General features: G+C 44.0%; 7 protein-coding genes across 11 annotated transcripts; 3 read left to right on the top strand and 4 right to left on the bottom strand.

The window, feature by feature from the left end:
* Window positions 1-16,827: 16,827 nt before the first annotated feature.
* On the bottom strand, window positions 16,828-21,020 carry PPP1R3C (protein phosphatase 1 regulatory subunit 3C). Of its 2 annotated transcripts, none has more exons than XM_074154828.1 (2): window positions 20,976-21,020; window positions 16,828-19,645 (listed from the first exon to the last, which is right to left on the bottom strand). In XM_074154828.1, exon 2 carries the CDS (start codon window positions 19,394-19,396, stop codon window positions 18,452-18,454), a length of 945 nt encoding a protein of 314 aa, XP_074010929.1. In that variant the 5' UTR covers window positions 19,397-19,645; window positions 20,976-21,020; the 3' UTR covers window positions 16,828-18,451. The 2 variants fall into 2 exon arrangements, with proteins under 2 accessions (XP_074010929.1, XP_074010928.1); XM_074154827.1 differs by having other exon boundaries at window positions 16,828-19,397; window positions 20,976-21,014.
* Window positions 21,021-40,160: 19,140 nt separating this feature from the next.
* On the top strand, window positions 40,161-66,925 carry TNKS2 (tankyrase 2). Its single transcript, XM_074154516.1, has 27 exons — window positions 40,161-40,362; window positions 45,225-45,449; window positions 46,385-46,480; window positions 46,795-46,831; window positions 47,138-47,213; window positions 48,236-48,330; window positions 49,123-49,189; window positions 50,479-50,665; window positions 51,595-51,716; window positions 52,243-52,334; window positions 52,427-52,505; window positions 53,497-53,668; window positions 54,392-54,471; window positions 54,899-55,044; window positions 55,470-55,635; window positions 55,922-56,141; window positions 56,569-56,678; window positions 57,394-57,582; window positions 58,359-58,611; window positions 59,264-59,346; window positions 59,942-60,062; window positions 60,541-60,638; window positions 61,286-61,360; window positions 62,118-62,223; window positions 63,155-63,341; window positions 64,650-64,806; window positions 65,093-66,925. Exons 1-27 carry the CDS (start codon window positions 40,161-40,163, stop codon window positions 65,153-65,155), a joined length of 3,504 nt encoding a protein of 1,167 aa, XP_074010617.1. The 3' UTR covers window positions 65,156-66,925.
* Window positions 66,926-78,542: 11,617 nt separating this feature from the next.
* On the bottom strand, window positions 78,543-79,046 carry FGFBP3 (fibroblast growth factor binding protein 3). Its single transcript, XM_074155182.1, has one exon. The coding sequence runs from the start codon at window positions 79,044-79,046 to the stop codon at window positions 78,543-78,545; it is 504 nt and encodes a 167-aa protein (XP_074011283.1).
* Window positions 79,047-86,442: 7,396 nt separating this feature from the next.
* On the bottom strand, window positions 86,443-87,816 carry LOC141469341 (D(1)-like dopamine receptor). Its single transcript, XM_074154838.1, has one exon. The coding sequence runs from the start codon at window positions 87,814-87,816 to the stop codon at window positions 86,443-86,445; it is 1,374 nt and encodes a 457-aa protein (XP_074010939.1).
* Window positions 87,817-98,752: 10,936 nt separating this feature from the next.
* TBC1D12 (TBC1 domain family member 12) lies at window positions 98,753-137,356 on the top strand. 2 transcript variants are annotated; one of them, XM_074154587.1, is made up of 15 exons: window positions 98,981-99,472; window positions 99,566-99,780; window positions 114,489-114,612; window positions 121,487-121,543; window positions 125,983-126,098; window positions 127,523-127,605; window positions 128,898-129,015; window positions 129,346-129,452; window positions 130,095-130,175; window positions 131,401-131,495; window positions 132,213-132,284; window positions 133,627-133,755; window positions 134,077-134,186; window positions 135,161-135,419; window positions 135,654-137,356. In XM_074154587.1, the coding sequence occupies exons 1-15, from the start codon at window positions 98,981-98,983 to the stop codon at window positions 135,720-135,722; spliced, it is 2,127 nt and encodes a 708-aa protein (XP_074010688.1). In that variant the 3' UTR covers window positions 135,723-137,356. The 2 variants fall into 2 exon arrangements, with proteins under 2 accessions (XP_074010687.1, XP_074010688.1); XM_074154586.1 differs by having other exon boundaries at window positions 98,753-99,780.
* A 311-nt stretch (window positions 137,357-137,667) lies between these two features.
* Window positions 137,668-151,860, top strand: NOC3L (NOC3 like DNA replication regulator). 2 transcript variants are annotated; one of them, XM_074154994.1, is made up of 21 exons: window positions 137,668-137,704; window positions 138,735-138,942; window positions 139,316-139,442; window positions 140,143-140,300; window positions 140,412-140,468; window positions 141,436-141,566; window positions 142,197-142,358; window positions 143,132-143,225; window positions 143,435-143,610; window positions 143,820-143,948; window positions 144,185-144,316; window positions 144,697-144,777; window positions 145,129-145,229; window positions 145,688-145,760; window positions 145,835-145,898; window positions 145,986-146,057; window positions 147,007-147,188; window positions 147,402-147,530; window positions 148,162-148,259; window positions 150,028-150,112; window positions 151,304-151,860. In XM_074154994.1, the coding sequence occupies exons 1-21, from the start codon at window positions 137,696-137,698 to the stop codon at window positions 151,433-151,435; spliced, it is 2,400 nt and encodes a 799-aa protein (XP_074011095.1). In that variant the 5' UTR covers window positions 137,668-137,695; the 3' UTR covers window positions 151,436-151,860. The 2 variants fall into 2 exon arrangements, with proteins under 2 accessions (XP_074011095.1, XP_074011094.1); XM_074154993.1 differs by having other exon boundaries at window positions 137,690-137,704; window positions 138,735-138,948; window positions 151,304-151,805.
* Window positions 151,861-157,291: 5,431 nt separating this feature from the next.
* On the bottom strand, window positions 157,292-258,075 carry PLCE1 (phospholipase C epsilon 1). Of its 2 annotated transcripts, none has more exons than XM_074154991.1 (31): window positions 256,888-258,075; window positions 224,316-224,604; window positions 202,696-203,012; window positions 193,583-193,728; window positions 191,298-191,556; window positions 190,408-190,616; window positions 186,019-186,685; window positions 185,337-185,519; window positions 184,375-184,492; window positions 183,826-183,985; window positions 179,388-179,510; window positions 179,166-179,302; window positions 178,241-178,479; window positions 177,180-177,241; window positions 176,888-177,053; window positions 174,965-175,072; window positions 174,408-174,524; window positions 174,166-174,324; window positions 172,982-173,105; window positions 170,922-171,046; window positions 170,086-170,203; window positions 166,401-166,532; window positions 164,966-165,256; window positions 164,033-164,196; window positions 162,884-163,145; window positions 162,461-162,579; window positions 161,320-161,448; window positions 160,393-160,602; window positions 158,629-158,790; window positions 158,233-158,451; window positions 157,292-157,501 (listed from the first exon to the last, which is right to left on the bottom strand). In XM_074154991.1, exons 1-31 carry the CDS (start codon window positions 258,073-258,075, stop codon window positions 157,325-157,327), a joined length of 6,879 nt encoding a protein of 2,292 aa, XP_074011092.1. In that variant the 3' UTR covers window positions 157,292-157,324. The 2 variants fall into 2 exon arrangements, with proteins under 2 accessions (XP_074011092.1, XP_074011093.1); XM_074154992.1 differs by having other exon boundaries at window positions 183,850-183,985.
* Window positions 258,076-288,358: the final 30,283 nt, after the last annotated feature.

The following is a 288,358-nucleotide window of genomic DNA, read 5'->3' as shown; positions in this document are numbered from 1 at the left end:
TGCCAAAGCAGGTCCATCCAGAGCAGGTTGCACAGGAACGTGTCCAGGTGGGTTTTGAACGTCTCCAGAGATGGAGACTCCAGCACCTCTCTGGGCAGCCTCTTCCAGGGCTCTGCCACCCTCAAAGTCAAGAAGTTCCTCCTCATGATTAGATGGAACTTCTTATGTTCAAGTTTGTGCCTGTTCCCTCTTGTCCTGTCCCTGGGCACCACTGAAAAAAGACTGGCCCCATCCTCCTGACACCCTCCCTTTCAGTATTTATAGACATTGATCAGATCCCCCCTCAGCCTTCTCTTCTCCAGACTAAAAAGACCCAAGTCCCTCAGCCTTTCCTCGTAAGAGAGATGTTCTGGTCCCCTCATCATCTTTGTAGCCCTCTGCTGTCCCCTCTCCAGCAGTTCCCTGTCCTTCTTGAACTGGGGAGCCCAGAACTGGACCCAGTGCTCCAGATGGGGCCTCCCCAGGGCAGAGCAGAGGGGGAGGATGACCTCCCTCCCACCTGCCGGTCACACTCGTCCTGATGGACCCCAGGATGCCATTGGCCTTCTTGGCCACAAGGGCACGTTGCTGGCTCATGGGCACCCTGTTGTCCACCAGGAGTCCCAGGTCTTTCTCCTCAGAGCTGCTCTCCAGCAGGTCACCCCCAGCCTGTCCTGGTGCAGGGGGTTATTCCTCCCCGGGTGCAGCACCCTACACTTGCCCTCGTTGAATTTCATCAGGTTCCTCTCCGCCCAACTCTCCAGCCTGGCCAGGTCTCGCTGTACTTTCTCTGTACTTGTGTATTTTTTTTGCTGCTACTCATAAGAGGTTTGCTGATATTTTTCCCATTTTAAGAAAAGACTCTGAGCCAGTCCATTTGTACAGACTTCAGGAATCTCCTTGACGCCCTTGAGATCTGCTGCCTGTAGCCCTGCCTGCAAGATAAATGGGTCTCTGAAAGGAAGCAAAAATGGAGCTTGATTTATTTGGTCAGGGTTCGGCGTTACCCGTTAGCACAATGCAGCCCTTCTCTCCGGGGCTGACTAATACCCACATCATAAACAACACGCAGCCTCTGCAGAGCGAGCCGGGCAGCAGCAAGCCTTGACAGAGAGAGAGAAAAAGAGAGAGAAACCCTGGAAAAGCAGCTTGTGGCAGAAAAAGAGGAGCCGCAAGAGATCAGAGGGCAAAGAGAGGGAGATGAGCATAACCAGAAGCCCTTGAAAATTGCACAGGTGTTATTTAAAAGGAGAAAGAGCTTCTAAAAGGAAGGCGAGGAAGAGAAATGGAAAAAAAAAAAAAACCAAACCAAAACCAAAAACCATCAAGTTAGCAAAGGGTGGACTCAGTGAGGTGTGTACACGGGGTGTCTGCCAGGGGAGGGAGCAGGATGCAATGTTCTCCTGGCAGAGTGGGTCCAGCAGGGTTATTGCCGCAGCACTCAGGGATGAAAACGCCTGGACCGGATCCAGGAGCTGCCAAGAGGGAATAGGAGGTGCTGGATGGGAGCAGGGATTCGTTCTGCGGCCGAGCTTCCGTAAGCTCAGCAACTTGCCCAGCGTGGTCTCCGCTGCCTGCAGAAGATGGCCTCAGAGGAGTTCAGTCACCTGAAGCAAAAGCGACTCGTTTGGCTTTGGGAGAGACGGCCGGTTCCTCAGACCAGACCGGGGAGCTGGGGGGTGTTTTATTTATAGACAAATAACTCGCTTTACAATGTTTGAATTGCGATTAAAGATAAACTTTTCTCATGACTCCCGCAAAGCTCACCACAAATTTCATAGTCTTTTTGTTACAGACAGTTTGGCAAACATTTGCCAGGTTTTCCAGACATCCTGGCACAAAATTTGTTCAGCAATAATGGGAAAAGTGCTAAGAAATGGAATTGTGAAGACTGATTGCATGTGTCACCAGTAAAATTTCAAGCAAAATGACAATCTACGGCTACTTTTCCATTGCTTAATGAGATGAAGGTAAGAATGAGAGTGCCAACAGTAATTTATTTTTTGAAAAAAAATACAAATAAAATAATCCACCAGGCTGAAAGACAAATAAAAAATTTGCACGAGTGATTACTTTCTCAGAGCCAGGCACTCTGGCCACAGCTGAACATGAGAGCAAGGTATGGTCAGTGACCCGAAACCTTCACCCCGTGCCCTACAGTCAGTGGCACAGTCGGGACGTGGCCGACAACTTCTTGGCAGTAGAAACCGTGATGCTTATGGAGCATCGTGGATGCTCCAGGATGACCTGGAGCCATCCTACCCGCCACCTCCCGACAGGAGTTATATGTACTTTGAAATAATTAAAGACCATTTCATGAATGTATAGTTAATAAACAGAGAATAACGAAGGGCCTGTTTTGTGAAGGTTGAAACCCCTGTGCCCGCAGACAGTGTGTTTACACGGAGGTGCCACCATTGAACAGAGGAGACAGGTGACATTTCAGTATGATTTTACCAGACAAGTGCTGAATTGTACAGTCGGCAAGTGCCACATCCATACGGCAGCAAATTCCCTATTTCTGGGGTCTGATAGATATTTAGGTTTGTACATAAGGACATGTCAGCTATTGCTGGCGGAGTGTTTGGAGTGTGTTTTTACCCAGGTATTTAAAAACAGACTAGACACAAAACCAAGCTGTGGTGCTTTTAAGTGTTCTGACCCGAGCAGTTAGCAAGGACGGACGATGGCTCAGCCAGCCCGCAGCTCGCTGCCCTGAGAGAAAATTCAGAAAGATCCAGAATGGCACGAAGCAGCACCATGTTAAAGCAGAGGGAGATGAACCCTGTCCCTCAGAGAAAGCCCCTGTCCCTCTTCTCCCGGTTAAGAGAGCTGCTCCTGTTCCTTTTGCACCACGTGCTCATAAAAAAGCCCTGGGAGGGCAGAGCCTGTGTCCAGGGGGTGTTTGCTGGAGTACATTCTGTGGACATATTGACACAGAAACTCTTTAGTTCTGAAGGAAATGGAAGATCTGCTCTGTTTTATCCCCATAACGCTGATGCTGGGACCCTGAGCTGCCAGAACCAAGGACGCCCAGGGACAACCCCACCAATTCCAGCTGCAGAAGCTGCCAGAAACTCCTCTTAACATCAACCCTGGTCCTAAACGATGTTAAGAGCTGTCTCAGGACAGCCCAGGTTTAACTATCACATCACAGAATGATTCATTTTAATATTTATTTTTGGTTTTTAAACAGGCAGTTGTGGAGCTGATCACTCGGCCTAAAGAGGGTTCCATGCAGGAAAACCGTTTCCACGTAAGTGTATTATTCAGTTTATTTGTCTGTATTTTCATACACAATTATGCCACAACAGCAGCTCTTTAGAATACGTCACACGGAAGTTTATTGTTTCTCCAGGGATTTTGGGGCTCTTACCAATATCCAAGATCAGGTCTTCCCAGTTACGGTTGAAGGTGAATAGAAATGAGAAGGACCCTGCGCCCATCAGCCACCGTTGCAGCACTGGTTACAGTGGGGTTCTATGTTGCCTCTGTTTCCCTCTTACAAAACTGCGTATTTACCATAGGAACTGCCACGAGCTACGTTAAACAAAAGCATACTTTAGCAAAATCACTAATTTTAGAATGATCATAAATATTTATACCAGACAGAGCATAAACAGCACCTTAGAGACTACGCTCTGTTTATATAAATCCCTCTTAATTTAGAAAATATGGATTTCACAGACTGAAACAGCCATAGCCAACAAACGTATATTTGAGGAAACCGCTGTCCAGGCTCCCGCGACCCAAGCGTCCCCATCGGTACAGCATCCAGCTTCTGTCTCTGACAAAAGCTTCTCGTAGGAGTTGCCCACCGTACGCCTTTTTACAAGCGCCTGTTCATCCTGAGTTTCTAATGCTGGGAAGTTTGCTCAGACCCAGAGATTACAGCTGGAAGCGTGGATTGACCTGGAGCTGTTGAGAAACCATCGTCCTAGAACTGGTTTCTCTAAAAGTGTTTTTAAAATTTGATCTTGGCCCGGGGCCACGCAAGTCTCATTTTTCTGCCCAGAACAGATGATTATCTCTGGAAATACGTCTGCTGTCCATGGGTTATAATTGCGGTTGGAGGTTATTTTCAGTGGTTCTTGACCCAAAAAGATATAATTAACCATTAGCTCTGTACACAGGCTGGCTACACCAGAAAACCAGGCTCTTGAAAATCCTGCTGTTTCATTTGCAGTTTGCAATGGACTGTGCAGTGTTGTTACCCCACTAAAATAATTTTTTATTATCACAGAGCAGAGTGTGTGACTGTCTTTTTCTGATGGAAAGGAGAGGTTACCCACTGCCCTCATCCGTGAGCAGGTTCAGAGTCCCGGGCTATGGGAAATTAGGGGGCAGCCGAGTTCCGGAACCTGCCCCCGAGCCACCACCGGGAATGGCACCGGATTCCCCACTTATAATGAGGCCATGTTCCCCAAAACAAAAGTATTATTTATCTAACATTTCCTAGTCTGCAGCAGAAAACAGGAACCAAGGTGATCAAAAACCTTGCTAATGAGAAGTATTTTGCCAAGTTGCCATGTCCCGTTAAGATGGCCCAGCATTTCATACACTCGCGTTACTGTAGGGGGTTTTTTTCCCCAAGTTTGAGCCCAATTTCCTGAAATGAAAGTAGTTTCGTATGAAATGTCAAGAGAGGATGTGATGAACAGCAGCTGAGGCTCTGGCTGTGCAAACACCATGGCTGCCTCTAGTTTTAGTGACACGGATTGTGGGAAAGGGCAGCTCTTCTAGAAGGATTTTTAAACTTGTGCGATGGGGGCGGGGGGGGGAACAAATTTGTAACCGAGCTACAATAGAATCTGCATTTTCTCTCTCATATCCTGATATTCTGATTTCCAGATTATGTTGAACTGTCCTTGGTCGTGTTCTGTCCCTTAGTATTATAATAGTTTAACAACATCCTTAGCAGATTTACTTAGTTAACCCAAATAAACCCAAGCTCCCAAGAACATGCTGGGTTTGGTGGTTTGCTGAATCTGTGGGGTTTTTTTCCAGAATGTTTATTTTGGTGCTTTGCCCGTCTGCTAAACTTCTCTTATTACTTTTTAACTTTACTGCTCATCCGTTGCTGCTGTGTGCATAAATCGATGATGGCATCATAGGGGTTTGGCTGCAACTTTTTCTAAATATGTCTGGTTTATATGGGATAAATTCAAGTCGCTGGGTGGAATAAAGAGTTCGTCAGAGAACTGCCCAGGGAGATGTTTCTCAGGAAATGATGAGGCTGGGGCAGGGTCCTACAGAGCCTTTCTCTGAATGCTGCTGTCTCACTGCCTCTTCCTTGCTTTTCTCTGGAGAGAACAAACATTTCTCATAGCACAGCCCTTGGCCTTCACATGAATTCACTCCCTTATTGAAAGCAAAAAAACAAAACCAACCCCAGAACTCAAAAAAAAGTGCATCTGGGGTTCAAAGGAAGGGACCATGGGGGCTGTTGGACTTGTGTGCACTGAGCTTGGGGGTACCTAGGGGAACTGTTCAGAAGCGCGTAAGGGAGAACCAGGGCTCCCTCACTGTCTACAGTGATTTCAAAATTAATCACAGAATCATTTAGGTTGGAAAAGACCTTTAAAGTGATGGACTCCAACCGTAAACTGAACACTGCCGGGTCCCACTGAACTGTGTCTTGCCCAGAGAAGCTGTGGATGCCCCATCCCTGGAGATGTTCAAGGCCAGGCTGGACGGAGCCTAAAATATCATTCCTGCCTCATCACCCGATTCCACTGTATCCTCACTGCCCAGTTGTCCGGGATAAGGATGAGGTGGGGTAACCCAGATAAAGCAAAAGGCTCATGATATAAAACATACGTAAATGAGGCTGTAAGAACACACTGAGCGTGTTCACCTTTGCCATCAGCTCTCTGAAGAGAAGAGGAAGAGCTTTAACTAAAGGTAGGCGAAGCTGTGTCTGAGCTGAGCATAAATCATTTTCTGTTGTGAGCACCATAATAGAGGCATCAGCCGAAGGCAGGGCCTGCTTGATCCACAGCCAGGGTGAGTGTAGGTGCCTTTTAGATGATGTCCCATTTTTTAAATTAAAAAGAAAACGCTGTTCATTGAAAACAAAGCTGGAACATTATTTAATATGGGAGCTGTTGTGGGATCTCCTTGGAAACGTGGTAGTTGTGTCCTTATGGTACTGTCTGGTAAAGTGAATTTATGAATACATATTTAGCTATATCATCAATGCTGAACTCAGAATGACTATGCTTTGTTTCTTATTAGGGAAAACATTTTGTGGCATCTCGACCATGTTTATAACGAGGTATTTATCAGTAGAGTTTGGACAAATGCTTCAGTGTAGACTCTGTTTCCAGCCATTGTTAAAAGCTCAATAAATCTGTACATGGAAAAAACATAACTTTTCACACTGAAGAACTGCTTAAGAGCTCTGTAAAACCATGTAAAGAAATTAGCTGTATTCTTTCTGGAAAAAGCAAATACTGTAGACATTAGAGAGAGGGATTCTGCCATTTTCTCCATGAAAATGAGTTCTATCTGAGCAGAGAGAAGTTATCCCTGAATCCCCTTATCTCTTTAGCTGCTACTTCAAGCATTATCGGGGGCATGCAGTAATCTCATTACGCATCCACCTTCCTTTTGAAAGCGAAGAGAGGACCAGAGGTCAAACCACAGACCCTTTGTTGAAATCCAGTGGAAGCTTCATTGCACCGAGGTCCGGATCCAGAAAGAAAACTTTGGCATCTAAATCCTTCTGCTCCCGTAACTGCGGGCAGACGCGGCTCCAGCTTCCCTGGTTAACGTCTCCCCATTGCCCGGTTCTGGGACCGCTGGCCCCAAAGGCACCTCAGCCGTGAGAAACCCCAGCAGCTGAGCACCGACTTCCAGTGCAATTCTGTCGCAGAGAAGTGGAGGAATCCTTTACCCCCCCCAGGCAGCCGCAGGAATTGCTTGTGCCCTTTGACCAACGGCAATTTAATACAGAAATACCCAAGTGTTCACAGGACAAGCCAAGCCAGGTGAATACTTGAAACACCAGGCTGTTACCATAGATCCATTTTCTTCATTGCATGTGAGGAAGCTTTTTGTCTATGGTGCACAATGGAACACCTTGGAAAAAGTTTTCCCGAGCGTCTCCTCTCAGATCTGGAGGGAACTCATGGGCAGGACACTCTCCAAGGAGTCCTCAACATAGAAAGGACATGGTCCTGTTGGGTCCAGCGGAAGGCCACGAAGATGATCAGAGGGATGGAGCACCTCCCCTGTGAAGACAGGCTGAGAGAGCTGGGGTTGTTCAGCCTGGAGAAGAGAAGGCTCCGGGGAGACCTCACAGCAGCCTTCCAATATCTGAAGGGAGCTACAGGAGAGCCGGAGAGGGACTCTTTGTCAGGAGATGTAGTGACAGGACAAGGGGTGATGGTTTTAAATTGGAAGAGGGGAGATTTAGGTTAGATATCAGAAAGAAATCCTTCACTGTGAGGGTGGTGAGACGCTGGCCCAGGTTGCCCAGAGAAGCTGTGGCTGCCCCATCCCTGGAGGGGTTCAAGGCCAGGCTGGATGGGGCTTGGAGCAACCTGGTCTGGTGGGAGGTGTCCCTGCCCAGGGCAGGGGGGTTGGAACTCGATGATCTTTAAGGTCCCTTCCAACTCTAACCATTCTATGATTCTATGATTTTCTTTTTTTCAGTTATTGAGAGGAGGAAGGCTTGACACACACTTTCATATTGGCTCACCAGAATGGTTTCCATACGCATGTAGCCACAGCACCCCCATTCCATCCCCTCTGCCCCCCCCTCAGCATGCAAACGGTCTCTTTTGCTTAAATTAAAAACCCAGCACTTTCCTTCTGACGTGCCTTCAAAATATTGTCAGCCTTGAAGAAAATATTTGCAGAATGTCACATCCTTATGCTAAGTAAACAAATAATGAAATGTGAGTCTGTAAAACTAGAATGTCCATAAAAAAAATTACTGTCTTTATATACTGGCTGCAAAGGCTGTTCAGGGTATTACACAAAACATATTTAGGAGATAAGGAAAGATTATCCACTTGGCCTTATAAAGCAGAGGGAGGACGGCGTGTCATTGCTGTAAAATACTTCTTAGGCAAAATATGTTTTGCATTGCATTCCTTAAGCCACAAACTCAGGGTTTCTTGGTCTCACGCTGCCCCTTTACTGATTGGCCTGGTACAAAACATCCCGTAATTAGCAGGCTTTGCTGGGAAAAGCAGACCAGAGGGGGAAGGTCATGCCGGGGGGGTGTGTGTGTGTGATGTGCTGGGAGGGAGCCTGCAGCCTTCCTGTCCCCCACAACCACCTCTGGGGATGGGCCACCCCCAGCTGCACCCTTTTAAATAAGAAATTAGGAATAGTTAAAGTTTGGGAGAAATGCCTTTGACTTTAGTCAATGTTGCTAATTGCTGTAATCGCTAACAAATATACCAGGCCAATCACACAATTAACTGCTGGTTCCTTTTATGATACTGGTTTCCGGTGCTGTTTTGCTCTTGTTTCAGTGGATGCTGCTGTGTAATCCCACGGGGGACTCATTCTATAAATCTGATGGTTTTTGTTCGGGCGGCAGGTTTTAGCTCTGCAGTCAGGCTGCCCCCAGCACGGCACGAATCTGCGGTTCCTCATCGTCCCTCTGCCTCCAGCTCCGTCAGAGCAAGTAATAAGCCAGAAAGACATGAGAACTGGCAGTGATTAAAAAAGGCAGAACAACTGGGGAGAATAAGGTTTAATTGCCAGTGCCTGGATTGTGCCAGCATAATGCCATGAGCACTGACTCATCACGATAAACTGATCCTAGCTACAGTGCTGTGGTTTTTTGAGAAATGAGAAGAGCAGGTTTGACAGGGTAGAGAAATGTGAAATTGCTGGTAGCACTTGGGCGCCATCCCGGCGCTTTAATTTGCAGGATAAAGGGATGGCATCTCTCAGGCTGCTACAGAAAGCCTTCGGAATAACTCTCTGTCACACTGCGATGGTGCAGCTCGGCACAGATGACTCAGGTGCGGTGAGTTCCAGTGTGATATTGCTAATAAAGTGTTCTGCTGAATCACCTTCACCTCCTTCGCCACTGTCTTTCCTGGAGATGGAGTGTAATTACTACTGACTCACACTCGCACACGCAGCCTGCGAATTCCAGGCAGGACATAAGGTGAGCATCTATGGGAGCCAGGGGTGCACGAGGGGAAAACGCGCCTGGAGCCCAGGAAGGGGGCAAAGCACGGTGGCGGAATTACCGTGTCCCCGAGCGACACAACCGAGGGGCTACCCCGGAGAAACCTTAGCTATTCACAACCTGTTTGGGGCAGGGTGGGAAATCCAGCCAGAAATCAAAAACTGCTCCTTCTACTCCAGATACAGTCTTTGAACTAAGAATATACTTGTTAATTGTGCTTGGAACATTCAGCAGGTCTGCAAAACATGAGTGGGTGAAACGGCTTATATCAGCCAAACCTTTGGTACGGATCAGCCAGACCTTCACACCTCCATCTTCTACTCCATGCTAAATGAAATTCAAATTCCATTTGTAGCTCTGGCCCTTGCTGAATGAAAGGAATAAAACCCCTGTGAAAACAGCAAGAGATAAAAATACATGTATTTCCCAGTTATGTTTCCCATTCGGTGCAATTAGCCGAGGCTTTCGGCACTCATCTCCCCATCACTGCTCCATCTGCCCAATGTAGGAGGAAAATAGATGCTTGAGAGGCAGCAGATGCTGGCGGTGCAGGGCTCTCGGTGTCTCCTTGGAGCAGAGGGATATTTCCTTCAGCAGCATTCCCTGATCTGCCACCCTGCGTCCCCCCAGCCCTGCCTCTGGAGCTGGCAGCCTCCATGGGAAGCCCGGAGCCGGCGGATGGTGGAAAACATCCAGGGACTCTGGTCCACGTTCCGTCCTTTTGTGCCTCTTGCCAGCTTGAGAGGCAGCCACACACGTCCCGAACTCATCAAAGGATGGAGACACTTAATTTGCACCGTTATGCAGAGGGAAATCCACACTGTCCAGGCACCCCCGTGGGGTCGGGGTGTTGGGAAGCGATGCCCCTTGGGGAAACAAAAGACGCTTGAGCATAACGGGCCAGAGCCGCCGGGGCAGGACTGGCATGAACTCGAGAGGAATTTCGGTACAGACACTGCTCCCCCACGAGCGGTGTCAGGCCGAGCCTGTCCTGCAGTCACAGAACCAGCCCACCCCTAGGAACACCAAAGATCAGTTGCAGGAGGCCAGAATTTAAAATCAATTGGAAAAAAAAAAAATACATGGCAAACCCTGTGCAGATTTGTCTCTGTGAAGGAGGCGCACAAATAAACCCTTCCATATAACGCTGCGGGGGCTGCCGTGCTGCTCCGCACAAACCGGCCACTGAAGTTGCTCTGACAAAATTTTTAACTATAGATATGAAAAAAAAAGCCCACCACAGACTCAAGATTATTTTAAACCTGTGGCAAAAGTCCCTGTGGCGCCTAAACCACAGGTTACGTGCCTGTGAATTGCACTGCTCTATTTACCAAAGGCACAGTATGAAAATAAAAGTAAATTATTAGAAATTTATTCTGGTTTCTAGTCTTGCCGGAGCGGTAGTGACCCTGCCGTCTGAGAAGATCCTCCAAAAGTGTGATGAGACACCATTTTTATAAGTCCTGCTGTAATACCTGTGCCTCGAGGGCTTAAAAAACACTCAGTAAACAAGCGGAATTGGAAACCAGGCAGAGTGGTGTCTGGAAAACGTCCGTAAGCCACTTCAGAGAGCAAATACCAGAGCTGTTAATAATGCTGCATTAAGGGTGGAGAAAATGCGCTTCCCATTCTCTTTATTCTTTTTAATAAAAGATTTTTCGTTATGTACGTCAGGTCCATCCAGGGAAAATCAGGGGTTTTTTTTACTGTCTTTCGTGGAACCACTCTGCCTGCTGCCAGCCACAGGTATCAGTTAAGCTGGAACCCAGCCCCTTCCCTGCCCAAAGGGCTACGGAGAAAACCATTCTCCTCTTGGCTCCTGAAATAACACCCCAACAGGTTTCCCGGCCAGGCAACACAGCGAAACCAGGGTTTGACAGAGCTTTTCTCCACACCTTCCCTCTGCTCCGGTTGCTCCAGAGGGACTTTTGCCTCCCTCCCTCTGGGATGCTCCTGCTCCAGCTGCATCCCTGGGCTCTCCTGGCTTTATGTGTGGGCGTAAAGGCTGTTTTCCCTGTCCCTAATCTAAAAACAGAAGGGGGCAAAGATACCCCTTTCCATTTTTAATTCTGCACGTCAGCGATGCCAGGCATTAAATCCCAGCGCTGAGAAGCCTTTGAAAGGGCTCCCAAGGAGGGACCAATATAATCCCTATGGAAAAGGAAGAGGGGGCCGCATTTTGCATTTGGAATTCGCTCTGCTCTGCTCTCGCTGCCTGAAGATGATAATTAACTATAAATACACGTCTCTGCCTAATTGTTGCTTGTACTGGCATTGCTGCCATGCATCACCAGCGGCTGAGGAAGGCATTAGTACAAACTTGTGATCTGTAGGTCCTGAGGGGTCACATTTTGCCTTCTCTGGGGAGCTTTTAGCCCAGGGAAGGTGACTGATTGTTTAAAGTGACGGCACAGACCTCTCTTACCAATGACTACAGGACACCTGAACCTGCTCTTGCCCACAACATTCACCTGTAGCATTTGTACAGCATTTTATACCTAGGAAGTAGCATATTTTTCACTGGTTAGAATAAAATGCAATGTTCCAGCTGAGTGGGAACATCTCGTACCCACTCCTGCGAAGCTCCTCACCGCTCTCAGCACAGGCCCGGGTACTTCTCCAGCGGCGCCTTCACCTTACGCTTTCTCAGGAGCCAACACAAAAAGTTTGGCAGCTGGCCCCAGTGCGACGAGGATGCTGAGACAGGGACCTGTGAAACACCCCTTTTGTTTCCCTCCAGCATGGAAAAGCTTTGATTTGGAAGGGAATGAATGTCATTCGGTCATTTAGCAAATAACCACCACGTGGGCCATGCAATGAGCATCTGCTGCTGCCCTTTTCCCAGCTGCTGCTCGTGCAGCCCCCGGCACTAACCCACCGCTCCCAGGCTGCCATCAGCCCCGCAGAAGACTGACTTTAGCAGCAATACCTATCCCTAAAGCACCCTTCCCGTCTCCTGCTGGTGGTGGGGGTTCTTAGCTCCTGTCCAGAGGACCTACGAGTGGTCCTAGCTCTTCTCATCTCAGCTGCTGGGGTCTCCTTTCCACCAGCAGATTGTTCCTCTGTACTGGGATTATATACTGCCCTGGTGTCCCTCCTGAGCAAGGACAGTGACAGACCTCTGAAAGTGATGACCCACGGTCTTTCAGAAGATTGTGCCAGGTAAGGAAAGGATTCTCTTACAGCCTGATAGAAAAAAAAGAAAAAGAAGCTCTATGGCTGGGAAATGGCTTGAAAGTTAATATTTCCTGAGTTCCCAAGGCAGAGCAAAGGGTAAATGCTGTTGCAGGTGCTGAGGTGGTGATTACAGACACGGAGACCACGTGCTGGTTGTGACTGAGCACCTCTGAAGGCAAGAGGGGGGGTGGGACCCTCCCAAGGGAACGATAAAGCGGAGCAGAAAATGTGAGTTCTTCTTCCACCGCCCACCTTTGCTGGACGGAGAGGTTGAAGGGTATCAATATCCGACATATCATTGTCACCTGAACAAAAAATAATCTGTGACTGCTCCCACCCGACCCTGCAGCCCCCAGCTGTCCCTGTGCTGTGTCCCTCTGTGGGTTTTGTGGGCAGAGGAGGGGAGGACGGTGGTGGCTGTGGCTCTGCTCTGGGTCACGGATGGACCCGTCCTCCTGGGGTCGGTGGATGCGCTGTGGTGCCCAGAGCCCACCCAGAGCTCTGCGCTGGGCTGTAATATCCCTGACCTGACCCAAGGGACCTGCGGTGTGTAATTAAGCTTTTGTAATGAGCTGGGGAATAGAAGTGGGGTTTAGGCTTGTTTTAGATTTTGGTTTGTTTGGTGTGTGGTGGTTTTGTGTTTGAGGGTTGTTGTTTTTTTGCAAACTCCTATAAATTCTATTGCAACTGTTGGGTTAGAGCAAGGCAGCTGGATGCTTTCAGAACCTATCTGTCTCCTGGTTAGACGCTGAATTAGCTCCAGGCCTGGGAAACCAGAGGGAGACTGTGAGTGGGAAGGCGAGAGACAAAAGCAAAGCCTTGTAAAGAAAAGCATTTAAAATAATAAAAAAAAAAAAAAAGACAAAATACAAAAGCACAACCAGAAAACCACCTCACCCTGAGCTTTCCCTGATTTCAGTTAATGATACCTGCAGCGTGCTATGAATGAGGCTGTTAAAACAATATTTTCTCAAAGGAGTATCAGTAAGACACAGTCTTTCAAAAAAAAAAAAAAGGCAGATATTTGCTTTTGACATTACAATTTCACAGATTTGACTTCATGGTTACCTACGGTTTTGTGTGTGACGGGGGAAGAGGGGACTCCTTGGGGCAGGACTTGCGCCGTGTGAAGCTTTCTGTTGTGTTTTACTATTTGTGCAGAAGGGGGGAATGGCCGTGTCGGTGCCTCCGCCGCCCAGCCAGCGCGCAGCAGCAGCCGCTTTCCTGTCGCTCCTAAAAGCCAGGCGCTGGGAGTACAAGCGTATAAAATACTATGGTGACCTGAGATACGAAGAAATAGCAGAGGTTTTTCCCCAATAACACCTTTGAAGCAAATATTTTTATTTTATTCTTCCCCACTTATTTCTTTTAGCACAGTGAGCTGTAGACCAATTTCTTCTCTTGCAGGCTCCCGGTTTCTGGTGTACTGTGTTTGCTTGTTTCATATTTACTCCTTCCCCCTGAATCGGGGCTGGTTGTGAACCTTCTGTAACCATAATTTCACTGACAGTCGCTCCTGCCAAAAAGCCCAGTTTTTAGCTGTTGAGCAGCCTTATTTTTTCCCCCTGGCATTTTCTACCTTAACTCTTTGAAGGCTGGACTTGCCCAGACCCACGCTGGGCCATCTGCAGCCAACGCTGCAAAAACAACAGTCAATCTCTGCCTTTTCATAGAATCATAGAATGGTTTGGGTTGGAAGGGACCTTAATTATCATTAAGTTCCAACCCCCCTGCCCTGGGCCGGGACACCTCCACTAGAGCAGGTTGCTCAAAGCCCCGTCCAACCTGGCCTCGAACACTTCCAGGGATGTGGATCCCATCAGGTTTGCAGGGATTTTGTCACTGAGGCAGAAAACACCGTTCTTCACATGAGGGGGGGAAAAAAATGAAATCTGGCCAACTTAATGACTAGTGCAGAACGGAGATGAACAAAGGCTGGAGTGTGAGAAGCAGCTCGCAACACAGGGAGGAGGAGCAGGAAAGGGATGAGTGTTTTAATGGAGGAAAGGCCATTCTTGGAATAAATCGCTGAGCCAAGTGCATCGCTGGCTCGAGCTGCCCGGCTGCCAGGAGCTCCACAGACAGTTACAGAGCACGACACACACAGTACGTGCGTTCCCCACAGAACATCTCCATCTGGGACAGAGGAAGGCAGTTGGGCGAGGAAGGATGGATGCTGAGCTGGGCTGTGAGGACCACACCATGAGGCTTTTACCAGCGCCAGCTGAGAGCAATATTTCTGTCTCAAGCACAACCCAAAGGTCTGACAGTCTCCTTTCCAAATGAGGGTGAAAAGCCAAAATACCCATTTTTCACGCAATGAAGTATTACACAGCCTGGAGAAGGGATGTGGGGAGAGGAGGGAAAGCTGTTCTCTGCTCTCAAGCACTTAGAGGCTGTTGCAAAAAGAGAGCAATAGTTTCCCCTTCTTGTCTATGCAGAATAAAACTAGTAATTAGGAGCTTCATTTTAATTAGGCTAAGAGCTCAGGAGCCTCTTTTAAGGTAAGAAGAGGAAACAATAACTGGAAAGCTTGTGGAGGCTCCATCACCGGAGGGCTGTGAGAACAGGTTAAGCAAAGACCAGTCATGGCCGGCTGAAGTACAGGTGATCCTTGGAACAGGAGGAGAGGATGTCGCACAGCCTCACTTTCTCCTGTTTCACCCTCACCGAAACATTTCCTCCTTGGTTACACCTCATTTTAAAGCTCAGAGGTGTCTGAGAGGGATGAGAGCTGTTGCTTTATGTATGTATATATACCATAATGTTTGCTGTGTTACCACTAATTTACCAGATTTACCATATAAATTGGAGCAATTTGTTTAGATGTGTGTAATTACAGAGAAAGGTGTTCACTGATTGCCTGTGAAAATTCCAATTATGTTCTGGGGAAATGTTCACATGCTGACCTTCCAGGGTGACAGATCCTTGCTAATAGGAAGCACTTAGCAAATTTCAATTTAATTTTCCAGGGTAAGGCTAGGCCAAGCCTCACAAAAGTGAGTAGGAACCCAACCTGAAACACTTCTGTTTGAAGAATAAAGTCTGTAGGTGCTGTGCCACCCGGGGGCTGTCACTGGGGGTCGGACACCTTAGTCCCACAGAGATACAGCATTGACTCCAGTCCTTCGCTCTGTCACCTTAGTGGTGGGAACACAATCTACAGTGCAGCTGGAAAAGTGTGCTCCCAAGGGAATGAGGCGATGCCGTAGCTCTGGTCCAAGGACTCCATCTGCTTTTTACCTTCAGCTTTCGAATAGGATGCGTCTGACAGCAGCATGTACGATGTGTTTGGTTCAATCCCCTCAGCTGAGACAGGTTTCCAAGGGTGACTTTTTTTTTTTCCTCATTTCTGCTAAATACTGTAAGATAACTACTGTAAGACTAGTGTTTTTTCCGGTTAATATACCTTAGTGTTGCTATTGCCTTCCTTTAGGAGCCTGTTACCTTTTCGATGGATGCAAGCTTTAGTGTTAAACACAAGTTTTGTTTTAAAAAAAGGGAAGAGTGAAACTGCATCGTCTGAGTGGGCACAGGACACGGGAGAGACCCTTTGGTCCCTCAGTTGAGGGAGGGCTTTGGAGCCGCTGGGTGACCCTGCGGCACTGCACGGCCTCTCCGCTGGGCAAATAAAACCTCACGAGGCATCTTTGCACAGAAGCTGGCTAAAAGCCACAGCTTGGTCAGAGGAACCCGTCTTCTGGTATTTTTGAAGTGATTTCTGTCTCCGCCAAGAGAAGGGTGAGTAAGCGTTCCAAAGCTGCGATGGCTGGTCTCAAAACTTGGCCGGAGGACAAGAAATGCTGCTTTTCCTTGCACTGGAAGGCTTCTGCTCTGCCCTCATGTCTGGTTTGCTGAAGCAAAGTCCCACCAAGAGGCAGAGGAGCCTTCAAGCCACTTAAGTTATAGATCTCCTTCAGTTCACTCTTTTTTGGTTTTTTCCTAAACCAGGGAGCTGGGGTGCGGTGTGTCTCACCAGAGCTCCTGCCCAGGGCAGTGCTGCTCAGGAGTTTGAGGTTGGTGGATGGCGCTGGGGAAAGGAGGGATCTGTCCCCTTCACAGTGTGGAAACTCTGAATTCTTTCCCCGGGTCAGAAACAGGCCATCAGCGCCGTGTTGTCTTTTGGGAATTGCTTTTTTCCTAATTAAACTAGAATTCTTGCTGGGAAACCCTGGACTTCGTGTGCAGCAGGTGGAACTGAACTGCACCTTGTCATGAGTTAACGTGGTAAGGAATCCCACATAGTCTCTGGTGTGCCACTGGTGCTGGCTCCCCTGCTTCACTCTCTGCTGGGATAAATTGCCACCTGGGAGAAGCAGGGATCTGCCAAAACCCTCTGTCCCCCAGGGATTAGGGCCCTTGGGAAACAACACACCCTTTCTCCGGTCTAAATCTGTGCAAGGGAAGGATCCACGGCACAGAGCAACCTGGTCGTGCCTTACACCACAACTTCGTGGTTGTTCAAAGAAGTGGAGAAAGCAGACAGACGGAGCTGACACAGTGAGAACCAGGTGTATCAAAATACAGTTTATTCTTAAAATGGCTACTTTACACATAACAGCAGGGGTTACATAGGGAAAAAGTGCAATTAGTGGAGGAGGCTTATTTCACCTTGCTATTTATTGTCTCACTGCACTGCGAGTAGCTTCAGACTCAGGATATTGTACTTCTTAGCAATGGGCAAAAATGTGATTTATATTTTGATGTTAACACCATTTCTGCAAAGCTAAAATGTGTGCCAGAACTCACGCCTGCTGGGTATATTGGACAATTTCTCACAAGTCTTGCATGAAACACAGGTCACCCTTACAGTTTGACAGTCAGAAAGCTAAATTATGAGCATACAGATAAAAAAAATATACATTAGTTTACTGAAGTCTAAAAAAAAAAAAAACCAACTTCAAAAAATGAGGTACAATAAAACAGAGCAGTTTTTTCTATTTATGTGCAAGCCTATATTCAGCCTAGAAAAAACTAGTAGCAACCCTGCTCTTGTAAAGAAATCAGCTTCCACAACGCGCAGCTAATCCACTGTCTTCAATATGAAGGACCTCGCCTACGTCACACACTCGAGAAAAGCCATCGCCACCGTGTCACCACTCGCCCACCAGGCGCTGGGAGATCCGCTCAGGAGACGAGTGGAACCACCTGATGGGGCTGCAGAGGAGGGAGTTCACAAATCGCCCGGTCTGTGTTGCCACCTAACCCTGGTTTTGGCATGTGGGGTGGCTTCAAAATTCTTTTTTTAAAAGGCACGTTTTCCCTTTAACATTAAAAGGTAACCACCTGCCCGCTCAGTGAGTAGGGTGATGAAGTCAAGGTTGGATTTGTTCTCCAACGCAAGACACCTATTATTCACGAAGCCAACGAGGACAGAGACGTCCTCCTTCCCAAAGCAGCGGCCACCTCCACGATCCCCTGGATCGGTTTCTGCATTCTCCTTTTTAACCCGCAGAGTTTTTCTCTGGGATTTAGAAGACCGGCTTTGGAAAGAAGCAATCGGAACACCGTACATCGCCAAGTCACACAGCACATCCCACCTCTTCCCCTCCTCCCACTTTTCCATTATCCTCTCCAAGTTTCTCAATCTGCATCGATGCCACAGACCCCAGCCGTGGGTTCCCACCTGCCTCTGCTTTGGGGACACAGAGGGTCAGAGCCAGCCCCCGACCCGAGAGCGTCACCTCGTCTCTGCTGCCCGCCCAACGGCGGCAAAACCCCTTCTCATGTCCTGTCCGTGTAACACACACACACACGTACCCTCACACACGCAGTCACTACGGCTCGCTGAGACACCATCCCCTTCCACAGCTCCCCACCAGAGCCTCGCACCCCTGACTCGGCCGGAGCCCGCGGCAGAGCCAGAGCAGCGCGTACGGAGGATAGGGACATGCTGTATCTACAGCAGGGGGCATGCGCACGGGGTTTGTCTTGCTTTTCTCTCTTGCCGAAGGTAAGTTTTGGCCGAGAACTTCATTAGCACGACGTGGTTTACCAAGTCCCACCGCCCAGTGAGCGTGGCTTTGCTCGGAGAGCCCACGCAGCCTGCCGGGTGGTCTCCTCACGCAGCACGTGAAGCGGAGAACGAACACCCTCCTGCTGCCAAAGGGAGGAAGTCTTCCTCGCTCCTCCTGCTCACCAGTATGGTGAGGAGTTTTCAGTCCGCCCCAGGCTCTGCCACTGGGGAAAGAGACCGCTGGAGAGCCTCGGGCTGCCCAGCTGATCGGGCTCTCTCTCTTGTCCTCTCCTCGGGCTCTGAAGATCTACATAGTCTTTCTCGGCAGACGGCATCTGAACGCCATCAGGCTTCCACTCCGCGTGGAGAATCTTGTAGTTCTGACCCTCGTTATTGTCCCAGAAGGTGTGTTCTCCGCTTTGGTACGAAATGCAAAACTCTATCTTCTCCTCGGAGGACATGGCGGGAGGCAAGTCAATGGAGAAGGAGAAGGTATCGTTTTCGGAATCGCTGTAAACGTTGTTCATGTACACACACTCGACGTCCCTGTAGGTCTTCCACGTGTCAAAGGTAATTCGAACCCGAACCTTTTTCTCGAAGCTGACGTTCTTCACTTTGACGGTGCCCGACAGCACCTTCTCCAGCAGGGAGCAGTTCTCCAGGCAGACCAAGTTCTTCTGCAGGCGGTTCCTGAAGTCCAGGTAGTCAGCCGAGGGCCGAGGGAAACCCAGAATCAAGTTTTTCTCCTCGTGTAGCTTCAAGCCAGACGTTATGTTCTCGAGGCCCAGGAGGTCAAACTGAAGATCCCAGGCAGGCTGCTCCTGGCTCTCGGAGAAGGTGTGGATGGCTGTCAAGGACAGCCCCTTCGAATCCGCAAACACCACCCGCTTCTTGGCTCGGGCGGCCGAGCGGTTCCAGTCGCTCTTCTGAGCTTCCGAGTCACCTTTCACGTGGAGGCACGGCCGGAGAGGTTTGAATCTGTTCACAAAGTTGTTTCTCTGGCAGTCCTCGAGGGGGCCGAGGAAACTCTTCAGCGGGGGAGAGTGGGCCAGGCAAATCCTCATGGCCACGTCCACGGGCATGATGGAGCTGGGCAAGGGCCTGGGGTCCAAGATCTGTATCATCCTGGAAGGAGCAGAAAGGCGGGACGCTGTTATTTGCTACATCAGGTAAGAAGCTTCTTAAGAATATATATTTGCTTCATCCGCCGTCTTAATTATTCACGGCCTCGTCTTTGCACGGCTTTAAATAATGCAGCCTAAATTAAAATTGACAGTTGGAGCTGAGGAACGAGGGTAAGAGCAGTCAGTATTTTCTCGCTAATTCTGAACTCTTTGGGTTCGAATGCAGTCTCACTTGCTCCTTCAGAACCGCTGAAAAATAGATTTTAGCAACAGCTAATTAAGCATGTTTCCTTGAAAACGCAGGAAAGAACATTCTAGTATCAGTAACACGGATCCGGTTGCAGCGGACGTGCTGGTCCGCAGCAGCTTTCCCCTGAGAGACCCTCGGCCAGCTCTTAAAATTCCAGCATTGAAATTCCCCGGGCACAGGCAGCACTATATTTAAGCGCGTCGCCTGCCCCGTGGCAGCAGCAAAGGGGAGGGCACGCACTGCGGTGCGGGACCCCCGCGCTGTGGCTCTGCACAGCCGCACACGCGTGTGTCAGGCACGCTGCCCGGTTCAGGTGAATTACAACGCTAAAGCACCTCTGCAAATACTTCGCATGAGCTCGTAGCCCTGGGCTGGGTAAGAGAGCTCCCGCGCTGCTGAGCAAGCGAGGGGGGGGAAAGGCGGAGAGACACGCTTTATTTTTTATTTTTGGCTTAAAAACGCCTTTTTATAATGCCCACAGTCCATGCCGAAAGCCTACTGCAAGTAGCCAGGGAGAATGCTGCAGCTTTACTTGTAAAGACCTACTCGTGACCCTGCCTCTCAGAGGATGGGGGTCACAACGAGGATGGGAGAACAGGGACCCCCGGCAGCCCCTCAGCTGGAGGGTGGGTGAGAAGGGGCTCCGGCCGCGGCACAGCCCCCCCCGGGGGGGTGCAGCCCTGGCTGGAAGCGGAGGTTTTTTGTCGAGTCACGGGAAGGCACGGCATTTGCTTTGTCACTTAAATAAATGGCTTTCTCCTTCCCAGGGCTCTCGCTGGTATTCCGGAGCCCTGCCAAACCCAGCAGGCTCCTCTGCACCGGCCTCTTAATTCTTATCCTTGCTTTTTTTTCTTTTCCGGCGGCAGCGTTTGCCATAATAAGTGGGATGAGGAGAGGAGAGGACCAGCAGCGGATCCATCAAGTGCTTTGCCGTAACAGGAAAAAAACCTAAGGCTGCGAAACCCCTCTCTCTGCAGCCCCGGCGGCAGCTGCTCCCGAGCGCTCGCAGCAGCAAATAAAGAGGGAGGGGGAGGAAAAAAAACCAACCCAAAACCCGAACCAGCCAAACCAAAAGCCGCCCCCCCCCGGCCCAGGCGGGCTGCTGGAGGCAGGCACGACCTGCCAGCGAAAGCCGAAGGGCGCGGGAAAGCGGCTGCGGGAGCCTCGGAACGGGGGGAAGGCGGGGCGGGCCCCGGGGCTCCGCTCCCCCGCGGCTGAAGCCGGGTGTCCGTCGGTCGGTCCGTCCGTCCGTCCGGGAACGGCGGGGCCGGAGCGGGCCGCCCGGAGGAGGCGGAGGAAAAGCGGGGTGCGGGGGGTGCCGGCGCTTACCTGCTGCAGTGCATGGGGCAGCGCCGCTGCTCCCGGGGCCGCTCCGCGCAGCGCCCCGCCGCGGCGCCGCCTTTATGGGGCCCGACCGGCGGCCAAGCCCGTCCCGGCGGGGGGTGCGGCCCGGCCCGGCGGGGCTGTGCGTGCCCGCGGGGGGGGGGGGGGGGGGGGGGCGGCTGCTGCCGCTTCACGTGTCCCGCCCGTGCGGCGGCGGCTGGAGCGGCTGTGGGGCGCCCTGTGCCCCCCCCAGCGACACCCGCGGGGGGTCCTTTATTCCCTTTCCCCCCCGCCTTTTCTTTTCCTTTTTTCATTTTTCTTTTCTTTTTTCTTTTCTTTTTCTATTTTTTCTATTTTTTCTTTTTTGGGTTTTTTTTTGTGTTTTTTCTTTTTTCTTTTTTGTTTGCTTTTCTTGATTTTTTGTTCATTTCTTTTATTCTTTTTTCTTTTCTCCTTTTCCCCTCACCCTTTTCCTCCCCTTTTCCCCACCTTTCTGTTCCTCCCCTTCCCCTTTTTCCCCCTTTTCCCTCCCTTTCCTCCCCTTTTCCCCTTTTTTCCTCTTTTCCCTTTTTTCCCTTTTTTCTCCTTTCCCCTCCTCCATCTCCCCCCCCCTTTTTTCCCTTTTTTTCCTTTCCTCTCCTCCTTCTCCCCCTCCTTTTTTTCCCATTCTTTCCCCCCCCCTAAGGCCCACTGCCCTACTGCATTGCCTACTTAGGGCACTTTTCCTGTTTTCAGGGTCCTTGCCTCTTACTGCAAGTGTTTCACAGGGGTGGCCACGCAGACCCCTCCCTCGAAGCCAGCTTGCTCAAACGCTGGCCTTTCCCAGCAGCTGGGAGGTGAACAGGGGTTTGCTCCATGGGATTTCCATGCGAAGGTGAATACTGTTTCATGTGCCAAGGTAGGGCTGCCCCAGGTCACTGCTAAAGATCTTACCCAGTGGAACAGAAGTAATACCCAGTGGAAATTACAGACTGCCAGCTTCGTTGGAAAGGAGCTGGAGCCTTAAATTGTAAAGATAATGTTGCCAGGGCCAGAAATCTGTCACCCTGGAATGTTACTGTCCTTGTGCTCAGTGAAAAAGTACTTTTGGACATTTAATTTGAATGGTGCTGATGGCTTTTCACCTCCCACCCATGGTGATCTGAGGATGTGACAGGCCCTCCTGTGCTCTGCGTGAAGCCAAGGGGGCATATAGGGATGAACAGAGGATACAGGATTTTTCTGGCTAATGCAAATTATTTTTCTGTCCTTGGTTGGTGAGCAGAGCACATGAAACGCTCCAGTGCTGTGTGTGAGAGTTTATTAGGAGACAGCGTGTGGGCACGAGCAGGGCAGGTGGTGACAAGGACACCTCCGTTTGGGTGCAGAGAGGAAAAAATGTGATGAAAGGGCTGGAGAAGGAAGACTTCTGCTGAGGGATGCGTGGCACAGGGATCAGGATGCTGTCTCTGCACACAATGAGAGTATTCACAGGGCAGTGAGACCTCGGTTCCTTACCCCGGACCCGCCGTGACTGAAGTTCCTACCGTCCCTGCCAGTACGTGACACGGAGCGCCAGGCAGACGAAGGCTGGAGCGCTAACTGGCAACGGGGACAAGGTTTTGGAAAGTACTGCCCTGTTCCCTGGCGCCAGTTATCCAGGACGACCTTCCCTGCTCCCCCGCCTCTCATCCTCTTCCTCCCCTTTCCCTTCTCCCTCCTTCTTATCTCTCGGTGGCGGTGGCCGCCAGCTCCCTCCAAAGGCAGGCGATACTTTCCCGTCCTCTGGCTGGCAGTTGCCAAATCCCCTCTATTCCCCCGTTATCAAAAATGAGTGAGTAACTCCAGAGGGGTTCTATGAGCCTTTGTCCCGGCAGCTCCCCCCAGCACTGCACGCCGGGCTGCTGCGTTTTGGGGGCTGCCCCATCACGCCGGGCATTAAGTAAGAACTGGGAAATTATTTTATTCCATGCTTGAAGCCTGCACAAAAGGAGCCGCCTCAAGGCTTCACTACCCCTATTTCTGCTACTATTTAGTAGCTCGTTGCGCTGTTTGCCGCTATAAAAAATTTTGTTCCCGTTGTGTTAAAATACCTGTTTTGCCCGACTTAGGAAACATCAGGAAAGATTATTTAAGGTTGTGTGCTTAGCAAACAAACAGTAGTGAGATACAGAACCTTTCATGGGCAGCTCATTGCCCAAGTCAGTAAATAACGGACTGGATACAGCAGCTCCCTGCTGGCTGGGCAACCTGGAGTGCGTTCACGGCCGCAGGCTGGTGTCCCGGTCCCCGTGGCCAGTACGAGCCGGGAGGGCTGTGCAGGGCCAGGGTAACTCTTCCCTCACCTGAGGAGGTACGGAGGCAAACGGCGGGAGTTATCCGGGGTAGCACACCCGTTTGCACCCAGGGACGGCTCCCTGCCTGGGCTTTATTTATAGAGGACTCGCGTTCCCGGTTATTTTGGGAGCTTCTCCTGTCATCGGCAGCTCAAAAACGCAGATCCGTCTGTTGGCCTTGCCTCTCAAACAGGGCTGCTAAAAGGGGAACAGCAGAGGGGGAAATCATTGTCTTACTGGGCATTTGGCAGCACTTTGTGGCATGTCAGCTCCCCTGACATTTGTCGATGCGCACAGAAGCAATGGCAGAGATGTGTATATATATATATATATGTATAGACAGATATATGCCTATATAGGAAGAGGCACTTACAACATCGAGCCCCATCGCAGGGGGTTGTACCTCCAGCTGCTTCTGTAACAAGGAAACCCAAATTGAGCACCTAAGACTAGTTCTTTGTCTTTTTCTGAAAACATTGCACTTGAAACGCAAGCAGCTAATTGCAACAAGCTGGCAATAGTAAATACAGCTTTGGTACAGCCACCACAGTTTAAGTGTATGTTTTTAAAACCAGTTTGCAGCCCAGCCGATCCGGAGGCCGTGGAAGGCTCCCTTTGCGAGGAGTTCAGCGAGGCTGCTCAGCGACAAGCTGGCAATTGGGTTCACACCGTTCTCTTCAAAGACAAATACCTGGCATTAGCTCCACAGCGAGAGCTTTTACAGTCAGCCAGCCCCACGGGTCTCGCTGTTCTTCACCTGTCTGCACCAACCAACGCCGTTCAACCGGGAGCAGATAATGAGGGATTGTGCCTTTCTGCCAGCAACGGGCTGCTTTGGTCATTGGGTTGTCGGCTCTGGTCGGTTTATGAAAGAGCTGCTTTTTTTCCCCCGTCTGCGTTCTGAAATTGAGTAATTAAACAAGGTTTCTGTGGTTTACTCTGGCTTTATTACTTTCAGGTGGCTGTGGTTCTCTGCTGTCCTCCCCCACAGCTGCAGGGGGGAATAAGGGAGATACATCACAGCTGAGGGTACAGAAAGAGTTGGAGGACCTTTGGCATTTAATCGGAGCCTTTTGAATCAAAGATAAGGAGGCGTTTCCTCAGAGCAAAGTTAAGTCAGGACCACGTTTATCGGAAAAAAAGTCTAGAGGGAAAAAAATGTAAGTCTTTCTTTCACTTGCGTAGTGATGCATCCCTTGGGAAACTGTCGCTGTTTGCGGGGTGGGAGAGCAATGCCAGCACAAGGCATGCCGTTTCACAGGGAAGGGTTTGATTTGATGGGGGGCTTGGGACCAAAATCGATGGCTAGGCCAGAGATGGAATACTGGGGTTACCAGAAAACACCCACCTTCTTTTGGCCGGCACATGTTTGGTTCCCGCAGCACCGCTCGGCACCTGTGAATGAAGCAGAGCTTTAATGAGAGAACGTCTGTGGTAACGGGGCTCAGGGGACGGTGCTGTCACACAAGGTGTACAACAGCCTTTTTTTTATTTATTCTTGAACTGAGCTCTTCTGTTCAAGACTCGCTCTCTGCTACCAAGAGCCATCTTTGTACACGTGCATTACCCCAGAAGCTGGGCAGCGGGTTTCTGTGAATGCGACTGTGATGCCGAGAGTCGTTATTCAGGTACGTAGAAAGGCTTGTGAAGTCCGAACTGAGTGGAGCCTGTGAGCCTTTGAACACTTCAAATCGGTGAATTACCCGGTGAAATACAGTGAGCAGAAGTCTTATTTAGTCTTAATAGAAGGTTATTTTCTCTACTTGCTTCTCAGAGCCCTTTGGTGAACTTTGAAAATTCTTAATGGATACAAATACATTCTGAGGAAACTTGTCCTGGGAAACTCCACTGTTGTTTTAGGGACTTCTTCAGCACCAGCACAGTCCATATGAGGAATAAATAAGCTTTTGATCTTTTTAGAATCTTTATTGCCCCATTCCTCATGGTTCAAGCAGACCTAACATGCTCCAGCCTTTGGGACCAGTAACTTGTGGCCGCTTGTTAACGGGCAAATCACAAAAAGACCAGAAAAAAAGTGTTCCAGTGCCCACAAAACTCCTCTTCATCATGATGATACCGTTATGCTTTGAGAGACTCCGAGAGCACTTTTTGCTGGTATCAATCAGGATGAAATTGCTGCTAAGCCATAGTTGTTTGGGGTATGCTGCTTTTGGGATAAAATTTTAACTCTGAAAGAAAGAAGGTGAAAAATACAATGAAATCTTTCAGAAAGACAAAATGACGTAAAGCTGGAGATGGGAATAGTACGTTTTCAGAAATGTTTAACTTTCGTGGGTATTTCATTATTAGACAATGTTTGAAAAGTCAGACTTTGACAGGACAATACATCTACAGTCGCAGCTTGTGTGTAGACATCAGGCCAGGTCCCAGAGCCACAGGATACACCCAGCCCCAGAGAAATGAGCAACGCAGCCAAACTCCCAAGAAAATTATGCAAAGAAGGATGGGTTCGTGCTCTCTTACAGCAGCTCGAAGGATAACCCGTCCCACCAGGGTACGAGGGAGGCCCAACGCTATAGGTGCCGGCAGAGGGTCCGGGGCTGGTTCTTTTTAAGTCAATAGCAAAAGTTTTTGCCAGTACTGGGTCCCAGAACTTTGTATGGTTAAATTCAAAGGCGTTTAAAATTAAGGCATTTAAATTCCTAGAAACTGAAAGCTTTGGTCTGAATTAGTAAGGTAGAAATTGATTTAAAATGTCTAATCTGATTAAGACTGATTAGTGGCAGATTAGTGAATGGTAGATGAGTCATCACTTTGGAAATGTATAGTGCAGGGGAAGTGCATTGCTTTCTGAAACAACTGACAGAAAAAGCTCGAATGTTTTGTGTAATATGATTACATTAAATTCAGGATATTTCAAGCAAGATTCCCTTAAACAGCTTTTATGCAAAACGCAGCCTTTTAATAGTATAATTGCTTTGGTTGTAGTGAGCAACAGATGAAATAAAGACAATGCCACGTTACTTATAAATTGCTGCTACTTAGAGTAAAAAGGGAAAGAAAAACCGAAAGAAGGAAGAACATGGATGTCGGTATTCATTCTTGGAATAATCTGAACTTCCAATGAAGGGTTCACACGAGTGCAGAAAACAAGACACATACATATATTTTATGCATGAGTATAACTCTGGCTTATGAATACAGACAGGTTTTGAGAATGCAAAGGCCCTCCTTGATGTTTAAAAGAAATGCAGTATTTCGGTATTTTTTTGAAACTGCACTTCTTTTCTTTTTTTTTCTTGTATTTGTTTGTTATTTTATTTTAACCACACAGCCAAGAAGGTTGAACCTTGAGATTCTGCGGCCAAATGTTTCATAAATACAAATCCCATTGCTGTGTAAAGATAGTTAGTGTTTATTCTCTATTCTTTTCCCTAGGCCCGGGTGGAGGAACCACCTCTGCTGATCAGTAGCCTTGCCCAAAGAAAACAGTAAGTGAAATGCTGCTTTGTGCAATTGAGTTTATGTTTAATCCTGTGTGACCAAGCAAATGTTGGTTGAGTAGACATTTCCACCAGCTACGTGGGAAGTATTCTCATTCTTTGCAAACTTTCAAGTGAAAATGTGATTTCTTTATCCAAGTGTGAACAATTCCTTACAGCCACATGATTTTTCAGTTATGATTACCGTTCCCATAAGACTTATGTTGAATGAAAACCTTTGTCCTGAACAAGTGAGTATTGCTGTATTTGAGAGCAGCCCAGCAAACATCTGCAAAGTGTTCTCCCAGAGTGTTCAGAAGCCTTTGAAGGGTCTGAATAATGCTCTTTTTCTCGTTTTGCCACCCAAGAGACACGCGCCATTCCTGTATTTTAGGTTCTCTTACAAGGTTCTTTCTGTCTTGTGTATCACAAGGGGAGAACAGGGCTTGGAAATCGGTACAGTGAAATTCTGTGCCAAGTTTTTCTTGGATTTGCTGGGATGGCAGGGGGGAAAGCTCCCCTATGGCATAGGTCTAAGAGATGAATGATCCTTCTCTTTTTCAGATTTAGTCTAATTGCTAATCACGTCAGCCATAAAATTGGACTTTCCTAGGATCTGACCTAGTTATCCTTTTTGGATGCACAACATATATATTTTATATATATAAAAAATATATAAGTATGTATGTATATTTACCTAGTTTCACAGGAGTCAGATTTCATGCAGAGATTAATTTCATTTTTAGGTTTGCTGGAAAGAATGAAGCTCTTAAATCCAAGTGCCGTCACAGCATTGGTCCTGTCTCATCCCGCAATGAGAGGGGAAGTAGTTAGGGCCTCTGAGTGCAGAAAGATTTGTGGCCTAAATAACATATTTGCAATAAATTGGTTTCCTTGGGTTATTCTTGGATGCTGCTTCCCAGAACACAGAGTTTACTGTCAAAATGTGCTTGCTCCATACATGCAATAACGCTTACACTAAGTTTTGCAATCTTTAAAATGGATTTAATCAGTGAGAAAAATCTTGCATGTCTCCTCGGAGAATTAGTCACAGTGTAACAGGGGTTGCAAGGGACCTTTTGAGGTCATCTCATCCAGCCTCCTCCTCAAAACAGGGCAGAACTTCTCTGTTTGTTGTGGCAGAGCCTCTGTACAGGTCGGTACATAGAAATTTGTGCAATTTCTTCAGGACTGTTTGTTTTGTTTGGGAAACAGCAGTTATCGGTATTTTGGCATACAATAAGTTACATTTTATTTGTGGGTTGGAGGATTCTCTTTTTATCACTCTTTGTTCCAAATCTGGCGGTTTTGGAAATCATTCTCTCTCTTGTATATGATTTCAGTCATCTATGGAAGGGATATTGCACTTCTGTAAACAGGCTATTGCAATCTTTCTCAGACCTTCAAGACTTCTGATTTAACTTCTGCTTCGGTTTCCAAGTGACACCGTTCACACCTAGCTCTAAGACTGAAAAAAAGTTTTCCCCAAAATGCTGGTACACAAAAACCCTTTGCTTTCTGTCATGGAGAGGCCAACCTCAAACCTCTGTGGAGGTTTTTGCTCCGACACCTTAAGATCTTCCACATCTTTATTTCCACACGTGTTGCTGCTTCCGTCCTCCTGTCTCTTCTTCTAATTAATTTTTGGTCATGTGACTTCTCGTGCTGTTGATTTACATTTCCTCTTCTCATCCCTTCTGGCTCCGAGCCTGCTAAGCTGGTTCACCACACTCCCACTTTATCTCCCTTCGTCTTTTACCCACTGCTTACTGCCCTGTTAGCTTAGCAAAAGCCACTCAGATTTTCAGGACTACTTTTCCTCATCTCACTTAAGCGTTCAGGATGACAACCTTTCGGATTTTCTCTAAAAAATAATGCCCATTAAAAAGGCATCTTAACGCAAAAAAATCACAGCTGCTCTTTCACGACGCTGTTCCTACACCACACCGACAAAAATTTGTTTCAGACCACATAAGGTTGCTGGAATGGTAATGCAAGCCACGCGCACCCCTCCTGGCTCGTTCCTTTCAGCCCCTGGTGTTAACCGGGCAACCGGGCAGGCTTCTCTTACTGAGCAAAACACAGCTCGTGCGCTCCCTTCATCTAACTTGCCCCCTGCTGCAAAAGCACCGATCTCACCCCAGTGACACCGACGGGCATTTACTAGTCACAACGTACGATTTAAGGGTATGAGGAGTTATTTGAGGACTTTCCTCTGAAGGAGAAAGCGCTGAGTTTGTTGGAGAGGAAAAGGAATTCTGTTTTTATTCCCAGACTAGTAAAAAGGAAAAAGCTTCTCTTAACCAGGGGTAGTTAGAAATTCCTCTTTGTTACAAAATTGGAAGATTTAGATGAATAAATGTTCATCACAGTGCTTCCTTTGACTTTAGCAAGGAGTTCTTCCAGGGACCCCTTCCCTGGAAGAACACACGGCATGGGTGACATGCCATTCGTGTCCTTCTCCAGGGTTAGGGCAAATCCAGCCTGAAGTTCCTGACCCTTTTTCATACACTTATGTACTTCTCTAAAGCATATTTATGTATGCGAAGCTGCGTAGCTCCAACAGGAGAGGCTGAGAGAAAGGGATTCCAGTAAAGGCAGTTTTCAGCCCATCGATAGGGCAGGATCAGGCCTGGCCGGATCAACTGGGGATTCTGTCCTTTGGGAGCAAGGGAGGGAATGGAGGGAAGTAAAATATTTACAAACTGAAGCTTAATAACTCTGTTTCCATCTTTCCCTCCAACACAGAATGCTAACTTTTTTAAACTCTCCGTCCCATAAGGGAAAGTTTCTCCACTTGTAACTTTTATTTTCTTAGAGTAGTCATAAAGACAGTGAGCATGAGAGAAAATAAATTCTAGCTCTTTGTAAAAGTGGTAGGATAGGAATGCAGTATCCATTTTATCCCTGCCATCATGCATTGTATGTTTGGCTTCTCCAGATAATAGCCATATTCATGATTCATACAGTCTGTATCTGAATATGCAACGAAGAAGGTATTTAAGGAGAAACCTCTCTGCTAGTCATAGCACAGCAATGCTGAAAGCGGGATGGGGTGTTGGTCAACGGAATGTCTCTGTTTCAGAAATGACACCTTATTATCGGAGCTGCTAGCTCCAAAACCAGGTTATGAATGCCCTGCAGGTGCAATACCAGAAAATAAAATAGTGTACCTGGCCCTTTTATGTAACACAGCGTAAGTGCAGATAGAGGAAGAGATGTGATGATTCATTATCTGTTCATCCAAAAAACAAGATTGCTGATTCATATGCTACATCCTAAAGCTTCATAAGTCTAAACATATTCTCATCTATTGTCAAATCTCTATAAAAAGATGCTGTGCTCAGGAGCCATCCCATGCTTGCTGTCACTGATCTGCTTGTAAATCAAAAGGTCTAGACCAGCCTTAGCCCTATGGGACTGTAATGTCTCTTCTAATATGCCCTACTTCTAGCAGCCCTTGTTATAAGCTTTACAAGTGCTATAGCCTTAGTTTTGTCCTCTGTGTTTTTAAATGGTGCATGGAACTTTAAAAATACATAATATAGCCAATAACACACTATAGCTTTTGTAAATTGCATTCCAGGCTCGTGCTCATGCCCTGCTTTTTATGATGGCCATATACAGAAAGGAAGGCAAATCCATCCCTCTTGCAGGTGGAGGTCATTCTATCCAAGGCAGGGAGCTTCCTGGACTCAGACGTTTACTATTTTTTTTGACATCAGTTTGCTGAAATTAGCAAAACTTTCTTTCTACCATTTTTATCAAAACAAGGCATTAATCTCTATTTTGTTTAAGCTGTGTAAACATCTTAGAATTGGATGCAATGCTGATTAAAACCAACCTGCCTAATGAAACTGCAGATTTTCTGAAAAACGTGAGACCTACGCCAACGTAAGCACATCAAACCGGTGGGGAGTGATGAATAACTGGTTACCACGTAAATATAGAAGGTCCCCACCATGAGCAAATCTGCTGCTTTCCCTGAAGTTTAACATCGGTATTAGTTTCACAGCTGCATGACGATATTTTCATGCCTTATCAAAAGAGTTATGTGGTCAAAGATGTGAAACAAGGAACTAGAGCAAGACTTTCTAGCAGGGGGGAAAGGGGACTTACAGACATACTGTACTATGTGCACCCCAATAACCTAGAGCCAAACTGCTGTAGAACCCTCTGAGCCACTGTTACGTCGTACAATATTTTACCTGTGGAGTCAGCACACTTTGAGCAGGGTAAGACTACGGAAACGTGTGATGACTCCATCGCTGATACACAGCATCAAATCCAAAACCACTCTTCTTCCTTTTTAAGCCTGATGAGTAGATGAGTTCAATTACCCACTGAGACTTCATTCTTGCAGATAATTGACTACTCATCCACCTTAAATGTGTCTTTGGTAGCCTGGCTCAGAGGGCAGGTGATGGGGTGGCTGATGCAAAAAGTGTATGCATGGATTGAGAGTGGGTACGAGAGGTATTAACATACGTTCTGAGAAAATGCTTAGTTTGCTTTTTAAAAAAAAAATAATCTGAAAAATGGGGCACTGATTTCCTGCCAGGGAACACTTTTGAATACGAATGTGTCTATTAATTATCTATTATGTCTCTATAGAATTCTCTATTAAATTTGGTCTAACTTAGAGCAGGAGGAAATGGTAATGGAAAGAATAGAGGCCAGGCTAGGAAATGAGTTTAGAGGCTCTGTATCTCAGACGCTTTGTTCTGGCTCTGGGCAGTGTCCCAGAATGGGTACTGACCTGGCACTTTGCTATGGTTTCCTACACTTCCCTTGAAGGGGAACGAGAAGAGAGCACTGCCACTTCATGGTGGTCATTTTTTCCCATCACATATGTGATATTTTAAATGTAACATGTGCCAAGGAAGAACTAAGAAAAAATCTTTCTCTTGAGATACATTGTCTATGAGGGGGATATTTTACATCTTCATAGATCCTGTATTTTCACTGCAGTTAAGTGTTTTGTAGGCACATTTGATTTATTCCAAACATCATTACTCTGGCAGAAACTCCCTCTTGGGTTTTATTTAAAAAAAACCTTTCATCATCCTTGAGCAGCGCTAAGCACAAAGACCCTAATTCAGAGGAGATGTTGGCCATTGCCCTTCCTTTCCTCTATTCGCCTTGTGCCTCGAGTGATACAACACGCGCGTTAGGAAAAAGCGAGAGCTAAAATGGTGTGTGACATTTTAAGAGGCATCATTTTCCTGCCATCCCATCCCTCCTCCTCCTCCTGCTCTTTCTTTGTCCCTGCAGTCAGAGGAGCTGTGCCTGTCCAGAGCACGTCTGGAGAAAAGGAGGCTGAGGGGAGACCTCCTCACTCTCTACAACTCCCTGAAAGGAGGGTGTAGCCAGGGGGGGTCGGTCTCTTCTCCCAAGTCACAGGTGATGGAACAAGAGGAAATGGCCTCAAGTCGCGCCAGGAGAGGTTTAGGATGGATATTGGGAAAAATTTCTCCACGGAAAGGGTTGTCAAGCCTTGGAAGAGGCTGCCCAGGGCAGTGGTGGAGTCGCCATCCCTGGAGGTATTTAAAAGCCGGGCAGACGTGGTGCTGAGGGACATGGGTTAGTGATGGTTTGGGCAGTGTTAGGTTGATGGTTGGACTCAATGATCTGAAAGGTCCCTTCCAACCGAGACAATTCCATGGTTCTATGTCAAAGAGGTTTGCTGAAGCCACAGCAGGACTTCAGATGAACTTCTCTGCCCTGAAAAATGACTACGAGCAGTCATGTTCTCCGTTACAGCTGAGAGGCAGCTTAAAACCTTGGCAGCCTGTCAGCTCCCAAGCGGTGCCTCGCTCTAAGGGTGCAGTTAGACTCACCATATGCTGATGTGTCAGGGTCTCCGTGTCAGTGGGTCTGCTGTGAATGGGCTCCAGTACAGCAGCTCAAATGCACAACCATGGACATGCCTTGTAAAGGAAAGAGTCTAGATCAAATTCAGAAGCAATTTAAAAATAGGAGGGTGTTAGTTTCATATAGATAAATGTGGGAGAGTGATATAAGGTGGTAAAAGGCAGATAGCAAATGAAAAGAACATACAAATAAGCCCCTACAGGTCACTGTGGCCTGGCTTTGAATTCCTGCTGAAGTTAGTCTGGAACGTCAATGCCCATGTCAGGTCAAAGTTGGAACACAACCTGCCCAAGAGAAGCTGCAAACATAAAAACATCTTCCCCTATCTCTGTCATATTTTCCCTTGTTAATCACTTGGTACTTTAAAGCTTTCAAAAATTATGGGTCTTTCCCTCTTCTGTGACCAAGCCCAAGAAAAGGTGTTATTGTTTGTCTTTTCACAAACATACTTTTTCCTATAAGAGAAGCAGTGGAAATTTTCCCATCAAGCAGCCACAAAATGCAGATAATTGTCATGCACTGGGGAAAATAATCTCTCCCCTACCCTTGAAATTGCAACACTTCTTATATATTCACTGTTTTTTATTGTTTGGGATCCTTAGTTAACATTTATGCTAATGTTTCCATCCATTAATTTTAAGTGCCCCGGCTTCTTACAAAAGATGGAGGTACAAAATAGCCTGCATGCAGCATTACAAGGTAATTTCTCAGCCATATTTCTAAGGCAGCTGTTATCGAAATGAAAGGACCATTTTGGCCCAAAAAATCAAGTTATTTCACTGATATTAATTTTTTGTTTTGAAACTTTTTGCCACATAATGCACATCGTGTTTTTGTTCGTTTCTCTTCACTCAACTTCTTTTTCCCTGAAGAGTGGGCAGAAGGTAGGGTTTCCAAACGGCACAGACTGTCTTCCAAGATACTCTCTTCAGAGTGCTTGGCATCAGAAGTATGAAAAGCGGCAGGATTTGCCAGTACTCACAATAACCACATGTCTAGCTGCTTTACACAACTCCTCCCAATATAGATACAGAGGTGCTAGATCAAGCTTTTACACAATGTCAGTTTGGAAGCTCTGGCTGGGGAGCATGAAGTCACCTGAGCCTTCACATTTGTGCTGGGATCAGCTAGAGCAGAAGCAGGGATTTAAAAAGAGGACACGGGCACTTTGCCTAAGAAAAAATAACTGCAAATAAATCCTCTGTCTAAAGTATTTGGACAAAGTGTAACAGAGAAATTGAAAAAAATCTGTAACCAGGCAATTTCAAAATACAAACATAGACAATCTTGGATTCCTTGTTGCTTTGTAAAGCAGAAATATATTTCTGAAGAAGTTCGGTCACTAAAGGTCACATCTGGTTCCTTTAGGCTGCTCCTTCCTAAAGGATGAGTTTTGGTGTCCCACGCTGACTTCTGTCCATACGTACAGATCTCTGGCTTGGGTAGCGCTCCGCGTTTGGCCTCTGTGGGAACAGAGCCTGGAGTTCGTGCATTTCTGGTGCTCAGACGAATAAGAACAGCAAGGTTATGACTCCTCCGTTCTGCCAATATAACTACTTGGGTGGTTCTATAAGCTCAGCATCAGAGTACATTATAAATCTGTCCATAGATAAATAGAACAGGATGGAGGAATGTTAGCTAAGGGAATCTATAGCAAGATTTATTTATTTCTCTAGCCCTTCTGCCAGTGCAGAACTTCAGCCTCCCCTAGCAGAGCTGCCTGGACCAGAAGCAAAGCCTTTGGTTCCCTTTCCTGTCCTAAAGGGACTGGCGGGTGACCAGCTTATTGAGCAGAGTATTTAGGTACGGCTCTGAACTTCCCATACGCGGGTACCTCTCTGTAAGTCAACATGACTATTCAAAATACCACAATACTTCACTAGCCAGAGCTTGGCCATCTGGGGAAAAAAAAAGTCACTGATTCAGCTCTTATGCCTACAGGGCTCCGTGAGGTCTCCCAAAAACACAGCAGTTCTCCCCAGCAGCTGGTGCTGCCGGGCTCTCAGACACAAGGGATAGTTTTGACTCTCCATAAGGTGAATCCACCTTTCCTGAGCTGCCCTCTCTGTGTTACCTAATTAGCTGCCAAATGAGAATGACTCAGGAAAAAAAAAAGTAGTATGATTTTATTTGGTTCCAAGTTCGTTTTACTAAAAGCTATTTTGGCTAAACTGGAGGACTCCCAAGACCTTAGGATGTTTCCATACTGTCAGCATTCTGTCTGGGATGAAACGCTGGTAGCACGAGGGCAGGCACGTATCAGTTGTTCTGATAAGAACAGTCTGCACTTTGGCCACTCAAATCGTCGCTAAAGCAGGCAGACTTCTTCCAGGTCACTCAATCTAGCTAGAAAACAGGAAACTGAAATTCCTAACAAAACTATTAGATACTATTATAGCCTAAAGTGTCTGAATAGAGAAGAAAGCCCCCAGGCTGTTTGTGTATTCTCCTGTGTACGCTGTCATGAGTTCCACAGGGCTTTCCACCGCTCTGAACACAGGCCTGACACTGGGCACTTTGCCAGTTGTGTCAAACTAACTCAAATAATAAAAATTATTTGTTTGCCTATAATTTAAGATCCCTAGTAACTAGCATGCACTCCAGATTTACTTTTTTAAGGAATATCATTTATCTTGGAACAAACACAACCCAGGCCCAATTCCGTCCAGTACTTACCTGCCGCAGAGGATTTTGTTGGCGAGACAAGGGCCACAAAGGCGGCAGGGTGCTGTGTCCTCAGCTGCACTGCCAGGGCTGCTCCGGTCCACACCGCGGAGTCTCCGTGCACGGACACTATCAGACAGACGGCAGTGGCTCTGTGGCACGAGCCGGCCAGGCAACAGAGGAAGGATCGTCAGTGAAACTATTTCTGAAGAAAAACGGTTACTCGCCTACAGGGAGAAAGCTATTTCACTGTTACGTGCCTACGGGACATTTATTTTGTGTGCAGTGATAGCATTTCAGATATCTTTAAGGTTTTAAGAGCTTAATCATGCCCATTACCTCCAACCCAATCTAATTTTCCATGCAGATGTTCTGTTTCCAGGTTTGAAATTGTTTGGGTTAAGAGGTAGATCTGGAAAGTAAAATAAATAGGCTCCTACTGGGCAGGTACTGGTGAAGCGAGGTCAGAAACTCCTTCAGCAGCAAGTACCTGAGATCCCATCTCGAAGGTGAAAGGGCCTGGCCAGATGAGGAGAAGAAGTGGGAAGGAAAGAGAGAGGGATGACCACTCGCTCTCCTGGAGGGACTCCAGCGTGATTGAACCTGAGATATATTTAGTTTTAACCCCAAGTAACCTTGCAGTTGAAATGACATCCTGTGTAACTTCATCTCAACAGCAATAGTTAGCACTTATGTAACTCTGTAAAGTAAAAAAAGGCCTATTTTTTTGTTTTATAGAAATGTATTTGGTCACCTCTAAAATACAAAAAGCATAACTTTTAAATATGTTTCCCAGATAGATAAAAACCCCATGACATTAAGGATTACCCTATACACTCAAAAACGTTGCCATCTAAAGAGGAATTTATCAGGTGTTCGGCACGGGCTGTACTGGCCAAGTACACAGTGGGGACATGCTCCACAAAATAATCACACTCCCAGGTGAAATACAAGCACTGCCTTTTACTATTTTTAGGCACCGTGTAACTGTGATCTTGAGAGCGACCATAAGGCAACATTTCAACAATCAAGGTATGTTCAATCCAAGAAAAAAAAAAAAAAACAAAACAGTAATTTTCTGGAATGAATGGAAAAAATTATTTTCCATGGATCAATAAAGACATAACATAACTTACTGTTATAAGACTTTCTATAACCTATGCAGAAGGAACATCTCAGTTGCTTGTAAAGAATTACAGAAAGAAGTAGATCACAGAAATAACCCTAGAATAAACAGTTTGAATAAAGTACTCAGAATTTTCCTTCCCTTGCTATAAAATAAAAATTCCAGAAAAAGATTTTCTATTTCCATAAATGAATGGTCCATTGCCATTCGCTTACATCACTCAACTGTGACAGAAAGCAACAATACTTAATTTGATAATATTTTCTCATCCTTTAAATGTATGATATTGGCAATAAGCAAAGCCTACAGTAAGTGATAAATGTTGGAAAAATCATACCAAAGGAGCAGTTTCTAGTTGTCACGTGTTGGCTTAGCTCCGTGAGAACTCATGCGTAGCAGGACATACACGTAACTGTGCTGACTTCTCAGAATCCTCCTTTTTTTTAAAAAAAAAGTGACTATTTACTTCTACCGGTTTTTACTGACAATTTGTGAGCATCAGAGTTTGATTCCCGTTTCTTATTTTCTGTCATTTGGTTAAAAATCTGCATAAATATATTCTTCACAGCAAGTCTTAGGATTTTAATGTTTTCCCATCTGATTTTAATACCACTGTAATGACATTCCTTCTTTTCATCACAATTCCTCTCCTGAATCCGTGCCATGGACTACTTTCCAGTGTGAGCCTTCCTTTAGAAATGTTGGAATTCATTGGATTTGATCACTATTACGTCATGGAGAAACTATAATTACTTCTTGAACCGAGTAAGTGTTGTTGCTTAGGCTTAACTCAAGAATAGCCTCCTCTTTTTTTTTTTTTTTTTTTTTCCCAGGCTGTGGAACAACTTGCCGTTCCAAGAAGCCACCATGTGAATTGTTGAGAAATTGCCTCTCAAAGATTTGTCCTGACATGACATTTTGCCAATCTATATGCAAGTAAGTCAGAGCAGTACTCTACTGCTTTTTAAAAAGCCGTTACACTTAGTTGCTTCTTTGCTTTCCTTCACGCCCCGTATGGTATTTACATTCCATACTGCAGGCAACCCCTGTAGGCATCCAGATTGAAAGTACAGGTTTCTTATTCCGTCCATGGAAAGAGGTAGCACTTCAGAGGGCAATTAGGAGTGAGAAACCAGCCTGCTTTCTTAATTACTCAGAGGACCTGGCCATTTCTGTTAGGTGCCCAGGACAGACTGTGAAGATGCATAAGCATCCCCAACTGGGGATGGAAACTCCTCTTGATATCTGTTAAAATGATGTCACCTGAACTGCAATTTAAAGGTATGGAGATTCTTTCACTAGTTCTTGCTCCTCTGAAATTTTCTCCCTCTAAGATGATTTTCCCACGAGATTGACTACTTCCCATCCCAGTCTGTCCTAGAGAGGTACCCCGCTAAGTGGCACACTTCTTTTCTTTCTTCCAGTGAGCTTCAGAAAAGCTGGGTATGTCATGGTTGGATAGACATTCTAGTTTGCCTCTGGTTTTAGCTTTTACATATTATTGTACCTATTTGAGACACAAATTAGTCTCTTTTGCTAACGTTCCTAGTCAATGCTGATCTTTGGCCACGCTGCTCCTCTGCTACTTGTGCCTTTCTTCCCAATAACAACTCATTTCCCAGGTCTCTGCCACGTTCCCGTGCTGGCAGCCCATGTAATTCTGTTTTGCATGTGCGGAGTCCATGCTTTTAAAAAAGCTCTCTTTCCTCCCAGCCGTGTCTCGGGCACCAGAGAAAAACAACTAAAAGCTCCCTTTAAGGCCTCTAGACATGTCTCTCTAGTCATCTTTGATGGCAAAACTGGAATAATTTTAAAGAAATCACAAGGGCCCGGGAATAAAGGCTTGCTTTCTGTGTAATCGAGTTTCCATGAACTCTCATACGCTTATCTGTTCTTCTGGCGTCAGGATCACAAGCTTCTCCCTACTACTGAGAAGAATCTTCTCCAAATGTACCCCGTGAGCTGTCATCTCCGCAGCTGACCACCATGCTCCTCTCTGCAATGCTCAGTCTCTCAGTGCTTCACTATCTCCAAATCTCCTTTCATCTAATATTTTTTTTTAGCCCTTTATTATTCCAGAATATTTCATATTTATTCCACTTTACCCCCATCTGCTGGCAACACCATGCCACTAACTACAGATGAGCGACTGGCAGAGAGAAGGAAGTAGCTCCTGCTTAAAATGAGTAGCCAAAGCACTTGGTAGATGTGAGGGGAAGGGAGAAAGTAAGTTCCCTTAAAGATCTGGTTGTACAAACATTCCCCATTGCACAGCCTGTACTGCTTTGATTTGGCAGTGAGCTTTTATTTCTTAAATTGATCAGCCTCTTTTCATTTAAAAAAGTAGCTTGCACTGAGAAAGTTTCTTTATAGTTTTAAAAATTTAGTAACTAAACAATAGACCACTCCTGTTTCCCTCTGAAAGTACCTGTTTTATTTATAGGCATGTTGTATTATTTTCTGGTCTACAGCATTAATTATTCTTGGCTGGAGGTTTTTCCCCCAAGTCTCATCTGGAAATACTTCAAATGGAATAAATTTTAAATCATTCTTCATCTGGAATAAGCTAAATTTCTCAACGCTTTAAATGTCCTATTAATTCTAGCATTTTACTTTGCTTCCAAGATCAAGACGAGCCACTGCAGGGATCAGTTAGTCAGAGCTGAGAAATCCTTACAGAATGAAGGGCTGAAAATCCTAAATCTGATGGACCGCCATGCGGATCGGCAGGGACCATGTCTCTGCCCGTAAGCGAACTCAGTCTGAACAGAGAGGAAAAGGCTTTATTTTTAAGGCTGCCTTAGTCTGTCCATACCCAACAGACCCTTTTTGGCTTTCTCTTTTTTACTTTTTTTCTTCTCCTTTCTTTCTCCCTTTTTCCTTTTCTGCCCTCTAGCGACCAACCAAGCATGTTTCTAAATAAACTGTTTAAGGGCACTTCAGTAATAGTTTCATGTCACTATTAGGCCAGTTCGTGCCACTAACATAGATGTGCTGCAAAGGTAGAGGCTATTGGTCTACCGCAAATTACACTAAAAAAAAAAAAAAAAAAAAGTGGTGAAACGTTTCCAAGCTGTTAATGGCTGAGCCTCTCAGGTGGGGCTAATAATAGGTGGGTTATAACCCCCCCTCCCTGCTTTGATTTTGTGCTACAGATCTTGCCCTAGAAGAGACGGACAGCACGTTATAAGCAGACTATGCGAGCAGTATCTTTTACCGTGCTTCCTCCCCCAACTTTTTAAAAACAGCGTACTGAAAAACTGTTTCGTCTTAACACGAATCCAGTTTCGGGTTCAGCAAGGGCCTTCGGGGCGGGGAGACAGAGACCACCGAGAGACAAGAGACCGGGACACCCTCGCCTCACGCAGCCCGCCCCCGCCTCTAGGCCTCAGCGGCAACGCCGGCTGCTGATACAAGGGCCAGGCACTGCCGTGCTATCCCCTCGGCCCCTCGACGACGCCCGGAGGCCTGGGCAGACTGGCAGGAGCCCGGCAGCCGACTCCGTCCCCTGAGGCAGCAGCCCTGCTGCGCCCGCGCGCCGCCACCTCCCACGCATGCGCGGCCCAGCACCGTCAAGGTGCGCCTGCGCGAACGAGGCCGGCGGTGCTGTGGCTCCGCCCCTCCCGGATCCCTCCGCCGCGACGCGCCGGGCTCCGCGCCCCGCCCAGCGGCGCGTGTGGCGGGCGGCCTCCGCGCAGGGCCGCGGCCTGTGAACGGGGCGGCGGCGGCGGGGGAGCTGCTCGGCCGCCGGCGGCGGGCCCGGGCCGGCATGGCGGGGCGGCGGTGCGCAGGCGGCGCGGCCGCCTTGGCCGAGGCGCCGGGCTGCGGCGTAGCGGCGGAGCCGGCCCGGGAGCTCTTCGAGGCCTGCAGGAACGGGGACGTGGAGCGGGTCAAGCGGCTGGTGCGGCCCGAGAACGTGAACAGCCGGGACACGGCGGGCAGGAAGTCCAGCCCGCTGCACTTCGCCGCAGGTACGGGCCGCCGCTGCCGCCTCTGTGGGGAAGGGGGAGCCGGGGAGGGGTGGCCTCGCCGGACGGCAGGCCCGCTGCCGGGCCGCGCACCCCCGCCTCCCGCTCGGCGCCGGGCCTGGGCCGGGCCGCGGGGGAGCGCTGGGTGCGGGGTTCCCCGCGGGCTCCGCCGCAGGGGGCGGGGGTGGGAGCGCCGGCCCGGCCCCGTGTGCGTCCGGCGGCCGGCCCCGGGCTGCGGCCCTCCGGCCCCCGGGCTGCGGCCATCCCCGGGCGCGACGCCCGCTCTGGCGCGGCCGATGGGCTGTCACCCCCGCGGTGGTGGCTCCCGAGTGCTGCGGATGGCGTCGTGTTTCTTCTTTTTTTGTTTTTTAAATTTAAAAAAAAAAAAATAAACCTCAGCTGGCATTTAGGACATCTGGACTGAGGCGTAGACTGCTTATGTGGTGCCTGAGCTCTGACCGGTGACACCCAGGTGCTCTTTCCGTTGATTTCAGCAGGCCTGCTCGTTTTCGGAATGTCACCCATGAAGTATATCTGCCAAATAACACCGTTTCTAAGATTTTCGCATTCTTATCTTTAACAAATAGACTTTGTTAATTCGGGACTTACATATGCAACCAACTGACATCACAGCACAACTGCTCTGGCTGGCAATAGGCCAGAAGGTTCTATCCCACCTTTTCAGACAAAGGCCTGACTGTGACTGTTGTTTCTCTGTTGTTTGTTTTGATTTGACTACAACATTAGATGTGGGACCCCAGGCCTGGCAGGATGCAGAAGGCAGCAGCTTCTTGTTGGCTAAAAAACACGGATAGTAATAAAAATGTTTGTTTCTTCACTGAGTTGCTTTGGAAGAGGTTTCTATTTAAAGTGTCCTTTCCTCACATTCAGTGGACTGAACAGGTCCAGGTTCTGGAAGGCCTCTCAGGACAGCTGCATTTTACAGTTTTAAGAAACTTGATCAACAAGGGAGCCCAGGAGACTCTGTTTCCTGTCAGAGGAAAACAATTTTGCAGCTATCGTTTTATGTGCAGCAGTCCTGCCTGTTCACTGAAAAACTCTGGATTTCCAGACACCTGAGTATGTATTACAGCATTTTGCAGAAGTGAGGGGAGTTGGGCTTTTTTGTTTGTTTGTTTGTTCATTTGTTTTCTTTTTGTGCCTAAGGAGTTCCTCATGGAATATAGTGATCTAGGTTATATTTCTGGACAGCAGTGATCTGTCTAGACTTTAAAAAATGGAACTTCTACTCCTGATCTACAGAAAGACTTTTCTTTCAGACGTGCATAGTAATAAGTTCAGGTAGTAGTTAGACTTCAAATGTTAAACAAGTCAGTGTGTAAATGGGAGAGGCTGTAGTTGTGTTTGTGTCTACTTCAGACTGGGTACAGAGAAATGAATTGTTCCTCTCACAAGGAGATGCCAAAAGTTTCTGGTTAACATGTGATATTAAACACTTGTGTAATTTCTTGATTTAACACTCTTCCACTGCTTCAGGTAGAGCTCTGCTTCTGTCAGCCCACCTGCAATAGACTTGGTGTGAAAGATGGACACAAATAATTCCTGGATTTTGGGGTTATTGGTTTGGGTTTGCTTTTTCCCCATTATTCATGGTTGGAGTAACACTCGCTCCTTTTGTCTTCTGTCTCTAAAGGAGTTACATTCCAGGAAGTAAAAGCAAAAGGCTACTGTACTCTTGCTTTGTTTAGCCTAGGTGTGTGTCCTGAGACAATACAGAACTTCTCTGACTAGTTTCAATTGGTTTCAAGAGCTGTTTTATGGGAGAGGTGGAGCCGAATTCTCAAGATAGGTTTTGTATTGCCCTTCTTGCCTTTTTCAGTGGCATTCTGGGGTCTGAACTTGGGTTCCATCTTTTAAGTCTTTTTCCAGTTCTTACCTAGCAATTTAAAGAAATAAAACAAACTCCTCTTTTTCCGTGTGTCATTTTTTTAAAGGTGAATTTTAAAATATATTTTAAAACATACTGCAAGCTCTCCCTGGTCATGTGTCGTTATTAGGAGTAATACATACTAGGATCCTGGTGAAGGTTGCTCTTTGGATTCTGTAGTACACGATTGTGTGTGTGGTAGAGACGTTGTACTGAAGCTAAGTCAAGAGCTCAGCACCCTTCTCAACATAATATTCTCAGTCCGCTCTCACCATGAGCTGCACATACTTCCTCAAGTCAGGCCTTTTCATCACAGTGTGCGGCAAACTCAAAGTTTCACAAGGTTTCAGGGAGTTGGCGGGAACCAAAATGCCCTTCCTGTGGACTGAAATCCATCAAAAAAATGTTCAGGAAAACGAGAGAGGAGGGAGAAGGCATCACCCAGGGTTTGGCAGTCTCTGTACACGTACATCCTTTAGAAAATGAGGAAATGTTTCCTCTTTCCATATACGGTGCCCTCTTGTACAGATGCTTCCACCAGGAAGTCAGGAATCCCCGCTGGGCACTCAGGGCTGGAGAGAAGTTATAAAAATTGGTGTGATGCAAATGAGCCCATCTCAACATTGAAATAGGTGCAGGTACTTTATGGGTGTTGCTGAACCTGAGGTGTTTTCTGAGTGGATGCAGGCTTTGTGCAGAGAGAAGCTGTGGGTTGCTCATGAGCTGGATCTGGTTGTAGCTGTGTACTAAATAGAGAGCGTCCGGGTGGATTCTTTCCGCCTGTGATGAGGTTTACTACAGCAGATTTTCAGCTACAGTATTGATTCCTGCTAAGGCTGGCGCTTTACATTCAAAACCACGGCTATACATCAAACCTTTGAGGGACAGGAATGCCTGCCGTGATGTTTAACTGCCTGGCGTGTAACTTCCGGGCAGAGAACTTGGTCAGAGGCTTTTCTAACGTAACGTCTGGAAAACACTTTTTGGGACTGAAAGAAGATACCAAGCAGTCTGTCATCAAATAACAACGTTGCTGATGTGCTTGCAGGACTCTGGCACTTGTGAAAAGTCTCATCTGAGTAGATCCTTGAAGAATATAACAAATTTCCAGTACATGTTCAAAGTAGAAACAGAATTTTTTTAAATTTGGAGGGGATAAGAAAAATTCAGGAGGACACATCTAAGAAAAATAACAGTATTTATAGTGTCTACTGATGAAGGCAAAATTTATTTTTATAATAATCAGAAATCTGCAGGGAATGTAGTTCCTTACCAGACTTTTGAGAGGAGAGGAGGAAAGATAGAATAAAGGCTTTGCTGAATATGTTTCCTGGCCTCTCTCTCTTTGGCACTGTATGTGTATACAGTATACACTGTATACACTGTGGCACTGTATGCTTGTATACAAGATCTCTCGGCAAGTAGGATCCAGAAATTGCTTAATAATGGCAAAGTTTGGGGTTTTGATCTCTGAATAGCGAAGGTGAAAGTGGTTCTTGCTCCAGGATTTAAGTTGCGGTCAGTCTGGGAGAAGGATTTACTGAATAATCAGGTTTAGTGAAGAACACACGAGGAAATAGTTGAGTTGCAACTAAACTAGAACTAAACCGGTCAGTCGTGAGTAAAATGCTGACACTTCTCACGTGCCTCTGTGACTGTTGTGGAAAGCTCTGTGGTTATCGGGAACGGACATCATTTCTAGGTTGTGGTGGCAGGGACTTACACCTGCCTACAGTTACATTCCATGGATTAAATTTGCCATGGTCTGAGTATCACTGATGTTGGCAACTGTGTGATGATTCAATCTGAGGGAAAAGCTGGAGACTTCATCCCCACCTGCTCCTCCATCTCCGAGTTTGCAGCTCAGCTATTTAAAGTGAGGAAGGCCAGGTTCTGCATACATGGGTTATCTCCCAGAAGGTACTTGGCACAAGGCTGCTAAACACCAAAATATGTCTCTTACCTGCCCTAATAATCCCTGAGACCCAGAGAGACCTTCGTGAAGCTTCAGAGAGGTTTCTGTAGGCAGATCTGGAGCATAACCAGACAGACATAATGGCTACAGGCAGAAGTCCCAAGTCATTCTGGCCTCTTGTGAAAGTATTAGAGACAACATGTATACGGTTTGATGTCCTGGTTTATTTGCTGTTACATAAACGTGCAGGATACAGCTGAAATAAAACAACCGTAGCTATAGAATTAGCTTATAAGAACAATTACCTTATTTATGATATGTTTCTAACCCCAGATGTACGAGTGGGCATAATTTTTTGCTGTCTACTAACTTCAGTGATAGGTTTATAAAAAAGTGCCTCAGAATGTATAAGAACATTTTTGAAGGAAATTTTAATAACCATTTTAGGCATCACTGAAAATAGACATTTTGAATATCTTTAAATTATGGCTGTTCATACTCTAATAGTAAATTTCTTCAATAGAGAATGGTCTCAGATAAACTTCTTATGTCCCTAAGGGTTTTCTCAAGTGATCATTTCAAAGATGCAATCTGTGTGCACGTTGTGTTAATTATTCCTTAGAAAGCAAATAGCCATGCTTCTAATTTTAACCTGAGAGCAGTGCTGCTTCCTTTTTTTTTTTTTGAAAAGCAACGTGTTTCCATAAAATACTTTTTATGTTACACGAGACTTTTTTAAAAGAGTAGAATATGAATTGTATGTGCATTGGCTTGTAGCCAGTCTCATCTGTTGGTCCATCCACAAACTGGCCATGGGTTGGCTGAGTATCATGCAAAATATTGTTTGGTTTAATAGCCATATAAAATGACAAAAAAAAAGGTTTTGTTATCAGTGTTTTGTTCTTTTTGTTCTGTTTTCAAGAAGCTGTTGACTCATGGGAGCACTATTAAGATATTCATTGTTCCAGTAATCTTGAATATTTTTTTCTACTGATCTTAATCTAATTTTTAGGGGTTTAAAAAATAGCCTTGGTATGTAAATGCTCCCTTTATCTCTTGCAGGTTTTGGTCGGAAGGATGTAGTTGAATATTTACTTCAAAGCGGTGCCAATGTCCACGCGCGAGATGATGGGGGCCTTATTCCTCTTCACAACGCTTGCTCCTTTGGCCATGCTGAAGTTGTCAATCTTCTCTTGCGACATGGTGCAGACCCTAACGCTCGGGATAATTGGAATTACACTCCCCTTCATGAAGCTGCCATCAAGGGCAAGACAGATGTCTGCATTGGTAATTGTCTCCCTCTCTTCTGTGACTAACACGCTACTTTTCACTGTGAAAAATCGAGAACCTTTTAAAGACCATTTTTAGTCTCTGAAGCTATGGCTGGTATAAGGCTTAAAATTAAAAATCTTTCATAAACTTAAATTCATATGCCAGTTTTATAAGGAACAAGTTTATAGGTCTACTTTTGTTAATTGCCGAGTTCACATTGCCATCATGGGGAAGGAGCTTTAGAGTGGTGTGATGGAGCTAGAGTCTCATCTGCTTCAGCCTGGACTCTTGTGCTGCTTTCTGCTGCTGCTTGCACTGCGGTGGTGTTAATGGTGGATCCATTCTGCCTCTGTGTGTGGCAGCTGTCTTAAATTCCTTAAGGACAAGAGCTAAATTTCAATTGTATTGACTACTTGTTTTGCCTACACAGTTCTTAGGAGTTAGGAAGAGGTAGAAAATCAGATATGTAGTCAAGAAACTAATTTTTTGATCGTGGGGTTACTCTCAATTACTTTATTACTAAGGGCCACATCTGGCCAGATTTATATATAATACTGCGGTTTCAGCCCCAATATGAGTGCAAGATGCATGGCCTGTGTAGTTTAGGGCAGTCACTTGTGGATGTGAGGCAGCACACTCTGGAGCCCATGGGAAGTAGCTCCTGATGTTTGTGGTGTGTCAGTCAGTCCTCCAACTGAGATTGCCTCCTGCCAGTCTGTAATGGTTCCATTTCTGTCCTGCTTTTTCCTCATAAAATGTGTCTAGGCGTGTTTCGCTCGTTAAACTGCTCAGAGGTGACATTAAGGAATTCTGACATGAAAAATTGGAGAGGGGAAGTGAGGATCAGTAACTGGCTGTTTCTTTTGTTGCTTGAGGCTTCCAGTAATGATAGGTCTCAGGAGCCTTGGCTTGTTGATTGTTTTCTCATGGCCAACTTTGGCATTTTGCAGTGCTGCTGCAGCACGGTGCCGAGCCAACCATCCGCAACACCGACGGGAGAACAGCCCTGGATTTGGCAGACCCCTCTGCAAAGGCAGTGCTGACTGGTGAGTGACAATCTTTAAATTACGTTATGACTAGCAACAGCAGAATGAATGTAAGACAGCATTTTGGGGTTTGTCTTTCTGGTATTACTTTAACTTCTCTCTGTTTTATAATTCTAAATAGAAAATCCCATATGGCCTTCATCTCAGTCCTGGCATGTGTTCTGGGGAAATAGTTTATTGTGCTAGGTCGGTAATGGCATGTCAGATTTTTAGCACTTACGTGCTCTAAAATTTTGGAAGAGGAGGATAAGCTGTGAACTTCACATATATAGATTTCTATTTAACAATTAAAGAAACTCTGTTTTATCTTCTAGGTGAATACAAGAAAGATGAACTCTTAGAAAGTGCCAGGTATGCATGTTTGGAAGTTATTTGGAATTTAGTTATATTTTCAGAATTGTATGTAATGAATATATGTATTGGCTTTTGAGCTGGCATTCCACCTAGGTGCTAGGCTTTGGCTGTTATCTGTGAATAAAACTACAAAAATAGTTATATAAATGTATTTTTACTTTCCCTTTAATGCTGACAATACAGAAGTGAATTATTTCAGAACAGATTGACTAAACGTTATAGCAAGGGAAAATATAAAAACATAATAAGACTTTACAAACTGGAATAAAAATATTTCTCCCCATTTCGTATCTTGTTTTTCAGGAGCGGAAATGAAGAAAAGATGATGTCTCTTCTTACACCGTTAAATGTTAACTGTCACGCAAGTGATGGCAGAAAGGTATTTTTGTTTCTGATTCAGAATGAGTTCACACTTACATGTTTCACTGTTATTGTTTGACCAGATTTTAAGAATGTTAAACATGGAATCTATCTATTTTCTTCAATATATGTGGGAAAATAAGATTGTACCTCTCAAGGAACCAGCTAATTTTTGGGTTGGTTTTTAGCCTTAAAAGGACTATGTAGGTATTTCCATCTAGGAGCAGGAAACAAAACACCTTTTCAGTTGGAACTACCACTTGACCTTTGTATCTGCAGGGAGAGAGAAGGGAGGCTTTGTCACGGATTCTCCTCACTACTGTCACAGAGACACACAGGCCCCTTAATGTCCTGGGCAAGGCATTGCTGCTGCTTCAGGAGCTATAAGCAGTGCTAGAGAACTGCATGGAAAATGTTCAAAATTTCCATTCTAAAACATCCTGATAGTCTTCTGCCCCTCGCCACCTGAAAGCTCAGATTATTGAGTATCAATTTTTGGTGTGCTCATTCTCACTAAGTACTTGCTTGAGTGGCTTTGCTAGAGAAGGCCGTAGAGCAGTTACCAGAGAGCTCTGTGGAGGGTGAGAATTTTCAGGAGAGAAGTTTTTTTCCCCACACCTCAGTAACTTACCGCCCTCAAAGATGTGGGTAACAGTCTCTGTTGATAATTTCTAAGCTTCATCTATTGATTGGCAGGGAGATCTCTTTATAATTGAGCAGTTGTTGTTTCTAATTGCCATCTGATTTCCCCTTTCACAAGAGATGTAGTTTGTCCCAGCAAAGTATTTATCGTGGTAGGCTAAAAGACAAAAATGGACTGCAGGGCTCAAAAAGCCTTTAAAAGGGCCTTTATGACTGCGAGAGTAGAGAGTAAACGATGAACTTAGTTAGCAAATGTCTGATTCAAGCACTCTGGGTTTTTTTTAATGTTGCAAGTATTTTAAAGACTTCAGTAATTAGTACTGTTAACAAGTTTTGAAAAAAATAAATACAAAATCAACCTTTTATATTACTGATTACTTCTGTGTTCTGTCATTGCAGTCAACTCCTTTGCACTTAGCAGCTGGGTATAACCGTGTCAAAATAGTGCAGCTCTTACTGCAGCACGGGGCTGACGTACATGCTAAAGATAAAGGGTAGGTTCATTTTTCCTTTGTTCAGAATAAACAGAATTTGGTTATAATTGCAGTGAAGTAAAGAAGAGTAATACTGTTTTAACCATGAAGAATTTCTAACTTGAGACCATTATGCCATCTTTAACCTTTCTGTTACAACAAAAATGCAGTTTCCAGGCTTAAGATTTGTGATTCAGTAGAATCCAAATTGAGCTGAGCGTAGAACATGTTGCCTTTTAGGTATCACTAACCAAATTATTATCTCTTATTTAATAAAATACATTCATACACCACTGTGAAGTCAGCAAATATTGAGAAATTATTGAATCAATCTTAATTTTTCTGCTTCTAAGTTTCTGCACTTCAATTTTTATCACATTCTTTGCAAAAAGATTTGTTTCCCAGAGTTTTTATTTGGACTACATTTTCAAGCATTTGTTTGTCGTGTTAGGAAACATAGTGAAATATTGCTGTATTCTTGTGAAGGAGATCATTACTGTCACTCCTGAAAATCCCCTGCAGGTAGTTCTTCCTTCTGTGGGTTCTGAGTCCGAGGGGAACCTTTTCATGTGCAGTAAGACAGTGCAATTAATTTTGCGTCTTCTGATTATTTTAAACGTTTATTGTTCTGAAAAATGCTGACAGGGTTTTCTGTGTTCTTCTCCACCTTCTTATTTCCCCTCAACTTCATTTGAACACCTCTGATACTCTTTTTGTGAAATGCTGAAGGTGGCACATAGTGCTCTATAGGTGCATTTGGAATTGAGGTATGTCTACTAAGAAAGTCGCCCTCCCTCTTTCTCTCCTGTACAGAGATTTGGTGCCACTTCACAACGCCTGTTCCTATGGTCACTATGAAGTAACAGAGCTTCTAGTAAAGGTTGGTCTTTGAAGAGATTAAATTGCATGTTATTAAATAAGAACAGAGTATAACAGACTAATGCAAGTTGCATTTTTATTTTGTATTTAGATTTACAAAACTTGCAGAATGGTAGATTGCTTCTGCTCTACATGTTAGTTAGTGATTATTAAGCTGGAGCTACAGAATCTTCTGCTGCAAGGAAGCTTTTTCCTTATAAATGCGCTTTCTGTTTTTAACTTTCTCTGCTCCTAAGTTGAATGTTTTTGTACCACCAAGTACTTCTTATCTCAACCTTCCCATCCTCACCCCCAAAAAAACCCCAAACCTGAGAAATACTGAGTTTGACAATAGAACAATATTTCAGAAGACAGAGTATTAAGAGGTTTTTGAAAAGAATACTGGTAAAGATCTTAAATGTTTTAAAATTAAACAGTAATTGGTCTTTTGAGGGAATGAACTTAGAGCATATATTGTAGTAAGTATAAATAGTGAAGATTTTGTGTTTGGTTTTGTTTGGTTTTTTTTTTTACTGCAGAGGCCTGTTGCAAAATGAATCTTTACACTTGTGGTACTAGACAAAAAAAAATCCCCTCTTGCCTAGACACAGCTGCGTGCCTTACCTGTTACGCTAGAGTCATATTCCCTGTTGGATTTCTGCTCCAGGGAGTTGGGAATTACTTTTTGCAAAGCACTGCAGCTGTAACAGGAGCAGTGGGAAAGAGCACGTCCTGTCAGACGTGCTTACAGAACTCCAGGTGCATATAGCATGTTACTGGAGAAGAATTACGCAGATATTAATCATCCAAAAGTATTACTTGCAGAACCTTTTACTTAAATGTTTTGAATTGAAGCCAACTTTTGAGTGCCTGTCTCCTTCTAGATATCTTCGGATTCATCTCTTGGTGGGTAGTCACAGAACATGTATTTATCTTAGTGCGACTGCTCACTCTAAACTTTTTCTAGAGCAACAAGAAACAGGAGCTTGTTCAAAGGTGATTTGGAGTATGTGAGTTAGGCTCTTTCTCCAGTGTGACCTGTAGCAGAGCTACTGTCCTTTTCAAGATGCTGGAGAAAGCCTGAAGAGACCAGCCTGCCTTGGGCTTTTTTGAACATACCTGTGAGACACTAGAGGATTAAAAACTGAAATGTGCTGAAATGTTGTGTTATACTGAAAAGGAATGTCTTGGATACAGTTTGCAGACAAGCATTGATTTTTATTTTAGCAGTCTACTGCATTGTAGCTAATGACAGAAGTCTTTCTATTGATCTGGTTTTAATGCATCTTTTCTGCCCCTTTGCCTTTGAAGCACGGCGCGTGTGTGAACGCAATGGATCTGTGGCAGTTCACCCCTCTGCACGAAGCAGCCTCTAAGAACAGGGTGGAAGTATGTTCTCTTCTGTTAAGTTACGGTGCTGACCCTACACTCTTGAACTGTCACAACAAAAGCACCATTGATTTGGCTCCAACACCCCAATTAAAAGAGCGATTAGCATGTGAGTATCCAGCAAGATCAGTTCTACAGTTACAGATTGTGGTGTGTCCTTAGGTTCCCTGGACAGTGACTCGCCAGAAAGCAGATGTGGAAAATGCTTACACTTTCAAGCAATTGTGCAATGTTGGACGGTACATTTCACTGTTTATAAATTTAGATTGCTAGTTTTTTTGAACATAGGCATTTAAAGTAATTTTATTGTCGGTTTTATAGTTGTGGTTGTGATGGGTTTTGTAGCTTTTCTTCCCTGAATACATGCTTTCACTCATGACCTTGCCAGTACGCTTTCATTTTCCATACTTGCTCCTGTCACTGCATCAAGACTGCTGAAATATACATTTTTATTCCACTGTGTTTTGTTTGAAGAAAAGAAAAAACATAACTGTTTAGAATGCTGAGTTTGTTTGAGTATGCAGCTTGGTATTTTACACCAACAATGCTGAAAGAAATTGATGAAAGGCGCTGATTTTTGTCCAGCAAACTTAACGAGTTGAAAAGAATGCCCTCAAATTCTGTCCTTCCATGGCCAAACAATAATTTTGTGGGACATGTACAGAAATTACCAGTAAATACTACATTAGGCTTCATGTTAGCATCTAGACGTGGTTTTCCAAAGGCAGGTCAGAAATAGAGATTTATATGTGCTTGAATTGGTATATGTGGGAAGAGCGGAACCTAGAAGAGTGGCGAGTGACATGGATGTTGTTCAGCCTGTTCGGGTGGCTCTGCCTTCCCTTCAGAAATTAAGCATGTCCCTGTAGTGTTTTGACTTAGCTAACAAGTGCTGTCGAGTGATGGAAAAATTTTCCCTTTGAGTTGTAAATGTCTGCTCTGTGGTCTGTTGAATAAAATGAATATTTTTATCTAACTGAAACAATGCTCTTGATCCTTCTCGAGTTAAGGGGCGTACGTGTTTATTTCTTTTTAAAGATGAATTCAAAGGTCACTCACTGCTGCAGGCTGCAAGAGAATCAGATGTGGCTCGTATAAAGAAACATCTTTCTTTGGAGACAGTGAACTTCAAGCATCCTCAAACACACGAGACAGCATTGGTAATATCTCAGGATTTATTAATTATTTTTCATATATTGTGGCTGATTTAAATATACTAGGTAATAGTTTAGAGCTAAAAATTTTAGTGTCAAACAGTGTAATTCAGACCAACCTGGAATATCAAGTGCCTAATTAAGCAAATACCATTGATTAATATTTTGTTCTTAAGGTGAATGTTAAGACTAATCTAAATTGCCTGTTTAATTTAGGCTGTCTAAATGACTGATTTTCTGTAGAATGCTTTGGTTTTAAGCAACAGTAAGCTAGCTGTGTATGTTAGCTTGGTTTGTAAAGCTCGGAGGTTTCCAGCAATTATTGGAGAGGGAGCTCTGAAAATACCAGAATAAATCCAAAAGCCTGTGTGGAATCTCCCAAATTAATAAGGGCTTCTACGTGATTTTGGGTTTTTTTTTTCTTGACTTTGCACACAAGCAGCTCCTGACTGCCAGCTGATGAGCGAGCAGTGAAACCTCTGTACTGCTATAGCTAGCTAGTTGTTAATGCTGCACTTCTTACTGTTCTCAGCACTGTGCTGCTGCGTCTCCGTATCCTAAGAGAAAACAAGTGTGTGAATTGCTGCTCAGGAAAGGAGCCAACATCAATGAAAAAACAAAAGAGTGAGTGGTTACAAATGAATACTCCTAAGTGCTTGTTTAAAAGAGTTCGTAAAATAAATTTTTGAATTATTCTTTCTCTTTTCTTTTTAAAGCTTCTTGACTCCTCTGCATGTGGCATCAGAAAAGGCTCATAATGACGTTGTTGAAGTGGTTGTGAAACACGAAGCTAAGGTAGGAGTTACTATTCATACTTTTTTTTTTTTTGGCCCTGCTATGTAGGTTTTCATACCATGAGAATGGACAGCTGAGCAGACAGACTTTTCTAAAATAGTTCATTTTGGAAGGTTTATACACTTAAGACATAGGCCATCAGTCAAGCCCATACATTGAGGCATCATCGTTGTTTTGGTCCAGTTTTATAAGAAATGTGGATGTAGTTCTTACTAATAACTGAAAGCTTGTGGAGTGTCTTATTCGGTGCTTCATCGTCCAGCAGGAAATGCTTAAGGAAAAAAGAAAGTAGGGGATATATAGGAACAAGAAGAAGCCAGACTGAACTCTATAGCAGGTAGATGCTGTCATGTGTGCAGTAAAAATGACAGTGAAGGTAAAATGTGAAACCACAACACAGTGTTTAGTTCAAATTTCCACAAAAGGAGAAAGTGGAAAGGAGATACTGTCTGTAATGCTCGAATCCTCCAAAACTAGGAGTAGAATATCTCTCTCATGCCAATTTGATTACGGCCTGACTGCTGTGAATTTTCCAAAGCGATGCTCAAAACCTGAGGAACAGGAGGGAATCCAAGTAACTTTGGGGTGCAGAGTTTTAAATTGTTAAATACACCTTGACTGAAACACATAGAAAGTCCTCACTCTGAAAAATGGCAATAAGCCAGCGCAGGTAGAAGCTGTTCTGCGTGCTGGCACTGGGGATTTGTGCCGACTTCTGGATGTGGTAGAATTGCTGTAATTGTTTGCTTACGCTGGGTTAGTCATGTGCCTCTAAACGGGGGCTGTTCTTCCTCAGTGAATGTAGTTACAACTTTATCATCTGCTTTTGTTTAAATTTTATCTTTTGAAATGTCATGACCTTCAGAAATGCGCTGAATATGTTCTTTTAATTAAAGGAAGAAGAATCCTTGTGAAACTCTCCTGGTCAGCAGTGAAAATGGCTTTAATATTAAGCTTTGATGGTGATGTTTCTTGTCTGTGTCGTTTTTAGGTTAATGCGTTAGACAATCTGGGCCAGACCTCTCTCCACAGAGCAGCACACTGTGGGCACCTCCAGACCTGCAGGCTGCTGTTGAGTTCTGGGTGCGATCCCTCCATTGTGTCTCTGCAGGGCTTTACAGCCCTACAGATGGGGACGGAGAGTGTGCAACAGCTACTGCAAGGTACGATTGATTCATTCAGCATCCACTGTTGAAGTAACGTGGTGCTTCATTTTACTTGTTTCAAGTGCTGTCAAGAAATAATAGTGATCACAGTTCCAAAAAATAGACTTTCTGCAAAAGACGGTGCCGAATACTGGGTTGTGCAGTTCTTACTCCATCACCACACACACAGCGAGGGTCCCTGCTCTGGGTGTAGTTAACGATCTCATTTACTCTCTGGTATTCAGCTGTACATCTGAGCTGTCAGGGGTGCTCAGGTATTTAGTGGTACAGCTGCCTGGAATAGTTTTGGAAAAATCTTGATGTAGGGGAGTTGGGGATCTTGTAAGTAGAAAAATGAGTTTCAAAAGCAAAAAAATAACTGCTTTGCACTTTGCAACTGTGAGCAGAGGCAACAGGGTACATGGGTTTTAAAGTTTGGATACTCCACACGTAGGTAAGCTGCTTGATACAGTCTAATTCTGAAACTGAAATTAGAATCTTTAGTCGGTTCCACAGTACTTCAGAATGGATAGGAAGCGTGGTGCTAAAGGCAACTTAGCAAACACTGTTGGAGCTAGTAGCGACACTGGTAGAGAGTAAGAAAAGACAAAACTTGTCTATAATTGGTTAACTTTTTTTTAAAGGGAAATCCTTGAAATGCTCAAATGATTTACTGTCTTAACAAATTCCTTCAACTGCATACACTTACTTACCTGTCACGCAACCTCGCTTCTTTTGCAGAAGGGATCCCATTGGGTAATTCTGATGCAGATCGACAGTTGCTGGAGGCTGCAAAGGCTGGAGATGTGGATACTGTAAAAGTAAGCTTAAACCTGTCCTAAAAATAAGAGAGAATCATATCCCAAACAATTATTTTTCAAAGCAAGCAATCAAACAGCCCTTCACTGACTGCGTTAGAGTTGTGAGCCCTGGCCTAAAACCTTTGCACAAATCTTACAGTTGACAAAATGTAATGTTCACCACCTCCAAAAGTTTGTCTTGTATAAAAAGCATAAATAAGAAGTCACAGGGTAGATTTGGGAGGAGGGAATATTTAATTAATGTTTTTCTTGGGACGCAATCTGTGTAAAGCAAGGTTTTACGTAGAAATAAATGACTAAAAGAGACTTTCTTTTTAATGAAAACAATTTTTCAAAATTAGATGTCTGTAACAACATTTTATGACTAAATGAAAAGTGTGCCAACACTATGTACAGTGATGTTTGTTTTGTTTGGGGTATTTCACAGAAACTATGTACAGTTCAAAGTGTGAACTGCAGAGATATTGAAGGACGTCAGTCGACACCACTTCATTTTGCAGCAGGATACAATAGGGTGTCCGTTGTCGAGTATCTCCTTCAGCACGGAGCTGATGTGCATGCAAAAGACAAGGGGTAAATACTCAAATGTCTATTTTCTTGGCAATTGTAATTGCTGATATATGTCACCTCTTGACTGCTGCTAGCTAGCCAGCATCCCATCTTTCTTTAGACATTCAATTCTTTTTTATTTCCATGGAAAGTTCTGCTAGATTGAAGACGTTCAGAATATCCACAAGTATTTTGTGGTACTTGAGACTAGAGTGTCAAGAATTTCTCTGGCCCTGTGTTTGTACTTCCCTTCAGTCTCTTCAGTGCCACTGGTTGCAGTTTTAGCACTCTGGCAGTAGATATTCCTACTGTATTAGACTATTGGGGACATCTAAAATGAAATGCTATGGTTTGGTTATTGACGGTGCATTGCATTTTAAGCTTATATCACTTTGTGAGAAAAGACCCAATTTTTAAAGAGGATTTGGGTTTTTTTTGCTTGTATCCAGAGGACTGGTCCCTTTACATAACGCCTGCTCGTACGGTCACTACGAAGTCGCAGAGCTGCTGGTTAAACACGGTGCGGTTGTCAACGTAGCTGATTTGTGGAAATTCACTCCCCTGCACGAAGCCGCAGCAAAAGGAAAATATGAGATTTGCAAACTCCTGTTGCAGGTATTCCACGTGCTGGAGAGAGGGGGCTGCTTCTTTTCCTTTCTTCTTCAGTCTGAAATGGGATTGGGCTACTTTGAGAAATTGATTGGTGTTCTGTGGTTTCTAAATCTTTGTCCTTAACTATGTTTCCAGTAAAAGCGGTACTATTAGCAACTCTCTTGTCCTTTCTCACGCAGTAAATGGATGCGAACGTGGGTCAGAATAGTTGCTCAATAAGGCGTAAGATGCCTAAGGCGCAATGCGTTTATTCTACTTAAATACTTCCCACTTGTTTTGATGTGCACAGCATGGAGCTGACCCTACGAAGAAAAACCGGGATGGAAATACTCCTCTAGACCTGGTTAAAGATGGTGATACTGATATTCAAGACTTACTGAGAGGAGATGCAGCTCTTCTAGATGCTGCGAAAAAAGGCTGTTTGGCCCGAGTGAAAAAGCTGTGTTCACCTGACAACGTCAACTGCCGGGACACGCAGGGACGGCATTCAACACCACTGCATTTAGCAGGTCAGTGTTATAATTAAGCGGATTGATCAGTGTTACTAGTTACTTTACTGTGCCTGAACTTTCTGTGTCTAAGCAAGTTTAAAGTGTGGCCTCAAGCTAAGAGATTCCATATTTTCTCTTTAAAAAAAAAAAGTATTTTATGCATATTAATCTTATGTTTCTCTTCTAAACTGTTGAATGACTTTAGTTTTCTGTTCTCTCTAGCCAAAGAGGATATTTTATTGCTTAGTGACAGATGTTTTAAAACAAAATACTCTTAAATAGGGTGAAGCTGTCTTCACTAATAGATAAATACACTGTCTTCATGGGGAATGACATCTTAACTTTCAAGTAATTTAAATGAATTATTACTTCTCTACAGTTTGTTGAGGTTTTTTTTTTTTTTTTTAATGTGTTCTATTTATTCTGTCCTTTTGCCACCTTCCAGCTGGTTACAACAATCTGGAGGTTGCAGAGTACCTGTTGCAGCATGGAGCGGATGTGAATGCCCAGGATAAAGGAGGTTTGATTCCTTTGCATAATGCAGCATCCTATGGGGTAAATATCTCAAACTTTCTAAGGCTTTTTTTTTTTTAAAAAAAAAAAAGTTATACATTTAATTGACAGCATTGTGAGTCAATATTCTCTAGAAAGCTTTTGCTGTTCAGTTGTAATCTTATTTGTAAAACGCACACAAAAATTTGGATCATGGTCAGCTCATTGTATAGGTGAAGACTCTCTTGAATTTGTGAAGTCATGGTTGGAGTTCACAGAATTTGAGTTTTCTGAACATGAGTACTTAGAAAGCCAGCAGCCTGAAAGGTGTGCCGTAAAATGCATTTCCTTACCTCTTCCAGTCCAATTGTACCACCAAGATCTCGTTTTCATTTAGTTGGCTGGTATTGAGACAGTAATTGTTTTTGTCGGCTTCCTGGATCTTTGTGCTTGGATCAAGTCTTTAATCAAAACAGTTGGAGTACTTTCCAAACTGGGAGTTCAAATTCAGGCTTTTTTTCCTTCAGATTCCCCTGGATGTGGGATTCTGTTGCAGCCTGTCCTTTTTTAGCAAGAGGAAAAAATCTTAACTTTTTACTGTTACATTACAGGTGAGGAAAAAAACACCTTGTTTTAATAAATCTTTTTAATCATCATTAGAAAGTAACTATTCTAAGAAAATTCAGAATGGGGATTGCAGAGAAGTGGCAGTAATAGTGGTGAGTTAGTTTAATACACTGTGGTACCTTGGAATTTCACAGGTGTGTTTCTTTTCCAGCACGTTGATGTAGCAGCTTTACTTATAAAGTATAACGCCTGTGTGAATGCTACGGACAAATGGGCTTTCACTCCCCTGCACGAAGCAGCCCAGAAAGGACGGACGCAGCTTTGTGCCTTGTTACTGGCACACGGGGCTGATCCCACTCTGAAAAACCAGGAAGGACAGACGCCACTGGACCTGGTCACTGTAAGTGGTGGGGCCGCTCTTGGGAAATCTGTACTCACCCGCTCCTTGCGGCAGCACATTTAGGAACTATCCTTTAAAAAAACCCATAGTAATACAGCAACTTCTGCCAAATTTAAAATCCTGTGGTTTCTCTGGTGTTTATATGTGCCTGGTAAGGAAAGTCAGTAGAGCCTTTATAAACTTTATTTTCTTGCTCAAGATTTCTTATTTCAGGATAGAATGGGGCGGGGGGGGGACGCTAACAAAAGGAATTCATGTTTATAGTTTGATGCTTTTAATTTGGTACTTGTAGTTTGACTAATACAAAATTTGTGGCAATAAATGTAAGCAAACTTTGTAGCAATGTAAATTTAGGGAACTATCCAGCTGTTAAGTTTTTGCGTGGGTTTTTTTTTTTAAGTATTATAATACAGGTCAAAGCTACACGCAGAGTTAACCGTTTTGTTTCATAAATTCTAGTTGCCAGTAGAAACTTGTGTTCATTTTCCTAAAAAAATGAATGCTGTTTAACTGTCCCTAAAGTTTGTTAGAAATATTGAAATCTTTTTATCTTATTGCCATTTTTATTTATAAACATTTTACAGTTTAATGTATGCTGTTGGCACAAAAGGCCACTTGTGAACTGCATTGTAAAATGCATATTTTTCCGATACACTTTCATTTATTTTGCAGTACACTTAAGAAGTCTGCAATAATGATAATGCATTCCAGGGAAAAAAATAAAGCATCATGTGAAAGTGTTCCTCTGTTTTAATAACTTGTTTTCTGCTCTTTAGGCAGATGATGTCAGCGCGTTACTGACAGCAGCGATGCCTCCTTCCGCCTTGCCCACTTGCTACAAACCTCAGGTTATAAGCGTGTCTCAGAGCACGGGTTCTACCAGTGACTCCTTGGCTTCCGTTCCCCCCAGTCCCTCCAGTCTCTCTGCAGCCAGCAGCCTCGACAACTTGTCTGGGAGTTTTTCTGAACTTCCTTCTGTGGTTGGTCCAAACAGCGCAGAGGGAGCTGCTGTTCTGGAGAAAAAAGAAGGTGAGGCTTTCTCAGGTAGGCATGAATCACATTTTCTACCATATGGCAAAAAGAATACAGAAGCATAGTTTCCCACACATGCACACAGTTACTGTGACACGTGCAGTGTCCCTGTTCCTTACGATGTCATTAATGAGGAACAGAAGTCTAGAAGTCTTTTAGTGTACGATTTTAGTGCTTTCCCCTTACAGAGTCTTTAAAATGTTCCTTTTTTGCTGTATGGAACCAAAATGGTGAATTGTGTTTTTAAAAAAAGTCAAACAAAGTTTGGCTCCATACCGAGCAGTATTTTACTACAAACTTTATCTAGTTTCTAAGAGGCTATTCTTAGATCAGTTATCATGTAAAGGTTACTTCTGTAACGTTTTAGTTCTCTCATTATTTCCCGGTTGAACGTGTGTTTGTGGCAGCTCATTAGTTGCTTAGCTCGTGGAGCATAAAGGCTGCTCTTGGGAGGGGTAGGAATCTTAAGAGTACCAGGGTGGATCAAGGAATAGTGGCCGCTGGTTAGTGATACAGATATTTATTCCCCGTCTTCAGAAGACCAGGAATTTCTGTCTCTCTCATTATTGCCACAAACAGTGGGAGATGTGTATACTTTAATTTACAATGCATATATGAACGTTCATTTTGAGTTTCTCTTCTTACCCAGTTTCAGGTGTAGATTTTAGCATAAATCAGTTTGTGCGGAACCTCGGCCTTGAACATCTCATTGATATATTTGAGAGAGAACAGGTAAGTAGCTGTATTTATCTCCAGATACTCAGCTAGAAAGCAATAATAATACTGACTGTTTAGAATAACCTTATGAGACAGACAGAATGAGTGAATGTTAAAAGGAGTAGAATGGAAGAAAGGAGCGTAATTGGATTTTTAATTGATATATACTATAAATACATATTAAAATATACATATATATTAAAAACCAGGGGCAGTAATGTCTGTATCAGTTTGAGAGCGTAGGCATGTTTCCTTTCGGTAGTAAAGATGGTGGAGTAAATAAAAGTAGTCATTGTTGATTAGTAATTTCTGCGTTTGTTTCTGTTGGCTTGAATACATCTAAAAAATTGTATTTCTCAATCAGAAACATGATCATTGAAAGAAATACAAGTTACATGGTTGCAGTTTGTAGCATATTTATTGAAAGACTGAAGTTTGGAGAAAACAGTTGAGTAAAAGTAAAGTACAAGAATAATACACTAAAGTCTCCTTGTTCTTTTCACACTTGCTTTTTATCTCCACTATTGTGAGGTGCATTTTCACTGTCGTTGGCAGCTCTCGTACTCTGTTCATGCTGGTCTGCAAAATAATGGTGTTGCTTTCGTTATAGATAACATTGGATGTACTTGTTGAAATGGGACACAAAGAATTGAAGGAAATTGGAATTAATGCTTACGGCCATAGGCATAAAATCATTAAAGGAGTTGAAAGACTCATTTCTGGACAGCAAGGTATATTCTGGTGTCAAATTAGTATGTAACCCTGCCGCTATAGAATCCGTTTTTATCAATGCTTTAGATTATTCCAGGTTGTATCACATTAAAAAGAATTGGTAATAAAACTTGTCCTAGAAAACAGCACTACAAACAATAAGAATGTTTCTGACTTGAAACAAGTGCTTGTTTGTGCTGTGAATTACTGTGAATCTTGCCCTTCAATTCTCGAAATACGTTATAAACCAAGGTGCTGAAAAAGTTTGTTCAAAATAAATGAAATGATTGGAGGAATCTGCAAAAATGTATGTGGCTGGTAGAAGGCAATTAAAGTCAGTGGTAATCTCTGCCTTCCTTAGCAGCTACCGCTTCGTCCTGTAAACTGAGGTTTGAGAAAATGGTGCCTTTAAAAAGAAGAATGTTAGTGGTTCTCATTCTGAGCCAGCAGTCTTAAAGCAGTGTCTGAAACCATTGCTATGTTTGGTTGTATTCACAGGACTCAACCCGTACCTGACCCTAAATACTTCTGGCAGCGGAACTATTCTCATAGACCTTTCCACTGAAGATAAGGAATTTCAATCAGTGGAAGAGGAGGTACACGCCTTTCTTTGTAGCTCTCAGTATTGTTGGTCTTAGTGAAGTAGATAAAGTAATATTGCCAGATTTTAACAGTGCAACAAACATCTCTAAGCCTAAGAAAAACTTGGATAAGGATGCTTCAGGTTTCTAACTTTGACTGTACCACTTATAATCTGTGCTTATGATGTCCGTAAGTTTTTTCTTACTTAATGTTATTACTGCTCGTAGTATTTTTAAGGCCTCTACTATATAGAAAAGGTCTTTGATATAACATATAAATTCTATAATAGTGATGGCCTGTCTGTTATACACGGCTTTAAGTCACTTCTTTCCAAAGTGTCATGATCACATAGAGCAAAACTCCAAAGAAACAGTATTCTAAATAGATTAGTGATGATCTTTTTCAATTTGAAAACTAGACCGTGGACTATTACAGATAAGTTTTTTTAGAAAAAATAAAAATCATTGAACCTGTTCTTGTGCATCCACAAAATCTGATATTACTTAACATACAGTCATTGCCTAAAAATTTCTTGTATAATTTTTTTTTTAATTTTTTTTGAGACAGAACTAGTTCTTTTGGTTATTTGACTGTGGGAAAGATACGTGTTTTGAATGTGTTCTGAAACAAACTGATCCTCCTTAAAATTGTCAATCTTCAGATGCAGAGTACTGTCCGAGAGCACAGAGACGGAGGACATGCTGGCGGAGTCTTCAATAGATACAACATCTTAAAGGTGGCTTTTGCGTTTTTATGGTCAATGGTTACACCTGAAAGAGTTTGGGCTGAAAATAAAATGTCCATAAAACGTTCTACATTGGTTTGAGTTCCATAGATGTGCTGTTCTGAGAGGTGCACAGGAAGATTGTCTTCCAGGGAGATTCAAAGAGTAAGACTGTATGGAAAAACTGGTTATTCGTTAATATTCAATAACAAATTTTATGAGAAATTTACCTAGAAAGACCTCACAGAAAACTGCAGAATGTTTGAAGAAAAAGACAGAAGGTTTTATAGGAAACAAAGGAAGGTTTCTGTTGAGGGAATGGAGGGGAAGAACAGCAAGAAGTGAAAGCAAAACTCTTGAAGCCTGGAAGAAAGGGGACCTGTTTGGGCTTGATTTAACACCAAAGCAGCGTAGAACACCAGGCAGAAAATCCTGCTTTAAATCGTTTAGTGGAATCTTGGTTTCCCTTCTGTATTTTTTTTCCCCCCTGAAGAAACGGTCATTTTCATTAAAATGCTAGAGATTTTGATTTTCAAGTGAATGAATTTATAATTAAACATATAGTTATGATTTACTGAAGCTACACTTCAACAATCAACTTCTGCAGGATAAGTTAGAGAATTAGTGTTCCATTGAGTTCTAAGGAGAGTGTTCTCTTTAGGCGGCAGGGGAAGCGTACCATGGGGTAGCTGCTGTAGGTTAAACATCTGTTACCTAAAGCAAACAAGTTTGCAGTTTCAGGGCAGAACTTACATTTTGACTGTTTCAGATTCAGAAAGTGTGCAACAAAAAACTGTGGGAAAGATACACTCACAGGAGGAAAGAGGTCTCTGAAGAGAATCATAACCATGCCAACGAAAGAATGCTGTTTCACGGTGAGATACTGAAATGCACCTTATGAACTAGTTTTACCACCAACACTCTTTATTGGAGGGTTCCTACTGGTTCAAACAAAGTAAATGTTCTCAATGGAAATAGGTTCTAGGTTTTGCATGAGTGTTATGTGAACAAGTGTTTGTATATGTCACAGTGAGGGTGCATAACATGCTGCTGAAATGTGCATCTCTGTGTCTCTCCCTGGAGGAGACTTCAAAGTTCAAAGTGAAACAGCAATTAGGAGTGGAGATGAAGGGGTGTGCCACCTCCTTCCTTAGGTTATTAATTCTGTGCTATCGGCTGTACCACCAAAATGAGCAAGTGTCAGACTTTACTCTGCTATGGGTTGTTTGGGCTGGGATTTTTTGTTTTCTTGTTTTTATGATTTGATAAGTTCTCATTCGTCATTCCAGATAGCTTATAATTAGTAAATTTAAACCCAATTGAAAGCTCTTCTGTGCACAAATACGTAGTTTGTGCTGACAAGGAAATTAAGCAAGTTCACGATACATCCTTACAATGAAAGCTTCGTAGCTCCCAACATACCGCATTACTATTGGAAGAAGCAATAGCACCATAATTAACTGCTTGCCCAAACCTGTAGATACCTAAATCCGGTCTTGTGGCTGTGGTCTGTGCCCCTGCAAGAGGAAACAGCCTCTTAATTGAATGACCTGTCATTAAAGGAAAGTCTTTTAAATTAGTTAGATAATAACAAAATTATTCCTGGAATAAAGCAATTTAATGCCTTATGAGTGTTGTTTTTTGTTTTTTTTTAAGTCTTTATTAAAATCTCTTTTAAGCATTAACAAATGTCTTTTAACCATGTATGCTGCTTGCAGAAAATGACAAGCAACTGCCATAGTCTTTTCTTGTTCTCATCTGGAATGTTGTTCTGCTTCATACATGGTTGTACTTCCTTTCTCGTAGGCTCCCCGTTCGTGAATGCAATCATTCACAAGGGCTTTGACGAGAGACATGCCTACATAGGCGGCATGTTTGGAGCTGGCATTTATTTTGCTGAAAATTCTTCAAAAAGCAATCAATACGTGTATGGAATTGGAGGTGGCACTGGATGTCCAATTCACAAAGATAGATCTTGTTATGTTTGCCACAGGTAAGTCATTCAAAAGAATCTGATTTTGCCTTTGTATATTGTGTTCTAGACCATCAAGTCAGCAGAGTCCCTCTCTGAAAAAAGATTTGCTTAGTAACCAAAGCTGCTCAGCACTCGCTGTACGCTGGGCCTAATAAAGACTTTCAGAAAACTTTGATATTTAAGTCTTAAAGAATCTTTAACTATCTTCAGTGCATTTAACCAAACCTTTGCCCTTAACTTACTATAAAATCAGACTTGGGTAACTAGAGAGTGAAGAGGATCTTTGAATTGCTTGCGTGAAAGGTGTAGCAACAGGAGGGTTTAGTCCATTGTCTGTGACAGAGAAAGGAGAATATCAGTGATATTCAGGTGCGGGGTTTCTTTGAGATGGATGGACTTTGTACCAGTCACTGCTGCTTCACACCCTCAAATACAGATGCGGATTTGTGGACTCTCTACCCTTAATTGAGTTCTTAAATCCATTTTTCTGCCAAAGGCCTGTTATGTCTTACTGCCACCATCAGTTCAGAACAGAGGTACTCTTACTGCATGGAGTTAATTGTGGTAGTGGCCATCGTTTCAATCAGGAGGATATCCTGTGGTTTGCATTGGTGTCACGGGGATAAGGTGGTTCTGGCAGTTTCCTTCCTTGAGTCTCTGCCCCTTTTCATGTTTCTTACTCTTTTCTGGCACTCCCAAAATAAAGAGAATAGTCTAGAGTTATAGAGGATGTCAAGAGTCTTTTCATGCTTTCTAAAGGTTTGAATAAGAACATTTTTTTAATTTGTCTTCTGTGAAGAATTAGAAAAGCAGAAGTTCTGGCTGAGCAAAATGATACGTAACATTGATCTACAGAATTGCTGATTCCATTGGAATCACAGTAGTACATATGTAAAGAAATAAGTGCCCTTGTTCTGTCTTTTTACAATGAAAACAAACAGAACATACTGACAGATGCTAGTGTAAGGTATTTCATGTTGACCTAGAGCTTGTTCTTGGCCTTGGTGTTGATGTGGCTGTTGGATACAAATCTAGTGTTGGAACACAAGTGGATTACGTTGTCAGTGTCTGAGTGATGGTGGGGACCCTCCCAAAACTTAAAAAAACAAATGAAAAAACCCCTACATGGTAGTGACAGACTTTGAGTACATTAAGCATGCTCTTCCCAGTAATTAAGGTAAACATTTTTCAGTGTTATTACCAACTGTTTCCTCAGGCTAAAGAGCTTTTCCAAAGGGAGCATAATGTTTCAAATCCCAAAGATAGTCTTTGTGGCGTTCTACACCGGTATTTTGTGTTCACAGCCCTTTTTCTCTTTTAACCCAGGCAGTTGCTGTTTTGCCGCGTGACCCTGGGCAAGTCCTTCCTGCAGTTCAGTGCCATGAAAATGGCTCATTCTCCCCCGGGACATCACTCTGTTACTGGGCGCCCCAGTGTAAATGGGCTGGCACTGGCAGAATATGTCATTTACAGAGGGGAGCAGGTAAGCACCTTCTCGGTTTGGCTTTTCAGAGGGCTTTTTTTAAGGGCATGTAGTGTGTTGGGGTTTTTATTTTCTTACTTTCAAGGTGCTGGGGCTTGCTTTTGTCTTAAAGCAAACTCCGGCTGTGGTTGCATGTGAAAGGACCCACGTTCCATGAATGCTCCAGGCATTTTACCTTGGACATTTTGCCCTTTTGTCTTTGGCATGTTTTCCCTTCTCTAGCAAACCTTCTGAATTGATCCAGAAAATGAAATCCTAATAAAGAATGTGTGTGTCGCTCTTCCAGGCTTATCCAGAATACTTGATCACGTACCAGATTATGAAACCTGAAGCCACCACTGAAGCTTAAGACAAATGACATGTGGGAAACCATCAGACGTGGGATGTGAAGATGCCGATGGCTCCCATCCTGTTAATTACAACGAGGTGTTGCAAAACTCTCATCCACAGGTGGTGTGGTAGCAAATGTGAACAAAATATACCATTTTTGACTTGATAAAGCTTTAATAATGTACAGTATGTTTTTCTAAAATTTCAGAAATGTCCTCTTTTTCAGCACTTTAACAGATACCATTCCAGGCGTAAACTGGGGTTTGGCTGTACTAAATTATAAACAAAAATTAACTTGAAACAATGGTTTTATACAATACTGCATTGAAATTTAGCAGAAATCGTAACGCTCTATACAGGAACTCATTTTACTAATATCGTGTTCTTTAAAACACTGCGTTTACACTGAAAACGTTTTCATTTGTAAAACTGTAAATAAGAGCTTTTGTACTAGCCTGGTATTTATTTACATTGCTTTGTAATATAAGTGTTTTAGAACTGCAACCTTGTACAAAACGGTTTTTCCCAGATGTCGGTTTGTTCATCTGTGTTTTCTCATGCACGATAGATTTGAAAAGCCAATTTTTTTTCAGGGTTTATTACTTATTTGTGAGGGAGACAGCAAATTTTATCTGAGGATGTTTAGAAATATCCAATTTTAGGTTGAATACACAATTTCTTTTTCTGTATATTTATGAAATATACATTCCTGAGAATGATGGGATATGGAAATAGAGTGTTCCAGCTGAATACTAAAGTGTTTTCCCACCTACTTCCTAGAGTTGCATTTTATTTCTGTAAAATGTCTTCTGGAGTTTTTTATTTAACTGTAGGTATAGTTAACCTGTAGCCTCACTTCAAGGCTAGTAGACCTTGCAAGTTACAGTTTTAGTAAATTATTTTCTTTGAATGTAGTTGGAAAATTAACCTCAAGGAGGTCTTTCTTGAGTTCCTCTTGCTTACATTTAAGCCAGGAAGTTAAATAGTTTATTCCTAATATGAGGGCAAACAGCTTGGCCTTTTTTGTATGCTTATTTTGGTAAATTAATATACCTGTTGGTGCCCTCAAAAAAAAAAAAACCTATATGTAAATACAGATTATAGTTCACTTGGGGTTAAGGTGGTTAGGAGTGTATTTTAGTTGTTTTATATTTCCACGTCCAGGCCGCTGTCCCAGTTTGTTTGCAGGGCATGTTATCATACCATGGGTTTAAATGTCGTGACTGGTCAAGATAATGAAAGCGTCTTGCTGATGTGGTGGTTCTGTGCTCGGTGTGAAATGTATTGAACCTCTCCCCGTTACGTGGGGAACCTGAGTAATGAGACTGCGTAACTCGTGCGGACAGTAATACTGGCAATGAATAAAAAAGGCTTTGATTCGTAGGTCCTTTCTCCCAGCATGTTGCCTGTTCCTTCGGTAGAGTAATGCTGGAATCGGTGTTCATGCAAAACCTGCTAAGTATGTTTAAAACCTTTTTGTTATTGCTGAAATGCTTCATTCTCTATGAATGGTCACTTAATGTCTTGTAAAATAGTGTGGTATGATAGCATTTTAAGTGGTACCACAACGTTGGTTTTGTCTGTTTGGGGATTTTTTAAGCTCTTTTTTTTGCATGACAGACCTTGCACTCTGAAGACGGAAGCTGTAATGATTCGATAATACTGACTATTGAGGTGAACCTTTAATCTCTTGTGCAATTAGTTCTGCTTTACTCATCTTGAAGTGTCTTTACATGTACTGTATGACATTCCATATCCATTTAACACTAAATAAATTTAATTCACTGGTTTTTTGGTAGCATGGGAGTAATTGCAGATGTAGTATGTCAGCCCGTTGTTTTAAATGTGAGCATGCACAATACTATAACAAACTACATCGTTAGAGGGGAAATTAATTGCATTAAATAGAAAAGCTTTTCATGTGGATGACAGACTGTAAATTCTGTGGAAACCTGTAGTTTGGTACACACCTAGCAGCTTAGCTACCGGTGAAAATGTTTTAGCAATAGATTTAGAAGTAAGCTTCAATTTATGCATTTAAAACTCCGTTGTGTGGTCCAAAACTGAAAAAGGAAACTGCCTTACACTGGTTTTGTAAAATGATAAGTAACCTGAAAATTCTTCCCTTTCAGATAACTGCAGTGTGATTCAGACACGAGCAACAACAAAAGTACCACGTACATCACTTGTAGTAGAAAATTTTATTTCTGTAGGACCACTTACATGGTAGGAGGGTTCCAGACCTGGATTTGTACAGAAAATTTAAATAGATACGAGCACTAGAGGGCAGAAAAGCAAATGTTTAGTAGGATCGAGGGTGATGAAAATCTGTGAAGTATCCTGGGAGTACAACCTCTAATAAAACTGGTGGAATTTTCAGAAGCAATGTAGGTTGTAAAAAAATTAAAATTTAACTTCCCCTTCTGCATTAGTTTTTTAAACACTAAGTCATTAGTATAAAAACAACTGCTGCAACTAAGCAAATCGAAAATGTTCAGGTTTTTTTCTCCATAACTTCACTTATAACTTAGTTCTTAGAAATTAAAAAATCATTTAGCCAGATCCTTCTGTCATGTATAACTGAAAAGTTTAAGATAACCTGTCCAATGCATGTTGGAGAGGTATGTTGACACTAATTTTCAATGGAAATAACTATATAAAAGGAGTTGCCCCTGTCTTTTCTACCCTGAGCTTGCTCATTACACCCCATGCTGTGTGTATATGTGAATACACACACACACTTGCTTACTCTCACTCGCTTCATTCACCAGGGAGCTGAGAAAAGGTACAAACAGTGACTTTCCCAGCAGACCAGCATTGTCAGTGAAGAGCAGCCCTTTCCCCTTCTGCTCATCTCCTGAACTTCAGGTAACAAAACAGGTTTGGGAAGCAACAACAGAATTCCATGGGCGGCTTGCAAAAAGTATAGAGGCTTGATTTGTACTGGTCTAACGCCCCAGCACAGCAGAGACTGCTTTCTCCCCTTCCATGAGCTGGAAAATCTGGCTGGGATCTGCCCCTCGGGAGGTCTTGGGGCTTTTCCCGCACCCACTGAGAGCAGTAAGAGGTGGAGATGGTGGCAGTGAGGGACCTGGGACGGTGCAGGGGTGCAGGGAGGTGTCTCTGCCCCTCTCCAGCAGGCGTAAGCAGTGGTATTTCTGAGGGGATCGGGATTTTTTTCCCTGTGCCTGTGGCTCACGAGATGAGAAAAAGCTGGAGCAGCCACAGGAGAAAAAGAACAAGCATGTGGATGGCTGGTTTGTAGCTAACATGTTCTGCCCTATGAAGGGGCAAGGTTGGTCACTGAGAGAAGACAGACAGGAGGGGGGAGAGAATAAAAGAACTAATAACCTCTAAAGCAAGAAAGACGAGTTCTACAAGCACTAAAAAGTTAGTAACTTTAAGTAATAACTAATATAATTATTAGGAATGGCCAAGATAATTGTGGTACATCAACTTCCCAATCTATGTTTGAGTAAAAACAGCAAACAAGCATTGATGGGTAGGCATTACAGCGATGTCAGAATAGCTCTTCTTGAGAAGCACGTGTTCAGGAGGAGGAGAAAGTTGCAGCCCATTCAAAACATTAACATTAGGCCTGGGAAATAATGTGTTCAAGGAACAGAAAGAGGATTTAAAAACTGAAGGCAAATGTACAATTGTTCTTAAAAACATTGGGTTTGAAGCATTAATTATCAGAGACAAGGCAAAAAACTATAGTAGACAGCGCACCAGTAAAATATGTCATATTAAATCATGTACCTAGGTTCTGTGGCAGTGGTAGGATGTATTGCAGCCAGAAAATTCAGAGGATTAATAGCGAATGGAGAAGCCATTCACACAACGAGAACACAAATGAGAAATGGACTTGAGAGTAGTCACGGGTAAATAAATTAAGCAAGTAAACAGGATTGACAGGTAAGTAGAACGGAAATTACATAAACAAAGGGAAAATTGGATTTTGTTGCAAAAATGAGTAACAATAAATCAATTAGTGTATATAATATTTATGATCCAACTGTGGAGGATATTGTCTGTGATAGTTTTTAATTATTGAAGCAGTCAAAAGTAGAAGCTGGTAGTAGTTACACTAAGTATTGTTTTAATTAATGATAGAATGAATTACCAAGCAGTCCAAAAGTTTCATCTTTAAATAAATGAATCTATATGTGATGTCTAATGCCTGATAGATGGTGGTTCCCTAGTTGGAAGTATTTTAGTGAAGTATGGCACACATGCGATAGAGTAAGTTAGATTTGGGTTGATGTTAAAGGGCTTCATTTTGAATAACAAATACTTATTAGAGCATTTTTTTTCATAAAGCAAAGTCTAATTCAGGATTTAGGGAAAGAACCTACTTAGCTCTAGGTTACTAAAACCTAAAGATTTATAAATAGTCAAAAGCTCTATAAATAAGGGCAGTCTCACAGAGCGCATGGGCCCAGTAATAATGAGGCCCCTGAAGCACATAGTGTAGAGGTGTTATTTAATGCAAAGGTTCTAAAACCAGTAATCAGACAAAGAAAATAAAGGGACTGATGCTAAAGCTTATTTCAAAAGATTAGGAATGTAAAAATGCACTAGAACTGGCAAAAAGCACTTTTTTTTTTTTTTTTTTTTTTTTTTTTTTTAGAGTAGAAAACGTTCTCCAGAGCTCTCTAAAGCGAGAAGAGGTTAGTGCTTACTAGGGAGGTAGATTTTTAAGGGTGTGGAACAGACCTGGAGGAAGAAAATGGGGTGAAAAAAGGGGGTGGGGGGATTAAGTGAGCATCCTCGGAGTGGTGGCAGGTCCTGTAGCAGAGAAATTCTGTTTTCAAATAACCTACACAAAATGAGAATTAAAGGCACCAAGTGTCTTGGTAAGGAGACAAAAATAGAGAAGCGCTGCTCTGCGCTGCGGTGAAAAGTCAGTCAGATTGCTGAATCTCTGAAATCTGCTTTCCAAGTGAGCCTTCTGTCCAGCTGTCTGTCTCTGCCACACAAGCATTTTAAATATCTTGAAAAGCCTCTGGATGTTGGTATCATCAGAGTTGAAATGAGAGGGAGCAGCAGAGCGGTGGGCTGGCGCTGGCACAGCTCAAGCAACCCGCAGCCAGAGCCCAGAGCAATCCAGGGGGAATTCCAATGGGAATAACCCCTCGTGGATGGGATTGGACAAAATACCATGGAAACCCGCTCTTCTGATGTAATTGTCTATTAGACCACATTCCAAGGCACCACTTCTGAAATATCACCTGCTATTAAAAGTGCGCTTCATCACCTACCATTTCAGAAACACCTAATAAAAAGAGCAGCTGTTCGTAAAATACAAGAAAGAAGTAATAGTAATTTCAGACCTGGACCAATTAAAAGGATTATTTCACACTTACTGTAAATGGAAAGATTTATTCACGGACATGATTTAAAACCAGTTTTGGATTGGTTTATGTATATAAAGTACCATGTGTTGGCTGTAGGGAAGCAGTCCAGCAGAGACACTGAAATCCTGACAATAATTTGCAAGAGAGATGAGAACCTTGGACATGAGGCAGCTTTTAATAGCCAAGGACTGGTACAAAATGGTCCGTAAACAAATAGTTCTGGGTTTAGGGACGCCCACTTTCTGTCTGCTGAGACTTCTCTCCCTGTGCCCAGAAAATGCCAGCTTTGCAGTGAAGGAGTTTAACAAAACGTATGAGTTAAATATTTCATATATCAGGTTTGGGTTGTGTTTATTTTTTTGAAGAGAAGAGAGAGTAATGATGCGGTGGTGTACAATTAACAGCTTAAATATTATTAATTGTGTAATAGGGTGCATTGTTATGTATTACAGATGTTTTATTGTAATATCAATAAATAACATATTTTCCTTTAAAAAATGAAAAAAGCTTTAAAAAATAATGCTTATTATGTCTCCTTCACTGGACTGATTTTACAGAACAGATTGTGGGGAGTTTGTGGTTCAGCATCTTCAACCTACTTGAAATACTCTTAAAATAGCGGGTTTGGACTCGCTGACCTACTAGTTTTAGCATCATGAATTTTCTCACATCTGTAAACACAATGAAACCGCATGTGTTTGCCTCAGAATTCTGTTACTCTCAGAAAAACTGATCAGAACTGCATTTATGCGTGCTCTAATTTAGCAATACAGGTATGTTAAGGTTATTAACCACAACAGCTTGGCTTCTCGCACTCAGATATTCTCCCCTGTTGTATCTGATTCTAGAGGTGAAACGTGATCAGGATTTCCCAAGCAAATTCCTTTAGTTTTAAAACTTACTTTATTCTGGTTTCTTCTCTTTTCTGTTGTAGCATTTTGTCTCTTTTGATGCAGTGGAATTACTTTATGAGGATCTCTGTGCCTGTAGAGAGCAGGCAGCCCAGGATCATTTTTAGTGTTGGAAATTCCTATTTCTCTACAGCAATCTGTATAATTTTGCCTAATTTCTTTTTTCAGCCCAATTCTGTAATAAGGTGCTTCACCACCGAGTTCTGTGATAGTTCCGATATCCCCCGAGAGGCTGAAAGACGTTCCAGCTTAGACAAAAGTGAGGTTTATCCAGGTAAATTCACACAAAAATGCCTGTCGGGGCGCTTTGAGATGCAGCCTGTAAAAGCCAGTGAGAGTGACCCGGGTTGGTGCTGAAGAACCTGAACTGCAAAGGGTAATTTTAAACTTGTGTTTGAGAAGGATAAAGTTGAGTATGTATTTCTAGAGGCCTTCGATTTCGAGAACTTTCCTCGCTTTGAAATAGGATGTTTCTGCTCTCAGTGTTAAATCCCGAGAGTAAGGTCACACCATAACAAGAGCTATTTGCCGTTTTAAGTAGTTTCGAGTAAATAAGGAGTATCTGCCTGGGAGAAAGGGAACTCTGGCCAGTTGTATTTATAGTTTAGGAGTCAAGAAATTAAATTGAGGGCCTATGCTGCTAATTGTTGAGAACAAGACAAATTAATCTGCATACTAAGAGCGTAAAACGCATGTGGAATCTGTGTGGGGAAGGCAGCAGAAGGGAGACCACCAGTCCTGCCCATCAGTCATTCCCCTTTCCCACTGCTCTCCCCTCCTGTGGCCGATCCGGGCAGGCTGCTCTGGGGCCACCCAGACAAAGCTCGTTACTGGTCTGTACTGGGGCGTGATAGGCGCCAGCCCCAAAGAGCTGCTGCTGGGGGACATCTGGCAGCCTTTGCCGCAGATAGATTTATGAGCTGTGAAAGATGCTCAAATTAACATCCCCTGCATTCCTGATGGGATTGGGGTTTCTGGGACACACAGCCATTTGCATATCGCCCTGAGTTAGCACATGGCATTGTGTTGCTGGCTCCTCTGAACAGACTGGGGGGGAAGGCTTTCTCCCCTGACATCCTGCCCTTTTTCAGCCACTGGTGAAAACAGACCCAGCACAAATCACAGTTCTCCCTCTGACTCCTTCCCGTTGCACTCTTGATGCAAATCAGGAGCAGCAGCGGTTGGAATCGGCTCTTTCACCCGGAGCAGGATGCTCCTCACCAGGGATGAGCTCACACACACAGTTAAATGACTGATGCGCTTCTGTGAGAGCCCCCAGAAGTTGTCCCTGGGAGTTAGAGGAGCTGTGACCCAACCTGCCTTTCCACAGCCTCAAACAACTATTGAAGGTCTTGGAAAGCATTTATTAATATATAAATACTGACGGTCTTGGAAAGCTTAGTTTCATCAATCAAAACTTAATTAAAACCCTGTTTAGCATTAAATGCCTGTTCCTTTCCCTTCACGCCCTCCCCACACAAGACAGATTGCATCATTTTCTGTTTGTTTTTTCCATTCTGGCCATCCAGTGTTGCTAAAATACAGGCTGTGCCTGTCACTAGACCGGAGATGGCTTCTATTTGCTGCATCCTCGCTGAGTGATGATGGCCACGCACCCCTCGGCAGTTGCCCAGTGGCCTGGGTTGGTGGCACAGGACGAAGCCTCTCCCTGGGGAACAGGGGAGGGGATGGAGATGTGGAGCCCTGGTCAGCACCAGGGCAAGGCTGGCAGAAGAGGGGGGCAGAGGTGACCTGGGGGGCACAGGGGGCTTGGGGTTTGTGATGTGGCTGCGTAAACACTTCCACTGTCATAAAAACATGGGTGATAGTGAGGAAGGAGAAGGTCGAGGCTGCCCCTTCCAGTGCAAGGCCAGCTCCTGCCGCCAGCGGCTGATGGCGTGAGCAGTGTCCCCAGCCTTGGGGTGCCAGGCAGATAACCGGGTTAACTGCATTTAACTTGGTCATGGTTAAGGAGCACGGCGTGAGCGGGATCTCTGAGGTGAATGGGAAAGACAGGGCATCCAACAAACCCGTTTCACATTTACAGAGAGTTCTTGTATGTACTTTGTCCTTGCCTAGACTATGTAAAAATAAAAAATAAATGAGCTATTCTTCTTCAGGAGATGATGACTTCCAGCCTTATCTTCTGGATTTTTTACACGCTGATTTGAGGTTAGTTGGTGCCTTCTCTGCAGAGCCCATTGCTTTGGCTGCAAGTGATGCGTGATGGGAATATTTCCATTAACCTCATTCAGGAGATAGCTCCACGTTCCCAACAAGAAGTCTACTCTGCCCTGGCGTCTTCACTTAAATAACTTTAAAGGATGTAGCATCTCTGAGAGTCCCACGGCACCGTCAGGTTGTGGGCAGAGGAACTGCGGTGCAGAAACACACACAATCTGAGTGCGATTCCCTTGGGCAGCAGAGAGCAGGAAGGCGGCAGTGGAACCTCTGCAGGACCACGGCAGGCGAGGACATTAAAGGTGAGGACACATGAAAGGCAGAGCAAGCTGTCCCATTCTGGTGGCACTGGGTGCACACTCCTAATTTTGTGGTGGTATTTGGTGCCTAAGCCAGGTTTGCCACGGAGGCAGGTTAAAAGGAAGGTGGTGAGGAAGGGCGATCCGGGCTCTCCCCACCGTCGTGGTGCTGGCAGAGAGGGTCAGATGGTGGCCCAGCGATGTGTTGTCCCCACAACTGCCCCCTGCACACGGCTGGCCCCAGCCCCAGAAAGGAAAACAGGAGCCTTTATCTCCCTTAGATCTATAATAACTTCTTAAACCAAACTGCTTTTTTCTCTCCTGGCACTGTTTTCCTCCAGGGCTGCGGTGCTGTAGCATTCCTGGTTGGGTGGGAGACGTCCATGGAAAGACACTGTCACATTACCCCCGCTGTTTGCTGGGGGCTAATGAAGCTTTAGAAAGCCCCCGGGAGCTATTGAGTGGCCGCTGGTGTGTACGTGTGTGGCGGCGGCCGGCGGCCGAGGGCGTTCATTGGCCCCGCGCTGGGTGGGATGACATGAGCCCCCGCTCTCCATAGGGCCCCGGCTTTGCCCCGACGTCTGCCGAGGGCGGCCAGAGAATGGAGCCGAGGGGAGAAAACCTCCACACGGCACCCTCCAGGCGCCAATGGGAACACAGGAGGCTCCAGCTGGGGATAAAGGAACTTAAAAAAAAAAACAAAAACAAAAACAAAAGAAAAAGAAAAAGAAAAAAACCAACCGCCAGCAAAAACAAAAAGGGAGAGAGCGTAGTTGGCGGGGCAGCTGGTAACGGGGGATGAATCGCAAGAGGCCACTTGGTGGTGAGGGACTTTAGCGAGCAGCGTCCCCCAGCGCTGTTGGCTCTGGGGGGAGACCCCGGCCCCTGGCTGCGGGGACACAAGCAGCATTTCAATTCCATACCCTTTGTCTTGGGGCAGAGACAAAAGAGCCCCCTCTAAACCCCCAACGTCTTGTCTGGACCAACACAAAATAATACCCTCTTGGCTGGCTGCCTTGTTACTTTTTTCCCATCAAAAGAATACTAGTGACAAAATAATTCATCATTTTGGAAGGTTTTGCTCTTAAAATTAAGAAGAAGGAAACACATGGCGGGGGGGGGGGCTGTATCGATGCCTGTTACTGCAAATTGTGCTGCCGCGAAGGGCGGTGCCGGGGGGAAGCACACAAGGCTTTTTTTAATTGAAAAGAAGCACCACTTTAAAAAGTCAGCCACTGGGTTGCCTTCTCCTGTTTTCACTAAACTGCCTCTGGGGATGATACATCGCCTGCATTTCCTAGTTACAAGCACAGTCTGAAAAATAATAAGTTACTGTAGGATTTTTTCCTCTCTTTCAGCTGAGAATTCAAACCTGATAGACACTGTGGGGCCTAAGACCTTCATTTATTAATGCAAGAAAATCTGTTGAATCCAGTAGTCAGAGTAAATAGAGGCTCTGAGTATAATTTGCAGAATAAAATGCTTTAAGATCTTTTTTGTTAAATTAACATAACGCCGAAATACATGTTACATTTTAGGGTTTGGATCTGTTTTATTGCACCAGGTTTTGTTCTCTGCATTTCCGTTGTTAAACAGGTATTTTAACTTCAGGGCTTTATGAACAGCTCTGCTCAGATCGCGGAGAGATTTATTTCATTTATTAACCTTGTGATGTCACTTTACAGGAAGGGATTGTTGCAAACAGCAGTGCAGCTTACGGCCGGCTTTAACCTCACAAATTAGAGTAACATCTTGTAACCGTCCCTTCAAAGTCAGAAAGCGGCGAAAGAGAGATTATTAGTTTGCTATTTAATGAGATCAAGGGGTTTCTATGTATAAAAAGAATAATTAAGTCCAGCTGCTATAAAAACATACCCAGGTTCAGCTTCACTGATTTCTCTCCAAAGGAAAATCAAGACAAGGCATTGCCAGCTCTTGAGATTCTGTTGGAACCTCTGGACACTGAGGCGTGTGTCTGTGTGGTCTCAGGAACACCTGACGGACTGGGAATCCTCACTGGTGACCAGCTCTGCTGAGCAGCCGCGGGAAAGGAAACCACGCTCTGTGTGCAAAGTGGCACAAAGCTGATTTTAATTATTTTTTTAACGCCTGAAAACTTCCAAAGAGTTAGAGCTCCCAGAATTCAGAATTCCCAGAAGCTAAAAAATCAATTCTTCTTTTTTTTAAGGTCGCTCACGCTTTTCCTGGAACGACAGACCTACTATTGTGATCCACTCAGCTGGCAGCATCCTTGGGATGGTAACCCACCCTCCAACCGCACAGGGGGAAGGTGCCTCCTCGTTAATTATGCCCAGCTGCCCATGGGAGGGGAGAGCTCATCAAGGCCGAGGTTGGCTACCCTGGCTCTTCTTGCTGAGGACGTCGGGTGGCCACGAAGAGCTGTGGAGGGAAGAGTGAGGTGACAGGAGCCAGCCAGGCTGGGAATGAGAGCCATGGTGAAGGACCACCAGAGCTGCCCTGGGAGAGCAGAGGTAAGGCTGGCTGCAGACTGGGGGCTTGGGGGGCTGGATTGAATCTAGGGTGGGTGACAAGTCCTTCCTCTGGTGGAGCTGTCAAAACAGATTCTACTGGAGGTGAAGCTCTTGGCTACAAAGCCTTCCTGTGTTTGGTCAGTTAACTGGTGGAGTCAGCTGTCACCTAACCACAAGGGAGGATGAAAATGTTGAGTTAGGAAGCGAAAAGCCACGGTCTTCCCCCTTAAAAACAAATCTGAGGCTCTGACTGGGGCTTTCCAGCCTTTGGCACCTGCAATCCCCAAAGTGCAAAGGCTGAATATTCGCTGCTATTCAGCTCCAGGCGTTGGCGTTATTAACCACGGAAAGCACACTGAATAGTGTCTCTTGGGTTGTGTTTTGTTGCTCGGTGGTGCTGTGAGAGAGACTTTGAGCTCTTTTGGAGGGTCAGGGGAGTGATGTGGTGAAACACAGAGCAAGGGGTCCTCTTCCTTCTTCTCCTCTTGGGTGAAACAATGGATGTGTTCAGAGTTGCCGGCTGGATTGTTGAATGCGGGTGCTCAGATGGGTTGCCATGGTGTTCCACCTTGGCATCTGAGGGTGTGAAATGCACGAAGCTGCTGTGCCAGTGCCATGGAAGTAAAACAAAGCTGCGTATTACGGCAAGATACGGCGCAGTGCCGTGGCCAGCGGGCTGCTGGATGGCCATTTGTGTGACACACACACACGAGGGAAAAGCAAACGGTCATTAAAAAAATAATTGTGTGAGTCACATACACTAACAATCAAGCTTTTGCACAGTGCTGCTCAGGATTATCCAAGCTGCTTGCTGTAACGGAAAATGCCTCGGCACTAAGAGCTGTATGTGACAGCCCAGATCCTCCGGAGAGCCACTGAGCAGATCCCAGTGGCCTCCGCAGAGCCATCCTTAAAACTGCATAGGAAGAGTCAGCAAGTGCTCCCAGTCACAGGCAGGCACCTATGGGCTGTGTAGGACCACAGGCACCCAGAGGTGCTCGGGGCAGCCCAGGGGGGCTGGTTTGTGGAGTGGGACATGCTCGTGGCTGTGGGCACCTGTGTGCTTTGGCCCTAGCTCATTAATTAATGGTGAAACACCATCAATCTCCCAAATCCAGTTTGTGTACCTGCTGCTGAGTTTCTCAGGCTTTTCAGAGCTGGTTTCTCACCCAGCTCTGTTCGTGTTGGTGCCTGCAGTCAGTCAGTGACCGTCTACTCTGTGGAAACAGGACCGGGCTGCCTTGTGCAGCCTGTGAAATCTTTGTAACAACAAAGTTGGGTTTTTTTCTAGGACTTACTGTTTAGTGAAGTGTCAGTCGTTCCTCATTTTGGCATAAAAGTCGTTTTTTTCAGTTGGGTAATTTCAGTGTAACTTTCACCTTTAGGCTTACAGAAATAGATTTAGGGGAGGGAATAGCTGTCTCGGTGTTTATGTCCTTTGAAAAACTTTAATGTACTCAAATACACAAACTGTCCCCAGATGCTCTCATCTCCTCCGTTAGCTGACCAATGTCACACGCGTCGTTCAGCAGCGTAACGGTGCTGCCGGCATCACGGGACTTTGAGAAAAGGTGAGCTTCTTGTCATAAAATAGTTACCACTTTATTGGAGAGGAAAAGAAGGAAGGTGACAAAGCAGCGGGACACTGGTGGCAGGGGGTGAGGACGGAGTGTGTGAGCCGGGGCAGGCAGGACGCAGGAGTAACCACAGAACCACGGATTAAAGGCAAAGAACAAATTTAATCTCGATACCTCGCGGATTGGGGAACCTCCGAAGGAGCACCCGGGCAGAGGCGGGTACCACGGAGCGGGAGGGAGTCCTCATTAGCAGGAGAGTCCTTGTTAGTGAGAGAGCGAGAGCTCACACTTGCTGTTCTCGCCTGCATTTCAAGGGTTCGGGCAGGCAGAGCTTTTCACGGTGCTCTCGTCCTCTTCAACAGCAGGGCAGGAACCTCGGACACGTTCGAGGAGGTGCCCCCCGTCACAGGTCTACGTTTTCTAAGCGCGGATGTTCTACTTGCGGGGCACGTAAGACTAAACAACGATCGGTGCGATGGATGTTCTCCGGCACCCCGCCCGCGAGTCACTTGAGCGCGTTCGGGGGCCTCCTCGCCCATCTTCCCGTTACTCGCCCGCAGCGAGCGAGCCCCGGCCCGGGGGCGGCTCATCCCTCCCAGAACCCGAGGAAGAAGCTGCAGAGCGAGTGCCACCGCCGGTGGCAGTAGGTGCCGGCGCCGGGCTCGGCGGTGGCGGCGGGCGGGGAGGGCGCGGGGGCGGGCAGCAGGCGGAGCTGCGCCTCGGGGGGCGCCCGGTCGGGTCCGCAGAGGCGGGCGCTGAGCGGCCCCCCCGGGGCGCAGGGATGGGGCCGCCGCCTCCGCAGCCGGCCCAGGATCTGCTTCCAGAACTGCCGGCTGCGGCCGCCGTAGGCCGGGCAGCTCCGCGGCTCTCCGCGGTAGGCGCAGCTCCGCGCCGCTCCGCCGCCCGCCGCCGGCCGGCAGCTCAGCCGCAGCTCGCTGGCCCCCGCCGCCCACCGCAGCTCCCAGCGGCACCGGTGCTGCCCCGCCGCCGTGAACCGCCCCGCCGCCGCCTCCTCCTCCTCCTCCGCCTCTGCCGCCTCCCGGGCCACCCCTAGGGCGGCCAGGGCCAGCAGGGCCAGGGGCAACCTCATCTCCTCGGCGCCGCCGCAGCCGCCGCCTCCTCCTCCTCCTCCTGCGGTGCCTCAGCGACGGAGCGTCCCGGCCCCCCGCATCCTCCGCGCCCTGCGGGGACAGGGGCACTGGCGGGCGGGTGTCCCCCCGCCGCTCCCACCCGCTGCCCGCCCCCGGGGTCGCGCCAGGCCGAGCCGGTGGGGTTGGTCCCTCCAGGGTCGTAACCCCCGGGGCTTTCAGCTTGTTTTTGCCCCCCCTCCGCTAACGAACCGCCGGTGGCGGCGGGGCCCCGGGACCACCCCGGCCGGGAAGCCGTAGCCCCGGGGCAGCGTGAGGCGGGACCCCGCACCCGCCGGTGGCGGCGTGGGAGCAGCGAGCGGCCGGGGCCCGGCAGCCGGACCCGGCTCCCGGCAAAGCGCTCCCTAAAGCCCCCTCGTTTCCCCTCCGAACCCCGTTTCCCCCCGGCGTCCCTCTCTCCTTCTCACCCACCCCCCCCCCCCGGTATTTTCCGCTCTGTCCCGGGTGACTCACGGGAGGACGGAGGTGCGCGGGGCCCGGCGGTCTGCGCTCTCCGCCGGCGGGGACGGGGGTTATCAATGGCCGGGGGCTGCCCCCCGCCGACGCCCCTCCCCGGCCCGCCGCCCGCGGGGGGACAGCGCGGGGACACGAGGGGGACTCTGTGCCCCGACGGCACCGACTCGCCGGAAGCAACGCGTCCGTCCGCGTCCCCCCCCTCCGCTTTTGTTCGGGGAAACCGCCCGCCGGTACCGCAGAGCCGTCCCGGGGCTCTCGGGAGGCGGGCGAGGGAGCGGGGCGCCGGTGCCGGGTCGGGCGGCAGCGGAGAGCCGCCCCTCGGGGGGCATTCTGGTGGAGGAGAATAGTTTTGCTTATTTATTTTCCTTTGAAGTTGATGGAGTTGGATCACGAAAAGGGAATCTCGGATAAATAATAATAATAATCTCGGTAAAATACCAGTGTGGGTTGTTCCGGGGTGGTTATTTTTTTGTTAAAGCGGAGAAAGACTTCTCTCCAGGGAGGATATCCTCCATGAATATTTATACCCTGTATTTACATTGCCGTGGAGACGTTATCCCGACCGTTGTAGAGCCAGCGGTGGCGGGCGGGGGACACCTAGTGACAGCCACCGACCGGGCCGGGGCGACGGAGCTGTGGGGAGAGCAAAGCCGGGATCTAGCCTTCCTTGGGCGAGGCGGTCGGTGTTGCTGTGAGGAAGACTGACTGGGACAGTGACGACTGCTCTGGGCTTTCTTCTTGCCCTTTACGTGACTTCTTTAAAGTAGGGTGTCCTTGGGAGAGGCGTTTGCGACTGCAGCCACAAAGAAACGTGCCTGGGTGCCTTCGGAGTCATCTGCGCCCGGACACGTAGACGTTGGCTTTTACACACATTTTCTTCTAAATCCTCACGTGGGTGAGGATGCTGTTTGACCGACACCTCGGGCCGGTCCCAGCGTGGCTCCCTCTGTCTTCCCTGGGCCACCCGTTGCTGCCCACGTCCTTGTGAGGCACCAGCCCCAGCGCGAGCTGGATCCAAGGACAATTCAGTTTGCCTCCAAGGCTGGTTCACTGGGCAGCTGCCCTGGTGGGTCACAGCAAGGACAGGATTTGGAGCAGTGGCTTTCCAAAACATCCCAAAAGAGTGCCTTAGTTACTCCTGGGTACACGGGGGTGCCGTACGCCTCTAACCTTTCCTCACAGAGCTGTTCTACTGTGAACAAACAGCACTCAGTGGGACTTGGAGGAAGAGGGGCTGATGCTGATTCACTTATCGTTCTGTGCAATAAGTCCTAAAATATAACATTTTAAAAATATATTCCTGGAGGATGCTGGTGTTAGATGGTGTGAGGGAGCAATTTCACTGAATTTCACTGAATTTTTTTTAGAGTTGGAAGGGACCGTATAGATCATCTAGTCCGACTCCCCTGCTGAAGCAGGATTGCTTAGAGAATGCTACTCGGGACTGCATCCAGGCGGGTCTTGAAAATCTCCAAAGAAGGGGACTCCACAACCTCCCTGGGCAGCCTGTTCCAGGGCTCTGGCACCCTCACCCTTATTCGGGAAGTAGCCGGCATCGCGTGAGGACGGCAGACAGGCTGGGAACGTAAAAGCTGGTACTGCAGCACGAGCCCCCCGCTCCCCAGGCGTGGGAGGAAAGCTGCTGTGCAGAGCACCCAGAAAGCTCCGAGGGGGAGATTGCTCCTCGTTTCTCTTCTCTTTGTGCCACACGAGGAAATTTCACATTCTGAAAAATGTAAGCTGTGAGGGTTTCATTAACAGAATGTACTTGCAGAGGTCTTCCAAAAGGAAACAAAAATTATACTTATTTGACAGCCAAGTTGTAAACAAACCCCAGCATTCTTTAAAATAGATTAAGGGTCTTGTGGTTTGAGTAGAAAATTTCAAAACCGTATACTGCTGATTTGGGCATTAGTAACCACTCTATGCTCTGTGTTATCTTATGCAGTCATTTATTTAAACTACTTTGGAAAACTGATGGTTCTTATCACTTTCGTTTTCATCTTTTTATTTCCTGGAATCTAAACGGGATGTTAGACTTTTCGGACCCACCATCAAAGAGAAGATCACATCCAGCGCTGCGGACACAGCAAAGGTCATTGCCTCCTGTCAGGTTTTCTGTGTGATTTCTAACCGGTTCGGCTTTGTTACCGACAGCAAAAAACACAGCTGGTTTGCACACTTGATTGTGTTATCTCCTGCCTGTTCCTACCCCCATCACTAGGTTGGGGTTTTTCCCCCTTCAGGTAGTCAGAGTCCAGGGAGTTTTTCCTCTCATCCCGAAGCAGGTACCTTCACCTGGCCCAATGGATCCCTCCAGACACACCTGGCTGTTCGGTCAGGACAGGCTTTGAGCCCATGAAATAGTGCGTGTGAACTCCGTGTAGCCAGTTCACATCTGAATACGAAAGGAGTAAAATGAAGTGATGTGTTCTCACCGAGGGTGGGTGCAAAGATTAATTTAATTAGTTAAAAAAGTACATCAAAATGTTGAACTGCAGAAAACGCTATAAAAATTATCTTTAAAGAAAAAAGGGGAACCTAGCAACGGTTTCTGCAAATTTTACAAATGGAAATGTCTTCTGACTACCTAAGTTAAAATAAAACTGGCTCAAGATGGAATTCTGTTCCTCTGGTTGATGAAGATAAACCTACATTTTCCCCAGCATCTTCATTCGTTTCATGCTGCGCACACGTGGAGATCCTGCACACGCGTCCACGCTTTATTTGCTGCTGGCAGTAGTCCCACTGGCAGGCGCTTTTCCTGCCCTGTAGCCAGTTAGCTTGGGAAAAAGGGAAACGCGGGCATAAGCCCTGGGTCTTCTAAAATGATTGAATGATCAGACACAGGTCGGTGAGAGAGAACAAGCCCGGATCGGCATCACCATCAAAAAAACCCAGGAAAATTCGTAATTCTGACAAATCTTCTCGGCGTACGTCTTTGTACCTGCCTTTGGTGCAAACGCAAATCCATTCTTAAGGGAACCAGCAATCTGGGGAGTAGCCCGTGCCCGGGGGGTGCGTGCATCCTGCCCTATGTCCCTCCATGGCAGGAAAGGGGAGAGGACTCAGGAAAGCGAGTTAGATTATAACGATGGCTAAATAAAGTGAAGAGTTCCGTGGTGGGAGTCTGTAACCATGGTGATGGAACCGCTTAAGTACACCAGAGTCCGGGGGGACCGGACCGATAACGCTTAACATCCAGAAAGGCACTTCCGCCCCCCAGGTGAGGGGAAAAAACAGTTCATGAAGAACAGAGAATTTTTCACAGAAGAATTTTTAGTGAGAAATACTCAACTGGTTGAAATACACCTAATGGGGGGGGTGTGGGTGCATCGTCTGAAATCCAACGCAAGAGGCAGGGTTTTGGCAAAAGCAAAGCGGCAGATGCTTATGGCAACTGAGTTCTGTGACAGATTTCTCTTTTTGCTACCTAGGTCAGCTGTTTCTCGCTGAAACTAAAGCTCTGCTGAAATGTTAAGGCGCCAGCTTAGTATCAGAGGGATAAGGAAAAAATATATACAGTTGAGGTATGAACTTGGCTCATCCTTTACATTGGTATTTCCACTGAATTCACCATTTGTTAAAGTTACACATAACTATAAACTTGTGGATGAGATTTAATGTTTTTACCTTTATCGTAGCAACTGTACATACTAGTTACCAAATCAGAACTATTTAATTTATTTTCCATTTGCATGTATATTTGGATGGACTTTCTAAGGACAGACCCGATGTTATTTAGTCTGTATTCAACGTAGCAAAACAAATTACAACAATTTAACAAGGAAAAAAAGGAAGAGGGAAGACTAATTTTGGAAAAAATATTATCTCCTCTGATGCTTTGGAAATATATTTTACAATATAAAGAGGCTGAAATAACTTTCACGGCCTTTTATGAATCGCCCTTCCTGCAAACATCCCCGTGGAGGAACGCAGAAGCCTCTGTCGATGCAGAGCTGAGTACCCTGTGCCTGTCCTGCTTCTCGCCCGCAGAGGTGGCTGCTCGGACTTTGGACGGTGGAATCACTTGTCGTTTTGGTGGTGGTGGTTTCCTTTGGATTTTCAAAGACGGAGGAGCTGGTTGTGGGAAGGAGGGGAAGAGTTAGAGCTGGAAACTCCTTCCCTCCGCAATATCCCCGTGCCTGGGTGCGTTTGTGAAGGAGAAAGAAGGTGGGGAATGTGGGAGAGTTTCCCTGCGGGTCGGATATATGGGTAGACTTCTGATCTGAGGGGAGGGGGAGACCGGGAGGAAATCTAATCTTTTTAGGTTTTGCTTATTAGGATTTTGCTAATGGGGAGTTTCTTTGAGAATAAGCATCTCTAGAGCCACCTCAGAGACGGTATCCCTATTTCTCACGCGGATGTGGCAGCGAGAAGGGCTGTGGTGACAGAAAGGCAGAGGAGCTCTGGGGGGTGCAGCTGGCTGAGAACCCTGCAGAGTGAGGAAAGGAGTGGGAGTGGGAATTACGTGCCTGAAGGCGTTTGGTACCCATCGTACAGCCCTGCTTTGCTGAGCTGGAGCGTGTTTTGATTGGGATGCTTAGACATTGGCCAATAAGAGCATTTAAATAAGGTATCGGTCAGGTTGAACTGTTTTGGCACCGAGGCTATTTAAAAGCTATTTTTGAGGTCATTGTGATGTTAACATTATAGTAAATGTGGAAATGAACTGCTTTTAGTCAGTAAAATACCTGACACGCACTGTGTTGAACACGTAGAGTAGTAGGTTGGTTTGATGGTCTGAGGTACAAAGAGCGTGTCTGAGGAATAGCCATAGATCTCCCCAAAATAACACCGTTGTCGTTTGTGGTTCGTTTTGTGCTGCCAAGCCAAGGGAGTTGTGAGCCGGGAATGGACAACAAAGTACTGCCCAGGTTTTGCTTTGGAAGGTGTTTCCTTTGAGTGACTGCAATGGTATAAGTAGAAAATAATTTTGCCTCCTAATTTCTGTTGAAGCAAACCTTTGCCTTTTCTTCATAATTTTAATATATCTCATCAGACTTGAACCTAGCAGTGCTAATTGAATCTTGTGTAATCTAACCTAGCAACTTGCCCTGGCAGGAGAAAAAAGTCAATTAGAAATCACAGTTAATCACTAGAAAAAAGTCTTTGGAAAATAAATCCTGCTCATTGACTGCCCAGAGACCTGTGTGCTCTGTAGGACGGTGAACATTCGGGAGCCTTCCCAGTGCAGGAAAACAAAAATACATACAGTATTAATATTTGTTATTAAATCAACAGTAGTAGAAGATGTAGTCTGAAGGGCTATGCACAGTAGTTTTCATATGCCGTAAGTAATATGCCACATAAAATGAGTATAAACAGTTTATAATAAGCAATTTCTGAAATTTGTTGCATCCTTGAACATTGCACTGCACTTACAACAGACCTTACAGCCCTAAACTGTTGGAACCCGTACCATCTGCACATCAGCACTGACCGTTATCTATCAGGTACAAACAATTATTTCCAGATCACTTACAAAGAGCAATTTTAAATTGTTCCTTTAAAAAGCTTCAGTAAAGACCTTTTTTTTTCTTCAGGCAAATATCCATTTATTTTCAGGTCAGTCTGACCTATTAATGAACCTTACTTAAACGATAGCCACAAGCACTGATACAAATAGCTTTCTCCACTCTTCACACAGACATAGTTTCATAAATCAAAGCTGCCATGCATTTCTGATTATTCTTAAGAGAAAACGTTATTCAAATATATTCATTGCTTAATTTCTGCCGCCCACTCTGCCATACACTAAGTTTCCATCACTCTGTATTAAGTCCAGACTAGTTCCTGGGCGAGACAGCTCCCACAGGCAGGGCAAACCCTGTCAGAAGGTAAATCTTTTCCATTAATTGACAGCTTTTATCACTAATAACTTAAAAAAAAAAAAAAGCAGCTCCTGTGCATAATAATAATTCCATGTGTGGCCTTGACTGCCAGAAGGCTGCCTGCCCAGGGGAAGGAAGATGGGTGTTGAGCCCTTTGACTCATACAGAAACGATTGTCAGGTTCTGCCGGAGTTTTCTCTCCTGCCATCCCTCCCGCACCCGTCTGCGCTGCCTTTTGCTGCGCTTCACCTCTGCAGGCGGTGCAACGGGTCCAGGGAGGTGGCCTGGTAACAATTTATTTTGAGGACCAGCCTGCTTTGTGGAAGAATACCATGTTTTCTAACGTTTGAGGATGAGGAAGACCCTCGCTCAGTATCACTCGGCCTGGGTAGCAGAGTTCAGCACCTGAAACTGTGTGGGCTGCGACATAAAAGCAACTAAATTTTCCACGATTCTGAGCAGCCTTTTGACTCCACGTAAGACAGCGATGTTATAATAGAGCCATTTCTATTTAAGAGCCTAAACGCAGATTCAGGGGTGTAAATCCTGACCGACAGCTTCGAAATAAACACAGAAGTAAATCCAAACACAAAGCCTGAAGACCAGAACTATGCACGTGTGTGATGTGAAACTATGAGAGGGGGGAAAAAACGGGTTTTAGCAATGAAGCTCAATCTAAGTTAATTTATCTATGTGAGATTATTTTATAGAGTCCCAAACTATGTGTTGTTTTCGTTTTGCTCTAATTATCTCACTATTGTTAAAAAGTATCACAAGTGTGATTGAAGCGCGGAGGCGAACAAATGCATGGGGAATGTCTAGTGACTGTGAGAGAGAGGAAGGGGCGAAGGTGGCTGCGGGAGGTGGTAAATAGGTGGTTGCTATATGCTTTTGGGGTGGGCTTTATACACCCGTCCCCTCGCTGGGGTAAGAGCAGCAGGTCCCCATCCCTCTGGAATGGGACTTTGTTGGGAGAGGGTGGTGTCTCACGTGCGAGCAGAGTGAGCTCTCCCTGCGGCACGGCTGGGTGTGAGAACCACAGAGTCCCTCATCCCTCTGGGATGGGGTGGTGGGGTCCCTCACACCCACCCAGCCCCGCGCTGGGGGCAGCAGTTTCCAGGGAGAGCTCTGCCTCCCAACCGCATTGCAAGACGGCTGGTACCTGACGACTCTTGGGGCTGCTGCCAGGGTCAGCCTGCGCCTGGGAAGTCGCCGGCCTCTTCTCCGCAGACATCTCCTCGTTGCTGTCCTCTCCCCGCAGGCTTAGGGCACGGCGTCCGGGCTGCACCCAGGCGGTGATGGCAGCGGGGGGTACTGAGGAGGGGGCAGCCCCTTCCTTCTGGCAGGTGGTGTCATGGTGGTAGGAAACCAGCTCGTTGCTGAAGTTGACCCTCCCCATGGCGGATCCGGGTGCGCCGCAGCAGAAGCACCGGCAGCCCAGCAGGTTGCTGAAAGCCCGCCTGAACTCTGCGTTGAAAGCGTAGATCACCGGGTTCACTGAGGAGTTGGCCCAGCCAAACCACACAAAGATGTTGAAGGTGGTTTGGCCAACGCAGGGTGACCGTCCTTCATGGTCACTCTCCAGCCCAGGCTGGCAGAAGGGCAGCAGGCAGTTGAGCAGGAAGAAGGGCAGCCAGCAGCACACGAAGACTCCCATTATGATAGAGAGGGTCTGCAGCACCTTGGTCTCCTTGCGCAGGGAGCTCCGCAAAGAGGAGGTGGGCTCCTTGCCATGAGGCGGCCACTGGCCCCCCGCTCGCTCGAGGGTGGAGATGCGGCGGATCTGGGCCTGGGCAATTCGGTAGATCCTGGTGTAGGTGATGATCATGATGGCCACGGGGATGTAGAAGCTGATCAGGGAGGAGGTGACGGCGTAAGTGCGGTTCAGGCTGACATCGCAGCGGGGGGTTCCGGGCAGCCAGGAGCCTGGATATCTCACATCCGTGGCTTTGTGCCAGTGTAGCTGCACTGGGACAAAGGAGATGAGGATGGAGAGGGCCCAGGCCACAGCTATCATGGTGCAGGCGAGGCGCCGCGTCATCCTGCGCTCGTAGCGAAAGGGGCTGGCGATGGCCCAGTACCGGTCCAGGCTGATGATGCAGAGGTGGAGGATGGAGGCGGTGGAGCACATGATGTCAAAGGCCACCCAGGTGTCACAAAAGCGGCTGCCGAAGAGCCAGGAGCCACCGGCCACCTCCGTGACCGCCTTCCAGGGCATCACCAGGAGAGCCACGCAGAGGTCCGAGACGGCCAGCGACAGCACGAACCAGTTGGTGACCTTGGCGCGCAGGTGGCGGAAGCGCAGGACGGCCAGGCACACCAGCGCGTTGCCCACCAGCGTGCTCAGCACCAGGGCGCCCAGCAGGCAGCCGGTGAGAGCCCGCAGCGCCCGCGGGCCGCCCCCCGCCACCACGCTCCCCATGGGGGGCTCTCCCCCGGGTCCCGCCGGCGGGACGCCCCCCGGGGGGGCAGCGGGACCGCTGGCAGCCGGCGCCGTCCGGGGCTGGGAAGGCGACCGCCGGCGGGAGCATCTCTGTCCGCCGCCTGCCTCAGTTTCCCCCCGCGGCGACGGGGCGGGTTGCCGCGGGGCTACTCACCGCGCCGGCCGCCGGCGGCCGCCCGTCGCCTCGCCGCGGCTCCGACCGGCCCCGGGAGGGGACGGGCCCCGGTGCGGAGCGGGGGGAGAGCCGCGGTGCGTCCCCCCGGGGCGCTGGGGCGCAGGAGCGGCGACTCGGGGCGGCCCCGGGGGTGCCGCGTCGCCGGCGGCCGCCGCTCCGCTCCCCGGGAGGCGGCGGAGGGGACGGCTCACCGTCGGACGGAGCTTGCCGCCGGGGAGGGGGGGCAAAGAATGGCGTGGGATGTCCCCGGGATGGAGCCACCTTCGTCGCTGCCCGGAGGGAGGCTTCCCCGCAGCATCGCCCTGGAAAAGAGCCCTCCCTCGGGCTGCGCTTTGTACTCGCCTGTCAGGGACGGGGATCGGCGCTTCCCGAGCATCTCCTCCTTTTGGGGACCACCACCACATTGCAGGTTTCTTAAAGAGCAGGAGAGCGCTTCGCATCTCAAACCCGGGTATCAGAGGCAGTGTTTTCACCAAACCAGTATTTTGCTGTTTATTTTTTGGTTTGGAATTGGGATCCTACGTAAAGTCACCAAAAGCATAGAAACCGAAGACACCTCCAGTTTGGATTTGTTGCGTTTTGGCAGAAGGTTGTTCCTGCATTTCCTCAGACACACGCACCCGAAACCTGCCTCTGTATTTTTCAGCCAAAGGTGTTTTCTGGTGTATTTCAATAGTCTTTCATTTGCTGTTATAATTATATACATGTTGTCATATAAACGTCTTGCGTGTATTTTCAGCCTATTTACAGCAAAGCATCCTGATGCCAGTAGGGTGTAATCCTTTATTGGAGGGATTTATGTGGTGATCCTGTTGTGAGAAAAAAAGAGATTGGGCTGTGAACAGAAAATACCAACTCATGTAGTTAATTAACACAGCATACACGTATTTATTTTTAGATGAGGCATTTCATATTTTCTTTTTGCCTCCTAATTAAAACGACTTCATCCACTTGTGCCAACACAAATAATTTTCAGGCCAGTAAGTATGTTCTGATAGTCTTGGTAATTAGAGCAGAGACCGGAAATTTCTTAAACAAATTTTGAACAGCCAAGCTAGCAGCTTAGCCTGTAAAACTCTGCATATTTAAGATAAAGTAGCTGGATTGTATCAGTTCATAGCAGATTGTTAACATTTGGTGGTGATTTTTAAGATCCGAGTTGCTTTGAGCCTTGGAGACCACAGTTTTCACGATGCAGCCACTGTTATTCCTGCCGTGACACTGAAAATTGAGATACGTTTCTTGTTAATGTGTTTGTCTGTAAGACTAACTAAAAATAATTTGAACAATTTAGCTAGAATCTTCTCTGATAAAACACATACTTTGGTAAAACAGCAGTTGGTGTCAAAATGGCACAGGCTGGAGTAGAAGAGCCAACTCCACACCTTGTCTTATTTGCAACCACCTCTAGTTCCCCGCACGTGGATTTTGCCCACACCTGCAAACAGAGGTGGTCTCTGATTTTCATTCCAATACTAAGGACTAAATTTGTAAGATTTTTTTTGCTAATTTGACTCAATACATTTATTTAACAATCGGTAAAATGGCCCTGAAGAACAGACTATATCTGTGAAGAACCGTAAATGCGACAGCAGATGGCACGAAGGCAATCTAGCGCTGAAAAGGAAAGAGCAATGCTGTTGCATATTCCGGGGACAGTAGTGCTACGAGGCTCTGCAGCAGAAGGCAGCTAGCATTATCCTTACAAAAACAACTGTTTTCAGTGTCTCTGTGTAGCTCCAGCTTCCAGGGTCTCATTATGCTCTACAAATACCTCCAGCTCCCTTTTGGCATCTATGATAAAGGGAAGTGTGTGTGATTGTGCTGGTTTGTGTGCATATGTATTTGTGCAAGTGCCCTACCTCCAGATTTTGAGGCTGTTGGCTGAAGTCGAATCTGACTGAGTGGTAGATGTCTAGAAAAACTAATTTCCTATGGTTGTAATTAAATTAGGCATCTGGGTAGAAGTCAGAACCCCTCCTCATGTCCTTGCCGATGGGAAGGTTGCAGTGTGGACTCAGCCTTTATTAAACACGAGAATCCACACAGAGGGAGACGTTATAAATGCTCTTATCCTGCAGAAAACATCAACAGAGGCATTCATCGTCTCAGACACCGGGGGCTCCAAGTGCGAGATGCAAATGCAGAAACTCTGCAGTGAGTCAGTGGCCAAGCCAGGAATAGAAACGTCCCTGCTCCGACTCGTGTTGGGCACGCTGGAGAGAAGCGTAAGCTTGTCGGGGAGGGGAGAGAGAGACACGGGGGGAAACACAACGCTGGGTGAAAATCAGCATGTGCAGCAAGTTGAAAATACTGTAAATTTTGATTTTAAGGCCTGTAGCTCTTTCTTGAATTAATCCTGCTTAGAATAGAATAGGAAGGGTCTAAGCAAAATAATGTGAAAGGTGCTGCCGGGCTGGCTAGAACTGTCTCTTGTGACTCCAGAGTATTTGCAAACTCATTCCATCTGTGGAAAAATCAGCCTGCCCAGACAACACACACAGAGCACACTGCGGTGCTGCCGGGAGCGATGCCGGGGTGAGCCGGCTCCTGACACAGCCCGTCATTTAGGGGACAGGAGGAGGGTTTTAATGCGATCCTTGCCCTCGGTGCTCGTGGGCTGTATTCTGGAGTCGCCCAGCACAAAACCAGCACTTTGTGGAACAAAGCGCCGTGTCCGGCTGCTCGGGTATTTCATGACAGTGGCTGCCTTTTTCCAGAGAGGCAGAGCTTTTTGATTTTGTTTTTGAATGCGAAACACATCACCTCGCTGTAGTAATCAGCACCTACGCTACTTTAGCCTGTGTTTAATCTATAGTAAAGTAACCAAGATAATAATGATGTGAAAAGCAGTCTGTAATAAAGTGCTGACTGTTTCAAAATGCTACCTCCGTCTACTTTCGGCTATAAATGCTTCATTGACTGTTACTGCATTTATAAAACAAGCTTTAAAATGCAGATTAAAAAATGCAGTCCATCCCATGTCTCCAGTAGAGGGCACACACAGCACTTTGCAGAATCAAAAATTTTTGAACTCTGCTCTTACTAGCTGATATGACAGAGCTATTGCCAAATCAGGTTCCGATTCTAACAGAAATTAATAATTTGTGCTCCACTTCTAACAAAAAGCTGTCGGCCAAGTCGGGAATGGATCTCTTTGGTTTGCTTCAGAATATGCAAATTTTACATTATTCAGAAAATCAGTGTGAGTTCTTGATTTTTCGCCCGTGTCCCCATGACGTGTAAATAGTTTTCCAAGAGACGTGTGATATTTGCAAAGGGAGGACTGTAAATGGATTGTCTGCCTACACGGGACAGTGCTGGGCACAGCGTTAAGAAGCGTAACTTAATCTCTGCTGAGAATTCTTTGACTTTAATGGATTTCAGGCAGCCGCGGTGTCACTTTTTGTTTAGTTTTGTGTTTCCTTATTTCAGAGATTTAGTGAACCGGGGCCTGACAGCGAGCTGGAAAGTGATCTAGCACCCAGCAGCGTGATACACGGCAGCCACTGAATTTTAGCATTTCAGTCTCTCATCCGGTTAAAGGTCCGCGTGCAGCCGCTGTCGGAGCTGGTTGGGTGACACGGTCACACAACGCGGAGATGATGCGCAGAGGTGTCTGTCCCGAAGAGAGGACCACGCCGCTGCCCCCAGTAAGGCTTGGTGCTCGGGTACCCTGGGTTTGAGGAATAACTGCCATTAGCTAGACAGAACGTAGGCAAGGCAGAAGTGATGCCAGGAGGCAGATAAAAGCCTTTTGAAGGCTCCACAACCCTATATTCATTCTTCTCTCTTTGAAGATCCCACATCCCTACGATCTACCCAACCTATATTTTATAGTGCTCTTTGGATTCCTCTCAAACGCTCATTCGACAGCACAAACTTTCTGTTACTCAGCCAGGTTATTAGCCCATAGTGGCAACCAATGGCCAGCCTGATCACCCGCTTACTGCAGGCCCATGGCCGGACTGCAGCAGTTACAGTGACTGGGCACTGATATTCGAGGACAATTCCAGATACGTGGGTGTAACAGGTAAGGTCCCCACAGCCTACACCAGCCACGTTGGAAATTGATCCAGATTCAAGTTCCTGTTCTTTATCTTCAATGCTTTCCCAGATTTCAGGCTGGTAAAGGCCACATAAAATGTTCACAGCAAAGATCGTGGCTAATAACTGCTTGGGAACGGTCCCTGGTCAGAAGAAAATCCATCCCTCGGGAGTCTTTGCCCCAGAAGTTCCAGCACCTCACACGCCTGATCACCCAGTGCTCCGTGCCTCTTCTCTTGCAAAAGCTGAGCAAAGCTGTGTTTGAAGACAAAACAAATAAAGAGGAGTCCTTGTCTATGGTATGTACTTCTTTCCCTGTCGCGGGACACGACAAATATTAATTGCACTGGCTACATCCTGACTGCATGACGGGTGCTTCCCAGGAGACACCCCAGCCATTCAGACAAGGTCCCTTTCAGTCTTTCCTTGGCTTTCCATCTGTGGAAACCGCTGCATGGAGAAGTGGTGGGGCGATGTATGATTAGCTCTTAACGTTGAGTCAGGATAAAACGAGTTATATCCCTGGGACTGAGAAATGAGAAGTGTTCCACTGTCCCAAAATTCAGACTATAAATAAATAGCCATTATCTAGTGGCTGTGTTACAGCCATCACTTGGTGCGCTGCTGGACTGGGACGTCCCAGTGATAAGTGTTGCATAAAAAACTGTACAGAATAACTCAGCAACAAACACTTTCAGCGCTGTCTGGAAAATAGCTCAGAATACGTGTAGGATGCGACACTGCATAACTAGAAGGTGATATTTCCGCGTAGTAAATATACGCCTCATTTCTTCTTTTTTCTCCTTTTCCTCATTCCTATCCATGCATGGTGCCGAATGTCTCATGGTGGTTTTTATAAATAGATAAACTTCACTATTTCTTAGTACATATACATAACAAATGGCCTTACTAAATAACACACTTGGGAATTTTCTCCCCTTTCGCGCTGCCCGTGATTCGCCCCACTCGCCCTGGCTGCTCCTGGCGTTTCCCAAGGGACTCTCTGCCCCTCCAGCGCCGCTTAATCCCAGAGCAGTAAATTCAACCTTACTCTTTCCAGCCCCTCCCTCTTACTCTGTTTGCCCAAGATAAGGGAGACTTGTTCTTCTGGGGATCAATGCTCATGCACAACTCGTCAGGACCTGGTTCTGCAGCACGTTGTAAACTGAGGCAGGAAACTCCTGCTTCCAGCTATTTATTCCCGTGCCTGCATCGCCCAGCTCCGTGTGCCGTGGAACCGACGGAGCTGCTGGGGCTGCAGAGTAACGGGGCAAAACACATGAAGTTATTTTTCAGCCGTATCACTTTCTCAGAGCGACCCCCTGCAGTGCCACACAACTTGCTGGGACGGCGCAGCCGAGGGCAGGATTAGGAAGGGGAACGCGTGGCCTGGGACGTGCCGGGGCAGAGGAAGGTCTGTTCACACCAACGTCGTCACTGAAAAGTTGTTCACTCTCTACCGTTTGCTCTTACGCTCCCCTTGACAATTTCTTCAACTTTCTGTGAAAGTTTCTGTGCTGCTCATCTCTCAAGAAAATAGTTTATATTAAAATTCAATTAAAAGGCTTCATCTGCAAGCTGTCCTAAGCCCAATTCAGTTCTCACTGAATTCAGGAGGAAAGAATTTTTCAAGTTTCATCTGTATTTCTCAGTGGGCTTCTCTTACCACTAACCTTAGTGGGCAGAATTCGAGTGCCCAGGACCCGATGCTCAGCCTCAGCAAACATTTTACACCCACGCTGTGTGTGTGTGTATATACACATAGCACCTGTAGGTTTGGGGCAGCATAAAATCAGATCAATTAGATTATTCCTAAAAAGTTCATGTGAACTTAGTTTATGAAGCAAAGAGAATGTGTTTGGAGAGTGCAAAGACTGAGGCCTGTTCTCAAAGCCCCCAATGTGCATTACAACACTTTTAGGTTTTTTTTACAGAATACATATACAATATGACTTGGCAAACAGTTAAAAGGAAGAATTCCAAGAAACCATTATTTTTTTTACTGCTTATGTTTTATCAGCCATAGAAGTGATTTTATTAGTCCCAGTGACACAGCAAGCAAACAGAGCACAAGACGGAGACAGGAATTCGTGATAAGGTTGCAGTCACCGTGGGGGAGGACTGAAAAATCTTTATCAACTACATAGTAACTTTAGAAAAGTAAACAAAAAACTTATAAAACACTCTCAGCACATGGGACAATAAATGTTGGTGGGAAAAGTGCAAAGTAGCATCCATGCAGTTGCATGAGCTCACAGAAAAATATTTGCTGTTGTAGGGTAAGGACCACACTGAGATCCTGCCTGGGAATAGGAAAGGGTTGAGGCTGAATAGAAGTAATTCAAAATGGGTGTAATTAGCAAATGAAATAAATAAAGGAAGAGCTGCTGTCGGTCCTAAAAAAACAAAACCCCAGACAACTCAGATGGAGACTAACTGGCCAAAATATTCCCAGGGGAGGGAAAAAAGGGCTCCCATCTCTGCTGCTTGACAGCGACTCCTTTCATTTCACCCCAAAACACACCTCCACCAACAGCAGGGGGTCACTGCCCGAGGGAGGGAGGGTCCCAGGCCGAGCAGCGTGAGGTCCCGTGTTGCCTCTTTACCCTCATCTGGTCCTTTCCCCCTGCTCCGTCTGTGCCTGCGCTCTGCCAGCTGGTACCTGCTCCTTCGGCAGAGCCCCAAGGGTGCACAGGTCCAAAAAGAAAGAGAAAACTCACCGGCTCTGTGAAAACAACCTGGGGTTTCTGGCAGATGGACAGAGCCGGTGGGTTAGGTAAGGGTCTAATCGATTGGATGGACAGAAACAGTAAAATAAAATTTAAAAAAAATCAAAAAATCCTTTTGGATGATAGCAGAAGCAGATAATATTTTTTTCTTCATTTCTCTGTTTTGTTCTGTTAAGAATCAGTGCAATTACATTTCTGTTTTGGATGTGGTAATAAATATTTCTATTTGTTTTTATCTTAACCTGGTTTCAGGTGAGGGTGATTTCTAGGTAACTGAGTCTCGGTCCCTGTGGGTTTGGTGACACTTAAAGCAGCATATGTCAGCAGCCTGTAGCTTCTCAGTACCTTGATGGTGGTACCCAGAGGGTAACAGAAGGCTCTGTGTGGGTATGTGATCTGCATGGAGCAGTCCGGCAGTGGGAAACGGGGAGGTTACATGGGAGGAGAGTCTTCCAGCGACTGTCAATAACCTGGAAAGCCTTCTAGCCCCTGGCAGAGCCATGGCAAACAGAGCTTGACCCCCCCCTGCAGTGCTCGGGGGGGGGTTGGTGCTGTCTGAGCCACAGCAAGCTCAAGCGTTCACGAGCAAAGCACCCCAGGCTGGATGATTTCCGTACCTTGCCCCACCAGCGGTGTGATTTCATCCTAGGACTGCAGCAGGGTGGGAGCCTGACGGGTTGGAGTTCGCAGCGTGCAGGACTCTGCCAAACACCGCGTCTCCAAACACCCTAATTAATTGCTAGTTACACTCTGCCACGAGATCTCGCCCAGAAGGCTTTGTGTTGAAAGCACAAACTGCTGTTAGCAGGGTGCGAAGATGCTCTTGCCAAAGTAGCATCCTTTCTGCAACGGAAGGAGAGCCTCCGGAGCGAGCTGCCAACGAGCACAACTGCATTGCAAAAGGAAGAACATCTGGGCTTTGGGGAGCCCTAGGGTACAGTTCTTCCTCTATATTGGTTGGAGGAAGCCATTCCGTATTTTAATTACAGAAGTAATGAAACGGCACCGGGAAACCACCAGCTGCGCATCGGTTAAATGTGTGTTTCCGTTCCCAGCGTTGCTTGGCACAAGAGGTAAACTGCTACCGAGTCCCTGCTATGTTGGTCTTTTCGAAAGGAAAGCCTTGGGGTGAGCATTGGCTTAGTTTTTGCACGGTTTGTTGGGTTTTGGGTTGGTTTGGCTTTGGCAGTTTGTTTTTTGTTCATTTGGGGTTTTTTGTCTTTTTTTTTTTTTTTTTTTTTTACAGAGCGGTGCTGTTTCTGCAGGATATCCCTTGTGCTTTAAACTTGGGAGTAAAAAATGGTCTGTATCATGAAAATCCATAACTGGATGGGGCAACACAGATCAAAATGGAAACCAGAGCTGAAACTACTGGCCTGGAATTGTGCTAATTACCTGAGAGATGGGTGACATTTCCTCAGCCGGGGTGCAGTTCCAGAGGGGGGCTATTCCTAAGGAGGCGGGGTAGGGGAAGGCCAGCCGTCACACGCAGCCGGGGATGCAGGCAGCTCTGGGTCGCTGTTGCCGGTGTATTTAACCACCTCAAGTAAGGGGTATTGAAAAGCCTTTGTCCCTTAGGTGATACTTTAATTGTAAACTCTTCGGGGCAAAGTCAATGTGCATTATTACTTGTACATTGTCTCAGTGAGGACTGGTTTGACTCGCCGAGTGACTCGCTGGAAGCTGTGCGTCCTGCTTGTAATATAAAACAATGAATCCAGTGAAGGTTGCTTCCTTCCTCTTTCAGTGAGGAGCAGTGAGAACAAACTGCCCGGACTCCTCCTGCCTAGCTCCTGCTTCTATCAGAGCGACGCTGCCATCGAGCAGCCCAGGTAAAGAGCGAATGCTGCTGAAAACGAGCACAAACACTCACTGGGTTCCAGAGTGCTTCCTTAAACCTAAAATCTCACTAATAAAGGCCGATAATACATCTCCCATTTTGTCTCGGTGCAGAATGAGGGCCTGCATCGCTTCTACTTTATGGATTCCCACCTCATCCACCCCTTCCTCACCTGCAAGGCACAGAGCGCTGCCGTTTCCACAACAACTCACCTCGTATCACCTTACCTGGGGTAAGAATGACTGTGTGGGTGTTAAGTGAAATCACTGGTGCCCCCTCCTCAGGGTGCGTGTGGCACAGCTGCAGCAGGAGGAAGCTGCTCACCTGCTATCAAGGCAGGCGAGGCAAAAAAAAATAAATCAAAATCAGATTTATTTCTCCTCCAGCCTCTGAGATCCTAAGTATTGGCAGCTACTCAAGCCAAAATCACTCACTTGTTACATGTAAAACACCCAGTGTCACACGTCTGACCTCAGAGGTACAGTTACCTGATGACAAGAAGGGGGAAAAAAATCACAAACTCCATTTTTTTTTTTTTTTTTTAATTTCCTAAAGCAAAGCCCAGCAGGCTTTACATTGCCAACTGCTAACAAGAAGTCGCAACACAACAAAGCGCATCAACTTTTTGTTTGGATGAAGATTCCCAGTTTAAACCTTTCTTTCTAAAACAGCCCACAATTTTTAAGACAAAAAAAAAAAAAAAAAGCAGTAAACGAGCGGGGCTGCTGCCCGTCTCCCCGGGGCGGCTGAGGCCCCTCTCCGGCCATGCCCCCCCTTCCCTGCCCTTTAAAAGCAGGGACCTGGCCGGGCCGCAGGGTGCGTGGAGGTGGGGGCTCCAGATGGAGGGCTTCTCTGGCCAAGGGCTCCCCGGCGACCGGTGCTTCCCTGGCTGCCAGCTGTGAGTAGGGGCTGCGGGGAAGCAGAGATCACCCCGGGCTGAGGCGTTCCCTGCTGCGCCTCCCGGGGGTTCTCGGTGCCGCTGCGGGCACACGAGGCCCCTTCGCCCGTGACTTGGGGCCTTGGTTCCTCACGGGGCAGAGGGGATGGTCGTGACTTGGCTTCTCCTCAGAGAGATGCGGTAGGAAAGAGGGGTGCTGGCTCCTGCCTTCCCACCCCTCCTCCATCCGCCTCCTCAGCCTCACCCTGAGGCCTTGGGGGATCCCATGGCGGCTCCGCAGAGGGGTCGCCCCGGGATTTCCAAGGGTCCATCCTAACTCTCTTCCCTCCCTCCCTCCCTCCTTCCCCACGAAAGCTCAACTACGCCCTGGCTCCTCAGAGGAGACCCCCCAGGCAGGCCCGGGCCCTGCCCGCCCCGGCCCCACCGGTGCCGCCCGTCGGGCCTGAGGCAGCTCCGCGGCGGGGCGGCCGTGCCGTGCCCTGACCGGAGGCTCCGGGATGGCGAAGTCCCCGGTCCCACCCCCCTCCCGCCGTTCTCCCCCCCCCCCCTCCCCGGCTCCACGCTCCCGCCCCCCTCCCCGGCTCTGAGGTGAACGCCGGCACCGAACCCGCTCCCCGCCGCGGGTGGCTCCGGTGCCGGGTCTCCCCTCCTCAGAGCCCGCCCCGCTCCCAGGGCCGGAGCTGCGCATCCCGGGCCGCGCCGCCGCATCCCCCCCCCCCCCCGGGCCCCCGCCGGTCTCCGCGCAGCGCTGCCGCCTTCCCCGCCCGTAAGCGGCCCCGATCCGCGGTTAAACCTCTCTTTATTATTGCTATTCCTTCCAGAAAAGGTCAACAGCCGAGGCACCGAACGCCCTTCATAAGCCCCAGCGTCCGCTGCCGCCGCGGGGGGGGGCGGTGTCCCGTGTGCGGTGCGTCTGTCCGCCCGGCTACCGGCCCCGTGGCGTGCCGGGGCAGCGGCAGGAGCGGGCGGGCGGCGGGCCCGGCCGGCAGGCGTTCTCTCGGCTGTGGGGCCGGGCTCTTCCACGGCGGAGGGTGCGCGGCACGCCGGCGGAATGCGGTAGATGCTGCGCGCGGCGAGCCCTTAGCTGGAATACGGTAGCAGCGGCGGGAGGGGGGGTGGGCGTGGCCTGCGCGGCTCCTCTCTGGCGGGGAAGATCCTGTCTAGTTGGCATCTCTATGGTCCCGGAAGTGGCTGCGCCGGGCGCGCCCCTCTCGCCCCGCCTCTCTATGGTGGTTTTCCGGGGGGGGGAAGGGCCGGCGCCGGGCGCCTGCGTGAGCCGGGCCCGCCGCCCCCCCGCGCCCAGCCCGCTGTCCCGGTCGCCCGCGCTCGCCGCCCCGCCGGTGCGCAGGACCCCGCGCCTCTCGGGCCCCCCGCCGCGCCGGGGGGTGGGGGGCGCCGCGCCCCCGCCCTGCTGCGCCGCTGGCATCCCCGGGGCGCGGCGGCGGCGGCAGCAAATGGTGGGGCCGGACGATGCCGGAGCTCCGGGCAGCGCAGCCGTGCTTCCCGCGGGCCGGCAGGAGGCGGCGGAGGAGGAGGCGGCGGAGGAGGAGGAAGAGGACGGGGAGCGGGATGGGAGCCGGGGCCTGAGCCGGAGGAGCGGCGGGCCGGGGCAGGAGCGGCTGCTGCAGCGGTACCTGGCGGCGCTCGGCCCCGCCGCGGCGGCGGGATCGAAGCGCTGCCCGGAGAAACCCGCCAACGGGGCCGCCTACGCCGTGGGCCCCCGCGGGAGGATGACCAACGGGGACGTCGGCTTCCTGCTGCCGCCGGAGGAGCCGCCGCCGCCCCCCCACCGGGCAGGACGGAGTGAGCCGGGGCCGGAGGAGGAGGAAGCGAAACTGCAGAACGGGGGCTTCCCCCCCTGCCCGCCCGGCCCCGCGGGAACCGCCTTGGAAGAGCCGCTGAGGAGCTGCCGGCTGCGGAGCGAGGCGGAGCGGCGCGGGGGGGCGGCGGCCGGCAGCCCCCCGCCGGGCCCGGGGGACGAGGCCGGCGGCCGGGAGCAGGCCGCCCCGGGCGCGCGGACCCGCCGGGGCCCGGCGGAGCCCCCTGCCCTGCCCCCGGCCCCCCTGGGCTTCACCGACGTGAACCTCAACTCCCGCAACACCTACGAGGTGAGCCGCCGCCGCAGCGCCCCGGAGCACCTGCCCCACGGAGGGACGGCGCCCGCCGCCCCGGCGCCGCCGCAGGAGCCGGCCGAGAGGGCCCGGCGGGCGGGCGTCGCCGGCGCCGGCAGCAGCTTCGCCGAGTTCTTCACCAGGTAAAGCAGCGGGCGGCGGCGGGGCCGGCGCCCCCGGGCCTTGCCCCGCAGCGGGGCGAAGGTCCCGTCCCCCCCCCCCGTCCATCCGCGGGGGCGGCGGGGTTCCCCGAAGGTGGGGTGTCTGGGGTCGGCTGTGTGTGTGTGTCGCCGCTGGTGGGGCGATGGGGGGGTCGGAACAAGGCGGTCTTTGAGGTCCCTCCCAAGCCATCCTGTCGTGCTGCGGTGAGCCATCCCAGCCCCGAGCGAATACCGCTGCGGCAGGAGAGAGGCTCTGCCGCGGACGTGAGGGAGAGGTGGTAAAGACCCCCTTGGTGCTACAGACTGCCTGGACTTCACACTGGAATGTCCTTCCTGTGCCAGAGCCTTTCCCTGTGCGAGTGAGCACAGCGGTGCTGATTGAACTGCGCGGGAGTAAGGGGGAAATTCCTGGTATCGGAAGCTGCTCTGGGGTGGTTCTGAGAATCACAAAGCTTTTGCTGCCTGCTGGCAGTGTAGGTGCAGTTTGTTTATTTATTCTGAAGCGTGGTGTGGAAAGCTTCAAGGGCTAGGCTTCGTGCTCAAATTAACTGGGCTTCTGTTAAGTTTCTAGCGCAAAACCAAAAACTTCAGGACATCTAGCTTCGTTACTTGGGAACTCTGTAGCGTGGCTCACTCTTTAACAAACTACACAGGAGATGTGTATTGACTATAATAGTTTATAGCATACTCTGTATTACTTTTATTATATTTGAAGAGGGGAGTTTAATTTCCAAATTTCTAACAGTTTTTATTTTCCAAAGCCCCGGGGTTATAGTCACCGTGTGACAGTCTCTCTGAGAGCACACAGGGTGTGCTCCGAGTGTTTGGAGGAGACAGAACAAGATTAAATCTATTAACTGAAGAATTGATATAGGAGAGGTTTGATCTTGAGGCGGGATCCCAAATTGAGGAATAGTCCTCTCCTGCGAACCCTTAGGAGAGAGAGAGAGGGATTCCTGCCTGAGGATAAGGATAGCGGTGGTTGCAGGGTAAGTTTGATGCCTCTACTTTGTTTCGAGGGTGGGTTGAGCGATGTCGCTCTTTTCCCACTAGTTCCTGTTCACGTTTTTCCCTCCCACAGCCTTTTTTCCCCACGCTGCGTGGACTGCAGTGTGTCGCCTTCCCTTTGCCTTATTACTTGAGCGCTTTGACCAGTGATGTAGGTCCTCGTTGCCTTTTGCCCCAGCGCGATACCTTAATGAAGTTCTAGAGAATTTTGTTCAGAAAAGACTGAACTTGGTGTTGCAGTAGAAGTTGTTGTTAATACAGTTCGCTGTTTTCAGGGAAGGCTTGGGTAATATGTGGAAGAAATTAATTGCTGCTGTCCTGGCAAAAGCTGTAGTGCTGACACCTCAGTGAAAAAAAGGATTTGCCAGGGAGCTGATTTCATAGCCCAGCCGGCTGTGCTGCTCGTGCGTGTGCTGGTGACCAGTATTGGCTTCAGATACTTTACACTCAGCTCTGTCTGGACATTCATAAAAGTGCCTCAGTTACAGCTGATCTCATCTGAGCAGCCAAAAATGAAATCCACTAATAAAAAACCACTTTTAAAGATTTATTTTTTAAAAAAACAAACCCAAAGTTCTCTTCCTTGATAGATTTTTCTCTAGAAACAGTTACACCAGAGTCTGTAGTCTCCATTGCTTAGAAAAGTGGCAATAAAACTTTTTTTCATCATTTTTTGAGTAATTAGTTCTTCTGAACCATTTCTGATACTTTAAAAGCTCAGACTTCTCACTTTGTTTTTTTTAGAACTGCTCAGATTCATTCAAAACTGATGGTTGCCATCGTAAGTGGCTTTTTCTCTGGTTCTTAGAAAGAGAAACGCTTCAGCTCTCAGTAATGAGGACTCAAATTGTATAAAAATGGTCCTGTGAGTGAGTGTTGGTAGCAACCATACCTCCTTGAGGAGCTTCTCAGCAGATGGCTGCTTGTATTGTTGAATGAGCACGGAGCCACAAACGATGGTGCTGCCTAGAGTGTGAGTTGTACCCGTGGCTGTGTGCTGTCAAGAATACTCACTAAGGAAGTGCGACTGGTTTGTGTTTTGTCAGAACGTGTCCCTGCTCCCACGGTATGGGAGAGGAGGTCCTGGATGTGCCAAACAGTGGTAGCTCAGCAGCCTGGAGCATGTTATTTAGGAGGTTTGGCTCTTGTAATGCTCTTTGCCTGGTTCACACACTGTCTAAAATTTGGTAGCTCCCATAGTTTTTTTTTCTAATGGTCTTAATTATATATGGAAATTCTTTTAAAAGAATTTTGCTGTTGTCTAAAAGCTGAGAGAAGGCAGGGGGGAAGTCGGGAAGTCCTGCTGCCTTCAGCTGAGAGCTGTGTTGTCATGATTGCCCCATCAGGGAGACTGTTTGGTGGTGGCAGATCTGGGTTAGGAGGCTGCTGTTCCCAGCTCCTCGGCGATCAGACTGTTCTGCTGCTCAGTTCCTTGGAATCATCCAGGGTAATTGTCTGCCTGCGTTTCACTGAACCGGAGGAGAATCCGATGGGGTGATGTAGGGGAAAAGGCAAGCAGCTCTGAGCAGCAGCATCTTGCCTGAGCTCTGTGACAGGAGCTGTGGCTGCGCCCTTGAAGTTGTCAGTAATAATTAATTCCAAGATCGTGGGAAAGTTTACATCCATGATTTTTTTTTTTTTTTAGGTAGGTATTAGGTGTAATATTAGGCTCTGGGATCTTAAGTTGTATTTGTGCCAAATCATTAAGCCTGTCAAATCAATGCCAACAACTTCTAACTGAGAAATAATCAGTTTTGCTGTCATTGTGTTCTCCCTCTTTGTCTCTCTCGGCGTGTGAAGTGGGATGCCTCAGGTGAATTAGAGGTGTGTGGAGCAGAGCGCTGTGGCAAGGCAAACCGCGTGGCTGCGGTCGCTTGTTTCCACTGTGCTGCTGGTGTGGTCAGAGCATCAGGTGGTTTCTTTTGCTGTCACTGCTTCACACTGTGGAGTGTGATTCATAAAACAGTCACATATAGACGCTGCTCGTACGGTTTGTGGTCTTACACAGCACCTAACAAGCCCAGTGCTCTGCTCTTGGGTTATTTATCGCTTTTGGGTAGCCCCAGTGGGTTGCTTTTGGGTACAGAATGGTTACCAAGAAGATCAGGAGTGTTGTGGGGACAGCAGAATTAAAGCCACGATGATTACCTTGATTGAACTGTACTTTACTCCCCAAAGCAGCACGTACAGAGCAGAAAAGTGACCCCAAAACGGGCAAGCAGCAGGTGGTATCCAGGGCTGAGATAAAGCCACGGTGGTTCTGAACATCTTTTAAAGAGGAATTATACTTCGTAGTTCTACATGTATGTACCAGGCACCTCCTCAGCTTGTGTAGATACTGTTCCTGTATGAACTGTGTATTTACTAGACAAATTTAGGTGCCTGGTAGTTGGCAAAGTTTCTCATTCCTGGATTTGAAGCTTACTGGTGACAGCAGCAGTGATACTTCCTCTGTTGTAACAAAAGCACCGCTTTCCCAAATACTTGTTTTCCAGAATTCATCTTAACCATTTTTTTTTCCTGATAAAATTGCAATAAGCTTAATTCGTAACGGCCAGTTCTTGTAGGTCTTCAGGGTGTGCTGTGAGCAGTAGGTGTAGGGGCTGGGGGCACATATGGTCATTGGCACACACTTATGCTTGTGAAAACTGCCTGTACTCTCATCCTTCCTCACCCAGAGCGGTTGTGCTTATTGTTCCGGAGTTGTGAAAAACCTTCACTGGGGAGGTGACGGGAAGTCGCAGGGAGTCAGTGCAGGTAGGAACAAAGAACTGAGAAATCCGTGGTTTGTCAGTGGGTAGTTCCTCAAAAGCTGCTGATCTCCTTGTTCCTACGAATGTCCTCGGCAGGGACAGGAGGGTTGCGGAGAGGTTCCCTTCCCTGAGCGTGGTTACTGGCGAACACAGCAATGTCTCCAGAGCCGTAGTTTGTATTTCAGTTTATCCCCAAGGAGCACTTGAAGCTCTCTGGGCTCTGTAGGCCTGTACCTACCCTACACTTGCCTTTTGTCAATGCTTAATACCAAAATCAACGTTTCTTTTTGTATACAGAGCTTTTCTGTTTCTTACGTCAGCGTGACCCTCCAGGGGCTGCACTGTGCATCTACGGGGAAGAGAGCTGTTTTGTGGGGATTGGGTCAAAAATGAGAGTCGGGTGGGGAATGAGCTGTCCTTGTTGGGACAGATTTCCTAAATCTTCTGTTTGGGTAAAGATCAAAACCAGATTGATGGGGGCACTTCACCAGGCTTAATTTATATCCCTGTATTGCCTGTGCCTCTGCCTTAGTCCTTGCTGACATCCTGAAAGGCTTGTGTGTTTGGGTGGGATTTTTGGGGTTGTTTTTTTCCCAGTCCAGATAAGAGGCAGCGGGGGGGGGGGGCAAGGTAGAGAGTGCTGCTAACAGGTGCAGGAAATACAGTGGTGATATATTGGGAAGGTAACTGGAGAGAAGGGCTAAGGGCTCCCCCCAGAAATCCTTAGGGCACCCTTCTGTCTTTGTGAGACCTAGTTTTTTGCTTTCTCTAAGCAATCTTGTAACTTAAGTGAACAAGCGGGTACTTATAATTGGTTGGAATTAAAGATCATTGGAGGGAGTAGGCGAGAGCATCTGGACCCAGATCTGTGACTAACTTCAAACTGTATCCTATTTTCCTGAGTTAGAGACATAATTAACTTGGTATAAATAGGAAAAAGCATTCCTATAATTAAAATGAGAAGCTTCTCTGTAGATTCTTCATTCACTCTTTGCTAAGAATGATTTATTTCATGAAGTTGTGTTGACGTGTTTGCCAGTTTCTGTCTTTTGGTCATGTGAATAACAAACATAATGGCAACTTAAGCAAGGGGAATCTCCAAAGCAAAACAAACTGTAGAAAACTTTGAAGATGAATGGTCAGGGCTTTTTCTTTTTTTTTTTTTTTTCTCAGCTCCCAACTTTTTAATAACTGTATCTGGAAAATTTTACCCAAATTATATACAGTTTTTATTCATTAAAAGGTCAAGGAAATACTCTGCACATCTAAAGTTTCTCTCCCAAGAGCAGATCCCACTGCAGAAAATCAAATCTATATGGTGGCAGCTTTGTTTTTGTTAGTGAAGCAGTTCCAAGCAGCTCACGAAAATGAGCAAGTCCTCGAGGTCTGTGAGTTGAAAATGCCTGTTTGAAAGAGTCTTGCTCCCAGGCCTCATGGTGTATAGGTTTTAAAGAGTTTTGTGTTTCTGAAAAGTATTAGGAACGGGTGTTTCACCCTGCGTATGTGAGATGCCGTGTGCCCGTGTGAGCCTTTGGCTGGGACGTCTGTGGAGCAGCAAAGCAACGTTAAATTTCAGAAGAATCAATTGTATTTAACTCTGGGCAGGTACACACACACCCCACCCCCACCCCACCCCCACCCCCCAAAAAAAAAGCTGATTAAATAGGTGTCACTGCTAAGACCTTAGAGCCATATGTATAATCTTCATCAATTTAAAGCACCCAAAGTATTATTAGCAATTTCTCTGCTCTCCTTGGTAGACAGTGCCGTGTTCTACCTTGGTACAGATGTTTGCACTGGGCATCTCATAATCCTAATAGGATTTTTCCTGAAGTAAGTTCTCCTTAACCGAATGCTGTAGTTCTGTAGGGGCTTTTTTTTGGGTGGGTTATGTGTAGTTTTTCTCAAGCCAGGCAGCTGACGTTGCTGTTCACTTCAGTGTGTAACAAACTGTTGGTGTCGTAGCTTGTTTTGCCAAGGAGCGTTTTACAGAGGCATTTAAACTTAACCCGAAAGTGTCTTCTCCCCCCGTTCATTTCACAGAAGACGTTTTCAATTCCTTGGTCTCTTCTGCCCATTTTGTGTCGCAGAGTTTCTTACAGACTCAGTGTAGCAGTGTGGCAGGGTGAATGGGACCTCTCTTCTGAACGGGCTGGGACTAAAAGGAGAATGTTGTACATGGAAAACAACGACCAAAGGAGGTTGCTTTAATCACAGCTGGCTTCTAAGAAAATGATAGTTTTATGCTTTTGCTCTTCTGGCTGTTCAATTATTCATTAGGCTGTTTTGTCTTGATTGTTTAAGAATGAAAAAAAGGAGTTTAAGGATTTTGGTCACATTTCATTCACGTGGATGCAAAAAATTGTTATTCCTCTTCAGTTTCTGGGAACTGCTGAGATGTTTATGATATAATGCCTGTCCTTTTCTTATCCCTTATTGCTCTTGTTTGCTGTTCAGCTGGGAAGGGAGTGGGTTTGTTAGGCTGGGTGGTGGGCTTTGCTTTGAGCTCCTGACTGTGCTGTGATTCTCAGCCTTTTTATCCTGGTTTTCTAAGGGCGTGAAGCTCAGGCTGTCACTGCCTGGTCCCTCCAGTACCGCAGCCTGTGAGTCAGGTCTGGCCAAACCTCTCAGAGAGGACTGGAATATAAAAATCCTGCAGGTTTTTGACCAAAGGCTGAGTGTAAGTCTCTCTGCGGAAGAGACGCTGCTGGTTTGGCTGTTTGTGCAGGACCCAGCCAGCCCTGCAGAGCACGTCGCTTCTGGCCCGGCACGGGGGTAGCGGTGCGAGGGTGGACGGGTGTCGTGTGGGTGAACTTATGACTTCAGTTAGTATAAAACTAGTTTTGATCGTTGTAGAGGAGTTTATTCTTCTGGAGCTTCTGAGAGCCAAACACTCGGAGTGGGGTTCCTGCAAATGCCTTTCCTCCCAACTGAAAATAATCCCTGTAGCCTATTGGGAGGAAGCTCTCTGCAGTTTTTCTCCATCCTTCTCCAAGGTACTCCTTTATGAAGAAATCGCATTCAATTTCCTTTGTTACATTGGGAACTCCTATTGAAGGTGCTCTCAAGTGAGTGAAAGAGTCTCTTGATCAGGCAGTATAATAAAAGCTGCCTTTGTTGGCTCCCCTTGCTCAGGGCAGTTCTGTTGGTCTAAACAAACTTCCAGCTATAGGTGAAGTAGGTGTTTGTCTAGAAGTAGAGGAGAAGAGACACCGGAGACACAGAGAGCAGCACATCTGTAGCCCTCCTGCCTCGCTGGAACCACAGAAACCCAGGCTGCCGCTGCCTGTCACTGAGGTCTGGTCCCATGTGCTGAGGAGGATGCTCTGGGAGAAGGGTGGCAGCTTCACACCTTGTCCTTGTGCTCCAGGAACAGCAACGGGAGTGGTTGGTGTCAGCTCCTCTGCTTTCTGTCACAGCCGAGTGGTGGATTGGGGAATTTCTTCCTCGCTTTGTAAAACACAAAGCCATCAGGCAAAGCTGGAAGGAATGGGGCCCTTGCATATTAATAGCAGCTGTCTGACAGAGCAAAACCGTGTACTTGCACTTTGTAGTATTTCTGCAATTTATCACTGAAGCAGTGACATAAAATGCAGTGTGAATTGCTAGCCACAGCAGGAGCCTGATACACGGGGTGGCTACAGAAGTCGTACAGGAGTACTTTGGTACTACGTTACGCCATCAGGTAGCCGACAGGCACTCTTTAAAGGGAGCAGAAGGGAAAAATATTAAATGAGTTTTAAGCAGGCTGGTCAGAGTAGTAAAGCATTGCCAAATCTTGGGATGGTCTTCAAAAATAAAACTTTGCCTCTTGTTTCAAAGTTCACAGACTTGTCGGCTGTGTCAAAGGCTGAAATCTTTCTCAGCTTTGTCTTGAAAACGTATCTTGAATGGGAATGTTTGGGCTATGGGCACAGGGACTGCCCCAATAATGCTGGTGACTATTGCCCTGAGAGGGAGTTACCGCTGGACCAGTTTTAGGTAGTTTGCTTAGTTAGGTTGTACTTCCTTGAGATATCTTGGTGAGCTGATCGAAGAATTTGCTGTTGTCAGGGAACAAAAGGAATGTCTCTTCCCTGCTTCTGGTATTTATTTGATCCTCTGCGAGCTGCTGTGGCTCACTAAGCCGGGGAGTGAAAAAATGTGGATGGTTTTCTGTGGGATTAGTGGGTTGAATTGACTGGCGAGGTATGGAGAGTGTGGGAACCGAGGCAGCAGGAGGGAGTGTAGGACACGACTGGAGGAGAGACACGCAAGGAGGAGAAACGAGCTTCCCTGTAGTGGAGCTGAAACAGCTTGGCTGTGGTGTGTGAGCAAGGAAGGGGTCTCGTTCCTCCAGTGTTGTTTCGCTTGCAGTGTGGTGCTGGTTCACCAGCCTTGCCTTTGCTGGAGCAGATATTCCTGGCCATGCAAGAAATAGCAGAACATCTGCAGCCAACTGGTAGAAATTGTCTGCTTCGCACAGCTGCGATCTAGGATTTTGGGCTAGGTTCCGTGGGCAAGTGGCATTTGGTTATTATTGCAGAGGATTGACCATAGTGTAGTGTCAAAATAGCTGCTGAACTACCTGATTAAATATGAAGACGATAGAATAGTTTGGCATAGAGCTCCATTTTTCTAGTTCACCCTGAAAAGGAAAGGTGAGACCACGCTGATTATCTTCCTTTACTTGTTTTGTGCTTGAGCATGCTGAAATGTAGCCATGTCCGTCACCTTGGCTATGTGTCTGGTCACCTCTGGTTTGGAGAGCAGAGCCCGTTTGTAAGCTGACCTCTGCTACCTCTCTCTGCTGAGAGACTGCTACAATACCGCTTACCAGCAAGTGTTCTGTGATATCACTAAATGCTTCTAACTCTTAAAACTTCCCAAATACATGTGTACCTGCAGTAAAATTTTTGCCAGCAGAGTTTATAAAGCTTGGGACTGGTATCAACTAGGAGCTCGAGCAATAGGGTTGATCTAATCTAGTCTCTTCAGCGCAGTTCCATAAGAGTTCTGTTAACCTTTGTGTCCTCTCTGGGGCCAGAAACCACCTCCTTCCCTAGCCCTCAGCCCTTGGCAGTTCATTAGATTTCAGATATACCCAGTTGTAGTTGAGGCTTTAGGTGACCAGTAATATCAATATCAATGGAAAGGTCGCGTTTCATTAAAAAACCCAAACCTGCAAGCTTGGTCTGGCTGAAGGTGTGTGTTCTCCTGGCTTCATTATTTTAAGTTTTTGGAGGTAGGAGGGGAACCCCAAAATCTTGCTTGTGTAGCACTGAAGACTGTAGTTTTAGAGTATGACAGATGCAAACATTGAAGTTCCTTTGGAGAGGGTGGTTTGGGGTACGCTTTGAGTTGTCTTGGTGCAGAGAGAAAGAAGAGATCTCTGTACTGCTAAAAGGTGCTGTAACTGGAACCATGCTGTAACAGATCTGTGTTTGGGGGTACTTTAAAGAGAAGCTGGTGTCCAGCTTCTCCTTGGGGCAAAGCGGAGGAAGGTGTGAACTGTGAAATCCATTGGGTCAGCTCTCATGCAATATTGGGCAGAACTTGTGCTCAGAGCAACTGTGTAAATGTATTGAATCCAAATGGGCTGGTGTTAGTCTAAGCTTTCAAAACTAAAAATTTAGAATGTGTAATAAATTCTAAATTTATTAGTGTTTGGTTCCAAATCTCCATGGTAAGAGTTTTAAACTAAACCTAAAACCAATTACATCTGAACTTACAAATGAAGCTAGAAATGTGATAGTAAAGGATGAGCTGAAAAGTATATTTGTAAAGTAGGGGGGGTGTTTGCTCCTGATCTTTTTATGTTCATATCAGTTTTCCAGCCATAACTAATAATGTGAGAAAACACTTCTGAGCATGTGAAAGGGAGCAAAAAGCTCCTGGACAATGTGGTATAATTCAAATCTAAAACAATGGGGCCATCCTCTCTATTGGGCTGAGAAATAATTACTCTGTGCACTTTGAGCATCCATCCTGACTCTAGGGACACACTTCTATCAATTCCTACAGATGGTATACTGTATATAAACAGTGTAAAATGTAGAAATAGAATCCTTCTCTTGTTGCTCAGCAGGCTTTGTGAGTGGCTAACCAAAAAGGTTTGGTTTTCCTTTTAATGATTCATTATTTATGCTTAGAGTTGAGTTACGTTTGTTTCTGAATGTAAATTATTGAAAAGTCTTGTTTAAAGCAGAGGAGTTAATTGTCTGTAATCAAGCAATATTTTTCTGCTGGTATTTCCAAATTGTAGCACACAAGACCTTAGCAGAACAGACAAGACTTGAGTATGAGGAAAAATTCTGTTCTATTCTTAAGTAGCTTTTGCCTTTTACACATGGCAAAGACATGCCCATGTGAATGTAATAATTCTCTTTATATACTCGGTTATGGTGATGCAGGAGTATGGAACTGCAGGCTTGAAGGGTCTTCAGAACTTGTGCAGACTGTTCTGAGTACGGTTTTAAGTCAAAATGAATCATTTTGACGCTATACCAGTAAAAATGCATCTATAAATTCCTGAGACATACCTCTTCTAACTCCTCACTGATACAGCTCTCTGGATAAAGATTAGTAGGCACGTAAGTAGCTTATCAGTTTGTCTTTTGGCTAATTCAAATTTCAACAAATTTCAAACATAGATCTATTCTGTGTGCCTAGGAAGCTTATTTAAAAATTAGCACAGGGATGGAGCAAGAACGACCTGTGTGTACCAGCAGAACTAATCTTTCTTGAGATGCAAAATCAATTCTATCATCATACATACACAGCTCTTAATGAGCTTTGTTACTTCACGTTCCTTTTACAAATTCTGAGCTTTTATTGGAATCAGTGGAATTTTTAATGTACTTTAGTTATTGCAGAGAAATGCAACTTCCAAGGCTTTTGACTGCATTTTTACAATTATATTTAAAACAAACAGGAAACCTAGACTGGTTTTTGTCACACTCAGTGCTGATTTGTAGCATTAATTCCATGCTGGATCCCCCCCCTAAGCCGTTGTGATTCTGGGGGGAGAAGTTCCGTAGGACAGAATGAGGATGCTCTCGATTTGGTATCAATTCCTTCCTGTTGGTGTCTTGCTCCCCTGTATTTAATGTGAGACAATTGTCTCACCTGGTGTGCAATAACATGTGCCAGATGCTTAATAAAAAGGCAGATGTAATCAGCCCTCCCTTCCTCTGCCAGTTCTTGTGGCTTTCAGAGCTTGTTTGCTCAGCTCTTCGCTCTTATTGCAGATCTCAAAAGGTGGGTGCGATGAGAAGAAATGGTTGTTGATGGAAAATGACACTGAACCAGGTGGTTGTGTGTAAAGTAAAAGGCAGAAAAAGGTTTTAATAGTAAATTGCATTTTTTTCTAAAAAAAAAAAAAGTAGGCTTTAGTATTCTAATGTGACTTAAGAGATTACTTGTTGAAACTATTTTATTTGTAGAGTAGTGAATAAACGTTATAGGCAAAGTCAAAGTTACCTTGCAAGGGAAATAGATTTGAGAATAGTAGTCTAGAGTTCAGCATCGAGGTTTAAACACAGTATTCATTTATTTCTAAGATAACCCTGAATTCTGAATATTTTATTTGGAGAAAAAATTGTTTCTTTGGTGCCATGCTTCAAGTTTTACAAAGATTGCTTTCCAGATTTGTTTTTTTTGGTTGCCTAACATGGGGCAGCATTTTGAATTAGATTTATTTGTATGTTAAAGTGAACCATGGGGAGGTGTGCTTGGTTGCTTAGGTGTCACAGCAATGACGATTGCCTGTTTTATGCTGTCTTCTGAGACCGTGTCATTCTCTCAGTAGTTGATACCGCTTGATTTCTGCCATTTTTTGTAGTGCAGGATTACAAATTGGAGAAAGGTAGGCTCATTTTCATGTGCTTTATACTGATACACTCATCTTAAATGGCTCAGGTGTAAGATCGACCTCCCTCTGCACTTGACGTTTGTATATGGATAACTAAAAGCGGCAGAATAGGTGAAGCTTGGGTCTGAAGGGGGAGCTGTAAATTGGAAAAAAGTTTTGTGATCAGGTTTGGTGGTGATGGGGAAAGCCAAACCCCCAAAGTAAATGACAAAAAAAATCCCATTAAAATACGAAGTTGCACCTATCCCAGGCAGGAATAGTTGAAGCAATGTTGTTAAATAAGGAAGAAAACCACTGCTTGTGGCTGTTAGTAGAGCTGTTGTGGTTGTGTGATCATGAGTAGGTTCTTGTGTGGTGTTCTCCAGACCACAGAGGTACTTTCAGCAGAAAGCATTATTTGGTTCTAAAGTGCAGGCTTCTTTTTAAGGAATTTTGAAGCTTTCAGATGTTTTTTGAGATTCAGTACCAAAATGTTGCTGGTTGTTTTTTGGGGGGTTTTTTGTTTTTTTTTTCAGTCAGTCTCAATGGATGACTTTTCCTGGGATCAGTGAAACTCATGAATAGTGTAAGCAGCAGGAAATCTGCCCGATCTGGTGTGCTTCCTGCCATTCAGTGAATGCAAGGTGTGAGCGCTCACAGGTGCCGTTCCCTAACAGGGCTTTTGTACGGCTTCGCTGCTGTCAACAGCACATCAGCCCTGGCACCGGGACCTGCCAAAACACTGTATTAAGTGTCCCTCCATCTTCAGCAGAGCTTATTTGTAAACCTCTCGATAATTTCTCTGGGGTTGGTGTTCCCCTGTGAGGTTTATGCTGGCACAATGTGAAGTTTTGACCAGCTTTTTGCCTTCACAAGAAACAGACTTCAATTAATACTTCTACTCAATAAAAGTAACATTTAGGTTTTCGCTTGTGCATTCATAAAAAGCAAAATAAGCCTTTGCTTAGTTCAGTACAGAGAAGAATAGGAAAAAAAAAGGCACCAAACCTCAAGATTGGTTATGGTGCGACTGCGTGCTGGAAGGTTTGTCGTTCACGCCAGCACACTCATTACATCTTTCTTTATTTGATGGATGGACCCATTTGTTCCACTGATGGTGTGCAGTTCTGGGACCGGCTGAGGATTGCATCTTCTGAAGACGTTGGTCCCGTGGCATGGCTTTTCCCTTAGCCCTTCCATCCAGGTCGTGTGTCCCGATTGCTTGGTCCGTGTTCTGGGTGCTCGCTTTGCTTCCACTGGGATGGAAGGTTTCAAACATTTCAAACACTGCAGGCTTCCCTGATGGGGGACAGAGTCCTGGGGTGTTTGGACCACAACCAGTGCTCACTACAACACCGTGTATTAATTCAGGTATTATTAATAGCAACAGCTTGATTCCATTCATGGGCTGGAGCAGCAGCTGGGAGACCTCTGCAGAAGTGGAGGGCTGTAATGAGGCACCAACAGCTTCTCCGTGGGCCTTCAGAATAATCTCTGGAGGCTCTCTCTTCCCTCAGGTGTGTGTGTGATCCCATGGTCCCTGCCTGCCCAAAAGGAAGAGCAGCTGCTGCTCTCTGCAATGCGGTTTTTTCCTTTTTTTTTAGCAAGCTGCTGTGGCGGGTGGTGTGTGCTGGTGGCCTCGGGCAGGGCAAGCAGAGTCTTGGTGTTGGGATCTTCTCGGTTCTCGTGGGTTCCGCAGGATAGTTAGTTTTGAGTTTACCGCCTCCTGGGAGACTTTCGCACTCTCTCAGCACCTCCTTCTCCTTAGCCTACTGCTTCCCGGTGGCCAGACCTTCACCTGCACAAAGTGTCTGTGGAGAACGCTCACACGGACTCGCACAGAAGGGTTATTTGTAAATGGCGTTTGCTCGTTTCCCAAATAGCAAAAAAAAACCCAACAAAACAAACATTGTGGGAACTGTAAAGATAGTTTGTATTTGAGAAGCTATACCATGTCTTAGAAACGTTAACAGTTCCTAATTGCAAAACTACCCTGCGTGGTCAGAACCCCCCCAGCTCTGGAATTGAAGAGCAACTGCACTTCCCAGAGAGACTGTGGTGGTTGGAGCTGCTTCGGTCTGGGCAAAGCCAAGAGACTGTCTCCTGTGCACAAATGGGAATGCTTTCCTTTTGGGGAGGAAATGTTTTAAAATATAGCAAATGCTGTAAGTGAAGAATGAATCTAGGGATCTCTTTGCAGAGGAAGAATGGGAAAGTACAAGGTTAGCACTGCACAAAAACATCTTGCAGTAAAAGTGCTCCGTATTCTGTTGGCTCAGAGGTCAGCTTATGAGCATCCTGAGAAGTAACCTTACAGACGGCTGAACTTCTGATCCCTCTGTCTGGAAAGTAACGTTCCAGTATTCAGAATAAATGCACTTCTTTCAGTGTCTCCGTTCCCACAGATAGTGTGGTCAGTGGGAGCTCATGACTGGTGTCACACAGTTGGAGCTGTGTGTCTGGGCAAACGGTGGTTAATGTGACCCCCTGAGTCTTGGCTTCCTCAGAAGTAATAGAGCACTGGGGTCATCTGCCGGTTCCAGTGCAATTGCTGCAGGCGCTGCCAAAGGTTTCCTGCTAAACTGTAGCTGTGTCCATGTTCCCTGATTTTCCGGTCCGTGTGATGCAAGTTGAAGGGTGAACGTTAGAGAAAATGTTAGCAAAAGTAATAGTTCACCATTTCTTTTTAAAATCTGTAAGTTATGCAGTGATTTCCAGATGTTTTCAGTCTCCCACCAGCTCCATAAAACACACTAAACCCAAACAGGAGCCTGGGAGCTGGTGTGTGCTGCCAACTTACATCTAAGAAGGTGTCTGGGGTTACTAAGAGCTCTGACACTGCGTAAAGTAGCTTAGAATTCGGAGGTAAAACTGAGTGTTAAGTAAAATATATTAGCATCAAAGCACCTGTAGTGAAAGCTCCTCCACTTCAAGGTACTTACTTTAAAGCATAAGGGAAAGCCAAGGTAAAAAAAATATGCATTTTCTGAGCCCTAAATCTCTGCAGTGGTGAACTTTGGTTTAAAGAAATGTAAGTGGGTACAAATGTCATTTGTTTATATGCTTATAATAAAAAGAAAACCCTCTTCTCTTTTCAGAAACTTTTTCACTAAAAGGACAAAGGAACTCAAACCTGCTGTCCAAAGCGCTCCTGGTTGGAAGCTGTTTGGAAAAGTCCCACCCAGGGAAAACCTTCCAAAAGATTCCAAAATTATTCAGCAGGTGAGTAAATATCACACAACTGGGGGTACAAAACCTGTAGAGACTGATGCATTGGTATTGCTGTTACCCCCTGTGCAGCCACAGACTGCTCTGGGAATGCTCCTGTGGGGCTTTGCCTAAAGAACAGCAGTTACTGGGGAGGAGTTTGAGTTTTGTCATTATCTAGAATGTTCTTCAGTACATCTCAGTGCTCATAAAAAGGTGGTACATGTTCAAAAAGTGTTTAAGCTGTTTCAGTCAAAACATCAGAACTTGTATTAATTTCCCATAAAATTTTGCCTTGTTTAACATTATACGCTACAATTTTTTTTAATGGTAAAGCGATTGTGAAATATTCTAGGCTTCCTTTTGTGAAGTTCAGTTCTGAGTTACTTTTGCGTGTTTTGTACAATAAAACCATAGTCATACGTGTATATTCAGTTTTTCTTCAAACTAGATGTTAATCTAGTAAAATTTATCCTCTTAAAGCTTTGTTACAAAACTGATACTTTTTTCTTTAACTCATCTTTCCATAGTCCTTCCTGCCCAGAAGATTTATCTGAGTAACTTGTGACAAATTGCGTAGAATTCTGAAACATGTAATCTGATTTCATTTGAATTTTTAATCTCACTCAAGGTATTTTTGTTTCAAATAGTACTGTTAAGTTGAACTTGGTTTGGAGTTACTGGGGTACTCCAGAAAGGTAATTCTGATTTCCTGCCTCTGATACAAAGTTGCACTTCCATATATTCATTCCTGAGGAGGCTGTCTTTAATTTGATAAAATAACAATAAAATGGTATAGTCTTTAAAGATGAGCAGATGGTAATATATCATTAACTGAATGTTAACGTGGGATCCTGCTTCTTCAAGATTTTCAAATACAATTTTCCTTATTTAAAGGGTTTCCTTTTTTGGGTGGGAGAGGGCAAGTGCTCCTGGTTTGCTTGCAGGCAAATGCGGTGCTCTTGGCCCTGTGCTATGAAAATACTGTGGTGAAAATCCAGGTGTCTCTCCTCTCCTGAGGAATGGAGAGTGTGCATGATGCTACCAGTCCCCTGCTTCCCCTCTTCCAGTAACGAAGGTGTTTGTTCTGGAGACCAAGTCATAATCTGCAGAAATAGTCTCATTTTCTGTTGTCCCTCAGTGACTGTTTTTCTTTTGAACTGTAGTGTTCCCATGTGTTGTGTTTTGTTTTTTTTTTAACTTCTCCAAAGTGGCAGAAAAGCAAATAATTTTATTATATAGATCTATATATTTAAGTTGTGGCTGCCCCGTCCCTGGAGGGGTTCAAGGCCAGGCTGGACTGGGCTTTGAGCAACCTGGTCTGGTGGGAGGTGTCCCTGCCCAGGGCAGGGGGTGGCACTGGATGATCTTTAAGGTCCCTTCCAACCCAGACTATTCTATGATTATATATTAAAACACTGTATTGTCTTTGTGATTGAGTTGGTCCTAGGCACGGGTCATGTGGCTTGTGTTATGGTGGCCAGATTAGGGTCACTATTGGATTTATATAATCTTGTGTAATGTGTCAGTAATAGCTAATATTTTTAGCCTCTAATTTAGATAAAGCGTGATCTTTAGATAACTGTGTGTCTTAGCTCCTGATGCCTTGCCAAAGGGGGATCCACACTGACACTCTGCACAGTTAGATCTACAATACCTGAGAGGACTTGTTTCTTAAATGGAGAGGTGACCCCAATGTCTCCACATTCAACATATGTCAAATGTCTTGCCTGTGTATTTAAAATTTACAATATTGCTCCTTTTGCATGTGCCTCTGAAGAAAAGCTGATTTTTTTTCTCTCAAAAGCAGTCCAATTTGGGAAGCTGGTGATGGGTTGGGGTGAATACAGGCAGGATTGGTCACGGAACGTCAGCCGGAAATAGTGTATTCACTTCTGAATGGCTGGCTGAAGTCCCTGGACTGAACTCCTCGCTGTGCAGGAGATGGGAGTGAGAAGAACGTAGGCAAGAATGCAGTTCTGAGGCCTTTAAGAAGTTGATAGAAACACAGAGCTTAATATGTCCCGTTCACAAGTAATTCTGTGAACCCAGCAGAATACTTCATATCCCACATGGGCCATCTCTACAGACTTCCACACTGACTTTACCAATTGAAGTCAAGGGATCCGGTGTCATCTGAAATATAAAACCTGCTTTTTTTCCCTTTTTTTTTTTTTTTTTCAGCCATCTGTGGTCAGAAAAATGGCCACTTGGCTGTTCACCTGCTTTTGTGAAATAAGGTTCTGGGTGTAAGACTCTGCACGTAGAATGGGCTCCAGCTGTAGGCAGGCTGCCGGTGAGGGAGTTTGGGGTAATTTATTAGTAAATCTTGCTGTTCCTGAGATGTTCTGTGGGTGAACACAAAGTTCTGTGACTCTGCTGATGCCAGCGGCCAGCTCTGGGAGGGCGGAAATAAACCCGTGGTTAAGGAAACCCATTACTGAGTCAGCATCCTCCAGGTGACGGATGGGATCTGGAAAAGCCCTTTTGCGGAAGAAATTAACTTGCAACGGGAAAAGCTTCGTAATTAATAGAAGGAGGAAGCCTTTTGGATAAGGGTAATACTTATATCAAAGGTTTATGGCAATATTGTGAAGGTTAAAGGAATTTCCTATTAGTAAGACATGAAATAAATTGTGTGACTGTAGATTTATAGTCCAAGGGGTGGTAGAGCTCACGTGCCCCATTTCCATCCTGGCTGATGGAAGCCTCCTTTGTTACTGGGGTTTTGGTGAGGGTGATATAGTAAATTGATAATCAGATCTAATTGACCGCTTGTGGCTCTGGGTCACTGTTTATCAGCTCAATGTTACTGTATCAGCCTCTGCGGAAAAGTCAGGTTGTGATTCCAATGTCTTGAGTAACTTCCAAGGAAATCTGGAAACTTCATTTGGGGTAGTGTTTCAGACATTTGTCAGACAGTGATGCTGGCCAGCTCTGCCCTCAGAGACTGCCAAACGAGTTGCTGGAAGGAATAGCTTTGCAAGTTTGCTAGGATATGTAGAAGATGAGTATTTTTGTGGAAAGGCCAGCTGTGGGAGGACACGGGGTGGCGGGGTCCCCTGCAGCCGTGCTTTAGGTGAGATGCTCCAGCTCGAGCTGGGGAGCTCTTGGCCGCTGCATCTCAGGGCTGCTGGCCATGGCTGGCTCCACTGGGCTCTCCTGGGAGTCGGAGCTGCCCGGCAGGATGCGATGGAGGCCAGCCCTTGTGCTGGACATCCCCCTCCTGGGCTTCCTTCCTTCACTCTTCTGGAAAAAGGGAAAACAGCAACTCCTGAGGATTGCAAATCCCAAATGCCTTTGATGGGTTTAGGAAGTGTGCCTTTTTTCATGAACTGCAGCAAATAAACTGGCTATTGTAAGAAGTATGTGGTCATTAATGATCAGTCTGGTAAATTCTTTTCAGTCTGTACAGGAATCTGCTTTAAATTAGACTGCTGAAATATTTGAATACAGAAGCATTTAAAGCAGAGACCGACGTGTGGGCTGATGTGCAACATGGCAGGGGGTTGGAACTCAATGATCTTTAAGGCCCCTTCCAACCCAAACCATTCCGTGCTTCTGTGATTGTGGTGTGTATGGACCGAAGTGCAAGTTCTGTTTGAAAATGCAAGATCAGTTTCATTTCTTGTGCTTATGCCTAAAGAAAAGAGCTTTTAGTCTGTGATCAGAATTACTGATTACATTGAGTCTAGCTCTTGCTTTTTATTAAAGCAGTCTCCAGTATTTTTTACTGATTTGTTTAAAGCAGCATGATGATTTTTTCCTAATATGCCCAAATTAAATGAAATTCAAAACATGGAAATATACATTGCCAGATAAAGAAAAGAAAAACATACACCAAATTCACTTTATCAGCAGTTTTAACAAAAGTAGTCAGCGACAGCCTTAAATAAGGGAGGGGGAAGCCGCTTTTCTGTTTAAACCTGACACACCATGAGAAGCTTGCAGTGATGGAGAAGTGGTTGCTGATTCAGGAGTGAAGAAAAGCCAGCTTTTTCCAGAAGTTGTCACCTCATGTACGAAATGGCAGGTGTTGCTTTTAGCCTGTTAAATACTAACTCTGATTTTGGGTCACTGTGCTACAACTAACCTCTGAAAATACAATTTTTTTTTGGTGTGGCTCTGAAATCTTTTGGGGAAAAAAAGTAAAATACTGTACTTGAGGGCTAAAAACCAGTGTCCTCACTTGCATATTTTTCTGATGTCATTATCTTCAGTCTGAAATCCAAGGGAGAAATTGCATTCACTGAATCAGCACAACTCCTGAGGTCTCCTAGGGACAAGAGCTGTCAGAGGTTCCTCTTTGGAGGAACAGATGTATTTTGGGTTGGTTTTCATACAACTCAGACCTTCCAACTCGCAATATTAATTCTTCCCTCCAGTCTTCGTTGTTTTGGTTTAACAATGTGTGAAGCTGCCAATGGTTAAGAAGTGTATATGGCATGTTTGCCAACAAATGTAAGGATCCAAGGATCTGAAAGAAGCTGGTACAGACAGTGTAGATGGTTTTCCATAGGAGTGGTCCTTGAGTAGACAGTTATCTGCATGGAGGTCCCGTGGGCTCGTCCTGCGCTGCTGCTGGGGAGAAAAGACAGGAGAAACTTCTGCCTCTTTAGCAGGTACAGGTAGAAGAACATTGGTAACAAACTGCCTGGAAACCAGGACAGATGATAAATGGGGGTCCTGAGCCTCGCAAGGAACACGAAACACCCGAACAACTGTGTCTCTGCCAGCAGGAGCGGGAAGGCTGTGGCGGTTTTCTTTGTGGTGGTCACATTCTCAGGAAATGGCCATCACCTTTCCCGAGTCACACACGTGGTCAGTACAATGCCACGCTCAGGGTGAAGCAGGGTGTTGTGTTGAACTCTTTCAAAGGCATTCTCCACCCTTTTAGACTTTTGCAATTACTGTCTTGTCAGTAAAATGGTACTGAAACTGGTAGGACCTCAGTGTGACAAACGCCTCTCCTTTTGGTTCCACGAAGGATGTAAAATACTGTTCAGCTCCTGGGACCAGCTGCTTGGGCAAGGAGAACTTGTCAAGGAGAACTTCTCCTGATATCCCTGCTGTGTTGGTGGCGCAAACCTACCTTCAGGGGAGCACTCCACCGTGAGCAGGGGACGAGTGTTTTGAAAACACCACAGAGGTGTTGACTCTGCTGATGTGAATTCTTCAGATTGATGTTTTTGTTTTTTAAAAAAAATCTGAGGTAAACTATGAAGAGCATTGAAGCAAACTTTGTCTTCCTAAGGTTTGGAAAATAGAACATAAGCACTGTATGTATTGTCTGTCCTTGGAAGTTGCTGGGGTTTGGGGGAACACAGAATATAGAACCAATCTTGAGGTGCTAAAACCGATGGTACTTATTTTAACTTTGGTGGGACACTTTTTTTGGTTTTTGCCTTCTGGGCCCGCTTTTTGATGGGATGCCTCTCCCCCTCTGTTGGGCCTTTGAATTTCTTTAGCAAAGGGTGACAGATAAAAATACCTGTTTTTTTTCTTCTCTGAAGAAGTGAGCTTTTGCAGGTTAAGCAGATTTACACTGGTGAGCTTGAGGTGCTGCAATAGCAAAATCATCATCTGGACAGGCTGTGTCAAATTCCAAAAGGATGGGATTTAGCAAAAAGATTCAGGTCGTAAAGATACTGTCTTTTCTGGACTTTTTTTGAAGTGTGGTGGTTTGTTTTTGTTTTTGTTTTTTTTTTTTTAATATAAGCCTTAACCTTTCTGGGGCTGGCATGATGCTTCAGTACGGGAAAGGAGAGAATAGTATGGCAAGGGAGAAGGAGTTCTTTAAAATGATTTTTATTAGTCTGGGGTCTGCATGGTACAAGAACACTACAGATAAGTTCAGAAATAATGTTGAAGGCATGATAAAAAGCTTGTTTTCCTTGCTGCAGTGTGGCACGAGGGGTTTCAGTTTGCTGCTTAGAATCTTACTTTTAATTTAGGTGCCTGTTTCTCAAAGCTGTACAGGTGTATCTTGGTTCTCACTGGCTCCCCAGTGAGGCTGAGGTGTGTAGTCCTCTTCTGAGCTTTCGGTTTAGAAATGCTAATTACAACATGGCGGGGGGAAGGTGAGGAACTTAAAGGCTCAGTCTAAGTCGCTGTGCAATTGAACGGTATTTTCTGTGCTCTCAGGTTAAACAGAAAAACCCAAACACTTAATGGGAAAGTTCTGTTTGAAAGTACCCCATGCCTTGTCCCTTGCCAAAGGCTTACCCACGTCCAGTTGTGTGTCTCTTCCCCTTCTCCTCAGGGCAAGCGCTCTTCTTGAGCGTTCATGTTCAGCTCTGAAGCGAAGTAGCTTACGGGTGAGGGTCTCGCTGGGTGTGAGATGCGATCTGACGGGAGCCCAATGAAGGCTCAGGACTTCCAAGATTCCTTTTCAGAGCAAACAGTTTCCGTTTCCTTTGTGTCAGCCCAGAGACAATCTTTTGCTCTTTCCTTTTGAACAGCTTGTCTTCCAGGGCTAGTGGAAGCCCACAAAGGCTAGTGGGAGTGCAACTGGTGGGTGACGTGGACTAGGGAGAGATGGTGCACCAGGGAAGACCTTTTGTCTTGCACCTGAGAAGTGCCGTGGAAGAAGGATCTCCCTTTGGGCAAAGGGGCCAACTGTAGAAAATATAAAATAACTTCAATTAAACCAGGAAAAAATAGTCCAATAGGTGTCTATGTGCATCTTGCACAAGTGGGAAGTCTTTGTATGTGTGGGTTTTGTCTATTTGGAGGGCTGGAGAAGAAGGAGGAGCAGCCACATGTTTCTTCAAACATAGAGTATTAGCACTCTACATGTGAATTTAAATTTTGACTTGCATGTTGCTATATTGTAATGGTCTTTTCCTTCATTTATTCACTAAGGTTTTGCTTCTGTTTTTCTCATTAGGATGACAGTTCTGGCAGTCTTGCGTCAATATCTGCTCTCAGTCTATTAAACACAGGGGTATGAAATTTAATATATATTCTTTCTAGCTGTATTCAATGCCATGCATGGGACTATGTAGCACTCATTAAAATAGAACAAACATCGCATCTTCACAGTAGCATGAATATTTTATGGCACTAACCATCAACTCATTAGATACCATTAATAAAATAAACAAATAAACTTCACACGTGAGTCTCACTAACAACTTAAAGTGATAGAGTATTATTGTTTATTATTGTTTATATTGCATGTTCTTAAATAGCAGGAAATAGGTAATGCTAGAGCTTGACAGTAATTTACTTTTCTGTGCTTGTGTTTCTGTGGTTAATGGTAACTGTTGTTAAAAGGCTTAATTTGTAATATTTTTGAACATGTTTTGCTTCAGTTTTGTGTGTTTTCCATGTAGATATCAAAAATGTGGAGGCAATAAAGACCTCTGCAGGCTTGTTAGTTTTCTTTTGTTGAAAACACCAGGGGATTTTTTTGGTGTGGTTTGGGTTTTTTTTTTTATAAAGAAGATGCAATTTCTTCTTAAGCACAAAGGCAGTTTATAATCAAAAGGCTTTTTTCCCAGCCCCCTTTATGTGCTACCTGTCTGTAGGTTAATGGGCTTATCTGTATTTCTGTAGGAATAAATACTGGAAATACAAGTCCCTCCACATATTGAAGTGCCCTTAAATATATTGTCACAGCGTTTTTCAGGAAGAACATGCTTTTAGCCTTTTAACAGGTTAATTATTGCCAGTACGTGAGAGGATGCAGGTCCAGCCTTAAGGAGATAACTTTTCTTACTTTCTATTAAAGCTGAGATTTGTTTTCCATTATTTTGGGATTGTGAAATGTTCTGTAGCATTCAATAAATACCAGATAGGCTGCAATAAAGAATTTTTTTAACAGTGTTCGCTAAGCTACTGAATCCATACATGTGACACTTCTAATTTATTTTTTACATAAACGGGTCTTACATAGTCTTGAATCTTAACTGTCAACTGTTCGATATGCCCTGCATGCTAAGTATTTGACAAGACATTTGACTTTAAATTGTGTTTTCACCTTGTTATGGAAGAGTATTAGCTCATGTTTTTTGAAGTGAAATCCTATGTCAGCTCAAGATTTTTATCCTTTGCCAAGAATTTTAGGTTCTGCATCAAATGCATGGTTAAGGCTGTTGGATTCTTTACATAGTCATATGAAACATTCCAGAAAAAAATGGGTATTTTAGTTGCACAAACTTGTGAGTTCCATGTATGTCTGATGGTTCTGGCATTTAATATTAAGTTTTCTATGGCACAGGCTTCTTGAGAAAGAAGCATCTTCCATTGGGAAGCTTGGATACCTTGGGGCATGTGCAGTCATGACAGTTGGAGCTTGAAGCTATTCTGGTCTCATTTGACTCTTTCTAGGAACACTTACTGGTTCCCTCTCTGCGTGTGTTCTTTTCTTGCAAAACCCAACTGTTCATAAAGCATACGTACTTCCAGAAACGCACTTGGGTGGCGAGTTCTGCCTTTTGGGGAAAATCCCTGTTGAAAATTTTTTTAATTTTTTTTTCCCTTTCTCTGTTGCTTTGGAAATAGTTCTCAGTTCTTAGCACGTACGACAGCCAGAAGCACTAGCACCATCCAAATGTGTTTCTTGTAACAAAAGGTGAGAGTGGCTTCATTCCTAATGTCCATCTTGCAGTGCCTTCTTTAAGTTGTGCACACGGGAGGTATGTAGGAACGTTGAAAAGGTTGGTAGGTGCTGTTTGAGCTGCCTCATCTCTGACTACTCAAACTTGATTTTTTGGCTCCTGTTACAAAGGAAGCATGAAAGTAAATCAGAACTTCTGCCAAGGATGGGAGGGATGGCGTTGGGGCCTGGATGCTGGCCTCCGGGTGCTGTCACAGGGCACGTTCCCATCTTAAGAATGTGTATTCATTCCTACAGCGAGTGTTGTGTTTCTGGTATTTCCCATGCTTGTGTGGATTACAGCAGAACTCTTCCAGTCCTGTATGTCCAGTTATAGATATTTGTGTGAATGTGCTGGATGATTTTGGGTCATAACTTTTGATTGAAAACTATCTTGTGAATTACCCTTCAGGAGAGGAATATCTTGAAGGAAATCTATATAACCACTGCTCTTTGCCATGGACCTAGAAATACTTAGAACTAAATTGTAGGCCAGTAACTTTTAAGTCATTGCATTTACAAATATTTAGTTTTTCAGTGTGAATGTGTGTATAAATGGTGGTAGCAAACAGTTGCTGTGTCTTCTTTACAAGGTGCGTATCTGGGCTCTTCCTGAAGGCAGAAGAGCAGCAGAGCGTCTCCTCTAGCTAGGCTAGCAGGCTGCTGGCTCTAGGTTTGTGGTGAAACAAAGTGAGTTATTTGGTGTCCCCCAGAGCATGGGACAGGGGTTCAGGGGTGGAGAGCTGAAGGCTTCGCAGGGGGAGCAGGGTGGAAACTACTTCAGAAGATACTGCGAGTGTCGCCGAACCATTCTTTGGCTTGTTTTGTGGAGGTGCAATCACTTTTTCTTATCAGTTAAACTATTTTTCCGACTCCCACAAACTAGAAAAAGAAAAGGGCAAGAAGTCCAGATGACTCCTCAAGATCCAAAAAGTGCAGTGGGATGTAATGCCTATGGCCTTGCCATGGAGCACACCTGATCTTGGAAGCTTTAGGCCTGGTCAGTCCTCGGATGGGAAACCGCTGGGAATTCTGGATGCCGCAGCCTCTGCTGAGTGAGAGCGGGATCTCCATCCTTGGTGATGTTAAAAATCTGGCCTTGTGCAACCTGCTGTCCTTGACCTTGCTTTGAGCCGGAGGGCTGGAGTAGGTCTCCAGAGGTACCCTCCAACCTCAGTGAGTCCATGATAACTTCCTTTTGAGAGGAGATTAACGTTGATGTCATTGAGGTTATACTTTTCCTATCATTTCATGTATTCTGCCCAGTGTGGAAGAACAGCAGTGTTGTTAGGGATGAAAGGAGGCCGTGGAGCAGAGAGCTTTAAGCCACCTTAGCGTTGGGCAAGCACTTTGTGCCTTCTCTGTTGATCGGAGGCTGCAGGGTTGCATTGGCAGGAGGGCTTTTCCCCTTTAACTTATGGACTGCAGCTACGTACTGAACCTTTAAGCTATATAATAGCTTTAAAATTGTCAGCTCTGTATCGGTAACGCTGTCACTAGACACTGAATGTGTGACGCCCTGTTCCTTCTCCCTGGGAGAACTAATGTGTACAAGACGCAGCGTATTGGGGTGAGATTTGTTTGGGAGCAGTTTCTAGAGAAGGCTGTTATGTCTCGTTGGTAAGATACATCACCTAACTAGTAATTGATCAATTTTTTTTTATTTTTGGTGACTTTGAATTTGCTTACACAATTATTAAAGCAACAGATGTACAAGAACAAACTGTCTTTAGATGAAAAAAAGCTTGTACAAGTTAGAGCTCACTTGGGTGTGCTTAAGAATAGAGACATGTCTATCTGAAAGTACATTACTGAATGTACTGAATGACATCTCTGAAAGTACATTACTGAAATACCTTGAATTTGTTCTCTTAAAAAGGTGATTTTTCAGCATTTAGTATTCTGTGTTTGAATCCCAGCATGTGGAAGACTTGCAGAGAAACTCGCATTTAGCCTCGGTGCCTAAGGAGGCTGTGAGCCCACAGGCTGACTTGCTTTGGGAATACATTGGAAGTCGTCTCACAGATAACCTTGTAGGATTTGCTGGATTGTAAGAATGGGTTTCCCAGTCACTTGGCAGTACATTTTTATTTAGAGAGGCTAAAAAAGAGGGAATGTGAGATATTTGAGGTTTTCATCTGGCTCTGTCTAGCCTTTTTCCTAAGACTGTCTCGGATTTCTGTTTTGTTGAGTTGCTCCTATGGAAAAAGCAATGTGATTCTTTCTTCCTCAGAATCTTCTGTGCATTGAAGGCTGTTAAGTATTTCTGAGTAGATGGGATGTTTTAACCCCTGAGGAATAAATGATGTGAAGCAGACCGAGTGCCAGTATACCAGTATTTATCACTGGGAGTGTAGCGCGGGCAGTGCTGGGTGAGGTGGGTCTGGTCTTGCTCCAGGAGCATGAGGAGTGCTGGGTGGTAGCTAGGGTCAGAGGGAAATAAGCGGGGAGAGACACACACTAATGAGTTTGGGACGACGATGCAGGTTTCTTAACTAGCTGATCCTCGGATGCTCAATAGTGATACTGAACTAGAGCAGATGGAAGATGAAGTTGCTACAGGAAGCTGTGTTCTCATTCATCTTTCCTTAGCAGTTCTGGAAAGCTGCACTGTCTTGCTAGAAACAATTTCAATGTGCAATGTTAGCTTCTTGCTGTCTTAAATTATTTAATGTTGTCTATTTTAACATTATTTAATAAGTGTTTGGCAAGTAATACTGTGCTTACTATTTAGAAATGAAGCTGAAAATTGAAATTTAATTTTTATCAATAATGTTATTTAGGAATATGAGGCACGGACAGGAAGAATGTATAAACCTCCACCCCCATCAGCCAGACGTAAAAATATTGAATTTGAACCACTTTCAACCACTGCTTTGATTCTGGAGGATCGGCCAGCGTAAGTATGAGCCTGCTGGGGAAGCAATGGCTGAATTTGTTAGATGCGCTTCTGATGAGCTAAACTTGACAAGTCTTACACAAAAAGTATCATTGGATTATTCCATCCCAGATAATAGTCCAACAAATACCTCCAGGAGAACCTTTAAGTATATTATAGTCTATTGAGGAATTCTTTCTCATCGTGCTGGGGCCACCAGTCTGTCACCTCCTATATATCTCAGCTGCGGTGAGGGAAACAGAGCAAAGCTCCATTGCACCTCGAGAAAGCTCGTGATGGCTCTGTTAAATGTTTGCTCTAATCAGTTCCAATTAGGAAATGGAAAACAGAACACACAGTGTTTCCTTTGATATTCTCTCTGGTGGTGTATACCCTCCTTGGGTGCTAAGACAGAAATACCCTGAGTGGAGGTAGGATTGCTGTGGTTATTTTATGGTAAATGCATTGTTTCTTTTACTGTGTGGTGGGGAGTAGCTGATTGGCTGATGCTTTTCTGTATTTCAAAATAATGTAATTCACAAACTAACCTACGTTTGTCTTTACAAATGACACTTCTACTTGTTTCAAATGGGAGTGCCATCCCAAGCGTGTCATGTGGTGCCACAGTCTCATCCTTGAAAAATCCCAGGAAATACTAATAAAGTTATCTGTTCTGCTTGTATAAGAGGAGATGGGAAAGTTGTTTTTTTTTTTCTTCTACGTATTACAGTAACAAAACTGTCTTCTGTTTCCTTTGAACTGAAGTAGAGATTGGGTAAGAGTCCGAGACCAAACATTGTGTTGGGATTTGCTTTGGAATGAGTCTGGTCGAAAGGAAGTGTGTGTGTGGTGACTGGGGTCTCACTGTGCAGCCAGAAACCAAGCACCTCTTAGGCTGGTGAACTCATAGTTCTGCAGCAAACTTCCTTAGCTCTAGCTCGGACAGAAGTGGGGATGTGTCCTTTCCTCCTTGCTAAACCTGTCTTCTCTTGTGGGAGTTCTAAAGGGCTAACTATAATGCTTAAAAACCTTTACCTTTTATTTGAAATACATCATCATCGATTTCATATGAACAAATGGAGTATGGATACGCCAGTAGATTTAATGACTAAAATAGGAATGTGCAGAAATGCATTGGAATAAACAACTCTATATGGAATATCAGTATTTCCCTTTTGTCACTTCATGCAAACTTCATTGGAGCATCATTCCAGATGTTCAGCAAATCTCATAACTGTGCTTTGGGGGAAGCTGTAGGAGAGCTGATGGAACAGCAGCTGTCAACATCTGGTTGTTGGAATAAACAGGTCCTGCTGTTGTTACTGAAGCACTGGGAGCATGACAACCCCAAAGCTCACTTTAGAGAGATGCCAAATTAAAACCTGTTTTGAAATAGTTCAGAGTGTCATTTGTGTGTATTGAATTCAGGAACAACTTGTTTTCAGAAATCTTCCTGCCAAATCAGTGGAGGAGGCTTTACGTCACCGACAAGAATATGATGAGATGGTGGCAGAGGCAAAAAAGCGAGGTATGTTAACTGCTGATAATCACTATAATTGTCTTTAACTGTGCAGCACAAATAAAGTAATTTCTGGCTGTGGGCTGGTAGGTACAGTAAATAACAACCTTGCTTAATATCCAGGGTATTCTCTGGTACATGTGTGTACACAGGTTAAAACAGAACTCAATTAACAAATGTTTTCTTATTCCACTGCAGTGAATGTAACTAGGTTCAGAAGTCAGTTTAACCTTTCTTTAATTTTCAAGTAGAAATTTTATTTTTTTTTTTTAATTACTTGTCTAATGTGATCAGCTAGAAGCTTTCTGGCTACTCAGACTTTTTTTTTTTCAAGCTGCATTGCTGTGGTTGCCACCGAGAGCCAAAGTATAATAAAGCTGAGTGCTGATAAAGATCTGTCTGAGATCTGAATTTGAGATCAGCTTCTATGTGAAGACAGGTGAAGACCTGGGTGTTGTTTTTTTTTCCAAACAGCTTTACCTGTGTGAACCTTCCTACTTCCACTAGATCTGATTTTTTTTTTTAATTAAACCTATCTGTAGCATCTGGTACTGTGTCAATCCATGAACAGTTGTTGAAAGAACTCCTGTTGGCTCATGTGTGGTGTTCAGGGAATAAGCTGTTCTAAGAATCTGTGCTGGGTGTTTTACTTGGGCTGTTCTTCTTGGTGTCAAGAGAGCGCTGCTCTGTCCTTCTTTCTTACAGAAAAAAAAAAAGGGGGGGGGATCTGCAAATGGTCCTTTTGTAACAGAAGGCAGAATACTTTTCTCTTGTTCAGCGTTGTGGCTTTGTCTCAGGTCTGTAGGTCCTCTTTTCAGAAAAGAAGATACATGATCCTTCTAGGTGGAAGTTTCAGTAAAATTTGAATAATTTAAAAATGGATGTAGAATTGCTTTTTTGAATAATAATTTTATCTATGATTATTGCTGAGTATTCTAAGAAATAAGTAAAGATTTGGTAGAATGTTGTTTGAAATTCATTACAGGAAAACCAGCACTGATGATGTGCTTGCTTTTTAGTCATTGTGTATCCTGCAGAAAAGAGCACTATAAGAGTTCTCTAGCCGGATTTTTGCTTGTCTAAATCACTGTGTATTTGAATAACTTAAAGATAGCTTAAATGTAAAAAAAATCCTGAGAAATACATCTATACAACAGAATAGTACCTATGCTAGCTCATGTGCAACTGTAGTTTACCCTTGATCTCTTTCAGGCATCATCTAAATAATTACATCATAGCTGAATTATTTACCTTATAATTTATATACACTAATATAGAATTATTAACGTTACACTTAACAGAAATTAAAGAAGCACATAAAAGGAAAAAAATAATGCGAGAGCGTTTCAAGCAAGAGGAGAACATTGCTAGTGCCATGGTGATCTGGGTCAATGAAATACTGCCCAACTGGGAAGGCATGTGAGTAAATCCTGCTGGGTGGGCGAGGCCAGGCTGCCCAGCCTTATTTTCACACCTGATTTTCCTTGTCCCTTCTGTTCTGTCAGGAAGTCAGTTTTTGTTGCTGTGATACAGTGGGAGCTCATTGCGGAGCGACATGAAGTGTGCTTTCTGGGAGCTTCATGGTTTGGGGTTTTTTTTAGTGGGGCTTTAGAATAAGCAGAGATCCTTGAATATTGATTTGGGAAATTGTATGCTATTTTGCTTATAAGTTGCCTGATGATTTTAGAAAACAGGATGTGTAACATTGCCTCTTTTTTCTTTTGTTTTTTTGGTGTTTCCCTGTCCTAGGCGTGCCACTCGCAGAGTCCGAGAGCTGTGGTGGCAGGGATTGCCCCCGAGTGTCCGTGGAAAGGTCTGGAGTCTGGCTGTGGGAAATGAGCTAAATATCACTCCTGGTAGGCCTTAACTCATCACGTCTTACTGCAAACATGAACTTGGTTGCTTTCAAAGAAAAGCTTAAACTTCTGTTAAAAAAATGTAAATCAGATTATATTTGCTTTTTGAAGAACTGTGTTTCACAACCTTAGAAAGAGGTGTTTTTTACCATTAGACATCATAGCCTGGTGGATTATGGAAACAAGGTTCAAAACCTGCTTGTCTTGTAAGAGTTAAGGTCATGCTTCCCACCCAAAAAATACTTTATTTTTAAAATTAAGAATTTGAAGCTTTACTTTCATAAGGGGGCAGAAAGGGGAATTGCTTTATTTCATAACTAATGATTTTGATGAACTGGAAGCGTTCCAACCTGTTCACAAAAATAAAAATCTGAATTAAGGCGTGATTCCCCTCTTGTAATTTGCGTGTTCGCCCCAGAGGAAAGCATAAGGCAGTGCCCACCACAGAACCCTCTGCAGTGGCGCTGCAGGGGTGAGTGGTGTAACCAGCTCACACCCTCTCCTGCCCCCACGGGTTAAGGTGAAACCCAGCCACAAAACCACAGCCCAGAACTCTGTGTGCCTTTTGGGGTGTTTTGGATGGGTGCTTCTCCTGCTTACCTCTTCCTTTCTTGTTGGTGGTTTTGTTTTGCTTCTGTGCAGAACTTTATGAGATCTTCTTGTCGAGAGCTAAGGAACGATGGAAAAGCTTCAGTGAGCCGAGTTCTGAGACTGACACAGAAGGTGAGATCTCGGGAGTGCTTGGCAACCCCCAATGCCCCCCCACCAACCCAGCCAGGCTCATGAGGGCGGCTGCAATCGCAGCGTCAGCAATGTGAAAAGTGGTAAAAGTCACTCCTTAAAAATGCTTTTGGGCATTCCCTGCTTAAAGGTTTGTTTTCTTATAACAAGTCTGTGAGTGAGAGGCTTAACAGAATTTACTATATCAATAAAAGATGCATTAAAATATTGCATGTGCCCGTTTGCTTGCAAATAGGTGTTTTCCTTGGAGTTCCTGAAATACCAGAAGTAAGTTCTCATGAAAATTTTAGATGAAATACAAAAAGAATAAATGGGAAACTAAATTACAGTGTGTGCTACTGCTTAGCTCTGCTTACATGGTTCTTACGTTGGCATTGCTTCCACACTTTTGGGAAAGAAAAATTATTCTTTATTTTTTGACTGTGGAACGGAGAGGTGAGGAATGTGTAACATTCCACGTTTCAGATCCCACTTGGCTTTCCCTGGCTGCCCAGCTGGCCTGTCCTCCCTTTTCCTCCTGCCACTAGTATTTGCATCCTGTCCCCACAGAGAGGGTGGGACAGAGAGAACTGAAAGGCAGCTGCATTTCTTCTGCAGGTTCCTGAGTGAATGCTGTCCTGCAACTTGAGGAATGCCAGTCCTAGGGATGAAAAAAAAAAAAAATCTGGGTCAAATGAAAGCTAACAAGAGCTCAGAAATATGTAACTTAGGCAGATCATAACTGTGTCATCAATTCTGGAAACCTCAGTGGAGTTTCTCTGTATTTTAGTTACCTTCAGTAGAAGTGCGACATGAGAAATGCATGACTGAAAGTAGCATGCTTGACTCTGCAGGCGAAGAAGCACTGGCTCTTTGGGATAATGATGGAATTAATCTGTTTTTCCCTCTAGCGTAGATATTACATTTCAGTGCTGCTGACTGAAATGAGCCACTAAATGAGCTGATTAGGAATTAAACATTTGGAAAGTGAGATCCCACTGGGTCACGTTTAGATCCAGAGCAGTGCTCTCACTCTGTGCTCCTGAACAGACTCAGAAGCTGACGTCACAGTAGAATATAAGAAAGAAAACAGGGTTTTGGGGACTGGGCTGGGCAAAGTTCAAACTCTGGTGAATGCAGGGCCAGCCGGAGCCTGGACAGAGCGTTACAGAAAAGTAAAAGAGAACCTGTATCTGACACTTGTAATAAGCGTTGGGTTTCCTTGCAGATGCAGTTGCATCGGTTGCTGATCGCGAGGCCAGTCTGGAGCTCATTAAGCTGGATATATCACGCACATTTCCATCCCTGTATATTTTCCAGAAGGTGAGATTTCTGTAACTTTCTTTATGACAACTTTAAACTTCTGAATAATTAACCAACAAAAGAAGCCTAGCTGGCTGAAGATGGAATTGTTTTTAGAAGTTGTTTGTGTAATACAATAAAGTAAAATTAGCTGTTTTCTACATACAACAGCAAATAGTAACTTTTTTTTTTTCAAATGGGAATAAAGTAGGGACACTTAGTGATGGACTATAAGGCTTTTTCTCCTGGAAAAATTGCATGTGGTTCTTATTAATGTTTATGAAATTACATGCAAAACCAAGAATATTCACACTGCTTCTACAGAAACCTTGCTGTGTTTCAGTACACATTTTGAGGCTTTATAATTTTTATACAGATACAATATATATGAACACATGTGTATAGAAAATGGCATGCACTACTGTATTACAGTAACTTGGGTTACTAAGAATTAAACCATCCGCTGTCTCTGAAAAAGAAAAGCCAGCCTGGGTGTGTACCAGATGTAATGGAAAATGAGGATGTATTGATTTCCACCAAATTGCTCTGTTACTTTTCCTTGAACATCTCAAAAGCATACATGGTCATGCTTAGAGTGAAAACAGGTATTATTCTAGATCTGAATAAAGCAACAATTCACTGGCTCACTTGCATCTTAAAATACAGGCTTGCTACCTTCCTGTATTTATAAAGGGATTTTGAAAAAAAACTTTTTTTTCCTCCCTCCCCTTGCATTAGGGTGGTCCTTACCATGATCTCCTGCACAGTGTGTTAGGAGCATATACATGTTACAGACCGGATGTGGGATATGTAAGTATTTGCTGTAAAATGTTTTTAATACAGGAAATAAGCTTAAGGTGTCATGTTTTAGAGTGTATTTAATAAAGCAGGTTATCTAAACTTTATGCTACTAGCACTTAGAAAAATAAGTTCAACTTTGGCACTTAGTCCTTCCATAGCTCTAAATTGCTTTTGGGCTAAAAAGAACATTAGTTTTAAGTCTGATCCGTGCTCCAAACCATTATTTAGCAGAGGGTGTGTTTTCCTCCCTAAATCAGACACACTTGGGACTCTGCATCAATGTCTAGTTGGGTTTTCATGTTCAAATGCTTTTAGCCCTGAATTCTGTCATCTGTGACCTCATTTCTGGAGACCCTCCCATATTCTTTAAGTGAGATTACAAACTCCTGCAGGTTCAGAGACTGCTTGTTCCCAGGGTGGAGTTTTAAAAGGCAAATAAGTAATTTTTCATGGGTAGGTCTTCTCTCTTTTATTTCAGCTACCCTGGATATTTCTGATCATAAAATTTATGTTAATATGGCAGTAAATTTAGTCTTATTTCCACACCCATCTATCCCACAAAAATGGAGGGCTGCTGGACTGTTGTTGATGCACACCAATGCTGTTTTTCCTAGTTGGTTAAAATTGAGTGCTACTTTTTTTTTAAATGAGGAGCAAGCAGCATAAATGCCCAGAAACAGCAGAATAATCATCATTGCAGTTGAAATTGGTAACGTTATTTTTAGTATAAGGAGTATTCAGATCATCAGTTAACAACTGCAAGAATAACGCTCTTTGCTTTTATTGCAGGCTAAGTTGTTTTTGAGAGAGTAATGATGGGAAAATGTAAACTTGCGTTGTAGCTAACCACTTAAAAGTAATTTTCCGTATGTGAACAACAGTGTTTGGCAAGTGGAAAGATATATATTGACTGTTCCGAAACAGAATTTTGTCTCGATTCCAACGTATCTGTCTGGGCCTAAACTGTCCCATATGTGAGGGTTTTATCCATGTCTGCTTTTCCCATGGCTTAACAGTGAACCCAACGCCAAGTTTTGTCTCAAGAGCTCTGGGTCCAGCCTGTGTGGTTTTAACTTTCTCGCATTCCAAGTCACGAGGACGTGTGATCACGAGACCTCCCAGAACTTCCATCTTCAGATGCCGGTTTTGGGGACCTGAAACACCCTAGTTCTTGCTGAAGTCAAACTGCCTGTGTGCATGAAAATTATTTATCCATGTTGTTTCTCTGCATCTGGAAATGTTACACAATGGCATTTGATGTATTGCAGACTGTAAATATATGCATTTCCAAAGATGTGAGATGTACTGAACTGAGTCACCCATATTTGCCCGATGCTTTTCTCACCTGAAGGTGCAGGGGATGTCCTTCATTGCTGCTGTGCTCATTCTCAACCTGGAGGAGGCAGATGCGTTCATTGCCTTTGCCAACCTTCTGAACAAGCCATGCCAGCTGGCCTTCTTCCGCGTGGACCACAGCATGGTACGCACAGGCTCCTCTGGGTTTGAACCATAACATTCCTTTGATGTGAAGCATAGTTGAGTTATTGATCGCTGCCTTTTGTCCTGTTGAATAATGGAGAACTTTAATCTTCGGTTACAAAATCGAGAATACCAGATTTTAATCCCTAGAACACACGCTACTGTTCTGATTTTTCTTCTCAAAACGCTTAAATAGTTGTACTTACCCTAAGAAGTCCCACTGTGCTCTGTTGGCATCCTCAGTTCTTGGTGGGGTCTGTGTTATTTTACAACTAAATGTTCTTTGGATGACTGCTTACGAGGTGCTCTGCTCTCTCTACAGATGCTGAAATACTTTGCAGCCTTTGAAGTATTCTTTGAAGAAAATCTTCCCAAACTGTTTCTTCATTTCAAATCATACAGTCTTACTCCAGACATATATTTGATAGACTGGTGAGTTCAGAGCACATAGCAAACCGAACCTTATGACTGCTGCAGCGCTTCCCGTTTTGCTGTAGGTTTTTCAGCTCCTGAAGAAAGCGTGACTGTAGGAATATAGACTTTAAAGCAGGAGGAGGATGAAATTTAGGACTTGGTTTGGGAAGGGATAACTCAGACATACAGTGAACGTTTTGGAGTAATGGATATTCTTCTTGGGCAATAAGATGCAGCTTGTCAGTGAGCAGAAGTCTCAGCAGGAGCAGGTTATACCATTGCAGCAGATATAATGGGGAAATGGAGAACACTTCTGTCACAAGAACCACTAAAAATTTAGGGGAGGGGTCTGCAATAGGCAGCAGACTGAACTCTCTGCTCACCTACAGTGAATGCTTTCGAAAAATAAACTTTGCAGTAAGGAAAGCAGTCGGAATTTTCCCAGCAAGAATAGAACAGCAGCTGCCTCTAGATTTCGGTTTTTAACTTGGATAGAAATTCATAATACGTCATGGAAATGTAGTTACTGAATTCTTTTCGGTACATTAGTGGGATGTAGCCTTCTATGAGGTGATTTGTGGCTTTAGTGTAGAAAACAAATGATGAACAGAGCTGTTAAACTACACGGCTTAAGTAATGGGCAGGGTTGAGTTAGACAGTTACGATCTCTGTTGCTCAAGTTCTTATTTGTATGTTATACCCTGTTTGAGTGTAAAGGTGTAACTTCTCTAGAGCTTCCTAAAGGGGGTGGCTTTCAGATGCAGCATTTCCTGTAGGCTAAAAAGAGATGGGTTTCAGAGTAGGAGTTCTGACTTCAAACACTGGAGACTTGTGGAACTTTGAAAATGGAAAAAATACCAGTATATGAAATAACTTGTTACCTGCTCAGTCTCAGCAAAACATAACTGAAATTTAAAGGAGGCTGTATTTTCATCTTTCTGAAATAGGTTAAGGTTCTAACTCTGCCTTTTTTTTTTTTCCCTCACTTGTAGGATTTTTACACTCTACAGCAAGTCATTACCACTTGATCTGGCCTGTCGTGTCTGGGACGTTTTCTGTAGAGATGGAGAAGAATTTTTGTTTAGGACAGGATTAGGAATCCTTCGGTTATATGAAGATATTCTCCTACAGATGGACTTTATTCATATAGCACAGTTTCTAACAAAACTTCCCGAAGACATTACATCAGAGAAGCTTTTTAGTTGTATTGCAGCTATTCAGATGCAGAATAGTAACAAAAAATGGGCACAGGTGAGTTTCTGGGATATATCTATGTCTCAAAGCAGAGATGTCAGCACAGGAGTATATGGGGCACTTCTCGTAACGACTACTTTGTGCTGCTCGTCTGACTTACGGGCACTTCCTTTCTACTGTCTCACTCTAGAAATTAATCTCCGTGCTAATGTTGCGGTGGTTAATATTGATTTTTATTTTTTTTAATAAGACTGGCTTTTTTAATATACATTAAATAACTCACTCTTCCAGGTGTTTGCCTCGCTGATGAAGGACAACAAAGAAGGGGACAAGAACCACAGCCCAGCGCTGAAAAGCTAATCCAAGTCGTAGCGCTGAGGTCAACTGAGAATGTGGAAAACCACTTGATGACAAAGGATTTTTCGCATCACTTCTATGGGGGGAAAAGCACTATAGAAAATGTGAAAATGAGACGGGGAAATGACACAGCTCTCAGTGGAGTAATGAACTGATACAATCTTCACCCTTTTGCCAGTATTAGCTTTTGTCGTGGGAAGATTTGTTTTCACACAGAATACTAAAACCTATGAAACTGAGAAGCGGGGGAGTTCATATTTAATACTTTAAAAGAATCAGCTCAATGCAATAAACATTTGTAATAACTTCTGTTGGTACTTTAAAAAAAAAATTTTGAGGCATAACTTTTTTTACAAATACCGCAAAGGCACTTTTTGGGGGGGATGAGGGAAATGCTAAACCTTAAGGCCCCAAAACTGCTATCCAAACCAAATTCTTTGGTACAAATGTTACCTCCAAAATTAACCATTTGAAAGTATTGAGGACCAAATGAGGTTGGTATGTTTATGTGCAAGATGGTTACAATTTGGGAAGGGGTATTGTCTTATTTACTTGTTTTTTGTTTTTTTTTTTTTAAGTTGCAGCTTCATTCTTCAGTCTGGGCAAATGTAATTAACTCAGGAACTGTGGAAGTATCATGCCCAAACCTGTTAGAGCTAAAATCACCCGAATTTTAAACAGTGGTAAGATCAGGGCTATTATTTTCTGAGCATACAGCTTTCAAAGCGAGTGGTGTTAAGCATTTGTGTTGGTGTATGGGTTGTGCAGCCTATTAAAAATGGAGCGGGTATTCTGTGAAAGGGTTTTGCCACCAGAAGTTTTATTTTGAGCCATTTCCAGCTAAGAAATACTTGTAATTTAATGGTGAACACTAGGAACTGACAAAGCTATCGGCAGACTTTGTGTTGTCAAAGGAGCAGCCACTTTTAACACTTCAGAGTAACGCAGGCACAGAATTGTTTTTTGAAACTGTCTTTTATTAGTGTGCAATACTGAAATTCCAAAACCACCTGGTTTAGTGATACTTAATTCTTTAACATCTTTTAACTGTGGTACATAAGGTCATATTGTATGTGTCACGGCAGATACTTTCAAACATTTCCTATTCTCGAAGATGCTGTAAAACAATTTGTGGTTGTAGGGGATGGAAATTTCAAATGGATAGCACTGCAGGTGAGGAACACTGCACTCTCTTGGTCCATTTTTTTGCTAATATTTAATGTAAATAAATTCCTTACATGTGGGTTTTTGTAACTCGTCCCTCTGTGGAAATCAAGTCAAAATTGCCATTATGTATTTTTAAGTGCAGGAGGCTTCCAGTTGTCTGGTGTTTAAAAGCAGAGTCTACATAATTGGGGTAAAGATTTAGTGTGGTGTAACTTACAATGCTATCTGGTTTAAAAACTACATATATGCTACTCATAACATTACAATTTGAAATTTAAATGTCAGATTTTTCTTAACTTATGTATTCACTACTTTAATTCGATCCAATTTGTCTTATATTTTTGTGTTATCTTGTACAGTTTTCTTACTTCTCAACTATAAATCTGTATATAACTGTAAATAGAAGGATCAAGCCTTCCCTTAAGACCACTAGTAACAATTCCTGTGTAAATAAAACTTATAGCAGATGTGCGCTGTGGTTCTTCTCCCATTCCTGTGCTGCCCGCAGGCCTCGCCTCCCTCAGCAGCGGAGGTGAAGGCCCTGCAGCCGCCTTTGAGGTCGGCTCTGCTCGCTTCGAGGCCCGGAGGTTACGCTCCGCTGCCGGAGGGAGCGTTTCGGTGCGGCAGGATTAAAAAAATAGCAGATTTATTTACTTGGGGAGCTGCCCACGGCGGCAGGCGCCCCCTGCTCCCTCAGCGACCTCCGCCGCCAGGGGCCGCTGTGGCCGCGGAGGGGGGGCGGGGGGGCGCGGCCTCGACGAGCCTCTCCACTTCCGGCGCCGGCACCGCACGCGCTCGGGGCCGCCGCCATGAAGTCGGTAAGGAGGCGGCTGCGGGGCTGGGCTCGGCCGGGACAGCGCCGACCGGGGCTCCCCTGGGTGCTGCCGCGGGGCTGACACGGTGCTTATGGGGGGGGGGGGGGGGGACGGAAGAGGAAATGAAGGGCCGTTGTTGGTCCCGCTGAGGAGCGCGGTGACGGAGCGGGGCAGGCGGCGGCCCGCACGGCCCCGGTGGTGGGGCGGGCGCGGGGGGGGGCATCGCGCCCTGCGGCTGCTCGGGCCTAGCCCGGCCCGTGGGCTCAGGGACAGCCGTCAGCCTGGTTTCTGTCGCTAAATAGGGAAGCTAAAGGTGAACTGGCAAGAACTCTAGATTGCAGGAGCCCCGCCTTGGCCCAGCCACTTGTCCCCTTACCAAAGGGACACCCCACCACCACCAAGACTAACATAATGGCCTGTTTTCTCTCTGTGGCCCTTGCCTTCCCGGCTGTTCTGCATCCGTGTCCATCCCGAATGCTTCTGGGAGCCTTGTGTGGTTTTGGCACAGGGTGCCTGTGTTGATGGTGCTGTTCTGAGCCACCCCTCTGCGCGCATCTCCGGTCATGGAGAGTAGGGCAGGAGAGAGCCAAAGCTCAGGGTGCTGCCGGGGACGTTTGCCGAGGCTGTGGCCTTGTAGCAGTACCTTAAGGTACCGTGTACCTTACGGTGTGTTGGGGAAGAACGGCATCCTCAGGAGAGGAGGCAGAGTGCTTGGGAGCACACAGGGCAAAGACCTGGGCCCTCACAGCCCGTTTACCGTGCTTTGAGTATTCGTGTGTCTAAAAATGATGGATGAAGGGTTTAATAAAAAAGTTGTCCAAGAACATTTCTGTAAAACATTCTTCACAGGTGTGTCTTTTCAGAAGCGTAACATGGTTGGGTAAATTTGGAACTAACTCATGACACTGTTCAGAAGAAACACATTGTTCAGCCCTGACAGAAAGATGAACCTCATGAGATCTGAAAACAGTGAAATAAATTTCGCGAAGGCTATGAACATGTCAGTTACTTGTTGTTTTCTGTTGTTTTCTAGAGAAAAAACACCAAGCGAGTTCCAAGCTTTCGCAAGTTACTGAGAACTAGTAAAATAAAACTTGACAACAAATTAAAGAATAAACAGTACAAGCAGCAGAGTGCTGCTAAGAAGTACCGAAAACAACAAAAGAAGCTAAGGGAAGCTGTCAGAGATGCTATCTCCAGAAAACCCTTTCCTCTGGAAGAATGCAAGAAAAAACAAGTTGGTAAGTGTTTGCTCAGAGTTATTTTCGTGAGCAAAAAGGTACGAGGGTTACTAAGTATCCTGCTGCACGTTTCATTTTCTGTAGTTCTTGTTTAAAGGAACAAAAGGGAGAGTTATGAAAAATGGAAAGTGTGGCCATTCTGGCAACAAGGTCTGGCAGCTGGAGATGGTAGAAATGTGTTTGCTCTAATCATTATTGGATGTCCCAATAAAGGGGCAGTTTTCTGGGGTAACACAAAATACGTGCATGAAGGTTGATGAGATCCAGGCTGAAGCAGGGTGTAAAATGGTCTCACGGGTGTCGGCAGAGTTAGGTTCTCAGGTTTGAGTGTACATACGGGATCTTAAATTGTATACATCATCTTCTAAAACAGCTGAAAAACATGAAGAAGAAGAGGAAGAAGAGGCCCTTCCACTGGACATGATGGATGAAGATGACTTAAAATTAATGGAAGATTTGGCTCAAAAGGCATCCTTTCTAACCAGAGATCTTTCTTCTAAGTGAGTGTCATTGTGACATCTACTTTTCGTACCAGTTCAGCTTTGTGTGGTTAATATGTAATTAATATGTAATGCAATACATGCATCAGGAGGTCACTTTCAGTCTGGTGTTTCTTTTCAGTTGCAGCATAGTGTTTCCTTAATCTGTCGGTACATCCAGTATTAATGTATTGACGTGTATCAGTACATTTACCTGCTCTGCCTGACCTTCAGGGTACTGTTTGTGCACAGCGTTCCTTCCTGTGAGGTCTCTGCTGTGAGATGAGTAGCATTCCTCAGACTGGAAAAAAATGCTTTAATCTGTATACAGACCCTTTTTTTTCTATATAGAATATTCAGGATGTTCCCTGAACATGGGGCCACTCTACTTTCCATATTAGATTGGACATTGCTGTAAAAAAAATAAAGGTTCTGGAAGCCATGTCTGTAACCATATGCAACACCAAAACATTCGTACAAAAACTTCGTTGCCAGTTTGCTGGAGCGAGGTGTTGGGTAGAGTTCACAATGAAGTACATACAAGGAGAGTGCTCCTAGTTGTATAATTGTAAGTCTTTACAAGTGCACTTCTAAGAGTAGTCTGGTTACATGATTGATTGAAAATCTTGCCTTTTCTGATGACTGTGGGAAGACTCTCTATGCCTAGCTGCTGTAGGGTGGTTGTAATTTGCCCTGTAAACTTTAAACTTGTGTTTTTTAGTGAACCTGTTCATGTCAAAAAACGAAAACATGAAAGTGTGATGGACAAATACGAGAAGGTGCCAAGACGCATGCAGACTGAGCCAGAAAAAGAACTCATCCATCTGCTCCCCATCAAAGACAAGAGTGGCATTATTCCCCAGACTATGGAAAAGCCAGGTAAGACACACATTCTGGGATTGGCATAGTAGCCAAGGTGTATATCATTTATTCCTTTAAAATTCTATAGTGTTTACTACGTTCTTTACACTAGACACTCTGTTTTTGCAGTTCTCAGTGTTGCACAGGATGAACAAGAGGATACAGAAGAAATGGAGGAAGCAGAGGGTAATAAAACATTATGTTTACTTTTTGTTCGGTGTTTTTTGGTTTTATTCTTTTTTTCAAGACATCGTGGTTTAACCCCAGCTGGCAACTAGGACCATGCAGCCATTCTCCTACTCCCCATCTTCCCCCCAGTAGGGTAGGGAGAAAAAGGGGAAAAAAAAACCCTCATGGGTTGAGATAAAGGCAGTCTAACGGAACAGTAACAGAAGAGAAAATAATAATAATAATAATGGTAAAAGAATACACAAAACGAGTGATGCAATACAACTGCTCCCCACCCGATGGATCGGTTGCCCAGCCTGTCCCGAGCAGCAATCATGGGTTCCTGCCCCCCGGCCAGCCCCCATTTATACACTGAGCAGGACGTCTATGGTATGGGATATCCCTTTGGCAGCTCGTCCTGCCTGTGCTCCCTCTCAGCTTCTGTGGGAAGCTGAAAAAGTCCTTGACTTAATATAAGCACAACTTAGAGATAACTAAAACAATATGTGTTATCTGTAGTTAGTGATTTTCACCCGGAACTGATGTTTGCATGACGTTCCTTACTGTTGTGTCATCTTTGTTCATTAGAAGGGAAATCTTGGCCTTAACTTAAAGAATTTATGTGGTGTGATTCTAGTTTGATTACTCAGATCATTTTGAAATGCAGTTCAGGACGCAGACTTGTGTAGGCTTTTGAGTGTCTGTCTTTGTCTTTGAAAGTTTTTACTTAAAACATCAGAATACCAGGAAATTCAGATTTCGATTTGCAGTTTGCTATCCAGTGAGAGTCATATTCAAGTAACAGTTGCAGTTGTAATACTCCTAATTCTGGGTTATTATTCTCTAAAGATAATCTGAAGTTGAGGAAGGACATACTTGAAGCAAAATAATACTCAGAAAATGCAAATAAAGCAATTGTATTTTTAAAAGAAAAAGCAAATGGTGAATAATGACCTTCCTTGCTAACTCTGACACCTTGTGCCAGGCTTTTCCGCAGAGCCCCTGCCCGTCCTCTCTCCCGAGGAGATGGCTGCTCAGAGGAGACAAAAGCTGCAGGAGCGGAAGATGCACATCGCTGCCCTGGCATCGGCCATTCTTTCTGCGCCAGACAGCAATGTAGGTAGCGTTTACCCAACATGTGTTGTGCCGTGAGTCAATAAATAAAGATCTCAAGTGACCAAACCATAGCAAAAGCAGAAAAATACATGAGTAGAACAAGGAAAAAGGTTGGTGGTGTATCACTTCTCAGGGGACGGCAAACGGTGAAACTGCTGCCATGGGCTGGTAAAAAGGATTTGAATCGGGTGAAGATCCAGGTGTCCGTGTTTGTGCAGATCAGGAGCCACTTGTTCCTCTGAATACCTGTGGGTTTAGGAACAATACTGTCTGTGGTATTTCCTGGCCAAACTACCTTGTTCCTTAAGCATGACCTTATTTAGGCTCTGATTTCACAGTTGTATCCAATAATTCTCAATGTTTCAGGGTATGATAATAATTTGCTGTAATTCTGTGCAAGTTTGTAATAGTAGGGTAGTTTGAACATTGCCAAGATAAAAATGTTGGGTGTCTAGTGTTTCTTGGCTCTTTATGCAGTGCTAGGTAGAGTCTGACTAACTGCTGAGTTAATTGTTTCTCTTTCTATTGTTTAAAAATGGGGCATGTTTCTTGTGGCAAACTTTTGCTGAAATGTACCTTGTGCTTGTGGGTGATCTTCAGCTGACTTCGGCTGCCTCTTTTCTTAATCAGATTAAAAAGCTGAAGGAGCTGCGTGCCATGCTGATGGAGCAGGATCCGAACGTGGCCGTGATTGTTCGCAAGCTGGTCATGGTTTCTTTGATGGAGATATTCAAAGATATTGTGCCTTCTTACAAAATTCGGCCTCTAACTGAAGCAGAAAAGGCTACCAAGGTGAAATACCAGATTTCTTTATAGAGTATTGTGAGTAGTTCAGATTTTTTTAAGTTATGCCAAGTATTAATAGTGATTTGTTGAATATGAATGTATGGTTTTGAGCAAAGGGTGACAAATGCACAAGTTCTTGTGGAAATTCTGAAACCGTGACCCTTTCAGGGGCAGAGGTCTTTTTTTTGAACCTTTGATTCTTATGTACTTCTTTCAATAAGTAGGTGACGTGCTGGTGGTAATGGTAATGGAGGGAAGAAATAGTTCATGAAAGCAGTGTATCGAACCTGGGTGACTGCAGTCGTAAACCCTGCAATAAGGGGGTGTTTTGTGTGAAACTGAAGGGAACTAGAAAGAAATGATGCAACATTGTCACCTGACGGGCACAGATATCTTTGAAACGTGTTCAGTAATCTGCTGAACAAATGCAGAGTAACTTGTTTTCTGGAGCTCGTTTTTAAGCAATCCTTTAGAAGGTTTCTTGAATATGGGTGATGCGGTTTAGAGTCATGGCCTTAAAATGACACCTAGTTACAAATTTCACTTCAGTTCCCTACACATGAAATAGGCCTACTTGGAAAATGCCCTCTGAGCATAGAACAGGTACAGAAATATGTAGAAACGTTTTCATTTTAATACATTTCTAGGAATGTCTGTCTAGAAGAAAAAACTACTTAGTTATCTGTTATTTGTTTTAAAACTACTTTTTTTTTTTCCACCATTGGCCAATTTCAGGATTTAGCTTTCCAAATAAAATTTCATTTGTATTATGTTTACAGGTTAAAAAAGAAACCCAGAAACTGAGAGAATTTGAAGAAGGCCTTGTGAGCCAGTATAAATTCTACTTGGAAAATCTGGAGCAAACAATTAAAGGTACAGTCAATGCTTCCCATTTTTTGTAGTAAATGCAAAATCGTTTGCGGTATCAGAATTGACCTCCTCTGACTGAATTCTACCTGCTGTCTTTGAAATAGGACTTGAATGAAGCGTGCAGGAGAATGTCTGCAGTAACTAAAAATGTAAATATTTAGAAGCTCCCCTCCATTCTGAACAGTAATCACTAACAATAATACTTTGTGCAGATTGGAAACAGAGGAAGTTGAAGAAGAGCAATGTCATCTCGTTAAAAGCATATAAAGGCCTGGCAGAGATTGCAGTGAAGTGTCTGTGTGAGCTGCTGGTGGCCCTGCCCCACTTCAACTTCCACAACAACATCATTGTTCTCATTGTTCCGCTCATGAATGATGCATCAAAAATGGTAAGTGATTTTCTGATTAGGGAAAGAGTTCTTGTTTTGCATGAAAAATAGTCCATTTCTGAGTTTATTCCACAGATCTTGTGGCTGGATCTTTTTGCTATTTTCCAGGCTGTGTCCACTTTCTAATGAGTAAATTCTGTCAGTATTATCAGTTGGCCGTTGTCATGGGCTTGGCTTTACAGAAGAATTTGTTTGAATTCCCTTTTCAGATTTCTGAACTGTGCTGTGAGGCAGTGAGGAAGCTCTTTAAACAAGACAAGTTGGGCTGCGCTTCACTCGGTGTGGTTAAGGTCATTTCTGGTCTTGTGAGGGGTCGAAATTATGACGTCAGACCTGAGGTAAGAGTCTTTCTATTGTACAACAAAATTTACTTCTGTCAACGGTTTAAAAAAAATCAGAAAGTTAAAGTTAGTGCAGCTGCTGGCTACAGATTCTGCTGTGCAGAATTTCCTTTCCTGCACAGAAGAACCTTTGACCAGCAAAGCCCACTAGCTGGAATGGAATTCAGGATTTCTTACGCTCCATTCTTCTGCTGTGGATCACCTTCCATTGTGTTTATTTTATTTTACAACAGGTGTTAAAAGTATTTCTTCACTTAAGAATTAAGGAAGTAGAATTACAAAAAGATGCAGAAGACATCGCACCAAAGAAGAAGTTCATGACATACAAAGAGAAAAGAAAAAACCTTTCAAGAATGCAGAGGAAGGTATGGCGTGTGCTCTCTCATGCTCTGCTTCAGTGACTTCATGTAACAGTGAGTTTTAGCAGTGATGGCACTTCCCCTGTTGCCATTGTTAACTCTCAGCATCAGCGATCAGTGTTTGAGTTGTACTTGAACATTTATGAGGTTCTACAGGGAATTTTTTATCTTCCTATTTTTTTTCTCTTCCTGGTCTTGATAACACTGGTTGTTTCCGATAGGGAGGAGTATATCTGAAGTAGTTACCCTGCGGCATCACAGGGTGACTTGAGCAACACACTCAGCAGGGAGGGTTTGTTCTCTGGGTATCTTGGGACATGGATATCCAGGCTGATCGGAAACATTTAACCTGTTGTCTTAAAATCATCTGTATATTTTGTATATAGTGGAGGAAAGCCGAAGAGAAACTGGAACGAGAACTCTTGGAAGCAGAAGCGTCAGAAAGTAAAGAAAAAAAACTGAAACTGGTAAATAATTTAGAATTACTTTCCTACTTTTGCAGAGTGGCAGCTCCTAACCCTTTTGTGACCGAGTTCTCCCCTCCATCCAACCTGTCCACATTCCACACCTCTAGATAATTGTGCCTGTGCCCGAGGTCTAGGTTTTAGTAAACCAGGCCCTCCCAGTTTACCCCGGAAAGCAAACTTAAGCCATTCCTGCTCCCTTCTGTTCTCTGCCCAAAAAGGTGTTTGAATCCATCGACACACATCCTCCGGGTGCGGGCTTGGACAGAGAGGAGCATTTTCACTTGAGTTTAAGCGAAGTAGAAGTGTCTGGTTTTCATGCTGAAGTATTTTATTTTGTTTTCTTTCCTTCAGCACACGGAGACCTTGAATATTGTATTTGTAACGTACTTTAGAATCTTGAAAAAAGCTCAGAAGTCTCCACTTTTGCCGGCCGTGCTGGAAGGTCTTGCAAAGTAAGAACAGAGTCCACCCTCTGTGTGTGTTAGAAAAGAGATAAAGCGCCAAAGGGTTTTTTGACTTGGATTTATGAGCAGCGAGAAAAAACTGTCCCTGAAACATCTGTTGAAATTCTTTTATTTCTCTGCTGAAGTTTTCACCTACTTGTAAAAACATTTCGAAGTGATGTGAAATTTCCCGTGCTAGACTTGGTGTGATGGAAACCCAGCAGGGTGTGATGCGATTCCAGTGTTTTGTCAGACGAGTTCCTCAGAACAGGGAGCAGTCCCTGATGCTGTAGGGCAGCCGGGATGAGGGGTTGGGGGCTGAATCACCCCTCTGTGTGAAGATAACAGATATTCAGCATTTGATTTAGCTCTGCTTTTAAGGTGTGGATTTTGGCAATTCAGAACAGTTTGAGCTGAGTTTGCAGATAATGTCTATAGCATAAAAATAAAAATCTCTTTGATTCTAGGTTTGCTCATCTTATAAATGTGGAGTTTTTTGATGACCTGGTGATTGTCCTTCATTCTCTCATTGCATCTGGGGTAAGTGGAGCTTATTCTATTACTTTCCTTAAAAGTACGTTCTTTTGGGTACTTAATCAGTTTTGTATTCTTAGGGTTTAAGCTATCGTGAGAGTCTTCACTGCATTCTCAGTGCTTTTCATATACTCTCTGGTCAAGGTAAGGGATCTTTAAAAACAAGTTTTTGTTTAATATTGTCTGATAAATTAGTGGAGTAAATGTATTTATCTGGGATTATGTTAATAGGTGATGTTCTTAACATTGATCCGATGAAGTTCTACACACATCTTTACAAGACACTGTTCAGCCTACATGCAGGTAACGCCGCATTCTCATTGGCAGGGGATGCCCAGATAGTGTTTATTCTGCTTATTTGGCATCATAGCCTTAATATATTGTTAATAAACTGCAGGTGTTTGAAGATACCTGAGTTCTGAGAACTGCTTTAATCTACTTCTTTCTCAGGTTGCACATCGCGCTCCTGCAGTACAAATACTAGCAGTATTATTGGAATCTGTGGGAACGAGGTTTAATCACGTCACTTCCTCAGGGAATGCCGAGTGTGTGCTCTTGGATAAGCATTTGTCCTGTCCTCAGTATAGGGTTTTTTACTTCCTTATAATTGTTTCTTTCAGTGGCAATTTAAAAATTCTCTATTTTTTCTCTAATTCTTTCTCTAATAGGGAAAAATCTCTTAATTTTTGTAATACAGTTTTAAAAATAATTTCAGTTTAAATTCTGTTTTCCAAAATCCTCTGGTTTATATTTCTGATTTTTATAATTCTGACCTTCTAATTTGCTAATTTAAATTTTCTAATAATTCTGAGAAGCTGAATAGTTTATGGAGAAAAAGATACTTACAAAGTTTGAAATTAACATAATTTTAATTAAATTCATGCATTCGTATTCCCTAAGGGGGAAAGAGTGAGAAAAAAACATTCTACAATTCTGGATGGGTAAAAGACTGAATCTTTGCACCATTTAAAAATTTATAAAAGATGACAGAATGAGTGCACTTAGGGTTAAAACACTAACTGCTTTAACGTTTATACATTTTTGGTGGAACAAATATTTTCTTAGAAACAATTATACATTTTTTCTGCTCAAAGCTGGACTGCTTTTACTAAAAAGGATGGATGCTCATGTCTGTATCACATAATCCTCAGCTTTCATGCCATTTCTCAGGTTCTGCAGTCAGTAGCGGAGTATTTACCTGTGTGTTCTTTGAAATGGTTATTCACTCTTTGTATGAAATTCCGCTTTCGAGGCCGTACCAACGATGATGTGGAGATTGTGCTCCAGAGCCTGGACGTCATGTTTCCCAGGCGGAGGAAGCAGGTTTCCCAGCAGCGAGCTCTTGCTTTCCTGAAGCGACTTTCCACACTGGCTCTCCATGTCCTTCCAAACTCCAGCGTTGGGATCTTGGCAACAAACAGGGTATTCATGCAAGTGAGTTGTACGTCTTAGAATTTTTAGCTTACTGGGTAAAGGTTATTGAATTTTTCAACAAATTGATGTTATGCAAAATATTTTGAAGCTTTTTAAGCAAGAATGATGAAAACAGTATCCGTAAATGCTGCTGAGACTGAATAACATGGAATGAATCCATCTTCTAATTGGATGTGTAATATAAGCAACTCAGTCCTTTTTTGTGTGTTGTAGATGTTCCCAAGGATGGACCTCTTACTCGACAACGAATCTCAAGGCAGTGGGGTTTATCTTCCAGAACTGGATGAACCAGAGCATTGCAACGCCCAGAACACAGCTCTGTGGGAGCTGCACTTACTGCAGGTTAGCGAGTAACTGAGTGAGTGGGGAAGTTAAAGTCAGCAGTAAAGAGCTGCTAAATGCTTTTATATGCTTTACACGAGTAGAGAACAGAGGTCTTCAGGCTTATCAGTCAAATCTGGCCCACATGAGCCTATTCCATAAGAAGAGGAAGAGCAGCACAGTGGTACTGGGAAGGAATGAGCTGAAAAGGGGATGTTACACATGCCCTGTGATAGCACCACACTGGATCTCACTGCAGGTTGCCTGATAAGACTCCTTTGGAGGCTTTTTCAGTCTGTGAAGTTCCCTTGCAGTCCAGTCCTTCTCTGCGGAGCAACTGGCACCTTGATACGTCATTCCAGCCAGGGTGTAGAGTCTGGGGTTTCAGGAGGGCTTCCTCTGCCCCTTCTCCTGCCTGCTGGGAGCGGGAGTTAGATGAACCGTGGAGAGCATGACGTACTAGTGAATAAATGTACGACCGCACGTTCTCATTCACTTAACCCCAGAAACTGACTGATTTTGGGGTGCTCTTCCTCTGTCTAAACCAAAAGCAGAACTTCCCATCTTACTGAAAAGGAAATAAACACGAGAATCCATAGGTAAATACGTTATCCTTATCCCTCGGTCAGCTGCCTCCTTTCTTTTCTCTCAGAGACACTATCACCCAACAGTGCGGACATTTGCAGCTCACCTTAGCGTTGGAGCTCCAGCTGAAGGCTCGGCAGCTCTTCCACTTGATTTGAGCCAAAGGTGAGTTACCAAAGAATTCTGTTTTTAAAAAGAGTGCCCTGAGAAGTAGCTGTTGCTCATACTTTATTAAAGGAATCTCTAAAAATAATTATCCATAAAATTAAAAGATTCTGTTCTTCAAACTCACTTTCTTTGTTCTTCTGCCAGTACAGAATATTGGCTGCCTTTTCCTTTTTTTTTTGTCCTTTCTTTTGAGTTGTTGCCAGGCGGTGACAAGGGTAAGAATCTCAGAGTGCAGGGAGCTTTCTTCCCACGGGAGCACAGTGTCTGCATCAGCAGCCCTGAGCTGAATGTGGATCAGGATCACTGAACCGTGGCTGCCCAGTGTAAACTTGGAAGCCAAGTTGCAGCGTAAGGTCCGTGGTGTGTTAAAACAACTGTCCTGGTTCGGACGAAGGATCTAATTCAGCATCCCGTCCTCAGCAGTGGCCTCAGGACAAGTAAGAGCCACGCTCTGAGCGGTGTCCTGGCCTCCCACTGCTTTCAGCCGGGTGGGTTTCCTGACCCTGATACCATTCTCTCTTTATCACCTCCTCACGGAATTCTTTTCACAACTGCTCGCTGTCCCTTGAACCACAGCGCGCATTTTGCAAACAGAGCACTGTTTGGTCAGGGTTCCCTGAGCCCACAGCTCCTCACATTAGGACCTGCCTTTTGTTTTGAACCAAGTGTCCGCACGTGTCATTTCTCACCAGGGAGGTGAAATGAGCAGCCTGCTCCGACGCACTCTGGCTTGTACCTCATGAGACTTGGTCACCCTCTCTCATACTGTCCCCCCAACTGCCGCCTCTTTGGCTGAAGGGATCCACCCAGACAGGAGCTGTTCCATACTTTCCACCATCTTTGTTGCCTGTTCCTGAACTTTTACCAATTTGAGCATTTCAAGGTGACAAAACTGGAGACTCGGATGCATTATTTGAGATGGGGTGATCTGTGGATATACTCACTGATGTAATTCTGTTCTCTTGTTGCTTTCCAACTCCAAACAGCATTAAGGTCACAATCCCATGAAGGTATCTATCATAACAAGATTTTTTTCCTTAAATGACAGTGGTCAACTCAGAGCCTGTTGGTTTTATGCAACACTGAGATTGTTTTTCTCTCTGTTTCCCCACCACCACCACCATTAAATTTCATTTGCCATTTTACTGCCCATCTCATGCAGTCCGTCTCTGCACAGGCAGCTCATTCTTACTACCACAAATAACTTGGTGTTCTCCAGCTCGGCTTTGAGCCTGTTGTCTGGCACACACCTTCTGGAAATCTGTAGTTTGTTCCTGCCATTGCAAAACATAGCCCCTGTCCTTTCTTTCCTGTCTTTTAACCACTTCTTGTCCCATGTGATGGTCTTCCCTGTTCTCCCGTGGCTGCTTAGTTTTTGTAAACCCCTTTGGTAAGGAACTGTTGGGAATTCAGGCAGATTCTATCAGGTCAATAACCTCTATCTGCTTTTTTTTCTTTTACTTATTCAAATACTACAGGGCAGGCAGTGACTGGCTGGAGCTCTGGCAAGCCAACAGAACAGTCTTCTTGTCTCCCAGTTCTTCTGTCCCCAGCTGAGTAATTAGACACATTTTACTGGCTTTTACTTGCGCTGTTACCCAGCTGTTGGCTTCCCATCTTCCCAGGTGATGCTCATTTCTCTGAGTTCTCCTAAAGCAGGGTGGAGGCTGTGAATGGCAGGTGTGTGGGAGAAGCTGCTCTTGCTTTGGTGAGATGTTACTTGGAAATGTATCTAATGCCGTTTTTCTTTCTCTGTTTGCTGTAGGCCTGCTACAGAACTGTTTGAGGCATACAGTATGAGAGGAATGACCTTTAATCCTCCTGTTGCAGCAGTGACACCCAGAAGAAAGGTACCATCTCATCTCTCTGTGCCCTTTTTGTGCTATCCCAACAAAACCCATACCTGCTGGCTCGCGCTGCCGTGCCCAGGCATTAGCACCCTTCGTTTGGCTTTCTGCTTTCTGTGCTTTCTATGGCAAGTGCTGTTTTTAACTGGCGCAAGGTGGCACTGACTATAAGGAAGGCAGAGAGGCTGTATGAACAGTTCCACCTCCCCCAGCATCAGTTCACCTAGCAGGATGAGTGCAGTAGCTATTATTTTACTTATCTTTTGCACTTTGCAGTGGCTCAGTGCAGATTTCTTGTCTGTTTTCTGTAACGATGAACTATTGTTTGTTCAAAAAGCAGTGATAAAACACCAGCTGTTTCCCAGGGTGGGTAGTTGGCAGGGCTCTGGCTTTCCAGAGCCTTTGATTCAGCACGTAGAAGGACACTGGTCCCCAGGAGTGTCAGTTTATAGCTTTAAAGTGTAAATTTGAAGGGAACAAAGAGCTATGTGCAGAGAGGAGAAATGGGGGAACACTCCTAAGCTCCTCAGCACTGGATGTGTTCCAGATGCAGCTTCCATTAAATGTCCAGTGAGCGGTGTGTCCTTTAAAAAGTGATAAATAATTTTATTTCTTCCTAATGAAAACATTACAGCCTATTAACCTTGTTAGTGCCTCCCACTTGTAACTCAGTAATGTCAGTTAAAGCCTTGAGAGCACAATCATTATTTTTCCATTTTAGAGAAGCAGGTTCTGCAAATGCGTTTGTACTGCCTTAGTGTGTCCTCTGCCATCGGCCCGTGCCGTGCCTGTCCTGCGGGGCGTCAGAGGAGCAGCTCTGCCAGGACGGGGCTGGGACAGCAGGCAGGAGATTGGGCAATGCTTGAGTAAGGACGGGCACAAGCTCTTTAAGGCAGCAGAAACAGAGGAAGAGGAAGATAATGGAGAAACCAAGGTGTCCTTAGGTGGTTACAGTGGAGGTAACTGGGAAAATTACCTTGGGGTCTTGCCTGCTCCCTGGCTGTTTGGTTCTTTTTAACAAATTGTGTCAGTATCTGAGGTTTATCCTGTCTGTCCTGCGTGTGTAAGGACAGCCAGATCCACCTGCGCTCCATGGGTCTGGTCCGGACACGCAGGGGCACGGGAGAGACACGGGGCTACTCACAGAAGCCATGGCCTTGTTGAGTAACAGAGCTAATATCCTGTAATCCCCAGGATGCATTCTCACAAACGGATGCGTTTATAGATGAAGAGCTGAACAAACAGCTTCAGCAACACACCACTGCGACCGCGGGGCACAGACCCTTGGATTTTGCCAAACACTTGAAGCAATCGTCCCTGTCGTGAGTGTAGCCATCAATCATCTTCAGTTCCCACCTTAATTACGGAGGAAGACCAGCTGAAAGAAGTTTCCACTCGTCACTAAAGGAACTCAAGTACGTTTTTGTTGGAATGCAGAAACACACAAGTGTAACAGGAGCTTTTCACACGGAGTTACAGAGGCCTCTGTCTCCACGTGTTCCCGGGGCTTGGGAACCACAATGAACAGTCATGGCAGTAATTTAAAAAAGATACAAAAACCAGGTCATTTTAAAATTGTTTGCAACCATGTATTATAATATTTTTGTTTATTTTTATAACAGAATATAGACGTGTGTTTCTGAGAACTCACTGGGTTGTGGTGATAAATTAATAAATATTTTGGAAATTTTAATATAATACTGACTTTGAGTTTAAGATGCCTAGACCTTTGGAATATATTGCTTTTTTTCTGTTTTTCTTCTGATGCCTCCTAACCTTTACGTTATCTTGAAATGATTTTGCATTTGGTGAGTTGTTCTCCCTCCACTAAATCTTGGTATTGGCAAATTGAGATTACTGAATTCCAGTTCTGAACCATCACCAGGATGGAATGCTCTACCACACCGTCCTCAGTAGCCCATCGCTGGCACCAACACTGCGCAAAGTCAAGGTAAGAATTTAAATCTCCTTTAATCTTCATTCCCTAAATATTAGTTACCGCCCGGTTGTTTTGGAATCAATCTTTGTGTGCATGTTGGCTTTGCAAACGGTAAAATATATTAACTAACTTAAAAGTTGAGTCTTGGCTCCGTTCTCCAGGGGAGGGCGGTGGCCATGACAATCCTGTCATGCTTGGTCTGTGGTGTGGGATGAGATGTTGGAAGTTCTGCAGAGCTTTTGCTCAAGTCGCTTCACCTCCTTACAATAATTAGAAAACATCTCTTTTTCTCTTGGGTGTTTAGTCTTTTAGCCAGGTATTTATAGTTTTATAAGTAATTTATTTTAATACATGTTTTCAGGATTAATCAGACAAGTTCACCAAAGTTCAAGTAGTTAAATGTAAATTCACAAATGTTTTTGGAACAGACATCTATTAATGGATCAGAAAATGTAGATTACAAACTGTCTCCAGAGTACGGAGGGTACCACCGGCCTCTCTCTCTGTTCAGGTTGCCTTTCCCAAGGCTTTTGAGTAGTTCTTTTCAGTTGTGAAGTGGTTTCCAATATGGATGTGACTTGAATTCTGACAATTCCCAGGGGCCGTTGGCCGGTTCTTTGTCGGTTCAGGAAGGCAAAAGCAAGGAGTCATCTTAAACCATTTATTATTTTTTTTTTACAATATATACAAATACAAGTTTATTCTTCAAGTCAGCAGAGAGAAAATAGTCCAGGTGGAAAAGTCACTTCTAAAATTGTTCGTTTTACATAGTTTCCAAAGGATATAGAGACTGGCAGAGGGTGATGGTGCATTGTCAGAACACTCTGCCGTGCTTCGGGAGGAAAACAACTGTACAGCTCCGTCAGTCTGCGCTAGCCTGTGCGCAGCCGAGAGCAACCTACTGCCGCCTGCTTGCTTTTGTGTTTAATGTGCCAGCTCTGCCAAATGGCTACCAGTATTGAACTTACCAGATATGCACGACAGACAGGGGAAAAAACCCTCCACCATTGTTAGAGTGAGTGGGGTCCCCTAAAAGAAAACTGAGTTTATAGTGGAGCAGTAACAGGCAGCGGTTAGAGAGCGGGAGCAGAGCAGACGGGGCTGGTTCGGAACTGGAGCGTAAATCTGTCACCAAGGTCTTCTTTTAAAGACAAACTATGAATGTAAGAGGGTGTGTTCTTGAAACATTCAGATATTCCCATGTTAAAGTCTTTAATGCCTGAAAGCACGTGCTTTCTAAAGCAGATGCCTTTCTGAAGATGGCTCCTGAGATACTTCAGCTAGTAATAAAAATTAAAACTGACAGAGGTTATTTTTATTCTTCGAAGTGCTAAGCTTGGCATTAGTCAGCAGAGACAGGAGCCCCTTCCTTCTGCCCCAGCTCCTGCAGCCCGAGTCGTGCTGCAGCGGGGCTCCACAGCTGCCCCACACCGTCCCACTGCTGCACGCGCTGCGCCAGGAAAAGGTAGGACATCGGTAGAAAAGTAGCAGTGGGTTTAAAATAGCGTAGAATAAACTACTTTTGAGATTTCCAGCTGGGAACTGTTCGGCGTGAGCCCTGCTCCCACCCAGGAGCCTGCCCGTTTCTGGGTGTGATGGTTACATTCCTTTCTCTCAGACTCTATCCTGGAAGCTGCTGCCCGTAAATTTGTTTGTAATGTGAAAATGAATGTATTTCCCTAATTGATGCCTGTGCTCAGCCAAAAGCACAGAGGGACAAAGGTTCTTTGTCAGTCTCGTCACAGCAATGCGTGGACAGGTTTTCCTGCAGAAATAAAACCTGTGCCTGAGCAAACTTTCTTGTTAGAATTAAATAACCTGGCACGTGCAGTCTGCGTAATTGGGCTGGCACAAAAGGTAACCCCCCCCCACCCCCCGTGTAGTGCTTCAAGTGGTGTGTTCTCATTATTAGCATACTCGGAATCAACGCAAAGGGCAGCAGTCTGTCTCCCTTCCCAGCTTCATCCCAAAACGTACCACACGTCACCAACAAAGTTTACTGGGATGTTTACCCATGCCCAAACTTGAAGTGATCCATGTCCATTAATGAACGTACTGGAACAAGGTAATTGCCTTACGCAGTTTCAGATACCTAGATGCCTGAAAAGTTGGGGGGGTTTAAACAGAAGCTGGGTATTTTGATGTTCTCTTTCTCTGTGATAAACAGCAAGAGCAGCTTTAGACTTGGATTGATGAGGTAATAAGCTATTAGAAAATCATTGTCTTAGCAGAAATAGTACAAAACTACTGCATTTAACTTGCCCCTGGAGGTCAGGCTGTCGTTAGGGCTGCGTTACACGCTGTGACACAGCTGCTCTCCACCCAACATTTTCCAAGGTTGGTTGTTTTTAATCTGTGTGACAGAAAACCGTTAGTGGGTGACACCATCGCTGCAAGAACTTGCTGTCGAATCTCGTGAATTAGTGTGTCTGCCGGGCTGCTGTGACGCTGCAGGGGAGAGGAAGAATTTTATTGTCAGCGCTGCTGAACAGAACAAAAAAAGCACCAAACAGGTAAGGGCAAACACAGGAAAGTATTGTTTCTAAAATGCCATAAAAACACAAAAAGAAAAAATTCTTAGTGATGTGAAACTGCTGCTGTGGTGAAAGAACACACAGCACGGAACTAACAAACATCAAAAAAAAAAAAACCACCAACAAAGTTGCCTTAGTTGAATTGTGCAGTTGATGTATTTCCCAATAATTCCTAAGTATCCCAAAGCAAACTGTGCCTATAGAGCTACACACAAGGAGTCACTGCTGGGGCTGGGGGAGAGCAGCCCTGGTGCCCGGAGGGGGGGTGGGGGGTCACTGGATGGCCACTGCTGAATTACAGAGTGCTGAGGAGAAGCAGCAGGAACTTCCTCGGCTCGAGGAAACTCCTTGGGAAAAGTGGACTTTTTTGTGTGTCTTGGTATTTTTCCCGAAAGCTGGAACTGACCTCCAGAGGGCACTTCTTTGCTTTGCTAAGGGCTTCTTCGCAGGAGCCTTCTGCAGGGTGTAGGGACAGTGCACAGCTTCTGGTGACACTGCAGGTGGCTGCTCGTTCATGTGCCAATTAATGACTTTGCTGTCTCTTATTTCATTTTCTAATTACTGGGGTGGGGAGGTGTGTTTCTCGGGACCCCAGCCTGTAACATCTTTCACTTTCCTTCTCGCGCTATCAAAAATAAACCCCGTTTTAGTTCGGCTGCTGCTTTGGCCTGTGCCTGGGGCAGCTGCCTCCAGGAGCTCAAGTGCCAGCAGTGATGTGGGATAACTGACCGGCTCCCTCTATCCGTGGATTTGGTGATGTAGTCACAGCGAGTCCCTGAACCGCTCTGCTCGGGGAGACAGAAGGCGTGTGGAGCCGTTCGTTCACCGCGGGTGCTCCGGTGGGAAAGCCCAGGGTGACCGAGCCCAGCACTCGGGTGCGGAGGCCGGGGGAGCTAAGCGTGCTCACGGCTCCTGGGGAGGGAAGGCAGGGCCACCCGCACCCACCTTCAGTATCAGAAGATGAATTCGGCGAACACCGACCTTTACAACAGCGTTTCTATGTAAACAGAAACGTCGGGAGTTTTACTGTCAGAATTCTCTGTACTCCGGGTCTAACAGACAAGTAAAAAGGCATTTCCTGACTCTAGGGAAAAATGCATTTTGAATTTAAAATTTTGAAATGTTGATTACGTTTATCTCTGCCTTATTCTGAGTTTGGTCAGTTTGGGGTCTTGAACTTCTTGTGCTGAAAAGAAACAACCAGAAAAATTAAAACATTTTTTTCCTCTAAATCCAAAGAGAGGTAAAAATTCTGCATTTTCTAAAAAGTAGCGTATGATAAATATATTATACAGTGGCATGTACTTTGGAACATGGTAATAAATATTAAACACAAGCCTGGAAAACTAGAATTCGTAAGAAGAAAATGTTGTTCCTTGTCAAAGATCGCTACCTGTTAGGTGTATTTAGCTATCGTACATTATTTTGTTAAAGTAGATAAACCATAAATAATTAGAGCGTTTTGTGTATATTCCCCAGAGTTACACAGACATGCGAGGGAAGGTACAGAATATTTAAATCTCTTTACAATCACTTAACACAGTGTTTAACAGAAATCTTCAGGTAAAAGTGCATTATTTTAATATAATACACATAAAAGAACCCTCTGGTTCTCTGCCTTCAGTTGCCCCGGAGGCAACCAGCTAAAATCAGCTTTTCTTTCCCAAGGGGAGGGTGTTTGCAACCCACAGTCCAGGAGACGTCCCGCCAGAAGCCGCAGGTGGAGGGGACTCTCCCGGCGCCCACCGGCCTCTCCCCGCTCTGCTCCGTCCCCGGCTCCCGCGGCAGCGCCCGGAGGCAGCGGCTCCGGCCCCCGCTCTGCCCGGCTCCTCCAGCGGCCCTGCGGGGGGACCCACGGCCGTCAGCCCCAGGGTTTCAATAAGGACAGAACAAGAGCAGAAGAGGGAACGTGCCTGGGACCTTTCCAGCGTTTACTTGGCTTTTCTTCATTTCAGATTGTTTTGATGATTTAGGGGTTTTAGCGCAGCCTAGAAATAAGGTATCAAATCTGTCCCTTCATATTGGAAATATTTTTGCAAATGAAAGTACAATTTTAATTCTTCTAATGTAGTGATTTAGCAGCATTACGGCAGTGCCTGTCAGTAATGCTTTAATAATTGGGTGGATGTGGGAACAAAGCTGCAATCGTCAGTTGGCCACATGAGAAGAGGATTATTGAAACTGGAAAGGTTTATTGATTTCCTGTAGCCCCTCGGATCTGTGGGTGCTGCCAGCCCTGCGCAGGGGTGCGGGTGGGCACGTTACACCTTCTCCCTTCACCGTGGCGTGGCCCTTCCTCCTCCATTTCACTTGTTTCAAGTCAAGCAAGAGGGAAGAAATTAAGAGAGACAGAAACAACAGTGAAAATGTTTGAACATTTCTGGCAAAATTTCCATGGAGAGAAATTTACACCAGAAAATTGTTTTAGCTGAAAAGGAGACTGTCCATCCTGATGAGTTTATTATATGCGTGTAATAAAAAACTAACCAACGCTCTACAGGACACTTCTGTTTACTTTGGGCCAGAGCAAACGGGTAACAGGCCATTGTTAATTAAGCACAGTTAGTTAATTAAAATACCCACTATAAAATCAGCCAGGAGGCAGCGTCTGGGGTTTGTTTTTCAAATGGGCAGAGAAAGGGGGTGAAGCCCAGCCCTCGCCCCGCTCCCAGTCGCTGCGGCCAGTGCCGTAGGGTCGGTGTCTCGTACCTGCAGGGCCCGTGCCGTGGGCAGCGGCGCTCGTCACTCCATCGTGTCACCGAAGGTCACCCCGCAGGGGGCCCGGTCCTCCCGCTGGGGCCCCTCGGGCGGCACCCCCAGGGGGGGCGAGGAGAACCCCCGGTACTGCCTGCTCGACTTGGTCAGCTTCCTGAGCTCGCTGGTGAAGGAAATGCCTTTTCTCTTGTCGTCGCGGGCTGCCTGTAAAAAATACATCGGGTCATCGGAGAGGATTCACGGGCCGGATGGTTGCTGGGAAATACGGAATTCATAGGAAAACACACCATATTTCTAAGCAGCCTCCCTTCTGAACTGCAGTGCGGCTGTGCTTTCACACCAAGCACGTTCTTCTGATTGTTCTGAACAAATTAACTGAAAATTACGCATTGTCAAAGATACATTTAGCAAATTTGCTATAAAAATCTGTGTTTATGACACAGTTGCTTTAAAGCAACACCTGCTGGGGCCTGGTGGCCTCTGCTGGGAGGGAGAACGGGGCTCCTGCTCCCGGCAGGTGCATCCTTCATTCCTGCGCCTTCCTAAGCCCTGGATAAAGTGACACAACAACTTTCATTGAGCAGGAAAAGGGACTTTATTCCAGTAGTTGGTAAGTCCTGGCCATTGGACCGGTCCCGCTTTGCTGTGCCGGGGAGCACGGTCTGCACGGCCGGAAGGTTTTGAAAAGCAGCTGGTAGGAAAAGGCAGATGTAGAGAGGGGATGTGCAGGCGGAGGGAATCCCGTGCTGGGGGTAACCGAGGCGGTTCCGCCAAGGGAAAAACGTACAGGAGGAGCGGAAAGAAGAGGAACCTGCTTTTTGCTGTGGTCTCTTCTCCCCTCCCAGCCTTGGGCCGGTCACGGCTCTCTCCCATTGGAAGCAGGTTCCCATTGAGCTGATCCATAAAACCTGCCCCCACCTACTTAATTTTTTTACCTGAACCTGTTCTTTGAGTTTAAGGATAAATTTTCCTGCTCCCTTCCACTTGCTTTGGGCCTGGAACACACACTCTTGATCAGAGAGAATCCTCTGCGAGGGCTTAGATGTCGAGGACTTTTTGTTGGCTGGCTCTTTGGTCACCTCTTCCAGGAGCACGTAATCGCTGGGGTTGGGGTTGCTCAAGATGCTGTAGGAGTATTTGGCTTTGCAAAGAGTCTGTTTTCAAGCAGAAAAGACAAAAAAAGAAGGAATTCCCTCAGACTGGGGTTACTAAAGCGATGGATTCCCCAGTGAGTGCTGGGAACAAACCCCCCCGGTCTGGTGTGACCCCCTCCCATGTCACTGACCCACCAACAGCTCCCCTGTGTCACCGAGGGCCCCCCCGGGCGTTACCTGCTGTATGACGTCCTGCGCCGTGCTGAGCCGCGGGGCTTTGATGACGGTGCGGGGCTGCTCCGGGGAGACATCATGTACCTGGACAAAGAAACTGTCCTCCTCGGGGCCCAGGGCTGTGTCTTCTCTGGCTTCCTGAAAGACGTTCCTCTCATTTAAATTCTACAGGAAAAAGGAGAGCCAAATCCATGGACTTGAGAGGTAACTGACAGCTGGGAGTCACAAAGGGCTTTTATCGCATGAAAACTGGAGGCTGCTGTTGCCCCCGCTCTGTTTCATTAAATGCAAATCTTCTACGTGAGAGCTTTGAGGAGCCGCTATGGCTTGTGTTTCTATAGAAATACCTGCATTTCTAAAATACCTTCCACAGCAGGCAAGGACCGGAGACACACATCATACCACATCATGCAAAAATGATCACTTAAATCCATTATTTCCTTATGTTTGCAAAATTCTGTTTAGTCCTGTAGTGGTGGCATTAAGAGGGGAGATGGTGGGAAGTGTCCTTTTCTCTACTGGTCCCTGCACTAAAGCCAGAAGAATTGAGAGAGCGAGAAGCCCGAGGGAGTGTTTTTCCCACTCCTTGTTCTTCTGGGCAAATTTGTAGCTTCATTTCTAGCCCCAAGACCCGAGGAGACTCTCTGCAGGAAGGCTCCAAAGCACAGATGATGCTCTGAGGTACCAGCGTCGCGGGACAAAGCCACGGCATCATTTTCCCATATGATGGATGAGAGGGACTTTAACCCACCTTTTGAGCAGGAACAGGGTTTGGCAGCGACAGTCGTGGCCACATGCGCTGACAAAGGAAGTGTCGCAGTCACCTGAATGATGTAGGCTACTCTTTCCACAAATAAATTTCTATCTAGTAATTTCTGCTCCAAGTATTAGAAACAGAGGAAAAAAAGTAGGGATTTGTGTAATACACTGGGGATTTGTCAAACTGAAGCTTTATCAAAAGTTGGAACAAAATAATCCATTAAGAATGTATTTTTTCATTTTAAAGGATCTCAAAGGATCTGTCATTTGTGTGTGTAAAAATCTTCACATACAAACATACGTGTATAAATATCACTGTGCTCAGCCCAAGCGCTGTTATATGCTGAAATGGCCAAAGGAAGTGCCTCTGAAAAGGAGACAAGGGTCTTTCTCCTGCTGTTTTGTTTCCCCTCCCAAGCCTGGGCACTAACGTTGGATGTTTTGCTCACAGTTTAAACTGAAGTAATCACTCCATCCTCCTCCTTTAAATTAAAAGAAATCACCTATTTTATTGTTTTAGGCTATCATTGATAATTTATTCCTCCTTTGAGGTTTTTAGACTTCTTTAGTATTAAAATCCTTTCTAATTTTTCTGAAGAGGGAAGAAGTTGCTGACATTTACACTGATTGATGACTGGAGTCTGGAGTTCTGTTATTGATGATCTTTTGGTGTTAGTTATTATCCTTCTTCCTTTATGTTCATTTCCTGTCACGTCAAAATCCAGATTTAGATGAAATTAGAACGATCAGAACAGAAAGCTGGTGGTGCTGACCTGCTGAGATGATTAACACCACGTGGCTGACGCTGGAGCTGAGGGGAGCCAGGCTGGTGTCACCCCGGGGTATAAAGTTGTGCTCGCTCAGGAGTTATGTTTGTTTTCAAACAATGTTCGGAGCAGTGACAGACTCACCAAACAGTGAAACAAACACAGCAGCCCTTTGTTTCCTGGTCCTAACAGCTATTTTTAACCACCTTTGTAAATAACAATTTATCTAAAACAGACTTACTTCCTCTCGGGTTTTAAAGAGAATCCTTCCAACGTATCCTTCTTCTGGAAACCAACTGTTCAGAAGCTGCACCAGCCCCTCATCAGGCCCAATCACCCTCTGGAATGGTGGTTTTCTGCATTCGCTCTTTTCTTTAGATATAAAACTCTTCTCTTCCATCAGAAAATAGTCTGTAGGACATGACTTGGTGCCTTTGGTGGTAGCCAAGAGCTAAGACAGACCACAATAAACACACAGCAATTAGAATGCTAAATATAAACACTGCATAATTAGTAGTTATAAATGAGAATGAACAAGGCGGCTTTAAGAATCAATAACTATTCTGATAGCGCAGGCGAGATTTCTGATGTGCTATTTATTATTGGGATATTTCACTCCAGGGTAATGTCCTGTTCTCTTCAGCCCAGCAGCTCAGCTGTCCCAGACAAGGCAGTGCTATTTAAGCTTATTTCTGTCCCGTTTGGCTGCCCAGACAATTTATTCCAATCCCAGGACAGTACAGTCTTTTCCCACTGCTGGAATAACAATCCCTGTTGAGTGAACTGGTTTTTCTGCTCATGAACTTCGCCCTCTAACTTTTACTCTCTATTCCTACGGTGCTCAAATTCAAAGAACTGCAGAGAAATGTTTGCCCTCAGTGTAAGGACAGCCCACGTGGGTCAGAGAGATTGGTTTTCTCATCTGCATATGCCCAAATATTAAGACACTAATACTAAAATAAGATTATAAACCCATTCTCCGCAGCCAAGATTGGGAAAATTTGACTGAGGATATTCTGTGTTTGCAACGTAATTAATTCCAGAGTAACCCGTTTCTGAAGCACCCCCTCGCTGTGACGGAGGAACACCATGACCCCGCAGGGAGACGAACACCCAGAGCGCTGTTGTGTGGGTTCCTGCCGTCAGCCGGCGATCCGGCGGCACGTACCTGATGGAGAAGCTGCGCGGCCGTGGTGCCCCCCCCGACATTAAAAACGGTGAAAGGCTCCGGGCCCGGGATTCCATGAATTGTCACTTTGTGGGTGACAGCAGCTTTCCTGTCCCCCGCGCTGAACAGCTGTGGGACAACAGGCAGCAGGTCACTGAGCGGTTCGTACACAGGCCTGTTGTTGTCAGGCTGCCTGAAAGACTCTGTAGTGGGTGTACACCTCGACAGAGCAAAGGGAGCCCCTACACGGCTCTTAATGATGATACACTACACATCAGGGCATTAAAAACCCCAACAAACTGACCCCCCCAAAAGACCCCGCCCCAAAGGTGAAGAGAAAAAAGGAAGTTTTCCAGTGAGAGTCCATGAACCTCCATCGCTATTATCCATTTTAGCCGAGCGCACGAATTACTGGATGAGAAGCTACCGCTTCGTTTTACCCTCCAAACCACTGATGTCCTTCCTTCCTGCCCTCGCTTACCCAGCCGGGTGTCTGGCCCCGGGTTCCGGGGAGGGTAACGTCTGCAGTAGCTCAGGAGGGTTGATCTAACACCTCAGCAATCAGCAAAGTGATAAAATACGTGCTTAAAGTTACTAAAACACACGTCATCCAGCTAACCTAACACTGAGGGCTATTTAAACAAACCCACCCACATCACATCCATACATGCATACAGACATATGTACTGCTATAACTGATAAAATATGCATGTATTTATGCAAATACTCCATCTTTCCCTGTAACAGAATTCAATTTTACTCTCATTATTCCGAAGTTGTGGGTGATTTTAATCTTTTTCTGCCCCAAATGCATTGCTTACAACTGATGTACAAAGGAGCGCATGAGGCAGCTCTGAACCTTTAGTGCTCAGCCCCACTCCTCCTCCAGCACGGGAGTTCTCCAGCTACACCCAAATACACCCCAAGCCAGAACTGAAAAGATTCACCATCCCATAGTTTCAGCCGGGCAGGGGAACCTGGCTTCCACCAAAACCCAAAAGAATTAGGCATTGAGGTACTTCTGAAAAATAGGCAAGTTTAGGAGCTGATATCTTTGGACAGTCTGGTTCCAGAAGTCTTCAGACCACAGTAGTTACTGAGACAAAAACACATGGCATTCACAAAAAATTAATTAAATTACCATTGATGCAGGCAGAGCGTTCCCAGGGGGACTTTCTTCCATCCTCCGACTGTTTATGAACAAACTAGAAATTTCTAAGGCTTCGTTGTGCAGGTTGTGGAGCTGGACGTGTCTGTAGCCTAAAGAGAAAACACCCCTCTGTGAGCACTCTGCCACGTCCTAGTCTCGTACACGGGAAACTCAGATTTGCTGTATTTAGAGCTACAAGGTGCCATCCCTACAGGATTTAAACGCTGCAGTAACACTGCACGAACACTCTGTCTGTACAACGGGGTAACCCAAATGCTATGAAATGCCGAGTGGCTCATAGAGCTGCCTCCCTTGGTTGGGTTGTAATATTCAATATATTCCATATTACAGGATGCAGTTCAGGAAGCTGCCGGACCATTCTGGCCCAGGGTGTCACCAGAAACTACACTGTACCTCTTTTTAGGGCTTTCAGGGGAATGATCCTCTGAGCCGTTACGGCCGAGCTGTTATTTTCCACCACCGCGAATCGAAGGAAGACCAGATCCTCAAAGTGGACACGGAAAAGGAACTGCTCGTTCCACATGGGGTTGAGGGTGTTGCGATGGATGGGCTTGGTGCGGAAGTGGCAGCTGTCGAGGGGCATCCCCAGCACGTCCAGCTCCACGCAGGGGCTGCCCGCGCTGTGGCTGGGGCACACGTTCTGCCCTGACACGATCTGCAACCAGGGAGCACACAGAGACACCGGTTAGTGGAGTAATGCTTTCACGTCGTGATTCTGAGCTCAATATTGTTTATCCCACTCCTAAACTGATTTAATTACAACACTCCCCTACTCCTGTCGTTGCGAGGGCAGTAATTTCAGAGGCGGAGCTGCTTCACCCCCCCAGGCCGTTGCTGTGGCCTCTTTCCTCTGAAAAAAATACACTCTACATCATGAGTGTAACCATCCGAGGCACCTGAAAGTTAATCCAGGAAGAATGTACCAGTAACGCAGTCAAAAAGGATCAGATTTTCTTCTCCGTGACTCGGGGTGGTGGCACCGGCCCCCGCTGGCCCTGGCACACACGGCACAGGGATCGGGTGTGCAGTTGCAGCCGGAGAACTCGGGTTCCTGTGAATCTCACTTTTCTGACGCACTTCCTGGAAGGGACTAGCTGCTTAGAATACCTTTTGGCCATAAATCCATGAATTATATATCTTATTATATAACTTCTAAAAAATACGGTCTTAAGCTCCACTACAGCTTTTCGTAATGGCTCTTTGTGCAGCTTCTCGAGCACTCACACACGTGTGAAACACCCGGGCACACGGACAATTCCACACAGTTGTGTGGTCCCAGGGAAAACGCTTTCAGGACCGAGTTTCTACAAATACTGTGAAGGAAACAGTGAAAGTAAATATGGATCCCAACCAGCCAATAAAATAAAGGCAGTGATTTGCTCCTTGCCCTCCCCTCTCTGTCAGTCATGCCGACCTTCAGAAGCACAGGCAACAATTAAAGGTTCGATCCCTTCAGAAGCACGACTGTAATTCTGGTTAAAGCCTGGGGTTAAACATCTTCCGTCTGCTTGGCTGTAGGAAAATCCCTTTTCATGTACTTACTGTTAGGGAATATATAGCTGGCTCCTTGTTATCAAGATCTCTTTCTAACGGAGAAAACTGCTGGTACATGGAACAGCTTTTATCCCACAGAACAGGAGGTTTCAGAACGTATCCGCAGCCACCGTTGGCCTCGAACATGGCAGCGTTAAGCTGCAGAGGAAGATCTGGGGGGTAAAGGAGCCAGAGGTGACTGAGAGCAACGGTACGATGCAAAAACTGAGACAGTGAGGGCAAAGACATCTTTTAAGTATCCGGTTTTTTAAATTTTAGTTGTGTACCACCAATTCATTCTTGGTTTTCAGAGACAGCTGTAATTTATGTATCCCATCTACCCAATACTTAATTACATAAAACTGTAAGGACAGTTCATTCTTTTCTGTCCCTTTCTGTTGTCTTTCTCTTGCCTACACCTATTCTGAGAAATTTCTAGGTATTTGCCCTGAGCTGCAGAATGAAAAAGCAGGACTGTACAGCTTTGTAGGTGACCTAATGGATTCCCCATCGAAAAGGTGAAAGAACACAAAATAGGACAGAAAATGGCCCACAAATGTTTTGATCAACATTAAACCAGCACCCACGGAGGCACTTCTAAGTAAAAAATAGTCTAGTACTTTTTTATACTTGAGATTATCAGAAAGGGGTAACAACTACTTGAACTGGGGGAGAAAAACAACCTTCAGCAACAAAATAGAGATAAAAAAGGAAGGTGTCGCTGTGCAGTGGGGAGATCTGCTGGGCTGGCACAAAGCTCCTGAGCTCTGGGATGGCTCCTCTCAAGGACCAGATTGTCACGGTATGAACCTGCTTTGGGGTGCACTGACAGGTACGTCCCCTCGGGACAGCAGGGAAAGGCAAACATCAAACACAAATTTCCCGTTTCGGGGCTTATTTCACACTGAAGGTGTAACAGAAGGTGTGCTCATGTGGCCGTACCGTCCGTCTGGTAGTTGAGAGCCACGAGCTGCACGCCGTGGAGCCAGAAGATGAGTGGGTGGGGGTTGGAGGAGTCGATGCGGGTGGCAGCGGGGTAGGTGCGGAGCAGCTGGCATGCGGTGTGCTGGATCAGCTTCTGGGAGTAGCGCCGGCACAGCCGCTTGGCCGCGTTCTCGTTCAGCGAGGAGATGTGGTAGCACTTGGGCGTCCTTATGATGGCGCTGAGAGAGGCCGGAGAGCTGTACGGGGAGCAGGGCTCTTCCCAGGTCGGCCGCATCACCTCGAAAGGGCCTGGAAGAGAGAGAGCACCCGCACGGTACAGCCACAGAGCCACAGATGCCAAAGACTGGGTGTTTTCTAGTGAATTATGTCTGCGTTCTCGGGTTGTGGTAGAAAAAGCTGAGCCTGGAAAGCGCCACTGCTCAGTGTGTCACATTCCTTCTGATACAGTAGGAACCATCCATGAGAGGAAACACAATGTTTAAGTATTGAAGTGATTCTGTGATTAGATGTGCTAGCAACTGCCTTCATAAATAAGTACTTAACTGGCATTTGCCGGAATACAATAAAGGAATAAAATTCCACTCTTCTCATTTATACATTTTACATGGGGAAGGGAGGCGAGATGGAAACCCATCTGCTAAGTTCCCAAACAGGCAGCCTACAGAGGCAGGAGGAGTCAGGGGACAAAGCCAGAAAAGTACATATATCCTTTAGAATGAGGCAATACACTTCATTTTTAGGACCCTGGCCTCTTGAAGCGAACCCAACCCGTCTGCTCTAGCCGTGCCCTTGGGCTGAAAGAAACGCAATGCTCCTTGAGCCAGAAAATGAGTACAAGAAAGGGCACAGCTCTGTAACTCTCTGTTCATGGCATCCGCCCGAAAGGCCGGGGGTCTGGGTCTCATCCCCGCCCCAGAACCTCTTCTGTACTTTCTCTGTATTTCTTTCCATCGGTTCATAGGCAGAAGCACAATTTCCAAGTTCACAAACTGAATCACCTGCGGAGTCTAAATACATCCAAGGTAGAACACGGGAGTTTGCACAATTACACGTTTGGACTTGTCTGAATTTTAAGCAACTAAGTCCTACTTCAGACGCTAAAAATCCTCTTCTGGATCCAGCCCAGCAGTTCTGCCTTCCATTTGTACTTTGAAAATATTCATTCATACCTTTTAAAATACAAATTTTTAGATACATCACTTAAAATATATGTTGGTTTTGAGCTGTTTATGAATTAGGGTCTTCATGTTCCTGACCACGTAATCCCCTTACAGCAGTGCTGCTGTAGCAGGGGCTGCACTAACGACACACCGCTCCGAAGCCCAACACCCCACACACTGTACAGCGTTTGGTCTCTAACAGCCGGGGCCGCTCCATGTGCTGGGTCCCGGAGCCGTTCCGCAGGGCTGGGGAAAGACAAGGCTCCCGTTACCTTTTCCAGATGCCTTGATGAGAGCAGCCGACTCCCCGGGGCTCAGCCGGCCGGCGTTGGTGCCAAAAATGGACTTCCTGCTCTTTCTTTCTTTTCCTCTGCTAGAGCCAGATGGGTTGAGAGTTGACAAGCCTGTTCCCATAAATGTAGAATAAATGAGCCAAAAAACATGACCAAGAGGGCATGACATTTTCCATCATATTTTACATTATTTTTGAAGGCATGAATACTCCTCTTATATAGTACACAGGGCAGGCACTGTATTTTTCTCCATAATTTAATTTTAACATCTTTACATACCTACATGCCTTTATGCATGTATGTATTATGTATATTTATACATATAGTGTATATAAAAACTTATATGAAGCAACACAATACACAGTTATCTCTCTGTGATATAACTTTTCTTCACTTTATTTTTTGGCCTGAAGAAGGTAGTGGCTCTGTCTCAAATTACCAAATGGTCCTAATAAATACTGAAAAAGTCTGCAGTAACAGTCCCAATGTATTCATCCTTAGAATAATTTTTAAAAACCCCTCCTTTCTACAGAAGCACTAAATCTGTACAGCAGTGAACATCATGGAATTCACCTAGGATGGATACCTACAGAATTACAGAAGAGATAACGTAAAGGAAAGAGCCCAAATGCTGTGGGTTAAACACTTTAACCTCAAGATGTTTTCAGAGTTACCTTCTTCTGGTTAGGATTTGTATTTCAAGAACAGGAAATATGGCAGGTGTGCAAAACCCATTAAGCATTTAGTGGCCAATATGCGCTGGAAGTGGAGCTGGAAAGCTCTAGTAGAGCTATTAGTCAAACACACACGTTTTAGCAAAATAATCATTAAAATCATGACCTAAATCCCAGTGAAGTAACCAGACTTAATCCCCCTTAAAGCCAGTTTCTTTTGACTTGGGGAGAGCACATGGCAGACCAAAATCAAAGTCAAAAAGCACAATGGTTACTGTGACGCCCCCAGCAGCGAGGTGTGGGTGCTCCCAGGGACCCCAGATGTGCTTGTGTTACAGAACAGAACAAAGCAAAACCACTGTTACTTGCCCGACTGTGACTCATGAAATGACCCTCGGGAACTCGTATCAACTCACACCTGGCAGAAGACAGTTCTGGATTTAATGCTAATTTCACCTGCAAACACACACCCTCTCAAGGAGGACACACTGGACTCCTCTCCTGAAGTCTGTCCACAGCTGTAACTCAGCTCCCAACCTTCACCGCACGCCACGTGCACTCAGTGAAACCATGCCCATAGTCCCAATGGAGCCACTTGGGTCAGGACAGTTTAGGATGTAGATAAATGCTTTCAGTGCTGGAGCCACACCGTGTCTTTGGGCCAAAGCACACACACAAACCACAGCAGGCAGAAGGAGCCGAGACCAAGGACCATGAAGTGACTGGGAGAAGGATGAGCTGTGCACTGTGTGCTTCCAGCAGGTTTAATCCCAGTTTTCAATGGATCAAATGGATTAGGCAGCATCCAGGTTTCAACACCCTGTTATGGAGCCAGCCCCCGAGGAAACAGCCCAACCTCATAAATCAGCAGAGTGCAGTGCTGAACCCCAGGGTGGTGGCCACGGGGCAAGCTGCAGCCAAGAGCTGTTTTTCCCATGGCCATGCTCAGCATGAGGCACGCCTCCTCCCAGAGACAAGCTCCATTCTTCACTCCCATTTAAACTGGACTCCAAGATACAGCATCACCTATTCATAGAATCATCAATTCATAAAATAACGGGGGTTGGCGAGGATCTGGAATTCGTCTGGTCCAGCTCTCTGGTCAAGGCAGGACCAGCTTTGATCCCAGCACACTGCACGTAGATCCTACCATACTACCATAAATGTTTTGCATGTCCCTACAACCCCTACACTATATCATTTGAGAACTTAGTGCCCATCCCTCGTGGTAGATAGAACCACACTGTGTTCTGCTTTTAGAGTTTTAGCCCAGAGGATGGCAAATTTCCCTGTCCTTATTCGAACCGTGCTAAAGTAACAGGTTAAACTGCAGTTGTCACCTCCTCACCATGAGTTTCAGACCAGCAGCCAGTTAGTCTGTGGGTCTGAGACCCTGACAAAGAATTTACAGAACTTTTGTGTGTAGAGTGCTCTTTTTTATGTTGACTTGACTTTCTTGAGAAGTGATAGTCTGGGGGCACTCTGACACACGGGAGGTGGAGCCTGAACTTCAGGCTGGCTTAGCTCAGGTGACTCCCCGCTCTCAGCTTTCCCTGCCCATTGTGTAAGGATCCTCAGCAGCAGGGCCGCCAGTGTAACCACTGGAAACCCAGAGAACAGACCTTCACCTTCCGAGGAGGTGGCCATGGGAGGCTACACGGCCTGGGAAAAGGCAGTATTTGTCTCAAAGGAGACAAAAGTTTGTTGGAAAACTAATTTCTACAGCTCCGTGTGTTCATCAGCGAAAAGGAACTCATTTTCTTAATTGTTCTATTCACACTCTTTAAAGCAAGAGGAAGCAATCCAATGAGGAAAGCAAGTATTTCTTTTATAACTGAAATTACATTAAAAAACTGAAACATTTTCAAGTTTTCTTAGAATATCAGAACATCTTTGTGTGTCAAAATGCTTGGAACAACTTAAACTATGTCTGTTTAATCTTGAATATCATTCTTCAAAAGAAAATATTTTATTTGAAAGATATCTCTTGCAGATTTCATTAAAAAGAGTATCAGATTTGAATTTTTAGAAGTTATTATTTTTACAAGTGACACCTACAATTCTGAAAGTTACAGAAGATTATAAAAGAATGTCTCTCCATTTTTCATCATGTTTATCTTGCCTATCTGACACTATTTTCTGTTTGGTTAGCTTCTCTAATCTGATTATAGTTCTATTTGTATAAGATCATGATTTGGCAGAATTGCTGACTTTTCCATAGAGAACCATTCCATTAAAAAGCAGATTTTTCATTCAAAACATTAAACACATCAATAAACAATAAATTCTCAATTTAAAAGTATTTATGTGCACAGTATGAGCCAAAACACACTCAAGCTCACGTTTCAGCGCTGCACAAGTAACTCCGAGCGATCCCCAGGCCCGTTACTCCCTCTCCTTCCCCTCTGCAAACATTATCCTTCCTACCGTACACAAGAAGCTTCTCCTATTTCCTTCCCCCCTCCATAAGGGGGTGTGATGTGCAACCAGCTCTCCTCACACACCCCACCCCACCGAAAGGCTGCGTTTACCCCCAGATGGCTCCCCTCCTGCCCGCTCAGGACGGAGCAGCAGAGGCAGCTGCAGGGAAAGGTGGAAGGCACCGAAGAGGTCTCTCCAGAACTGTGACAGGCTCTTCCTGCACGGTCTCCCGAACGCCTTCCTCCCTAATTCAGTAGGTCCTTACATGGAAACTTGGAGCTCTTAAGATAAAGCTTTCTGTCCTCTGTCACTTGGCAGCGCAGCAGTTGTGAACACTGGCAAATCTCACTTTTGTAAACGTTGTAATATGACAAACAGTACGTCTTCACATAATTTATGAATTCTACTTCTCAGCCAGAGCTATTATTATGTCGACTACCAAATCATCAAGAGAAAAGCTCCTCGACTACTTCAATTTGAAAATGCTTGTACTAACTAATTCCAAACATAAACAGAACATCTCCAAGAATCAGAAAGCTCGAAGGCATACAAGAGGGCAGTGTCCTTACCAGGGAACTTCACAGCTTGGCAGTAAATGACAAGGTCCGACAGCTCCGGGGCGATCTGCCTGCTTTCCTTCTTGTTTTGCGGAAGATAGAACTCTTCACCCAGCTCCATGTCATAAACCTACGTGACGATTCCAAGAGCATACAATAATACGATTACTCAATGTGAAAGTACTCTCGTGTGTCTGTCTTATGTCCTCAAAGTCCTTTCTCTCCTTCTTCCTCTCTGGTTTGCTGTCCTCACCTGGCACATCCCCATGTCAGGTTTATGCCCAGTACCTGTCCCTGACACCGCTGCAGGGGGCAAAGCCTCAACCAGAGCCCGTTCTACAAACACTTACACAAAAATTTAGACAAAGATCTGTGTTCAGGAGAAGCTACAATTTACTGGACAGCACCGCACTGGCTCAGTTGCCAGGTGATTTGATATCGGCAGCGTGGCTGGCTGATACCCCAGTGCGGTTGTTTAGATACACGAAGGTGCTGAAGACTCAGGTGAAATCTTCAGTTCCATGGATGTTAATGGAAATGAGGTATCTAAATAAACCTCTGGGTCTGGCTTCAATGAAGTCTTCCACTGAGAGTAACGACAGCTAACATTTTCAGCCAAGCAGCCTGTATATTCAATGAGCCCCAAGGACTCTTCTCGAACAGCATGTTGAGCGTTTGTTCTAGTTAATCTGTTTTCTCTGGTGCGGTTCCACACCTTCTACTATTTGTCTCCATTAAAGCACATTTGCCATCCGATGTCTCAGCTACATAAACTGCTCAAACCCCTCTGAAGCTGGTTCTATATCAAAGTGTGGCTGAGAAGAAAGGAGGGGAAAAAGCAGAACTACCTTTCCTTTATTATTGTAAGTAGCACAATCAGCCTTCTTTATTCGTTTGGCAGTCTCTTCATTATATTCAAACTGCAGTTTATCACTTGATAATTTATTCTCGGGTCGGTCTTCAAGAATGTTATCTAAAAATCAATGGGATTTTAATAAACATAAAGCCAAACAGTTTCAACTGGAAATTTAGTTTGAATTAACAATATTTGTGGACAGTGCTGTGAATTTTATCTGAATAACCAGATGCCAAAATAATGCATTTACTGGTCAAAGCATTCTCTTTTAGTAGTAACTTCCTACTTCAAAATTTTAATGCTCAGCTTTGGTTAATATGTTGCACTTCTTTTAAAGCCCATCCTTTTGTGCTCAGAAGATGCTTAAAAAACAAAATCATCTAATGAGTTAGGCTTTGCCATCTGAAAACAACTGATATTCCTCAACAACAGAGAATCGCTCAAGCCCAAACACAATTAACCACATCAAACAGGTACACGTCTTTGTACAGCACATTTTGACTTTCCTTTCCTTACATTCACCATGAAAAAACATTTTTTACATCTATAGAAATTCCTCTTCAAAGCCACATATTTATCAGAGAATAACACACCTACTGATGTGGTCTTTCTGGACCAAAATATTGTAACTGTCACAAAAGGAATGGTTTTATTTCATTCCTGAGATTCCTGATGCTTTGACCATACTCTTTTTATGCATAACCAGTGTCGCACATGCAGCCTTCTAACAGCTCCTGCCAGTCAGCAACACCAAAAAACATATCTGATTGCACTTTTAACATGAATTAGAAACCACACATTCCCAGGGTCCCATTTAACAGGCTGGAGATGCAGTGCTGATTTCATGCAGTTAAAATGCTCAACCAAACGGCCTTTACCTTCCTGGCTGTTAGGAGCAGGAGAAGCATTAAGGACATCAGCTACAGGGAAACGGAGTCAGAGAGGGAATAAGAGGAAAGGAAATTAAGATTTACAGCCAGAGAAATGAAAATTAAGTGTCAGTTGTAAAACTATTAGCCTTACACAAACCTCATGTATCAGTAAGGAAAATAAAACTAAAAATCTTTTAGAAAGTTTACAGACCATTATTTAGATTAGTTTTGCCAAAATATTAACATAATTAAAGATCCCAAAGAATAACCATTGTAATAAAGCAGTAAATCATGCTGCAGACTCCTTCATACACTGGGAGGGAGGTGTGCATGTCTCCTGCCAGCTTCAGAGTTCTCAAACCTTCTCCTAACTAGAACGTTGCTCAGACACCACTCACTGCGTTGGCCTGCAATACTTCCCTGGCAAGTCTGGTAACAAAGATCTAAGTTTTTCACAGCAATTTGCATCCACACTATCTCCACCCTGTCCCACCCCAGGAGTATTCTCAAGTAGCCACTTAGGCCAACTTCCTAGCAAAAGGCAACTGAAGGCAGCATCGCACCAAACTCATACATTTTCCTATTAGCATAACTAATACTGCTCTCCCACAAGCAGTGTCAGCTCCTGAGCTGCATTCGTTAATTTTGTGACTGTTTTTTCATCATTAAACACAGAAGCGAGCAATGTAAATAAGAGAGCAGCTGGAAAGAAGCCCTGTGCTGCAGGACATGCTCCGGCCTCACATCTTCTCCAAACGTGGTACCAAGAACTTCAGTGGGTACCCATCACGCGTAAGGGTTCGGGGGGGAAGAACTCACTGCACAGCTAGAACATGCCCACCTCCATCAGACCATGGGCCCATCTAACCCAGCTCTCTCTCTCGCAGGGGCACCGGGAGATGCTGCTTAAAGAGGGCATCCAGCCCCCAGTCCTGGTCCACTTCCCTGGTACCACCCAGCAGCCGCAACTGCTGAACGTTAGGGATGTTGGACCCTACATTTCTACCCGTAACATTTGCTTATAAACTTGCCCAAGAATTGGTCCAATCCCTTTTTTCGATCTGCTGACACCATTAGCCCCCGCAATTTCCACAACATTCCTGAACTACAGAATTTACATGCCTTATTGCTACAGTTCTAACAACAGCAATGTAATAAGTAAATATATATATATAGTTACCATCAGAGAGAGATTCATAGTCATAGTCATATTCATCCTCTTCATCTTCTTCCTCCTCGTTGCTGGGTGTGGGGTTGCTGGCACCGTTGCTGGCCTGTGCCTGCATATGCGCCAGCTGGTGAGCCTGCAGCCACAGAACCACTTATTACATTATTGGTAGGTGTTTTTAAAAAGCAAAAGGGTTTTCATTGCTGTTTGCATCTTATTTTATTTACATGAAAGCACTGAATATATATATATATAACGAGAAGTAAGATTGCTAAGATCCAACTACGGTATCACCGTAAGGGTCTGAATATAAAGAAAACTTGTATTGGTAGAAAAACACCCAGTAAGATATGAAACCTAATTAATTATGGGAAAACGTCCACTTTGCACATTATTCAGAGCAGGACTGCCTTTTTCCAGTCTGAGGTATGCTGTTTTGGAAACAGTTTAAAATTGTTTTAAAAGATGGAGAATATCCATATACTGGTACAATCAGTGTGTTTTACTTGGTCTTACACAAGCATTCAATTCTAATACAATTGTGTTTACATTTTGGGTAAAAGCAATTCGTTCTCAAGGATTCAATTTAATTGCTGACTAACCACAGACACTGTTAAATTGAGGCTACCAGAGATGCAGCCCTTATTTTCAGAAACCAAAAGAATTCTCATATAGGTATAAGTACTGCTTGAATAGCGGAGTCCTCCTGAAAAGGGAATAAGAGAGTATTTGCCTGGCTTGAATATGAAAAAAGAAGCAAAGCAAAATTCTACTGAAACTGACTCAACACTGTATATATACATACGCACTCTATGTATATCACTATTTCTCAACCAACACGAATAGCAAATGTTACAGCCTCACAGTGAAAGTTCATTTACATTTATCACACAGGGCATGTGGTGCTGCTGATCATAATATTATGAAGTATTATAAAATTGAAATACACTATAAGTTTGTTATGTTGTGTCTATAAGTTACTATATGTCTTGTCTACTACTTATTTGAAAGCGTTGCAATCCACTGTGAGTCTTCCAAGCATGCATATGCGTTAAGATTATTCTGCTGTACATAATGGAATGACACAACATTGAACTGTTGTACATTCTGCTGTACACAATGGAATGACAAAACAGAAATGAATTACCCCTAACAAAAACTAGGTCTCACTGCTTGCTGTGAAGGAAGGACTTTACCTTCTGTTTCAATATATCCACTGGCGTTTGATGGGCTTTCAGCTTCTTGTTTTTCAGCAGGATTTTTCTTCTCAGTTGGCCAGGAGACGGAAGCATGGGATCATCAGAAAAGTCACTCTCAAATAAGAACTTTGTTACCAGTTTATCTCCAAATACATTCTGAAATATCAAGGACATGTGATTATATTACGGAAAATCCCAAGGCACGTGTTTAGAACAATTTACCACAATTTATGGCCTACCTTGAAAATTTCCGCCATCTTGCGCTGCTGCGGCAGGGAGCAGTGGTTTTCTATGGAGATGATGATTGGCATGTCAGAGGTGATGAACGCGTTGCGATCGATGGCTTCAACTACCTCCTGTGGGAGAGGAAGAACGGACAGTGAAAGAACACATCATTATTTTCCAGCATTCACTTCACTTGTTGAGAGGGGAGAAAGGGGATAAAGGCAGGCATCTGTTTTCCCCTCTAAGAAGAAAGAACACACAATTTGCTTTCCAAACAAGCTCCTACAGATCAACCTGGCACCTTCTTACAACAGAACTGGAAACAGCTACTTATGCTAGCTATGTTGGCAATAAAAAGACAGAAAATTACAGTACATACACTACCAAAACTAATTTGAAAAGCATGTTTATAATTGAGGAGTTCATGTCTGACATAGTCCACAGTTCATATTCTATTAGGATTTAGCCCATTAGGATTTGTACTTTTCTAGAAGGTGAATTTCTTACTTCATTAGAGAAAAAGGTACTGATTTTCTTCTCCTTTTTTTTCTGTGTGCAATTACCAGCATACCTTAAAAGAGATCTTGGTAGTAAGAGTGTGCCCATGATAAATGATGGGCATCCCATCGTCGCCATCCCAGCAGTCCAGCTCTACGCTCCTGCAGCCTTGTAAAAGGACCTACAATGCAATTAACAGTGTCAGCGCAGACGAGCCACGGGCTCAGGCCAATAAGCAGAAGCTGGACATTGCAGAGCTAAACGAAAGCCCAGCGATTCAGCACAAGTGCTGGGAAAAGCGATGTGTGGAGTACACAGAGCCCAGGGACACTGCAGTCCCCAGCTGAATGCAGTCACCAGGTGGAGAGAGAGCAGGGAAAATTGAGAAAGCATTTATATTCTTAAGAGAAGTACCATAAAGCTTGGAAATTCATGGTGTCTTACAGGACACATGGACTGCGTTTGTCAAAAGTGCTTCATAATGTTCTGAGGGAGAGACACATTTCCATATTTCCACCTGAAAAAGCAGCTATCAACTAACACGGCAATTTATTCCAGGTTGCCACCTGACAGCTTATGGGCACAGCACCTGCAGTTTGGCTGCTGGTTCTTTTTGTTGTTGTTGTTAGTTTTTTAATTAGAAGAAGATCTGAAAGTAATGTCTTATGAACAACTTCCATGAGGATAGTTAAAATGGAAATGTGCCAGGCCATCTAATTTAATGATATTAAGCTATTTTACATTCATCCTTCCTTCCATCCATCAATCCATCCACCCACCCCCCCACCCACCCCCCACTATGTATTAATTTATTTATTTTAGAAAGCCTTACTTGCTATAAAAAGCCTGAAGAAAGCAAAGAGGAGGGATGGAGGGACCGACACGCTACCCCATCTGTTGGCAGCCCAGTTACTGTTGCTAGCAATATTTACCATGCCTGCCCTTGAAGAGCTATCTCTATTACAATTAGATATTTTGCTGAAAACCAAGATCTCAACAGTCAAAACCAGCAAAACATTCATGCACAAAGAAAAAAATTACTTCTCCTATCAAAACCCAAATAATTACGTTTCAGGCAGTTATGTCCATCGCTCTCCTCTGGGAGAGCAGGAACAACGAGCCCCTTCTCTTCTGGAGACAACTACTAGAGGGACAGGAAGAAGCTTTTCTGCATCACGCAGGTTTTGGAGCCAGCTGAGCTCTGTCTCGCTTCCCATCCGTTCCCAACAGAACGCTGGCGTCACCCCGTGCAGGGCTGTCACAGGAACCTCCTGCAACCGCGTTACTCAGTGCAATCTTGTTACTTGGGCTTTCTTAGCACAGCCCCCCCCCGTCTAACTCCAGGGGAAGCAGCGCACGGACGCCAGATGAGCCCTTCTCCATGGTGACTCGTTAACATTTAAAGTCACGAAACCACTGCTCACAGGAAGTTTGATGCTTTCTCTAGAATTTGGTAAATACACAAACACACAAATTTATATAAATATACATATACACACACACACAAACAAACACAGAACCAAAAGCCCTAGGGAGAAACCCTTCTTTTCCTGTGCACCACCGACCAGGCATAAAGTCTGAAAAACTGCAGAATATTCCTAGAAGTAACGTTTTTAGAAGTTATAGTTCCATTTGAAATTTGTCTCTGCAGTGCAATGTACAGTGTTTGAGTGGTGTTTTTGACATCTGAATGAACTAAAATATTAGATCAGTCTTTCCTGTGGGAAAGTCTAATTTTAGTAGGTTGGGTCAGACCGACTGGTGTCTAAATGCTATGAATCTCAAACTAAACCAACTTTTTTTTTGTCTTAGAAAAGGCATCTGAGCACAACTGTGCTTACAGGCAGCTTTCCCACACATCATGTTTTCCAAGGTTTTTTGCAAGCAGGGGTTGAGGACATCTAGATTTTCAAAGCAAAAAGGTCATGTTTCTGCTCCCTGCCAGCTAAACAAACGCGGTCGGTTGAGAAGCGCTCGGGGAGCCGGCCCCGCGTACCTGGCTGTAGAGCTCTACCGAGGACTCCCCTTTGAGCTGGTGGCCAGTCAGGTACGTATTGTGGGAGGACTCGATGTAGTAATACGACAGTGGGAAGTGCAAGTCCTCAGCATTCTCTTGCGACTCATCGTTCTTGGAGGCAAAGTTGTCTTTATCCATCAAAAATCTAGAGGTGAGGAAATGCGAGGAAGTTTTTTGCTGCACTGAGTATTTTGTGACTGACATACATCAATACACTGCTGTCATCTTAATATATATATATGTATATATAAATTAACACATAAATAACTACCTTGCAAAGCCTTCAAAAGATAGCAGCCCCTGCTGGCACATATTCACACTGGGTTCAAATTTCTATAAAAGGAAGACATTTAAGAGAGATATAATAACAATGCTTAAAAACACAGCTTTTTTATATTTCCATAGTGTAGCGTGCCCATGGAACTAAGCAGTTAGTATGTAACACCGGTCCTGTGGATAAAGTAACGAGGTGCCTGCAGTATGCTCCTGCTTGTTTCACTAATGACTAAACACGCCCACGGAACTCCTAATCGTACATCACAGAACCGCTCAGGCTGAAAGGAGGCTGGGAGTCACCGAATCCAAGAGCCTGCTCAGAGCAGCGTCGGCACCTGAGCTCCAATTCCGAAGGGTCTATGACCAGGCATCCTTCTCCCGTCAACTGCACTTCACCAACCAGCACCAGCGCAAATTACAGAGGCTTGAGGAATGCGAACCTGATGTTTCCTTAGAATTTCTCTCTTTTAAGCTTTGCCATTTTCTATTACACGTTGATAGCTCAAATATACAGGCTTTAGCCTTTAAGTGGGGACTTTATTTTGGAGTATATTGATTATGCATGTTTGGAGGAAGTAAGAATTTTCTACATACTTTCTAATCACTTCAGCCATTGTACATAAGGGAATAAAATGCCCATGTTTCCTCTGGAGAATTTTTTATAATAAAATAAAAATATGTGGAAATGGTGGGTTTTTAAGTTCCAAACTAGAGTTAATCTTTATCAAAGGTGGACACAGACACAGAGAAAACAACACTCTGTCATGAATACTTTTCCCAAGTGGGGACATCCCTTCCTAATAAAGCACATACAGCCAATAAAACTGTTTATTTGCATGACTTTTTTTTTCTTTTTATGGACATCTGCACGATTTTATAGCCCAGAATTAAGACAGTATTAAATTTTCAATTAAAGTATACTGTAGTGACAACATAAGTGTGGAAGGAGATACCCAGAGAGTTCTGCTATTCTGACAAGGTGGACAGTGCTGGTGGGGAAAACCAAAGTAACAAGAGTTCAAGTAAAAGGAACTGCAAGACGTTTGCGTCACAGACCTGGATAATACTGAGGATTTCGTCATAGGTGCAGTGTTCTCCTTGGCAATTCACCAGGAAGTCATTTAGCTGCTGGATCCCCACACCAAATATTCCCAGAGACGTGCTCTCAACACCAGTACCATTGGTTACGATACTGGCAGCAGCAATGGCATCGGAGATTTGCCTCTGGTTGTCCGAGAGCTGCTGCCTGCTCTTAATGAACAAACCCAGGTCTGAAACATTCCTAGTCAACAAATCTTAAAAGAAGAAAAGACGGGAAATATAAATATAAGCTATATAATTATGTTTATCGCATATACTGTGTAGAATATCATGTAATATATCATACATATGAGTATCTGACTGAATATTTTAGGACTGACATAATAAATTAGAACAAAAGCATCTTATTTCTATTCACTAATAGAAAAAAAGAGCATTAAGAGTGTATGCAAACAATGGGAGTGGGCTGTAAGTGTTCAATTACTATAAACGAAACCCTGGAACCTTTACCATGGACTCACAGCCTCTCACACCGTCACCCAGGACCCTCCTGCTTCCCCTTGCCACCACATGCAGCCAAAAAACCAACCACATGAGACACAGGCGCAGCCTCCCCATTTCTCCTCACTACATTCATGTTCCAGCCCTTCCACAGCTCCTGCTCCAGACGCAGACCCCTGTGTTGGGCCCAGACACTCAGAAACAACTTTTACTCCTCTGCTGTATCAGGTACAAATGTATCTGGCTCGTGTAAAACAGGAATGCTTTTCCTCCCCTTCAGTTCTGAACAAAGAACCTCTCTTACACCCTGCTAACTAGGTGTTAGTGGATGTATGGCAGCAATCCTCTACTCAAACTTATAACTGACAGTTCTTTACGAGACTGACTGAGACACTTTTTCTTAAGGCCAATAACTGAAGAATTTTCCCCTTTAACAAACCTAAATCAGGCTGGAATCCACTGCTATTTTCATCAATCTTCAGATTCGTGTAAAGCGGAGCAGGCTCTAAACCGGATCGATTGCACGGCACAGCATAGACGTCGAAAAGGTCTTTGAGATCCTTGCGGCTGCGCACACTGAGGAAAGACTTGAAAAGTTCAATTTTTGCTCTTTTGTAAACTTGGATGAATGAGATCAGTACAGAACAAAAATATATTTTACCTGAAAGATTTGAAGAGCTCTACAAATTCCACAAAAGTCATGTTACTATCAGACACCATGAAGTTCTGGAAGCCCTTCATTCCTCCTTTAACGCGCCCGTGCCAGCTACTGCTGCTCCATGTGCTAGATCAGAAAGAGACTGCTGTAATTGGGTCATGTTAGATTTCTGCTTACTGAAATATTACACATTCCTGCACTAAACACTTCACTTGTGCTCTCCTTAACACACTTATTACCAATATCTAGAAGAAGCAAAGTATCTTATGAGATGCTTAATGACAGCGTGTGCCTTCTTGTTTGATAGCAGCTATTCTTTTCCCTCAAGACAAGGGCAGACTTTGCCAGAATTAATAATGTATATCCATGTTATTTAAAACTCTGCCACGTGCAGAAGGGCCTGGTGAAAATGGCACAAACAAAAGCATTCTCGTTTTCCCTTTAAAGAAACCAACGGCAGTGTTCTTGTAGCGCAGGCTGTTTATGAGGTTTATTGAAGATTTGCTGAGGGAAAAATAAAATGGATGGAGAATTCCTTAAAGCTCTACACAGTCAAAATAAAATAGTAATACTCTGACTGGGTATGCAAGAAAAAAAATATTTTCCTTATGCACCTGGGGTTTCTTATAGCTGGGAGCTTTAAAGGTGCCTTTTAAGCAGCATAACCCTTCCACTTTCTCGGTACTCAACACTGTCTCCCAGCCCGTGGGTTTCCAGATACTTCCCAACAACAGTCAGGGTTACCATTTATTTTAGTTGATAATGTTCAATTTGTTTGACATCACTATGGCAAGTACTGACACACCACATATAACATTTTGGCTAAAATCATTCCTAACATTTTTATCAGACAAGAAAAATAAACCATGGTGAGGAAAGTCTCCTGGCTCCAGAAAACAGAGTGGAACTGCAGAGTACCAAACGGAGCAGCAGATGATAACGCTCAGCATCTCACCGGATCTGATCACTAAGGACTATCTTCCACAATCCTTCCATGGGCAATAAATACAGGTTGTTAAAAAAAAGGCAAAAACCGCAAGAAAACCCCACTATCACCACCAACCATACCTGTAACTGGCAGCTGTCTGGATTACACCTGTATACAGCTAATGAGAGAGCCTGTTTACTCTCTCCACAAAAAATTCCCCTTCTTGAATTTTCCACGTCCTGTTCCCTGTTTCCTGGTGGCATCACCACCCTTTCCTGCTTCCTCCACCTCACAGGAGGCAGGACATTTCCAAAGAACCTGGGAATTGGCTGGATGCCCATCTGGTTTGAGACAGTGAGAGAAGACAGCTGCAGGCTACCTGTGCTTGGAAATCATCTGGACACCTGGATCGTACAAGGATTTATTCCCAATGTAAATTATTCATAAGGGGTCACAAATATCAAGGTTGTGAGTTATATAAGTAAAAAGAGCATTTTTCATTCTCTACCTATGAGAATTACTATTATTTAAAATGCACAACAAAGATAGCCAGGTCCTAAATTGCTATCATTATATTTAGATTTTTTTTTTCACTTTAAGAAATTTTAGTTTATTTAGCGCTTCTCCCTTGGTGGAGACATCGATGTAATATACGGGTCAGATAAAGTTAATGCACATATTACATGGCAAGAGAAAAAGAACTAGAGACCTCTCTTGCCCCCCTCCTCCCAGCTGCCACACTGCAGCTAACCATCACTTGTCACCAGCTCAGCTTTCTTGGTGGGACCCTCTGCTCCCTCCCCAGCTCTGGGTTCCCTGAGGGATGTGCAAAACCAGCTCGTGTCCAACCCTGCCTACAGCTACGGAGCCTTCTCAGGGTTTGAGTCCAAATCATGAGTCTTAATCTGAGTTAATAAGCTTTGGTGGCTCTAATCTGTTCAGAGCCATACAAATGCATACGAGTGCTCCCAGTGGATCCTGTATTTCCTAGGTTATTTCATTATCCAAGTTTGTTCCAACTTTCTGTAACTTTGGAAAATGGATAGTTCACTTTATCTTAATTCATGATGCTACTGACAAAACCGGTTGGGTATAACAAGCATATAACTTGATTTTTAGGAAACTGCAGAACAACAAAATTGGAGCAAAAAGAAGCAAAAGATGTCTGTGTTCAGCCTGTGTGGGCTCCCAAACTTACTCTGCTTATGTATCGCTGCTGTTAAGGGCAGCAGCTTCCAGGAGGAATATTGGGGTGCCCGCAGTCTATAGGTACCATAGACCTTGTGGGCCACTGTCCCCATCTGCTCCCCCCGCAGCTCTATCTATATTGCTAAGGGCATCCATCCTGCCATTTCTTCTGCGGGGGGCAAAAGCCTTGAGTTCCCACTGTTCTTCGCTGCCCAGCAAGCGGCGTGGGTCTGGTCTGGTACCCCGTGGTGCCTGCCCGTCTCTGAGACATCATTTTCATTTCTGGGGTGTGTTGTACCTGAAGTGGCTGAGACAAGCTGTGGCAGGTGTTACTGCCTCACAGACCACCGTTTATTTACCATAACACAACGCAACAGGCCATGCCAGGACCGTGGGTGCGCTGTCTGAAGGTACCATCCATGCTGGGAGCGTGTCCTACAGGACAGTACATTGCAGTGGTTTGAGATGGAGCACACCCTCCATCCGTACCAGCCAATTACAGAAGTCTCTGGAGCAAATATTCCCGGAACTGTACCTAAATTCCACCTTGGGGGCAACCAGCTGGTTTACTGTAAAAGAGATCCCAGGAGTGAATTAATAATACCCATATTGTGGATGACGACAGGACTTTGCAGAGCACCGACTGTTGGGCAGCTCAGACTGATCACAGCTGAGGCACTACAGGTGTTTGTTTCTCTGAGCACACGTGAAGTGTCCACGCACATGGAAACTGGCAGGCACCGTTCAGCCCTATCAAGGGTCCAAAGGGTAGGTACCGGGAATAAACCTCTCTCCAGTGCCCCGAGTCTCTCGGCGGCTCACGCAGACTGGGCCGAGGTCATGGATGAAACATGCAGTTCTGTTGTGAGGCAGATTTCCTCGGGACAGATGGAGCAGCCGGACCGCTGTATCCTGAGCTCCTCCTGGCAAGAAGGGTGGTACTGGGCTGGGGAGAGCTCTACCGAGCCACGTGGTGGAGTTTCCAAACTCTGCCAGGGAAAACCTGCCATACCTCAGGGAGGCCACGGTGTTGAGCTGCAGAGGGATCTGTACAGGAACCCAGGACTGAGAGGATTTAGAGGAACATTAGCTGTCCTTCCCCCGGGAATGCAAGCTCTCCGTTGAGCCTTTTAATCTCATTTAGAGAATAATAATTATTTTGGCATGAAAGCAAAAATCAGATTTGCAAAACAGAGAAGCATTTTCCAGAGGCAGTAAAGCAGTATTTCTTTAGTTTAATGTAAAAGAAAGCTGTTCCAATCCTTAAAAAAGAGAAACGTCTTACAGAGATAAATCCCAGTCTGGCATGTTCAATCCCGTGGTTCTGAATGACAGCGAAGAAAGTAAGTAAAGAACTCAGTAAGAGCCTCAGGAAGCAGAAGAACGGAGAAGCGGCCAACCACAGATGCCCACAGGTGGCTCTACCACCCACGCTTATTGCCAAACCCAATTTTTTTTAAGTGTAAAAAAAAATCCCTAAGAAATACACAACATAAACCATTACACAAGACATGTCTCTTCAAAAATAACACTCTACCAGCAGCAGTAACATCTGCTGCTGTTTGCCACTGCTGTCCTGGAAAGCCCACGGTTCAAACCCATACCCACACCTCAGCATCCACTCCTGTTACAAGGCACTGGAAGGGCTCGGTTGAGACCAGCTTCTTGTATGTCATAAAGTACCACCCACATCCCTGACATGTTATTGCTGTTACGTTATTATTACTATAACTACTACCACCACCCCTATTACTATTGATAGAATTAATGCAATATGTCACTGCACGGCCGCAGCATAACCTTTTGCACTTCCTAAGTGACAAGAAAGGATGAACATCCAAGGAGCAGAGACCTTCAAGGAAAGATTTCAGATCTGTTGCTCCAGTTCCCCAAGCGGGTACTACAACCAGGTAGAAATGACTTGTCTGAGAACCCTCAGAACTTCACTTCACACATCTGTAACATTTCTGTTGATTTTCGTTATACAGAAGACGTCTGTAACTATGTGTTGGAGAAGATCTGGAGAAAGAGTTAAACTCCGTATCTGTGTGGTTCTGGAACAGCATTCCGATCCATTGCTGTAACAGCTACAGACTGAAGCTGCTCCAGGATGTGCTACAGAGCCATCCTCAGGCTCGTGGTGTTTCAGCTTACACATCCCGTGTAGCTCTACAATGAGTTTTAGAGGCCTATCCAAAGGTGAATGGCATTTCTGGCATTGGATTTGTCAGGTTTCATCAGTTTGGCACAAACCCCACATTTTATGATAATTAAGTAACAGTAACTTTGTTTCTTTTTAAAGCAAAGCATTGATTTTGTCCTTACCTAGAGGGACTCTTGCTGGAAGACATTACCGGAGAGGAGACTGGTCGTGCTGGCGAAGGTGTTGTAGCTCCTAGATTAGGAGATCCAGACGCTGTCAGAGAGTGAGCTCTTCTGGATGGCAGGTTGTTAGATGGAGAAGCATTAATAATAATATTTTGATCTATGGAGAAAACAAAATTTGTAGCACAATTACAACATCTGGCCCAATAAAAATGCTTTTGTCCAAGAGACCTATATCATAATTCATTAACGCGCAGTAAGACACTAAAGGGATTCTAGATTTGTCCCAAGACAGTCAAAAAGATACATCCTGAACAACATTTATATACCCATTTCATCTGAATGGAAAGGAAGTTTTACTGAAACTAAATGAAAGAAAAATCACAAACAACTAGAGAAATTAATTGAAAAGTTTACAACATTTGAAGTTTCAACTGCAAAAGTAGTTTTATATCATAAATGCATTTTTAACACCACTAAAAATATCTGTATAAAAAGACTTTGAGCAAAACCCTGAGGGACTTTTAAGTGCTGAAGGGATTTATCCACCTGATTCTTCTTGTTCATCAATATCCTGAGGATCGGAACCACTCCTATTACGATATTCCTTACAGCTTTTTGCCTTCCGAGTTGCCATTTCGTCATCAGTGGCCTCTCCACTTTCACCCTAGAAATAATGAGCACCACAATAAACATCCCCAAACCACTCCTATTCCCATTCTTCATCAGTGCAATCTGTAACAAACCCACGGGAACAACCAGCTATTCCTTATGAAAGAGAGTCCTGCAAGGCCGGTACCCGTAGAAGAGACATAGGGAGGTGTGCGACCGTTTGGTGTTACCTCAGTTTGACATCGCACAGATGACAATGTTCATGCCCCTCTGAATTGGTGCAGCTGGTTTTACACCATTCACAGGGGATAGGGGCCATAAAGAGGATGGATCTTGTCATCTGAGGATCTCCCCTACCTGCCTGCTAGAACACATGGACAGTGTAGAGCTGCCAGTCCCTGCATGTTCCTCTCCCTTGGCTGTTGCTAATGGTGGTTGAGTCCGGGAGAAGACAGGAGACCATCAGACAAGGCTCGGTGTTCTTCTCACCCACCTAAGATAACACTGCGTGCTAAATGAGGCAGAGTAACTGTGGTGATGGTTTTGGGAACATGCAAACAAAAAGGAGCACAGAGACTGACAACAGCCTCCAAACATCACTTCGCACTTTAATATTTCTATTATGACCAATCTTTTACCTTTATACTGAGGTAGCACCTAAAGGTCTCAACAAGATTCCATCCCCTTCTGCTAGCCCCAGCACCATGTGTCCCGAGAATGCTTCAAGCATGAGACAAGAGATGCAAACCATTGGAAAACAGTAAGCCCAAAACCTGAAACTGCCACAAACAGTTCCAAAATGCTCATGGAACTCCTTTTCTCTAGTTGAGAATGCAGTCAGCTGCACGGTAACTGTAGGACGGAAACACATCAGCCCGGTAAGGAACAGAATATTCTACCCTCATGAGCACTTTCTTCTTTTTCTTAGCTGTGCTTATTCCCAGAGTGTTGTTTCTCTGCACAGCAGGTTTCTCGGTGCTTTTGGTGAGCGTTCCCGTGCTTGTGCTCCTCGCGCTCCACCGTCTGCCTCCAAACAGCTCAACAGCCTGCGCCAAGGTCGGGCCCTCAAACCTTCCATCCTCCTGCAGAAATCCAGCGTTAACAAAACAAGGGGAGCAGCAACAGACACATTTTCTGAAGCAATAATATAGACATCTCTAAGGAACCAATAAAAGACAAAACATCAAGAGGAGGCAATTTTTAATTACTGCATGAATACCAAAGGGCTATTTTGTTTGCCATTTTGGGGTTTTTTTGGCCCTAACTCTCATCACGCAGTATTTCAGCACCCTTTTCAAGTACAGTCATTGCTTTTTCTTTAATAAAATACTTATTCCAAAACTCCAAACATATGAAGAGCTTCATAATAAAAGAAGATTTAACTTCAGCGTATTGAAAACACACAAGGTTTGACAGAACATTATGTAGGGAATCAGATCTTTCTGACTTAAGTGGCATTCCAGAGTTGGAGACCTGCTGCTCATCTTTAGCCTTAGCTTACTTAGAACAGAAACTAATTGCATTACATTAAGTTGTTGACATCTTTCAACTTTTCTTACCCAAAATCACAGCCTCTTTTACCTGGTAAAGGCTGACATACTGTTTCCGCAGCCACTGTAGTCTTTGGTCAGGGAATCTCCTCATTTTTCTTACAGCTTTAGTCAGTTCCAGCAAGCCATCGTACAGCATTCTGGCAGTGTACTTCGGAGCAACAAAGTGCAGCAACTTATTATCAGTAGTCTGAAGTCCATAGAGTAGCGTTATACCATTTTCTTCCAGAGACATATTACAGAGTTTATTTTGAACACACACAGTGTGCATATCAATGCCAGAGTGTCCCATATACACAGCCTTAGCTGAAAACAAGTCCAAAAATCCTTCCACCAGCCCAGCATTCCCCAGAAACTGGTATTTACCCAGCTCAGCAGTATTACCCAGCACACCCAGCTTTGCCTTGGCGTTCGCAGGGCAAACCGTAGTGGGCTTTGTCCAAGTCAAAGTGCTGTTGTCGGGCTGCAGCTGGAGGAAGCAGCGTGCGGAGAGATGGGTCTCCTGGTCGTAGCGGATGACGGTGGCCCCTTGCTGCATGAACTGGTGGACGTCAGCCCGGACGGACAGCACGTACCAGGGAATGAGCTCTATCCCGTGGCAGAAAGCCTTCTGCTGCTCTTCAGCTGCGTTGGTGTCCCACTCCTTCAGCTGCTCAAATATATCATTTTCAGAGTCTGAAAGGTCTCCGATTATAAACCTGTACAGGAACAAAGGTGAGAGATGTACATTCAGCGATACATGTGCTGGTTTATGCTATGATTGATAAATATTTTTTCTGCTGTACTTTAAATAAAAAGAAACCTATCGTCACTATATAATTTGGACTTAGAGGAACATCTGTAGTTTTTACAGTATTACAGTTTATGTTATTGCAATTTTGAATTAATTAATAGATGCTGCTACAATTAATTAAAACTTTTGTAACAATATAATTGTATTTTCTTAGAACTTTCCACACACTCCATTAACAATAAAAAAAAGGTCTGTTTGGATCTTAAAGCCAAGTGACTCCAGTTTCTAAATCCACAGCACAAGATTGCTTCAGCTGAGGTATCAAGTATGTGGAAACTGTCAGCAGGATCGAGTGGATTGAAGACAGGACTTCAAATCTCTCTTCTATTATTGATTTCATGTGCAGACCGTTCACATTATATAATTCTCTGATTAACACTCGTAAGACTGTGGCTAAAATACATACCTTCCTTATAAGAATGCAGCGAGAGAGCTTTATCAGACACTTTCCATTAGAAAATTTAATTTTATCAAGCAAATTATTAACATGGCACTTGTATGCAGCAACCAAAATTTTTGAATATTTTACCATCATTAGAAAGAGTAGATAAAGAGCAACATTACTGAATTAATAAATGAAGCAGTTTAAATATAATTTCTTCCCTGCAGAAGCTTCTAACACGTATGAACGCACAACTGTTCAATATTTTGGTAGTGCTTTAATGAAGATAAAAAGAGCAAACTGTTCCATGTACAGCAGAACATTTCTGCAGAACATTTCTGTACATGTTCCATGTACAGAAGCACATTTTCCTAAGGATAACCAGCCAATAAAATCCAGACCAGCTTGTGATTTCTCCCCAGTCATGTATCTCCCTGAGCTAAACACCACAAACAGCCATTAGCTCTTCCTTAAACTCTTCTCTTCCCGGGACACTGATTCATTTCAATTTTCCCCTTATTCCAGACCAATTCCAATGGTTCCCCTATCAACTTATTAATCAGTAAGATCTCTACCTTTCCACCAAATTTAGCAAAAGGTAGCCAACAGGCTGAGGATTTGGCGAGGGGACTGACAAAGGCAGAATAACTGCGTCAGCCTTCACTGGAGCTCTATTTCCTGAAGAAATCTTCCTAACAATAAAGGTCACGCATTGGAACTGAGCTGCTATAAACTGTCTTGCCAGAGTCTTACCAGACACTTGGACATTAAAATATTTACCTGTATTATACAAGATTAAGATTTTCAAATTCAACAAACAACTAAAGCAGCTCGTTCTCCCCCATGCGCTCAAAACAACCAAATACGTCTCTGCAAAAACGCTAGAAAGCGTATTGTGAGACCAGATGTGCACGGCTGGAGGGAGCCAGAAAGGGCAGAGCTTTGTGAATGCCCTATTTCCCATGGATAGCAGTGGGACGCAGCAGATGGAATGCCCAAGCAGCAGGAAAGGTGAGCACACACGGAACCACACACAGAACCAGGCTCCCGGGGGGGCTGGCCCAAGGGACAGTGATGGGGACACACTTACAGAACTCGGCGGGGATCGGGAGCTCTCGTGACATGTGCTGCACTGAGATGCAGGGAAGCGAAAAGAGAGAACAGAGGAAACGTTAAAACAGGTTGCAGTTTGAGAGGGGAAAATTGCACAGGACAGGAAAAGGAAAAATCTTGAGGTTTTCTCCCATTATTTTAAAAGGTATTTACTGTCATTAGGAAAGCTTAAAAGTGAAGATGAGCTCAGGCTAATCAACTGGTGCATGGAAGTTTAGAGTATCCTCGTAGGTAACCTGATTAACACTTCTATAAAAACTGTATTTCAAACTTGAATTTTTTTCTCTTTTCCTACCTACCTTTATTTATTTGTGAACTGTCAATACGGAGTTCTAATAATGATTAAAGTTTGGTATTTATCTGGCATGTGCAGAAATTCAGGGTGATTAGACAGGCCACTGACTACAGAGTAACAGAGTATTTGTTCACTGACACAACTGGAACAGTAATTACACCCGCCACCCACCAATTTAATAGATGCCTTTCATTTTCTTCTAATCAAACTAACCCACCAGCTTTGGTAGGTCCATGCTCCACAATACTGACCCACATCAGCAAAAGGCAAACTGACTGAAAACCTTCCTTGCAATTTTAAAGTAATGAGAAACATGTTATACAGTGTCTTTTTCTGCCTTCATAATCACAATATTACCATTATCAGGTAGTAGATAATTATTATATATTTGGATTTTATAATGCTGTATACAAAGACGACTCAGGTCTCACAAGAGGAGAGACTCAAGTTTCCTCCTCAGACCTCTCTGGTTGTTCACCAGGAGGGGAGCAGCCGCTGCAGCCCCCGGCCCCGCTGCCTCGGAGCTACTCCTGCCCGGGCACAGCCTGCCCCGGCTCCATCGCTCCAGGATGTTGTTATGCTTCAACTCCTCCTTCCTCATCCCAGTGACGCGCTGATTTCCCTAGCTTATTCTCCATCTGAACTGTGAGCTGCAAGTTGGTTTTAGAGCATATTAATTAACAAAAATAATTCCTGGAAGCCGGTATTTGAACTGAAGTAAGTAAAGAGACAACATAAATGGGCAGCGACCGTCTGCCTTTCTCGGCTCTATCTGCTGCTCCGCTTCCCAGAAGCAGCCACAGCCAGATGTGAATAATTCTATTAGAAACCATTCTTTCAGGAAATCACGATTATTTATTTGAAATGAAATCTGGAATTGCATGTTAATGAAATAAATGCATTTAAAACAGGAAGATGGTAGTTCCTTCTCAGGCAGTCACTGATTAGATTTTATGTGTAAGTAGCTGAAATATGTTGGATCCTTCTGAGCGTATGGATATTTCTGATACACATTATCAATAAAATAACTCAAGCAGTGGCCGAAGCAGGCTGTTTTATGCAAGCCCTCATGTAATGTTACAGAGCTTCCCCTCCGAAGGGTACAGTTCTGTGACTCAGACCCTCCTCTGTCTGTACGGGCTGCAACCTCCCTGCAAAGCAAGGTTCTAAAAGAACAAGCCATGTCTTAAACGACGTGTTTACCCTATTTCTTGCTGGTGAATGGTACAGAATACACCAGGTCTTCAAAGTGCGAGACTGAGATTACTGACCACGGGGTTTTTTCACATGGGGCACAAGTAAATTTCTATGTAAAATAGCAGGACTACAGCAACCTGAAAACACAAAACGTGCACTGACTCACAAATGTTTACTGGACATAATTTAAAAGCCTCAAACGAACATGTCCTTAAAAGAAGAGGTCTTTTGAAGGCCAATAAATAACCTTTGTTTTCGAAGGGGGCAGAACGCTGCCCGAGCATGCAGAATGTAATGTTCTGAGCTCTGATAACAGCTATGTCCTGGTGCTATTCCTGTCACCACAGATCAAAATTGCAATCATAACTGTGGATTTTTAAAGCCCCATGTGTAAGACGAAAAGGATTTACCCATATCATGAGAGGAAGTAATTGCATCATGAGGGAAAATAGAACTATACAGAGAGTTTCCAAGCATTTGAGTACTAGATATTTGGCATAACTGCAGGGAGGAAAAATGGGAAGAGGATAAATACAAGGGGAGACAAATCTTATTTCTACAAGCAAGCCTTGGTAAAAGGAAATTAAAAATTAAAAACATGAAATATACAGGCGACGACAGAAAATAAAATGAGACCTACTGGTACCGGGTTTTGTCCTTCAAAGAGTTTTTTCTTGAATCGCTCCCTTCACTGAAATTATCTTCACCCTCTTCAGATTCCAAACTGCGATTGCAGCTCCGAATAGTTTGAAAAATATTGTTTGCTGTTGATTCTTTTTCTGGATTATTTAAACCATCTTGGCCTACTCGTTGCAAGAAATTATCTTGTCCACTGTAATCTGAAACAAACTAGAGATATCTATAAGATTAGTATAATAATAAATAGAATATTGTGTCATCTGCTTCTCACTGGAGACATTTTTACATGAATTAAGAATATTTAGCATATATTTCTTATTAGCTTCTGGTGGGATTTTGTACCTACTTCCAATCCTAAACAGACCAAATCACTGCATAAGTCAAGTAACAGAGGCTACAATAACTCCTGAAAACTTTTTAAAAGCCTCAGTATTAACCTTTTCATGTAACAGGGGCATTTTTCTTTTAAAACCACAACAATAAAACTCAAAGGAATTGCTTCTTTTCATAGAGGAGAAGCTCGATCCACTGAGCATCTGAATTCTGTTTTCAAGGAACTGAAAACCTTCCAATTCCCAGTGAGTTAAGTAAAAGGTCAGAGCTTTTAACAGAAAGCAGTTACATCTCTCAGGATTTACGCACTCACTTCACCCAAAGTATAAACATGAGCCTTTGGTACTACCGCTACGTTCTCAGTACTCTGACACTGAACTCGGCATAAACAACCAAGCCTAAAGCCCTACAGCAACTACGGGAATTCAACCGAGCTCCATGTAACTGAACCAGTTTGGAAAACTTTTATTGGATGACACCTTCGTATAAAATAATAATATTAAATAAAACAATATAAAATAGAGCACTGGATGGCTATGAACAATCAGCCTTATTTACCTCTAGTGTTTCCTCCTGGGAGTTGTATCGTGGACAGAGCCTGATGAGGCTTGATGCTCCATCCAAAACCTCGCACAGCTCCTTCAGGAACACCCCGCAGAAAGGAACGACTCTGCAGCCGGGGATGTTGAGAGCCCTGTTGACCACTTTCCTGTACTCGGATGATGACTCATGTTGTGCCATCGCATCTTTCAGACTGCGCATGGTTTCAATATCAGACTGGTCCATAAATTGCCACATTTTTAAAACTTTTCTTGACCTATTGCAAGAAGAGATCACAACATTTACATTCAAGTTCAGCAGTTGCAGCATGCATGTAATAGAGGAAATTATCGTCATTACTCAGAAAAGAATGAATGACATCAGAGTCATTATTTTTATAAAAATTCTGGTTGGTGGACCATCTTCCTCCCTTTGAATTATTAAAGAACAAAACTAAAAAGGAGAAACAAACAGTCTGATCTACTGGAGTGAAATCAGACATTTTAATGAAAGCCCAGCCGCATAAGACATACAAGCAGGCTCTCTAGCATTGTCATTGCGTCATTGCCTTAGATTTATAAGGGCCTGGGAAAAAATAAGAAAAGATTAAGGAAATGGCACAAAGATAAACCAGACGGTTTATTACAAATTCCTTTAATTATATTATGAACAATCCATAAATTTAGCAAAGGGTTTTTTTTTTTTAATTAAATATATTTAAAATAATTTACATTGGGTTTTTTTCCCATTTCATCCACAAAATAAATTATTCCTTTTCAGGGAAATAAATAGAACGGGACCACGTTCCAGCTCTCAGGCCCCAGTGCAGCGCTGTAGATGAAAAGAATCTTTGATTTCGAGCAGAAATAGCTGCTGATGCTCCCCGGGGACTGCGAGTCCTGCAGGAGGTCTCTCGCCTCCAGAGACGTGTGTCTCTGCCGTGGCATGGCCCTTCTGCCCCCCGGCCCCCGACGCACCTACAGCTCTGTAGAAATGCTGAAAGCAGGACACCCTTAGCCCGACTCCCTGTCCCAGAAACGCTGCTGATCAGCACTAGCCTTCCTCTCCTCTCCTCTCCTCTCCTTCCCCTCTGCTGTGCAGATGCATTAGAGATAAAAATTAAGCCCTTCATTTGCTTTGCATTTCCCCTCATGACTTACACGGCTGGGGCTGTGGGTGCGTTCTGCCCAGAAAGGCTCCCTGTGCCTGCGAGTGTTTCAAAGGTGTTTTATATACCAAAAATGTAAACAAATAGCTCAAGGAGAATCCTTACTAAACCACAAAGAGCGACAATACAAACACTTTTAAAGCTTTGTTACACAAACACCATATACAAGGAGGGGCAGAGCCCAGAGATGGGAAATCTGATCTTAACTCTTTCCTGTTCGGTCCATTTTGCTGCTGCTGAACTGCCCTGCGGAGGCACCGCTCTCCTGCTCCCCCGGCCCTCCACCAACCTGCCCTTCTGCGGGACAGCCACAAACTGTCCCCAGCCCCAAACCCTGTCCTTAACCCCGTCCCTAACCACAAACCCTGTCCCCAACTCCATCCCTAACCTCAAACCCTATCCTCAACCCCATCCTTAACCCCAAACCCTGTCTCCAACCCCAAACCCTGTGCCCAACCCCAAATCCTGTCCCCAACCCCAAACCCTGTCCCCAACCCCATCCCCAACCCCATCCCCAACCCCAAACCCTGTCCCCAACCCCATCCCCAACCCCAAACCCTGTCCTGTTCCTGGAGACACCACAGGTCTGGCCATGTAAGACCACGACAGCAGGAGATACCAACGTCAGTCAGCATAAGGAAATTGGAAGAGTTAAAAAAAGAGGTTTAGCTGTTTGTTTGGATTTGTTGGGGGTTTTTGCTGGTCTGGGTTGTTTGGGTTTTTTTACAATTTAAGACTGACCCTTCTAGAATGCTACCAGGACTATGTTCCACTTGTGCTCTGGAAACTCCAACCCCACATTACATTAGTTTTAGTTGATTAGATAAACCACAACTGCCTTCCCTTCTTCTTTTCACATTTTAAAATTTTCTCTTTAAAAAAAAGGTATGTTTTTTAAAGTAACATATTTAGCATGTACTAGGAAAAGCGATGGTGTCTCCAGAGCATTTTGAAGAAAAAGGCTTTTAGCATGCTTCGTTTGTCCAAAAGGCATTATTAGGAAGTCCCAGGGTGAGATGATGTGATTTAGCCACGGATTTCCGTTCAGGCCCTTGTTCTCCAGAGACGTCTGCTCAACAGAAGCCGCAGCGTAACCCATCACTGAAAAGCCATTTAAAAAAAGAGTTGCCAGTACCTTAGCCCTGCCAGAAACTCCATCACAGCATTGTAGTTGCCCATATTCCAGCAGCATTTTGCCACGTGTACTAAGTATGAGAAGACTTCCCGTTTCTCCTCCATGGAACCCGCCGTCAGGATCAGCCAGGTAACCCAGGAGCTCACCTTGGAAACAGAAGGGACAGTGTAGTCAGCCGAAGCAGTGTCACTGGGAATATTCATGCATTCTTGGTGGATAATGCGGGGCTTTTTGGTCTCCTTCCATCAGGAGGGCACCAGTAAAAATTCTCCTCACCCACTCACAGCCCAGTCACAAGTGCACTGCAAACACACCTTACACAGACATACTCACAACAGGTAAATCATTAACTACTCTAGAAATACTTGATAGTAAACAAAAAACTTCTGCATCGTAATAGAAGATATTCTGAATATACATTCAGGCCACGGAAGAAAATGAACAGCTTAAGCTGGCACTGATTTCTAACACTGCCAGAGATCCAAAGGGTAAATTCTCACTGATACAGCTTCCAAATCTCAGCCTCACACTGAATAACCCTTGCTCTTGCAACAGGGACAGTGACAGCTCATAAACTGGAATTTTTATTTTTGCTTAATTTCACAAAACTGGTAGTTGTATTTAATGTACAAATTTCCTAATTCCTATATGCACTGAGCATTTAAAATAATTCCCATTACCTATTGGCAAATGAAGTGAATAAAAAACCCACCACTTCCTAAATGTGACCATACTACAACTTCTGTTTGGTGATTAATTAACACCAGAACCAGAAATTAACTTAGTACATGATTCTGTTTGTATTTAAACAAATAAAAAAAAATTAATCAAACCTTCATTCTATCAGTGTGCAGATTTTCTTTCCAGTTTATGTTCCCACAACATCCATAAAAAGTAGCTATATTTCACATGGAAACCTAATTTAAACCAACTGTTCCTTTTTACAATATGATTCCCCAGGGGCTTGGTTTTTGTCGTTGTGTAAACACTTAGGAAGCAATAAATGTGATTTGTTTACTGACACCGAGGTCCACGTTTTGGTCCTGAAGGATTCAAGCCTTTACAGACAACACCGGTGTGAGAAGAGGCTACTAAGAATTAGAAAATGTTAGTTCACCCCCAGGGGGCATAGACTTTTATTTAAAAAACCAAGCATGAGAAATGTATGCATTTGTATGGAAATGTAAATGCATTTGTACTGACAGGGGAAAAAATCCACTAAAACGTATAGCTGAAGAGCACAAATGTACGGAGAAACACCAGAGCACTGCATGACACAAAACCAGAATAAAAGGTGATAAATTAAATGCATTAAAGTATCAGAAATTGTGAAACAAAACAGTTAAATCCGTAATTCAAGGTTGGCATAGACTCGTTTGTGTATACTGGAATAAAATTACATATTGGTTTTGGATATTATTCCAATTTTCCAGAAGCGGCTCCGTCAGGGAATGCAAATGCTAAACATGCAATCTCACCAAAAAAATCAGTATTTGTTTGGTACGAAATACCAAGCGTGGTAATGACAGTTTGATTAATATGTGTTTAAACATTTTAAAGAATAATATAATTTTAAATAGATGTGTTTTAATCTAAGGTAGTAAAGACGTTATGGTCAGGAGAAACCAGGACCAAAATCGATACAGGATGTCTGAGAAGGCAATTGAATTGGGACTCCGCGGTCAGGAGCAACCTTGGAACCAGGACAGTCAGGGTGCAGAGGGCAGCAATAGTCTCCCAGGCAGCTGACACTCGCTCCTCTCGCAGGGCAAGAACAGACTTTTGAGAAGAGTAGAAAACATTCAAAAAATCTTTCTCTAAACAAGGAGGAAAAATAAATTGTCTGAATCTCTAAATTGTAAAACAGAACGGGCAAAGGGAGATACAATAGATGGGGCAGAAACGGGGGCAGAACCCAGCATCTAAAGATACAACGCACTCCTGAAACACAAGGAACATGCCAGCATTACAAACTCCAGGATTTTCACATTTCCTGGAGATGTCTCAGAGCGGTGTGGAAGGTGGAAGATGTGGTGGAAGGAGCAGAGAACAGGAGCTGAGGGAGGGCCCTTCCCAGCCCCGAGCCCCCAGAAGAATCTGTTCTCCCCAGGCACATGGAGCTGAGGGAGCCACTCTTCTTTATCACAAAGAACAATATCCTAAATCAATGCATACTGAAGTAGCTTGGGTATGGCATTAATTTGAGATGGTTATTCATAATGGACATAGCTAAAATGAACAGCATACAAACAACTCTGAAATGCAGGTAAGTGGAAAGGACTGTGATTTTCAGGAAACATCATGTTTGACAACTTAGAGGAAACTTAAGTTTATTAGTTAAAACATACAAACATTAAACAATACTCAGTGAAGGCACTTATGAATTCTGTGATTTATTGATAGACCTATGAACAATCCAGAGCACGTTCTCCAAGCAAAGCCTCCATAGGAACCACCCACATTCTCAACTGACTGTACAGCTGCCATCGGATCCCCAAAATACCCAATAATCCATACACTACGTTTCGGCTGCCTGAGATGCATAAAGCTTCCTCTGCACAGATGCTGTTCAAGAAATAACAAACTTTTCAAGATCTTCACTCAAGTGAAAGCTGAGAATTGGGGTTCCTCAGGTGCTGTGTGTCCCCCTCTGCGCCAGATGCAGCTCACAGCAGAGCAGAGACCAGCTCTGAGCACACCTGTGTTTCTGGGTGACACAGAATATTAATACATTAATCATTATTTCCTTGGTTTCCTTTTTGTCACACTGGCCTTACAGAGCTCTGTTTACATAACTCATTTTAAACTCCCTCCAGAACAGAAATCATCACAGCAAAGCTATAATTAGATTTCCGCTGCGCTGCTGATGAGTCTGAGAAGTATGAGAAAGTGCATCCTGGCTTCAGCAGCACCATCCACTGCCTGCGAGACACGAGAAGAGCCATCAACCGAAACACGACCCACGCCAGCCCATAATAACATCCCTCTTTCCATTCAGATGGAGAAAAATGAGCCGCCTTCAGGATTACTGCCTACCAATATTAAGTAGTAAACAAACAAAATCAAATCAAATAGACACTTAGTTAAGACGTAAATGTTTTCTGGTGACCTACTAGAGAGAAGCACCGACAGCACTGTGCCAAATTCATACTGACGATGTTGTAAAGTGGCCTCAGCTGGGAATTTTCAGAGGTCCCGGAGCCTCCTCCAAACCTCAGTCAGAGCACACGGGATCTGCATCCGTGCCCGGGAAACGCAGTTTGTGGCTCAGCACCAACTCAGTACATAAACAGCTGTACAGTTTTAGGGGGTTTAAAATCATCTATATATCAACTCTGAGCATTTTAACTTATTAGTTTACCTATTTAAATTATTTCTTTCTTATTGAAATCTATTCTTTTCAATAAACTTTTCTTTAAGGTTTTTTGTCTTACTTGAAGCAAAGTTTTCAAAGAAACGCAACGTAAATATTGCTAATGCATTTGGGAATGGCATGTTATACTCCGCGTTAATCTTCAAACAGACAGTGAATGTTTTTAAGCCAGTGACTAAGTCTCATTCAATGTTTCAGCTTACTTAACTGGGAATTTTTCACACCTGTAGCAATGACAGACCTTTATTTAGGACAGACAAACCTTGCTTGTTCAGGACATCACATTCCCAGAAGCCTCCAGAGATTTCTGTTCTGATTTTCAGAATTTCCTTTAATTTGTATTTTTTTTAAATGGCAATTAAATAGACAGAAAAGTTCCTATAACTCAACTGTCAGAATTAATAGCAGGAATACATGTTTTTCAAGCTTATAGCATTTTATTACTGAAAAATAAATAAACTCACCTTAAACTAAAGTTTACAAGGCTTTTACAGCAATTCCCAAGCTACATTCTTCAGTGGGTGATGCTACGTGGAAGAAATGATGTCTTCTATTTTTACATTACATTTTTTAGGAACTTCATAATACTTGAGGGATGCAGAGGTGAAATGAGCACACACAACTGTGTACCTGAAGTTAACATTTACCATTGCCAGCAAGGAGAAATAAAATCTTTTGGCTTACCACAGAGTAAGATTGCAGTACAAACCTTCCCTAACGCATAAATATTAGCCATCTTTCTGTATCTTTCTGTAATAAATTGTAGCTGATGTAACTACTGCCTACACTGGAGCAGGAAAGCAAGCAACTTTAACACTGAAGAAATAAAGCATGTGTATGAGAAGTCTCCGAAAACAAACCAGTGAGTTGATTTTTCAGGTATCCAAAGGATAAGCGTGACAATCTATAACCCGTTTAACCAAGACATTATGGTTTTAATGATTTTGTTTGATAAAATCAAGAAATTCAAGTAAAATCCAAAGAACATGAATAATCCATGTAAAACAATTACCCTTATCAGTATTTCAAATGGCATTACCTCCACTTCACGTGCCTGAGTGAAAGTATATAACCTTACAGAGAACAGCTACCCTTTTAAATCTGATTAAACACTATTCCAAACAAGGACTGGAAACAGTTTGATATTTGTACAAACACAGTTTTTTTTAAAGTATTATGCAAACCCATTTAGGCACTGCAAAAAAATGCTAAACTAAGAGACAGAGCGCAATATTTATTTACATTCCATTATTTCAGTAAAATGATATGTCTCTGCTTTGCTTGTGAGGGTCTAAATTTGTGTTTTGAATGAACAATGAAGAAAACTTATGAATTTAAACCATTAAAAATAAAATAATGATTACCATTTAGTGTCCTAAACTGCCATATTTTGAATGAACTTTACTGAACGTAAGGATGAATGACGACGGCACCCCAGCAGCAGCGCTACCCCGCAGCAAGTCAGGCATCTTTACCTTCTTAGCTTATCTTTTGGCAATTCAGCCTTTCCAAAAAATCCCTTTACATACTGAAGTCCTTATTTACATTTCCAGTTCCAGAGGGGCAGTGCCCTCGACAGCTGCTGGAATGACCTTTCAGTCAGAGACATCACTGCTGCTTTGTACCTGGATCTCAGGGTGGGAAATGAAAGGCTTCATTTTGTTGTAAATTTGTATTGCTTTTCTTTTACTTGAAGCTGTGGCCAGAAAGATCAAGTTACAAGAGACTCTTCATGTTTCTATTGAGCAACGCTTGAAATTATTTAAAGTGCTTACATAAAAATAACTGTTTAGGGCACACGCGTTGAGCTGAGGTTGCTGAGGTGGCTTTCCCGGCGAGAGGCAGGAGAGCGGCTGGGAGTAAAACCACGAACACGCAGGATTTGGGGTCAAGGTACGGGAAAAGAAAGAGATGCCCCGGGAGACCGGGGTGTATCACAGAGGTATGAGACCCAGTACTCCTAACACATACAAGAACCAGAGAAAAGATCTCAATGGAGAAGAGAAAGGCCGCAGGACAGATGGAAGGAAGTCTGTTGTCACCGCTCTCCGGGCGCTGGAACACACCCAGGGGCCGTGTCCTGACCCCTTCCAGCCCCAGGGCCCTGCTAGCTCCGCACCGTCTCCTGAGCACTCCCCTCCCACACCTCTTGTACCTCCTTGAAAACTAAGTTTCTGGTAGTCAGTGCTCCATCAGAGCAGGAAAATACATCACTACTGTTATTTTTGTTAGAGAATCCAAAAGCCAACAGTTTTGCAAAGGCAGACGTTACTGTACCTCACTCTCCTCCCACACAGGCCACTAATTCACAGTCAGCTTTTAATTACATTCAGTAACAGGAAAAAATACCCGTCTGTAGCTTGATCACTGCCTTGCTCTGACAAGACTCTACGATCAATGGATATTATTAGAAGCAAATGAAATCCCAGCTGTGTCTCGCTGACGAGTACATGTCGTGCCCGAGTCTCCACTATCATCTAACTCCAGTTTTAATTCAACTTGTAAAGACTACGGGCCTTATTTACAGCTGCTGATACCAAACGCGTGTAGCCCAAAATCTTCACCGTAAATAAAAACCGAATCCATCCAGTTTTGTAGGATTCAAGCAGGTCATTCATGACTGACCTTTCTCAAAAGGCATTTTTGAAACAAGTCGCTGGGTGCTGAAGCTCCTTGTGGCAGCCACCTTGGAGGGAATAAACTGATTCTTGGAAACCCATGACAAGGAAAGACAGCTGTTTGAATTGTCTTCTAGTACCAATTTTACCTGCCAATTTGCCCTAATCAGAGGGCAACTGGTTTCTGATGGAGTTCTGCAAATCTCCACAGCCCACTCCCATGCCCACGCTCCCGGCGGACCCAGCGTCAGCGCTGTCTCCTGTACCCCTCGGGGCTCTACAGGCTGTCACTCACAACGAGCACCACCAGCCAACAGGAACCAGCAAGGCCGACAGAAACGATCAGAGATACTCATACTCTGTGCACGTCACCAGTAACGGTATTTAAACCATCCACACCCAGGAAACACCAGGTTTGTAACAGCAAAGGTGTCTGAGGTACAAGGGAACCATGTGACGTTCTCCAGTACCCACCGCCCCACCTGGCACCCTGCAGTCACGGGGAGCCCCACCTTAGAATCATAGAATCATAGAATGGCTAGAGTTGGAAAGGACCTTAAAGATCATCTAGTTCCAACCCCCCTGCCATGGGCAGGGACACCTCTCACTAGAGCAGGTTGCTCAAAGCCCCATCCAGCCTGGCCTTAAACACCTCCAGGGATGGGGCATCCACAACTTCCCTGGGCAACCTGTTCCAGTGCCTCACCACCCTCACTGTGGACCTTCAGCCAACAACGGGGGGCTCTGGCAGTTACTGGAACTTAAACAGTAAATAATACTAGTAAAATTTACCTCAATACGACCATTTTTTCCCTTCTATTTTTCACTTAAAATCACTTTTTAAAAGATACTTGAATAATTTGAAAATATTTTAATCTTCATTATTTTTAATTTTTAATCTATTTTATAATAGTCCTGCAGCTGTCATTCAATCAAAGCTTCCGTGAAAATGTCAGTATTTTTTCTATTAAATAAGTTCCTTTATGTAAGAAAACAGCAACTATTGACTATCATTTTAGAGAAGTGTTATAAAGCATTCCTCATGAATAACGTAGCGAGTGTCAGAAAAATTACTAAAAAGCATATTGCTTTATGAAAAATCCTCTCTGTACTGTAATTGCTCATTTAACAGAACAATGGCACGAAATGATTTTTTTCCCGTTATGTATCAGGAGCTTGTTATCCCAAAAGTCATTCTGGCTCCCACATTATAAATACACTTCAGTATTTCTATAGGCAATGCCAAAAACAATCAGCAAGTGCTCACTGACTTTTGCCAAGAAAAGCATGACTCTTCGCACAAGAATTTTCTTGCCATTTATAAACAAAGCCATTTTGAAAGTTCACGCTTGTGGTTGGCCGTGGCAACTCATGGACTGCACCGTAAGAGAGAGCAGAGAGCAAAGCGTGATTTATTACAAGCAGGAAATATTGTACAATAACTCCATTTAAACATATCTATGTTTAAAAAAAGTTATTCCAAATTATACTTAAAATAATCCACTGCACTAAGTATTATATAATCTATGCACCAGATAGCCAGGAACTAATTCATACTATATGAAAAATTGTCCTCTAGCGTTACCAAACAAGCAATACAGGCTACAAAACTTGCAAAGTCACAAACCACTAATACTAAAAGATAACATCGATTATTTTACCAAAAGGCAACTTTGATGTTAAAACTCTCATTGACATGGAACAGTCTCAGCCATTTCTGACAAGTCCTGTGGCCGCTCGGTGGCAGGACACGTGATGGGCAATCCAGCTTGCCCAGGTGACTGCAGAACGTCCCACCAAACCGCACCGTGCCCCAGCAGGTCCCACTGGAGCTCGGCCACCACAGCCTCTCCCCACTGCCCTCGCGGTGGGGGTACCACGGGAGAACCCCCCGGGAAGGTGGGCAGCCGGACCCCTCTCCAGCTTGGCACCAGCCCCACTCCCTGCCCACAGACAGGAATGAGAACACATGGAAACCACTGGAAGGCCCTGTCTAAAGACTGGATATTGTAGTTGCAACTTTTATTTTTGTTCCCACAATAGAATTAGGTGGGAGAAGCCAACGGATTGACACTATTTTAGTTCCTGAATCTCAAGAACATGCAAGAAATAGGAATACTTCAAAACATTCAGTCACTGATTCTTCTTTGCCCAGGAGGTTCACGGGGGGGTTACAGATATTCTGCTCTATCTACTTAATTTTGTGCTGTCTTTTTGATACCTGCACAATTTTATTCTCTTATTAAAGCATAAGAATGCAGTGGATAACAGACTAGAAGAGGAAAAGTCAAGACTATCTTCATTTTATTCTTCTTCTATGACTCTAGAAACTGCTAACATTGCATATGGTTCACACAAAAAAGGAAGAAAGAAATTGCTCCATTTTTCTGCAGCTAAAACCTGAGCCTTTATTTAGGGTTTGGGTTTTTTTTTGTTTGGTTTGTTTTGGGTTGGGTTCTTGGGGTGGAATGTGGAATTTTTTTTACAGTTTTCTCATCCTTGACCAGTTTTCTATTAAACTCATCAGAAGAATCACCGTACTAAAAATAGAGAAAAACCTTAGTGAAGACCTCACGATTTGGCTTATGGAAGTGTGTCACGCCAAATGACACTTCTTTGTATAACAACATTCAAGACACACACAGTGATTAAATACATAAATAAATAGTGCAGATTAGTGTAGTTACATTATACAGAATACAGGAACTTCTAGTTTATAATACTTCTGTGCTGACTCCTAAGATCATGCTTAGTCTACAAAAACCCAAAACAAATAAATAAAACTCCAGCTCCTGAACAAAATAATAAACTGACTGAAAGTATACCCCATACTGACAGTATAAATACAAAGAAATACAAGTCTGTAATTTTTTTCTTCCTGTTTACTTTACAATGTGCAGGAAAAGATTAGGCTGCAGTTCTCCAAACTGACTGAGCAAATCGGTCACATAACTCCTGTCAAACTTGGTGGAAGTTATTGAGCTGAATCCCCCGGTCATCTGAACTTATGTTTCAAAAATTTGTCATTCCAGCCAAATTCAGCTCTGAGAGATAAAGGACATAGCTGACCCACAAATCAGGTAATAACCCTCCTGAAAGGTAATTTAGAACTTTTGTCTTACCTCATTAAACCTCGTCACAAGATCTTCCACAGCATTATGCTCCCCGTTGCGGGAGGAAAGAACAGTAGCAGAGATGGAAGCTCTAATGGAGGGCAGCTTGCTCTGGCACTCGGCGCTGCCCAGGTCCCTGGTGAGGAAGCAGAGGTAGTCGATGGGCAGCACTTTGCGGTAGAGGTCCTGCTCCTGCTCGGTCAGGATGCTGGCCACCTCCTCTGGGAACTGGATGAGGTGCTGCAGCTCCATCAGCTCCTTGCTGATGCCGGCCACGCTGGAGGGAAGGGCGCTGGGGCCGGCCATAGATGTACACGCTTGGCGTTCTAAAACAAAACAAATAAAACATTTATTAGGTTTTGCCTTTAACTCTTGGGCTGGCTGTGCAAAAGCAAGACAACTCGCTATTTTTATGCTGTTAAGCTGTTGAGTAGTTTTCTGGGCAGCACACCGTATATGAACCACTTTGTACTTAAACAACCTCCTATGTTCCTTTAGTTGGGGTCTCCCTGCACATGCCTCTAAAGGTACACGTGGTATGAGCTAACCTGCTAGTGACGAGGGCTTCTGAGATTGCCCAGCGACCGGCCAAAAGTGCTTGTTTCCTGACTCACACAAACGCTGCTCCAGCCACCTGCCCTCAGCAGAACTCCAAACCACAGGCTCATCGGGGCAGGACGGCTCTGTTCTGCCTCCACCCGAGCCCACGGGACGGAGGGGCTGGAAGCCCGGGCTGGGGCACCGGGACTCTGCTGCCACAAGAAATGATGTAGAATGAGCAGTTAAAACCCGTGAGGTCAGCATTTTCCTTCATATTCCTCTTGCTGTAAGATACAGTTCATCTCTCTGCACGGTGGAACTAGATGTCCCAAGTTATAGAACATTTTTCATTCCTCTGGGAAAATACATGTATTTGGGAGAATGCATGTTTTACCCGTTATTACAAAAGATTCATGGCAGTTTTACAATATCCTAGCAGTGATGTCCCTTGAAAAATAAAACTTCTCCTAAGAAGGAAGAAGCCAAGCTTTCTAAGATGGTGTGGGAAGCCTGAAACATCAACACAGCGATTCCAAAACAATGAGTGGGAGCCTTGCGACCAGATAAGTTTAGAATGGGTTCTCTGAACAATAATTATTCAAGAATTACTTAAGTGTATAAACAGTCATAGTAATATGTTGGGTACTCTTCTCCCTTCCCAGGAAAAGGAGTCTATTTTTTTTGCATTGCTTCACAAAATATCTTTATTTTGTACACATAATGGAGGTACACTCCAGATCTATCTTTTACTTCATTGCTTTTTGTATCAATAAACTCTCATTTCATAGAGGGGACAAATAGCCTTTCTGTTCTCTAAAAAAAAAACCAACCCAAGTTCATAAAGAGTGATTACAATTCATCTTTTTGTAACAAATATCAGATATGCTATATGAGGTTTCCCTTGTCACACTCTTTTTATGCAAACTCTATTATCAATCAGTGGAAAGTTAAGAGAGAAAATTGCCTTTTCTTAATATATTCTACTCAAAGTCAAAAGATAAATTATAGCAGCTCTAAATAAAGCCTTTGGGCTAACAGAGCCTGTTGAGAAATACATAAAAGGCTTCTGAAAGAGCCAAAGAGTAATTGTTTCTGTATCCAGACTGGCGAGGAAAAAACGGAACATAAACTTCTGCCAAAATACAAACAATACAAAATGTAATGTTCATTTTATGTAACAGGGATTGTGTGTTTGCACAGTGCTTTGCATAGGTGGACTGACCCATCACTGTCACAACCAGCGCTACCTCAGACAGAGGAGAACATGGAAAGCACGACCCATGTGGTCCCTAGAAGTCCCTGGGACACACGAGGTGCCCACCAGCCAGAAGGCACAGCCTGCACCAGCCCCTGCTGCGTCTCACCGCTGACACCGAGGGTGCACAGGCTGCGCCTACGGTCTTCATTTATTTTAGGTCACAAATGCACTTTTGCAGTGAATCTCCCAAACCCCCTCACCTTCTGTGTTTTAGTTTAGCCTTGGAGCACACCAACTGGATCCCTTTCAGATGACGCTGCACCAGAAGATGTGCTCCCAGAAGGCAACTAACACATCCCAATGGCCATCAAGCTGTAGCTGCCAGCAGCACCCGGGCTCTGGATGGACGCCGGAGTCGGGAGAGGAGGGTTGGAGCAGACGCCTCAGATCATGGCTTGGCTGCAGGTGGCCACACAACACAGGAGACAAGACAGCACGTAGCTGCAATGCCACAGGAATCCTGGCGCTTTGCAAATTCAACCCTGTTTGGTAACTACAGTTATAAACACCTTGCTTCTATCACTAGAGTAGGAAAGGAAGGCAGAACTCTGGAAGGAGTGCCCAGTCCAGCAGTGACTGATGGAAGAGAGATAACACGAGTGAAGATGAGCTGTTCCCCAATGCGCTGCTTGCTGATGAGATTGAGGGGTGCGCTCTCAATAATTCCCCTTCTCCATTACAATATCAAGGACAAACCCCGCCCACATTCACACTTTGAACAGATCTACATACCACATTGAGCAAAGCTGAAGTTCTGAGACCAAGACCTCAAAGACTGGGGAAGGCTGGCACTGGATTTGAGATGGGCGAGGGCACTGTTGGTGACCCCCCTGCACGCTGCCTCGCCTGAGCACCATCACCCCTCGGGTGCTCATACGACCTTCGCATCGAAGAACAAAGCCCAACACACCAAAGTGACCAGAGGTGGTGGCTCCACTGTGTATCTCTGGGCTGCCAGAAAAGCTAACGCAGGGACTTTGAAAGCCTTTAATGAAAGTACCCGGGAGATAACATCATCTTCTGCAACGACGGCCTCGCAAGCCAGCTTCATTCTAACAGAAAAATGAAGCTGTCAAAAATAAAATCTTTTTGTGGAAGCTGAGCCAAGATGATTCAAGTGACAGGCTAAACAGGATCAGCCACTGGCATTGCTGGATTTGGAAGACCAATAAAAAATAAAAAAAAAATCCTCCTGATTCAAAAAGCTCTATTTCAAACTGGCATTTCTCAATTCTCCACTAAATTGGAAGAACTAAACAAGCACTGCGTGTTTAATGTAGGAGTCCATGGAAGAAGCCTCTGCAGCAGGGAGCCAAGGAGGCACACAGGCCAGATGGAATTACACAGGCTCACAGCTCACGGCCAAAATACGGACATAAATACTGAAGAACTGGAAATATAACTTAGTTCTGTTGACTGTTTCTACACCTAGAAGTATTTCTTTCATCCATAATTCACATCTTTGCAAGTCTTGGTTGTTGACACGTCACCTCTCTATATTGTGATTTTTCATCTTTGCTCATTCCAGCCTTCTGTGTTTTATCACAGAAAACCCAGGGTCCTCATTCTCAGCTTCACCACCCTCCATGATTTACACTCTGCACAAGAGCCTACTCCTTTTTCTTTCTCTCTTCTCATTTGCCTGTACTAAACTAGTCTTTTTTCTGAACTATTTTTTTGTCTCTTTTTCGTGTCCAAGACTTTTATCTTTCTTCACGCCAGGACCTCCTCTGTTTCTGCTGTAAAACTCCCGAACCAGTCTCACCCACAGCTCCTCCAGCTTTGCGTGGCCAGTTTACGTTCTTCAGGAAACAGATCGGATCTTTCTGTGCTTCAAAGAAAGGCCAGGTCCTTGGATTAGCTTGCGGAATGGAACTGCTTCCAGGCCAACATCCCAGCAGATTTCCTTGTTGGAGTTAAGGCAGGACACAGCCCTCGCTCACACCAGCTGCTGCTGCAGTAAATGCTATTCTTCGTGCTCTGCCACATCCAAAGTACTGCTAAAGCTAGTCAGAGAATAGGAGGGCCCTGACTATTGATTGGCAAGTTGGCTAACGCTGGAGTTGATAGCTCTGCTTATCCTTCTGACAAACAGCTGGAGCAGGTAATCTTTGCAATAGCAAGCACTGCTTTTATTAATCAGAACAAGATAACCTCTGCATAGCTTTAAAAACATGACTCATGGGCTGACTTAATCGTTGCTGATACACACAGAAACAAAAAGGTCTCATCTTCTCTAACAAAAGAATAATCTCTTTAAGAACGGGAGCAAAATCCAGAATGTCTGCTTCAGGATGTTACTCAACCTAGGCTCCTTGTGAACTCGGAAAAACAGTCTCAAGAATTACTCGTTTTTATTTTTTAAAAAACTCTCTACAAGGTTTAGTAAGAAGCTCTTCTATCAACAGATTAACGTCAAATTAACTCAGCATTTACTACTATAGAACGTAGAATTTCCCTACATCTTGTATATGTACAGGCTCTATAAAAGCTATACTGAAAAAATACATTTCCAATATATAAGTATGTAAAAACAGTGTGTGCATTTTTGTGTGTATACAAACAAGTTTCAAGACAGTCTTGAAAAACTGTTTTTTCTCATAGTTTTCTCTATTGAACCATATTGTGTTTGTTTGCTATATTATTGTAAAGCTAAAATTAAAAGGTGCTTATTTACTAAATTATATTCATTGTGCACACAGATAATTTATTAATACACAATATGACATAAATATTGGGCTGCTGCCATCAATTTTCTCTAAGCAGAAATTCAGGATAGGGTTTGAACAAAGTTAAGTGGAATCCATACAAAGACAGAAGGAAAATAAATACAGCCCCGACTGTAATCACACCAACGTCAAAAGTGCTAATCCTGCGTAAAATCACAGTTGCCAACCATGTAATTTGTACTTTGATAAAATCACATCATTTCCATGTGTATTGTGACCACGTAAGGACAGTGGGCCAGAATTACCTTCATCCCAGCTCCAACCCAACACCTCAGACATTTGATGCCTGCAGAACGAGCTCTGCCTATGGAATACACCCAGGGAAAAGCCACCTTCTTTCTTAAGCAAGCACAACCTCAACAGGGTAAACCAGTCAAAAATATGAACATTTACTTTTAAAAAAGTTTGATGAATTGACAAATAAGGTAACTGGGTTTGTGTCTCGGTTTCATTTCTAGGTGCCTTGTCTTTCTACATCTACTTTGAGGGGGAAAAAAAAAAAAAGTATTCTCTTTGTATATTCAAACCCCAGCAGGCTGAAAGCAGTAAAGTGAAAAACCATGATCACTACAGAAGGGCTCACTCCCTAGGAGGCTGCTGGGGGAAGATCCTGTCATTATGACACACTCTGCGTTCTAAAGCAGAAAACAGATTTCAATAGCTGTAGGAATAAAAGTAATTATTTCTCAGCTGATATTAAAATGTAAGACAAGAACTGGATTATAATAGAAGCCCTATTACCATGCCATGCTACAGACCCCATCCCCACTGTCGGTGTGCTTTAAGAGCACATATGGATTATGTTTACACTGAGAAAATAAAAGCAGACGATGGAAAAAATCGAAAAAGAGCCACAGGTGAACAACTGTCAATATATATCCCCCCCACAGAAGACACGTGCGGGTGTAACTGAACCCCAGCTCCAGATACAGACCAGCGTAACCAGGACCACATCGCTTTGCTGTCCCTTGGATGCCACGTATCTCAGTATCTCAATCACCAAACCAACCAGCTCTTGTTCATTTCCTGTTCCTCTTCTGCATAATTAAAAACATATCTCTCTCTCTCTCTTTTAATGAACGTGAACTCACTGCTATCACTTTTGACTGCAACCAGCTCACTCCAGTATCACAGCGCCTGTATTAAACACAGACCAGGATCCAGTTCAAGCTGAATTTCACTGTAGAAACCACCAAAATGAATAGATCCCATTTCTTCTTCAAATTTACTCCTGAGCCAAGGAATCAAAGACTCAGCAGACACACGTGCTCTCTCTCCAGACCCTACATCTAGCAACATGAGCTCCCTCTCCAAACCACGGGGCAGCAGCACCGTAAATCCCTGGCAGGGGAGCGCTGGAGCTCCAGGTCCGGAGCTCAGCGTGACCCGGGCAGCCGTGAAGCAGGAGATAATGCTCTGAGCAAAGGAAGGTTCCCAGGTGACGACTTGAGGAAAAGAAGATTAATTTAGCCAGGCTCTCTATGGAAAATAATACTTTATTAGACCAAATAATATGACAGGCACTCTCTGGGGGCACAAGACCCTTTTCAGGTTTGGGACAGAAACAGCAAACTTCCAGCTGGTTTGGGAATACCTACTATAAGGAAGGAATGTAAGCGAAGTCTCACCCCATTTCCCCCCACGGAGACGGCCATGCCCGGTGTGCAGCCACCCACCGCCCTGGGGGGGAACCCACGCTGCCTCCACAGCCCTGGCCGGTACCGGGGCTTGTACCGCTCCACCGGCCTGAGCCGCCCACAGAAGCACTTTGCAGCCTCCACACAAAGAATCTGGCTGCTCGTCTCTGAGTTACCATCTCCCGTCGCCACATTTAACCAGCCCTTTCCTGCTCCGAACGCGGTTGGGCTGGTGCCACTACAGCTGAGAGAAACCATCACAGACCCGTCCAGAATGAAGGGAGCCGCTGGGTTTGCTTCTGGCTCTATACTCGCAGGGAAAAAAGATCCAGACAGGAGCACCGAAACAGTGATTTTGACTCTGCAAAACCAGCAGCAGATCTCAGAACCACATTTATCCTATTTGATGCTGGTTTCCTGATTCCTTTCCATTTCAGGGCAAGTAGCAAAGAGCCGGGACTGGATCCTCGTGCAGACACCGGATGACTAGCAATTCCTGGGATGACTAGCAATGCCTCCAGAGTATCTGCGTAGGAATCCGTGTAATATTTGGGTTAACCCCAGCCAGCAAACTCTTCTTCTGCACCTGACAGGCTTTGGAGGCAGTGCCTGAACAACTGACCCCGAGGCCACCAGGGTAGGAAAGACCCCTCGGCTACAAAGGGCACCTCGTGTTAGGCAGGGTTTGGCTGAACACCGGTATGTTCCTGGGCATTAAGGAGAGATGGATCAGCACGGGATATTGCCAAAAGCCTGACAAGATCCACCACCTACATGTCTGGTCAGAAAGCAGCCTCATTGCTTCCAGTCCACACGTCCGGCAATGGGCCACCCGGGCCCTGCTGCTTTAGGGGACCTTCACCTATTGCTGTAGTTCATGAAACCATACCCGGGTTTCAGGACACCTGCCAGGAGGTGGTTTAATTATAAATTGGGTTGACAGACAGTGAGTGTCCCATCGGCCGGTTGAAAATTATGCCTGAAGAGCTGTTTGACAGCACCAGGCCGTCTGTCCCGCGCCAGAGCAGGGACAAGGTCTCATTGCTTGGGAGGCAGCGACCGCCGCGATGGCTGGCTGAAGGAGCTAAGGGAAATGATGGCTGATTGTACATCTACACCTCTACATCACAGCGGAGAGGCTGGGAAAAGGTTAATGTGACACCACCACACTTGCTGCTGATCCGTTTTCAGATTTTTCATTATTTTCCTGCAACGAAATCCCATGTAATGAATCCCCTCCTCTGCCAGCCTCCTGGAGAGTGTTCAGAAATACTCCACTTTCACAGACACGTCACAAAGCCCTCTCCCAGGGCTGTCACAGGGGTAGAATCCTGACCTGAGCAACACATCAGCAGGAGGACTCTCATGCAGCATCTGCATCCAAGACCTTTTAAAATACTGGATATAAATACAGCGTAGCACATGGAATGTTAAGTTCAAATGCTAAATAAATGTATATATAAATTACCAGATAAATTCCAGCACATACGAAAGAAGTGGTCAGAAGGGAAGATTTATGAGTTGACTTTGGAAGAAAAGAGTGTTCTAGAAACAGAACTGTGCAATTCTCACTGCAAAATGAACGAGTTACTGCCTGAGTTAAAGCAGAACCCAAGCTTTAACCTCACCCACAAAAACTGACACAAAGCACATCCAAAATCAAAGCAGGAGTTTCTGTGCACTGAGGGAACAAAATTAAACTAAACCACATACAACTTGGAGTTAACTCTGCCATGGAGAAATATCCAGTGGTTAAAAAGCGTGCAAGAATCTCAGAGCAAGTTCCAGTAGTTCAGTATTTTGATCAAGATGGATCAAAATTAAATTTATTTTTATTTTTTTCCATTTACATAAAGCAGAAATTAAGTAATTTTTCAGTTCTAAGAATAAAACAACTCTGTTATGAACCAGCGAGACTAGGAGAAAAGTTAAACAAAAATGAAATTTCAGAATACATATACACCTATGGAAAATAAGGATGTGAAAAAGAACATGCATATGAAGTTAGGTACCTACTAAATGAGGCTCAGGATCTCGATTTTTCAGATTTTCCTTTTTTGCGTTAGGCACCTTTTAAATTTGAAAGACTATACCAACTGTAGTTGCAGTAAAGTGCTGCAAGATGAAGACTAGCTGCCAATCTGAGAAATTAAACTATGTCAAGGAATAGTATGATAATTAAGTAAGATCTGGTAAGTGTACAGTCTCTATGATTAATGATTCTTGCCTTTTGAATCCCCACACAGAAGACAATCCTGTGCATGAGTTTCCACGTAAACCAAAGGAGGCAAATCTGCTGCATAAGGTATTTTCATTGTTATTCTCACTGATTATTGGAACAAAATTAATCCAAGTCACATCCAGTAAAAACAATACCACTTGTTTAAATGTTCCCAATTTAAGCCCCGAAGCTTAGGAGTGAAGGAATTTGAAAGGAATGTAATACACTTGAAGAATGTTTGATCTATTGGGAGGTTCCATCACTCTGGCCCGTGTTCAGCAGTTTCCTCACCAGAATCCCACCACCACGCTGCTGCCTTTGAGCTCCGTCCTCTACAGAATTACTGCAGAGAAAAGGACAGAGAGTAGAACCACCGACAGCAAATACTGCTGACCGGGCACTTGCGTTCAAAGTGTCTTCTGCTGAGGAACCTTGCTCACTTCTTTTCTCTCACACTTTGAATAATACAAATCCAACTTCTTATCCACGTAACTGCAGCCAAAATCCTCCACTGTACACCTCCCCGCTTGGCTTTGCTGAGGGTTCTGTCACCTCCTCTGCAGAGGGCTCTGAACATTCCTGACGATGAGAACACTTTGGGAATGGGAGAGTTGCTGTATCGGCTATCATTTAATTCGATAGCCAAGATTTTTAGGTTTAAAAAAAAAATAAAACCCAGGAAATATATCCGTATTTAAACAAAAATGTAAATTCAACATACACAAAGAAATGGCCTAGAACAGACCAGAGAAGGCAGCAGGATGTACTAAGGCTTCAGCCAGAAAAATGTAGTGGAACATCACAAAACCTTTCTAATAATATTTTTATATTACTCCTGCCAGTAGCAAGAAGAACCTACCGAGAAGAACATGGCCTTCAAAGTGCTGGTATAGAAAGTACCAGAATTTAGAGAGGTACTTAACAAAGAGTTAATAAGAACAGTGAATTCTATACTACTATAAGGAAAAAGTTCTTACAGTGCAGTAATCCCACCTCGGAGTCCAAAATTCACTATGTAGAGGAAAATATGAAAAGACTCTCTCATACAAGAACAAATGAATGAACCAAGGACACATGCTTATAGAAGGTTCCATGGAGAAGAATGATGAACTGGAAATAAATTTAAGGGTTTCACAACGGTGCGAAGGGCAAAGATAATACTCTTCATTCACAAGCATTTAGCACTTGCACTTCACTATTGAAGAAATGGCACACAAGTATTTTAGGACGTGCTAGAAGAGTACTCACTGGAACTAGTCAAAAAGAGAGGGGGATGTTTAAGATGTGAAAATGAAAACATCATTAACCGACAAGAAAACACCTGAAAATTTCAGCTTTATTTGATGACCCGCTCAGTAACGCGGCTGCAGCCACGATATCCCCTGGGAACGCCTGGGAGCAGACGCGTGGCTCTTCCCACGTGCCCCACAGCGCCCTTCAGCTGCCTCTGCCCCACGGGCAGAGCCCCCCTCCCCGGGCTGGGCTCCGCACTCACAGTTAGTGTGTCTGTGTCCTGTCTAGAGTGCGCAAAGCCACAGACGTAAAATCGGAGCCCACGCGCTTGCTGTAATCCCTGCGTATATTCCTAGATAAACACAGGCACAATCTCTGAAATTTGGGTTGAAAGAAATTAAGGCTGGCTATCGCAGTTGGACTAGGTGGTTGCTGTAGGTCCCTGCCAACTGGACTATTTTGAACTATCCTATTCTTTAGATTATTTAGATTTTTTTCTTGAAGTTAAATTTTCATTCTATATATCATGTACAATTTTTTCTTTAGTTGGAGTTAAACGTGGACTATCTTCAAAGCCAGTATTAATACAGCTCCGTTCATGACCTACCACAAAAGCAATGCTGACTACACCGGCGCAGTCCTGTTGCATGACACACGTATGTTTAAAGGACTATACTTGGAGGCAGTATAAAAGGTACTCTGGATTAAAAATTAACAACTGATACATGTCTTCAGCAGTTACTGGTTGTGATGGAGAGGCATAATGAAAGCAATAAGAAAGGATCTAAAGTGAAGACAATTAGAAACGGGATTTACTCTTTCTCTGAGAAACACGGTATCGGGGCATTCTACGTGTGCCCTCAGGTCAAAAACTTTGTTACTTAACAAATCCTTTGTAAGAAAAGTTTAAGAACAGTACAGTAACATACGGTGTCTCTTCCACACACTCTCCAGTACCAAAGAGAGAAGCAGCGGGAGATGCACACGCTGAAGGCAGTGTCCACAGCACGGGGACCAGAGACACCTGGGGAGAATCCCAGGTACCAAACCCCAACACAACCTGCCCAGGGCCTTTCCCGTACACGGGGACTGGCTTAGTCTGGGGAAGCCTTTTCTCCAAGCCTTTCCTTTCTCCAGCCTTTTCTCCAAGTTCATTGGTGATTACATAGGATCTATTAAAACTCCATTACTATAATGTACAAAAAACGTCAAATGAGTATTTTTCACATAGGGTCAATGTATAACCCAGGACCCCAGCCTGAAGAAAGGACAGCCTGTAACTACAGAGGAATAAAATCCAATTTTTGCCATAGCATTGTTTCAGAAGGGAAGTAATTCAGCTCTTTTCTTTGGAGATTACTTCCCCCTCTCACTTGGGAAAAATAAATCCAAAGTCTCTGCCCGGAATAGCCGCGATCCTCTGAGTTCCCCCTCGTCTCACAGCTTTGCTGCAATCCCAGTGCCAGTGCCCAGCGTAGGACAATTCCTAGTGGCAAAGAGCAATTACCACAGCTAAATTTACTAAGTAAAGAAAAGGACTGCATAATGAGTTTACAAGATTAAATGGAAGAAGCTATTCCTCATTTTAGAATCCAATTTCCAAATTTTAAAAGGTAATTTCAAAAGGTATCTTTTAATGCAAACATCTAATTACAACAATTACCAGAGAGCTTTCAAAAGGGCTGTAACAGCAGGCATCCTCAACTAGCTCATCTCTCCCAGGAGGAGGAACGAAGGGAAGCTAAAGGAAATTCATATACTATTTTTATAAAGGATTAACATGATTTTACAACTTCCCATCCTAGTAAGTCATGTCTGTGATGTTATATAAGTATTATTGCATGCCGGCATTTCTTTTAACCAAGTCTTGCTACCGGCCAGCTATTCTTAGCGAGGGTTCTGCCATCCCAGCGACTCTGCCAGGAGCCCCGGGTAGAGGCTGTGTGCAGCTGAATTCACAGCCATACGAGATGGTGTTCCAGCAAACAGAGCACAGCATTATACTGGTGTAACTAGTTACCTTGTTGTAAAATCAAAGTATTTATTCCATCTGGTTTTCACAGGATTAATACACTTACTGCCTAAAAGCTCTTCTGAACAGTCACAAGACTTTTTAATGAATTTTGTCTTTGTCATTAGCTTTAGCAGATTATACTGGAAAACGTGTTTTCAGTCCTTTTCCAACAATGAAAACTTTCAAAATTAATAACTTCGCTAAAAAACCTCCAAAAACAAACTCAAAATTAGTACCTTCTGAGATTACTTCCTCAGACTTTACAGTATCTCCCTTAATCTGAAGGCTTCAGATGCAACTAATTCCTTCTCTAGAAGTACATAGTGAAAATTAACAATTCTCTCTTTCCCTTCCCCGTGGTGCCACTGCTGCCAGTACTGGGGGTACGGTTTAAAATGGAACTGGGGCCAACCTTGTCAACAATATTGGTCACGTAGTAAGAAAACAAAACAAGCAGGAAAATAACCCAGGCTTGGCTTTGGGCAGAGCGGGACTCAACAACCAGCACAGTCACCTCCAGCCCAGGTGACCCCAGGGCTGTCACACGGCAGTTGAGCTTTTTACCTTATAAACTATCACTTTAGTAGTGAAGCAAAAAGCAGTCGCGTCAGCGCACACGTTTCAGACCCGCCGGCCATAGGAAGGGTTCTAGACACAAGCAACGCGCCTCCTGTGGACGGAACGGAGCTCTGCTGTCCCGAAGGCAATGGCTCTGAAGAAATAAGAAAGGACACTAAACCCAAATGTTTTCTGTGAGTTTTTAGAAGGGGGAGGTGGCAAAAAAGGAGGTTGCAAAAACAGGTCCTCCCACACAAATCACCGATGACACCAATAATGCAGTATCTCTTCAAGGTTTTTAAGGACCCAGCCAAAGCCCAGAGCGTGCAGGAGAGAGCTGTGGAGTTATTCCAGGCTTGAACAGCCAGACCTCTTTTATTGTGGTTTCGTATTTTGTAGGCAAAATATTGTCAGTTTGCGCTTGATAAATCTCCCTGGTAATTTACTTATTGCAGAATTATTAAAATGTGTAGTAATGCATTTTTATACATAACAGCTATTTCCAACGTGAATACTTAAGCATTAGAGAACTATGTCAATATGAAGCCCCTTAAATGAAAACGAAACAAATCATGCACTAACAAAAATTCTCATATCAGCTTATTTTCTAGAAAATGCTCGCATTGTTCTACCTCAAATCAAAGCTAAACTCATCACAAATCAGGCTATCAAGGGCAGGGGCCCAGCTGAATTTTAACATTTCTGAAATTAACCAACAGAATTTTCCCTCTGTTTCCTGTAATGCTACCAGGTGTCTCAGATCCATTAGCACTGACTGCATAAAGGGATTAAAACCATCCTTATTTTGCAATTAATACAGATACACTTCATATCGGGGCGCTTTTTTTCTGCGCTGTCTAAATCACTGAGGTGAAAACCAAGGTGTTGACAACCAGTAGAGTCTTCTCTTGCAATAGGAACCTCTGAAGGGTGAATGTCAGAGCCTTCGGGCAGCAGCCAGACCAGGGGAAGGAGAGGGTCAGCACAGAAAGACATTCACAGAGTAGGATTTCATGAACATCCATTCAAGTTACACAGGCCAGGGTAAAAAAAAAATGTAAATATAGGTGTTTCTTTATGACCAATTAGTAGCAAAACATTTCTTTTCCACGCTGCTGTTGCGCTCATGTCATTCAGAAAGGGAAAAATCAACTGATTTCAGCATCCGCAAAACACAAACGGGTTACAAGTTACAAACTCGTACACTGAACACGCGAGAACAAGAGCTTGCTAGAACAAAAAAGCAAAGTGGATTTACATTCCAAAATATGTTACTGACTTGTAACATTAGAGTAATTTCTAAACTTTAGCGAAGAAAACAATTACCTGGTTCTAATACTTTTAAAAACTTTTATTATAACTGATATCCATATTCCGTCCAGGATTTTTCATAATAGTCACTAATTTTCGTAGAATAAGAAACAAAAGAAAGTCCCACAACATGATTTGGTATCAAACTGGTTGCAATGTGAAGCAAATAAATGCAAAGTGTACCAAAATTACTTATAAATATTTATATTACATTTCGAACAAGTTGAAATACAAAATCCACACTTGAGACCGAGAGAGGACTTTAAGCTCCTATCGTTTATATTAAAGCCCTACTTCATTTTCCAACCAGCAAGAGTTTAACGTGTCCATAAAGCGCTGCTATTAAACGCAGACATTATGGATCCAAGAGGAGGTCAGAACCCCCTGCCCACTCTAATCCTAGCCCTGGAAACACAACCAGCACTCTGTTTTAGTACCTGCACACAACCCCAGCTGGGTACCTGGGCCACAGAAACACGGATCTTACCGGCCCAAGTGTCGTCCATTGGACCTGAGGTTCCCCTAAGGACGCGGGCAGAGCAGGTACCTCCGAGGCAGGGACGCTCCGTTGTGCAGCCCAGCCCCGGGGCAGCAGCCGCTCCGTCCCAGCCCCAGGCGGACGTGCCTCCTGCGAGCCACAGGAGACAGGCACTTGGCCGGCTCTCCCAGAGGTCAGGTTACCCACCGGCCCTCGGTGGAAGGAAGTTTAGAAGTTAAGGATGAGCACACATCCTGCGAAGACTAAAAGCATCTGATTTTGACAGCAGAGTTATAAACAAGAACGATTTAAGTTCTGCTGGATTTTTGTCTTTAAATATATTAAAGAAGTAAGTTAGCCTGCACCCCAGCTTTTGTACAAGTTATATTTATATCAGTGTTGTTTAAACAGGCCAAGAGCAATAAACGGAGCTAGTTTTGTTTTAGGAAACTTCAGCTGAAGCATTACAAAAGCCGTGCCATGGATTTCTTTATTAGCAAATGCTGTACCTTTACAGCTCTCGTGCGCTGCGCTACAGCCTCTAATAAAAGGCAATAGCATTAGCATTAACGGGACAAGGGCTATGACTTGGGCAACAGTCCAAAAAAGTTTCTTTGAGAGGCAAAGAAGAAGAAAATCTCCCCGAGGCTCCCAGAAGTGTGATGAACTGTAAAGAATAGAGGGACTCGGCGCAGCCTTCCAGACTGCATCTATGTTAGCAAGCTCCACAGGCACCAAGCCCCTGCCTTCATCCCAGCAGCCTTTACTATCAGGCTCTGGCGTTTCATCACACCTTTTCTCCATTCTAATCTCAGCCTTGTGTCCGCACACCACGTACACCACTTTTACCAGCAGCAGGACTGCGTCAGTGAAAAGCCAGCTACGACATTTGCTGGAGTAAACAAGGCTGAAACCCAATTCACCGCCACAAGGAGCCTCTCTCCTTTCCCCAGGAGCCGGAACGCGAGCAGTGCGCTCCCCGGCACCTGTTCGTGCGGCAAGAGATGTCCTGTCTGAAGAACCTCCATGGGAGGAACGACCATGGAACCCCGGCCGGCGCACCCTCATATTTCATTGACAATACCAGCACATTCCTTCTTAATTGGAAGGATGACAATTTAGTGCTGTTCCCAACTTCCAGCTGAAAAGGAGCATGCTTCCATTTCTGAAGAATTCACGTTAAATATGATATCATAAGGGCCCCCATGATGACACAGTGTAGAATTTAAAAATTAATTTTATTTATTAATATCCATTTTATCAATGCTATCTCCCTACAAAAGTACAAAGTAAACCAACAGATTAAACATTTCTCATCATTATAGGGTCAATCCTAGAGAATTTTCCACTAAATATAAAAGCAAATATCTGAAAACCTAAAGAAAAAATCAAAATATTCTTGATTCCACAAAGAAAACTGTACAGTATATCTTAGAATTTGACCAAAACCAATTGTGTCTGGATATAAATAAAACAGCATTATCCTACAATAATTGATTTTCTACTAATTTGTTTCCTAGAAACAAAACTTCAAGGGAATCTTTAGAGATGACTCTTGGGCCATCTTGAGGCTTGAGGTCCTTGGGGTTTTTTGCCTATGATTGACACGCTAAAATAAATATACCAAAAAAGTTCCATTCCACACTTTCAAAGTTCCCATGGACACTACTTTTACAAGGCCCATTCAAACAAATGTTCAGATCTTTAAAATAATAAACAATAATAAGCAGTTTAGGGATTAACTATCTGAGCTTTGAATCCCATCTCATTTTTTCTACAAATTACTCTTCATAAAAAAATAAGTTTGATTTTAAAACTAACATCACTTTGAACAAACTTCTGCTCTTTCAGCCTTCACCCCACACATTAGTGTGTCCTTCATTCCCTTCTCACAACAAAGCTCTAATAGCACAGACTCATTCTGTGAATTAAACTCTTTTTCCTGCGGGTGGAAACAGCAGCCCTAGACCCCCAACAAAAATACTGCCGTAAGCAGAGGCTCAGCTGCACAAGTTGAAGGATCTCCAGAGAACCAAACTGCCACATAATCTTACTGGAACTAAAACCTATACAAAACCATCCGAAACTCAGTTCTGATTTTTACTGACCTAGCTGTGTGTGCTGGTTTGGATATCCAGATCCACACCAACACAACCTTCCTGCGCCATGGAGTACGGTACCTCTTCTGTCCAAGGGACCAATTTTACAGATTAAGACATTTATATTTTTTTTTTACTTAGATTACTTGCACTAGTTCTCTTCGGTTTAGTCCCTGGATCAATCATGTATCGTTTCATCTTGCAGTAACGTACCTTCCTGGACTCAGAAAGATGACCATGAGGATGAGACAGGCTGTGCTGGCAGAGCTTAGTTCTTTGTGCCCACAATGTACTGGATTACAAGAAGTTTTTGTTACACTAATGTTGGTCCAGGACTAGCTGTGGTGACCTCTTCCTTCTGCCAGTCTATGGAGACAACCCTTGAGGCCAGCTCCAGTCCCAGGTATCCCCCGGCTACAGCTCTCCTCCCAAACCCTCCTCCTTCTTCCTGCCGTCTCAGCCTTGGTCGGTGCTTCCTGCCTTGTCACCCCTGGCTCTGCCCCTGACCAAGTGACCTGCGCTTGGTCCCGGTCATCTTCATCTACATCCTGGAGTCACCTGAGCAGCGGGAAATCCCTGATTCCCTGTCCCACTCCCTTGCCTCACGCCACCTTGTCTACTCCCTGTCTGACACACCTCCTGGACCTGGTCTCCTTTCCTACAGCCTGTTGCCTCACCCGCCTTCTTACCATAGATTCTCACCCCTGAGATACATTTCATCTTTTCAGCTCGTTTGGCTTTACCCCTCACTTTCGCTGGGCTCAGCCTTTGGCCCCAAGGTTAAGCTGACCACAGACCAGCGAAATCACGTTGGTCTTCCTCAGTCTGTGCACCTGGAGCTCGTATCGCTCACGGCCTCTCATCTATAGCCGTCAGGCAACTGCCCCAGCTTCAGGGGTCATGGAATGTCACCAATGTTCTAACAATGAGCCTTGTGCAGAGGGCACAACAAACAACAGTGGGAAAAGCCACAGAGACCCGGGTCCTGTTTGCAGCCAACCTCTGCTGAGGCAAAGCCTGCAAACAGAGAAAGGGCAATTCTGAATATGGAGGGACGAATGATGTAGGTTTTCTTAGATCAATATAGCCTGCCTGCACGTTCACAACAAATGAGTTTCCTTCTGTTCTTGGTCAAAAATTGTTGTTGTCTTTTCAACAAATTCTCAGTAACCTTTCTCTGGAAGGCAAACAACAGTGACCAGGGATGGAGTCTGGTACAGATCACTTAAAGTGGCATCAGACTTAAAAGCTTCGAAAGACACTAAAGCAGAAAGAACATCGATATGAAATGTTTGCTGTCTGGTCCATCCTCGGACACCTCTTTTCACTTTCCTTGGATTACACTTCTATCACACTGTACACTTGGATTACACTTTTATTACAGTTTAGACTTCGATTATTCGCTTTTTCCTAGATGACAAAGGTACAGAAGTTACCCTCGCAATGGGGTTCAGGGGTGGGGGCACAGGGAAGGACTTTGGACACAAGCATCAAATACAAAGCACAAACATTTCACATACCCTAGTTCCTTCCGTAAGATTTTTTAAAGATCCAAACCTTTTTTTCACTTTCTGTAAAAAAATTGCCACCACCACATGAAATCTGACAATGACAGAGTCTTCAAATTATTCCAGAGAAAGTTCTGGCCCGCTAACAACTATGAACAAGCCTCTGTAACAATCCATTTGTAAGAACCAGAACAGGCTGAGAAGCAAGATTTCCTTTCCACAGGAAGAAATCTGGTTCCAATCCAAATCCACTGAAAGACACTCTCAAAGCTTCTTCCTAACCAGCAATTCCGAGCTACACACAGAGGTGCTAAACCAGCCCAGCTGAAACCTCTTCAGTGCTCACACGTGAAAACTCTCTTCTGTGTAGGAACAGATGCTGCCGAGGATGTGGCTGTCACTGAGCAGCTGTGGGAACTCCAGGCATCTGTGGTTCCCGGGAGCCCCCTCTCAGACCATCCCTGTGCTACCGGGAGTGGAGCTGCAGCTCCTGGGTCGGAGCCCGCTGAGAGCAGGGCCTGCAGGCTCCCGGCTCCCCACCCGAGACAGGGGTCTCCCACAGAGCAGGCCCTACAGCAGTTTTAAAGGCTCTCGGCCCCAGCTCCACGTGACTGGGAATTCTGGCATGTTCGGAAGCCTCCTCTGGAACAACCACCGCTGGCAGCTGGTCTGCCCGCAAGACCACTCCAGCTCTGGGGACCCGGAGCATCCAAGGTCCTCAGCTACCGAACACAGCCCCAGAACAGTGTTTGCTGGAGCTGGACTGCTTGTTCTGTGAGGTTCACTGCTCAGGTCACCGAAGAGCTCCTGCAGGGCTGAACACAATGTGCTTAGCACCAGAGAGAATAAACCAGGAGCCCATTCCAGCATCAGGGACTCTGTGTTTGCAGGATCCCTGTTTCCAGGGCAGAGACTGCGTAAAACCCCTCACTACAGAGCGCACAAAGGCTTTGAGAAGTCTTCCTTTTACACCATGAAGGACACTCCCCATTAAAGGAATGGGCTCCTCTTTAAACAGATTATGCAAGAGAGTGCTGAACTGTATCTCCAGGAATTGCAAACATTTTGAAGGAAAAGTAGTGGAATGTTGTCTGGTCCAGAAGAGGTCCTCCAAACATAAATCCGACAGCCCTTGAGATCTTTTCAAGCCCAGCTGATACAGACTGGTTTTAATAAACAAATTCACTTCCACTTCTGAAGCTTTTTAAGAACTGTCTTAAAAATCATTCCAAGTGCAGTAATAATTACTCTAGAGTTGACAGCCATCTAAATTATGTCCACAGTTCCATGTCTGTACTGGAAAAGAGCTTCCAGAAGAACACGGTCAGTAGATAATACTCCCCAACCTTGGAAAAAAGGTTTGACCAAGCTCTTTCCTAATTTGGAACAGAAAGAACTATACTGTTTTTTTTTAATTAAAAAAAAAAGTCTCAAAAGCCAGTAAACCGTAGCCTATAATTATGTTTAATTGGAAGATTACTCATTTAAACTAAATCTTGTTTTGTAGACATTATTAAAAGCCCTTTTTCTCCCATAGAGTGAAGCAGGGAGCAATCATGCTCTAACTACCACCGTCTCGGCTAGTGCCATCCCCAGGAAGGGTCACAGTCTGAAGGGTTATTAACCAGGGCTGCCTAAATTGTCTTCCAACCAGCCGCTACAGGGGCTTTCCCTGCATGGTGAGATTACTCCAGCTCAGGTCTGAAGAGTCAGGAACAGGTTGAGTGTCTCCACACTGCACTAATCCACACAAGCCAGGCGTCTACGCATCTGTGCTCTCCTGCGCTTCCATCGGGACCTTTCTGCTAGGACCTTAGGTTGTACTATGACATTGTCCTACATTGCAAATCCTTTTTCAAGTACAATTTTAAAGGAATAACCGTAAGACATGTTCTACTACCAAAATTAAAAAATAAATTAAATACAAAGACGTGAGAACCTTTGCTTAAAGTTTCTGTGGAAGCAAGGCAACACTCGGAAACCTACCCTCCTGCCCCAGCCTGTGAGACACAGGAACAACAAACATCCGCTATTCTTGATCACAACAGCCGGAACAGAATCAGAGAAGGTGTTTTCCCGCTGTTCTTCGACAGGCTGAGCAGCATGGAGAAACCTACCCTAGAAGTTACAACGCTAGTTTCCTGCTGCTGGCACTAGTTGAGGGCAGTGCCCAGCACTGGAATTGCTGCACGGGCACAGCCTCTGCCTGTCAAAGCAAATATTCATTTTCATCTCCCTGGTGTCTCTGCAGCATATGACACCCTTAACTTCAGGGAGGGGACACCGCTGGGACAGCTGGCCCCAAATGAGCCAAGGGATATCCCGTACATACGGCACCGTGCTCAGTAATAAAAGCTGGGGACAAGGAGGAAGGGGGACATCTGGAGTGACAGCGTTTGTCTCCCCAAGCAGCCGTTCCGTGTGATGGAGCCCTGCTTTCCTGGAACTGCTGAACGACCGCCTGCCATGGGAAGTGGTGAATGAGTATCTTCCTTGGCCTGTAGGAACAGCTTTTGTTTTAATCTATTAAACTGGTTACATCTCAGGCCAGGAATTTTCACACTTTCACCCTGTCGATTTTCTCCCCATCCCACGGCGGGGGGATGTCAGCGGCAGCATGGTGCTTGGCTGCCTACCAGGGTTAACCCACAGCAACAGGATCAATACATTCCCTCTTCAACACCTCCAAACAACTCCTAAGTGAAGTGTTTCGATGATATGCTGTACCCTGTGATAAATCCTCCATTGCATTTCACAACAGTGTTGTTATCGATGTCAATTAACAGTTGTCAGGTTTAGATGAGATTAGCTCGTGTTTGAAGTTAAATCCTGCAGTAAGAGAGGATGCTGCACAGATGAAAATAACCATAACATGAACATCCAGAAAATTTCAATATCCTAAAGCTGCAGCACATCTCTTCCTCGACAGAGACCACTACAGTAATCATGCCCAGACCACTACAGTAAATCAAATCTCTACTACCTACACAGCTTCTCTGTGGAATTGCAGTGCTTTGCCTTTGCTTTAAGGTCTCACTGGCTTGGGCTCAGCTTTGGTATAAAGCACAAACTACATCATTATTTGTCTGTAAAAATGAGTTCAATATCTGCAGTAGTTAAGGAACTGTACCGAGAATTCGTACATTTTGTAAATTTTGGGCAAGCTGTAATATCCACATACTTCAGTTCTACAGTTGTACAACTGAGATGCTACATCCTTGTGCTAGAGTGTATCAGATGAAGATAAATCCCAAAATGCTTGAGTACCTTAGGAAATATTCTAGACATTAATTAAAAATGAATTTAAAATGCAGTTACTATTCTGTACAAAATCCTGTTTTAATGCAATGAATTTGTACCAAGAATGCCTTGGTGCCGTTTAACTTCCCAAACTGACCGAACTCAAACACATAATGATATTCTTATTGCACCCGAAGATGATCAGCTCGGAAAGGTAGAACGTAACATCCATCCTCCAACGGGCATTCTCCACACAGACAATACCCGTGTTATCTGAAATGAGCCAGTATTAGAAGGACGGTGGGTCTGGGAGAAGCCCAACAGTAAATGAGAAGTGCACTGTAGGTACTTACCAGCGGGTGCTGTGCCGACAGCTAGCTGTGCAGTGACACCTCCAGCCACCGAGCCTTCCCCAAGTCCTGAGCCAACTCACCCACCAGCAGAAGTGCTGGGTAAGTGAGAAATACTACCCAAAGGAGCACCCTAACAACAACAGCTTAGGCACTGACTGTGGATGCAGACAGGAATGTTTCTCAATAGAAAAAAAACTGAAAAGGTGTCTGTTTGGTACTAAAAATCTTTTCAGTTTTGCATGTATTTGTACTTCATTAAATAAACATCGCTAGTCAGGCCACGTAATGACTGCAAAGAAAAAAGAAAAATCCTTGAAAACACGAAAATCTTTTTTATCTGTTAACTTCATACATGAAGTACAGAATATTACATAGCATTATATTATATTTTTTGCAATACACCCTATATTTAAAGTGGACAGGGTTCAAAAAAAATCAAATCTTCATTACCTTTAAGCATTGTTCTTCCAGTTGATCCTCCAAAGATATTTAAAAGACCACTCCTTGCTCCTAGTGATGTAGTTGCTTCCAGTAAAGCACCAGTTATATAGTTAGAGAGAGCAGTCCTCTGTGTGGTGGCACGGTATCCACAGTGAGCACCTGTTCCACATGGTCTTACACAAACCCCATCATCTTTGCACAAACAGTCTGTATCAAACGTTTGGAGTGTTCTCACAAGGGGAGGAAAATAGTCAAAAATATCTTCTGCTCCTTCTTCTTCTTTCACTGCATTGAAGATCTGTGAAGAACACAAAAGCATCAACTGTTAGTTCAGTTACTTAAGATAATACCCTGAACACCAAAAAATTCTAAGTAGCATGACTTGTTGTAAAGTTCGACAGCCTCTGCCAAAAGGCACTGAGTTAAACCACGGCATGTATGCATTGAACCTGAAATATCTGTGGATCCAAGATTTTGAGTTGGGCTCCCAAACCAGCTGTTTAACTAAGATGCCATTCTGGCTTTCCATCTATGCTTAAAAGCATTCTAATGAAAACCAGTTGTAAGGATCACCATTAGACAAAGTAATGCCACAGCAACACATATGGGCAACATTTAAAATAAAGAATAGACCCAAAATTATTTATAAGACTATTAAAGCCTTACAGATGTCAGTAGCAGAAAAACAGACCTACGCAGGGTTTGCACTTCTCCTTGCTGCGTGGGGCGGGTTTCTGCAAACAGAAAGGGTTTTAATCCCCATGAGTAAACCTTTCCAAATGCTCTGGTGTCACGTTCATTGCATTACCCCCAGCCCACGCACAGCTCCTCCAGCTAATATTGGTTTAGTAGCCGTTTTCCAATATTTGTGCTAACGCACTAACGAACTGCAGTCTGCGGCTTAGCAACTAAGTAATGTTTGCTGATTTAAAAGAGTCTAATGATCAAAGCAAGAACCTGAAAGAAATCTTTTCATTTAGTATACAAGGGGAGACGTGGTTCTTTGCATTCTTGTATGCTGACTTACTGATTAACACTAGTAATTTGTTTCAAATTACAAAGTGTAAACCACCAAACTAAAAATTCACATAGGTCATTAGAACTGTTAACAGGACAGGTGCTGAGAAAATCGTCATGGGGTTGTTCCCATCAGCCCTTAGATGCGCCCAAGACACAAGCTGATGGCTTAACGTCTATTTTGTGTGATTAACGGCTTGTTTCTTGCTGCCATCCCTCCCCACACGGACACCCGGTCCAGCTGTCCATCAACACAACCCCATCCTGTCCCACAGCGCACACCCACCTGTGCTCAGTCGAAAGGTAAGAGGCTGTGTGCGGAGCCTGTGCTCACCCCGCGGCAGAGGCACCGGCACCTCATCTACCCTCATCTACCCCACCATGGGAGCGAGGGGGGGGCCAAATGCTCTGTGCCCAGAGCACCCCACCCTCCACAAACAGAAGTTGTGCACGATGGTGTGATTCTTCCACCCAGGTACAGAAACTGAGAAGAGCAGAAGCTTTGAGTCAGCTACTAAATTCAAAATTTGGCAAATTTTTTACTTCTTATTTGCCATAAACCAGAAAATCAAATACAATGCAGTATTTATTAAAGTGCATATTTCTTATCTTAGTTTTAATTTTCAAATTAACAATTTATTGGGGAAAACAGTAAAATTTTACTTAAAATATAATAATTTATTAACTAGTAAATTATTTCAATGATTTGGAAAAGAACACTGAAATATTTATTAACATAAAATAATAAATCTTTCACATCCTGACTGTGACTTTTATAACTCAATCCCATTAGAAATATGGTTTCGGTGATGCATTACACAGTGAAATACTCTGGTGACTATCTTTTTTTTTCTCCCTCTCCCTACAAATTTTGCGGAATTTAAATAAATAAAATAAAAACAAATAAATAAAAAATTTATTTATTTATTTGGTCTGAGCCTTCTAGAAAAATTAAGCCTTTACTTTATTGGGAGAGAAGGCGCCCTCTGAGAGCGCCCGCTGCCCGGAGAGGACACGAGGACCGTTCCCCCCGGGAGGTGGCTGCGAGGAACGGTGGGATGTGGAGACCCACCTTCCCAAAAGGTACAACACTGACCCCGCCTCACGCACGGCTGATGTCACACGCAGCAGACATAATTAGTCTTTTCAGCTTGTTTAAAAAAATATTTAGTTAATGAAAATAACTTCTCAAAACTGCAGTTACCTTCCCAAATATTTTTAAAATTGGGTTCTGCAACTTATAAAGCCTGTTCTGTTGCCTACACAACTCAAATTTCTTCCAGCTGCCAAAGCAAAGAAACCATTTGTTGACAGAAATAGGCGACAGTGTTTTGCTGGAGAGATTACACATAGAATAATGGTGTTAATCTCTTCTGTATAAAGCAGACTTCAGGGCACTAGCTGTCTCCAAAGACTCTGCGCTTCATACAACGTTTTCAAATCCTGTTTGTTTCCACGTGTTAAAGCTCTGAATGTGCTACTTCTGCCCACACAGACGGGGTTACGAAACGACACAGATTTACAATGGGTATATTTATCAGCCACTGGAAAAAAATCAGAATAGGAAGATGTCCCTCGGGTAAGTGGGAGGGAAAATCACCTGTCAGTGAGAGTGCACCAGGCACTGGGGACACTTCACCTGGCCTGGGAGACAAACCAGCTGAAGCCAAGCCAGGGCTTCCAGTTCATCGGGGCAGATGCACTGAGCTGTGTCACTGCCGAAGAATGATCACTGCCGTGGGAAATGAATGTGAACCAGAGTGAAACACAGCACCAAACTCACAGCTGCCTGCCCAAAACCAGTGGTTCAGGAGGGCACGTTGCTCCCGAGTCACACATCCAAACTGGAGGATGTCAATGCCCCCCGCACCACACAGCCAGCAGCACCCCCCGGGGCTGAGGCACAACCCGCTCCCGAAAGCGCTGCGATAGGAAAGGGAATTCCAATCTCTTTTTAAGTAGTGCAAGGTACCGATGCTTACAGGGAGTTTAGGGTGGACGTATCTAGACCACCAGAATGAGCAAACATGTAAATGGTAGAATTTATATGCAATTATAGTACCTCGAGATTTACTTTAGACAATAAAAGCATACATTCTAATACTTTTTTTTTCTTAAATGATACTTTTAAAATAACAAGTGAGCTGAATCAGGTACCTTTATACACTAATACACTGGCATTCCAATGACAGTATACTATGGCTTTGATAGATTTTTGCTTTCTTCTATTTTTTAAAGAAGTTTTAATGTTAACTAAAAAGAAAATAAAAATTACTTTCAACATAAAATTTTGCAGAATACTACAGAAGAAAAATATGTCCTCCAACTCAAAATCTTAAAATAAAGATTAAATTCAGGCAGAATTCCAGTCTTGTTGTTTTATAACCAAGCCCGTATTTGGAAAATAAATGGAAACAAAATAGATTTTTCACTCTTAATAACATATACAATAAATCATAAAAACTTTACTTTAAAAAGACCTCAGCTTTGCTTCTAGTAACTTAAAATGGTATCTGCAAGTTAACTTATTGATAACCTTCAGGCAATAAAACTTTCTTACAGTGACAACAGACATATTTTCTTAAGATATTCTTTAAAAATAACTATAAGGACAAGTAACTCCTGCCGGCCTTGAAACTATTCCGCCATTTCTCTTCGAAGCTTTTCTTCTGCTCAGCCACCACTACAGCTGCAAACTGCATCACGTCCTTTCCTCCACGCACACGACTGTGGGTTTGCTGGGTAAAAGCGGCAGAAACCCCCCCACCAGAGCCCCTCCTGGCCCCACAGCCCGTGACAGACACCCCCCCAAAACCAAGCCGGGGTTCACGGGTGCTGCTGTACTGGAAATACCGGATAGAGCAGTTCATCAAAACAACTGCTCTGATTTCTTACTTAAACTTATGTATCTCTCTTCCTGTTTACTGTAATCTTTTATTTGTTTCTCTTTTTGTATTTTTGCTGCCCCAGGTATTTAGGTTAGGCCCTGGGGGCATGTTATCGTTTTGCCAAACATCCAGCAGCTGCTTGGCGCCTACGAAACCCAGACACTGGAATGGAGAACAGAGCAAAGAGTCTTGTTATTAGGAAGCAGGCTTAATTTCTCTAACTTCATTATCATAATAAACAATATGCGTACCCAAAAAGTTTATTGTAAAAAACAAGAGTGAGGCCATAGCCCAAGGAACATTTCTTTTAAACATAATTATTTCAGACGTAATTATTTTTAACATTTATCCCTTGATCTAGTTCACCGTGAGAGAACCAGTCACTTTACTCCCTGAACAACGCTCAGTGGGTAACTCCATTTGCAAAGATGTTGGAACAAACAACTGTCAATTGGGATCTGCAGAAATGCTGAAAATCAGACCAATCTGGGAAAAAAGGTCTGGCACCAATCTGGGATTTAAAGTCAGGTCGTGTGAACTCAGATTCCTAAACCAATCCAGAATAATTGCTGGCCTTGGGTTTAATCTGGACCGTATTTCCAAAAAGAATTCCTGCTGTGAAAAAATGAAAATGAATCACACTACTTTGTACAGTCAATTCTCCACATTTCATTTACAATTCTCTTTTCTGAGCAGACGCTGCAGGTACAGAGACGCTTGGCCAGCTCTTGGTGTTCTGCCCAAAGCCGGCTCCCAGCAATGGCCCGTTTCTCAGCACTGTGTGTGCCACACACCCCGCTTCCGAGCGGGCTCGCTCGCCTGCGCTGCTTACAGCGCCACAGACCCTGGTACAGCATCACAGAACCTAATTACAGCCCTCCCTTCTCCAGCTCCCGCTCCGTGCCCTCAGAAAGCTCAGGCATCTCCGCAGGGAAATCCACTGCAAGATTTGGTTCAGGCGACAGCAAGAAGTCAGACGCTGTACGGATGGACGCTGGCAATGTCAAGGGAAAAAGAACTCTTTCAATAAAAGAAAACTTTAAAAGCTACAGCAAAAATGGTTGTATTGTATTTTCTACCACTACTGCTGAAGTCACCAACTAAATTTTCAAGCATATTTTACTTAAATTGCAGCAAACTTAGATGAAAGACATGCCTAAAAGAAAAAATACTTGATATTAAGCAGCAAGTTAACAGACATCTGTATGCAACTTTATTAGGGCTGAAACTGCCTTGCAAAAAGTCAAATCCTTGGCAAAACCACAAATATACACAAGTAACTTTTTTTAAAAATAAACTGATAAATTTCCTATATTTTTTTGACAATTTTACACCATCTGTCTCTTTCAGGACAGTTAATCTGTTTCAAGACAGAAGCTTCATGTTATTATGCACCAGGTATGGATTCCAAGGGTTCCAGAGCTGGGTTCAAATGTGCATCACTGCGACTGTTCTGCACCAAAACAGACCAAAGAGTGACCATCCCTCCAAGACTTCTAGAGAAGAAAAAGAAGGGTCCCACCAGTTTAGTACATACACTTTTCTGATTTTCAGGAAGAAGGAAATCTTTAATTCATGGACTTTCTAAAACACGAATCTGTTGTAACAAATTCTGATTATACATCAACGATGAGAACTGAAACACACTAAACACCAACTGCATTTTGTGTCACACTCAGAATCATGTAAATACCTGTCTTTTTTAAACCATGTACTTCAGATTCTCCAGAAGACGTGCCAGAGCCCCACCGCTCCCACAGTTATGCAGGTTGTCCATGCTGTGGTGGACAGAGATGATGCTGTGAAGGGCAGAAAGGTCTGCTCTCTCAGGACTAGTTCTCAGCTCCGGTCCCTGACATGTTCATGTCAGTGATCAAATAGGTGACAACTTCAGAAACGCTTTTGAGACGCTGAACTAATCTGAGCTTTTTTTGTAAGCATTTTGCAGTGTTTGGAGTACAGAGCTAGACGTTCAGACTGCTAGAACATTATCTTCTTCGTGGCACTCGTCGGCCTCTGACCAAATAAGCACACACCAGAACAGCTGATCAAATTTTTGGCTACGAGTCTTACCATGTTCTGGTATTTTACAAGACAAGCAGGGCAAGGCATAAAATCTGTGGTCAATTAAATTCCATTCCTAACTTACTATTCAAGATGAGGGGGACGATGACAAATATTCACCCACAAGCTTTAGTAAATTGTGCTGCCTCTCCAATTTGCATGAGGTTCACTACCTCTCACCAGCTTCTCCGATTTCTCGTTTGCGACGACACCATCGCAGAGTTCCTCCCCAGGTACACTGTGGGAAATACAGAAACAGCTCTCTGGAAGCAACTGCAGATTCACAAGTTGGGGTCAAAGTCCAAAATTCCCACGAATCCTCTCTCAGCATCTCACGATCCATCTTTTTTGGCTAACAGGCAACATTCTTAAAGGATTAGCAACCATCCCAGATTAAAAATAAAATCAAATAAAATAAAGGGTTACACATCATGATGCCCTTCTTCATACTCAACAGATTTTGGAGATGCATTTGAGGGCAGATTCAGCAACGGCACTTGTCTGCCTGCAGCTTTACTAACAAACAAAGAACCACCACCATCTGAAGGAATTTCTGCTGAACCGCAGGCATTTGGTGCAGGTTTGCATTTCCGTTGAAGCAGCAGCAGTAAAGGACTGTTGTGGCACACTGGGACACGGTCACCACCCGCTCCAGCATGTCAGGGTGACAAAGAACAGCCCTGGGAGATCCGGTGATCCCAGAGCTGCAGCAGCGACTCAGCAGCAAGAAACCGGAGCTGTAACACTAACACACATTTGCAGTGAAATACAGGCAATCGTGCAAAGACTGTTCAGAACACCAGGGGTTAACAGTGTTCTCGACATAGTAAATTGCTCATATCTTGCGCTCTCTACGTATTTTCACATGGTGCTTAAACAGAATATCTTGACTGCCGAGATGCTCATTTTCGTAATGGAAAAATTCCTTAAAATATCCCTAGACTGCTGAAATGCTGGTTTCTATTTGAAAAAATGCCTAGAAAATAAGAGAATACAGTGCCAAGGTACAATCTGAAATGTACCTCATCACGTACTGGGAATACTGTTATCTTGGAAGGGTGGGGAGAAAACCCTGCTCACAAATACACGCAGTAATCGATACTGCTATAATTTTGCACAGTACTTGACGAATGCAGTATTTACTAGAGAGGGGTTCAGGTGCTGTTCATTTTTTGCCTGGGACACCCCAGAGAAGAAAACCAGGAACTACTTTGAGAAGACAAGAAGTGGAAGGTTAGTTTGTGCAGCAGCAGCCCAGCAGGGAAGCAGCAGAGAAGACAAAGGGACGATTTCTGATAGCTGAGGGAGAAAGAGCTTAAGTGATGTTGCACTGGGGATGCTTTGAATGCCGTCAAAGGGAGGAGTGGGAAAAAGAGGAAAGGAAGGAAATACAGTAAAATGAAGTAAGGTTGTTCTAGCTTTTTTTTGTATTGTGTGCATTTTTTCAATGCATTTAACAAGACTCTGATTTTTACAAAAGGTATCTGCTTGCATAATTTGCAACTGCAGGCAGCGAGTAAAAGCAAACACCACACGTTATGCCCTCACTGCCCAAAACCGGGGACATGATGCCAAGGGACAGTCTAGCGTTACTACCACTTTCTCCTTGCAATGGGAATAAATCTGGTGAGTCACGAGGAAGCTGTCCCCCGGGGCAGAGTGTGTAACGCTGGCAGAGGAGGTGCACACAGCAGAGTCTGTCCGGTCCCTTACACCTCCCAGGAAAGGAACAGTGGTCTTCAGGCATCCCCCCATCACAGGAGTCGATGCTCGTTCCAGCATCAGGACAAACTCTAATTTGCTCATGGCTTTTCTAATAACGCCCAGCATTACAGTCACTGGGGGAGGCCCAGATGTTTCCTTTGCTTTTCTGTAAATGAGCTTCAGGTTCTAACAATTCAGATGCAACGCCGCAGTGACCTGTCCCGCCTGGCCACCCCCCAGCAGCTGTCCTGTCAATATCCTTGTTGCACTGTCTGTTCCCAAAGGCTTTTCTAACTTCTGCTCTCACTTCAAGGATTAGGCAGACGCGGATCTTTAGACAGAGCACAAGACAAAGTCTCGTGCTATGGAGCAGTAACGCTCACTGATTCAACAGCAATTTTTGCTCCGTACCACATTTTCCCCAGCAAGTTGTAGCTGGGCACCGCGGCAGAGGACTCGGGGGGAACAGCCGGGTTCCCCCTGTAACGCGGGGAGCAGCACCCACTGCCAGGGGAGAGAACGAGCACAGATATGCCCAAAGACTAATAGTCATTAACCCACGCTCCGTGAACTTTCTACAGCTCCAATCGCAATTACAGAATGGGCATTACCTCACCAGCCAATATTCCTTATGAATTGCATCCTGCTAAGGATGAGATCATCCCAAGGAGCAGACACCGAATTTAATGAGGATCAAACCCCTAGACATAACTCAACATTCTTCAGAAATAACACCAGCCATCCCCCTTCAGTTCTGGTACAAGACCAATGTCTTTAGCAGGGAAAGCTTTTCATTCGGGATCATAAGAAAATAACGATACACTTTTAAAAAAAGCAAATACATTTGAGATTTGTATTTACCTATGACCAGACATGGTAACAGTGGGTCCAAACTTCCAACAAGGCGTCATTTTCACTTGTGATATAATTTCGTTGCCGTTACTTACTACTTCTCCATTTCTGTAAGGTCCCAGTACTGTTTATTTCAAAAGCTATTACTGAACAAAAGATGGACTTGGCAGATTTGGGAGACAAAAAAGCAGTGTGATATAAATGGGGCACAGATTTACCACAGCCCCTCTGCCCCCAGAAAGTCCCGCTCCGAGAGAATCACCAGTCCAGAGGAGAAGGGACAGCGAAATAGTGCTTCTTACTCCTCACGGCTGGTCATACACCTTGGATCCAAATCACTACTATGAAGAATCGTCTCAAGATACACAACAGAGGCTGACAATAGACATCAATTAACTGTCATTCGAAAGACTGTTTGTAAGTACTTGAGATTCCAATAGGACTAAGAAGAAAATGAACGGGTGACACCACGCACAACCCAGGAGCTCCTCACGTCCCTTTTCAGCAATGTGAAACAATGCCCTCGCCAGCGAGACTTCTGTAATCTTACCCAGAAAAGGCCAAAAATACCACTTTCTGGGCAGCCAGGGCAGCTATTTATATTTCTGTTGGCACTAAAGTTCATGTGAAAAAATGTTTTTTTTAATAGTAATTAATTGATTACTAAGTTCTCTTGCTAACTTCTTCAGTTTAAATCATAATTTTTATATTTTTCTAGGACTTCTCAACTTAGTATCCTGGGCTAAATAGCTGCTAACTCTTCTACTCTTGTCAAGTCTTCCTGCAGCCAGTATTCTCTTTATATTTTCTAAACAAGTCCTTATTTATTTCCTCCCAACTTTTATCAACAAATTCACTTAAAAGCAATATACTGTCTTAGTAACTAAATGAATTAAGTATACTCTATTCAAACACCTGTGTTATTTCAACCTTACTCTAAAAGTGACTACCCATCTAAACATACTTGTGAAGCTAACGCGCACCTTTATTTACTGAGAAGATGGTAGTTTCACTAGTCTGATGTGGGTCATGTCTTTGAACGCCCCACCACGTCGATTGGAATTTCGGGAGTTAACAGCTTTCAAAATTGTCTACTAAGCTTTTAACATAAAAGTACACACACAACACATACTTTTGTTCAAAATCATATTACTTTTTTTAAAAATATATTTTAATAATGACAGTTGATACCTCTTCCTGATGAAAAACAAAGATATTCCATTCATATAGAACTTCTCAGGTGTGCTATAAGAAGTACTTAAAGCAAGAAAAAACTAGCAGGTTGACTCTTCAATAGAGAATAGAAGTTTTAGTGGAGGCAAGCACATTATCTAAAATAGGCAGTAATTAGGATTAAAACCCCAAGTCAGAAAGCAGACTGGAATAATTCACAATCAAAGCACTTAGATGTTAGAATCTTAAATGTGCCATAAGTGAATAATTTCAACTCAGGAGATGAACATTTTCATTGTAAATTCCACCTTTCACTGCAGGTCTTTGGAACATCCCACTGTAATGGATGCTACTGGTAAAGGGATCTCTGAGCGTTCCAAATGCAAATGAAAAATAGTAAGAAATACTAACAGAAGCCATCAAAAACTCTATTTATTACATCCTTAAAGGCTTACTTTCTTCAAAGGTAGACAATAAATGAATTAGTTAAGTCATTAAAGGTTTCAAACAGGCATCACGTTCATCTTTTCCACACTGCCAGTGTGCCGGGTGCGTTGAGGACAGGTCGATGCCGAGCACTCGGCGCAGAGGAAACCCACAGCCCCCTTCCCACATGGCTAATTTTTTCAACTCTTATTCTACATGTGGAGCGACAGTCAGTCTACATTTTCTCTAAGAAACAAACAAATAAACAAAAACCCCACACACATCAGATCCAGGCAGAAATCTGTATGATTTTGTCCCCTATTTTCCCACTTGAGGAAAGGCTTCTGGAGAACTCATACATTTAGAAATAACTGCATCCCCACACGTGAACTGATTATTTAAACTACTTTGAAAGATAAGCTTAGCTGCGTATTTCTGAACTACAAATGGCCAGTAAATTTGAGGGGTAACCCACAGTACACAAAAATCCTGTGAGATCTGCTGTCAACAAGACCATCTTGAAAACAAAGACCCGAACAGAAAGCCCAACGCTAGCGGCTGTTGAAGACCATGGCTCACCAGCTCTTACACGTTTGGTTTGTCGTCCTCTTTCTACAATCTTACCTATTTGCAAAACTCCGGCTTTACCTGTTCTTTTAAAGTCTTATTTTAATACACGTACTCACATAAGTGATTCAGAAAGCACAGCCTATTCCCTTCCCGTGTCCCTGGCATTAGGAGCCAGAAGATCACCAACACTGACAGCACTGGCAATTCCGTTTTCACCCCCTGCGACGTTGCATCACTGCGACTACAGGAACTGCTCAAGTTGCTTAGGAAGGTCTCCAGCTCAGACTAAAAGTGCCACAGCTCAAAGGGCATGTAATAAAACTGTCTTTGTATTTATACAATCACTATCATTATTTGTATCAAAGACTGAATTTAGGGGTTTGTTGTACTATACATTGCAGATTTATATTGAAAGAATACTGAAATAGTCTTCCCAAATCTACCGAAACACTCTACAGCTCACACCCACAGGCAGAAACACAAGTATCACGTAAACATGACGTGCAACAGAACTTTATCTGTATCTCTAAATATTTTCATTTATAACCAGTTGCAATTGAAAGATCAGGAGCGTATTACTACACTGTAAAATCCGTGCATCCCACCCATGGCACAGAGCTAAGAAAAGAGCAACTTGGAGCATTTTCCTTAGCACAGGAAATCTAGTTCTCATTTGCTAATTTTGCAGACACTGATCCATGCCTGTTTGTTTGCTTGTGCTTCAGCTGTTGGGTTCACAGGGTCACATGAATAATTATAAGATTATTTTGGATTGTACTTAGGGGCCAGGAAATTCTCAGAGTTTTCATGACTGAATTGTTTAAGAGACTTTTAGGTCAGGCTACAGAACATGATTTCATGAAACAAAATAACTTTGTTCTATAAAGAGGCATTTTCCACTTCCAGGATTTTTTGAATTACCTAGAAATAGAAAAGGCACCGTTCCCAAAGCAACAGCAGGATATTGATACTCTGAACCTCATTTTTAAATAACGGGTTTAATCTTAATTTACTGATAAAAAGTGAGTCTTCATTCATCTCTGCTCACAATGAGCATTTCATAACTCTCCTAAAAAAAGTCATTAGCTGCTAAGGAAGACGATGCTGTATCTATAGAAAGTATCTCAAGTTTAGGGAAGTTTAAGCTAAGATGACAGCGTGAACAGGCAACACATAATGCAGTGACCTAAAGAAATCAGTTCCTCTTGTCCTTCTTTCCAGCGGGTGCATGCAAATGCTGTCTTAAACTAAAGAACTGTCCTGCAGAAAAACGTACATTCAATTTTCACATATTATTTTTATTTTATGACATAACTTTGATGATAGATACCTAATAGACACTAATAGCCAAACATATTAAGACAATTGCATACTAGAATAAAACTGTATTTACCAAAGTAATTGTTACTGGAAGAGTTTTTTTAATTTCATCCAAATCTGAATGAATCCATCTGAAATGATGGTAGCACTATGATTACATTAAAATGGATACATTTATTTTGCCATCTCCAGGTAGAGTTTTGGAAGCCAATTCCAAGATCTAACCACGGGACAACGACTCATTAATCGTATTTCCAGTTCAGTTCTACTCGCCTGAAATGCCCAAGATAGATAATGTTCTGCAACTTTCAAAAGTTCCCATTCAATCATTACAGCTAAAAGATGTTTTTTTAAAGTAAATATGCTTGTTTTAAGAGAGTGAGTGACCAAACAAGGGCAGTGGGAATGAGAGCATTAGTACAGTATTGAAATTGCACTTTTCAATTAAGTAAATCTGATTCTGCAGGAGCAGAGTATACGTTCTCCTTTCTTTTCCCACTGGAGTGGAATGTCACTTGAGGCTTGATTTTCAGAATTTAAGGCATCTGGCTTAAGACCAGAAGAACAAAAATATTTTAAATTAACTTTCCTTATTTCTCTGGGGATTGTTAGAGACCCAGGGACTACAGTTTAGTCATCCATGAGATTTATTTTGCTTTAGCGTTAGCTTCAGCTAAACTTTGTATATACAACAGCTTCCTCACCAAAATTCATAGCCACTCTCTTCAGTGCAATCATTTTTATAAATTGCAATTATTATATGCTGAATTACATGTGTAAATGACCTATATATATGCTTAGCCTCTCAAAATGAAGGATAAAACTTTGATTCCTATTATGAGCTTCTCCTTCACACTGTCACACCAGTTTTGAAAAAACTTTGATTCACTTATCCATAATTACGCATGCCCAATTTAGGATTTTTTAAACTTTTTCAAAGGCTTCATCTTGGTGAGAAACAGCTTCAACAGCTTTGGGAGAGCTGGGTACAGATTTGTTTTGAATTAGCTGCAGCAAGTTCTCACGTACATAATAAAGTATTCACGTACTGGAGGGAGGAAAGTGGTCGTGGGTGTTTCAGTTCACTCCCAAGCAAAAACGGGTGTTCGCTCTCTCATTTTAAATAATTATCATAGAAGGACAGCAAACCCCTGAAAGCGCTGTATGTTTCCACAAAACTCCAGTAGAGCACAACATTTTACTGAAGTCTCAAATACTTTAAGCTTGACAAGTACACTCTTAAGATCTTTAGAGGGCATTTTTGTCACAGTGGCATCATTCCGAGAATAAGCAAAAAGCCTTTTTTGTTCAAATAGTGCTACAATAAGAATTTGAGATGGCAACAGGGACAAAAAAAAAACATTTAGAAGTCCTTTATAAAGGTTATATAGATCTAATGGATCTTTCCTGTAGTACAGAATAAACAAGCAGAGATAATTTCCAGACTCTTATTTCCTCAGCAGCGTATCAAGGACAATCTATTCCCATGGTAGGTAAAGTTTTCACATGCTTTTAATAACAGAGGTCTCATCAAACCCCAAATCTACATAAAATACATAAACCTATTCTAATACTAGCATAGAAAAGGGCAATGCTGTGATGGAAAAAAGTCAGTTCCATCCAAGACATTTACTTCTAAAATCTGTTTTAAAATTGAGTCTTTATATTCCAAAAGATATTCTACAAACTGTATTAATGCCTTCTTTTACAATGAAACCTGCGTATGAAGATTTATCTATCAAAGACCATATGAAAACAGAAAATGAAGCAATGATGAAAGTTTAAGTGCTTAATAAAATTTAAGATGGAAGATTTGGGCACTAGTTTAGTGTTATTAAAATAACATACAAAAATGACACTTCTTAAAAGTCCCGGCCTCTCTCAGGATTGATAGAGAAGGAAGGAGGAGTAAAGATGGCAACAAAAACTATTCCATAAATTAAGTTAACATGGTTTTGATAACTCTGCACCCTCACTATGTACTTGCCAAACACGACTGTAATTTTACATTTGAGTCTAGTCATTCTTTGTCTCCTGACTGACTGCGTATTTACTTTCTTCACGGGGCGTTACTCCTCTGGACTCAGTAATACATCAGCCAAAGCCCGTACTCACACACATGCTACTTATCAATATGGTCATTTAATAATACATTCTATCTGTACATCTTACAGCTCACCTTTTTTATCACTGTGTACACACTTTAAAACAGGAATTTTATCTTCCTATGCGTTTATTCGGCTCCTTGGAAAATAAGCCCCCTGGCCTCATGCTGCCAGGCATTACTGCAGTAGATGTGACTTTTAACACTATTCAGTATGTATCAACCTTCAGTCACCTTTTGTTTTATCACTTCGTAGCAGCACAAAGAAAAATGTAGGTATTTCAGCCCTTTACTGAAGGCCTCAAAGCTTTGTCATAACGTCTCCATCCTATTTGCTTTTAACATAGTAAAGCTACAACTCTAAACTAAAAAAGCATCAGAGAGGTCAAACTCCCTCTATAGAAGTGAAAATACAGCAAGTTGTCACAGAGGTGGGGAGTTTGTGTTCATGAAGTAGAACCATCACAACTCACTAATCATCAGCGCTTACGTACAAAAAAGAACATTAAGATGTTATTTTTACAAGTAGGTACTTGGATTCCTCATCAACCAACCTGCTCAATAAATTGCTTGGGCCAAGTCAAAAGCACTGTTCCTAGTTGGAATTCCTGCACCACAGTACTTTACCGGAGGTCTAGTCCAGTACACTTCCACATTACACAATTTTCAAGTTTTTTCAACTATTTAAGAGTAAAACATGCATTTGAGAAAAGGAAACTTCTCTCACTATCATCCCTATTGTATAGGAAGCTGCCTGCAATTACAGCTCCAAGTGCCTATGATGGGAGAGTAAGACAAAACAGTATTTTTAGTGTTTATAAAAACACACACACTAATCAAATGTCATCCTGACTGCATTTCTACTGAACACTTTCTATTGATTACACCGGGTGAAGCAATAGCTACAGAATTTGCTTTCATTTCTATTCTTACTGAATATTCAAAAAAACAAATCTTACATATTCACTTTAGGATTTCAATATACTTTACTAAAAAGTAGCAAGCTTTTTCTATTAATCCTTGCTGTACATACAATATTTCTTCATCAGTTCACAGTAACAGTGAGGTATTCACTGGGGGGTTTAATGCTGACTTCACTAACTGTGCCTAAGTATTTTATCACAACAACAAAGCAAGAAAAAGAAAAGCCTGTAATTATATTACTTCATTTATAGAGTTAGAACGCAATACTAAGCTAACAAGTAGACAGAAGTTCGTCCAAGTTTCATAACTTCAAGTACTAAAATTCTGTAAGTGGCTTTACAATCAATTAAACACACTAAGCCAGTAAACATTCGCATGCAGTATGCTTAATTGAAATAAAAAGGAAACACCACAGACTTTTAGAAATTACTAACTGTTTACATCTGCAGGGTGAGTACTGACTGAATATACTTCTTTAAGTATATTCCAATAAGAAATGTTCTACTTAATACACCAAGAATATATTTTTCTGCAGCACTACATTCTATTGCCTGAAGAAGGAAAGCCTTCCTCTTATTCCTGCTGTAAGAAAAGCTTTGTTATATTTTATATGCCATGAGCCATATGCCATACCTTCTCCTCTTGCGTCTCACCATATCCATATCCGTATCATATCAACTGGTAGGAAAAATGATAAAACTGTGTAGCAAGTGAAAGAAGCTGAGAGAAGCAGAAGCCGGGAGCCAGCTTCCAGCGATACGAGACGAGAGCCTGTTGTGGTCCAGAGAGGCTGCCCGGGAGCCCGGGAGCACAGCCCTCGCTGCCAAATCTCAGTCCCTCACTGCCTCTCACGCGGGACTGCCTCACCTCCGCAGCTCCTGAAAGTCTTCTTCTCCAACAGCCCCTGGACGTCTGTTCCGTGTAAAAACTCCCTAAGCATCTTACTTCAACCACGGACACAGAGATAATAAAATCTGAAATATTTCATATTCAGTTTTGCCGACGTACTGGAGCTTGTGTTTACATTGCTGCAAATGAAATGATGTAATGCTAAATTTATCCGAAAGCACTGCCTTAGACTGCTGGTATTGTATGAATTTACAGAAAAATATTTCACAATGTTGGCAATTAAGTAATTTCTAAAATGTATTTATAAATACAGAAAATAATGTCACTGGCATCATGTAAACTCATTGTAAGTAAAAGTAAAATAACTCTTCCCACATTAGATTTCTCATCTCTAAGCTACTAATACAATTATATTATTGCAAAAAATGTACAGATTAATAGGAAAAAACCTCTGAGCCAAATTATATAAACACAAGCAGATAATTTCTAATTACTGTCCTCCTGAAACAGTTCCCATGCACACTGCTGAGCCTGCTCTGCCCTCGCGCTCCAGGTCTCCTTCTCCACCGACCCACCGCATCTCTGCACAAGGGGGCACAATTTAGAAAGGAAAGGCCTGTTTCACAACAAATTTTTGCAAACCTACAAATTCCAAGGGTGACTGTACGCTACTTTACAAGGGTCGCAGAGGAACACAAAGCGGATGAAAGAGAATTTTTCCTCATGTAGGAACTGAAGTACGCAGCCTGGCAAACCCACGTTCTTTCAGATGAAAGTACAGCTGAGGGAGCCACGGGGCAGTACCCCAGCACACCGGGCATTCTGTGCCTCCGCCACCTTACGCTCCTCAGGAAGACTCCCGAAAGCGGGGCACACTGTCAATAAACGCGAGTAAATCCCTATCTGGTAACCTAGGTAACTTCATCTCAGAAGCGGGCGTTGATACTAGTGAGATTACCCTCCAAGACTATTCTTGAATAACTCCATCTGTGGACAAACACTGATTGAAAAGCAACAACAGGTGAGAATGACAAGTCATGGAAGGAAAAAAAAGAAGAAATGCGTGATAAAAGTAATGATGATAAAGGTAAAAGTAGGAGAGACTCTGAGTAGCAGAAACTGTGCAGTAAATGAGACAGTTGCGTATTTTCTGAAAACATATTTTGAATAACACAACTCACCCCTTACTGTCTTTAAAACACCCTCCCTTACAGTTATGGAGAAAACTAACACAGAAGAACAACTCTGAAAAGATGCTATATATATATACATACACACACATATATATGGGGTACATGGCAGGGACCAGGGCTCCTGGATCTCCTACCACAGAAAGCACATGCAACCATTTCCAAAAATCCTGTCACAAACGTTTTAATATTATTGTACTAATAGGACTTAACAGGACTACCATTATTAAATATAACATGTCATCTAGCAAGTAATCCAAAACCAGAAGGAAATAGCTAAGTTCTATTAAAAAAAAATTTACAAAAATTCCCAAACCTTTGTCACTAACCCCCCAAAATCCCCCCATCACAGCCGGTCTGAGCACTGCAATCATTTTTCTCACTGTTCTAGAACCGAAGCAAGGGCAATTTCACAGGCATGATTCTCTTGAATAAGACCTTCTGGAGTATGTTGAATCTATTTTTCTACAGTATTTTTACTTTTACGAAAAATAATGAAATATCATACAATTACCTGTGGAGAACTGTTCTTCAGAAAAAAACAGTTTGTCTATCTCTAATCACTGATTTTCTGGTATTGCCTTGATATTACTACACCTGCTTTGGTACCCAGATTTCCCTACCACCAAGTTGTGGTTTCTTTCCTCAAGTACTGGATAATTAGTTTTAATTGGTTTTCTTCACTACAAGAGAATTTATTCCAAAATAAATATGAAGTTTGTTGGCAAATATCTATGGGTATTTAGTTCATAAAGTATTGACATTTTCAAGTCTATGGACATTTTAAAGGACAAAAAGGACATTAAAGGACATTAGTTAGCACAATGATTTTGAAAAAAGGTAATTGATATGAAACATGACTAAAGTAAAAAATAACGGCTTAAAAACATGCAAGGGATTTAGCTAAGCAGCTCTAGCCTCCGTAGCTGTACCTATATATTCTATGCTGCTGAGGTTCACATTCTTGCATAGCCACTACTCTACAGTCGCTGCAAAAGTGTTCTTTGACAGTACAGAACAAAGCACCTGCACAAAAGAAGTCATTTGCACTGAAAATTCCTAACGCCTGGAGTCCACAATAAAATCTTCATTCTAAGTCCCTCTGACCACGTCATTATCCAACCAGCATGAACCCTGATACCATCTAGCACAGAAACTGCTTTACTCTTTTAAGCTTCTTTCATGTGCAGCGTGAGCCACTATGCGAAGAAATACTTCAAGACAGGCAATCTGTCCTTGGCAGCCTCAGCAAAACAAAAACCCAACAGATTTGTTCAAATACAATCTAAGTGCACTTCTGGCAGATAAACAATGAAATTCTCTTTCCTCTTTGGGGACTTAGGGTTTGCGCAGAACAAAACACTATCTAAATTCCATGTATAGTTTGGTAGTGCTCTCTATCAGTTCAGTTGAAGATCACCATGTATGTCCCCAGGGTCCTGAATGTACTCTGTTCTACGCAGCCAGGCTTGTCCAACTAAACCCACAGCACCCTCAAGTGCCTCCCTAGACAAAAAAAAAAAAAGGAAAACTGGGAGGAGGAGGCTAAGCCTACATTCACCGAAGTTTTCCATCCTGCACTGTTTCTGAGATCTCACCAGGAACTCCAAGTGTCGCATGCAGGACCCGAGTTAAGTATTGATGTGCCCAGACCAGGAGTCAGGCACCAGCGAGACATCCTCACTCACTTTGTCTCAGCACAGGCCTAGCAAGAAAACCTGCCCGATGCCATTTTCGTGTATTTTCCAGTGCCACCAGATAGGGACCTAACAGCATGAGGACATTTACACAAGACTCCGCTCATCTGAGGAATCCAACAGATGAACAACGCTGTTCCCTCTAAACCACATCAACAGCTTTTTTGTTATTTGTTGTTCTTCCAGCACATGGAAGAAAAGCTCTGTTTTCTCAATAATGTCAAGGAATCTTAGGTAAACAAACCACTGCAAGATGCCTGAGGGATGAGAGTTTAGAGTTTATCGTGCCAGCACATGAGGCACAAGTGGTGCGACCTGCTTTAGCAGAAGATGACATTCTCCCCAGCTGCAGGGTGTTACTGACCAAAGGCGAAGGTGCACCATTCCTCAGCTTTGTTCTCCTTCCAAAGAGAACAAACCACCCTGCAGAAGACTGACTATACGACCTCTTAATTAAGAGCCTGTCATTTCTAGGAGAGTTTAATTTCACAGTGACCTTCTTTGACACTGCAAAGAGCAGAAAAATTGTGCTATAGCACAGAAGCAAACTCCGTATTTCCTACAAATCGTTAAATACCTATCTCATTAGCTTTCTGCTTCTCCGTATGAATGGAACTGGAGAAAGCATGCATCTGCAAGGAACTGTAGTACTGCACACAGCCTGGGGAAGGGAGGGAAAAAAAAAAAAAAGAAAAAAAAAGAAAATGCAGACAACATCCACCATATCCTCTTTGGTCTGCCTGCCAAGTCTGTCCCTGAGCAGAAAAACCCAGATGAGAACTCTGGTGTGACAAGTTCTCCCACGTACCTTTCATGAAATCAGTCTGTGTAGGTTTGTCCCACAGGGCTTTAGCTGCTTAGACATTTTGGAACCTGTGTCTGCAGCGAGCCATGCCTTTGAAATGCATTCAGCACTCCAGTCCTTCCACCGAGAACGGGTGAGCTCCAGTAACTTATGCTTTTCATCACAAATATTCTGGGTGATTTCATCCAAACCAAACCATCCCTGGAAAGCTTCTCCTCGGTGAAAGGAGAAAAACATTCCCATGAAAAATTATTTCCTCCAAGAACATAAATGGGAACTCTCCAGCTCATAAAATTAGTGGTAAAAAAAGAAGGAAGACAAAAATTCAGAGGAGACCATTTTAGAGGAATTCAGAAAAACAGACTGAAGTCTCGCTTGCACTTTTTATACCTGGAAAGTCTGTGTCAAAGCCTCGTCAGAAATGTCCATCACTAAAGACCTTAATATTTTCTTTGCATAATTCCTAAAGTTTATTGAAAAGTTTTACTAATACTAGGTAGGGGAATTTTTCTCTTACTTTCCAAAATGCCCAGGAGGGAAAACTTACCCCCAAATCAGTACATAATACTACTACTATTTTACTAACACAGCAGAGGTGGAGAATATAAGTATGGAAACGACACCTCCAAAATAAGAACTATTCAGAGGAGGAGTCTGAAGGAAAATCTGTAAGTTCTAACTTCCAGTGTCTGTTCCCTCTGCACCGAACAGCTTTCCTTCCGCGGCCACAGTCGCAAGGGGAGAGAGCCCTTTGCCTGCTGCCTGGCCAGGCTCGGGAACAGGCCAGATTTCTGAAAAGTCTGAGGTTGTGCCAGAGGAGATACAAATATACGACAATCCTGGGATCTTAATAATTATACATGAAATTAACAAAGAATCAACACTGCCAAAACTTTATACATACAATGGTACTGGGAAACCTTCATTCCCTTTTCCTTTTTTTTTTTCCTTATGACTACTTCTAAGACATATAAAGAAATTACAGTGCCAACTTTCTCCACAAGAGGTCTGAAAATAAATCTAATTCCAACAAATTAGAAAGATGATCAGAACGATTTTCTAAAATAGCATCTACAAAGTTAGAGCACTCCTTAGTTTTTGGCACCTTATTTTTTGCACCATATAGGTCAGTATTTGTAGTTTGAAGATTGTAACTCTACGTTTCTATGAAAAAAAAAAAAAAAGTTGCCTGGAAGAAACTGCCTACTGGACAGCTATGGATTTTAACGAGTAATGGGATTTTCTTTCACTCAGACAATGCAAAAATACCAGAAGATGGCTATAAGACAATATCCAGGAGAAAGTTTTCTGACAGTGGTAAGCATCATACAATAATAGAACATTTTTAACCCATCCAGGAGTACACTCCAAAAGCCCATATAGGGAAACAGTACCATGTATCAATATATATCAATATAAATGTATAAATGCTAACTTTATATCAGCCTAATTTGTATTCTTCTGAGCTAAATAGTTTTTAGAAAGCTGATATTATTTGCGAGCTTCAAAACTGGAACTACTCAGATGAGTCCTTTTGGCCAGATCAGGACCCACAGCTACACACCGAGCTTAGCAGTTAAGATTTTCATCTGATTCCACCTACTGGTGGGACCATTGTCTTCTAGAGCCACCACGATGGGACAAACAGGCACAAAGGCATTGCCCACAATCTCATTCAATTAGTAGAAAGTGAAATGGGCAATCGGGTTTTTCCAACGAGGAATCTGATATCCAACATTTAAAAATCTGCAAGTGAAGACTTTAAGGAGCAATACTCCCACGTTTTTTGAAATTCACAGGCTGTACTGAGGCATGACTAACCTTCTGTAAACATTTCAACTTTAAAGCCTAAACTCGTTTGGAATGCATAGCAGTGAAGATTGAAAAAAATGAATTTCATTTAAAATTTTTCTTTTATGTAATCTATCTTATTTAGTGTTTGCACTGTTCTTTACATGAAAAAATGTTTCTTTTCATCATTTTGCCAAGAGCAACATTTTCATAAATACAGATTTTAAAATGTTTTTCAAATATATACGTGAACACAGAGGACATCTCAAGCAACAAAACAAAGCAAATTGAATAAATCTTTTATATTCAGATAATTTGCTCGGAATAAATCTTCTTTTTGTTTATATTCATATAAACATAACGGTCATGACATAAGACTATCCAAGAGAAAATATCTCTGTTCAAGCCATATAAGCACAAAAAGCCAGGAAGGTTGGCTCCAGGATGGGCAAATTCACCTCAGGGAAAGACTGTTCTACAAACCAGACAAAATAAAGTCAGCAAAATACCAAATCCCAACTAAACCGTTTTGTGAGGATTACCACGCTGGTAAAGGGGGGAAAAAATTCTCAGAAAAGTAAGGTTTGACATATGCATCATGGACATTATTCTTCTAAATTAAAAGTGAGATCTGGACTAACTGACCTACAGGACATCACAAAGCCTGAGAAAAGACCCACCTCTTCTCCTGGTCCCCCAGGGTGGGAAACAACCCGCCTCCCTGCCCGGGCTCTCGGGTTGGAGAGGAAAATGAACATTTCTGCCCAGCTTTGCAATGAAAGCGGATGAGGGCTTCAGCACAGGTTGCTCGAAGGAATTCCTTGAATACCTTCTAAACACCATAAAAACACTTTCCTCCCCCGACTAAACATTATGAAAACTTATCTACCCCCCTTATTTTTTAATCTCTTGGCCTGCTTGGGGCCAGAATTCCCTTATATTTCCCCTATGACTTGCCATCATTCAATCTGATTGGGAAAAATAAGTTTTAAAAAATATTATATGATAGGAGTCCTAGAGCATTTCACAGGAAGACACCAGCAGGATGTGGAAAACGCTTAACAAAATTGATGGGAAAGAATCTTTTCAAAGCAACTTTGGACACCAGCGTTTGTTGAGACTTTTGAAGTGCTGTGGGCTTTTTAAGGGTTAATAATAATAAGAATAATAATGTAATGATAATAATAATAATAATAATGTAAAGCCATTTCAGACACAGTAAGATTCGTAGCACAAAGCAGATCATTTACTCCCCATGTAGCACAGAGGTGTTTCTGAATGAATACAGGCCCTGTGAAGAAGGACAGACCTGCAGCCGTTCCAGCAGAGCTCCCGGTGAAACAGTTAAAGGCGGGGAAGGTTTGGACACGCTGTTCCTTCGTGAAATATTCGGCACAGAAAAGCGCCAAAGCAGCTTAGTACAGAAAGAAGCTCTGTTATACTACAGCGCAAAAACATTTCAACTGTAATTTTTGCAAATAATCTGAACACTTGTTCTTCTGGATTTTTAAACATTATTTATCTTCTAATGTTGAGAAATAAATTAGTTACAAGAAGAATAACAGAGCCATGAAGTTTGAAGTCACATACAGTAACTCTGTTGAGTCTACTGTAAGTAAATTTACTGTCAAAAAGAATCTTTTTAAATACTTCTAAAGTAGCCAGTTGCTTCCAGTAATAAAACAAACCATGAATGTTTCCACGTGCAATTAAATCTCCATCTTGTTTGTGCACCATGACTGAACTAACAAACCTTCAGAGCCGGGAACGTGGTGCAGCGCAGCGCAGGCACCTGAACCAGCCCTGGGAAATCAGGAGCGTGTGGAAGCAATAGCATTACCTGCTTTTTCCACTGGCTTGGATTTCAGCTCTCTCCTGGCCATGACACCAGCTAATGGAACTGTGACGACAACTCCATTTCACACATGCATCGATTACAGTGTTTTTGAATAATTCACCCCTTTTCAGACTATAAGCACAAACTTGCTTTTATTTGACTTGATCTGGAGTAAATCACAGTATGAAAGACATTAAGTACTTCTTCAATTCTTTTCTAATATGCTAAGAATAAGTTTAGAAAAAATGAATTAATTATATTAGGTTTGATCAGTCTAAAGAAAAAATGAGAGAGCTGCAATATCAGCCTTCCAACAGATAACAGGACACTAGACTCCTCATGTCCACTAAAAGGGCAAGGAATAAGAACTATCCACCCGCCAACAGAACAGAATTTTTCTATCAGAATCAATACACACGGACGGCTCCGCTTGTTACCCTGCACCGTCTGCTTTGTAAACTGTCCTGAAACATATGTCCTGAAGCCACGCACCACTGTGTGAAAAGAGAAATATTTAATGCTGGCCACACTCTTTACTGTATCTGCCTAATCTAGGTTGTTAAAATACCCAAGTCATGCTACACTCACATCTACCAGCAGAGGAACATTTTGAAAAGCACGGCTTTCTGTACAAAACAGTACTTGATGAAACTGTGCCCCAAAGGCCGGCAAAAAGGGATTGTGACCCACAGGCAAAGGACCTCAAAGGAAGGCTGCTGTTGGACACGAGCCCGCGGGCTCCGAGAGGCTGCTCCGGGCCCACCTGCGGTGTTGGGGACGCGCAGGGCAATGGCCCGTCCTTCTGCAGGGACCAGATCAAACACAGCATCATCTGCAATCCAGCAGGGGCTTGGGAAAGGTGTACCACAGATGGTCTTTCACTAACTGGCACACGTTCTTAAACCTTTACAATTAATATTTGAAATTGGGGGTTTTCTTCCAATCATCCAGTTCACTAATCATACACCAAAGCCAAGTTTGGGATTCCATCTGGTCTTGAATTCAGTTTTCAGGGTTTTATTCCCTTTACTTCTGACTAAAGAAATATCCGCCAGTGCCAATTAAAAGTGATAATGCAGCATGGAACAGAACTGGACTTAAAACATTAATAAAAGCTACTTGTTAAATGCATGATTACCAATCCAACTGTATGAATAATTCTATCCACCAGATGGCATATGCCTCATATTTTTCTTCAAATATAGTCAAACTTCAGTGACGTGGGTGAAGAGAAGGCTTTTCCTTATTTCATTAGAAGAAACTTTCTTCTTCACTAGAAGAAAAATGAATGAATTTCCACACTTAACAATACCCACAGTCATCTATGAGCTGGTCTGAAACCTTGCCTAGCAAGGAGATGCTAATGCAGTTCTACCAGGAAACTTATACCTGTAAAACGAGCCTCTCTGAGACATCCACAGCAGTGGATCATTTTCTGATATGTCTCATCTTAATCTTCTAAGAAACCTTGCTATTCTAAGGCTTTCCAAAATTGTTTCATTCTATTTCATTATTTAATTTCATTTGTTACCCAGACAAGAATTTGAAGCTGATTTTTATCAAACCCGGGACTCCGTAACTTTGCTTGTACATTTGAATTTTTTTAACCAATAACCATTTTTAAGAAGCACGTTATTTTCATCAGATACTTTCCATAGCAGAAAATATTCCCCAAAAAAACCCCAACCTATAAAATATAATCTAATTAAAAACCCAAGAAACTAGCAAAATAGCCCAAGTACTGAGCCTCGCCACACACGCTTGGTCTGGTCACATCAAGCCTTGCCAAAGTGCCTCAGTTCCTAACAGTGACTATCCGTCTCTCTCCAAATTCTTCTCATTTTCTTTGTATTTCTACTTCAAGCGCAACCTTTGTACACAACCATCACCATAGTACTAGCACTGGTTTACATATGTCTTAGTTCCATAGGAAAACAGGAAAACCTTTAGTTCTGGTTAGGTTTAGAAATAAGATTTTGTTGTTGTTGTTTGCTCTCTACATTCTTAAAGTTCCAAAACTCAAAGGACTCTTTGTCAGCTATCTCTTTTATTTTCCTTCCAAGTTTTTCATAGAACGCTGGCTCCTTTTCATTAGTTCTTTCTGTTAACCACCTTTCATATCTCATTAGCAAATCCTGCCCAGTACTGTTAAATCAATTTCCATTTCTTTTACTTAATGAAAAAAGGGTATTTTGGGGTTTTATTCTCTTGGATCCACTGAGTCACAACCACACGGGTATTTCCTGCGAATCTGCTTTCATCTCGGCTGTTGTTTTCCTTGTGTTTCTTTGCAGAGTGGAGAAATTAAAATTCATCAAGGATCAGAGGAATCTGGTCATTAATGCCTAATATAAATACTAATTAGCAAATACCTCTTTTTTCCTGATGAGTACAACAGGAAAACAGTTACAAATGTACTGTTCTCTGTGATAGTTTGATGAAATGGACATTTAACTTCAGCCAAAAATACTAGCTCTTTTGGAAAGCCCATTTCGGGCTAAAAGTGTAACACTGCAAGCACGTGGGTATCAATCCACGTCCGTGTGGATGTGGAGTCCCTTCACCATGGACAAAGTGCACTGCACAAGCCAGTGCTGACAGACAGGTGACAGACCGACTCTGCCCTGGTGAACCTGCCCTGCTTTGCTCTGCAAAAATACAGACACAAACTCAGCTCTCAAATTCCAGGAGGGTTTGTACGATTACAAAAATGAACACATCCTCTACCCAGATCAATCCAAAAACCAGGGGGAGGGAGGTTGAAGAGGACAAATATGATGTAATGGTCAGGTCATTATGTAGATCACAGATCAGATAAATCATAACAATCTCATATGAACACAAAAATTTGGAACTGCTTGAAAAATTCCATGACACCCCCCAAATTCTCCACACAAAGCTTCACCCTAGTGTTTCTGATGCTGGACTAATTCTCTTGTATCAGAAGCGCTCCCTGTGCAGCAAAAGCTTTGGAATCTATGAAAGATCTAGGCACAGCAAACAACACTTCACCTTCTGAATTTCACCATGACTTTACTAGTAATGGTGTCCAACTTATTGGCTTTAATCTTCCATCATTTTATAAAGGTAATTTTAATTCTGACACAAACCATTGATGCATTTATCTCCTCAGCAGCTAAACCACTGAGAGGAAAAACAGGAAACAGCTGGTCAAAGCTAAAGTGTGATGAGAAATGTGTTCAAAACCAGAAAAAATTACTCAAAACTGATCATCCTTTACAAAGGCTGGATTTGTAGTTTGTCCAAACCAATGGCAAAGAAACACTATGCAAGCAAAACTGAATGTGCGGTGATTCACAAACGCCTGCTAAAGATGAAAGCCTAAAGAACTTTGTTGCTCAAAGGAAGCATTCAAATTATTACAGAAGTCTGTCTCCAACCTGTTGGTTAAAGGAAGGAAAAAAGAAAGAAACAGAAAAACTCTGAACTGCCAGAGAATAAGAAAATTAATATGCTGTGCTTTAAATATGACCCATGCTATATTATATTTCCATATCATATTTCCTGCTTGTTGATAACCTCTACCTATCCTTCCTACAGCCTGGACGTGTTGAGTGAGTTGGTGTTAACAGACCAAAGCCTCCTTCATGCTGATAGCAGATCACTTGACGACAATGAAACCTCTGCGCAGCAAAGGATTTTGCACTCCCAGAGTTCTCCCTGGCTGCATCTGAAGTAAGGCAAGTTCCAAAAGGACACACAGGTGAGCCAGAATACAAGTTAATTTCATAAAAGGGAAATATTCAGAATGTTATGAATTAATATTTTTTCCCTTTAAAATAAATACATTGACATTTACACACACCAGGCACCTAGTGCAATCCCAGGACTGTGAACAACAGCCAGGAAGTCCAATGTTATGGTTCCCATGGCAACCGTAATGTGCTTATATAAAGTAAAATATCTTACATATGCAGAGGGTCAGAACGGCCTCAAGTTTGTAGCACGATGCTCTGAGTTTGCAAAGTTACTCAGGATAAATTCCTAATTTAAACCAGAGAAGACTGATGACAGTTTTCTCTCAGGAGTCTTTTTCTTGATCCAACTCACAATCACATTTCGAGCAATTCACGGCTCAGATACATTCTGATGTTTTTGCTGAAAGATAAACTATGCAGAATTATCATTCAGAACTTTATTCAGGCTACAAGTATTTCAGTGTTGATTGACTACATACATCGAAAAAAACCACAAACTTGTTTTTTCTTCGCTCTTATGCATACAACTGTACAATTACCAAATATTAACAGTTGGAACTGGCGGGAAGAAGTTTTTCTTTTTTTTTTCCCCACTGGAAACTTAGGATCTGTCTCTTCTGCAGCCTACGGTGCAGCACCCGGCTACTGAGCCTGCTGAGATAACAGAAACCTCAGCCACAGCACATGGAGAGTGTCTGGGAGAAGTTTATCTTCCCCCAAACCTGGGTGAGCTCACCAATAACTAACTGTTGGGAGCCTGCAGCAGAGATGAGATCACCATCCTCTGTAGCACAGCTCCAACAACGGGTTCAGGCCCAGGAGCAGGACTGCCCACCAGCGTGGTAACGTGAACAGCTTAGGCAACTGAAGGGTACTAAGGAAGTTTTACATACCAAGTTAATGACCCCACCTGAATTATGCGCATCACACATTTATACAGACAATATTTTTAGTTTAAAACTGATTTTAAAAGTGCTTAATGTATGTTTGGCCTACGTCTCTTTATTAAAATGTTTGATGTAAATGATAGTTCCCATGAAGCCAATAGCTCCATTTTGCACGTACTTCCTTTTCTCCCTCCAAGTAACGTTATCCCAGCAGGAGATGTTAAATAGACTACAATGTGACCAGAATTTCACCCATTCTCTAATACTTGAAGGGAATTCCTAAACAACTTAAGAACTAAGCCTGCTGTAACATGGAACTAGAGCAGCTAATAATACAGCCTTTGTTTTGCCTGCACTTTACTAATGAAGGTCTGTATCAGCTGTGATTTATTGAAAACAATTTTTACAGTATCAGGAGAATAAAAATAATCATGAAAAGTACATAAAAATAACTTTTAATCATCTGAAAAGAAGCTCACATTATTTTACTGCAGATTCAAAGTCCAAATGTTGGCAGCAGTCAATAGGCATTACAGTTACAGGACAAGCTAAGGAAAAAAAAAATAAAGAAAAATCTTCTGTTTTCACACAAGCTAACTAGATTAGTCAGAGTCCTGCAACAAGTGCATGTGCTGATTGCAAGAGAAAAACAAACATTTCATTATGGTTGCATGCTCCCATACTATGACAGCAAATTATCCGAAGGTATGTATCTTCGAGTATTTGCTATACTAAAGAAATCTTATGTTTTTACAATAAGTGTTTTAATTCCAGAGACAAAAAGAGTCTTCTGAACTTCATCGAAATGGGAAAACAAGAATATTATCCATAAGTAAGAATGATCACAAATCTAACATATTTTTCTCTCTCATACTCAGTGAGGGGATTGCCAAGCGCATCTCAAAAGCAAGTCTTCAATCTCAGTTCAAAAATTACCATATCTGGCTACAGTTCAAAATATTTTAAAAATTTCACACAATTTGCAGAATGATACGAGCACTGTCCAATACATTTGTTTTGCAGGTAAGGAATAGCTTCTAGATATCTAATTTTCTAGTGAAATTATTAGGAGAATAAAAAAATAAAAAGAGGAAGAGAGTAGTTTGAAATGGCAGGGCTGAACGTCTGTTTCCCACGTTCCTGCCGAAGGCCGTGTGCTGTCACTGCCCCGAGTCACCCGGCTCCCACGGCTGGGACGGGGTGAGCTTTGGGGGGCGTGGGAGCACCCTCAGAGCTCTCCTGCCCCCTGATACTCCCGTTCATGTGCACCTTCTCGGTACCTAACAGCTGCTTTACGTTATTCCTTTTGTTAAGCTGCCACCAGTCTGTATTTTCAAGCAAAATTCTTCGTGCCCAGAGGCTCAGAACCGTACTATAGCAAATCCCTTTTCACAAACAGAGAACCCCAACAGCCTCATACTCATGGGGAGTGCCTTAGATATTGTGGCAAATACAGTTTTACAGCAGAGACTTTTCCTGTAAGTCCTCCCCGAAATGTCATACCAGTAAGACGTACACCTACCAATTACTGGCAAACCAAGCTTTTTTCATTTTAGAAAACTTTCGTTTTACAAGATCCTGAAAGACTGTAGGAAAGCAAGATAATTTAAAGCGTATATGAAATCTCAGTAATTCAGATTTTAATTATTCACTCACCAACAGAGTGATCTTTGTATGGCATAGTTTTTATTCTCTCATACCAGAACAAACAACCCAAACTTTTCAACAGTTCATACAGGTAATGGAGATAACTTAGTTTCAACTGAGAAAGAATTTAGAAGAGTGTCCAACTCTAACACTCTAAAGTGAACTCTTTAATGTGCTGCAGGGAGATTTTCTAAAACAGACCTTCATGCTTCTTTACAGTTAATGAACAGTCACTAGAAGGAAAGTCAGAAAATGTGGAAAAACTGAAGGCATAATGTATTGCTCTTGCCAAGACTCCCACACTATTGGCTCTAAATACCTAAGTGTGCTCACAGCTAAAACTTATTGTTCATAATTTGGCCCAAAATTGTTAAAGCTATGAGGCAACTACAAAATGATACAAAGTATTAAGAGATTTATCTCTAATTCTATCACGCATTATGGTAATAAAACTGAATACTTCTACAGACAGGGTAAATTTTCTGTTTTTAAAGCTAGCCTTTAAAACTGGAGTAACTCAACCCAAAGCAAATATAAGTACAGAGCTTCATTTAACAAAGTTCAATTTATTTTTACAGCACTTACTGAAGGGAAAACATAATTTTATGCCTATTTGGCTTCTCTTTTGCCTCCCTGATTTTTTTCCAAATAGTCAATTTTGCTCATGAACTTTTTTCTTTACACAATAGACTGCAACTCTTATGCGAAGAAACAAGAAACACAGGGTCCAGGTAGAACAAAAATCAGCTCACCCAAACCTACTACCTACTTTAACATATGAATAGAAACCTTTATGTCTAAAAACATGACAACATCAGTAACAGGCAAAGTACTCATGCACAGTCAGATTAAAACCAAATAATGTTAGAGTGTAGGTGAACCCCAATCACTTGCAGATTATTTGCTTTATGTCATTTTTTCCCCGCAAATTCCTTTCAGTGTGCTGGACAAGAAATTTTATTTCAAAGGGGAAAAACAAAAAATCTCAAACCCCAAATCTGTTTGTAATCCACAATATAGAACCACAAGCTATCTTTATCTATTAATTATGAAACACTCCTCCAAGATAGATCTATAATAAAATCATTTGCTATCTGGAAACAGATGTGGGGGCAATTAAGTTTTCTTTTTTCATTGTTGCCTTATTAGTCTTTGGCATTTCCGTAGTGCCTTGGTAGCTCTGAAGAGTGGAAGATGTATCAATGTGCAAACCTCCATCTGAGCAGAGCTAAGCTCTTGCTCCTTACAGCTCAAACTCCGGACATCAGGAATGTAATGACACAGCAAAGATGGCCCTGCCGCCTCCAAAATAAGCTGAACTGAAGAATTAAATTGTTATGCATTGCAGCTCTGTTGTCACAGCTGTCATCTGGAGATCTGGAGGTCACCTACCTGGTTTGAGGGAGTCACCCTGCGGAACTCTAGTGAGCTGCTCAGATTTAGTATTTCAGTCAGCGGCGGACCTGGATACTTTTGTCATATTATATTCCCACTACTGCAGAAACACCATCACATCAGGAAGTAAAGCGACGCACTTCAGCACTGTGAACCTCTCAGACCCAGATGGGTCAACGACTCCAGAAACTCTGACTTTTGCAATTAGTGAGATCGCTAATACAATGCAGCTGAGCTGAGTCCAGGCAACGAGCAGGTTGTGCCAGGCCGAGCAAAGCCCACACCAAAGCTCTCACTCCCGTTCTCTGTTCCCGTGGCCAATCTTTGCCACATCTTTCCTATGTACCAATGTGAGGGGCTCGCACTGTTCCAACTCAGACAAGAGCATTTCTCAGGAACAGACAGAGCAGCCACACATCCATCTGACAGGGGTAAGCGCTGCACTGTACGGAGCTGCAACAGCCACATGCAAAATGAGAAAGTGTTCAGCATAAAAACCTTCTCTCTTCATACAACACGTACGTTAAATCCAGAGTGGAGGAGTCTAGATCTGCATATAAATATCTATAAACAGTAATCATATGCTACATTAAAAATACATATAATTTTGTGTATTTTCTACACAATCCAAAGCCTCAGTCCCACCTTCCTATGCAGGGAAAGAGGAAAGAAAAAAAATATTCAGCAAGACAACAGTTCAGTGCCTTTCCTTTATTAGCACCAGAATTTTTATGTAAGGGATATGCAAAAATGAGACCCACATTTTCCTACTTAAAACATAAAGGTCTCTATTGTTCCATGTTTCGCCAGTACTGCTATGAAAACTTAATTTCTCCAACTTTTTTTTCCTCTTGAAGAACAGAACTACTGTTCACTTAGCTGTTCCAAACAGAATGCATGCTCAAAGGGTGAGATAAGGGGAAAGAAAGAACAAATTACCACATTCATTTACTACTTTCTCCTTCTTCCTTTGATTATTAGCATGAAAGCTTCCTACAAATGCCCATAATTCATTACATTATTTTAACCCAGTGTATACGTTCAACGGGTCCATATATTTATCACATCCACTGAGTTAATTTCTATGTTTGTATGAAAGCCATATATAATGCCAAATAAGCCATAAACACATGGAAATATTATTGCAGAAATAATATGTGACTCTAAAATAACAGAAAAATAATGCTCAGAATGCTTGATGCATATTATACATAAAGAGGTTAAATACAAAGGTTGATAAGAAGGAAAATATTTGTAGTCGCCATTTCAAAGAAGAAAGACTTAGAAACATGTGGTTTTAAGCTTTTTCTGACCATGAGCAAACATTCTGTGCATGGCAATTGCACAGAGTGCTTTATTGTGCCAGTTAGGCTTTTGTTCATTGGTAGGCAGAAGTTTTCCTATTGAAAAGATTATTCAGTGAGTATTTATTACATTTATTTCTGAATTTCTGTGTGTACTACAGAAAAAATCTTCAAATTAAAGCCTGCACCCCAAAATGCTATACATTTTAAATCCAAATGAATTTTAAAGGATGAGAGTACATTCTTCTAAAAAGCAGTGTTCAACACGAGGTTTAATGTGCTTAAGTGAAATATCCTTTTCAGTGTTACTAAGTGTTTGCTAGTCAAAGGCTTTTTTTTTAATGAATGAAAAGGTCATCAAGGTATCAAAACTTTTACAAAAAAAAAGGAAAAAAAAACAAGACTATGAAACGCTTACCTCATACCATAAAGACTTCTCAAGAAAGGAATGAAATTCCCATTTTATTAAGGGCTGAGTTATAGATAGCTGTTCTGTTGTAATCCTAGAAAGCTTCAAGCCACTGTTGTTTCTCCTTTGCTCAACGTAATTCCAAGCAGTGGTTCCTATGTGTCCTGAAGGTAAAGTCCTGACAATTGCTCTCGTTCCAGTATAAACTGACTTTTTAACCTCTTTATCATTTTTACAGAAACGTCTTATTAATAAAGTAGAACGTTCCTTTTTGTTTCTAAAAAAATCCTCTTCCATCTCTTCTTCACAGTTATCATTACAGTCTTCAAAATGGCTCAGAAAGGGCTTTGAGGGCATTCTTCCAGTAAAGTTATTTCCACAGAAGCTGTGACCTGCACACGCCACCTTAACCTTTCGTGGGGCTCTTTCCAGACAGAAATACTTATCCCGTAAAGCGTCTTCATACAATTGCTGCCCATTTTCATTCTCACAATGATTTGCCAACTCCATTAACCTGCAAGAACAGGCCGGGGAAGCGGTGGTGTGACCATCGCCAGCACTCACGGCCTGCAAGCAGTCACCCAAAATGAAGCCGTTGTGTGAACTGCACACAGCCTTGGATACGTTCCTGTCGCTAGCACAGTGAAAGTGAAAAAAGGCCACTTTATCAGCATCATTGCTGTCATTCTTATTTACTGCTGTCTGGGTTCTTAACGAAGGTCCATTCATTTTCAGCTGGATTTCAGCAAGCATGGCTCTTTCCAGTGACACGGGAATTCCAGTTTCCAGGCACGCCTCTGCCCCTGCTAAGGGATCACAAGGTTTGCACAACTGGCTGCACGGGATATTACTCTTGTAGTTTTTCTGTACAACGTTACAGTTAATGTTAAGAAATTCCACTGACTCAGGGATGGAGCCGCTCCTCTCCCAGAAGTTTTCATTACCATTGTCATTAGTTGGTTGTTCTTTCACCAGAGAGAGTATTTTGGGCACGGAGCCCTGAAGACTTTCTCCTTCGAGCCTGTGTGAGTAGGAGAGCGCGCCTGTGGTTCGCTGCCCCGGACTGCCGGGGGGGCTTTTTATAACGCTGGTGTCCAAGGCACGTTCAGCCTTTTCATCTCCAGCTGACGGAGCGGGTATCGCTTTACCCCGCGCAGCGGAGACGAGCACAGACCCCGTCATCTCCTCCGAGGTCATCCTGACACCGGCTTCTGCTGGGGACCGGGGGGGGGGCCTTGTCTACCAATCCTCACACCATGATTTCAGCGTAATAAAAGAGTCAGTGCTAAATAACTGGGGAACACAGTAAAATATACATTGACTACTTGTTCTTCTTGAACCGGGTTTTAAAAAAAAGTAATGTTTTCCACTGCTGGGCTGCTAGGCTTTCCCAGCCTTGGATCACTGGCACGAAATACAAACATTTGTAAACCAGCTCCTTATCGTGACGTAGCCACTCGCCTTGTCTCTTCCCACAATTAATTCCTCTATCACTTGTAGCACACACACTGTTGCCTGGGGTTGTAGAAGACGACCAAACGCATAATCCATGTCAAAGATGCAACTTCCCACGGGGAATCCAAAAAGTTGGGTTTCTGTAAAGAAAAGAAAAAAAAAAACACCATAAATATTGAACAGAATCCATGGCACAAAATCCACCATCACAACTACAACAGAAAGAAATTTTTTTATGTAAAGAGAAGGAATACAAACCAACAGAAGTTAATTATCCCGAGACCTAGAGAATTCCAAAATACACATTTAAATCTGTCTTAAAGTCCCACATTACAATTTGGGGAACTCACAGTCATGTTTTACCTATTTAAATAGCCATCTTCACTTCACTATGGAAAGCTACGTGACTGCAGAAAACTAACTTTACTGAAGCTGTGACACTGAAATTGAACGTACAAGATGTATACAAAGAGAAAAAAGGAAATGTCTTTTCTATCATTTTTCTACTCATATCCAGGATAAGTTAAAACATTTTGAAGAACAAAAATCATTTTTAAACCTACACTGTCTTTTAAAACCAATTATTTTCAGAACTGAACTCTACCACAACTACAACTATTTTGGTGTTACATGGGTTTTGTTTTCATTAAACTTCGTGTTACCATGAAATTGTGAGGAAAATACAGTATTTTTGCCAGAAGTTTATGACTGAAAAAGCATGAAGGCAGAGTAGGTTAAAGACTGAAATATTATCAATAATCTTTTTGATCCCTTTACTTATATGCCTTAAGCTAAAAAATTAACCTGCCCTTCAACGTTGCCATTAATTCACAGCTTCTTTCCTCCAAATAGCATGGTAGAAGTACATGTTGGAATCAGAGAACAAGAGGTTACAGATAGTTCAACAAAGGAAACAGAAGAATAAAAGAGACACACTCATATAAACCATGGTGAATTAAAATTAAAATATATATATGCTTATATTTCAATTTATCATATTTAATGTCTAAAAACATTAAGTGTATTATTAAAGACGTGGAAAACACAGAAAGTTATAGTAAGGCCTAAGTTTAATAAAACAGTCTAAATTCAATAGAAACAAGCGAAAAAAATATGGCTTTGAAACTTTAGTAGCAAAATATGTCACAAAGCTGAGGCAAATCACTGGCCAGGCACGGCAACCTGATCACTGACCTGATCCATCAGCTGCTGACCCAGCACCACCTACATGAGCAGAGGGACCACCTTCCGCAGCTCAGCTGCGCACAGGAATTAAATCACGTGTAGTTGATAAAACAAGTAGGAACGACGGGAGGGATAAAATACTGCCACGGCACAACGGTAGAGGAGATACGAGGAGAAACCAACGCCCGAGCAATTCTTTCAGTCTATATTCCCTGATAGTCCCTACATCATTACATTGTACCCTGAAGTCATCTTAGTTCACTTTCTTCAATTTTAACTATTTCCCTTAAAAAAAACAATCCCAGAACAACACACACATACAAGAGGAAAGAACCTCAGCAATAATCTTATGCTACCATTTCCTACCCTTCTTCCCTGCTCCTCCTTCCTCTTCAAACCCCCAGGTAACAGCTTCCCTAACCTTTTACCACTGCACACTTGAAGAAAACTGCAAGCGATCCATCTAAAAATGTCCACTGTTCTCGAGTCCAAACCTACACACAATAATGCCGACCAAAGTACAAAGATCTAGGAGGAGCTAGAACAAGAAGCAGCTGGATTTTTTCTTGTTTTCTTACTCTTAAGTTTTTTTTTTGCTGTATCAACCTTGTAGAAGGTGTAAAACGTACATGTCTCAGTAATAGTCTTCAGTACTGATTTTTGAGGGATTTCTCTCACCCATCAAAACATCTCAGCCTACTGATTCATCTTTCCTGTCTGCACCAGAAAAATTCCAGGCAATCCAATGAAAATACAAACCAACAAAATATATTCATAAATGTACTCCCTGTAATATTGCTAAGCCAGGAATAAAAATTAATGGAATGAATTGTCAGTGCAAAGAATATACTGCTTCATTACACTGGTCGCCAAATGAAATTCTTACAAAACAACGTCACTCCACAAGGCAAAACACACAACCTCATTATGCAACTTTAACATCACACAATGAATCCGAGACAGCAAAACTGACCATGCATGTTAACTTGATTTTTTTAAAAATGTTTTTTATGGAGAAGCTTTTAAAAATAATAATCATATCCCTGATTTGCTTCTGTAAACAGAAAGCTGTTAAAATCTGAGGTGCATTATATCCTGTCCACAAAGCTCATTCCGAGGCCAGGACTGCTCCTCCACACTCCTCCTTCCTTCAGTACCATTCTCACACCTCTCTGTGTCCACACGTATCCTCCTCAAACTGCTTCCCTCAGATCTTTTTCTTTTCTCTAGAAACTTTATCTCGCACCTTCCCCGTCAGTGGCTTTGTCAGTCACCTGTCTCCTCAGCTCCAGAGGCCACACGCCTGCCCGTCTCTCTCTGCCAGCATCACTATCTGTGCCTACGTTTGAAATCCATCCCATCCAGAATAAGGTCTGCCTAAGAAGATCCCTGCCTATGCCCAGCTGTTCCCATCCTCTCATGACCACCGCAACGCGATAGGGAACTCATCCATCTCAAGAATGTTTTGCTCAAGTTACTTTCCAGCCAGATCACTTCCCAACCCAGTTCATACATGGTTGTACTGACACGTGTGCTACAACAGCACAGGGGAGGAAACGAGCAGCATGGGGAAGGGAGGAAAATGCCGGTTAAGTCGATTTCTTCATATCTGCAATCTGCAAATTTAATTTGATGTTTCAGCTATGTCAGTCTAGCAGGTAGCTCCCACCAAAGCTGGCAGACTCACTTCTCCCCTCACTCTTGATCTTCAGTCCCATTTCCCCACATCTCGAGATCATGAGGCCACAGAGCTAAGTTGATTCAGCTGGCTGATGTCAGGAGACTATTCTTTTCATCCAAATGAACTGATTCACCTTGTGGCCACATGAGCACTGTATTCCACAAAAAGGAAATATTAGGAATGCCTGGTAGGGACCACATGTCTCAGCAGCAGCTTCACTTTAGATCTTGTTTGCTATTATGCCTAAATGCATCCTGAACATAACCAACTAAGAGAAAAGTTACCTCGTGTACAAGTATATAAAAGTCTCATCAAAGAGCAAGCAAAACCCATGATGGTAGAGCCTCTGATCTATGGACAACTGCAAAAATATCTGAAGCTGCGGCTCTGCTGAACAGATGACACAGGTTTCGTGTGTCCCCCACTACACTCTTCTCACTCTCTGCTTTCCACTGCCATCAACAGATCGCAATTCACTGTGCCCAGCAAATTCCTTAAACTCTTGGAATTCATTAGACATGTTACGAAGTGTGTTAACACAGTATTATAAATGCTATCAAGTGCAAAACCCACGAGCTCAACCAATAAAACAGTATTTTGTAACTTACTGTAAAATTGCAGAATTATCCCTCCCTGTGGACTCCCTTTCTTGCCTGTCTGCACGTGGGTGGCCAGAGCCGAGACCCTCAGATAAAATCCCCATGTAAACATATACAGGCATTTGCATATAACAAGACGACTGAAATCATTCAAAATCATACTCTTGCTGTTGCACACTCGACTCAAAACACAGTGATTAGAGTTAAATCTGCACATGAGAGCACGTGAAGCAGAGCATGGAGCCCGTACTGCACTCGACACATGCTGACATTTTCTAAAGCCGCTAGATTAGCTGATGAAACCCATTAATAACTACACTGGTTCGTTTTACAAGGCTTAAGTTATGTCAGAAATGCAATGTGGTCCTTCTATCAGTAAAGGAAAGTAAAAATATAAGAAACTAGATCCAGCACCGGTGAATCATCCTGGATGCTGAAGTCAGCCAGCAACGAGAAATGAATAATGAAAATAAACAATATCTGGCAACCCTTCAGCACACACATTCACAAAATGTATCAACTCTGAAAACATGTGACACAAAACTAATTTGTCTACTTTTTTTTTTTTTAACACTGTGCTAGCTGGTTCCATTTAGTATTAATAATAATTAATAATAATGTTTAATAATTCCTTATTCCCCAGCCATCTGGGATTAAAGTCTACAACAGTCTAGGCAAAGCATCCAACATAATCAAAGACTATAAGCTATAATTCATTACTCAAGCTAATTTCCTTTTGAAGCCAGCACGAATTCTGCTTCAGAGAAAAAAAAAAAAAAAAAAAAAAAAAAAAGGAGTGCACTAAAACTTACACTATTATTTAGTCTGAGAAAAGGCATATGAAGGATCAGAACCGTCACGCGATTGGTAAGTCAGAAAGCCTTTCAACTCCAGGTTGGCCAGGAAAAGATGACTGGATAAATACTGGAGGACGCTGCTGGACTGCAGGAAGCAGCAGCAGGAGGGACAGCAGGGGATGGACCTCACGGTGACGGTGGGGATTACCTGGAGAAGTCACCTGCTGCCAGGGACACCCAGTGCGATTCAGTGTCTCAGGTGCTGGGGCAGCTTCACCAGCAGCTTGGCGAGCGCTTGGTGGGGGCCAAGATTATGGGTCCAGAAAACGAGGGGGACTGACAGATACGTGACATTACAAAACACATCCTGGTGGTTTCCATGGGCAAACTGCTACCGGGCTGGGACAGAAGGTGACTCACGCCAGTGAAAGGGCAAATGGGGGCAGCCTGACAATCCTCCCTTCTGCCCTGGCCACGCCGGGACATCGATAGCTATTTCTCCAGCTTCCATCCTACATATACATGGTGACTATCTGTCCTAAACAAACGATGTTTCTGCACACAAAAAAACACCCAAGAAACAAATAATTATATTAATTAATTCAAACCATTAAATATTTACACAGCATCTAAGGCATAAGCAATCAATGAGTAAAAGACTCCTGGGAAACAGTAAACTACAGAAATAAATTGGCACGGTAAGTGGACACAAACCCATTGATCATCTCATGTCACCCCAGCAACTGTGTTTAAACGATATAATCCCAGTTCAAGCCCTTAAAGAAACAACTGATTCATGAGGGAAGTTGTTTGTATACTACAACTCTCCATTTACAATAAAGAAAAAAAAAAAGGACATTATTTTTAGTAAATAAGCTACAGTTTGTTCCAGATCAATTCTTGAGGAGAGTAAGAAACCCAGAATTATTAACTCCTCTTTATTTTTCCCTGTATCATGCACACTACTAATTTTTCATTACAGTGCCTATCTCAGATACAAGCAGAAGATACCAGTACAAGAACAGGGCACCCATGTGTAATCATCAGTTTCCCAAACCTTTCTCCTGCCTGGGGAACCATGCAGTGAGCAGGAAACAGCCAGACTCTTAAGACTCACTCAAGATGTGCACGAACTCTATTTGAACAGTTGGAAGCAAGTTATAACAACATTTTATTTGGCATAGAGCATCATGTGCAACCTCAGATTTACCACCAGTGTCTGTTTCAACAACAAAAAAAATCTTGAAGAACTACAATATTTATATATCCTGTCAAGTTAGAGTCTTTTTTCTAATTTCTAGAATACTTATCTAAACACCATCAAGTATTAGATGTCTCAAACTACACGAATGTCTGCCAGATGGTGAACCCTCTCAATTGCCTCATCATCCACCACTGCACCAGGCAGAAGCTGAAGCCACTGCCAGATGCCAGCCCTGCTCCTCGTTTCTTTACAGCAATTCCTCTTCTGTGTGAGGAGACGCGCCGAGAGAACCCACGACTGAATTTATCTTACTGTCAGGGTCAGCTCTTTATTTCTTTCTCGATCTGATCTGCAATAAGCTGTTGAAATAAACTATCTGTTCAGTGGTTAGTTGAATTTCACGCTAAATGACCTTATCTGAAAGCCAAAATTTCATCATCGACACTCAGACGAAGGATTCCTTCTATCCAAGGTGCATGATGACTCTTACCATTAAAGCAGGATTACCCCTCTCCATCTTTGAAAAAGTACTTCTGGAAGAATTTCCTTAATTTTTTGAAGAACTGCAAAAACAGTCTCAAATTGGTGAAGAAGATTTTGGAGCATGGAATCTCATGCTCATAGGACAAGGGAGGGCAGCAGAATTTAAAACAAAAATCTTCAAAATGCAGAATTCAACAAACTTGACACTGGTAAGTAGAATCTCTTGGAAAGATTAGATAAAACTATAAAGGAACACAAAATAACTGACAATTAATAAAAGATACTATATAAAAAACAAGGACAATTAATGCTTGTGCAGAAGAAAAATAGGAAATATAGTAAGAAATAACCATAAAAAAAACAGGTAAAAGACAAATGGACTGGTGTATCAAGATTTATTTTAAGATCTGAGAGTCTGAAAAGGAATCATACAAACCGTACAAAACAGGACAAAATTAAAAATGAGGTTTGAGGTTGAAACCAACCTACTGGCAGGCTCCAGCCAAAGTAGCTGATCCCTCATTCCTTGTCACCTTCACTGAGGTATTTTCAGTGTCTCCTGCACAGAACTCTTGCAGGTTGAGGAATCAAGTGATCCAGAGGAAAACTAACCCAGGGAAGAGGAAAGACCAGTCTCCAAGCAGGGTTATCCAATGCCACCCGCAACACGATCACACAAGGTGACAGGGACAGCTCAAGCACAAAGCAGGGTGGGCACCAGCGGAGGACCCAAGCCCAGAGCAGAAATGTATCTGCAGCATCCCGCACTGAGACAGCTTTAACCAGTCATTAAAATGCATCCTAAAAATTAATCTACAGCAACACAGACACGTAAGCCTAAGATTTTAAGAGGTTAAGGCAACACAAGTTACAACCAACAGATAAAACACAACAAAGCAAAGACCATAAGGAAAGTTCCATTTCTTAAATGTAATAAGAAACAGTAAGATTGGTATTACCAATTAGAGGTCCTCATTACCCTCCTCCTTTGCATGATTACCAGCCTAAGGAAAGGGGGTGTCTCTTCCAATGTGAAAACTCCGAGAACCTCAATAATCTTTTCCAGCTTCTGTACAAACTACCTTTTTCTAATTTCACTCTATCTCCACTTTATCTCTGAACCGACTGCTATGAAAGAACACACGCAGTGGACACAACACGAGAAGACAAGGGCAAGCAACAGGTTTGTCTCTCTGAACCCCAAGCAAGTGTCCGGCTCGTTACCTCAGCATTTAATATGGGAATTAACTGAGCCCAGTGATGCTTCGGTCTTGCCACAAGATCAGAACTACCTCACTCAGGCCCACCAAGGATCCTGTCCACCTCAGGTTCCTTGTCATCTTCGTTCTTCCTCATGGCGTTTTTCTCGCACGAGCACCCAAGTCTTCTCTCATCTCCCTCTCTCGATGACCTGCGTTAGCTGTAGCTCTAATTCCTGCAACTGTAATTATAGCCACCCCGGTGAGAACAGAACCTGTAATAAATATATGCCTGACTACTAAACTGCCTGATGGTATCTTAGAGGCACATCCATCACTACAGTTTACCTTCTGTAAACCCAAGCTAACACTTTTATTCACATTATGCTAAGCCACAGTAGTCCTATTAAAACCATTACTTGAGTAATAGTTTATATATTATTGCTCAGCTGTCATAACTGCAAGAGTGAGTCTGAAACCCCAGTACGTTTCAAATATAAATGAAAAGCTAATCTGTGTGTGAACGAGAGTTCAGTCGTTTGTCAATCTATGCATTTACACTTTAGTTGTAGAAAAGCAAAGAAAAATACTTCTAATGCTGAAGACTAACATTATTAAATTACTGCACCACTCTTGCATTTTCTCAAAATACATTCTCTTTGTATACCATTCCTGACCTATTCATACCATTCATTCAGGAATCATAATATTTAGTCTCTTATTATTTTTTCTTTCCCTTTTGAACATCTGTTATTTCATCTGCATATTATTATCGTGCCTACTAGAGAATTCAAGAGAAAAAAAAACAGGGTGTTTTGCTTAAAGAGCAATTAGTTATCTGCTTGAGAAAGATGTCATTTTCAGAAGACTATTGATCAAGCAACCCTGAAAATACACGAAACAATTTCTATACTACTACTGCTGTTCCAGCATTGCCAGATATTAAGCTGTGACACTGACAACAGCACTACACAAGCACAGCAAACAATCTGACTCATTCGAGCCATGAAGTAATCTCTGCAACTGTGGCTCTTCCCAGAATTAAATGTGCAACCTGCAAATTATTTTTTCACAATGTTGCAAGATATTTACTATGCTAACATAAGAGGTCATTGCCAACATAATAATTTTAAGTAATCATTTTAAATTAAATGTTTTAATATTTTAAAAGTCTTGTAGGCATCATTGTAATTGACATTGTAAATACTAGTAATTCAACCTTATTCAATAAATAAATAGGATGGAAATACACCCAGGGTGAAAATTAGGAGCTTTCTTTTGTAACATACCATCATGTCTTTAAGATAAATGGAACCAAAAGCAGAGAAAACTGAATGTTCGCAGTGATTTTCATGTTCCTTAAGCTCCATTTGCATTTCTGTAACAACTTAACTTATTCGAAAGAGAAGCATGCCTGAAGATCTATACAGCATGTCTCTATATAGGATTATGACACATTTAGGTGATCCTTCATTTGAGGATCTTTAAAATCACTGCAATGAACGTCTGTATCCTCGCTGAGCAAATGCAGATTTATCTGCTTTTCTTGGTTATCTTTTAGAGCCTCTATGAAAGTAGTCCATTAAGCATTTCTGACTACTTGTGAGACTCCCGTTTAGAACCTGTGGCTTACAATTATGCGTTTGGACTTCACCCTTTCTTTTGGGATAAAACCTTCAGAAAGAGTTGAACTTAAGTGCAGTCATCATAAAACAACTCATTCTTGGGTAGTACAGTCGAGCTCCTTGCTTCAAGAATAGTAAGAATTTGGAATTCTAAACACGAAAATCTGCTCCCTTGATAAGATGGGACTTTATCCCAGATTTTTAGTCTACTTCAGTCTTCACAATATAGTTAATTGGGATAAGAATGTGTGGCAAAAGCTAATTCAATACTTATCTAACTCAAACAATCACTTGTTCAAAGTTTGTTACATTTCTTAAAGGTTCTTGTACTTTCAGCTGAACAGATGGAATGAAATTTTAACACAGTGAAGTTGTTGGTAGAATTAATGGACAAGAGGATACTTATTTCAGAGGATACTTAATGTCCACGTAGAGTGTTTAGCCAAGGGTACACTGAAAAGCAAGAGAACATGCGATAACCAAGCATTATATACCTTAGTTACTTCTAGAAGTAATGGATTCTGAATAATCATGATGTCTTAGAGATGCCAGTTCCAACGGAAGCTTTTCTTACAGCTGGGGTATTACTAAGAACTTTTTCATATACGGAACCTCCGCTAATAGAATCATAGAATGGTTGTGTGAACTCTGAGCAACTTCTTCACAAACTTACAGAACTTCTCTTCTGCACCTGAGTAACATTTGCATGAAATTTGTTGAGTCTTTAGCATATTTGAGATCTGCACTTTTGTAATAAACCTGATTGCTAGAGGCCAAGTTAAAAGTTGGAAGAAAAAACATACAGACACACAGTGTGACTTTGCAAAGTTGTTTCCGTAAGAAACCAGGCTAAAAAATGCAGTCATAATTTGGAAAAGGACACTTCCTTCTCTGGAACACCCTTTATTTTGACATAACCGGCAATATGTGCCAGAGACTCTGCTAGTATCCAAATAACACTGCCTCATTAAAATCTGAAAATGCTACTAGGGAATCTTGTTGGGTTTTTTTACCCTAAACTAGATACACGTACATTCCAATATTCATATGCCTCAGTAATAATGTATTATGTAAAAATGAGCATTACGTATATAGGCTACTTATTCTCAGTCAAGCAGAAAGATTAGTTTACACCTATTTGATTGTGCATCCCTGCTGCTATCACATTACTTAATATCCTTATACTTAGCTCAGAAAGGTCCTAGAAATGAGGAGGTTTGTAGATATGCCTGATGCACACCCTAAGCTTGAGCAGAGGAGAAGGGAAGGAGAAGGGAAAGCACCAGGGAGGAAACAGTGCTACAGTTACAGGCGCCAAAGAACCCAAGCACAAAAGGGCTGTAAAAGATAAGGAACCAGCGAACGCACGCTGAAACACTCAAGGTTATTTCTGCTGTAACAGTTAAAGAAGATGAAACTACTCTGTTTTCTGTAATGTACTTGGGCATGATAACGACAAACTGCAACTAGCACAACAATACGCGATTTTAACCCGGGATGGGATCATCACGGATGTCTGTCAGAGGGAGTGTCAGGGCCCCGAGGACACCAGGTCCTTAAACGCCATAACCGGCCCCACATGCGACCCCCGCCAATGGGCCCAGGAGCCATTTCAGCTCAGGCTTGTCCCCCAGGTCCTGGGCTGAGCCCAGGCCCTGTCCCCTGCGGCTCCTCACTTTTCCACCAGGGTCCTCCGATGGCCGTGCGACCCGGCTGGGGAGGAGCGGGCAGAGCCCCCGGCCCCAGCTCCCCCTCACACAGCCGCCATGGCGGCCCCCGATGAGGGAGAACGCAGGCCTTACTGTCAAAGAAGCTGAGGAAATTTAATCACCAAGTAACAGCCTAACAGCACAATGGATACAGGCTTTTTTGCACGTCACCAGCAAGGCCAAAAGCGGGAATGAGGAGGTTGCTCTGAAACGCGGAACCCAAGGCGGCGCAGCCGGCACCGAGGCAGCGAAGGGGAGGGTAAGGAGCAGGCCGAGGCCTGGCCGTGGGGCCTCTCTCGGGCAGGATGACAACGCTGACTTCATCCCGCCGAGGGGAAAACCTGCAGAGGAGACGCAGGGGCTCACCTGCAGGACTGATCGCTCGGCCATGACCTTAGCGGGCAGCTGAGCCCGTTATGAAGTAATAACTGGCATGAGAAAAGATCCCCAAAGGGAGGCAAAGCGGCAATGAAAGCTAATGGTGTGTGCAACTTACACCGTTTTGAACAAAACATGGGCTGATGCCACCAACTCCGCTCTGCGCACAACAGAAACCTATGTCATGTTTCAAAACAGTTGTAAAAACAAAAACACGTCTCAAGACAGCGCGTAAGGCGATGGGTATCAGTGCCTGCCACAACTGGTCAAGTTCACTGATGATACGTAGAGAAAGTGCTGTTAAATGGTAACCCCGTGAGGGTATCGCCCCCTCCACCAGACACAAGGTGCAACGGGCGGCCTGAAAATCTCCATTTTCCCAACTAATATCTTGCATACCGTATGGATCTTTGCATTGCTCCCCCACCTTCTGGCTGTTAGGAAGACAACAAGGAAGAACCAGGGGACTGAGGCGAGGAGGAAAATAAGCCGGTACGTATACATCTAGAATAAAGTTCACTGATAACAGTAGGTGGCCTATGAAGAAACAATATATAAAAGCAGCATACGTAAATGAAAGCAGACTAACCTGTCCTTTGAGAATTCAAATTAAATATTGTTTATCGGTCTTCTCAGGCATGCTACTGCCACACCTCAAAACAGTTACCTCCTGCTCCTGCAGGTCTTTTTCATTTCCGTCTTTTCCAAATCAGTTGGCACCCCTTAAGTGCTAGGGCTCTTTTTCTTTTTTTTAAATCAAGTTCATAATAAAATGAGCAGACTATTATCTTGCAAACTTTTAAGTGCCTCCTTAGACCTGCTATTTTGCCTCTGTTACGTTCAGACCCCCTATAAACTCAAAACATTTTTTATTGACTTCCAAAGCTATCAAAAATTATTTATTGAATACTTCTTTCCCTTTTTACCTACCTTTAAGAAAAATAAAATCAGTAGAATGAAATTTAGTTTAGGAAAGGCAAGCTTTACCTTTAAAATCAGAATCTACTGTAGACCTCTCAAAGTGTTTGACAAACTTAGAACAGTTCCTGAGAGTAATCTGAGACCAGGTTAAATTAGAAAACAGACAACGCACTGCCCACGCTAAGGTCTTCATGGATTCTGTGTAGTCTTCTGGCTTTATTAACTGTTCATCAATGCTGGCTGTTTTTATTTAAGCATTCTAATGCTGTTATAAAAGCAGAAACCCCTATGGAAGTAATAACGCTAATAGTACTATAACGTTTCACCACACTTGAAAACACAATGTATGCATTTCATCACTTCTTATTTTCCATGTGACCTCTCCAAAAATTAAAAACTATACCTGCTACAGAATATATGCCATAACTATAGAGAAAAAGCCAAAAGTCAAGTGCACACTATTTATGTAACCATGTAATAGTGGTACATGATTCAGGTGTGCATAATTGTTGCCTATAATAACCATACAACCCAAAACACTTCCTTGGTTTTCATGATCCAGCCACCACAAAAAATTGCACTTCAACCTCTATATAGTCATAGTATAGGTACAGTTATGGTAACAAGAATGTACAAGAGGTATTATTACTATACTACTTTTAAACTCAAGATTCTGATTATTAATGCTTTAAAATCAAATATTTGACAATAATGAATTAAATATTTTAAAACCATACCAGTACATATTAAAAATAAGCCTGAATGTTTATGATAATGTTCTGATAATTTCCTTCATAACTTAATATTCTTACTTTATTTTATATAGCCGCACATCATTCAACAGATTGTTAAATTATCTGAATATTGAAAGTTTTAAAGCCCCGTATGGGAGAGAACCAGGTACTGAAGTGCCTACACCCACACACACAATAAATAGCACCATGCCAGGTGACATCACCTGTGCTCTTTTAATTGTACACTTATATGTACATAATTATTTTTAAAAAATGAAGCAAGCAGGCCTTCAGATTTAGTAGAAAGAGTATCAGAGACAAGCCACATGCTTAAAAACTGTATTACTGTAGAGATGGGATTTTTTTGTTGAGATTTAATGCTGTAAATCGAGAAAAAAAAAAAAAAAAGTATCGTCAAAGTGCTAATCGGAGGACAAAGCCCAGGCTGATCTAGACAAGTTCACTGCAGATCAGAGGTCTTTCCCGGGGGGCTTTGGGCCACATCTAGCAAGAGACAGACGAGTCCTCCCAAGAATAGGGCAGGGACTCAGCACTCGCATAAATAAACCTGCATGGAGAAAGGTCAGAGCTCCCCTTTTTCTTTGACAGAGGAAGGGCCCCAGCTTTCATGCTTTTCTGGCAAGTGGAGGGGAACATGGCCAACTTTCTTTGCATTCGCTGGCCAAGAGCTGAGACAGTCTCTGTCTCAATTCAAGCTTTAAAACCTTCATTGGGATGCATATGGTTGCTCACAGAATAGACCCTTACTGTAAGCAAAATGGGAAAGGTGGGAAAACCAGGAGACAGAGGCTATCGGTGTTTTCTTAAATTATCCATTGATTTCATCAACTCAAACGCATCTGAAGCGTTTGGGAGAGTTTTGGTAAGGGTAAATTCAAGCAAAAACAGCAAGTGAAGATTTTTAATTTTATTTCATTTGGGGCTTTCTGCTCTTCTCGATATCGTCCTCACAGCTCAAGGGAACAGAGAAAAGCTGATAAAAGACTGAGAATGGCATTACAAAGCAAAAGAAAAATAACTAGAGCACCATGTCAAGTCAGAGGAAGGCACATGAGTTCAGAGCAGAGTGACTCATGTACAGATTAGATACTTTATTGGCCATCACAGCTCCCATGCTGTTATGCCAAATGATTTTGCCTTGCTTTAAATCTGTGCACACACCGTACCAAACAATTTTGCCTTGCTTTAAATCTGTGCACACACCTTCCTCAAATATTTTTACAGCGCTCTCAGTAACTCGTCAGTCAACTCCATGCAGCTTTCCACAAAGCACACGGCTGAGATGCAGTTCAGGGGTGCGCAGAAGCTGTTGTACAGGATAATACTGTGCTGTACCATTAAATCTGTGGAACATTATCTTTTGTCCTCAGAAATTTTAGCCTCAGTAACAACTCCTATGTACTCAGACAGCGGGATGACTGTTAAGGATGAACATTTACATTCTCAACTTGCATAATATAATAAAGCATATATGGAACAAAGTGAGGGGTGACACAAACGAGGAGGTAAGCTTTTTTGGCAAAGTAGAGTGACTTTGGCAAATTTTAAGAGAAGACACAAACTTGCCTCTTCTGAAGAGGTGGACTTGCAGACCTCCTGAAAACCACTTACTATCTATGCATCCCACCAATCCTAGGCCCATCAGGTAACGGAACTCCAACCAGATGTTAGGATCTAAACCTTGAGACACAATTCAGGCAGGCAAAGCAGTCTAATACTATACAGCCATTTGAAAGATCTTACTGCATATTTTAACGCTGACCTGTTTTATGGCCTGCTGTCTAGGGAACTGTTTATTTCTACAAACCACTACTGAACCTGGCTTGCAAATCTAGAATCACAGTTCAAATAGTATGGAGAATTAATTTCTAAGCAGACTTCACAGTATCGCTAGTTCTTACAGCCATGCGCTCAGAAAAGGCACTGTTTTTCTAGAAGCCCCTAGTTGTACCATTATATAATTACTCATAATCTCAGCTTTAAAAGCAGACCACTTAGTTATAAAATCAAGAGGAAAATGGGAATAAAGGCTTAAGACTTTTAAGACAAAAAGGAAGGTTCCACATTTATTACTTTTAAGCCAAACTAATCATAGAAGGGGAAGGATAATGAGGGTTTGGAACTTGATGCACTGAACAGTTGGCGCTGACAACACACAGTTTTCATAGAAAAATCATTTTGTTGGCACGACCCCCAAATGGATTTGATTGAAGGGACTAGAAAAACCTGTGAAAACAGATTCCAATTGTAGATAGTATCTATTTATTAATATCACCGATTAATATCACTGCACAAAGCAGTAGCTGCTCTGCTACATGACCCCTTCTTATCTTGCTGAATTCCAGAGGGAAACCAAGCTGGGTTTCCCCAAATACCACTGAAAGACATTTGCAGTGTTACAGAGGGAAATTAACCTCATCCGAGCAACTGAGTTCTGTACGTGGAGCAAAGGAATGCCTTATGGAAATGTCAGAAAGGAGGTGCAGTGTAACAAAACCCCAAATTCCAGAGATCTCTGCAGCAGCGCATTTGCTGCAGGCTGTGGCACGGACAGAAAACACTGTGGGAGGAGAGGTCTCCGTGCATTGTCTGAAAGAGCAGACAACAAGGTCCTGCCTCACTCGGCAAGGTCAGTGCAACTGGAGAGTCATCTGTGTAAGAAAACACACTATTATTAGATGCAAGTTATGCAGCACTTGTGCATACTAACCCAGTAAAACCATTACCCCAAAAATAAATGTTTTCAGACGGTAGCTTCGACTTTGCAATCAATGTTTCTGCTTTTTGTGTCTCACTGAAAACATTCACGAGTAACATAAGGAATATTGAAAATACCCGTGATTTTTTAATTATGTACAAAATGGTACAACAATTGAAAAATACGATGATGTATTTCATTACTTGTAATGAGATGGCTCCACTGAAAATGTGGTAACAAATTATCAACTATTGCTTACTGTTAGCAAGGCAGAATGAAAAGCGTCCCAGAGCGGGCAGCCCATTTCAACGACGGCGCCGTGCCTCATCCTGCTGCGAGTGGAGGATGGCAGTCAGCACCGGGAAACACACGGCCCAAGCCCGCACCGTCCCCGCGCTCCGAAGCCCTGCTGGAAGTCTCGCTCTTGTGTTTTACCGGTCTCCAGTCCAGCTTTTGTGTGAACACGCTGCATTATTTATGACCGAGCGGGCAGTGGAGAAGCGAGCATTGTGGATGGCCTAGTTTAAAATCAGTGACATTAATTAAGTCTTGCAGAGGGACACCAGCACGGCAGAGTATATGAAACCACCAAGGACCAGGCTTTGATCCCACAGGGACATATTTACAAATTAACTCCATTGTTTCAAGTAAGATCAAAATTTTGTGCATCAAAAACAGAAGAAAAAGGCTAGAGAGCTCCCAATACAGGAAACGCAAAGAAAAACCGTCACCACGTTATCCTCAGCTCTCACACGAGTCCCATCGCAGTAGATGGACGTTTTGCTCAAAAAAAATAAAAATCAAAGTGTGAAATATGAGCAATATCTGGCAGAACCCAGGCTGTGGAAACCCCACCCCCAGGCAGACACACGTGCAGGTTTGCCAAGACAAACACAGCAGGATGCAGAGGAAGCGGGGCTGCTCCCATCCAGCACGGACTCGGCCATGCAGGCCCCCCAGGGCACGTGCAGCAACTCTGCTCAACACGATGAAGAAGGGTGAAGAAGGGACAGAATTAACTTGAGGAAAACCACGGATTTCAGGTTAGCGTGCCAAGAGCCTTCTACAACGGAGCCTTGATGGAAAACATTATTTCAACATCAATCCGACTGCGCACTCTGGGCACAGAGAGCCGAAAACCCGCTCTCTGCAGAGCCAAGCAATTGCCATCGCCCACGGAACCATCAACGGCCGCACTGCCAGCAGCCCGAGAGCCAGCCTGTCCACCCCGGAGCTGCGGGATTTGCTCCAACGTCTCAGCTACTGGTATTTTCAAAAAGTATATAATAGAAAAAAAAAAGCTGCAAATTATTGGTAGTAACACTATCCTTGTCATTTACAAAGCTTAGGCTCACAGTCATGAGCCAACACCTATTTTGCTGTAGGGGCTGTACACACAGAAAACAAAACACAACCCTTGCTCCAAAGTGCAGTCTTTAGTGTTTTAAAAGAAGAAAATCTTAAAGAAATACTTTTGTAAATACGCAGGCAAATTCAGCTGTTCACTAAAAACCACTTAGTTTAAATGTTTAATGAAAAATCCCTATGTAAATCATGGACTTCTAACGATATAACAGATTAATTGCTTTTTGCCTCCTTTATAACTCAAGTCTTCCTTTAACTAATTCTTGTTTCAAATCCAAGAACTATTGCTAAGTTACAGCTGCTCTTCTCCAAAAAAGAAGAGCTGCTAACTTGAGCTAACTGCTCCCAACCATCACGAATTCACCACAGCCCCCTCAGGGACGGTCCCAACTGGCACGTTTCGATGCCGGATTGCAGCGCAGGTTCTAGTCACTGCATCCTCTTGTCCCTGTTCCTCTTACACAGAGCAGCCCTTGGGTACACGAGACACTCTCTCCTATGGGCACTTACAAATTGGGCTCTAATTGTTTCACAACATTCTTTTGGATAACCGAAATAGACAGAATTTCTCTTTCTCATTTTACAAACCTCAAATTATCTTATCGTCTCTTTCATGAACTTGGTCTATGATTTCCCGTAAATACAGCTGTCAGAAATTCTGTATTCTACAGTAGGGCTTTCATGTTTCTTGGACTTAGAACTTTACTTTGGGGGTGTTTTTCCGTATTAAATGGTTGGAACTCTGGCTCAAACACCACCCCGTTATTGGCTCAGGCGCATCACGTTAAATTGATGTGAGCTGAGAGGACAGGAGCTGCAGCCTGGTCTGCACTCACAAAGTCTCAGTAACAAACTTCTTCCCATGTCTGAGAACAGGAATGAACTCATCACAGCACACTAGATTAATACCTCAATGGGGCAGGACATGAATAAATTCTATTTGCATGACTAAGAAAGAAGGATTTTAATAATCCTTTGCAAATTTATGCACAGGCTGGATATGCTCTTTTATGCCTTGAGCATTTCTCTCTGGAGCATTTCCTAATGCACCAAACGCTGCCTCTGTCTCTGGTTTCACCTCGTTTGTCTCACTGCTCCCAGATCTCTTCAGGTGTTTCTCATTTTGTTTGTGTGACCATCACAGACACCGGGTGTTTGCCACTGACTTTTCACAGGATGAGACACCAGGGGTCAAAGATGATTATCTGCAGCTGGAAACACACAGCTTCTTAAACTACAGAATGGTCACTAATTGCTAAACGGCTTTTTCAGAATTGGAAGGTTCTCTGATCCCCTTTCAAATATGCAAAGATGTAAAACGCACAGGACTGAAATATTTATACATATAAATATGACAGCAAGGCCGACGCTGCTCTTCACACCAGCGCCTTACCCTGACACAGGGAAGGACTGACCCTTCCCTTGAAGCACACCTGATTTTTATGCGTTTCCCCACCCAGCTCTTGCGCTGCCTTTATCAGGAGCCCACTTCGCAGCCACCGCCACGGGCTCTTCTCCTGTCGCCTGCGCCACCCCGAGAGCGGGCAGAGAGCCCCTCGGCATCGCACCCAGCCACTTTGGTCCCCATCCCACAAACACTCCAGTGGAAGGACTGCGGTGAGTGTTTGCAGACTCACGGGTCTGGGTAACTCAACCGCCCCTCACCCAGGGGAGCCTGGAGCTGAAGGAATGCGTTCCCCGTTCCTACCCGGGTCCCCAGCACCCACAGCCCCCAAGGGGGGCTCCCCGGGACCCACCTGGGGGGGAGACACATCCTCACCCCCTGCCGCTTACAGCCGGGGGCTCCCACCAAGGCCAGGCCTCCCACCAGCTGCACTGCCCTTGGCAAATTTCCATTAGGCAGGCTTTAATGTAAAACAAACAAACAAACAAAAAAACCCCAAATATTTGTATAATCACAACAGGTTAAAAAAAAAAAAAGCAAAGAGGGAAAGTGCGGGATGAAACCTCTAACAACTGACGGCAGCGGGATAAGGGCACCCCCTCCTACTTGCTTTTACCTTGGGGATTTTCTCGAACATCCCCCCCGAGGTCGCAGGGGAGCCCCCGCGGGAGGTCGGGCGGGGAGAGCGGGGGCCAGCGGCTCCCGCCGGCCCGGGGCTCGGAACATGGCCGAAAGCGGAGCCCCCGCCCGCCCCGGGGCAGGGCCCCGGAACCCCCGGCCCGGCGGGGGGCTGCCCGCTACGGCCGTGCCCCAGCCCCCGGGGCGAGCGCCAGCCTCGCCCGGCAGCCGGGGCAGGAGCCGGTGAAAGCGGGCGGGGGTGAGCAGGGGACGCACCTTTCAGCGTCCCCCCGGCATCTTCCTCCTCCTCCTCCTCCTCCTGGGGCCGGCCGGTGACTCCAGCGGCGGGGCCTCGGCGGCGGAGCGTTCTGCGGGACGGGGCCGCCCCCGCCTCGCCAGCGCTCCGGGGCCGCCGCTGCCCGGGGCGGCGGAGCGAGCGCGGCGCCTCCCGCGGCGGGACGGGGCCGGGGCCGGGGCCGGGGGCGGGGGCTGCGGGCGCGGACCGCCCCGGGCAGGGAGGGAGGGAGGGAGGGAGGGAGGTGCCGCGGGGGGCAGCGCCGCCGCTGACTCAGCCGCGGGGCGGGTTCCCCCGGGGCCGCCTCTCCGGGGCGGCGGGGGATGCTCCCGCCGGTGGCTGCCCCCGCGCCATCCCGGGCCGGCGAGGAGCGGGCGGCTCCGCCTCGCCCAGCCCCGCGCTCCCGGGGGGCTCCGCAGCCCCCGCGGCGGCACCGCCTCTGCCGGCGCCCCGGGGGGGGGGTACGCTGCCCCCCGCCGCCCCCCGCCGCCCCGCTCCCTGCCTGCGAAGGGCTCCGCGCCGTGCCGGTTCGGCGGTGCCCCTAAAACACCCATCCCGCCGCCAGCGCCGGCGACCGCTCATCTAAGACGGGGCGGCGCCCGCCGGGGGGGGCTCCCCGAAGCCGCAGGGCGCGCCCCGGGTCCCGTCCAGCCGGGGGGACCGGCGGCGGATCTCCCTCCCGCCTCCGCGCCGCCGGGTAACGGCGCCGGCCCCGCAGCGGGAGCGGCTCCAGCGCCGTGGCCGGGGCGGGGGCCGGGGCTGCCTCACCGCATCGGAATGTCGCCCCCCGGCCGGCGGCGGGGCACGGGCTGGCTTCTTTTCCCCCTTCCCCGCAGCCCGGTGCGGGAGCGGGTTGAGCGGCGCCGCGGGCTGCGCTCCGGTCCCCGGGCCGAGGGACGGGGGGAGGGAGACGCTGCGCCGTTTCCATCGGGGCTGCGGAAAAAATACGGTTTGGGTGAAGTCGGCACCTTCGCGGAGCACAACAAGGAGAAAAACAGGCTCATGAACTTCCCCGTCAAAGGAAGCGGTCTCGTTTGCTTTTAAGCGGTAGAAAGCTGGCCGGAGATCACACGCGTCGGGTTTGGACATTTTCATGTGAAGGGCACCGATTCTCATCGGTAAGGTATGTGGAGGTGGTGTCCCAGCACAGGGCTGTAAAACTTACAGTTAATTTACTTCGCTCCCTTCCAGCGTAAGGAACTTGTCGTACGATTTTCTAAGGGCAGAACAAATCCGAACGCTTCGAAGTCAGATTTATTACCACACGTTCGACTCCGTCACCTCGGCAAACGCTCTGCACCTCGTCGCAGCCCTTGTCTTGTGAGGATAACGCTGGTGCAAAAGCGTTGATGCCCTGTGGGTAGTAACCACAGTGCAGAAAGTCCATCAGCCGTTCAACAAATACGACAAAAAAGTCAATAAAGTTACCCACAGCAGGTCTACAGAAATTACTTACTTGCAAAAAGTTTACATTTTGGTTGTGTGTTTTGTTGGGGTTTTTTTACAAATTAGGTCAGATCTATTGTCATATGTATTTATTCACTTACTACTTGTGGCTTTACCTTTATTATCTGCCCCACCTCGTTGGGTGGCTCACAGGGTCTGGTTATTAAAAGAGGGAGAGAAAATACATCCGCTACAGTGAAGCGCCTCCTTCTTTTCAGCAGTGTAATGTCAAACTCATTTCTTGTTTAGGAGACATGAGACACGGCCAGTCTGAATTAATTTGGTTAATTAACTCATAATAGTGATCGTTCTGTACCAAAATCCAGTACGTATTGGAGAAAATCCAGGTCCCACCGAAAATGTAATAGTCCCTTTGCCCCCAGCACGGCCCGGATTTCATCCACTGCATATAGTACCCAAAAAATGCCATAATACAATATTTTGCAAAAAGTAAAATTTGAGTAGTCAATCTTTCCTTTCCCACTTCACGTTCTGTCTGGTCCGTGTACTCTTCAGTACTTCCATACGTCCATACACTGAACATTGACCCAAAATACATTCAGTTACTAATGCTTCAGCGTACCCTACGTGCTGCTGGTGTCAGAGGCACAGGAACTCCTTCACAACAAACCCCGCAACAGGTTTGCAGCGCTACAGCAGTGACAATGAGTTATCCTCTGAACACACAGGCAGCAGGAACCTTTCCGTGGAAGCTTTTTCCAGTTTCGCTCTGCTTTTCCAGTTTTTTTTAAGAGTGCAGGAAAGTTATCACATTATTCCAGTGGAAAATATATATCAATTTTCCTTCACAACGTGCTTGCGCTCTTATTTTTTTCAGCTTGCAAAACTGCAGCAACGAAGGTATCCCGCACTGGAGAGAAAGTGAGACATTTTGCAGAATGGAAAATCTGGAGGAATCCCCGAATCCTGGAGTGGACCGAAGCCCAAGGGCTCTGTGTGACCCCAGGCACACGCCGGAGGCCAACGGACCAGGGCAGGGATGAGTAACACGCTCCAGCAACTCGCTGCGTTTAGGGAGCTCTTTCTGAGATCCAGCTCCTCACGTGTAAATTGGAGACTTCCACGTTTCCCTGGGACACTGGAAGATTATTTAATAACGGCCGGATTTTCAAACATTGTGATAATGGAAGATACCAGAAAATGTCTAACAACATGAAAGTTACTGTAAGTCAGGTACGATGGTGACAGGCGCTCTCCACAAAATAACTAGATGCTCATTTCCTCCGTGATGACATTCCCTTCCCTGAAAACTGTAGGAAAGAAGAAATCCTAAGGATTCCAGAGCTGCAGCACTACTGGCACAGCTGCTCTCCTAAAATGTTTATGATAGATAGTTCAGAAATCGCATCCCTGAAAAGCAGTGCAGATGGAAAAAAATCTAAATTTGAGGCAATAATGTGCCTAGATACATCTAACAAAAATAAGGTGCCAATTAGTGGTTTCAGTGTGATTTCCTTCTTTATAGACGTGTCAGAAGTTACACACAGACCCCGGGAAAGATGGATTTGCAGCCCAATTGCACGTTGATGGTTGAGACAGACCATCTTTGTCTGCCAGCAGAAGCGCAGGGCCCTGGGAGATGCTGCGGGTGGGTTTGCTCCCAGGGAAGCAGCTCCTTCCTCAGTGACACACTGCAAAGCTGCTCCCGAGAGCGGTTGCCCAGGTGACACCTTTGCCGCTGTTACTGCCAGGTTCCTGGGGTTTGGAGCTCTCCGGGTTGTACACAGCAGAGGGAACTGCCCCAAACAAGCATCCTTCCTCTCTGGTCGTACATCGTTGTCCGCTGCGTTGGCTGTTGGCCGTCGCTCTGTGCCCTACGATAGAGACAACGCGCTCAACTCAAACTCGCCATAGGCTGGATTCACCAGCAACGTACAGCAAACGGGTAAGCTCAGGGTGGAGACTGGGATGTGAAGTTTCACTAATCTGGGATTCTCCACACAACGTTTACATGTAGAGAAAAATACAGGACCTTCAGAAAACACTGCTGTGTCTTTTAGCTCTTACCACAAAGAGCCTTCTACCAACCACACACTTTGGAGTTTGGGTTACAAAACTGATTTAGAGATGAACTTCAAAGCGAGGCATAAATATGAAATTCCGTGCGTTCCTACAAAATGGTGAGTATTCTTCACCTCACGCAGATGGGGAAACCAAAGCAATGGGAGTTTACTTGGGCCATTTTCCCAGCGTCAGGAAGAAAACGTGGCCACAGCGGGAGGGTCAGGAATACCTGGCTTTTTCCTGTGCTCAGCCTGAGCTACACATCACTCGCCTAAACCCTGCAGAGGAACGTATAAAGGAATATTTTGTCTTTAATTGTGATATTCTATAGCAATATTTTCAAACAATTTATTTAACAAATTACATAAAACACTTAAAATATGCCTTTCATTTAAAAAAACAGCCAAAAGGTTTTTCCTTGGGCTTTGCTCCAAAGTTCACCCCTCAGCTAGAGCTACAGAAAAGCGTGTTTGTGCACACGCAAACAGAAATTCTGAAAGAAAATTAGAAACACATGAAAATAAGGACTGAGAGTGTTTTCTTAACTGCGCTCGGGTTTCAGTACAGCAAAATTTTCATTGATTTACTAACGGACAGTGATTTTTCATGTGAAGAAATACATAGGCCTTATCTGTAATTAATTCCTCCCTTCCATCAGCCCAATTATCTCTCTGCACAAGGACAGCCGGGGAGGCTCTGGGGGGGCAGCCCCGCTCTCCTCACTCTCTAGAGCATGACCCTCATTCAAACAAGGAGATTCTGCCCCACGAGAAGAGTTTTTAGAAAGACAGTTTCAGTTAAGACAACTAGTATTTTATTGTGATTTCTAGGTAAATAATCAAAGCCGGTACAATTTCTGTACTGGTTCAAAATAATAAACATATGGAAGACAAACTACTTGAATTTCAGAAATTGTTTTTAAATGATTAACTCTGGACTGTGGGTTTCTCACCAACCCTGTTCTGCCCATCTGACTGTTAAAACCCCACAGTCACGGAGGCAACTCTGAAAGCCCAAAGAACATGCTCAAAGACTTTCTGACATTTCAATTAGGAATAAAAATAAAATAAACTAGATAAATAACTGTCTGAAAAGACTAATAAGCTGAAACACTTCATTTAGAGTTTTGGAACTGGTATCAATGGCTCAACCTTCAAATCACTAGTAAAGTCACCTTCCAATTAGTCTTTGGAAGACATACAGGAGGTTTTGGAGTAAACTTAAAAAAACCACCATACGCTATTTTCAAATATCTTTAAGAGTGAACATTTCTGATAAGGATAATTAATTATAAATATGGAATAATTTAACTACCGCTTTTTTGGCTACACAAGTTTTAGTGGAGTCACTCCTGATATACATCAAATTAAAAGAAGCCTTTTATGCCTTAACTCTATTCCCACTGTATAACTTAGCTAGAGTTTTAGTATCCATTTTTGCTCCACCATTATTTTGTGACAGTTTTTTAAAAGTTAGAGACTACATTAGAACACAAATTCTGCAGAACACTGGAGGAGTAACTCTTGTTTACTTCATATCACAGTCCAGGGGCAACGGAAGCCAAACAAATGATTAGTACTAGTAATTGAATAAAGTTAATAAACTGAGTAATATTGACCACTACACCATAATTTTCTATAATTTCTCCCTAAACAACAGAAGATGGAAAGTATATATCTATTAGTGGGTTAATCTATGAGAATATGGGAGAATAGTACATCAATATTAGCGATACTGAAGTGGGGAGTAATAAACACTGACATTCCAGATCAGATTATACAGCCACAATGAAAACGCATGGAGAAGCCTGCTTTATTGCCTTCCTTGTATAGCCCCAGATTTAAAGTCCCTCAAACACACAGTAAAGTCTTTAATATATTTATAATGATAAAATGTGTTGTTTCTTGAATGAAATTACATGGTCCAACCAGGATGGAATATTGTCCTGAGCATCCAACCAATAAAGCCTGATTTTCTAAGATCATTAGATGTATCTATCTTTGTATAATCCCATCAACTGTTCACATTCCTGATTAATCCTGTTGAAAGGTGTTTTATTTATAGGCTTGTTTCCCCTGATCAACAGTTGCAAGGAAGCTTCAGCAAAAGGTGGTTCTTCTGTCCCTTCACAATTTGAATTGCAAATTGTGGTTGTACTCGGGGACTCCCTTCCTCCACAAACCACCAGACCATCCGCCCTGCCCCTGCTCTGCCATCACCTCCAACCAGCAGCCAGGACAACCAGTTATTCTTGTAATAAATGATAAAACCTCTCCTGCCCTTAATGCCTGTGTCAGAACAGCCCCCAGTCTGCAGGGTCCGTTCACCACTGGGTTCCCTGCCCCGCATCCTGCACCTTTGGCCAAATACAAGAACCAACCCAGGGATCTGTTCAGGGGACCAAGCAGAACTGTTAAGAGCCATAAGATATTTTAAACATTTGTTTCTTTTTATTTTAATAGCTGAAAACTTGGGGTGCCAACACAGCGGGCAGTAATATTAGACAACATGCAGTTACCAAGTATGTCAGTATTGTTGCTGTTCTTAATGCTAAGATACTTCATTTCACTTTGGATGAAATGTTGCACCCATGGTTTAGCCTGGCAGGTGCTTCAGTGCTTCACTGAACCCTCTAAAAGGTAAATAAATAATAGTCTACTGTTTTCTCCAAAGCCAGGCTGGCTGATGAGGTGTTGAAAGCATGAGAGTGTGGGATACGTATGGCGAATCCTGAGGGTTATTCAGAAAGGAGTCCGTGTGACCAGGACTTTCCATGGCAGCAGCCAGACGATCAGCCTGCAGGAAGAGGAATCACTACCTTGCTCTTGAAATTAAAAAAAGGACATGAACTTTGCCACATCTACCACAGCCTTCTCCCCCAAAAGGGAACATTATTAAATTCACTGTAAATTCTAAAACCACACATTTTACAATCAAGGTGTAAAGTTCTAGTACTGAATATTTAAAGCAAAAAAACCCAAATATTACCTTGTTCCATTGCGTGTCCCATCAGTGCATGTAGTTAGTCCTGGACAAATCCATTTTATGTGACCTTCAATACAACAGAACCTTCGTACAGTGTTCTTTCTTTTATAATAAAAACAAAATAAACTTCAGCTCTTGTTTTATTCACCAGCTGAGATTCTTTGCAGTAATTCCTTCCACATCTGCTCTGCAGCTTTCAGCTTTATAAAAGCAGTATCTCCCAATTTCATTTCTGAATGTTGGTACATTTTAGCACCGAGGCACTAATTACAACTTGGAATCATATGCTAAAGCTGAGAAAATGAATACATGTGGTTATGAGGCATCTAATACTGAAAATCCCAAACAACCTGGCCAAAAATTCCTCCCAGCCTGCTAACGTGCCAATGTAAGTACACCTGAAATGAACACAAAAATTGTAAAAATAAAATTGAGAGGAAAAGGAGAAAAAAAGCAACTAGTAAAACTAAATAAAAGCACCCCTAGTTTCTAAACTAAGATGAGGTGCAGAAACACTGCTGCCCAGACTCCAACATAAAACTGCTGTTAAAGACCCAAACTGGGGAAGGGGCTGGTATAGGAAGAGCTGGATAAACCATTGGTCCAAAATACAAATTTCTGGCATCCTGAAGGTTGGTGTCTCCCCCTGATTGTGAGTTTGTGAGTTGTTGGTGTGCTCTAAGTGTCATTGGCTTCCAGCCAGAGTCCGCCCATGGCAGCAGCTGAGGGGACAGAGCACGGGATTGACCATCCCGAATCCCGTTAATCCTCGCTGGGTGCAGGACCGGGGGGTCATGTGTGGTCCTGACCCCCCCGCAGGGCCCTGCTCCCTTTCTGTCTCTGTCACCGCACACCCACAGCTCCTGTCCCCTCGAGGGGACACGTGTCAGAGCCTGCCTCTCTCCCTCCCACGTCCCACAGACGACAGCCCAAAGACAACCAAGAGACTGATGGTGGTGGCTGCTCCTTACAGCTAACGGTCTGTAATGGTACATGGTATCATCTACATAAAAATTAGGGGCCCCAAGAATGTTCATCAACCTCAAGAGAAAGAGAACTGGGCTGTCATTTCAAAGAGTGCACCGTAATCCTTCATGCTGCTGTCTACAAGCTCCTAACACACCAAGAGCATCTCGATGGGGGAAATGAGAAGTCAGTAACGCTTTTCCACCAGTTGCCTCCCTGGAACTTATTTGTAAACGTGCAAATGAGAGAGGAAGTCTGTCTTCTCAGGAAAATTGCTCAGTAAAGATCGCAAATAAACATCTAAGCATGCAACAAAAGGAGACAAAAGACAAATTAGGAAAACATGCTACAAAATATCTGTGGGCACCACAAAACTGGGAAAGACTAAAGTCCTCTAGAAAATTTCCAAGAGCTGAATCAAACTGTTAAGTACCTTCCTCGGGAGGAATCCAGGAGGTAAGTTTGTTGATGAAACCCCTGACATCTAGGGAGCTACAGGGTAACACAAAAGAGCACCTGTCACCTCAGAGCCAAGGTTTCCAGGTTTCAATAAAGGCTAAAGAAATTAACACTAGTTTTCTAATTGTTTTCCGTGCCAACGCTGGGGTACGGGCTGCACTCTGGAGCCAGCACGCTCAGCCAAGGGTGTTCTTACACAGCCAGCGGAGAACAAACTGTTCCTTCTCTGCCCTAAACCCCTGCCCAGTCCCACGGATGGGCTGGTGGGGACCGTCCTGCCTCCCTGACAGCCCTTGCCAGCGGGAACAAAGATTCCCCCACACTTTGCCCCCCTCCCAAAAGCATGGGAGAGGCAGGAGGCTGCTCGCTAAAGCTGGGGGGTCAGGATGATTTACAATAGGCATTGACATTCAAATATACAAGTTCTGCTGATGCGGGAAATATGGTTAATCTATAAATGTTATAGTTTGCGTAGCTTAAAAAATTCACACCCTCCTTTCTTCCCTGAACACACAACACAGCCCGACTGTGCCGACAGCATCATAAATTAAATTAGCCACCTTTTCTCACAGATGAAGAGCTAACACACCGCAGGGCACGTACAGGTACAGGGCTCCGGCAAGCGAAGCAGAGCAGTGAGAGTTTGGGGCAGGAAAGGCCACCCCCTTGCTATTTGTAGTCCTCCCACAAAAGAGTTCAAACCGTGGCATTTCTTTATCTGTCTCCACGTTTAATAATAAAGAAAACGTTTTGCCATATGGGGAGAGTAAAGAACGTCGGGTCCGTGTTCTCACAGGGACTTCCCACATAGGTTACTGCAAACAGCGGAACACAGGCCCTACTCACGGTACATCAAGCTGATGTTTAATGAAGCAATCGGACACACATCTATTACAAGGTACTGGTTGGCATGCAATGTTTCTGCTAAAGTGAAAAACTGACCCAATGGGGATTACTTTTTAAAAGCACACAGCTTCTCCCTTCACTTCCTGATCTAAACTCAGTAGTGGCTGAACGGTTTTTATGGTAATATAAAGGAATATTTGTTTTAAGAAATAAATTACGAATGGGAAAGTAGAAAGTAAACATTAGTATCTGATTCACAGTGCACTTTATATGAAATAAAATGGATTTGCCATATAGCCTTTCCAAGTAATATTAAAAAGATTTTTCTGTTTTGACATTGCTTAGTTTCCTCAAAACTGTCCAGTACTTCCCATTAAAAAGAACACCCCCTCCCAGTGCCAGTAACACCAGCAAAACCCCTCCAGCCAAACTGCTGGCAGAAAACACATTGACAGGTATTTTTTCTTGCCCGCTGTAGCAGCTGAACGTCTCACCTCCTGCCTTTCTAGTATTTCCCTCCCTTAAATTGAGGTTGGAACACCCCTTCCCAGCTCCACCAGCCTCCAGCGTGGTATGTCTGTGTTCAAGAGCTTAAGTAGGCTTTTCCAGCCCCCCTAGCCTCTCTGTGCCCCCCCCCACTGCGGTGACCAGAGCAACACCATCACCAGGAAGCCCTGGCACTGGGAATACAGCAGGGCGCTGGGGAGGAGGTGCTAGAGGATCTCCAGTGCCCCCCTGCCCCAGCGCCTGCACCAAGGACCCACTCAAGAACCACGCAGGAGTCTCTCCACGGCCCCAACGTAAAAACCAGAGCAGAACAGAAAATATTGTTGTAAACCCCTCAGTTGAGCAAGAGAAAAACAGGGAACAGGAGTTACAACACGCTGACCAGCTGCTCAGGCAGCACATATGCTCTATTTCTGTGCAAAATTAGAACTATCAGCCTAAACCCATCCTAACTCATCACAAGTTACTCCAAATAATTTAATAGCAAGAATGTGCTTCTCATCTTTTTTTTTTTTTTAAGGAATTCTTAGGCCATAGGCTGGATGTACAGACCATATGACATCCAGCAACATCATCACCGAGGAGATGTCTGATTTCATGACACCATTCCCTCGCAACTCACGGATGCTCCAGGAGGGCTCAGGCTGGGTCCCTCCTTGGCTTTCCCAGGAGCGTTTTGAGGCAGCAGAGCTCCAGAATTCCAGAGAGCACTGCTAACGCCCCTCTCGCCCTCGGGAACGCTTTCCTCAGAGAAGGGGACGCAGCTTAAAACCTCCAAGAAGAGTTTAAGCCATCATTACTGCTGAGCAGCAGTGTACACAGTCATTTAACTGCTCCAATAGCATCGGGAATCCTGTTTAGATTGAGGTATTTACATCGTCTACATCACACTGGATTGAAACTTTTATTGCCTAGAACTGTGGATTTGGGTTTTTAACAATGTTGTTTAATTTTACACATTAAGGAATAAAGAAAGACAGACAGCCCCATCTACTGACCAAACAGTCACAGCACAGAGCGAAAAGTAAAGAACCTGGTACTGGCTGACCAGAAAACAGGAGTTTTCTCTCCCCCTCTTTCACACAGACCCCAGAATCGCTTCATGCCAGTGGGGCAAGAACTCAGATCTCTCATTCCCCTTTGCTCAGCACCTAAGCTCAGGTGACAAAGTACCTCCTCCTCATCTTTTCCAGAATTTACTGTGACTTGACAGGGTAATGTAGGAACTTCACCCAGAAGTGTCAGGAAATAAAGTTCAATAGCTAACTAAAGGCCAGTGAGTCCAAGAGCTAACTGAGGGGTCAGAAGCTGTAGCTGCTGGAGCAGTTCCCCCAGTATCGCACCTCCCGCATCGCCTCCCGCACTCGGCGCCCTAACCACGCGATATCACACCAATAACGAACAGCGCAAGTTCTTCCCCAACTTCAGTGAACTTTGTTTGCCAAGTCGTAACAGGAATGCTTTTCCCTTTTTGTTTTCTTTCGAGCGGGCAGACATAATTCTAGAATTTTGTTTCAGGAGCCTCAGTATTTAGTAAAAGTATTTAGTAACATCTGTGTGCTGTGTCACTGGTTTAATGTTGTCTATCCAAAAAGCTCTTTTTCCCCTTCCCTTAAAGCTTAACTTTCTATCTTATACATTTATAGTCGTTCCACACAACCTACAGAACCACCAAGAGAAAGTTGCAATGTTTCTCCACGAAATTCTTTCATAATTACCCTTCTCCCACCTATGCCTGGCACCGACAGCTCCCTCAGAAGCACTTTGCCTTTCCTTCTCTTCACAGCCTGAGAAACAGATGGTGTCAGAACATCCCACAATGACAATTTTTGAGCATATAAGGTGAAGAAGAGGGTATTAAAAAAATTACTACA

The sequence above is a fragment of the Numenius arquata genome, chromosome 10 (assembly GCF_964106895.1).
Source record: "Numenius arquata chromosome 10, bNumArq3.hap1.1, whole genome shotgun sequence".
Lineage (NCBI taxonomy): Eukaryota > Metazoa > Chordata > Aves > Charadriiformes > Scolopacidae > Numenius > Numenius arquata.
This window is presented reverse-complemented; position numbering and strand designations above follow the sequence as displayed.

Bases quoted from the DNA above. Each gene is read 5' to 3' on its own strand.
- LOC141469341 (XM_074154838.1), bottom strand. From the start codon at position 87,816: ATGGGGAGCGTGGTGGCGGGGGGCGGCCCGCGGGCGCTGCGGGCTCTC.
- TBC1D12 (XM_074154586.1), top strand. From the start codon at position 98,753: ATGGTGGTTTTCCGGGGGGGGGAAGGGCCGGCGCCGGGCGCCTGCGTG. The intron at 126,099-127,522 runs GTAAGTATGAGC...ACTTGTTTTCAG, and splicing joins ATTCTGGAGGATCGGCCAGC to AAATCTTCCTGCCAAATCAG. The intron at 130,176-131,400 runs GTGAGATCTCGG...GTTTCCTTGCAG, and splicing joins TTCTGAGACTGACACAGAAG to ATGCAGTTGCATCGGTTGCT.
- NOC3L (XM_074154993.1), top strand. The intron at 140,301-140,411 runs GTAAGACACACA...CTGTTTTTGCAG, and splicing joins CCAGACTATGGAAAAGCCAG to TTCTCAGTGTTGCACAGGAT. The intron at 142,359-143,131 runs GTGAAATACCAG...TTATGTTTACAG, and splicing joins AAGCAGAAAAGGCTACCAAG to GTTAAAAAAGAAACCCAGAA.
- FGFBP3 (XM_074155182.1), bottom strand. From the start codon at position 79,046: ATGAGGTTGCCCCTGGCCCTGCTGGCCCTGGCCGCCCTAGGGGTGGCC.
- PLCE1 (XM_074154991.1), bottom strand. From the start codon at position 258,075: ATGACCTCGGAGGAGATGACGGGGTCTGTGCTCGTCTCCGCTGCGCGG. The intron at 179,511-183,825 runs GTAAGGACAAAA...TTTCTGATCTAG, and splicing joins TCCAGCAAGAGTCCCTCTAG to CACATGGAGCAGCAGTAGCT. The intron at 164,197-164,965 runs GTACGGCCACAT...TTTACCCCCCAG, and splicing joins TCTCAACTACCAGACGGACG to ATCTTCCTCTGCAGCTTAAC.
- TNKS2 (XM_074154516.1), top strand. From the start codon at position 40,161: ATGGCGGGGCGGCGGTGCGCAGGCGGCGCGGCCGCCTTGGCCGAGGCG. The intron at 56,142-56,568 runs GTCAGTGTTATA...GCCACCTTCCAG, and splicing joins AACACCACTGCATTTAGCAG to CTGGTTACAACAATCTGGAG. The intron at 62,224-63,154 runs GTGAGATACTGA...CCTTTCTCGTAG, and splicing joins CGAAAGAATGCTGTTTCACG to GCTCCCCGTTCGTGAATGCA.